This window comes from Heliconius melpomene, chromosome 11 (assembly GCF_056956725.1).
Source record: "Heliconius melpomene rosina isolate 202511_hmr_F chromosome 11, ASM5695672v1, whole genome shotgun sequence".
Taxonomy (NCBI): Eukaryota; Metazoa; Arthropoda; class Insecta; order Lepidoptera; family Nymphalidae; genus Heliconius; species Heliconius melpomene.
The window spans coordinates 10,769,684-11,058,041 of NC_140399.1; the positions used below are offsets into that span (position 1 = coordinate 10,769,684).

The 288,358-nt window shown below is 32.9% G+C and overlaps 27 protein-coding genes, 1 long non-coding RNA gene and 2 other non-coding genes across 61 annotated transcripts; 17 read left to right on the forward strand and 13 right to left on the reverse strand.

The window, feature by feature from the left end:
- The first annotated feature begins 3,959 nt into the window (after positions 1-3,959).
- Positions 3,960-10,366, forward strand: CkIIbeta (casein kinase II subunit beta). The gene is made up of 8 exons (XM_085193687.1): positions 3,960-4,108; positions 4,349-4,424; positions 4,516-4,618; positions 4,891-4,990; positions 6,301-6,392; positions 6,939-7,128; positions 8,045-8,142; positions 10,172-10,366. Exons 1-8 carry the CDS (start codon positions 4,002-4,004, stop codon positions 10,201-10,203), a joined length of 798 nt encoding a protein of 265 aa, XP_085049813.1. The 5' UTR covers positions 3,960-4,001; the 3' UTR covers positions 10,204-10,366.
- Positions 10,094-11,675, reverse strand: LOC146534863 (BTB and MATH domain-containing protein 42-like). Its single transcript, XM_085193686.1, has 2 exons — positions 11,519-11,675; positions 10,094-11,439 (listed from the first exon to the last, which is right to left on the reverse strand). The coding sequence occupies exons 1-2, from the start codon at positions 11,540-11,542 to the stop codon at positions 10,459-10,461; spliced, it is 1,005 nt and encodes a 334-aa protein (XP_085049812.1). The 5' UTR covers positions 11,543-11,675; the 3' UTR covers positions 10,094-10,458.
- A 706-nt stretch (positions 11,676-12,381) lies between these two features.
- LOC146534864 (uncharacterized) lies at positions 12,382-26,699 on the forward strand. Of its 2 annotated transcripts, none has more exons than XM_085193688.1 (18): positions 12,382-12,561; positions 12,800-12,899; positions 13,207-13,332; positions 13,590-13,708; positions 14,024-14,243; positions 14,577-14,707; positions 15,065-15,214; positions 15,604-15,697; positions 16,127-16,313; positions 17,348-17,488; positions 17,758-17,899; positions 19,418-19,546; positions 19,843-20,078; positions 20,594-20,685; positions 22,705-22,818; positions 23,308-24,564; positions 24,808-24,894; positions 25,161-26,699. In XM_085193688.1, exons 1-18 carry the CDS (start codon positions 12,530-12,532, stop codon positions 25,239-25,241), a joined length of 3,438 nt encoding a protein of 1,145 aa, XP_085049814.1. In that variant the 5' UTR covers positions 12,382-12,529; the 3' UTR covers positions 25,242-26,699. The 2 variants fall into 2 exon arrangements, with proteins under 2 accessions (XP_085049814.1, XP_085049815.1); XM_085193689.1 differs by having other exon boundaries at positions 24,811-24,894.
- A 711-nt stretch (positions 26,700-27,410) lies between these two features.
- On the reverse strand, positions 27,411-51,132 carry Mvb12 (multivesicular body subunit 12-like Mvb12). Of its 2 annotated transcripts, XM_085192606.1 has the most exons (7): positions 50,860-51,132; positions 46,192-46,614; positions 34,568-34,772; positions 34,014-34,136; positions 32,924-32,980; positions 31,553-31,877; positions 27,411-31,065 (listed from the first exon to the last, which is right to left on the reverse strand). In XM_085192606.1, exons 2-7 carry the CDS (start codon positions 46,400-46,402, stop codon positions 30,979-30,981), a joined length of 1,008 nt encoding a protein of 335 aa, XP_085048732.1. In that variant the 5' UTR covers positions 46,403-46,614; positions 50,860-51,132; the 3' UTR covers positions 27,411-30,978. The 2 variants fall into 2 exon arrangements, with proteins under 2 accessions (XP_085048732.1, XP_085048734.1); XM_085192608.1 differs by lacking the exon at positions 32,924-32,980 and having other exon boundaries at positions 50,860-51,128.
- Positions 51,133-51,474: 342 nt separating this feature from the next.
- LOC146534866 (uncharacterized) lies at positions 51,475-53,918 on the reverse strand. The gene is made up of 8 exons (XM_085193565.1): positions 53,684-53,918; positions 53,195-53,524; positions 52,918-53,076; positions 52,740-52,828; positions 52,531-52,650; positions 52,359-52,460; positions 52,193-52,262; positions 51,475-51,962 (listed from the first exon to the last, which is right to left on the reverse strand). Exons 1-8 carry the CDS (start codon positions 53,804-53,806, stop codon positions 51,786-51,788), a joined length of 1,170 nt encoding a protein of 389 aa, XP_085049691.1. The 5' UTR covers positions 53,807-53,918; the 3' UTR covers positions 51,475-51,785.
- Positions 53,919-54,167: 249 nt separating this feature from the next.
- Positions 54,168-56,730, forward strand: Nubpl (NUBP iron-sulfur cluster assembly factor, mitochondrial). 2 transcript variants are annotated; one of them, XM_085193569.1, is made up of 5 exons: positions 54,168-54,422; positions 54,566-54,711; positions 55,089-55,254; positions 55,735-55,919; positions 56,295-56,730. In XM_085193569.1, exons 2-5 carry the CDS (start codon positions 54,612-54,614, stop codon positions 56,666-56,668), a joined length of 825 nt encoding a protein of 274 aa, XP_085049695.1. In that variant the 5' UTR covers positions 54,168-54,422; positions 54,566-54,611; the 3' UTR covers positions 56,669-56,730. The 2 variants fall into 2 exon arrangements, with proteins under 2 accessions (XP_085049695.1, XP_085049693.1); XM_085193567.1 differs by having other exon boundaries at positions 54,169-54,422; positions 54,540-54,711.
- Positions 56,731-56,822: 92 nt separating this feature from the next.
- On the reverse strand, positions 56,823-73,253 carry Surf4 (Surfeit locus protein 4). Its single transcript, XM_085193570.1, has 6 exons — positions 73,096-73,253; positions 72,395-72,556; positions 68,122-68,223; positions 60,675-60,905; positions 59,341-59,520; positions 56,823-57,901 (listed from the first exon to the last, which is right to left on the reverse strand). The coding sequence occupies exons 1-6, from the start codon at positions 73,144-73,146 to the stop codon at positions 57,815-57,817; spliced, it is 813 nt and encodes a 270-aa protein (XP_085049696.1). The 5' UTR covers positions 73,147-73,253; the 3' UTR covers positions 56,823-57,814.
- Positions 73,254-73,557: 304 nt separating this feature from the next.
- ubl (Ubiquitin-like protein 5) lies at positions 73,558-74,775 on the forward strand. Of its 2 annotated transcripts, none has more exons than XM_085193571.1 (3): positions 73,558-73,701; positions 73,821-74,001; positions 74,645-74,775. In XM_085193571.1, exons 2-3 carry the CDS (start codon positions 73,824-73,826, stop codon positions 74,686-74,688), a joined length of 222 nt encoding a protein of 73 aa, XP_085049697.1. In that variant the 5' UTR covers positions 73,558-73,701; positions 73,821-73,823; the 3' UTR covers positions 74,689-74,775. The 2 variants fall into 2 exon arrangements, with proteins under 2 accessions (XP_085049697.1, XP_085049698.1); XM_085193572.1 differs by having other exon boundaries at positions 73,598-73,735.
- Positions 74,776-75,726: 951 nt separating this feature from the next.
- On the forward strand, positions 75,727-81,620 carry LOC146534870 (pre-mRNA-splicing factor 38B-like). Its single transcript, XM_085193566.1, has 7 exons — positions 75,727-75,892; positions 75,960-76,088; positions 76,222-76,346; positions 76,530-76,665; positions 77,425-77,638; positions 78,130-78,279; positions 78,586-81,620. Exons 1-7 carry the CDS (start codon positions 75,877-75,879, stop codon positions 78,779-78,781), a joined length of 966 nt encoding a protein of 321 aa, XP_085049692.1. The 5' UTR covers positions 75,727-75,876; the 3' UTR covers positions 78,782-81,620.
- GlyRS (glycine--tRNA ligase) lies at positions 79,168-81,513 on the reverse strand. The gene has a single exon (XM_085193564.1). It carries the CDS (start codon positions 81,511-81,513, stop codon positions 79,312-79,314), a length of 2,202 nt encoding a protein of 733 aa, XP_085049690.1. The 3' UTR covers positions 79,168-79,311.
- Positions 81,621-81,980: 360 nt separating the features above from the next.
- Positions 81,981-90,168, forward strand: exd (PBX homeobox extradenticle). 8 transcript variants are annotated; one of them, XM_085193578.1, is made up of 9 exons: positions 81,981-82,487; positions 82,587-82,739; positions 84,608-84,786; positions 85,872-85,972; positions 86,431-86,581; positions 86,991-87,087; positions 87,767-87,832; positions 88,186-88,367; positions 88,716-90,168. In XM_085193578.1, the coding sequence occupies exons 1-8, from the start codon at positions 82,229-82,231 to the stop codon at positions 88,365-88,367; spliced, it is 1,188 nt and encodes a 395-aa protein (XP_085049704.1). In that variant the 5' UTR covers positions 81,981-82,228; the 3' UTR covers positions 88,716-90,168. The 8 variants fall into 8 exon arrangements, with proteins under 8 accessions (XP_085049704.1, XP_085049705.1, XP_085049709.1 ...); XM_085193579.1 differs by having other exon boundaries at positions 88,189-88,367; XM_085193580.1 differs by having other exon boundaries at positions 82,006-82,487; positions 84,626-84,786.
- Positions 90,169-93,045: 2,877 nt separating this feature from the next.
- On the forward strand, positions 93,046-95,114 carry Srx (sulfiredoxin). The gene is made up of 3 exons (XM_085193587.1): positions 93,046-93,204; positions 93,703-93,833; positions 94,653-95,114. Exons 1-3 carry the CDS (start codon positions 93,153-93,155, stop codon positions 94,860-94,862), a joined length of 393 nt encoding a protein of 130 aa, XP_085049713.1. The 5' UTR covers positions 93,046-93,152; the 3' UTR covers positions 94,863-95,114.
- Positions 95,101-112,413, reverse strand: Vav (Vav guanine nucleotide exchange factor). 5 transcript variants are annotated; one of them, XM_085193577.1, is made up of 16 exons: positions 112,008-112,413; positions 110,987-111,162; positions 110,600-110,659; positions 108,166-108,307; positions 107,439-107,609; positions 106,873-107,088; positions 105,673-105,792; positions 103,374-103,490; positions 102,841-103,017; positions 101,676-101,878; positions 100,996-101,113; positions 100,473-100,615; positions 99,716-99,862; positions 99,191-99,340; positions 98,668-98,836; positions 95,101-98,330 (listed from the first exon to the last, which is right to left on the reverse strand). In XM_085193577.1, exons 1-16 carry the CDS (start codon positions 112,224-112,226, stop codon positions 98,256-98,258), a joined length of 2,403 nt encoding a protein of 800 aa, XP_085049703.1. In that variant the 5' UTR covers positions 112,227-112,413; the 3' UTR covers positions 95,101-98,255. The 5 variants fall into 5 exon arrangements, with proteins under 5 accessions (XP_085049703.1, XP_085049702.1, XP_085049701.1 ...); XM_085193576.1 differs by having other exon boundaries at positions 102,826-103,017; positions 112,008-112,391; XM_085193575.1 differs by having other exon boundaries at positions 102,826-103,017; positions 108,160-108,307; positions 112,008-112,391.
- Positions 112,414-112,611: 198 nt separating this feature from the next.
- alpha-Spec (alpha spectrin) lies at positions 112,612-144,374 on the forward strand. Of its 4 annotated transcripts, XM_085193588.1 has the most exons (46): positions 112,612-112,756; positions 116,731-116,825; positions 117,149-117,322; positions 117,516-117,782; positions 118,357-118,545; positions 119,371-119,559; positions 119,995-120,165; positions 120,508-120,675; positions 120,993-121,232; positions 121,481-121,669; positions 121,772-121,880; positions 122,077-122,256; positions 122,651-122,835; positions 123,213-123,365; positions 123,544-123,703; positions 124,096-124,301; positions 124,661-124,888; positions 125,140-125,274; positions 129,117-129,251; positions 129,577-129,702; positions 130,083-130,274; positions 130,521-130,710; positions 131,092-131,302; positions 131,767-131,884; positions 132,085-132,129; positions 132,710-132,858; positions 133,223-133,427; positions 133,776-133,921; positions 134,144-134,246; positions 134,535-134,684; positions 135,037-135,174; positions 135,269-135,386; positions 135,753-135,948; positions 136,357-136,674; positions 137,325-137,529; positions 137,754-137,958; positions 139,211-139,437; positions 139,618-139,731; positions 140,006-140,153; positions 140,434-140,548; positions 140,886-140,909; positions 141,419-141,531; positions 141,803-141,952; positions 142,407-142,577; positions 143,068-143,237; positions 143,700-143,875. In XM_085193588.1, the coding sequence occupies exons 2-46, from the start codon at positions 116,751-116,753 to the stop codon at positions 143,826-143,828; spliced, it is 7,329 nt and encodes a 2,442-aa protein (XP_085049714.1). In that variant the 5' UTR covers positions 112,612-112,756; positions 116,731-116,750; the 3' UTR covers positions 143,829-143,875. The 4 variants fall into 4 exon arrangements, with proteins under 4 accessions (XP_085049714.1, XP_085049715.1, XP_085049716.1 ...); XM_085193589.1 differs by lacking the exon at positions 140,886-140,909 and having other exon boundaries at positions 143,700-144,374; XM_085193590.1 differs by lacking the exon at positions 132,085-132,129 and having other exon boundaries at positions 143,700-144,374.
- Positions 144,201-150,856, reverse strand: Mps1 (dual specificity protein kinase monopolar spindle 1). Its single transcript, XM_085193592.1, has 6 exons — positions 149,801-150,856; positions 149,088-149,233; positions 147,637-147,797; positions 146,709-146,911; positions 146,238-146,385; positions 144,201-145,303 (listed from the first exon to the last, which is right to left on the reverse strand). The coding sequence occupies exons 1-6, from the start codon at positions 150,665-150,667 to the stop codon at positions 145,107-145,109; spliced, it is 1,722 nt and encodes a 573-aa protein (XP_085049718.1). The 5' UTR covers positions 150,668-150,856; the 3' UTR covers positions 144,201-145,106.
- A 7,661-nt stretch (positions 150,857-158,517) lies between these two features.
- G9a (histone-lysine N-methyltransferase G9a) lies at positions 158,518-172,965 on the reverse strand. Of its 4 annotated transcripts, none has more exons than XM_085193594.1 (19): positions 171,796-172,965; positions 171,230-171,394; positions 170,437-170,520; positions 169,503-169,586; positions 168,736-168,860; positions 168,193-168,398; positions 167,776-167,975; positions 167,284-167,492; positions 166,345-166,515; positions 165,047-165,294; positions 164,635-164,795; positions 164,087-164,248; positions 162,664-162,727; positions 162,067-162,200; positions 161,294-161,438; positions 160,827-160,979; positions 159,684-159,917; positions 159,148-159,332; positions 158,518-158,698 (listed from the first exon to the last, which is right to left on the reverse strand). In XM_085193594.1, the coding sequence occupies exons 1-19, from the start codon at positions 172,560-172,562 to the stop codon at positions 158,587-158,589; spliced, it is 3,609 nt and encodes a 1,202-aa protein (XP_085049720.1). In that variant the 5' UTR covers positions 172,563-172,965; the 3' UTR covers positions 158,518-158,586. The 4 variants fall into 4 exon arrangements, with proteins under 4 accessions (XP_085049720.1, XP_085049719.1, XP_085049723.1 ...); XM_085193593.1 differs by having other exon boundaries at positions 170,431-170,520; XM_085193597.1 differs by lacking the exon at positions 171,230-171,394.
- A 3,949-nt stretch (positions 172,966-176,914) lies between these two features.
- Pbgs (Porphobilinogen synthase) lies at positions 176,915-182,162 on the forward strand. The gene is made up of 8 exons (XM_085193607.1): positions 176,915-177,223; positions 177,585-177,732; positions 178,411-178,630; positions 179,094-179,182; positions 179,846-179,989; positions 180,352-180,468; positions 181,098-181,191; positions 181,949-182,162. The coding sequence occupies exons 1-8, from the start codon at positions 177,096-177,098 to the stop codon at positions 182,008-182,010; spliced, it is 1,002 nt and encodes a 333-aa protein (XP_085049733.1). The 5' UTR covers positions 176,915-177,095; the 3' UTR covers positions 182,011-182,162.
- Positions 182,163-182,858: 696 nt separating this feature from the next.
- On the forward strand, positions 182,859-187,060 carry Hsc70-3 (heat shock protein 70 cognate 3). Its single transcript, XM_085193598.1, has 3 exons — positions 182,859-183,017; positions 183,575-183,722; positions 184,779-187,060. The coding sequence occupies exons 2-3, from the start codon at positions 183,592-183,594 to the stop codon at positions 186,622-186,624; spliced, it is 1,977 nt and encodes a 658-aa protein (XP_085049724.1). The 5' UTR covers positions 182,859-183,017; positions 183,575-183,591; the 3' UTR covers positions 186,625-187,060.
- On the reverse strand, positions 184,778-198,934 carry LOC146534880 (adenylate kinase 8). 3 transcript variants are annotated; one of them, XM_085193605.1, is made up of 12 exons: positions 198,725-198,817; positions 197,484-197,605; positions 196,824-196,959; positions 196,466-196,551; positions 196,279-196,384; positions 195,585-195,769; positions 193,190-193,403; positions 192,965-193,089; positions 192,788-192,879; positions 191,719-191,869; positions 187,390-187,477; positions 184,778-187,212 (listed from the first exon to the last, which is right to left on the reverse strand). In XM_085193605.1, the coding sequence occupies exons 2-12, from the start codon at positions 197,574-197,576 to the stop codon at positions 187,106-187,108; spliced, it is 1,383 nt and encodes a 460-aa protein (XP_085049731.1). In that variant the 5' UTR covers positions 197,577-197,605; positions 198,725-198,817; the 3' UTR covers positions 184,778-187,105. The 3 variants fall into 3 exon arrangements, with proteins under 3 accessions (XP_085049731.1, XP_085049732.1, XP_085049730.1); XM_085193606.1 differs by having other exon boundaries at positions 197,484-197,541; positions 198,725-198,803; XM_085193604.1 differs by lacking the exon at positions 197,484-197,605 and having other exon boundaries at positions 198,725-198,934.
- Positions 198,935-199,051: 117 nt separating this feature from the next.
- Positions 199,052-206,520, forward strand: LOC146534881 (folylpolyglutamate synthase, mitochondrial-like). Of its 3 annotated transcripts, none has more exons than XM_085193602.1 (8): positions 199,053-199,462; positions 199,799-199,879; positions 200,242-200,354; positions 200,929-201,108; positions 201,472-201,608; positions 201,999-202,179; positions 202,871-203,220; positions 206,058-206,520. In XM_085193602.1, the coding sequence occupies exons 4-8, from the start codon at positions 200,944-200,946 to the stop codon at positions 206,431-206,433; spliced, it is 1,209 nt and encodes a 402-aa protein (XP_085049728.1). In that variant the 5' UTR covers positions 199,053-199,462; positions 199,799-199,879; positions 200,242-200,354; positions 200,929-200,943; the 3' UTR covers positions 206,434-206,520. The 3 variants fall into 3 exon arrangements, with proteins under 3 accessions (XP_085049729.1, XP_085049728.1, XP_085049727.1); XM_085193601.1 differs by having other exon boundaries at positions 200,242-200,349; XM_085193603.1 differs by lacking the exon at positions 202,871-203,220 and having other exon boundaries at positions 199,052-199,462; positions 200,242-200,349.
- LOC146534882 (putative RNA polymerase II subunit B1 CTD phosphatase RPAP2) lies at positions 202,823-205,889 on the reverse strand. The gene has a single exon (XM_085193599.1). It carries the CDS (start codon positions 205,743-205,745, stop codon positions 203,964-203,966), a length of 1,782 nt encoding a protein of 593 aa, XP_085049725.1. The 5' UTR covers positions 205,746-205,889; the 3' UTR covers positions 202,823-203,963.
- Positions 206,521-207,593: 1,073 nt separating the features above from the next.
- Positions 207,594-224,521, forward strand: LOC146534883 (uncharacterized). 6 transcript variants are annotated; one of them, XM_085193611.1, is made up of 8 exons: positions 207,594-207,928; positions 208,780-208,948; positions 210,181-210,334; positions 212,639-212,724; positions 216,544-216,627; positions 217,449-217,576; positions 217,986-218,081; positions 219,547-224,521. In XM_085193611.1, the coding sequence occupies exons 3-8, from the start codon at positions 210,200-210,202 to the stop codon at positions 220,002-220,004; spliced, it is 987 nt and encodes a 328-aa protein (XP_085049737.1). In that variant the 5' UTR covers positions 207,594-207,928; positions 208,780-208,948; positions 210,181-210,199; the 3' UTR covers positions 220,005-224,521. The 6 variants fall into 6 exon arrangements, with proteins under 6 accessions (XP_085049737.1, XP_085049736.1, XP_085049735.1 ...); XM_085193610.1 differs by lacking the exon at positions 208,780-208,948 and having other exon boundaries at positions 210,178-210,334; XM_085193609.1 differs by lacking the exon at positions 208,780-208,948.
- LOC146534884 (nucleolar complex protein 4 homolog A) lies at positions 221,756-230,473 on the reverse strand. Its single transcript, XM_085193600.1, has 10 exons — positions 230,316-230,473; positions 230,112-230,220; positions 229,327-229,529; positions 228,810-228,940; positions 228,190-228,332; positions 227,647-227,844; positions 227,357-227,528; positions 226,814-226,980; positions 226,441-226,634; positions 221,756-225,836 (listed from the first exon to the last, which is right to left on the reverse strand). The coding sequence occupies exons 1-10, from the start codon at positions 230,436-230,438 to the stop codon at positions 225,717-225,719; spliced, it is 1,560 nt and encodes a 519-aa protein (XP_085049726.1). The 5' UTR covers positions 230,439-230,473; the 3' UTR covers positions 221,756-225,716.
- Positions 226,885-227,871, forward strand: LOC146534885 (uncharacterized). Its single transcript, XR_014878465.1, has 2 exons — positions 226,885-226,994; positions 227,295-227,871. It is a non-coding gene; the product is annotated as an uncharacterized LOC146534885 (long non-coding RNA).
- A 264-nt stretch (positions 230,474-230,737) lies between the features above and the next one.
- LOC146534886 (116 kDa U5 small nuclear ribonucleoprotein component) lies at positions 230,738-244,527 on the forward strand. Its single transcript, XM_085192698.1, has 16 exons — positions 230,738-231,037; positions 231,172-231,401; positions 231,827-232,078; positions 233,307-233,564; positions 234,012-234,250; positions 234,579-234,712; positions 235,358-235,544; positions 235,899-236,039; positions 236,422-236,634; positions 237,271-237,406; positions 237,619-237,817; positions 241,634-241,776; positions 242,609-242,745; positions 243,066-243,186; positions 243,588-243,780; positions 244,339-244,527. Exons 1-16 carry the CDS (start codon positions 230,847-230,849, stop codon positions 244,490-244,492), a joined length of 2,928 nt encoding a protein of 975 aa, XP_085048824.1. The 5' UTR covers positions 230,738-230,846; the 3' UTR covers positions 244,493-244,527.
- Positions 244,528-245,542: 1,015 nt separating this feature from the next.
- LOC146534887 (tRNA N(3)-cytidine methyltransferase METTL6) lies at positions 245,543-251,652 on the forward strand. 2 transcript variants are annotated; one of them, XM_085193616.1, is made up of 12 exons: positions 245,543-246,351; positions 246,436-246,596; positions 246,979-247,030; positions 247,379-247,426; positions 247,998-248,048; positions 248,227-248,308; positions 248,712-248,775; positions 249,434-249,481; positions 249,897-249,976; positions 250,362-250,392; positions 250,891-250,954; positions 251,403-251,652. In XM_085193616.1, the coding sequence occupies exons 1-4, from the start codon at positions 245,678-245,680 to the stop codon at positions 247,395-247,397; spliced, it is 906 nt and encodes a 301-aa protein (XP_085049742.1). In that variant the 5' UTR covers positions 245,543-245,677; the 3' UTR covers positions 247,398-247,426; positions 247,998-248,048; positions 248,227-248,308; positions 248,712-248,775; positions 249,434-249,481; positions 249,897-249,976; positions 250,362-250,392; positions 250,891-250,954; positions 251,403-251,652. The 2 variants fall into 2 exon arrangements, with proteins under 2 accessions (XP_085049742.1, XP_085049741.1); XM_085193615.1 differs by having other exon boundaries at positions 248,712-248,761.
- On the forward strand, positions 247,852-247,935 carry LOC146534888 (small nucleolar RNA snR60/Z15/Z230/Z193/J17). The gene has a single exon (XR_014878516.1). It is a non-coding gene; the product is annotated as a small nucleolar RNA snR60/Z15/Z230/Z193/J17 (small nucleolar RNA).
- Positions 248,084-248,164, forward strand: LOC146534889 (small nucleolar RNA snR60/Z15/Z230/Z193/J17). The gene has a single exon (XR_014878515.1). It is a non-coding gene; the product is annotated as a small nucleolar RNA snR60/Z15/Z230/Z193/J17 (small nucleolar RNA).
- Positions 250,417-255,643, reverse strand: LOC146534890 (putative ribosome production factor 1). Its single transcript, XM_085193618.1, has 6 exons — positions 255,473-255,643; positions 255,020-255,143; positions 254,751-254,914; positions 254,300-254,504; positions 253,439-253,584; positions 250,417-252,912 (listed from the first exon to the last, which is right to left on the reverse strand). Exons 1-6 carry the CDS (start codon positions 255,496-255,498, stop codon positions 252,735-252,737), a joined length of 843 nt encoding a protein of 280 aa, XP_085049744.1. The 5' UTR covers positions 255,499-255,643; the 3' UTR covers positions 250,417-252,734.
- Positions 255,644-260,590: 4,947 nt separating this feature from the next.
- Inx2 (innexin 2) lies at positions 260,591-262,486 on the reverse strand. The gene has a single exon (XM_085193619.1). The coding sequence runs from the start codon at positions 262,327-262,329 to the stop codon at positions 261,250-261,252; it is 1,080 nt and encodes a 359-aa protein (XP_085049745.1). The 5' UTR covers positions 262,330-262,486; the 3' UTR covers positions 260,591-261,249.
- Between the last annotated feature and the right edge of the window lie 25,872 nt (positions 262,487-288,358).

The window sequence follows — 288,358 nt, forward strand, 5'->3', positions numbered from 1 at the left end:
ATTTAAAGGAATACATCATACTTATAAATGTTAATTTTTTTACTTTTTTTATTTTGTTTAGTTTTTTTTTCTTTAATTTTAGTGTGGACTGATATTATTATAGAAATATTTACAAATAATATGTTCCTAAATGTCAAATGAAAATGTTATGTTAAAATTTTATACTATTATTATCAATATCTGTGATTTTTGAGACTGCTAGGTTTTAATTAGGATTAAAAAAACAATTTTTGTGTAAAAAAATGTTTTATTTATTAGCCTTTTATGTAGAACAAATACAATTTAACACTTAATATTTTATACTTATATTGATACTAGCGACCCCCTTGCGGCTTCGCCCGCTTTTACTACTGGATTATTCATATAATGTATGTTTGCAAAGCACTTAAGATAATGTGAAAATTAATTAAACCCTTATGCAACCCGCATTTTCGTAGTTTCAATTAGGATTTTCCAATTGCTTTACAGCAGCAAGGATTTTTTAGTAGGTATCGTAATTTTAAATCTGTGCTACTAATCTTTTCAAGTACTTATTAAAATATATTTAAATTACTATTTTAGATAGTTAAATGACTTTAAATAATACATTCAACTCGAATTATCCAATACGTGCAAACGCATCTAAATATTCGTTGCTATAAAGGCAGGCGGGTTTTTTTTTTCGAGCTTGTGGTTAATGCTGAAGAGGGTATTCTGTCCCTGATGAAAAGCAAGCACTACGTGGCTGCCTGTGACGAAAATTAAATAGAATACATCAGCCGGGAATTGAACCCGGGCTGCCCGCGTGGCAGGCGAGCATTCTACCACTGAACCACCGATGCGTGTAAGGCAGGCGGGCGCGGCGGACTCGCTTGTATAAGCATAACGTCGCGAGGCGCGTTTCGCAGCAAGGATTTTTTGATATTGTAACAACTTCTAAAGTACTTATTAAAATTAAAAACAGAAAAGACAGTTTTGATCTACATTACTCGCGCCAACGTAACTAATATACTTATTTATATGCTGAGAGTAAGGGATAAGTGAAACTTGACTCGATACAGCTGATGTGTGAACGGCGTGATGTGTCAATAATTAAATGCGTTTTTCTCTAAAACTATTCGCAATTTGGAAATAGTTTAAAAAGCAAATTTTATCCTCGTTTAACGTAGAAAATTAATAAAGTATTTTAAAGGATAAGGATTAATACCATTATGGAGAAATATCCCTCACAATAAAAAATATATTGAAATTACTATTTTTAGACATATGATCATGATTTAGAGATATGATCACTACACGTTATTCTTAAAAGATACGAATATGCCATCGCGGACTTTTTTGTAGATCTTATTAAGAGGAATAATACTCCAGTACATTTTTTTCATGTAGTACTTACCATTAAAGCAGCGCATGCGCCTAAGTGTCTCAGCGGGTAGGACTTTATACACATTTATCGTATTTATGTTAATTTACATAAGAATGTACAAATAATAAACTATATATAAACCTTCCCTGAGAAATACTCGACCTAATGGTGAAAACCGCATAAAAATCCGTTGGGTGGTTTAGAAGAAGAAGAGTTAGAAAGTTCAGACAGACACAAAAAGCGACTTTGTTTTATAAGATATAGGATAGGATAAATTTAATCTAATACAATGAGCCATGAGCCATAAGAGCATGAGCAAAATAATTTTAATACATACAAGTAACAAATCTATGTAAAAAGGTATTTTATTACATTCTTAATAATAATAAACTTAAAACACAGAAACCGGCCGTAATTTCAATGAATTGTCGTTGAAAGTCTTTCCTTTAGTACGCCGGTTAGCCCTAGGCACAGAACACAATTACTCACACCCTAGGCACAGAGAAAACCTAAAGTCTGTCTGTCTGTCTGTCTGTCTTTTACGCAATCAGGGCCAAACCGCTAATTTAATTATGATAAAATACTCATATAGAGATACTTGAGGGTCTCGGGATTAACATAGGATACTTTTTTTTCTCATATTTATAATATTTTCGATATATACCAATATATTAAAATACATATTAATTTGACATGCAATTTATTCCGCCATGTTAATAACAACCGTCGCTATACGCCGTTGCTAAGTAACGATTTGCAAAGTTTGTTGTTAGAAAACGTCACCCAAAATGAGCTTGCTTAACGCATCTTTCTATTGAAAACTGAAAATAATTTTATAAATATATTTAATAAATATTCGTATAGTTAAAGCGGGCGTAACCGCGTTCGGGTCCACTAGTATTTAATAAAATGTTGCCATTTGTTAAGAACGACGCACGCAGTATAAACCTATCATAGGGACAACACGGCACACACCTCATTCACGAAATCGAATCGTAAATATTGGAAACAAAGTTCAAAGTTGTTTAACCTTTAGTAGTATTTTTGTAGTAGTAAGTGTATACCTTAATGGTATCTATTCGTAACTGCGTCACAGCTCACATGTAATACAGTATCCATACTGCACTACATGTGACGCAGTTAAATAAAAAAAAAAGAACTATGTGAAATAAAGAAAAAAATCCTACGTTTTTTAACTGGTGATGCGTCTTAATATTTTTTTTTACGTTTGAAATATTTTTCCCTATATGCCGCTCCGGTAAAAGAAGCGCAAAGGCTGTATATAGATAAAATTGCCAAGAACGGTGCTTCCAATTAGAGTTCTATAAAATTATTAAAAGAAATAAATATTTCGATAACATTATACATTTATATTGCAAAGAATTAAAATTTTCACCAGAACATTTAATCAAGAATCAACACGATAGATTGTCGTTGTAATTGCGTACTAATGTGCTTTTAGTCATGCTTATCAAAATACTTCTTTATTATTAATTTTTTCTTTATTATTACTTTATTAATAAATTTTGTAGTAGGGTGCATTTTAACAGTACGTTTTATATTTACAATGTCATATATTTAAAATTTATGCAAAAAATGGGCCTCAGTTAACTGTGCGTTTGCAAAAGGTACTTCACGCTGTATCCCGCATAATATATTTATTATATATTGTATATTTTTCTATATTCTATATAGCATAATATATTTTTATCTATTCATTTTATTATATATATCTATCTATTTATTTTATTTTTATGCATTGTCGTACTGTATATAATAATAATATACTTCATACTTTGGTGCGGTGTGTAATCTATAGTCCACAGAGTATATTCTATATACTATAATATGTTATATTAACATTTTCTACATTTTATACTATACCTATAGTGTGAATGTGTACTGTGAAGTGTATAACTATACGGTATTCATGTACACAGAACACAATTACTCATTGGGAACATGTCCTTTTATATATGTATATGTATATGTAGATTAATAACCGGTCAAATGAGTTTGAATAAATATATGTATATAATATACGTTATTATTAAAATTATTTAAATAATTACATTATTTTATTACAATACATCATGAGTACGGCCTCCACCGCATTTGTTTATAGGTAAGTTTTTGGTATACAAAGAGAAGAACATCGATTCTTATAAATTCTGTTATAAGTTCTTAATATGTAAGCAAAAGTCTAGAAAAAAAATTAGAATCATTTATATCATTTTACATTTTCCTAATATTATAGGTACCATGGACCTCCTACAGAAAAAGGACATACGGTAATGTAATATTGGTTAAAAAAATACATTATTTAAAAATAATTATTATGTTATATAAAAATTAGGTTTATTTGTATATTTTCTAGAAAAGTTAATGAAATGAATAGATCATAAAATCTAAATTCAATTTCAATTTTGCCAAAATAATGGAAAAGTTAACTGGATAAAAAACGTCCTAAGTAAGGAAATATTATAATATATGTATTTGTCGTAAATTTATTTACAATTTATATTTTCTACATAATAATTATAATTTAACACAAATTTTATATAAATTGATTAATCAATATAATAATAGTTTTTTTTTATAATTTCACAATATTACCACAGTAAAAAAAAAACAAAACGCCTGTTTACATTTTCCCATGATCATAGACAAGACACACCTACACACGCACAACAAATTGAAATTTCTCCCTCATCCCGAGGTAGGTATCGTCCCGTCAAGCGTGGCTAATCAAGGCACCAAAAGGTAAGGTTTCTAATCATTAAATCGTCATTTATATCGTAACCTTATCATCATTTTCTAATGTACTTTGTGGTTTTTGTACTTGATTATCTAATTCACACGCTAATTTCTTCAAAATTCTATGTATACATGTGAAAATAGCAGAATGCGTTACGATTTAACCAGAATGTGTTGACTATCAGGCGTTATATTTTTTATGGCCGAAATTATTAATTAGTGAGAATATTTGCTTGATTGTTTTAGAAAAATGAGCAGCTCGGAGGAGGTATCATGGATTTCATGGTTCTGTGGTCTGCGAGGGAACGAATTCTTCTGTGAAGTAAGAATTTCACCGTGTGTGAAAATTTGTAACAATTTTTTATTATGGCTTATTATTCGTTTCGTTGTCATTGATAATCTTTTTGTTTTAGGTCGATGAAGATTACATTAACGATAAATTTAACTTAACGGGGCTTAATGAGCAGGTGCCACACTACAGACAGGCTTTAGACATGATATTAGATTTAGAACCTGGTGAGTTTATGGTTTCTTAACAGGTTATATTTAATATTTATAAAATACAGCAGTAGACATATATGATACTACTTTGTAATTTATAAACAACTAAAATGTCATAGTAATCTATAATCGTCAATAATTATGTTGTGAATTAAATTTATGAAAAAACTTAATTAAAAAAACCTTAGGCTGAAGGAAAATAAAGTGACTTGCTGCTCTTCAATATTATTTGAAAGTTAATAATGTCAATATGCCTTATAACCTATCTATTTTTATGTTCATTGTAGATGATGACCTAGATGAAAACCCAAATCAATCAGATTTAGTTGAACAAGCTGCAGAGATACTATATGGTTTAATACATGCTCGATATATTCTAACTAACCGGTAAGATTTTCTTAGTATTATAAGCGATGGTCTCTATTCTTACATACAAATAACTCACAATAAATTTGATCATACCATATCCACATATTATCTATTTTTTTATAATCATTTTTAATTAAATATACAAAACTGTAGTCTGGTATACATAGTCAATACATCAAAATTGATATTTTTTACCTTCATGCTGTATTTTGCATAGTACAGCATCAGTAAGAATCTAATGTTAAATACTCCATTTTCCACACATCCAATTTTCCAGACGTAGCATATTGAGGAGTGGAATTCAATGCAACCCCTTCATTTCCCCAAATGAGAATCAAACCTACACAATCACATTTACCAGCCAAATTCCATTACATTTTTTTTTATGAAAAGACATATATGACAGCTACTTTTTCTTTCCGTGAAGGCATTGTATCTGACAGGGCTTGTGGGTTCAATTCCAACTTAGGGGGATAAATTATTTTTTATTTCTCACTTTACAAGTTCAGGCAAATAGAATATTTTAATTTCCTAGCTCTGATAACGAGGCAAAAGGTGGTGTTGAGTTCTGCATTCAACATGCAATGCTTCAATGAATTTTGTGGAAAGAGGGGAAGTATTATTGGGGAACTGAGTATCTTAACACTAAGTTTCGTGTTTCCCTTCCCTAGCGTGATGCTAAAAAAATATCAATTATGAAATAATTGCTTGTACACATGTAGAAATCAAAACCTTAATATGTAAAACCATATCATTTAAATATCATATAAAACCAAACAAAATTTTCTGCAATTATATTTTTGTGTTTATATATATTTTTTGTATTTATATTCAACTAGTGGACCCGGACGCGGCTACGCCTGCTTGAACTATAAGAATATTTTCGCGTCGGTCATACTCATACTATGCCGCCCGTAGGCTAGTCATTTCAAATCAGTGACATCTCCTTAATTATTTATTAGAATGTTATACAGTAAACTATAATTTCAATCTAGATAAAATGCTAAAAGTGACTATTATATTTATTTTCATAAGGATGAATATCAAAATGTCGCGGTAACGGTCGCGTAGCGACGCGACGGTTGTTATTAACATGGCAGAATAAATTGCATGTCAAATTAGAAAGTACTTTAAAATATATTACTTTATATGTGTAATGTAATGTTATATAGCCTATAGCACTTCTGAAGAATACAGCTTTCATACAAAACAAAAACAAAGTAAAACGGACCAGTACATCCAGAGATCTTAGCGATCAAACAAACAAACAAACAAACTCTTCCGCTTTATTATATTAGTATAGATTTTAAAATAAAATACTTTTGCAGAGGAATTGGTCAAATGTTAGAAAAATTCCAATCTGGTGATTTTGGACACTGTCCACGCGTCTACTGCGAATGCCAGGCCATGCTTCCCATTGGTATGTTAACAAGTTTTAAATGATACTCTTTAACCCATGATCATGGACTACTGCAAACTGTTTGAAATAGTGCCTAAACTGTATCTAAACATATAACAAAATTATTGCTGATCACTATCTGTACATTGAAGATATATAAGAAAATCCAATACTCCATTTATCAATGTAATAGAACCCAAAACAAACATTTTTAAATTTTTGTTTGTTTCTCTGTGTGTTTGTTCATGCTAATTAAAGTTTTCACTGGTGGACTTTAAAGTTAGTAGTTTTCAATTTGTGCCTTAAAAATGATATTGTTAGTTCTTTAATAATGTGCCAGTTAAGCGTAAAATCATTTCACCAATGCCACATTGTATGGAAAACACACGGAGGAATTTGGCAATTTAACAAAACAATTTATAAAATGCCTTTACTTTCAAAAGGGATTTACTTATTATTATTTTTTCTGTTACAAAACAAGCAATGTCTTGAATACAATGTGAAGCCTAAAATTAATCTAAATACAAGTTAAGATATTTAATAAAAACTATATTTTTTTATTGTCAGGTTTATCAGATGTGCCTGGTGAGGCGATGGTGAAACTCTACTGTCCTCGTTGTATGGATGTCTATACGCCCAAGTCGTCGCGCCACCACCACACCGACGGTGCTTTCTTTGGCACCGGCTTCCCTCACATGGTCTTCATGGTGCATCCGGACTATAGGGCCAAGCGCCCTGCTTCACAGTTTGTGCCTAGGTTTGTTGAATTATTTATTTTGTGTGGCGAAACTCAAACGCCGCGTTTTCTCTTGTTACTGAAGCATGGAATTGAAAATAATTCATTCTTTCAAATGGAAATGAACTCACAAGTGTAATTTACAATGCGTATGCCATTGTCTCACAATAGCCTTGGTATTTATTTTATATCATAGAATCAAATGATTTCCTTGTGATTTTGGGACAGGATTTTAGGACAAAATTTTTGTTGTGTGCTGTCTGTCAGTAATTAAAGATTTTTATATATATATGTATAAGATGTTTTTTTATTGTACACAATTTTAAATGATCTATATATCGGCCAACTTTGTCATGTTGAAAATGAGCAAGTAGTTATATTTTATAATTATTGTATATATGTATATTTTAAAGGTTAATTTTTTTGCTGTTGTTTATAAATTAACTGAACTGGTTTAAACAGAAATATGGATCTACTGAACTAGGTCGCTATTTTTAGATATTCTGCTTCGAGTTGAGAAATAGGTACTGCAGATGTGAATCATAAATTAATTCCCTGTTTACTTTTTTCTTTACCACTTAGCATAAGGATTTGATTGTGAACGTGACGATTGTGGATTCGATACCCACTCGGGGTAATGATATATTTAATATTTTTATTTTTTCACTGTGGTAACAAGGTGCGATTATTGATTGCCATGGCTATGCCACATGCCATGGCATTGTGTGTCAACTCAACGTCGCGTTTTGCCTCGCTACCAGTGCGAGCAAATAAAAATATTAAATATTCCACCAAGTGGAAATCGAATCCACAACCATCGCGCTTACAATATCACCCTTTTGCCACCGACCCATGATTGCCTTAAGTAGCTATCCTCTGCTTGCTATATGGGGAAAAGTTGAAGATATTTTTTATAATAATTGACAATTTGTTCCAGACTCTACGGTTTCAAGATCCACCCGCTCGCATACCAGATCCAGCAGCAGGCGGCGGCCAACTTTAAAGCGCCGCTCCGGACCCTCTCGTATAACAACGGTAAACGTTAGGACTCCCACAATCCAACCCCTTTGATACAGATTCTACCTGTGCGACTGAAAGCCCACTAGTGATGGATCAGTTATGTCACGTGACAATAGTATATGTGGTGAATGAAATGAATGAATAAATGGATTGAAAATATATGGTTTCAGTCAATGTCTTTAATGTTGTTGTTGTTACACTAGTTCAGAGTGATGTATGGGTGAATGAATGAAGAAGTTTTGATTTTCTTTATTTCTCCATAGGTATAGTAAAGTAGCTTTGAAAGTGAATGTTGAATAAAGTCAGCGGGTCTGTTTCTTTTTTTAAAGTGTTGCATTTATTTTCATATTTGAATGGAATATTACACAGTAGAAGTGGTATATGAATTATAACTTGAATATTTGAAGAAAACTAATTAAAATTGTACTCCATTGTCACGTGACAGAGGTCATGGAGCCTATGTGTGATAGTGTTGTCAGTGCATTGATGAATGATACACTTGTATCTGGCAATACAGTGCTTCCGTTAGTATGAAGGCTGATTCCGTTTCAAATAGAAATGCACTTCCGGTGTCATTGTCGTCACTTCACGAGTGGTAGTGAAATTATAAAGTAAGACATGTTCTGTTAGATAGAGCAGATTTTTATAGCAATTAATATTTTTGTAACATAGTTTGTTATAATATAAATAGTTGGTTGGTTTCTATGAACCGGAATTTAGAGCAGCCTTAGACACTATGCAGTGAGTGTTGCCTGTTGATGAATGTTGTTTACCTACTGACATGGGAGAATCTGTATCAAATATATGAGAGTACTATGAAATAAAGTGGGGAAAAAACATAACGTTTTATACATACGATACGAGTGACGGTCGTCAGTTTTTCGTTCAATACTTGTCACATTCGTCCGACTCATAGAAATCGCATATCGATATCAATTTTGCAATCATGATCGACCATTTTGGATCATTAAATATTATAAGTTTAATGTCAAGAGCTTGATTACGATTACTTATAGAATGGTCCATCGTGGTAGCGACGTTGTACGGAACCCATCGCCCATCGCTAACCAGTAGTTATCACGTCTATAATAAATAAGCTACCGTCGACAGTGACCGGTCAGACTTTGTGTAGTTCACGTATCATTTGCTAACATCAATTAGATTAGAAAAGTAAATTGTTCCAATACAATATTGATGGTGTATCTGTTATTGCAATGGCTATAAAGCCGTCTTATATTTATAAAAAAATCAAATAGGGTCATGTAAGTTTTTATTTTTATATCCAGTAAATTATAGGACTTAGGTCGTCTAACATTAGCGCGTTTGTTTCGTGGAGATTCCTTTGGTTATTGTATGGATATCAGTAATTATAAATAAATATTATGACAACTTTTGGCCTTTTTCTTGCTTATCCTGCATGTTAACCACTATCTTTCCTTTCGCTGTATGCATTTTGTGATACAATGGAGTTTTGCACAGACCTAGATCATACAGTCGTCCAAATGTATAACAAATATAAAAATAAAGACTAAAGCAATGAACAAGTAGCTGCCAGCAGTATAACCTGACTCAGTAGAATGCTAATGATTCATCTCAATTCTCAGTACATGTAAATAAACATGCTCACATTATTGCAGAATCTGTGAATTAATCAGTGTTGCATCAATGTTATTAACTTCTGGCTTAAATTTAATAAGTTTTCTTAACTAAATGTATTCTAACAAAGGTGATTGCAGATGACTTACAATTATATGTAATATTCTAGTTTTAATAACTTTTTAAATTTTTCACAGATTTGAATATGTTATTACTATTATTAATAGCAAAACAAGAATCTTAGAACTAGCAATTGCAAGCAATTGCTCATTGCTCTAAGAAATTAAATTAAGTATGCTAATTTTGAAAATATAGTTACATAATACTTTATTAATAATAAACAAAAAAGAGATTGGGAACAAAAATGTCATTAAGTAATAATAATTTATTCATTCTTAAACAATAAAATATAATTATTTCATTTTAATATAAGATTTGTTTGCTACAGAGACGAAGGCGACAAGTAACATTCCAAAATGATTAAACCCATCGAAGTGCTGCATCCCCTCACGCCGACACAAGCAGAGGAGTGGCCATTGACATACAATTTCAAACAATATTTATTTAATTATTACAATTAATTACTATTTAATCGAATAGTTGTGTTTTTAATTCAATAAAGTTTATTTTTACGTTTTCTGTATGCTATATTTTTTTTCATTAAATAAGTATTTTGAATACGAAAATACTCATGTATTTTGTATCAATAAGATTAAATGAAACAGATCATTAGGACTAATAAGATGTGACAAATTTACATATATCTTTAACTAATTCAATGTTATTTAGTTCTTCAAACATGCTACTTTCAAGTTTAACTTTATATTGTTTTATATACTTCAGTGCGGCTAGTTTTAAATCATCACAATTATAAAGATCTGCTACTGCAAGAATATCAAAAACATTATCTTTACTTATTTGGCATATAAGTGCATGTTTGGATAGTTCCACTAAGCCCTTAAGGTCATATTTATCACCTAACATCATAAGATTAATAAAATTGCAACTATGCAAATTTTCTAAAGTTCCTGTATAAATAAAGTAAATTATATGCTTTAAGTCACCACTCTCTACATCCACCATTTTCATGGAATTATTTTGACTTTCAGCAGTATTTTCTTTAAGCATTGCTTTAAATACCTCACTATTTGCAGTTAAAATAATTTTATGTGTACTGAATTGTACTCCATCTGCAGATTCTATTACAAAATCTGAACATATTGGATCATTTAAAAGGGCTTTAAAATTAGGGGACTCTGCCATTTCTTTTAATGGATTAATTATTCCACAACTGTTTCTTAAGGACACAGATATATAAAATTGGAGGTCTTTTAAAATTTCCACATCTGCTTTCTTAAAACTGTATGTCACAACGTAATTGCAACCGAGAGATTTTGCATCATCAAATTCTACTGATTTATGCATGGTATCCATAAATCCGGCATTGCGTTTTTTATTTATAGTAATATTGTTTGTATTTGCTATAGATAAATTAAACTGTCCCTGCAGACGATTAACTACAAAAATATGAAGTAAAAAGATTTTACCGACAATCTCAGTTTTAAAATTAAACCACAAATCTGGGACGTCTTCTATATAGGTTCCACCAATATTATAAAAGTTTGGCCGGTAACATTTTTCGTAAATTTTCTCGATTAAAAGCCATTTTATATCACGACTCTGGCATCGGCGATGACCAAATATGACTTCTTTATCCTGTAATATAAATTATAAATAATTAGCATATTAATGATACAAATAATATATTTGTTTTAAATTGCATAACCGTACACACCAATATACTTAGATGCTTATTCATTTTTTTTTAAAGTAAAAAATCGAAACAACTTTTTAAAAGGAATTGTGCAAATATGACATTAATATATTGTATAAAAAATAAACAACATCTAGGAAAATCTTCAACTTTAGTCAACACTGACAGTGACAACTGACAAGTATCGATTACTAACGTCAACTAGTGATATTCGAATAGTGTCACTGAATGACTGAACTTCTCAGCAGAACTGCTTGCCGAACCGGCGGTAGCTTTTTGTTTATAATATGTTCATTCGACGATTCAAAAGTGCTTATAATACTCTATTTGAATAAAGAATATTTTGAATTTAATTTGAAAAGTCTCTATTAGATTTCGGTATAGATACGGTACATTATTTAAGCAATACTTATTTAAAAATTATCTGAACTAATTTTGCACATAAGCGAATCGAGAGATATTTTTTGTGAAGGTCAGGGACACAAAGTCTAGACTCTAAACGCGACTGTTTATGGGTTCAATCCTCACTCGAGGAAATGACATATTTAAATTTATATTTCCATGGAAATGGAAAATGGAAATATAAAAGCTTAATTTTTAGTTTTTTACTTCCAGAAATTTTAATTTAATTTAAGAATTATAATTTAATTTAAGAATTTTACTTCCAGAATTAAAGGCAAAAAAATAATTGTTTAAAGCTTTTTAGGTTGTTATTTTTATTAATTTATTACCTACTGTACAAATTTGGTACGTACAGTATGGTGGTAAAATTCATCGAAATTTTTTATTTTAAGTTTTTTGTTGCTTTGAAAAAGACATCACTTCTGACTTGACTACTTGTCATATCACAAATATGACATGACATTTGACAACGACAAATATGAACTCTATTTGACGTAAAAATTAATCTGCATGAATATCGTTTATTTTATTGTTTGGAGCTTTATTTTTTAGTTTTATTATACATAATTAATTTTTCCTACTTTTTTACTAATGCTATGATATATTTTGAGGCTGCTAGCCTCTATAAATATGGTTCTAAACGCTGCTGTACAAATGCTGAGGTGGGTTATCATTTCATAATTCCTATGTTGACATAGTCAGTTCTTGAAAATTATGACTTAAAAAATAAAAACCAAGTTTTAATCACATTCTGTGCGCGTTGATTTCTTAAGTAGTCTGATTTAATATAATAAGGTATGTGTGTGTGATGAGACAGACAGACATAAGACATGTTTTGTTCATTTCTTATTTAGCATTATTTATTTATTTTATTTAATCTTTCTGTATCAAATATTTCAGGGAAGGAGAAGAATTAAAGCAAAAAATATTAAAATTTAACAATGGAACTTCAATGCTGCAAGATAATAACCTTTGGTCAACACAGCAACAATTACAAAAGGTAAATTTCTTCCTATAAAAATTATGTAATATTTTTGTAATACAATAATTTTTATCTTTAGAATCCACTGTGGTGCAGGGGCACATGTATGTGGCTGTAAATGTGGTAGTTGTCGAGGGAAATTATATTATTTCATATTTCCATTTCTTCTTTCGATAACAAGTATCCCAAAGTTACACTACTAAACACACAATGCGTGATTTTGTTAGAAAATAGGAAACGGAGTGTCTTTGAACCAGGTTCCCTCTGCTAAATACATCATCATTTATAAGCCATCTAAATTTATAAAAGTTTTAAAATATTTTAGGTGTATCAAAAAGTTCTGATGCTCGACTTGGATTATGCACTTGAAAAGAAAGTAGAACAAGACCTTTGGAATGTGGGGTTTAAGCAACAAATTGAAGCTTTGCAAGCAATCTCTAAGGACAGAAAGGTATTTCTATCTTAGAATGCTTTGCACATGGTAACTTAATATAGCTAATAATATCAATAGTATTTATAATTTTCAATACATACTTAATTGCATGAGTTTGGAAAATATTAAATAAGAAAACAAAACACAAGTCAAGATTGTTGTCTTTTAATTTTTTTAAACAAACAACATTTGAATATGCGAAGTACAGATAAAAATGATAACTTTATAATATATCACCAGTATTTAAATACTAATAATTTATATATTATTTATAGAATCAACTGAAAAGTGAGGCTCAATCAATGTTATCATGGGTACTACAAGCAGCTGCTGGGTTTTACCTTTGTCTACTACATCAAATTTGTTCCTCATTCAAATTAGATCTTCCATTTAGGTGAAGTATTTTTGTGGACAAAAACCTTTTGTATGCTTTAAAAAAAGTGGTTTATTTCATACTTAAGAAAAAAAAATAGTTTTTTGAAATTATATATATATATATATGATATGGCTTACTGGTCAGAGCCCTCAGATCAGTTCCCAATATGGGTATTGGTTGCAAATCCTCCTTCATTCAATTTTTTTTTTAAATTTTAAAGAATATAATAAGACTTGTGCAATACCCCTACATCCTATATGCTGTTTCCGTAACTGCTACTTATCGTGCTGACCCTTCCACTCTGTATACATTGTCACAAAAAAAATATTTTAGGCGTCGGGCATCTCTCCTAGGTGCAGTAGAAGGATGGGAAGCAAGTCCTTCCAATGTGGGTGTGGGTTCGGCCGCGCCCGGAGCAGCTCGCTACGCCTGCCAACACTGTCTAGTACATTTGGGGGATTTAGCTAGATATAGGCAACAGTTGAGAGTTGCCCATACATTTTATAGACACGCGTTGGTCGTGTCGGTACATTCTGGACAGCCTTATAATCAGGTAAGTACAGATAGAAATTGTTTAAAAATATATATTTTTTTATTTCTATATATTTTTCTTTCGGCATTGACATTGACTTACGCCCCTTAATATGGTGTCTCAAGAATAGGGGGAATGGTATGCCTTAAAACTTGGTTCCCTCTGCCTACCCTGCTATCCGGGGAATAGTATGAAACTGATTCAAAAATAAATGTTTTAGAAAGATGTATACAATTTTTCTATCAATCCAACCTTCATTGTGGAGTGTTTAAGCACCCTAAGTTTCCTCTGCTTTTCCAGCCATATGCGGAATATGGCGTGAGACTAAATAATAACAAATTAATTGTTGTCCAGTTAGCATTAGTATCGTGGCGTCGTGGGCGGCGTTTAGCAGCGGTATACTGGCACGTGCGGTCGTTACTAGTGCGGGCTCCGTTCCCGCCCGCGCCCGCTAATCTCGCGCGTACTCTTGCAGCTGCTGCCAGGTTATTTCATCTTTCACTATTTAAAAAATATAATATGTTAAAATATTTAACACAAAAATTGCTAGTTTCTGAATATAATGAAAAAAATATTTTTTTTCTACCAACTTTTCCAATGTTCAACACGTAGTAACTTTTAAGTCTATGATTAGGTTAAAAAATTATAATATGAAACTACGTCTGTACCCTTTTGTTGCGCTTTGTGTTATAATTGTATCAGAACGAAAAAATAAAAATAACTAAAACTACAACGAGTGGGAATCAAACACAAAACTCTGAAGTGTAGACAGACGCGCCTTTGCGCCTTAAAGAACACAGATAATTAAAAAAATACATAATTACTTTCTTTTATTGTAACAGTCGTGACGTAAAAGAAGCGCCATCTTTACCGGTGCTACCAGGCCTAACTACTTCTACGGTTACAGCTAAAAACATTCCAGAAAGATTGGATTCCCATACATATGTGAATGAGCTAGTACGCGCAGTGCATTACTTGCATAGTGTAGAACAGTATGTATATTTATTATGTTTGATTTTTTTTTTTTTATAATAAAAGTTAAAACACCTTTTTTAACTTATCAATTTTTTACTGTGTAAATTTTTTTATAATACTGTAAAAATAAAAAAGTTATGTCAATATAAAAAGTTGAAGGCGAAAATATTGCTATAGAATTGTTTTATTAAATCGGCTAAAACTTTAGCTTTCAATTATATATTTTGTATATTTTTTTCAAATGATAATGTTATTAGATCACAAACGAACGAAAGATTAGGAGTGTTGCACAAATAATTTCAAATATATGAAATATTTTGTCATCAAATTAAGTTCAAACTCTCAACTTTCTTGTCGTTCATCGTTTTTCGATGCAAATTATATATGCAAGTATATTTTTTTACAGGTTGGATGCAGCGGCGGATCTAGTTAATAGTTTTAATACATCGTTATCTTCACTCATAGCCACTGATAGCTTTGATTCTATGACTTTAATAAAGGTATGATTCGGTAACATTATACTTATAGTAATTCAGTATTAATTGATATAGTATTTCTCAATACTTTTATTGTTTTACAGTGTATCTATATTTTTTTACATGGAGCAGGGTAGGCCCCTAGCCTAGTGTTAAGATGCGCTGTTCCCCGCATGAAAATAATTAATTCGTTGTTTCTGTCTTTAAGGGTTGTACAACCAGATTGTACATTGGGAAAAGGCGGGACTTTTTAACATTTTGAGTAAAAAAGCGGAGTTCTTTCACCAAACGCGAGACAAGCGGGTAAATGCCTGTTTGGATATTTAATTTTAAACTATAAGATGGGACGTCCCGCCAAAACCACTACGCTTCTACCTCCCCTGCTATATACGGCATAGCGCGTGAATAAAAAAAAAATTGTGATATAATGCTAAAATAATTTAACACTCGCAGATGGCTTGCGTACTGATCTGGCTGGTACATTCAGCCACAGAGGATTTCTCCCTCTCGGATGAAGTGCTCAGCACGTGCGAGGCTCGCGCCTCCCACCTCGCGCACGTGCTCGCCGCCGACACCTCCTTGGCGATATTGCTGCCCGCATACAGTGCTGACGAACCCCCACGACGGGTGTTGCCAGCGTGTGAGTTAATTTTTTTTTAATGAAAATATTTTTTCATAAATGTGGTATTTTTTTTTGCATATGATCAGAAAGATTGTTAAAGTAACCTAAGATGAAACTTTTGTATAACTTCGATATTTTTTCAATCGTTTTGAGTTTCCAACATGGCGCTTTTATTTGGGACACAAACAAAAAACATACATTCTGTATATATTAAAATACGATAGATATCTTTCTATATAGCTTGGGAGTTATCCCCTCGAGGATGAAATGCTCATTTCTTGAGAGGTGCCCACACCTCAGCTTATCTGCGCAGCCATCTACAGTATTAGGGCGGCGAAGTAGACAAACAGACCTTAATCTATATATATAAAAGGACTTGTCCTCACTGACTGAGGTAAGACGCACGCACAGCCTTAACCGCTGATGGTAGAAACGTTAAATTTGGACAAAAGTTTACTTTCGTAATCTGGACATCCACTAAGAAGGGATTTTGAAAAATTTTAACTCTAAAGGGGTGAAATAGGGGTTCAAAGTTTGTATGGAAAAAAAATTAAATCGGCACCGATTTTTATAAAATTTGAAATTTAGATTTTTAAAAGTATTTAATTGAACACGTGTTTCATCGTTTTCTAGAATTCTCCCCCTAAAGGTGCAAATAAGGGGTTGAAAGTTTGTATAGGTTTTTTTTAAATCGTCACCAATTTTCATAAAATTTGAAATTCAGACTCTTAAACGTATATAATTAAACATATGTTTCATGGTTTTCTAGAATTCACCCCCTAAGGGTGCAAATAAGGGGTTGAAAGTTTGTATAGGTTTTTTTTAAATCGTCACCGATTTTTATAAAATTTGAAATTTAGACTTAAAAATATTTCATTGAACACATGTTTCATGGGTTATTAGAATTCACCCTTAAATAGGCAAGCGAAGCTGCGCGCGTCCGCTAGTATTTAGATATTCCTGACTAACGTCGATAAACTCTTTTTATTTTCTAATAATAACCAGTTACAAATTTATTATGTTGTAATATTTAATGATAACTTTTGTTTCAGTGAAAATTTGGCTCCATTGGATCGTCTACAATCCGAAGGTAGTCAGTTCAAAGGCGTGGGCGTCCCGACCGCAACTGTGGGCGGCTCTCGCCTACGTCTTCAATAAACTTTCACCTGTCGCAACAGAATATGATGATAGTTGTAAGTTTTTTCACCTTTTAAATGTTATTTTGTCAAATTCAATGATAAATAGGTTAATTGTCAGTCATTTTGAGAGGAATAATGGAGTGTACTTCGTTTTTTTTTCAAGTTCACGCTGTATCCCGCATATAGCAGGGTAAGCAGAGGGAACCTATTGTCAGGACATATCTGACAATACAAAGCAGAGAGCTGCCTACACGACTTTGTGGAAGTGTGTGGAGTTAATAAAAAGTAATTATTAAATTAATTTATTTTCTTATCATATTTAGATGATGCAGTGCCTTTACCGGAGGACGAAGAGCTTAATGGCTTCCTGCCGCTAGAGGAAGCTTTCAAAGGTCTCAAATTTAATAACTCAAGCTGGGAATCGAATAAGTTACCTGATCACGATATCAATGATGATGAAATTGGGTAAGTAGTTGTATCTGTTTTCTAGCTGTTATTATTATAACTTATAGCCCAAAAAAAGAAATAACTAGGTTTTTGTTTATTTACTTTTCCTTTTTTATCTATAACTAGCGGACGCGCGCAGCTTCGCTTGCTTATTGCTTAGGGGTGAATTCTAATAAACTTTGAAACACGTGTTCTAGTCTAAATTTCAAATTTTATATTAATCGGTGGCGTTTTAAAGACTTTTCCATACAAACTTTCAACCCTTTATTTGCACCCTTGGGGGGAGAATTCTAGAAAACGATGAAACACGTGTTCAATTAAATACTTTTAAGAGCCTGAATTTAAAATTTTATAAAAATTGGTGCCGTTTTAATTTTTTTTCCATACAAACTTTTAACCCCTATTTCACCCCTTTAGGATTAAAATTTTTCAAAATCCCTTCTTAGTGGATGTCCAGATTACGAAAGTAAATATCTGTCCAAATTTCACGCTTCTACCATAAGCGGTTACGGCTGTGCGTGCGTCTTACCTCAGTCAGTGAGGACAAGTCCTTTTATATATATAGATTATGTTTAATTCAGCCAAGCCAAGCATTAAGAAGAGATTATCGTGCCGCAGGAGCACAAGCGCGCGACTTTAAACGAGGCGGAAGCGGGTTCGATTCCAACTGGAGGAACGGAAGTATTTAATGTTTATATTTCCTCGCTCTGGTAACGATGCAAAGTGTGGTGTGGGGTTCCGCCTATCAACATGCAGTCTCTCAACTATTTGGTGGAAAATGGGGAACGGAAGTGTCTTAATTATCAACAGAGTGTCTTAACACTAGGTTCTCTCTGTCTATCTTGCTATGGGCCAGACAAAACTAAGTGGAAAAAATATAACTTATCACTTACTGTTATACAGGGTGGAAGAGGCAGCGCTTCTTTTATTGAAACTGCATATAGGGTAATATATTTCAAACCCACACCTAAGAAATTAATCAAGGTACCTCAACAGTTTGGACGTAGGATTTTTTTTTCATTTCACGATTTTTATCCATACCTGTATTTCGTGTGACGCACACATACAAGTGCGACGTCTCCGATTTGACAGGTAAATGTGTGCGTGCCTATGTTATACTTTACAAATGGCGTTTTATTTTAAAACGATTATTTTATTATTTATTTTGTTTGAAAAAATAACTTTTTCATTTTTGAGAATTATTTTTTTTCTGAATTATATTAGACTTTTATAGAGTAGTTAAAACTGGTTTCATTTAAAGTGGTGCTGACAATTCCACCCTGTATAAATAATGACGTGAGGCAAGTCGTGGCACACGGGAACAAAGTGTGAATGTAAACGCGACTAGTGGGTTCGATTCCCATTCGAGGAAATGAAATATTTATGCGCGCCGTTGACTTCCGCCACTCAACACGTCTCCAGGATTCGGCGGAAAGTGGGAAACAGAGTGTCTTAACACTAGGTTCCCTCTGCCTTACCTGCAGTGTGCAGGATACAGCGTGAAGCTAAGCTAAATGATATTTGTTTTATCAACAGATCAACAAGCATATCAAGTCTATCTTTAATAGGCGAGCCGGAATTAGAGCACAGAGTGCGCGCCGCGCGTCTCCTCCGTCTCGGACGGCGTCTGGCTGAGCAACACGGGGACCACCTGAGTTTTACTATGTAAGAGCTGCATAGTAAATTTAAGTTATAGTATTAGCCATTGTTAAGATGTTGACTTCTTTATATTCTAATAAAATATTATGAAATAAAACACTTAAACCGGATTTATCGCTTATATTTAGTTTTATATGTACTTTTTTGGAAATCAGACGTCTCGAAGATTGTGAAGTAGTCCGTGATTACGTGTAGTCGGTTACTGGTAATTCGGTTTTAAGAGTTTTATTTAAAATGTGTAAAAATCGCGAAAATGAAAAATGTTATCACTACGAAATAATATATATACTCATCTTCCATAGAAACGAAGACGGCGCTCTCATATTCGAAGCAAGCAAAATTGACGTAGATCAACTACAACAAGTGTTAGACCATTTAAACACAGTTCGGATCCCTGTACCCCCTGGACCCCTTGAAACTGAGGGTTCACTGGACAACTCGACCCCAGTGGACCCATGTACCCCTTTGAACCCTTCTCCTTCGTTGTGCGTACCACAACCACCTGTGATCATATCTGAAGCTGATTTTCGGGAAAAAGGTATTTTTGTCTATTTTATTAATAGTTTGATGAAATTAGTATACAATTTATAATTGCTGTCATATCTTTGTCTTATTGATATGAAGGTTGGCTTTAAGCAGATATTTTTATTAATAAAATTTCTGGGGCGCAAAAATATTCTGGGGTGGACACGGACAACCCGGCGCCCCTTATTCCTGCGCCCATGGTATTGATAAATTTTAAAATCAGCTTTACGCTGTATCCCGCACACAGCAGGGTAGGCAGAGAGAATTTAGTGTTAAGTCACTCCGTTCCCCACGTTCTGCCAGATTCTGAAGGCATTGTGTATAGTGCGTATATTGGCGGAACTTAACGCCGCGCTTGGCCTCGACACCAGAACGAAGATATAGAATATAAATTTAAATATTTTTTTCATATCCTCGAGTGGGAATCGAACCCACAGCCAGTCGCGTTTACAGTCACACTTTGTGGCCCTGTGCCACGACTTGCCTCTAGATCAAACATTTTAATAATTTATTATTAATTGTTGACAGTACGTGAAAAACGTGTTGGTATTCTCAAACCTCAAGGATCGTTAGAGCGCGCGAGAGAAGAAAGAGCTTTGGCCACCACTCAAGAAGAACCGGTAAAGAATATTCTAATCTATATGATTAGTTTATTCTAATTGACATATTAATATTGATTTACATACATATATATTTTGACTTAGTTAAAAGAAGAAGTTTTGGTGAATTTTAAACATCTTTGTATGTAATTGATAGCAATTTAAATTAATAAAAATCCATATGTGCATATAAAAAAATATAAAAAAAACTTGTGTCAACTAAATCTTGTATACTATATTATTTTATACATTCTGTAGAATTTACAACATTAATTTAAAATTAATTAAGTACTAGGAATAATAATATAGTATAGTCTAGGAATAATAATCTATATACAGGGTGTCCCAGGAGACAGCGATAAAACGAAAACAGGTGATAGACCAAGTCGTGACAGTTATGAGAAAAATATAAAAAAAAATCTGTGTCATGTATTTTTCATATTATATTGATTTAAAAAAATGTCGGAAAAACCGACACCCTGTGATGATTTTTCAAGTTCTAAGACTACAAATATTACTCTTTTTTCATTTTTTTTTCTGTAATGTAATCATGAGTAACCCTTCTGTGAATTACAGTTTAAGATTGAAACATACCTGCATCGGTTTTCAATAAAATGCTGTGTTTTTGCCAAACATTAAATTCAAAACATTTAGTACACCCAACTTTAACCGACTGTACTATAAAAAAATGTACTACACTGTTTTTGCAAGTAACTTTAAAAGTTGGCGCATTTAATCAGTATTCCGAAATGGTACAATACTTGCTGGATTACTTCTTTGTTGAAGAGAGAAAAATCTAAATACACGATAATCGGGATGACGTTCATCGTTTTGGTATCTTTTCCGATACATTCTAGCTGCAGCATTAGCATTACATAACCATTCTCCATGAATGAAGCTAAGTCTCTCCTGGGCTAAGTGGCGGGAGGTCACTGGTGTGGTCTGTGATCGCAGGATACCGTCCAAACCTTTTCCGACTTAGGGGCTGGCCCAGGACTTATAAGGATAGTGCTCGAGTCCGGGCTCTCGCAGGCCATATACTCGGTCTTTGACACATTGCCAATATGCATTTCATTCATGGAGAATGGTTATGTAATGCTAATGTTGCAGCTAGAATGTATCGGAAAAGATACCAAAACGTTGAACGTCATCCCGATTATCGTGTATTTAGATTTTTCTCTCTTCAACAAAGAAGTAATCCAGCAAGTATTATACCATTTCGGGATCCAGATTAAATGCGCCAACTTTTAAAGTTACTTGCAAAAACAGTGTGGTACATTTTTTTTATAGTACAGTCGGTTAAAGTTGAGTGTACTAAATATTTTGAATTTAATGTTTGGCAAAAACACGCCATTTTATTGAAAACCGATGCAGGTATGGTTCAATCTTAAACTGAAATTCACAGAAGGGTTACTCATGATGACATTACAGAAAAAAAAATGAAAAAAGAGTAATATTTGTAGTCTTAGGACTTGAAAAATCATCACAGGGTGTCGGTTTTTCCGATATTGTTTTAAATCAATATAATATGAAAAATACACGACACAGATTTTTTTTTATATTTTTCTCATAACTGTCACGACTTGGTCTATCAACTGTTATCGTTTTATCGTTGACTCCTGGGACATCCTGTATATAAAATCGAAAGGTCACTCATCACGAAATCTCAGAAACTACAAGTGCTAGGAATCTCAAATTTTGCATAGGAGTTACTTATAGGACGTAGGTGCTCGCTAAGACGGGAATTTGCAATATTCGACTTCTAAGGGGTTGTTTTTGGGGTCGAAAGTTTGTATGAAACTTCGTTACTACAAATGCTAGGAGCCTCAAATTTTGTATAGACGTCACTAGGACGTAGTCATGGAGACAGAAATTAATAATAACATAGTTCACGCGGGTGAAACCGCGAGCAGGCCGCTAGTATAGTATATAAATGATATAAACTAAAAATAATTGTTTTATTTTTTTTATCAAAGAATATAAAATTGAATGTTATGTAAAAAGGGTGATAAATTATATTGTTGCTATTTTTGTGTAAAGGAAGCAGAAGCCGCAGAAGAGAATAAAAGTGAAGATAAGAAGGAAGCGCGCAAACCTCGAGTCAATATCGCAATGGCCGCCATCATGCGCAAGCAAGAAGAGACTAATAAACAAGTATGTACATATATAATTTTTGGCAGGGGAACCTGAGAACCTGGCATTAAGACACTTCGTTATCATTAAGACTCTTTCGTTCTCACTTCCGTTACCCACTTTCCGCCGAATTCTGGAGGCGTTGCATATTGAGCGGCGGAACTCAACGCCACATTTTGCTGCGTTTCCAGAACGAGAAAATGAAAATATTAAATACTTCATTTCCCCGAAAAGTAGGAATCGAACCCGCTACCTACCGCGTTTACAATCGCAGTTATTTATTTATTATGCAGAGTTTTTTATTTTAATTCTTATATTATAAGACTTTCAGTTCCAGACTTTCCACTAAATCAAGTCAGTCAGTCAGTCGAGTTAACATATCTCATTTTGTGTAGGAGAAAGGTGTAATAAAAATAATAATCCCGGTCCCGTAGGGCTCGAACCAACAACCGTAATATTTACAGTCTTAATTGTTTTTATATTTTAATATAAATATTAATATGTTTTTAGGTAAAATTCGTAACACCACCACCAACTTTAGATTCAACCGGCGACGTTGCGGATACTAAAGAGGACAAACCAAAAGTAATACAACCAAAAGCTATCAAATCTCTGACCAACCTCCCAATAGGCAGGAAAACAGGTGGAATCCTCTCTTTAAAGGACAAATCTGCTGGATACCCACATTTACAGAACACCGACACTGAATCCAAAAAGACGGAGAAAGAAGAAAAAAAAGAATCTAAACCAAACCAAAGTGTTAGTCCCAATTCACAAAATTATCAAAAAAGGGAACAATCTAACTGGCCAGCTCAAAATTATGATGCTCCAAGAATGACCTTCCAAAAGAACTATGGCATTCAAAATGCAGGGCTCAGTTATAATCCAAATTATCAAAGCAATCAAGGAATCAAACTACCGGTAGTGAATCCAAAGGAAATAGACGTGAGGACAGCGGCTCTTCAGAAACAAAGCTCGCGCCAGGAGTTGTTCCAAGATGGTCATAAGTTCAATCAGAATTATCAAATATCTGGGGATAAAAAGAATTTCCTCAACGATCTGCCGCCGCGTTTCGCCAATCAATACAGATATTGGCAAAACGCTCAAGACAGTCAGTTTAACGAAAATAAATTTAGAGATGACACAGTGAAAAATAATGTCCCATTTAATTCGAATCCAAGGCAGAATTGGCCAAGCGATAGTCAAATGCAATGGTGGAAACCGGAAAACCAACCTAATTTCAGTCCTCAAAATTTTGCCAGTCCACCTGTTAATTTGCCAAACTTTTATTCGTCACTGCCAACTGGTATGCCAAATCCGTACACGAACATGCCATTCAATCAAACAATGTCCAATTTAGGGCAAAATTTAGGGCAAACCATGCCTAATTTAGGGCAAAACATGCCTAATTTAGGGCAAAACATGCCTAATTTGACCCAAAATATGCCAAATATGGCGCCAAATAGTCAGATTAAGCCAGAAAACGTGGTGAATTACCAACAAGCGATAGGTCAACCTCAATTACAGAATATTCAGAACGTGGTGACGTCACCTAATTTTAATTACTTTCCTTATAACCCGTCAGTGAGTTACGATTCGTCGATGTATCCGCATTTTAATAGTTATCATCAAATGAAGATGGAGAAGCCGTTCCAGGGTCAGGGTAAGGAATCAGATGCCCTCAACTTTGTTCCCAAGGTCCTGGATATGCAGAGGAACCTCAATTATCCTGAATTTGGGGATGGTGCTATGAAACCTTTGGACGAGGTAATTAATTTAGTAGCATTTTTTAAATTATTATTTTAGGTATATTAAATAAAAAGACTTATAAGAGAATATAGAAAAGACTTATAAGAGATATTAATAAATTGACATACCCGTTTAAATACCTGTTGCCATAGCAACTTTATACAAAACAATTTATACACAGTCAAACATGTGGTCTAATGCCCCCTGCGCCACAACTGGCCTCATATTAATAATATACTAAATAAATATTGGTTATATCAGCAGGTGGCCACCAGTGGTGAAACAAGCACTTACTCATTGTTTAGCGGAGCGCCCGACGCCGGGGCGTGGCCGCCGCGACAACAACAGGTAACAGGATAAAAACACCAAATTATTTATTTTTAAATTTCTTATGTTTTTGATCTTGGCTTTAAAGTTCTTGTTCTTGTTCTCCATATTTGTTTTCAAATATGGAGTAATTTTAAAACATGCTTATAATATATTTACTGAATATATTTTTATTCACCTATCTGTGTTGCTACTTGAGAAAAGTGTAGCTGTTTTGCTTTGTTTTTTATCTCTTAGTCTGTTTTATAATTGTTTTATATATAATTAATCATAATAATCATTTCCAGTCCCTTTGGTCGGGTCCAGGTCCATCTCCATTGGAGCGTCTCTTAGAACAGCAAAAACAAATGAAACCATCTTCTCACTGACATTTACTTGATAGTAAGAGATTTTTAATTCTCAACAGAATAGCCATTAGGATTTACCTTGTTCTACTGTATTTGGAATTTAAAATCGCCTTCTTAAAGTTATTTCATGTTTTTCTTCATATTTGTGGATTGGTGTTGCCATGCTTCAAGATGGATGATTTCTTTGTAAAATAAATACATTTTCAATATAATACATACATATTATATATATATATATATATATTGTACCATTGTCATTCGTTATAAACATATATATTGTGACATGTGTATCAAAAAAATACTATTTCTAAGAAAATAGTTTATAGTAAAATAATAATTTGTAAAGAAATCGGCATCTTGTGTTAAGTAATCATGTATACATGCTATATAATTTTTACATCACTCTATGGGATATAAAATATTAATTAAAAACGAATTATATAACATTGTCTTAAAAATTTCTTAGTAAATATGATACCACAGTGCATTATTTTTGCAATTTTGTACTATATATATTATTCATAAACAAAAAGCAATGCTTTTAAAACTTTTGTAAGTAATATGCTTCCCGTAAAGATGTTTTTTCTATGTGTAAGAGAATCTTTTGTTTTTTTTTTGTAAAGCAAGCTGTCATTTTAACCATCCAAAGACTTTAGTTATCAGTTTCACTTTTAAAATGTATTTCATTCAAATTATACCACTTGTATCTTTATGAGCGTAAAAATTAAACAAAAATAATACAATAACTAAAGATCAAAGTGAAAGTTAAGTAAAACATTTATACTTCTAAAAATATCTGGCATATCCAGATAGCACCTAAAATTATAGTAATTTCTGTCTGTCATAGATAACTAATAAAAAAAGACATTTAAAATATTTTTCTCACAAAAAGGCTGAAATAAAGACAGATACTGTTAGTTATTTTGTATGGATATTCGTAATTTATGATTATAACGTTTCTTTCACTTTTTTCTTTTGTCTATGTATAACTTATTCATGTATAAATTGGCATTTAAATATTTAGCAATCAATGTGTCTTTGTATGTTTTTTAATTATATAAATAATAGATTTAGTATTTTTTATAAATAATAGTGTTTGTGTGTTAAAAGTAATATATTGAAAAGTTCACTAGTAAGTGCTAATCGAAACTGGATATTTGCTTATTTAAGTTTAGTTTGTTTAAATTTATGTAGATTATGTAAATATATATTTTGTTATCATATGCACATTACTTTTAAAACACTACTATAAAACGAAATATTTATGTTTAAAAATCATTTTCTTTAACTGTAATTTAGTTCTGATTGCATATAACACATTTAGTTTTATAATTTGAAGTAAAATATGATTACTTGCTCTTTAATAATTTATTTTTAAACTTCTTTGATTAAACATTTACTAGTGTAAAAATTGTGAAGGGATTCGTAATAAGGAAAGTAACAAATTTGAAATTTTCTAATAAAGTTATTTTTGTTATATTTATATTATTTTTATTGCTGTCCTTTAACTTTTACTTCTGACTGTATTGTATATTTATAGGACTTAAATATATATTTATTTAGTAAAATGGAAATTGAATACAAGAGTGACCGTAGATTGTAGCGAAGAGGGATAGTGTCCGACTGGTAATTCCCCGGTCGTGGGTCAGATTCCCTGCTTGAGGGAAATATAATGAAACTAGCGACACAAACGCGACTTCGTAATAAATGTGTTTGTTATATTATAGCCAAATTATACCAAATCTTCAAATAAATCGTAGACCTTATGTTATTCTGACGTATAAGCTATATTACTGTCATTAAGTTTCATATAATCCCAGTTCAGTAGTTTTTGGATGAAAGTGAAACAAACGGTCGCCTTCACAAACAGTCACATTAATAATATTAGTAAGATTATTCTAATTTCTCCACTCTAATACACCAAATCTAGTATCAAATAAACCATTCAACCTGAAATGTTTCGAAAATTGGGTAGAAAATGGGGAAGATAGCGTTCTAACAATGAGTTCCTCCAGTGTGAAAATAAAAATACGTAAATATTTTGTTTAGTAAAAAATAAATTCGAGTACAAAAGGGAAATGAAACTTTCTTATCAGTAGGTTCCCAGGTTTCCACGGCCTGCCTTGGTAAGTGTGGAATACAGTGTGAAGCTACAAAAGAGCATAAAAGGAACAACAAAAACTATAATACTAGAGTCAATAATTTAATTTTATTATTTCATTACAATTGTAATACATTTCCTAGTTTTAAAAAGCGTATTTAATAATAATCATCTAATCCCAATAAAATAATATTTACAATGTCACTAAGAAAAGTAAAAAAAATATTTATTTTATTCAAACGCAAGCCTATTCAATATAAAAAAAAATTATACATGCAGTTAACAGTTTAAATTGGCAATGATTTAAAAAAAAACATGACAGAATAGATATTTTAGTAATGTTTTTATTACCATTTGTTTGTAGTCTTCAATATTTAAAACCAATAGAAAGTTTTTAATCTTTGTGAACTAAAATATGGCAACATCTATTCTTTTCATATTTTTTATATGATTACCCTATATTATTATATGAATAGTAATAGACAATAATCTATTGGACATTAAAAACAAAATAGGCTTAGTCCTTACATAATATATATATTACAATAACACAATTTTAACTATAAACAAATATTAATAATATGTTGGAACATTTTATTTTACAGTTATTAAAAATGGTGATTCAGTTCAAATTAATCTCACTTCGCTAAAAGCCCTATATAAATTAACATATAAATGAAGTTCACTTGAGTTTTGTAAATACTTACTTAAGTAAACTTAAGTTTACAAGTAAATTATTGTAAAAAGATATGTAAAATGTACACAATTGACATAAAAATGTACAAAACGGGAGCATATCACAACCCTTGCGCAATAAGCCCTTATTCACTCTTTTTGATTAGTGCTAAACGAGATTTTACCGTATGTTTTGTAGGTACACTAGCTTTTGTTGTGTAGATATTATCATGATGAAATAATATTTTAGCAATAAATAGCACAAACTACCTTTCTTTATTAAAATTGTAAAAAAATATTAACACAAAATATATATATATTTAAACAAACTTTCCACTTAAGCATTTAATATTAACTGGATCTTTAAAGACTCACCAGTTTAGATCTAAAGGTAAATCTTTTAGCACTAAACACAAAAAATTAGTCACGTAGTATTATTCCTTCGGTTTTTATCACTTTATTACTAAGTCCAACATTGATATAAAATTATTATTACAGTTTTTTATATCAATAAAATCAACAAGCAAATGATACTAGAATACATTTATAATTAAATTGAATTAAATGTACATTTACTGTATAATATAAACAATGGAGCATAAAAAAGGTTTTTATTTCGTTTTTTTTTTAATTAATTGGCCATAAAGATTGACTAGGCGTGAAATAGCGCACGCGTCGGTAACAGTCACGTGATCGAATAAATCAATATTGTACTATTATTTTGGCACAAATTTAGTTCAAGTTCAAGAAACATGGACAGTATCAAGTAAATTCGAATTTGTTTTAAAATCAATGAATAGTAGAAATACAAGTAAATACATAATCGGCAGACAGAATTAATTTATATAAATTGTCTAGAAAGTGCTAGAAATGCAGAAGAAGTTTCTGAAACTGTCTTCCAAGTAACAAGGAAAAAAATATCAACATGCTTTATCGCTAAGAAATTATAATATAATAACAAAAGAGATCGAGACAACGAAGAAAAAAATAGATACAACTTACGTATAAGTGAAATTATCATAACTTTTACATTTACAACCAATTAAGGATTTAAACTTTACTTTAAGATTTACACCCAGATGTGTATCACTAAACACTTATAGATCATAGATTATAAACATGTCTAACAAAAGTAATGCCTGTAAATCAAAATTAATTAGCTTAACTAATATTTCAGTGTGGCAGTGACTTTATTAAAAAAAGTATACTTGTCATGATAAAATTCGCGGGCTAAGAACTCGTTTAAAAAATTCTATTAATCAGACATGATTATAATTTATGAACTATTCAATACGGATAAATCTAATTTCAATATATATTTTTTAATTTTGAAAATACATAATTATTTTATTATTGTATTTACAAACTATCATTTTGTTAATTTATAATTTGCATCATACCTTACGCATTTGTTAGCTGTCTGTTACGACAAAATTAAAAAAATAAAGTAAAAAGAAATACAAATAGCAATGATTCTATTGATATATATATGTAAAAAATTGTTATTCGTAATAAATAAATATTTTAACAGTATTATATAAATACATACGCACTTGTTCCCTGCTTACTTTTACTCAGTCTAAAGCACTCGAGGTGCAATAAAGGCCTCGCCACACTTACAATCACAATACTAACCATTTATAAATTTAATTATAAAAAAAGTGATCAATAAAAATTAAAATAAATGCTATTTATGGTACCACCAGTGAAACAGTTTTAACTTTTATATTTCTATACACAACACCTTTATAATCTCAAGAGATATGTCACCAATTGCTTTTCTAGTATGTATTAGTAAGAAAATGCAAGAAACTAACGTGTACTTAATTTCGAAGCAGCATTATGATTTTTTAAAAATGTACTCAATTGACAAAAATATGTATATTTAAAGCCTGGACATTGCATTGAGCAGATAGGCTAATTTTTTATTAGTATAATTTCTTGGGTACCACCACCCATTCCCTTCTATTCCTACGCCCTTGATTGTGTAACGGATATACGGACGTATATGGATTAATATAGAAACTAAATGCATAATAAAGTTTATTAATGGGTACATTTTTAAAATATTTTGTTATCTATAAATAATATCATTGGATTATTCTTTCATCCGCTCATTTTAAATATACACATTTATATATATTTAATTTATGATATTTTGAGAAAATTTAATTCTATTATAGATGTTAACAGTTACGGACTAATCATCGTCTCCTTTAGTCTTATTTAAACGATATCATCAAAAAAGTTGCTTAGTGATTTTAATATTACTTTTCACATTTAAGAAAAGTTGAGATAAAAAACAAAAAAATATACATGTAATTTCAATGTATTTATATATCTTTATATGTGCGAAAAACACTAAGGTTTTTATAACGTGGAGATTTTTTTAATGAAAAATGGCGTCTAGAATGACAACAGCTATAAGGAATCTTGTTTTCCTTAATATTTAAGTTATGACACTTTTGACTATTATAATTTTATTTATTTTGTTAACTCCAAAATGTCAATATAGCTATAAGAATAATTTAACCGACGATTTTTATTTAATGGTAGGTATATCATAAATCTTAATACCTATGTATTCTATAATAATTTATAATTTGAATGAATGACAATTTTGATGTCAATTTGAGTAATTTTATTCATGTGAATGAATGAAAAAATATACTGAAATACACAGAGTACTTATATGTTAATGACTTCTTACGTTTTTATTCATCTGTATTTTTTTGTGACTTATGTGGTTAAAGAATAAATTCTATTGCGATATAATAAATATGAAATTCATTTTTGTGCTACTTTCCGATTTAGTCTAGATTTATATTAAATTTTAAAAAAGAAGGATTTACGGATTACTATTGGCTCTTGTCAAAATCGAAGTTAAAGTTTTCAGAATTAAGTTACCTTTCATAGACTTTTTCATATGCTCCGTAATTTAAATAACAATACAATAAAGTAATTATTATTTGTTTCAATGTATCACGTCTGACGCTCGACGGCGAAGCTGTACGCGTAGTCGCGGTCGAGGTCGAAACGATTGCGTTGCTTTATTACTGGTAACTGAGCCTGAAATTATCATATCTTAATTATTTTTTTGCATAGCAGGATTAGCAGAGGGGTACCTGGGAACCTAGAGTTAAGACACTACGTTCTCATTAAGACATTTTCGTACCCCATTTCCGCTGAAAATTCAACATCGCGCTTTACTTTGTAAACATAGCGAAGAAATAAAACACTAAATATTTCATTTCCCTTAGTGGAAATACAACAGCAAAAACCACAAAATCAAATTTAATGTATAAGTTTAGCCACAAGACACAGTATTAATAACAGGTCATTTTTTCTGTCTGCATTAAGCAGGGTAGAAAGAGAGGATTCTATTAATCGAGGATTAATTTTGTCTTCACATATAAAAAACTAAAGAAGTTTTCGCCCAATATACGGCTAAGCAACGAAAGCGTAACCACCAGACTTAAAGTAAGCCTACGCCACTACGTAAATGACGGTTTCCAAAAAAAAAATAAGCGTCATAAATACAAATATATTAACTCACCAAAGCATCACTGGGCAGCCCCCTTAATTTCGAATTTAGTACCAAAGGAACACCTTCCATCCCGTTGTATCCTCCTAAAGTCTGATAATTTAATACTTTAGGCAAAGGTGCTGGACCCTTCTTCCTATTTACCGCTGGCGGGGATTTCGGTCCAGGGCTGCTATGTACCGGCGACTTCGACGGCGGGCGGGGCGCAGGCCTAGCTGGCTTTAGGTTATATGAAGGGCTCAACGCTTCATAGTCGTGGTCAGATGTAAATTCTTCAATAGTTAGATCTGCTATTAATGGGGATAGCTTTGGCGGACGTTCTGGCGCTGGTTTTAGTCTACGACAAACAAAACGTGGCAGTTGAGATAACATAAGGTAAATTTATGTATGACTAATGTAAGAGTGCAGGTTCCTTAATATCTTTTGTATATTCCATCGTTGGTGTACCTTAGAAAGCTCTCTTAACTTTACGGTATATCCCGCACATAGCAGGTAGCAGGTAGGCAGAGGGAACCTGAGAACCTGAGAATGTTAGACACTCCGATCTCATTAACACACTTTCGTAGCTGACAACGTTTTTTTAGTTTTAAGATAATTTTGAAAGTTAATTCTTTCCACGTAATTTGTTTGGGTATTAAAGCAGCAAATAGCGCACACAAAGCATATGCATGTAAAATAAAAAAAGAAAATAATAATTAAATATAACAATATTCAATTATTTCTTTTTTTGTCTAAAAACTTTCTATAAATTAGTCAGCGAAAGTCGTTAAAGGGTTTCGTTATAAATTTATTAAATATAATGTTATATATACCAATATTATCAAATTCATAGTAATTTTTTCCTGTAGTGATTATAGGTAACTTTTTGATATTATTTGGTTTCAATAATGTAACTTATTATTGAAATTATTATTTCCGTGTAGGCTTGAGTAATAAAATTATGTGCGTGTACATATAGTTATAGAATAACAATTTTTAAAATATTTATAATGCTGTTGATTTTTTAATTAGCGAATTTCGTTAGAGAGTTTCGTTATAAACTTTTAAAATATAATCTTATTATACTTATTTATTATTGAAAGCCGAACTGTATTATGGATGTCTTATTCTATAAGGTTAGCAATGCATGAAAATGAAATTTTAAATATTTACTCATGTTTTATATTTAAAACATTTTAATTATTGAAACTTGAAGTCAACTTAGCTATAAGCTTCAAAATTCCTACTAGGGAATAATTTGGAAAGTGTTTAAAGTAATTTCAATAATAAATAATCATTCATTCTCCGCAAAAGGCAAAACCAATAGCTATTTACAGCATCAACCAAGTAAACAAACACCATGCTGAAACACACTCGTATATTTAGTATAATATTTAGAAATACCCCGTACAGCCGTCCCACCGCATTTTGAACTGCGTGTACAATTTCTCTGACAACGAACTGTAAATAATTTTGGAAATATAAAGAGCTTTCCTTTTATTGTTAAATGAAATAATTTGACACCATCTAAAACTTTAATAGTGCTGACTGGAAACAGGAAACTGACATATTCAGAGATCATAGTCTTCAACTTTTACATCATATGTGTAGGTAATTTGTAGAGCCTATGGAAGTTTAAAAATCCATTTTTAAGGGAGAAAAATATGAATCAAAAGGTTGTATGAAATATCGTCGTATTTTTATTATATCTTTTATATTATTTTAAAATCGAAGCGTGTAATTTGAAATTTAACTTACTTAGCAAAAAATTAAATGTTTATTGATTTTTGATCATTTTTTAACACAAGAAATTCTCTCGGGGAAGTTAGTTTTAAATATTTTCATTGTCTCGATTTGATAAAGCGTTTTCGGATAGTATACAGACAAAAACCTTCCTTTGTCACAAGTCATTTGAACAAATTTATAATTTAAAAAAAAAATCACAAAAGTGGGTCAATACCTACATGATTCATAATATATAAAATTAAAATAAACAACTTCCTCAAACAGAAGTACCGTTATTATTTTCTCACGTTACTAAACAATAACATCATTTGAAATATTATAACGGTGCCACTAGTGATTAATATTTTTATGGTTTGTTAACCTTTACCTACTTTTGGCGTCTGAGGTGAATAAAAACAAAAAGTAAAGTGTAGAATTTTAAAAGTGTATTTTTTAATTGTCCAAATTGATGTTCAACACTATAAATATTGAGAAAATATAAAAAAGTAAACGTAGTAAAACAAACATGATAGCTTTACCTAATTAAAAAAATCGGATAATTATTATTATCTGATAAATATTTTTCTGACATATTTATCTAAAAATGACAGGGGTTACTTTTTTTTCATTTTATCTTGTGATTTGGTCCGAGTTCTACGATAACAACAATTATTACATTTCTTAATAATTTAAATGTAAAAAAATATATTCCTTATCCAAAAATCAATAAGTTATACAAAATAAATATTTTTTTATTTAATAATCTCACCGTCTCGCAGCCTCGGGCGTGAGGTTGGTGACTACGTTCTCGTAGTCGTTGGGCGCGTGCGTCGGCGACGTGTCCGAGCTGCCGCCGCTCACTTTGTAGCATACTACTTTACCATTTATTTCCCTACACAAAATAAAATGTAATATAAGTTGAATGGGTATATTTTTCAGGTTTGGGAACCTAATGTTAATTCACTTTGTTCGCACATAGCGTGTTGATTGGCGCAAAACAATGATACCCCCTTTGTCTACAAGAACGGAGAAATGCAAGCAGTTTAAATACAATCATTCCCCAGCCTAAGACGCTATCCCACTATGACATGCGCGGCCTCTAATTAATTTAGTATAATTATTTCGCAGTATTTTAAAACACGCTATATTAACCCAGTGAGGGTTCATATCCTGGAGTTTCACCAAAAACTATATCTGCATATCTCTAAAGTAGTCAAAGCTATATATAGCACAGAGGGTAGAGGAGGTATTTTATTAAAATTTTTATTATTTATTTCTATGTAAAAAACAGAAACAAAAAAAACACCATAAAATATAACTCACCCAGCCAATACAAATCCCTTTGGAGCGGTGCGCATCTTCGAACACACTATAACATCTGTGACAGGGGGCGCGGCCGCCGGCGCTTGTCGTGATACGTGCGTACATAAACGCCGTTTGCCCGCCCTGCCCGCCACGCTGTAGCCCGCTGGTGTGGGTTCACGCTCGCCCAAGACTAGCACGCCGTCCATCACGTAACCTGGCACGCCTGTGAAATTTTGTTTTTTTTTAAAGTAAGATGGCTACGATAAAAATATTTGTTAAGATTTAAAATTTATTAAATAAAAACCTTTATCGTGTAAGCAATTATTTGTCTATTATCTACATGAGAGTGGTATCTCGTGTGATAATCTCTTCTGTTCCACATTGTGTTGAGATTGCGTGTTAGGCAAATGGTGAAATGAAAGACCAATCATCCTTGCTTTACCAACTTTTTCTAAATATCATATTTAATTTCTACGATTTGCTATAGAAGTAATATCCTTAAATTTCGCTCTTAAGGAGGTATGATAGTGTCATATATTATATAAGGAAAACCTAGTATCAACCACGATTAATTATATGACACGAGACTCGAGTCGTAAGTAACTTATCGTTTATTGCGACCGCGACAGTGATATATTTATATACCAAGGACATTCTTGCCTATTAATTCTTTACTATACAGGGTGGAATTGACGGCACCACTTTAAATGAAACCACAGTTAGTACTCGAGTAGTTAACTACTCTATAAAAGCATAATATAATTCAGAAAAAAAATAATTCCCAAAAATGAAAAAGTTATTTTTTCAAACAAAATAAATAATAAAATAATCGTTTTAAAAAAAAACGCCATTTGTAAAGTGTTATATTATCACTCACACACTTACCTGTCGGCGCGGCAACGTCGCACACGCTTCATTCAAGAAATCGAGTCGCAGCAACTAGCGTAGGTATGTAGGCAACGGCGGCGAGCTGATGTTAAATTAACGCAACACTTAGGAATACACTTTACACACACTTTTATTAAATTATTTCTATTAGGTTTTTAATTTTACTTTTGTTGCACTACAAACACATCTTTTATGTTCCCGTTTTAAACTAACACTCATTTTTAACATGTTTACAAAATTATTACAATAATAGCATTTTTTTCACTTTTTTTAACAATAAATATTACATTTTCTGTCCACATTACATTCAGCTCGATAATATTATTACACTTGAAACATTTAATATTTCTTTTAATTGTAGCATTTCTTTTTACAATAAATGCAGATGATGATGACACAATTTCCCCCCGTAGTAGTATTATGGTTTGGAACTTCCAAGCATTCCAATTTATTACTCCTTCGAGTTTTATTACTGTGCTGTTTCCTTTCCATTGTTATTGTTTATTTTGCTTGTTTTTCTTTTTTATTCCTTCCCGGCAACTTAACCTCCAAATTTCAATACCAACGCCGAAGCGTCGCGTGAAGTAACGCTGTTTTAATCTCGCCAGTATTTCTAATTTTCTACGATTGATGCAATCTTCTTTATTATTGTTACGACGTGGTCTGGGCCCATAACCCGTTGTATTTATATGGTTTAGTAAATAGCATTCAGCTATAGTCCGACCCAACTACTATTGCGCAGAATGTACGCGCCGCACCGATTCTATGGGAATCCCCGGTAATCGGTGCGGCGTGAGCGGGGTGTCTTTGTACAGATAACAAAATTCATTTTTAATATTGATTGATTGTGCAATATAACACTATAATTCATAATAAATGTAGATTATACTTTTTACGCATGATTTGATATTAAAATAATTAATAAAATTATCAATACTATTTACAAATAATTACTAAATATTAATTTATTTCGTATTGAGTTTTCACAGGTCCTCGTGTAACATTATAAAACTCGTTTAATATTAAATTTTTATACGATTTTCTATCAAAATAATCATACAAATATAAATAATAATGAAAATCTTAATAAAAAATTTTATAGTATATTCGATAAGTATTTTAGTTAATGGCAACTATTACAATGTTTTTAATTATCTGTGTGAGAACAGAACTTAGCCGCGGAACGGCTAAGTTCTGTTGTATTTACATTATTTTGTTCGATTTTATACGTTGAATAATTATTAAGTGTTTTAAATTATTTGGATGTTGTTTAATATTAATTTTATCATTAATCGGATTTCTAAAATCGTGATGAATGTTTCGTGATCGTGATGATGTGATTACTGAGTATTTTTTTCAAATGTGAAACTATTGTGTCAGTATTTGAGTGTACTATCAAAACATAAATTTTTTAAGACATTTCAAACAAATGTTGAGTTTTTAATATTACTTATGATGTAAATATTAGTGATAGTAAAAGGAGAATGCGACAACGACGATGTAAAACTAATGTTAAATGTAAGTACCTATCTATCGTAGTTCAATATCATTTTGTGTGTTAAAAATTTTGAATATAACTTTGTGGGTGGTTCAATAACCATGCAGTATTTCTAAATAATTTCATAATAAAGGTGATATAATAAATTGACTTAAAGTAGGATTTTGTTAAACAATTTTAATAAGAGGTTTGAACGTTATTTAGATTTATAATAAATAGGTAATTGCGTGAAAAAGAACGCGAGATATCGTTCTTTCTCGTTCGGTTTTGTTTTGACGAATGAAAAGTAGAAGTTTGGCAACGCTTAGTAGTATTTTTGTAGTAGTATGTGTATGTGTGCGTCATACGAAATACAGGTATGGAGAAAAATCGTGAAATGAAAAAAAAATCCTACGTCCAAACTGTTGAGGCATCTTGATTAATTTCTTTAGCTTCGGGTTTGAAATTTTTTACCCTATATGCAGTTTCAATTAAAGAAGCGCAGCCTCTTCCACCCTGTATATACACTAGCGGACCCGGACGCGGCTACGCCTGCTTGAAATATAAGAATATAATTTCTATAGAAATATAATTTCAGTCTAGATGAAATGCTAAAAGTGACTATTATATTTATTTTCATATGGATGAATATCAAAATGACGCGGTAACGAACGCGGTCGCGTAGCGACGACGGTTGTTATTAACATGGCAGAATAAATTGCATGTCAAATTAGAAAGTATTTTAATTTATTAGAATATATGTTTAATGTAATATTATATAGCCTATAGCACTTCTGAAGAATGCAGCTTTCATACAAAACAAAAACAAAGTAAATCAATCCAGTAGATCCAGAGATCTTAGCGTTCAAACAAACAAACAAACAAACAAACAAACAAACTCTTCCGCTTTATTATATTAGTATAGATAGTATAGATGAGACGCAAAACTAAATTGATGTTTATATAAATAAATTTATCTTTAGTGTTTATTAAGCTAGTGTGACCAGCGTTTTTTCAGATTCACGCTTGAACACTATACCAGAAGAAAGAAGGCAGAAAAAACCTAGTAATTATATTTTTTTAGCTTCATACATATCAAGGTAGGCAGAAGGAACGTGGGAACCTAGAGTACTAGCGGCTATTAGCTTAATGCTAATAAAAAGTATACGAGGCTGGCGTAGCTATGGACAAAAATTACAAGAAGCCATATTATTTAACCATGAAATCAACTTTACGCTGTATCTCACATATAGCAAGGTAGGCAGGGAAACACTTCGTTCTCCACTTTCCACCGAATTTTTCGAGGCATTGCTTTGGTGTTAAGTGGCGGAATTAAGCGCCAGGTTTTTGCCTTGGTGCCAGAGCGAAGAAATATTCATAAATAATCCGCCGAGTGAGGATCGAACCCAGTCTCTGCGCGACGACGGTCTCAAAATACAAATTAACAAGTTTATTAGATAATAAACAAGAAAGCGGATCACAGACTAGGCAACGATCGTTCAATTAGCAGTACACAAACTGCATCCGGTTCATAGGCTGACATCATACAGAGCGATCCCATTGCATCTTCGCGTACACGCGAGGCGTACCGTGACTACTGTAATGACACCCATTTACAATGAACATTAGATAAATCGTTGTTCACAAGGAGATAAAATACGTAACTAGCTTAGATACATTGATAAAATTTTAATAATACAATAAATTAAAAATAATTTAAATAATTATTAGAAACCTTAACTTTTTGGGAAGTTTAGAAGGAAGTAATTTATGTTATAGTTAACATGTACATATGTAATTTGTTTCGCGGTTTTGGGTTCGATTCGATATTCATTGTTAATAATCAGAAAATTATTTATTTATAGAATTCACATGTTTCCACGCGCAAGGAGTATCAAACTTGAAGCTAACTAACAATTCATGAGACCATGAACATTCCAACTACTTTGAATCAATTACTCATAACGCATTTAAAACTAGTGATTCATATAATTAAAGAACAACATTAAAACACCCTTTACAGATACAATTAAATTTTACTTTAAAATTGTTTTTTTTTATTTAAATGATTGTTTAAAAAAAGAAAACTAAAAAAAACCGTCGACTACCCTTATGACGTCTTAAAAATAAAAAAAAACACAGTAACAACTAAGACCAATCTAAATAAATTTAAGCTGTGGTCCTTAATGAAATCCCCCGCCTGTCATTGCGTCAGCCACTTTCATTATTAGCACTATTAGTGAGTGGAGTTCAAAGACCACGACAACCTTAAGCAGTCTGCATATAAAACTATTCAATATCTACATTGAACAACTTTTTCATAATATTATTATTATATCTTGGATTATTATTCTTATTCAACGTCAGTATAGTAATTAGTAACATAAGTGTAACGGAATATCTTAATACAGCGTGAAGCTGTATTGTAATTAAATTAAACTTCTAAAAATATTTTTGTCCTCGAAGCGATCATAGACTCTATGCACATCACTGTTCCCAAAACGATCAACAATCTACCATCCCCCTCCATCTACGTCAGGTGATATAAAAGAATGTAAAAAGATATTGATTAAATAAAACTTTATAGCTTACTAGCCCGCTCGCGGTTTCACCCGCGTAAACTATGTTATTATTAATTTATGTCTCCATGACTACGTCCTAGTGACGTCTATGCAAAATTTGACACTCCTAGCATTTGTAGTAACAAAGTTTCATACAATTTTTCAACCCCTATTTCTTCCCCTTAGGAGTCGAATATTGCAAATTCCTGTCTTAGCGAGCACCTACTTCTATAAATAACTCCTATGCAAAATTTGAGATTCCTAGCACATGTAGTTTCTGAGATTTCGTGATGAATGACCTTTCGATTTTATATATATAGATAAAAAGACTAAAGTGACATCACCAGAAACGCGAAGAATATTGTTATGCGATAGGAATAACCATAATGCTTCCATGAACTTCGAACTTCACTACGCCTTATCCTTAAAAAGTTTGAAAGTAGAGAAAAAAGTAATGATCGCTTTCTCTACTCTACATTAGAAAGAACGATTTTATCTTAGAGAGTAACTAAGTATCAGAAGTACAAAAGTACAAAAACGTTTGAAACCTAATACATACTGCAATTGTTAAGTAGTAGACCTTAGAATCTATATTAATTTCCAACGCCCTAGTGGTGTCGCGTTTCGTAGGGTGCACCCTTATTGCAATGGTTATTAGACACGTTATATAAGGAGCAGGAGGTTTTGTCAATATTGGATTTTATAATGGGTAGGTAAAGGTATTTAAAAGAATTCTGGTCAGTAGGGAATCTATCATTTTGTTAATAATGTATTAATATATTTATTATTTGCCAAATATCCATCAAGGAAGTGAGTTCCAACACCACAGATAAATATAACATTAGTAAAACTTAAAGCGCTAACTAAATATTAAAAAAAGATTTTAAATGTCGAAAACAAGAAATGTTTTGTATACACATGTAAGTGCACGTTCGGTCTCACGAGATACTCCCTGTATTTCGTGAGACCGAACGTATTACTCATCTAGTAGACAACTCGTCAACAGATTATAAAAGTATAAACATATAAAACAATCACGACTGATAAAAAGTAATGTACGGTACAATGTAAGTAATTTAAAAAGATTTTAAAAACCTTTTGGGTGTCTAAATTTTTAAAGTGTGTTTAGTCATCTATGTGTGTGTGTGACAATAAAAAAACGATTATATTAGGTATTTCAATAAAAAATGAGCTAAAAAATTAATACTGGACTTCAATAATAATAAAAAAACAATAATATGCGTAAGTACTCCCGACAGAATAATTCATCAATCTTCGGTCGCATCACTCACATCTGATGGCGGTGGACGTCTATACTAAACAGGACGTCATTACGACGTCGGAACCAATTTCGCTCGCAATAAATACACTAAGGGGCCACGGTGCGTAGCTGTTATAATATATATTTTTTTTATTAGCTTCACGCTGTTTTGTTCACTGTATTTAGCAGGAAGTGCGGAGGGAACCTGCGACACTCCGTCTAGTTTTGTGTTAAGAACTCCATTCCCCACTTTCCCCTGAATTTTTTGAGGCATTGCGTGTTGAGTGGCGGAAATCAACGTCGAGCTTTTGCCTTGATGCCAAAGCGAGGAAAGGAAAATATTAATAAAAAATAATTAATTCCCCCGAGTTTGATCGAACCCACAAGCGTCGCGTTACAGTGACATCTTTGTGCCCCTGCGCCACGAAGGCCTCTACTTATGGTCACAGTTCTAGAAAAATGCAGATAGAAACAAATTTTAGCTAATAATTTATTCCTTTTAATTAAAAGGTACACAATTTTATCAAATACCTACTACATAGTCATTAAAACTGCTGTAGCGCCGGCACCATCTAAAAAACCTATTTATACGAGCAAAAACAGTTGGGTTTTCCTGTCGATATTACTTTATAGTATCTTGTCATTATTATTTATTTTAATCAATTATTGAAATTTATTATAACCAGAACCAGAGAGGTAGTTTTTATAGTCTATATGAGTTATCCAGCTTGTTCGCAATATTATCTTTGTAGATAATATTAATAAAAACGGACCAGAACTTTAATTAATATTATAATATTGATTAATTAATTGATGAAAGATGTAAAACTAAACAAAAAACTGTCATATATAACTCTATTCTGAATTATTAAATAGTCTATCACATAATTGCAGGATAGTATATAGAATAGAGAAAGCTACGAGAGTCGAATATTTTGTGTGTAATACAAATAAGTTGAGCCAAAAGAAAACAAAAAAATAAGCATCATGTTGTTGTACAGGTGTAGGCCAATCGTGGCGCAGGGGCACAAAGTGTGCTGGTGACGACTGGTTGAGGGTTCGATCCCCACTCGGGAAGATGAAAATATTTATTTAAATTTATATTGAAATTCGGCGGAAAGTGGAGAACGGAATGTCTTAACACTAGGATCCCTCTGCCAACTCTGCTGTGTGCGAGACACAACGTGAAGTTGGTTTGATTTGTTGTTGTATATTCCATGGTCATATGATGTACTGCTCAATTCACAAAGGATTTACGAGTATATTGACAAAGAAATCCCGAGAGTATAGTTCTATAAATTTTTACATAGTCGTAGCGAGCGTAAGCAAACTACAGATTGCAAATAAATTTTAAATTGATAAAGTTAGCTATAAATTTCAGGGTCTACCCTCCAAAGACTCCAAAGAAGAACAGTCTTAGTCTCCCATGAGAAGTATTATTTATTGGGCAGACGGATTAACTACATCGCTTTCTCTTACATAATATTCGGAATTTTCATTTTATGCAAGCATATCTTTGCTATTAGTATTTGCGTCAAATTAGAAAATACTTATTCTTTTTCGTCGATTGTTTTGTTTTCGAGAAAATTTTCCACGTGTTTCTTCGAAACAATGTCAAAATAACGACAATAGTCCGAAAGAAAAGTAGGCCACCATCAACCTACGGACGTTTCAACACAGTTTAACTTTAGAAGTGCACGCATAAATGAGATGCGCGCGCGTTTTATCTTTTAGAGGTCATACACCCTCAAGTAAAAATATTATACTACTAGCGACCCCCTTGCGGCTTCGCCCGCTTTTACTACTGGATTATTCATATAATGTATGTTTGCAAAGCACTTAAGATAATGTGAAAATTAATTAAACCCTAATGCAACCCGCATTTTCGTAGTGTCAATAAGGATTTTCCAATTGTTTTACACAGCAAGGATTTTTTTGTAGGTACCGTAATTTTAAATCTGTGCTACTAATCTTTTCAAGTACTTATTAAAATATATTTAAATGACTATTTTTAAACAGAAGAGATTATAAACAAAAACCTACCTACTAATAACTACTACAAAAAATATGAAACCAAATATATCGCGCTGAAATAATACATTCCACTCCAATTATCCAATACGTGCAAACGCATCTAAATCTTCGTTGCTATAGAGGCAGGCGGGACTTTTTTTTTGAGCTTGTGGTTAATGCTGAAGACGGTATTCTGTCCCTGATGAAAAGCAAGCACTACGTGGCTGCCTGTGAGGAAAATTAAATAGAATGCATCAGCCGGGAATCGAACCCGGGCCACCCGCGTGGCAGGCGAGCGTTCTATCACTGAACCACCGATGCGTGTAAGGCAGGCGGCCGCGGCGGACGCATGGCGAGTGGCGAGCCGTTTCGCAGCAAGGATTTTTTGATATTGTAACAACTTCTAAGTACTTATTAAAATGAAAAAACAGTAAAAGACAGTTTTGATCTACATTAAATGGCCAACGTAACTAATATACTTATTTATATGCTGAGAGTAAGGGATAAGTGAAACTTGAGTAACATAAAGCTGATGTGTCAACGGCGGGATATGTCAACAATTAAATGCGTTTTTCTCTAAAACTATTCGCAATTTCGAAAAAGTGTAAAAAGCAAATTTTATCTTCGTTTAACGTAGAAAATTAATAAAATATTTTAAAGGATAACGATTAATACCATCATGGAAAAATATCCCTCACAATAAAAAATATATTGAAATTACTATTTTTAGACAGAAATACAGGGTGAGTCATATTGAACTTTCCGATTTCAATAAGGTGTGTATTAAAAACAAAGCGACATGCAGTAAAAATTATTTTATTGTTTGAAAGCACATAACATGCAGTTTTAATTTAGTTGGTTTTAAAAATGATATCCTGTAAATGTCTACCTCCATTGACCACACACTGCTGAAGCCTTTCCCGGAAGTTGTCCATTACTCGTCGAGTCATATTCAGCGGAATAGCATTGATTTCTTCCGTGATTGCAGCCTTCAGTTCATCGATGGTTCGGGGACGATGCGTGTACACCTTTTCCTTCAGGTAACCCCAGAGAAAGAAATCGCAGGGGGTTAAATCAGGTGATCTCGGCGGCCACCCAACGTCACCTCGCAAAGAAATGAGATGACCGGGAAACATTTGTCGCAGGATTTCCATTGAACGCCTGGATGTATGGGCTGTAGCACCATCTTGTTGGAACCAGATGTTATCGTTGTCATGATTCTGCGTTAATTCCTCCAATTTCGGTTTCAGAAAAGTTTCAAGCATGTCGCAATATCGAGCAGAGGTAACTGTGACGACTTGACCATCTTCTTCAAAAAAATAGGGACCCCACACACCAAACTCTGCAATAGCGCACCACACTGTCACTCGAGGGCTGTGAAGTGGTCGTTCGTGTAGGTTTCGTGGGTTATTCTCAGCCCAGTATCGAAAATTCTGTTTGTTGACAGTTCCGGCGAGGTGAAAATGTGCCTCATCACTGAAGATCAAAACAGCAGTGCGGGGATCTGCTGAATGTCGCGGCATAAATTTGTTCGTGTGTCTAAGTCTCTAACTGTTAATTCTTGCACTACCTGAATCTTGTATGGGTGAAATTTAAGGTCTCTATGCAGTATTCTGCGGACACTACTGAAAGATAATCCTAGTGAAGCGGCATGTTTCCGAACAGAACGCCGAGGGGATTGTTGAATTGAAGCCCGCACTCTATCCACGTTTTCCGCTGACGTTGACGTCCTAATTCGGCCTTGTGGTCTTGTTTTTAATGCTGATGATGTTGCTCTAAAATTTGATACCCAATTTCTGATTGTTGGTCCAGTGGGAATGGGATCACGTCGACCAATAGCAAAATGTAAACGGAACGCACGCTGTGTTGTGATCACGGAGCCGCCATTTTTAATAAACTCTTCAACTACGAACGCACGATGTTGTCCCGACCAAGCCATTGCTCACACTAAAACTGCATGTCATGGCGCGTCTAATGACACCATCCCCACCCTTCTACTCCTTCCCTTCTTCGTGCAACGTCCTTCCAAAACCGGAAAGTTCAATATGACTCACCCTGTATCATCACTACACGTTATTCTTAAAAGATACGAATATGCTCTCGCTGACTTTTTTGTAGATCTTATTAAGAGGAACAATACTCCAGTACATTTTTTTCATGTAGTACTTACCATTAGAGCAGCGCATGCGCGAAAGTGTCTCAACGGGTAGGACTTTATACACATTTATCGTATTTATGTTAATTTACATAAGAATGTACAAATAATAAACTATATATAAACCTTCCCTGAGAAATACTCGACCTAATGGTGAAAACCGCATAAAAATCCGTTGGGTGGTTTAGAAGAAGAAGAGTTAGAAAGTTCAGACAGACACGAAAAGCGACTTTGTTTTATAAGATATAGGATAGGATACGCTATCAAATGGTAATGGAATCTATTTTTATTTATTAATGCAAATAATAGAGTTAGGGAGTCCATTTGAGAAATGTAATATGTACCTATTTAGAGTATTAGTAATATTTTCTTTTTGGTTGAATCTCGAATGTCTTTGACGAAATAACAAAACCTAATTGTACCTAATAAAACTTAATCATATCACAGATTCTGTATCTAGCCAGTAATAATAGAAAAAAACAAGCATCACGCTTTTTCCTCAGCAAGGAAAGCAGAGGAAACCTGGTGTTAAGACACTCCGTTACCCACTTTTCATCACATTTTCAAGACATTCCAGCGTTGAGTGGCTCATCGGTGAGACCTTGTATTTGCTTAGTAAAATCATATTAACTAATACGTTAATATACAAGGTAACTTGCGGTGACAAAAGTATCGTTTACAATAGATAATCCTTCTTAACCGTCTTGTTAATTGGTTTACATAAAAAAAACTCTATTTCATTTAGGTAATGGTCATTTAAAATAGGAAACAGGTTCTATAGCATAAGGGAATTCCTAAGGAAATTTTGTCATAATAAAATAAAAAATAACAATCTTCTTTGATATCATCCTACTAAGTCTTAATCTAACAAGGTTTTAGCCATATTAATATCACGAGTTTACTGCTACGGACACGGAGTAATTTAGCAATATAATATCAGATATCGCGGTCAAGGTGCATTTTCAATTATACAAACACTGTTCTGCGACGCTAAAGTAATTTTGGCACAGATTTTACAAAGATTACACAACTTTATGCACCTACCGTTCTACCATACATATTGTTTGCATTACAACGCACGTCAGTTTTGTTGTCTTTTTTAAATTTCCTTTGTTAAATACTCAACATGACAATATTGGCATTATAAGAACAAGAAGAATTCTATAATATTCTTGTAAGTCCACCTACACAGTACTTGATATAAAAAATTAAAAAAACAAAAAACAAATATGACACATAAAACAAACATAAAAAATCCAAAACAAAACTACAAACAAAGCTACATACCCTCAGATTTCGACAAGCATATATAATGGCTGGGCTTCTTTCCAAACAAGCCAGACTGCCGAAGCAACCCAGCATCTGCATCCTCATCGTATGTCCTGCTCACCGGCCAATAACCAGTTGGACATTTGGCCACGCTTTCCACTATTTGAAGGGACAACAGGGGCCTCTCATCCGGCAGAGCCCCGCCCAGTGCGGATAACACCTTAGACATCTTCACTCACATCATAATTTACACATTTTAAATCTAAATTTTAATTTTTTTCACTGAGCACTTAAAACTTTTAGAACCTGTTTACATTTGCACCTTGTGTGTAAACTCCCCTTTGATTCTTTTACTTAGCTGAATAGCCAGACTTAAGTTGTTAATCAGCTTAGCTTAGCTTCATACTTGTATCAAATAACCATAGCGTAGCTTCCAAGCACCTGAAACAAAACAAAAGAAAGACAAATAAACTTAAGTATATGCATATAATTTGTGTTTGAAATATGGATTATGAACTATGGTGTATCACTATTTTTGTGTGTAATATATAAATATTAGAATAATTACAATTTTTTGAAGGTAGAAAGAGGAGTTTGGAGGAAAGAGGTAAGCATTAATGTCCATTTCAAAAGGGCTCTTGAATCACAATGTTTTCCTTTTAAAAACACTAAAAGATTTTTAAGGAAAGTATGTACTGACTACAAATACGGTGGTTGAGTGTTCCATACCTGGAGGTTGAGTTCAGAAACTTAGCACAGCACAGTGTCAGTTTATGCAAAATAAAGTGTATAATTATATAATAAAAAAATAGACAGCTAGATTTCACACTAATATACTTTTTTATATCTTCAAAGAAGTGTGTGTCTGTAAATACGATAGGCTGTGGGTTCAATTCCCACTTACATTAAACGAAATTAAACAAAATTAAATACACATATCCCCCGATTTACACGGTACTTTTTTTACACGTTTTCGCTTTGACACGGTTTTCCAAATAAGTTTTTTTTGTTTTTATCGCACTCTTCTGAATAACTTAATTTTCCATATTCGTAAATTTCAAGTGAGTGCATAATTTCGATTATTATAAACTAGCGGATGGGCGCAGCTTCGCTTGCTTATTTAGGGCGAATTCTAATAAACCATGGAACATGTGTTTAATGAAATATTTTTAAGAGTCTAAATTTCAAATTTTATAAAAATCGGTGGTGTTTTAAAGATTTTTCCATACAAACTTTCAACCCCTTATTTGCACCCTTATGGAAAGAATTGTAGAAAACCATGAAACACGTGTTCAATTAAATACTTTTAAGAGTCTGAATTTCAAATTTTATAAGAATCGGTGCCGATTTAATTTTTTTTCCATACTAACTATCAACCCCTATTTCGCCCCTTTAGGGTTAAAATTTTTCAAAATCCCTTCTTAGTGGATGTCCAGATTACGAAAGTAAACATCTGTTCAAATTTCACGTTTCTACCATGAGCGGTTACGGCTGTGCGTGCGTCTTACCTCAGTCAGTGAGGACAAGTCCTTTTATATACTAAGTTGGACAAGTTCAGGTACCTTGGATCCGTCATGCACGAGTCTGGAGGCACCGATCACGATCTCTATAAGACGGATAAGAGTTTGGACGGTATCCTGCGATCACAGACCACACCAGTGACCTCCCTAAACTAAACACTTAACCCACCCCCCGACTTAGGGGCTGGCCCAGGACTTATAAGAACAGTGCTCGAGTCCGGGCTCTCGCAGGCCATATACTCGGTCTTTGACACGTTGCCAATATGCATTTCATTCATGGAGAATGGTTATGTAACGCAAATGCTGCAGCTAGAATATATCGGAAAAGATACCAAAAAGCTGAACGTCATCCCGAATATCGTGTATTTCGATTTTTCTCTCTTCAACAAAGAAGTAATCCAGCAAGTGTCGTACCATTTCGGAATCCAGATTAAATGCGCCAACTTTTAAAGTTACTTGCAAAAACAGTGTAGTACATTTTTTTTATAGTACAGTCGGTTAAAGTTGAATGTAGTAAATATTTTGAATTTAATGTTTGGCAAAAACACCACATTTTATTGAAAACTGATGCAGGTATGTTTAAATCTTAAACTGTAATTCACAGAAGGGTTACTCATGATTACATTACAGAAAAAAAATGAAGAAAGAGTAATATTTGTAGTCTTAGGACTTGAAAAATCATCACAGGGTGTCGGTTTTTCCGATATTTTTTAAAATCAATATAATATGAAAAATACATGACAAAGATTTTTTTTAATATTTTTCTCATAACTGTCATGACTTGGTCTATCACCTGGTTTCGTTTTATCGTTGACTCCTGGGACACCTGTATATAGATTAACGGCTGTGATTAAAGTAAAATTTAGAGGGAAAAATGCCAGAAATTTTGGAGAGAAATGATGGCAGGTACCAAATAGGTTTAATTCAAATAAAAAAATTAAAACATTTTAATTTGAATAAAAATTAATTAGTAAACTTAGTTAAACAGTCCAGTTATGGTGAATTAAAATAACTGGTTGGTGGTGTACACCTAAAAATATTGAAAAAACACAACTGTTAGATAGCAAAATTATGCATTTTTTGCAAGTTTTTCGATTTACACAGTTTTGCCTTGAAAATTTTTAATTTTCGATTTACAAGTTTTTCTCAGGAACGTATCTACCGTGTAAATCGCGGGATAGGTGTATTTAATATCTTTGTTTCTTTGCTATGGTGATGAGGCAAAGCATGGCATTGAGTTCTGCCACTCAACATTTATGGAGTGTAATACAAATGAAATGTCTCAACACTAGGTTCCAAGGTTCCCTCTATCTACCCTGCTACATGTGGGAAACAGCTTGAAGCTATTGAAAAAAACAGAATGTGTAGTTTTATAGTTTCATAAATAAGATTCTAATAACTGACCAAGAAACAAAAGAAACAGATTTTATAACAATGCAAGTATTCTCAGTGTTTATAGCATAAAGAAACAATTTTGTTTTAAATAACATGCTTTGTTCTCAGAATGAGGAGAATTGTTGTAGGTATAATTCATTTTCTCACTCAATTAGATACAATTGCTTAGTTGATAAATTGAAGCATATCTATTCAGTTTGTATTTTTTCTTATTAACTTGATATTTTTGAAAAATAATAATAAATTAGAAATAGTAAAGAACTGTGTATGATGACAAGACAATCATATAGAACATTCTGTGTCCATTATAGCTTGGAGTGGTCCATGTAGGTACAGTGAGATAGTCCAATTCATTATTTGATATAATATAGCACACAGCCTTCCTCCATACATTATGGATTACCCAGCATAAATAAGAGATTGAAAAATTAATCTTAACAAATAGTTTTTGATATTAGCATATTCAAAGAAACATGGAGTGTCTTAACACTAGGTTCCCTCCCTCTGCCTAACTGGGATATTGTGAGATTGCGAAGCTAATTTTTTTTCAAGCAAACATATTTTTAGCTTTAAAATATTAGTAAAGAAAGATACTAGCATATAATTTTGTGTGTTTATCTATTAATAAAATTATTATTTAAATGACCTATGACCTATACTCATACTTTTACATTTCATGTTAAATAAATTAAGAAATACATTTCAAAAATTAACCATGGATCATTAGAAGCAAAATATTAATTATCTTTACTAGTGAAATAAAAATGAGTCATTAGCTACCTCAATGAGTCAAATTATAATTGTTAATATCATTTTTTTATGGAGAAAAGCAAAAGTGAATATTATAGATATCTTTATAAATATATTATTATTATTATTATTTGTTAAAATCAATTGACATTTATTTCTACAAATGGTAATTATTTAACTTATTTTCACATGGGAAAATATAAATATATTGTGTCTTAATTGTCTTTACAAGTCTCTTACTGAAAGTCAATTAATAAGATTATTGAAAAAACTTAAAAGCAATACAAAAAGCTTGTAAAAATCATATGTGTTTAAAATATTTGATAATGGTATGAGGTGTCTTTTATCTTATGGAACTTTTATCAACAGAAAGTATATTGTTTATACTTATATGTTTACAAATTAATTTTGTTATTCTGATCAAACTATGGTTCCTTCAAATTTTAAAAACTACTTAAATTGTATGATTTTTTTACAAGTTTGACATGTCATACAAAATGAATAAAAGTTGTTGATCAACTCTCATTAAAAACCTACATGCAAATTGCTGTCTAACCTAGTTTTAGCATCAGTCATGCTTAACAGTAATCTTTTCAACCCACATTAACACACGAAAAATTTATTTAGTTAATAATTTATTACATTACATAAACTCTAGTGTAACTAAACTATATTTTTAATAACAGCTGCTTTAGGACTAAATTATTAACTAAATTATTTATAAAGTTAAATATTTTTTTGTAAGAACGAAATTCTTTTTCACCTAATAGATCAATAGAGAACGTAAGAATAAATTAACTAAGCTTGTTACAAGCAGCACTGACCAAATTATCAATTTTTAGAGTAATTATAACATTAGTTATGCCATCTATGACCGATTTGGCAAATTTCCATAGCTTTATATGAAACTCGCAGCGTCTCGATATGTAGCGGTTACTTTTAATTAAGACAAATTGCCCTTAAGATTATAGAGACCGTTGACCCCACCAGTAACAATCCCCAAAGTGTATGATAAGCTTACCGTAGTCATGACATCACGAACAATAACACGGCACTCGATTTGGAGCCCCAATTTTTTTCAAAAGGTTTTCAATGAAATGTTTAAATTCATGAGCATAAGGAAAACAGTCCGCAGCACCACAATAACCAAACTTCACTAATTAAACATATAAGTCATAAATTATTTCTAATTTAAATATATTATAAAATCAATGAAATGAATACATTTTAACAACAATACTGTCCGTACGAAAGAAAACTACAAAGTGGACACAGATTACTAACAAGACATTATGAATGTGAATGATGGATAATGATAAAGAATGAAATGCACACTTGAATGGAACTAATTTTTTGTTAGTTATTTGAATGTTGTCGCATCAAAAATTTTTTTTTATATAATTAAAGTATGTTATGTAATATTTATTTTTGCTATTAGTAGCTTAGTATTAATGTATTACATACATGTGTTAGCGTGATTTCGTATTTAATAAAATATTTATTCGCATCGGAGTTCCTTCTGAAATTTACTGCAATCTCATTTATTTATTAAGAAAATTTTAAGTTTTAAGTTAGTTTAGTGTTTTTAGTTTTTATTTTTATTTTCTCATTACGAAACAATAAATAAAAAACAGGATAATTATTAACATTGACGTTTATTTAATACATAACTACCATATAAACTACAAGGCAATTAAAATATATCACGATAAAATATTACAGTGTCCATTGCAAATCTCACGTTAATGCACTTAATTGCATAGTGCAGACAATATTTTTCAAATAGACATCAATATTGCATACTAACATTATAAAATAAAGTTTATTAATTAGTAATAAATAGGAAAACATTATTTAATGATCATAACTTTGTGTCTAAAAGATTTTGCAATTTATTTAGCATAGCAATAAAATATCACAATACCATTAAATATGGTAGCTTTAATTTTATTCTAAAGCTTTAAATGGCAGAGTTGTGCATTCACTAGTGCCTGACGAGGTGGTGAAGTATGGAGTTACATCTGATAAATAGTTTCTAGGAAGAAGACCAATAAGTAAAGCAATTTTTGCTGCAATGGGTGCCTTCTCTTCATCATCAACTATTTTATCTTGATCTGGCATTACCTGTAAAATTAGGTACAAAAAATTTTATGATGATATTTTCAGCTTTTACCTTTTCACTGTATCCCATATAAAGAAAGACAGGCAAAGGGAAGATTGTTTCCCCACACACTAACCAATTTTTGTGATATTGCATTTTTGGTAGCAGAACTCCATGGCAAAATTTTTCTTGTTACCAGTGTGGAAATAAAAATAAATTTGATTTATATGATTTTTTACACACAAGATCTTACCTTATCGGCAATATGTTTCTGAATAAGACCATCAGAACCAATATAGAATGTTGAAAAACCATCATACCAACTGGAAAATAAATAATATTTTTATATTCTTCTGAAGTAAGTTTTGTTATAAGAAAGAACAATTGTTTTGTTAGATCCATTATGAAGTATAACTTACAGTTCCTGATCTTTGAACACTTGTTTTATATCCCACAACTTGTATTTCCAAAACATAAAGAATACTTTAAGACCAGATATTCCTCGGATCCTCCACCTCATTCTACAAATTATAATGTTATAGTAAAATATCTAATAAAATGAATAAAAAGAAAAATGACAACAAATTATACCTTATTGAAGAATCCTCTGGGTGGGCTGTAATCTTCAGAATTTCAAAATTAACATAAGCAAATTTGATATGTGCCACTGTCCTCAAAAGTGCTATTTGTTTCACATAATGGAACAATCCTCTAAAAGAAAAATAACAAAGATTGATCTACTTTTCTTTTAATACTAAAAAACTATAAGTCCACAATAACAGTTCAAATTAATAACTTACACAGTTGTTGTGCCCCTAATGTTATTTACAAAGACCAAATTGGGATGATAGATTGAATAATCTAATGGTTTCACAAACAAATTAGGCATCTGTTAAAAAATCAAATCTGTTAATAAATATTTGTCTTAATAAATATTCAAAATATTTTTAGTTATAATTATATTAATATAAATATTACATTATTAGAGAGAGTGGTAAATATTTTCATAAGTTGTTCCTCACTAGGTTTTCCTTCATTATCAGGTTCACTGGTGGTAGTCTGTGCAGATACTGTAGGTCCACTACAGTATGAAATTGCATCTCGCTCAAAGTCAGATAAACATGTGGGTACTATATCCTTAAAATTATAAGTAGTAATTAGTACTTAAAATTATATTTTATATAATTTAGAATAAATTGTTAAAAAACATTAAATTGTGATATGTTACACTCAGTATAATAAAATCAAAATTTACCTCATTGCAATTAGAAAAATCAACATCATTCATACTAATAGATGGTATTTTGTGTAATTTATTTGCACCTGGCTGTTCTACATAGTCATCACTAGTTAAGTTTAATATTTTCATACCATCAACGCAATAATTAAAGTAATTCTCTATAACGTCATTGGTTTCTTTTGAATCTGTTTTGTCTATGTAGGTTAGTTTCGGCTTTTCGTTCGACTTTTGGGTTAGGTAACTATTGGCAATGGCAACCTCGTGAATGTAAACATCATCGATATTATTTTCTGCAACATACTTTGGAGCCGCTTGGCAACTAGATATGCGCCTACTGCTGAGAAACTGAAATAATAATTGTAAATAATATCTTTTATACGATTGTTTCGAGGTCAAAGTCGATATTCAAAAATGATTTCATTGATGAGCCTTTGACACTTTTATAATAAATTACTAAACGAATTTATTTTTTTAATAGTTAAGGAAAACAGCAATAACACTTACATCTTCGAGAAATTGTGTCCGCAAGGGGATTTTCCGGGACAGCCGATTAGAATGATTTTTAGTAGCAACGATTCCATTTATGGGCAATATTTTATGAGAAAGCGTTCGTAAACAAATAGCCATGTTTACTTCAGCTTTTTTATTTACTTTCTAGAAATATTCCATGTATATTCGAATTTTTTCTCACTATAGAAACATTGCAAATCGGTCACACCATAAATGACAGTTATGAAGTACGTTCTTAAATACATGGACTTCCTTAACACATATTTAAACTATTACTTTTTTTAATAAGCTTAATTAATTCTATAAATATGAATAAATACAATAAGTATTGTTAATAATATTTGTATTTTTATATAAAAATAATTTTATTTTTCACAATATTAATTTAAAACGTCGATGTATTGAACTGAACGGAATCCGTATTAATCATTCACTTTTTGTAACATGTGTCAAATATAAAAATGTTTTTTTATCTGTGTCAGCCATCAGCTGTTATACTGTGAAAGTGTGAACTTGGCTCATTGGTTGACAAAAATTTTAGCACCTAGCCCATTTCAATTTACGAGTGTAGAGTAAATTGTTGCTATTTAAAATAAATTGATAGTAAACATTTTAAATAGCAAATAGCATATACGGAGTCGCAATTAAGAAGCGTTTTGCAAAAATAATGAATGTTAAAAGAATTATACCAAAAGTGTATGGACTACGAGTACTTGCTTCAAATATAAACACAGTATGTAGGCTATTTAGCAATATTATTTTCTACGTGAAATGCAATTTTTTGGCAATTATTATTTTAAAATAAATGTAACATATTTTTGTACTTACGAAATATTGTATCTTATTGTAGCAAACACCATACCTTACTGTAATTAGGTTCCAACACAATAAAGGCGATGTTAATGAACATAGAGCTAAAATTATGGCCAGAGGGCTTCCCGAAAAGAAATCATTACCTGGTGTTAAAAGCATAATACTGGTTGCATCTGGAAAAGGTGGAGTTGGGAAAACTACTACTGCTGGTATGCCTTGCATTTTTGTTTGTTTTTCTAATCTACACTGTATTCCACATAAAGCAAAAGGCAGCCAGTTTGAACTTATCCTTAAGACATTTCCCCGTTTTCACCGAATTGTCTGATTATCTAGATTAGTATAGAAAATAAAGGACCCAACATGTGTACTGCAGATTTCCAATTTTGGTTAATAATTGCTCTTACTTTAATAACATTATATTTCCTATGGAGTGATAGGTAATAATTATTCAAATTTGTTAAGTACCTCAAGACATGATTAGATGTAATGTTGATATTAATCCTAAGTTTATATGTTTTTATGGTTGTTTTACTTATTAGATTTTTTTTGTAAAGCACCTACTCAACCATTAATAATATTTTCGTAGTGAATCTCGCATGTGCTATGAAAGTAATAGAGCCAGATAAAGAAATAGGACTTCTAGATGCTGATGTTTTTGGTCCTTCGGTACCTCTTATGATGAATATCAGTGGTGAACCCATGCTTAATGATGATAATCTCATAGAGCCTCTGCTAAACTATGGAGTAAAGTGGTATGCAAATATTTTTATTTAATTTAAATTATATTAATAATTTCTTTAAGAGTAGAAATTGTTATCTTTAAAGTGTTTTGAAAATTAATAATCATAGAATATTGTTTTGCCTCTCATAGTTTTATTTGTATAAAAAAAAAAAATCAGCTTCCACACTGTATCCTGCACACAGCAGGGAACCGCGCTTTGCTTCGACACCAGAGCGAAGAAATGGAAATAGAAACGTAAATAAATAATTACGAAATTGTCATGGTCATTTATATTATACCAGTGGCTTTACTTCATGGTCAAATAGAATAACCATTAAACCATACTAGCCTTCCTTGATAAATGAACTATCCAATTTAAAATAACTTTTCTCTTTGAACTAGTAGTTCGCGTGAAATATGCGTGTTCAACCAATTTCTTAAACTTCATAACATTACTATAGATTATGCATATATAAAAACGAATATTCAGTAAAAAAAAATCTTTTTAAAGTATGTCAATGGGCCTCCTAGTATCGGGTGAGAATGCAGTAGTATGGCGTGGTCTAATGGTAATGCAAGCATTAGACCGTCTAACTCGACACGTGGCGTGGGGACCTTTAGACTGTCTAATTGTGGACACTCCGCCAGGGACCGGCGATACACATTTATCATTGGCTCAGAATCTACCTATTGATGGTAATAATTCATAATCAATGTATATATTTGTTTTTCAGTGTCACAAAAAAAATGCTTATAGTGGTGTGAAAAATATTAAAATTATTAAAATCAATATCAATTAAATCAAATTAAAGGCCGTTTTTTAAGGTACAACTCCTCTTTATTGCGTAGAAGACGTTGGCCTCAGGCATCTAAAACTATGCATTATCTTGATAAAGCATAGTTTTAGATGAAAATATTGCAGTTCTTTATCAATAATTTCTGGCCATACATTTGTTTTTATTTAAATACATTTTTTGCATTATTTATTTAATTTATTTGTAAATTACTTATTTCTCTGTCTGATTCTAATAAAAAAAGAGAAAAAATTAATTATAATACTCTTTTTTCCAGGCGCTCTAGTTGTAACTACACCGCAATCAGCCGCCTTACAAGTCACAAAACGAGGCGTCAACATGTTCGAAAAACTCAAAGTCCCTATAATTGGGTTGGTAGAGAACATGTCTCATGCGATATGTCATAAATGCGGCACCAAAAATTATGTTTTTGGTAACGAAACTAAGAAGACCGCTGAAGATATGGGCCTAGAGATTATTGAGAGTTTTGAAGTGGATTCCAATATGTCGGAATGTATAAACAGTGGCAAACCAGCTATATATGCCTTGCCAGATAGCACCCACGCTGAAAAGTATAGACAGCTGGCTAATAAAGTTTTCAAATATATATCAAATAAAGACAAGCGGGAAGCCGAAGCGACTGAACAATAGGACCACAAAATATTTGCAATTAGTTGTTGAATTTGTTTATTATTAAATATTGGAAAAATAAATTAATTGTTATTTAAAAGACTTTCTCCGCTTTAAATATATGACGTGGCAAAAGGTCTTGCACTGAAGTAGGTTACAAAATAAAACCTATGAAAATATTATGTTATATTTATTCAGAACGTTCCATTTACGAGTCCAACTATACTTCACAAGCGTACAATAAAAATAAATAAAAAAAATACTATAAAAATATTTTTTTGTCTTTTCATATAGATTTTTTGTAGAAATAATGTTAACAAGGAAGAATAGTGCTAATACATCGTAACATTGCGTCTATAGACCCGTCGTAACTGCATTTAAAAAATATTTTTTTACAGTAATTATATTTTTTTTTAATATACAAATCATCAGTCAATAAGTACGAATATATTTACATATGTATTACAGTAAATTCGGAATGCAACTACAATACATTTAGTGTTATATGAATTTTTGACAACTGTACTTCTACAACCCAAGGAAAAAGAAAACAATGATCATAGACAACACACTCAGAATAATTTATAAAAAAATAAACATGAACAATTATTGTGCAAAAAATTTATAAGTGTCATTATTTTTACGTAGACAATCGTTATCAAGTCATCTAGAAATATATAAAATTGACTTATGAAACATTAGAAAACTACATTATTATATGTGAATATTATGAAAACTTGTGTAGATCTTAGAAGGTCCGGCGAGTAACAAATTTTTATTATAAGAAAATGCTTACAATTTCCACTTAATTTTAAAGTAAGATTGTATATTTTATATTCAAAGTGTTTTTATCACTAAATAATTTTTTAGACTCCGCTAGAAAACAATAGAAGAGCAACATATGTTTCCATATTTAAATTTTATAAAAGATATTTGAAAATATGGAATACGGAGCACAGAGTAGTTAACAGACAGACACTGCTACAGCACTGTTTAACATAGAAAAAAAAACACTAAGAGAATAAAACATATAGCCTTAGAACATGAAAAACAAATCACAAACCTAACATATGATATTTAAATTGAACCCCCTAGTGCCTTCGGGCGATGATATACTTTGCATATTTACATACACTGTCAACAATGTTACTCATAGTCTGTCAACAATCACCACTTCTTCTTGTGTTCGTCCATACTGACGCCGCCCGGCCCGAGGTACACAATCATGAGAAGACCGCCGATCACTGATAGAGTCTGGAAATTTCAATATATATTTGCATTCTATACACTATAATTTCACATTAAAACTGCGAAAACGTTTCTACATTTCAAGTCAAAAGCGATATCCTGCGTGAACTTTGAACGTTATCTATATATATAAAAGGACTTGTCCTCACTGACTGAGGTAAGACGCACGCACAGCCGTAACCGCTGTGCGTAGAAACGTGAAATTTGGACAGATGTTTACTTTTGTAATCTGGACATCCCCTAAGAAGGGATTTTGAAAAATTTTAACCCTAAAGGGGTGAGAAATAGGGGTTGAAAGTTTGTATGGAAAAAAATTTAAATCGGCACCGATTTTTATAAAATTTGAAATTTAAATTTTTCAAAGTATTTAATTGAACACGTGTTTCATCGTTTTCTAGAATTCTCCCCCTAAGGGTGCAAATAAGGGGTTGAAAGTTTGTATGGAAAAATCTTTAAAACGCCACCGATTATTATAAAATCTTAAATTTAGACTCTTAAAAATATTTAATTGAAGATGTGTTTCATGGTTTTCTAGAATTCACCCCCTAAGGGTGCAAATAAGAGGTTGAAAGTTTGTATGGAAAAATCTTTAAATCGCCACCGATTTTTATAAAATTTGAAATTTAGACTCTTAAAAATATTTCATTGAACACATGTTTCGTGGTTTTTTAGAATTCATCCATAAATACGCAAGCGAAGCTGCGCGCGTCCGCTAGTCATATTATATAATGGCTCTATAGACAAATATAAATATATTTTATCGTATTTATTGTCGTATTATTAGTAGGATTTCTTATTTCATATAATTTAGCCTTATAATGCATAATGTATATAAGTATGTATGTCAACTTAATTTAAAGTACTTATAATATTTTTCACTATCATGTCTTACACATAGTAGTATAAAAAACTTAGAAGCAAGATTATATAACGTTTTTTTACTTCTTATCAAAATGACTTAGCTACATCATTATACAGTAGTACAGCAATATTTTATTGTCACGTCACAATATGATATTGGAAAAAAATAATTTAATTATTTATGTAAATATATTCTTAAGTTTCTTACTATAATTAACCATACTTCATTGTTTATCTGTGTACATTCTCTAATCTATTCTTTCTGACTTTAGATACAAGTATTAGTTATTTAGTAGAAAGTATAATTAGGCAGTAAGGCACGCTTCCTATGCTCCATGAGGGTGTCAATTCATTAAATGCCTTACAATAAATATATATCACATTTTATAAATGTTCTATTCAAATTTTAAAAATAGCTAATAATCATTATTATCGTTATCATCACATAGTATATAAAACACCAAGTAGTTTTTCACTACTATCTGTTTTTTTACCTAATACGTCATTTTTCAAACTATCCGTATCTAACCATGTACCTAAACTAAAATTAACATAAAAAAATACTTGCAAAAGTTAAAACTAACCTGGAAAAAGTCATATTTGAGGAAGTCCCTCAAAGGCTTGTAGTTCGGAACAGACCACCACGCGTTGTGATACAAGTTGAGAACGGTTAGAACGAGTACCAGCATGAGAGCTGATAGCTTGGTACGATAGCCCACTGTCACGAGCACCATGAGGATACTGCCGAGGAGGTCTTGGACAATCTGGATAATATGAATATAATTAGAAAAAAAAATCTATCCACCTTATTTTGGTAGCTAGATGGAAGCTAGTGTTAAGACACGTAAATGTACGTTTTGTATTTAAAAAAAGCAGTATAATGCTTTGTCTCCTGCAGCAAGTTGTGCAGAGGAAACTAGTGTTCGATTCACTCTCTTGCCCAATTTCTGCCCAACTGTCAAGACATAGCGTGATGAATGGCGGAAATCAAAACCACGTTATGTCCTAGAAGAGTATAAAATAAAAATAGATAAAAATAATTAAAATACAATAGTTCCTCCAAGCAGGTATCGAACCCTACACCTAATACAATCCCTATGTACATAATTGAGGCATGGCGAGTGGCACAAGCTTGCGATTGTAAACGCTACAGGTTGTGGGATCGATTCCGTCTCGACTCGAGCAATACCTTCAAAATTAATTATAAAAATTATTGAAACTAAAATAGACTATCTTCGAAGTAACCTCTTTTTTATTTTCACACATCTTCCACATCGAAGCTAGCAATTAAATTTATCTAATAAGTTAATTGTACTCATAACAAACAAAAAACAAGAGTGCCTCCTATAAAAATGTAATAATTTAAGAATAATTTTGTACAACTTGACATTGAGGGATGGTCATGAATAATTTATAAAGTTATTTACGTCAAATGCATTTCAAGTTAAATGAGGCTAAACTCGTCGCCCACTACTTGCTGTTTAACCCTTAATCCGATATGAAAGGTTGACTGAACAATATAAAATAGATTAATCACAATCAATTTCCAACAGAATATTCTAAAACATATTTAAAAAATATTTTTACACACTGCAGTTATATTACTTAAATATTGGTAACAAATTCGATTATAGCAAGTTTACGTTTTGTTTCTTCATAGGTGGGTAGGCAGAAATCCAGTGTTGAGACACTCCATTCCTTTTCTTTCGTTGAATGACGGAACTCATTACTAACTAAAGCACGTAGCTTTATAAATTCAGAGCTAAGAAATGAAAATAACCTAAAACATAATTAATCATTCCCCGTATAGGAAAATAAATCCACTACCGTCGCACGTAGTCGGTTTGTGTCCTACTGCGTCACGACGACCTCTAACAATCATCAAACACAAGAAATATTTATCATATTAAGAAATTACCTGTAAGAAAGATACTTCAAATCTCAATAACGTGATGAACATAAAGGCCAATAGGATACGGCCAGCCAATTGCAAGTATGTCTTTGGCTTGTTTTCGCCTAAGGAGGGTACTCCGGCGAAAAGACTTCGCCCCTCCGCTCGGGCCTCCGCCAGTACTAGTAATAGGGCTCCGATGAGGGCCAGATTGCGGAGCAAGAATTGCATGTCCCATAGTATACTGTAGGCGAATGTCTGAAAAGATGTTTAGTTTTTTTTTTTTTTTTTTTTTTTTTAATTACACAGTTGATATTTTAAATGTTATAATATTGAGAATTAACGTCAAATAGTTCATAAAAAATAGTAAGCAATAAAAAAAAAAAAAAAAAATGTAAAATGCAGGTACTCAAAATTCAAGTATTCATTAGTATATTACTGAGATAGTCCTTATATTCTGTATAATTTTAGTACAATATTGTGTGTATTACGTATACCGGAAATCAACACGTGACAGATCCAGTATAAATAAATATAACATATTATTGGAGGTTTTAGCTTTTTCGCTGACGTTTGTTTTGGTTGACACACGTGTTAGTGAAAATATATCTTTTTTAGTGTTGAAACTCTTTATTTACTTAGTGGAAACATTATATAATAATGTAAATAGATCCATACTAATAAGGTAATTGGTAATAGTGAGTAGTTGTGCTGTTTTATAGTTTAGATTAGTGTTAGTTAATAGTTAGGTTATTTTATTTTAAGATGGACCCTGATCCTCCGCCTGACCCCCCTGATCCTGGGGGGGGTAATGTAAATTCTACAGCTCAAGTGTTTAATAGAAAGAGGCAAGTTGAGGAAACATCCTCAAGCCAGGATATTATTAAAAAAACTATTATAGACCCATCCACCGCCACTCCTTCCATCCAGAATGTATGGACCCACCCTGCCTTATCCGATGCCCCAAAATCCTATATTAGTACTGATAAAGGTCCCTTTATTGTGTATGTGTCAAGGGAATCTCCTGATCCATCTGCAGGGACCTCTATAAGAGCCATTAAATTTGGTCAATTTCTCCATACTAATAAAATCACTGATATAGTTAATGATGGAGTTAAAAATGTGGGTCGCAATAAAATCAGTGTCCAATTTACATCTGCTGATGCAGCAAATAGATTTTTGAATAACCCTGTTCTTAGTCTATGTAAATATGTTTGTGTAATCCCGACATTTAATATTACAAGGATGGGAATTGTAAAAGGAATTCCCGTTGAATGGTCTTTGGAAGAGTTTGTTGGCTCACTGATATTCCCTAGTGCATGCGGAGAAGTTATAAAAGCAAGACGAATGAACCGCAAGAATGTAAGTGAGGGTGTAGTTACATGGGTTCCAACTCAAACTGTTGTAATTACTATACGTGGCCAACAATTGCCTGAAAGAGTGTTCTCCTATAAATCTGTCCTTAATATTGAACTTTATAAATATCCTACAATCCAGTGCCTTAATTGCTGTCGTTTTGGTCATGTTAAGTCACAGTGTAGATCAAAGCCAAGGTGTTATAGGTGTTCCCAGTCTCATACTGGTGATGCATGTGACATCCGGCAGGAAAATTCAACCTGCATCCATTGCACAGCTAAACATTTTGCAACTGATAAAGGGTGCCCTGAGTTTGTAAGACAACAGAACATTAAGACGGTTATGTCGCAAGAGTGTATTTCCTATATGGAAGCATCCTCTCGGTTCCCATCTGTCCAACGTTCCTATGCAGATGTTGCTAAGGAAATGTTCTCACCTCCTGTTTTCACAAACCCCCAACCCCAACAAAGCAGACCTGCTACTTCCTCTAAATCCTATTGTAAAACAGTTTTCCAAGCTCCCCGTCCCCACGCTCCTATGGCAAAGGGATACAATAGACAAGCTCACCAGTCCATTATTAGCAATTGTTCCTCGTCCCTTCCTAATGGTTGTGCACTAAATCAAGGTTCTGACAGTCCAGCAGAATCTACAAAGGATCTGTTAATTGCTTTGACTGACACTCTTGTGAGCATAATCTCAACTGCTGATGAACTTCCTTTACCGTCCTACGTTGCCCAAAACCTACTCAAAATCTTTAAAATCCTCAACAATGGCTCCACTATTCTTCCTGCAGTGGAATAGTAAAAGTATTCGTGCTAAAAAGCATGAACTACTTTCTATTATTTCTCTGCATAATCCTGTCATTATTGCCCTCTCAGAAACATGGCTGGTGCCTGACTCCCGATTCAGGGTGCCAGGTTTCGCCTGTTTAAGGGAGGACAGAAATGACGGGTATGGAGGTAGTGCTATCCTCATCCAGCACTCTTCTCCATATTCCCGTATTCCTCTCCCTTCTCATAGTCAACAGTTGAATGCTGTTGCTGTGAGGACCCTTGGTATTTCCTTCCTTTCTGTTTACATCCCTCATCCTTCCCCTTCCATCTTTCTAGAGCTTAAGTCTATTATCTCTTCGCTTCCCAGCCCTGTGGTGGTCCTGGGTGATTTTAACACCCATCACACTTTGTGGGGGTGTTACTACTGTGATGGATTTTCGCCTTCGTTGCTGGACATGATTGATGATGTGGATCTCTGCATTCTCAATGATGGATCACCGACTCGTAGGGTTAATCCAAATCAGAACCCTAGGTCTGCTATTGATCTTTCCTTATCTTCTCCTTCTCTTGCTTCCCAACTATCATGGTCTGTACTTCCATCTACCCATGGTAGTGATCATTTCCCGATTTTGCTGTCCTTAAATAATAGACTTCCTTCCACTCCTAGTCCTTCCCTTCCCCATAGATTTAATTTAAAAAAGGCCAACTGGAACGAGTACGCCGACTCTGTGGATTGCATGTTGTGCAATCTTTCTGAGTCTGGTAATTATGAGAGTATCTTTGTTTACTATGAAGGGTTTGTCTCTGCTATTATGTCTGCTGCTGACCTACATATCCCCAAATACCGCTCCATTCAGAATTGGATGCATTTCAATCCCTGGTGGGATCAGGAATGCTCTGATTCTGTCCTTCGGCGAACATTTGCCGAGGAGTCATACGCAGCCTGTATGACTATGGAAAATTTTATCGACTACAGACGCAAGGATGCGAAGTTTAGAAATTGCATTTGGAAAAAGAAAAAACGTGGTTGGATAAGTTTGTGTGAATCCCTTAGTCCTCGTTCCTCTCCTTCCCTTGTTTGGACAAATGTTAAGAGATTTCGCCGATCTCTTAACAATGTCAGCAGTCCCAATTCCAATAATCCTTCTGTTTGGCTCAACGATTTTGCAAACAAATTGGCTCCTCCTTTTGTCCCATCCCAAGATTTATTTATATCCACGCCGGTTGAATTTTCGGAGGAAATGGATCTTCCTTTTTCCTTTGAAGAACTTAAAAACGTCTTAACGGATTTAAAGGATACCAGTCCAGGTGAGGATGGTATTTCTTACTCCTTTATTACAAGATTAAATGATAAATCTAAACACCATTTTCTAAACATGATAAATAAAATATTTCAATCAGGCAATATACCCAACTCATGGAAGTCCCAAATTGTTATCCCTATCCTCAAACCTGGAAAATGTCCTTCAGATTTTAATTCCTATAGACCCATTGCCCTGGCATCTACTATATCTAAGATTGTTGAACGGCTTTTGAAAAATCGACTGGAATGGATAGTGGAAAGTAGGAATATCTTAGCGCCCTCTCAGTTTGGCTTTAGAAAGGGGCTAAGTACTATTGATAGTCTCAGTATTCTTACTACAGATATTCGACGAGCCTTTGCCAAAGGAGAGTATTTGGTTGGTGTCTTTTTAGATGTCGCATCTGCATATGATAATGTTCTTCTTCCGGTGCTCAGGCAGAAATTGCGTCAGCTGAGTATTCCGCCGAGGATGTCCCATTACATATGTAATCTGCTGACCGGGAGATCGGTATCTGTAAGACATCCGCTTCTTACTATACCTTCCAGACTTGTCTGGAAAGGTCTTCCTCAAGGTTCAGCTCTTAGTCCGCTGTTGTATAACATATACACACATGACCTTGAATTATCTGTTAATAATTTCTGTAACATCCTTCAGTATGCTGATGACATCGTCCTCTATTACAGCTCAAATTCTATGGAGGACATAACTTTTCGCTTAAATACTGCCTTGCACTATCTTAACCAGTGGCTCTCTGAGCATGGCCTGGCATTGTCGGTAGCTAAATGTCAAGCGGTCGTGTTTACAAAAAAGAGAGTAATTCCAAATTTTCAAATTTTGTGTGATAATATTCCCATTCATCTAACAGAAAACGTCAAATTTTTAGGCATAATACTTGATAAGCGATTGAACGGAGTTGCTCATGCTGAATATCTCAGCAGGAAATGTGAAAAAGGCATTAATGCTTTGAGAGCTGTGTCTGGTGTGTGGTGGGGCGCACACCCTTATACTCAAAAACTGCTGTACAATGCTATAATTCGCAGTCATATTGACTATGGATTATTTGTGTTAGACCCCTTTAATAAATTACCTACTGAAAAATTAAACCGAATACAATATAAATGTCTTCGGATTATCCTAGGTGCGATGAAGTCTACTCCTACCAATGCATTGCAGGTGGAGTGTGTAGATCCTCCACTTCCTATCCGCCGACAATTCCTTTCCGATCGATTTGTGAGTAAAATGTTGCAGCTGTCTTCCCATCCTCTACGGTCTAAGCTATCTAAGCTAGCTGATCTCATTCCTCAAGGCAAACCTTTACCATACCTGCTTGATAGCTTCCTTAGACTTACCTCTCTTCCTAATCCTTTGACTTGTTTTCCTTCTAATCCACTATTCCTTACACCGTATAACGCCCTAGTTCATTCTCCTTGTATCGTCACAAATCTTGGCCTAACCAAGGGAGATCCTGGCACCAACACAAAATTTCAATCCATAGTAAATGAAAATTTTTCAAATCACATCCTCATCTTTACAGATGCATCAAAGCTTTCAAAAGAAAGCTGTGTTGGTGCAGCTTGCTGGATACCAAAATTCAAAATTATATTACAATTTAAATGCCCTCCCGAATCATCTGTGTTCACAGGCGAGGCTGTTGCTTTGTTAGAAGCAGTCCTGTTTACACATTCCCACAATTTTAAACAGACGGTTATTTTTACTGACTCACTAAGCTGCTTAATGGCCTTAAAGGGAAGCCCATTTTATAGTAGATTGAGATCTTCAATTGTTTTAAGGATTCGTAAAGAATTGTACTCTTGTCATCTAAAGGGTTTGGATGTTACTTTGGTGTGGATTCCAGGACATTCTGGAATCAGTGGGAATGAATCTGCAGACTCCTGCGCTAAATCAGCTATTCAGTGTGGCACATTAGACCATTTCTCCAATTCCGCCCAAGATCTGATGTCCCTTGCGGATATTCATCTGCATAAGTCCTGGAATAATTCCTGGAGTGAGTCAAAATCCCATAAAGGTAAGTATTACGCCCTTATTCAACCTGATATTCCTAGGCGACCTTGGTTTTATTCTCAAAGGTTTATTGAACGGAGGATTATTACAACAATCTGTCGCTTACGTCTTGGGCATGCTTCTACTCCTGTACATCTAGCTAAGATCAGGGTCAGGGACCACTCTCTGTGTGAATGTGGCCTGGACGACGGCTCCCCTTCCCACATCCTTTTCTCTTGTCCTAAGTTAACTCGTCCCTTATATGATGTCCTCCCTCATAAAGTCCCTCGTCCTTTAAATGTTCAGTGTTTGTTAATGTTTGTGTTTAGTCCTTTATGTAATTTTTTATGTAAATATATTAAACTTAACAAAATAAAACTTTAAATTAACCCCCATGTAAAATATTATTTATTACTAATCTAATGTGTTGTGTATATATTGTAAATTTGTGTTTGTTTTGTTTTAGGTGAAGGCTGTACTAACACAGGATCTCTTTTTTTTACATGTATTCTATAATTGTGTATATTTATCTTTTTTATTACCGGTCAATTTCCTTCGTGTGTTTTCCATACAACGTGACATTGGCGAAATGAATTGTGCTCAACTGGCACGCTCGAAACGCCATATTTCGAGAAATCAATCAATCATATTATTGGAATTAATATCTTTCCCCTCCAGTCAAAAGATTGAAAAAATACATTGTACTTACTACTTATCTTAATTTTTAATTGTTTCATTTTCTCACGTACTATATAAAAATTTAATAATAATATGTATTTTGTCACTTATCAATAAATCCGATATAAATGTATTGTAATGTGTGCGATAAGAATAACATATCGATATTATGTAAGAAGCTATCGAAACTGCGAATAGATGTCTGATAAGTAACTAACTGTGTAATTAAATACTCTCAAGCAATTGGGATTATAAAAAAAAAAATCAGCTTCAAGCTGTATATTGCACACTGCAGGGTACACACAGAGAACCTAGTGTTAAGACACTCCCTTCCCCATTTAAAACGGTTAACATTACATTATTCATAGGTATATTATCTTTAATTATGATAATATTATAACATCAAACTATTCTTAAACTGTCATCGCCATATCATCTCTTCAATTGAAATGCAAAGATAGAAAGAAAAGAAATAAATTTACTTTTATTTTCTTATCGACTATATTAGTAAAGTTACTGTAGCTTTGTACATGCTCATTAGATAATAATTAGTAATGATGTACTGAATAAATATATTTGTCCCCGCTTATAAAGATAACGTATTTAAAAGAATGAATTTTTAATCTTTTCTCTTACTTAAGTTATTGACAGTATGAACGGAATAACCAAAGGTAATCGATTTTATGTACCGGAAATGTTCTACATATCTTAATAGTAATTTTAAAACTGCTAATTGATTGTTACATTTAAAATAATTTATTTCCTCTAAAATCGTAAGCTTGCAATATCATCGTATCATTTACAATAAATAATCTGGATTGACACGTTTCTACTATCATAACTCACAAGCGGGGAATTCAAAAATAATGTCCAAAATAGGTCAAGTCACTGTCCGAACAAAGGCCGCGTCTATATTGCGCATTTGGCTATAGCGACATATTTACACGCGAATTTGGGAAATAATCAAATAATATAGTGACGCTGCCAAGTGCGGAAGACATGTTCCTAAATATAGAGGGGAAAAAAATATGTATTATCGATTATATCGGAAGGTTTATAGTTTAAACGTTACAAAGTCATAATATTTAATGGTTTTACGCGACTTTATTTGTGAAATAATATTATTTGTATGAGGTGCTAGTCGCTTGCTTATTATTTTTGAATATTTTCATTTCTTCCTTCTGGTACCAAGGCGAAGGCGCGACATTGATTTCTGCCACTCTATACGCAATGCCTGCAAAATTCTGCGGAAAAAGTGAAACTTATAATCCCGCTTACCCCCGAGACAAAATTTGACAATGCTGTTATGTACTAACCAAATATGAAAATTAACAATATTTTAAATCGATTATAATATTGTACCTGTAATACGACGATGAAGAACAGTATTCCACACGCGATGTCCACTTTTAGCCTACCGAGGACCATAACGCAGCCACCCAGCTGACCTACCAAGTTAATTATCTGGAACAAAAAAATATATTTCTAACATTTTTAAAAGTTTTAATCAACTCTTAGCAATAAGTGTTTCTTAATATGTAATATATAAATAAGTTACTTAATTAATTTCACTCTAAATTATATTACAATGTTGTAATGCCGATTCCCCACAGTCATCACCTCCTCTTTAGGTAAAATTTTTAGGCTAGACTCTAGGCATAGGCTTCTTTGATCACTAGTTTTGCAGCAGCCTGCAGCTTAACCCCCGTGGTCAAGTGAAAACACTGTATCTGCAGCCATGTAACTCTAACCACAGATACAGTGGGTTATAACGAAAGGATAAACCTGATGTATTATAGCTTATAAAATTTTCCTTAATAAATTAAGTATCCAACACATCACAAAAGGGTTTATTTAATTCCAATCAGTGGTTTCTGACATTAACGCGTTCAACCAAATGAACGTGTCAGCTTTATAATATTAGTATAGATTTTTATATGTAGAAATTAAAAAGAATTGTGAATAAAGTTTATTCATTTTCCTAATTTAAAATATTGAAAATTCTAAATGTTAAAAAAAAACCATCACCATTAATTATTGATTATAACATAATAACTTATACGCAATTAAACTGCTTTTATTACTGACTGCTTCATCGTAAAACGTAAAATTACATGTCAATAAATTTTCCACGCTGTTCCTGCACTTCGCGCAATGTACTGCAGGTCTCAACAGCATGCAGGAAACGGCGATAAGGTGGGAATACTAAATACTAGGTTAAACACCTTTCGTGTTCTAAGGCTTTCGTGATTCAGTCTTTAGCATATAATACTTGTAAGCGCAAGTATTTTTTAGAAGAGATCTTTAGATACTTTCTAAATATAAAGAAAAGATACCATTTTTAAATTGTATACATATTCAAAAATCCTGAGCAAACACATTGGGAGTGAATTATTCTTTACATTTTAACAAAAACTTGACATTATAATGTAGGTAGGTACTTAGAACCGACATTTATAAAAATAATTGAACTGTGAATTAATATAACTAGTTATTACGACACGATGAGCCCTCATAGTTTCGATATTCAACAAAAGGTTTGATAAATTTTGTTTGTATTATATTATAGTAAAATTAAAATATAGTATTGTCGTTTCATTAATCCGCCCTAATGGAAATCGAGTATTTGCGTTACGAACCACTGCGTTACATTCAGACGTTGTTCGACTGACTCAAAAATCGTCTAAATAACATAGTATACGAAGATAATAATCTATAAGGAAGTTTATTATAATTTATAATGCATATTCACAGCGAAATAATTATAATCAGCGCGAGCAAGGCCGTAATTAAAATCCAGATTTTAAAAGAACTATTAGAATTATTTTAGCTTCACGCTGTATCTCGCACATAGCAGGATAGACAGATGGGATCTGGGAACCTAGAATTAAGACACTCCGTTCTCATGAACACACTTCTGTTTCCCATTTTCTGCCGAATTCTGGCAACATTGCGCGTTGAGTGGTGGAACTCAACGCCGCGATCTTCCTCATCAGAGCGAGGAAAGGAAAATATATCCTCGACATCCTCGAGTGGGAATCGAACCCGCAACCTGTCACGTTAGCAGTCACACTGGCCTCATTTCAAATAAATATGGACTTAATTTAAAATCTTAACTTCTACTAGTATAAATGACTTTCTAATTTCATCACAACATAACCTAACGGATATGGACACGTAAGAGTTATGCAAGAAGAAATAGACAGTTACGCCGTCGTCACGTGTAACTCATCGGGCTGCGGCCATCATGGCGGGTGTCGGTCAAGGATAACAAGGCGGTCAAATGCCACACGCATCAATTACGTTATTTAAATAGCAAAAAAATACAGGTTGTCTTTATAATTGCCAGTTTTTTTAAGTCATACACTTAACTATGTCGCCCTCTCCCATATCTTAAGTAAAATATTGATTATAAATAAAATATTTTAAATATAAAAGTTCCCTTTGTGTAAAAACCCCAAAACACACCAACAGTGTTCAATGCTCATTGAATATTACTTAAAGTCACAATGATGTCTTATCGTATGTTATTTGACCGCTCTATAGGTCACGCGTACCGTTTCGTCTTAATTTGAATCAAAGAATAATTAAAAGGATTAGTTTACTTTTAATTACTATATTTTTACAAGAATGTCACCTTTCATACAATAGCAGACGGTAACAACTTTATGTGGCCCACTTTTAAAATAGAAAGGACAAGTGAACTTTCACTTTTCATTAAACTACCTGTACTGAATAATATATTACTTGCCAGTAACTAGATTTTTTACAGCTTCACGCCGTAAGGCGCGTCACTATATAGAGGGAACTTGGGAACCTAGTAGCCCACACGCAGCAGGAAAGTTATAGTGTCAAGACACTCTGTTTCCCGTTTACCGACGGATTGTGAAGGCAGTCCAAGTTATTAGTTAAGTAAAACTATTTGAAAGAAATGAAAATGTATGAGTACAAGCTGTAAACCTATATTCATAAATACATTATTTTTTAATTTGTAATTAAGATAATGTAGGAAATATACCCTGTAGAATATAAAAATGTTTTTGCTTTTGATGTAATTTATACAATTGTAATAAAATTCATAAATTTGAATATATAGAATTACATCATAATTACAAAACTATTTTCACAACTTACTTTACACAGAAATTTCAAAATAATACTACATCAATTATCAAATGATAAGAAACACTAAGTTTATTTTAAATTTCATCACATATCTGAGATAAATATTATGGAACAGTTAGATATGCTCTATAAAACATTGTAATGTTTTAATTAATTTTTTACATCATATGCTTTGAATTGAAACACACATAGCAGGATATGCAGAAAGAACCTGGGAATCTAATGTTAAGACACTCTTGTTCCCATTAAGACTTCTGTTCCCAATTTTTTGCTGAATTCTGGGGGCATTGCATGATGAGTGGTGAAAATCAAACTTGTGCTTTAACTCATCACTAGAGCCAAGAAATAAATATAAAAAAAATTATAATATACATATTATGATTTATGAAATCAAACCCTCAGCCAGTTGAGTTTACAGACACATGCTAATGCCCGTACACTATAACTGGCCTTGTTACTAAAATTTTAAAGTATTATTTATAAAATTAAAATTTATAAATATTTCAGACTTAATGTTAACAAACACTGTAAATGACTAAAATATATGGTTATGCATTTTATAATTTATATCTACATAGTATTATGGGTTTATACAAATTTTGTTAATAAAATTCTAGAAAATTGAATAATAATTAGTATATCCTTCCTAATTTTTTTGATAGGAAGCAATGATACCATCAATTTTAAGTAATATTACATCAATATTATAATACTAATATCAATTTGTACTTTACAGAAGTAAACGGTGCACAATAACTATATTGATCTATTTGCTTTTATAATTAATTTCATTTAACCTTAATTTTAAATTAATGTATATCTTTTAAATAGTTAACCAATGATGTTTGCAATGTTAGTTATGAATGAATTTGAATAATTATACATTATAGCAGTTCTTATAGACATAAAAAAAACTTATAAATTACATGAAGTAATGTAAGTTGAGTTAATTAATGTTTTTTAAAACTTCTTGTATCAACAATATAAATAACAGTGATGTGCATAATTGTGAACTTGAATTTTGATTATTAAAACTACCACAGAGCCTGGGTAATTTAAAGTGATGTTTTCAGATAATCATTTTGAATTGATAAAGCCATACATATTTGTACATTAGGAAGACCATATTTACATACTTATGTATATTCTGAATGACAAATGGGAAATTAACATAAGTTTTTTTGTTGGATAACTAATTGCAGATTAATATTTCCCTATTTAATAATTTTGTTTTGAACTTCCATAGAAAAGCAATACCTAATTTAAGCATTTTTAAATAACAATTTTTATGGCACAATTTAGTTTATTGCATCTCATATCTATTTTCTTTTTAAAATGTTGAAATTTAAAATATATTTTGATATATTAAATTTCAATATTTTATATTTTTTATATGACAGTATTTCTTTAGGTATACTTAACATAAATGTTGTTACATGTAGAAAAACAAAAATAATAAAAAAGTTATCAAATATTGCTTAATATTATAAATAAAACCTTTATGACTTACCACAAACATAGTTGCAAGAAATTTGCCACAGTTCCATGACATATCCATATAATCTCTTTGTTCAGACCACTGAAACCACATTCTGAGGCCATCTTCTAAAAATGTGGATATTAAGCACAGTCGTGCTACTGTTGGTAATATATTCTTGCCTTTTCTTATCACCTAATGTATAAAATAGTAAAAAATAAAATTTTAAAGAAAATTTATATAATTAAAATAAAAATGTTGTCTTATCATAGTAGTCATATTGTTTTGGTGAGGGTGATAAGTTTTTTAATAGAAACATGTTTTCATTTAGAATAAGAAACAAAATACATCAATAGGTAAAGAAATGCTTGAAATAATGCATCTCATATTAAATTGTTATCAATACTGTAGTTTAATTTCATAAAATTTTACATATTCATTCATTAAATCAAGTTTGCTGCACTGATAAGTAAAATGTTTTCTACAGAAAGTACTAAATTATAGAAGTATATTTTGTTCTTTTTTTTTTAAGGTATGCCAATTTCAAATACAAAATGACAACCACGAGTAGAAGAGATTTGTTTCTTTTCTAAGTTTGTAATCTCAATTACTTATAGCAGCGCCAACAAGAATATAAGTTCGGTGACGTGACAAAACCTATCCAAAGCTTAGTTTATATCGGTATAAGTTTAATAAAATATAACTATTGAAGTTTAGAAGAATGGCTTATGTACCTGATCAGCAACATCTTCTGCTGTTGAGACATATTCATTGGGAATTTGCATTTTTACACAAATCCACTAGCACTATCACCTGAACGAAATTTCACTGTCGTTAGAGTCGTCGTCGGTCTTTGAGTGACGTGTGGACAGTTGGATACACTTCCTGTACAATTGAGGAACCATTATTTGACACAAAAGTGACTTGGAAATTAAATTGAGTAGTATGGGTTTTTTAAATTATTGGCTTTTTAATGCTTAAAATTTAATTTTATTTAGATTACATTATATTTTAAAGTAAAATATATATATCTTTAAAAGTGAATATACCGGATGTTTTTCTTTTATATAACTTCATTATTTATCATAATGACAGTAAATCTATATATAACTTAGAGGTGGTTAATTAAGTTTTTCTATTTAAATTAGATACTTATAAATGTATAAAAGAAACACACAATCAAGAGCAAAGTATATTTTATATTGTTATTATTAATCTCTAAAACAAATATTATGGTGTATAATCTATTGTAAAAGCTTCTTTCCTATTGTCGTTGTCAAACCGCTAATGTCAGTTATCATCTAATTTACTATCAAACCGCAGTCACTAGCTTGAATCAAGTAAATATGAAATAAATTTGTATTTAAGAATGAAGTTAGCTTACTACTTAATTTTTTAATATAAAATATATACTTATAATATTTATTTTATTTACATATAACCTAATTTTGTTTTCTAGAAAATGTTAGAAGTGACTTGTAATGACCGCCTGGGGAAGAAAGTGAGAGTAAAATGTAATCCTGACGATACTGTTGGTGACCTAAAAAAACTTATAGCAGCACAAACAGGAACCAGATACGATAAAATTGTGTTAAAGAAATGGTACACAGTTTTTAAGGATCACATCAAGCTATCAGATTGTATCCTTTTATATATTTATGATTTTTTAATATTTATATTAATTTAATATATTATCTTACTATTTTCCACTATATCACTGTAGTAGTAGTCAAGGCAAAGAGTTGGTGTTCAGTTCTGCCACTCAACATGCAATGCCTCAAATTATTCTGCGGAAAGTGGGAACAATGTCTTAACACTAGGTTCTCTCTACATACCCTGCTTCATTAGCTATATGCGGAAATAGATAATGTAGCTAAGCTGATAATTTAGTTATTGCTTATTGTTGTTTGTACGATAATTTTGATAGTAAATGTGTTAACCATATGACACAGGTAACATCATACCCTAATTTAGAAGTGTGTCAGCCATACGGTTTCCTATAAATTGTGTTTGATCCCCACCTAACGAATTGTTTATATTTCAAATAATTTTAATGCTGTACTCTTATTAGACAAAATATGGGTTTGGATTGTGCTACCAGATATTGAATATCTTTGAAAAGGAAAAAATAAAAAATTGAGTTTTTTTTACTCTCACTGTATTGTTTAATTTTGTACAAGAGTAAAGATAATAGAAAAGATTCTTTAATTTAGTATTCAATACAGAAAAATATATATAAATATTTTTTCACAGAATATAAGATCCTTAACATTAAAAATTCAGATGAAATACATGATGGTATGAACTTGGAGCTGTATTATCAGTGAAGTGAATATATTATTTTAATTTTCTTTAATATATAAGTATTTTTAATTTTGGTAAGACAAATGTTTGTAAATAAAAAATGCATATAATTTTTTTTTATTTGTTACCAACTTTACTTATAAAAAATATATATACATTTATGGACTGTATTTAAGATATTAATAACAGTAAATGTGTATGTAGGTTTGCTTGTTATGTTTTCGTGCCATGCTTGCAATTCTACTCAACCAATCAAAAAGGACATGGGATACATTTTATTAAAAATATATTTCTTTTAGAAAATTATAATTTGGCTATAATATATATAAGCTTAAGCTAGCAAAGCTGCTACACTGTTAGTTTTATATCATTTAAAATTTGTTTTTGTGATAAAAATTAATTAAATAATTTTGATTAAAATTCAAACTATCATTTCATTATAAAGAACAGCTCTTATGAAGAAGTATTCTTGAAGTATTCTTCTAAACAGCTGCACAGATATACAATTAAAATATTATTAAAAGTATCGTCATCATCAGCTTGTCCTCGTCCACTGCTGGACAAAGGCCTCTCTCTCAATGGCACGCCACTGAGCTCGATCTTCAGCGCTTCGAATCCAGCCGTTGCCAGCCACATTTTAAAGTTTACCATTTAGTAATTACTAATTGCAAATTTAAGTATAATATTATAGAATAGATTTAATTAAATTTCTAACGAAATATTCATTATGTTTATCAAAGTATATTGTAAAAAAATAATCATTTAAAACTATTCATTAGAACACTATCATATTATATTGATATTACGTTTGTCTTGCAATTATTTATGCCACTTATTGAAATAGAATATTGATAATGTATCATTATTGTACATGAAGATTGTATCACAATTATATTTAAATAGAAATATATTTACACGTAAATATTTTACTCCATCATATTTACAGTCTTTAAATCTGTTTTTTCACATAATTTGTTATCTGTGGTAAAATTATCACAATACAGATAACTAACCATCTTAAATAGAAATGTGTTCTGTGGAAATGTCGTCGGAAACTAAGCACGCACGTCATATCTCAGTCATCTTTTATTTGTTACTCGCATAGTGAGTAAATTATGCTTCTTTTTTGAAGCAAACATTAGTGTAACTTTGTTTATAATAGAAACATTGTAACTACTCAATTTTAGACGATAAGTATTAGTTTATAAGAAATGACTGATGTTGAAGGTACGTTTTATGATCACTTCGTGTCGACGCTTGGAGTTCACGATTTACTGATACATTGTGTTTTCAGAATTCAATCAGCAAAAGCCTGTGAAGACAAGCAAGCAACATAACATATTACCAATATGGGGTAATGAACAAACTATGAACTTGAATCCTTTAATATTAGCAAATATTCAAGGTTCTAGCTACTTCAAAGGTAGGTAAGCAAACAAAACATCACACAGGAGTATGGAGCACTCGAATACCTTTTTTATTTTAATTCCATCCTTCCTATAACCATTGTGTTAGTATTTGCCATCATGATAACTAAATTAGTATATTGTCTCCAGTGCATCTGTTCAAGTTGAAGACATACCATGAGGTGGTAGATGAGATCTACTACCAGGTGAAGCATCTTGAACCGTGGGAGCGCGGCAGTCGCAAAACAGCTGGGCAGACTGGAATGTGTGGCGGCGTGAGTATGTTATTAGAGTTTCATTATAACTGTATATTCATATTATGTTATAATTTTGATGTACATTTTTTTCCATATGATTGTAACTGTTATTTTTTTTGTTTTAATATATGGTTATTGTGTAAAATGTTATAATTTATTTTGTTTTTTAATTATGTTATCCTTTTTTATGTCATGTTAAAGGTTAGAGGTGTAGGTGCTGGTGGTATTGTCTCTACAGCTTTCTGCCTTCTATACAAGTTATATACACTTAGGCTGACTCGGAAGCAAGTTAATGGCTTGTTGCAGCATACTGATTCTCCATATATCAGAGCACTTGGTAGGTATGGTGTATAACATAAATAAATTAATAAGTGTTTATTACATTTCTTTTTTATTGTTTCATGTTAATAAAGTGTTTTTAAATTTCTATGACTAATGTGCTTAGGATATCTATATATATAAAAGGACTTGTCCTCACTGACTAGGTAAGACACACGCATAACTGTAACCGCTGATGGTAGAAATGTGAAATTTAGACAGATGTTTACTTTTGAAATCTGGACATCCACTAAGAAAGAATTTTGAAAAATTTTAACCCTAAAGGGGTGAGATAGGGGTTGAAAGTTTGTATGGAAAAAAAATTTAAATCAGCACCAATTTTTATAAAATTGTAAATTCAGACTCTTAAAAATATTTAATTGAACACGTGTTTCACGGTTTTTTAGAATTTAGCCCCTAAGGGAGCCAATAAGGGGTTGAAAATTTGTAGGGAAAAATCTTTAAATCACCACTGATTTTTATAAAATTTGAAATTGAGGCTCTTAAAAATTATTGAACATGTGTTTCATGGTTTATTAGAATTCACCCCTAAGGGTTCAAATAAGCAGGCGAAGCTGCGCACGTCCGCTAGTAATATATAAACTTGAATCAAAAACTTCTTTATCTAATAACCATGATAAATAGATTAAAAAATATATGTGAAACAAAATATTTACTTCATTCACATCATTGGCTTAATTTTAATAGAGCATTGAATGATTAATTTATTTCAGCTTTAATATTATAATGTAATGGTAACAAAAAATCTGTATTCAAGGCTTCATGTACATTCGTTACACACAACCGCCTGCCGATCTCTTTGACTGGTACTCTGACTACTTGGATGATGAAGAGGAAGTGGATCCAAGAGCTGGTGGAGGAGGTTCAACCACAATTGGTGCCTTGGTTCGACAGATGCTCATCAAGCTGGACTGGTTCAGTACTTTGTTTCCCAGGATCCCTGTACCTATTCAAAAGCAAATTGAGCAGAAGTAGGTATTTATGTAAAGATTTTTTTGTTGTTTATATACTTTGGTTTATTATTTTTAGATTCATAGTTAATATCATCTATATACTTTATTGTTTTATATTAATTAATAATATTTAGGTATCTTGTCTCAAATAATAATTAGTGGAAATGTTGTATGAGGTGGAAAATAATAACATGAGATGAGTTCTCTCATTCTCATTCTTTTATTGCAGGCATTTCATGTTGTGTGTGGGAAGTAGGGAATGGATGTCTCTTAATGGAAACATAATGCCTTAACATTAGATTCACTGGTTCCCTCAGCCTACCATGCTGTGTGTGGGAATACAGAAAAAGTAAAAAAAAGTTTTATTGAGATTAAACTTATAAGTAATATTATTACAGAGACAGTCGTGTTTTAGAAACATACTACATTTCTTATTTTGCTGTCTCCAAATTTATAAATTTAACCTACTTTAAATGTAAGAAAGCAATAATTATTTGTTTATATAACAGATTAGCAGAACATAACAGACAAAGTACAGCCACAAAGTCAACTAACTACCGTGGAGGTGGTAACACCAATGTGGCATACAACCCTGGCCGCATGGACACAGACCGTCGCGAGCATGATGATAGAGATAGACGAGACTATGAAGGGGATAGGTATGGCTTGTGTATATTTTTATATTTTTTTTATTTTGTTTCCAGCCCCAAAAATTTTATTAGGAAAAATTCTTCAAATCAAAAAACTAAATAACAAAAACAAATAATTTACCTTCTTAATACTTTAATGGTACAACTTTAATAGAAGAAGACTTTAAAGAAATTATAAAAGTGACACAGTAGTAGACTCACTAATAAAAATGACCTATATAAAAATGCAAATAAATATGTTCAAAAATGTTAATTGTTTCCATAAAAAATTTAACTGTAATTATTTACTACCTGGGAAAAACTTTTCTGTCATAGATATGCAAAAGAGAGACCACCAAGACGTGACGACAGAGATAGAGAGCGTGATAGAGACAGAGATCGTGAACGTGATCGCGACCGCGAGCGTGATAGACGTGATCGCGAGCGTGATCGTCACCGTGAACGATCACGATCCAGAGACCGTAACCGCCATCGTGGGAGATCACGCTCGAGAGAACGCCGCCACAGATAATACAAGCATTCTCATTTTAATTGTTTACGTATTGTGTATTTGACAATTGAATAAAACTAGCAATAATGTTGTTTTTGGTTTAATTTTTTACCTCAGAATTGAGAATTGGTTTTGTTAAAAAGATATCAATAGACCAATAATTTTTAGATTTGCATACAATAAATCAGTGGTGAACAATTTTTCGACGTAATAGCCACTGTAAGCGTGCTCATCATGAATGAATGACTATCTAATCTAATGAGTAACGATTATAATATGCAAATTTATGACGTCATCGTTACCGTGAAATTTCTTACGGTGTTCCTTAATCTATATAAAGAAAGAAAATTGTCATATCTAATGTATAAAATTATTATGGTTTTCAGGGACAAAATACACGTTATTACTTTTCGAAATATGTTTATTTTCTTAAATTTTGCATTTCAAGCTTACCTAATCAATTTCAATAATAAATATAATTAAAGTGCTATTATTTATATTACAATACACGGCAAACAAGCAACTGATAAAACATTGCATTGCGTCATTTTTTACGCAGCTGCGCCTTTGACATTTTCTTGTTGTTCAAACTTGGGATATTTTTCTTCAACTACTGCCCATGATATTTTAGCATTAGCCAGATCTCTAACGACTGCCGGTACCTCAGCCAATGGCAGTCTTACTTGTCCCATACTGTCTCGTTCTCTTAAGGTAACACTATGTGGCTCTTTCATGGTATCAAAATCTACAGTGATAGCATAAGGTACACCTAGTTCATCAGTTCTGGCATATCTTCTACCAATAGATCCAGAAGAATCATCCACTTTATGTGAAACATCCACAGAAATCAATTCTTGTGATAACTCTCTTACAAATGGTTGGAACTCAGCATTGCCACTGAGTGGTAAAACAGCGCACTTCATAGGTGCTACAGCAGCAGGCAGTGAGAAATAAGTTCTTTGTTCATCTCCGTCTCGCATTTTAAAGTTGTGCTCTAAAATGGAATAAAGGATTCTGCCTATGCCAAAAGAGGGCTCAATGACACTGGGAATAATTTCCTCAACATGTACAGTCTTTTGACTTTTCTTAACACTGACTAAATTAGGGTTAAGTTTAAATTCACCATTTGATGTTTTAAGTATGAACTCATTTTCATTTTCTAATTTGCTCTGAAGTTCTTCAAGAGCATTGGATTCCATTGCTGCTAAAGTATCATTGATAACTTTGGCATTTTTCTTAAATTCTTTACCAATTGCAGCTTTGTTCGGAACAGCTTCTACAATTTCAACTTGTTTTGGAGCAGGTAGTTTCTTTTCTGCAGCTAACCTTATGCCTGTAGCCTTAGTATGTTGAGTAAGGTCATATGCAGATCTGTCTGCACAGCCTACACATTCAACCCAACCATAACTAGTTAAACACTCAGCATCCCAGCAATCACATGCATAGTGAGCCATTTCATTGCCCATATGTTGTCTAAATCTAAGCTTTTTGGAATCAATTCCAACTGCTATCATGTATAAATGAATTCTGGCCATAAAGTATCCTAGAGTTTCATTATTAACAATGCCTTTAGATACAGCATCACCAATAGTCATAATTTCAGCTGGCTTGCCCTGTTCTTGATTATCTGCTGAATAAAAGAGCATTTGAGTGTCTTTGATAGACTCAAATTTAGGATGATCTTTCGAATCACAGAAATGTTCAATTTCACACATAGTGAATTCTCTAACTCTTAAAAGTCCAGAGCGTGGTGATATTTCATTTCTGAAAGAATTGCCAACTTGAGCTGCAGCAAAAGGAAGACGGCCTTGATTGAACTCCAATAATCGCTTAAAGTTCACAAAAATGCCTTGAGCAGTTTCAGGTCTAAGGAAACCTTTGACTAAGCCTGATGGTCCAATCTGAGTATTAAACATAAGGTTAAATTCAATAGGTGGAGTAAGCTCATTACCACTTACAGGGGATTTCATATCAAATCTTTTCATCATTGCTGACATTTCAGCAGCAGTCATACCATCAAGCTTTACTAAAATATCTTCTATCTCAGCTTTGAGTTCAGCTTTTGTATTTTTTTCACTTTTAATTTTTTCTAAATGAGCTTTTATTAAGTGATCCAACCTAAAACATTCACCACTTTTAACATCTTTGGTCATGAGATCAGCAAATCTTTCTACATGTCCAGATGCCTTAAGCACTGGTTCAGGAGTTAAAATTGAGCAATCAACTTCCAGCATTTGTTCCTGAAGAATGAAGTATTTTCTCCATAGTTGAATCATATTACTTTTTAAAGCACAGCCCATTGGTCCAAAGTCAAATTGACCTGTGATACCACCATAGATAGCAAAAGATTGGTCATAGAAAAATCTTCTCTTAATCAAATCCTCCATTTTCGCACGATCAAATAATTCTTCAGCTGGGGTTAAACTAAGTTCTTTGTCTTCTAGTACTTTCTTTCTGGTTTTTAATTCTGCGACCGCTTTTTTTACATCTATCTCGGGGGCTTTCTCTTCTTTTAATTTTCTCACCAAATCGCCTTGTTCTTTAACACTAGCGCGAAGTGGCGCGAGAATTTCTTCGATTTTGGGATCAGCCATAATTATATCTCGAAATGGATTTAATATTTTAATTTTTCGATGAACTTTATTACTTCCCCAGTTCGGAAGATTATGTGCAAATTTAAGTTGAGCGAAGACACCCGGTAGTTTTATACTAAAAGCACTACAGTTATAAACAAATGTTAAAACGTGTCTCATTTAAATAAATGAACAACACTTGGTTTATATATAACACATCTGTTAACCGGTAGATTGTGCTCGCGTGGTTGATGACGAAATCGCAAGAATTGAAGATTCACAGAAAATGGAAAGTAAAGTGCGATACTGACATTGGCATTTAAACAGTATGAACAACATAAAATTCTGATTTGGATGTCAAATTTCAACGTGGCTTCGCTATAGCAGCATTCAAAATAAAGTTTATATGTTAATTATAATAGAAAATAATTATAATAAAATTTTATAGAAAATATAATAGTGTAATAATTTAGATATTTTTGGAATGTTAAATAAATTTAAGCCAAGTATTTTTTAAGAAATTACCAATATACGTTTGAAAATGTAATAAATATTCAAAGGTAATTCAATATTTCACATTTATGGCAACATTATATTAACTATCTCTTTCATACTTTAAATCACGGCGTAAATGATTACGAAATGAAGCGTGAGGGAAATAGTTTAATTATTTGTTTTCTTTTGCAAATATTTTAGTCTTGACAGCACAAAGAAGTCGGCCATTTTATTGCTGGTTGAAGAACGGAGGGAGAAGCGAAGGCTTCCCCAATTAAGATATTATAATATTAGTTTTTGAATTGTTTTTATTTTGTGAAACACACATTTTACGAACGTACAAACAAGTATACGTAATTAGTGTAAGTTGTAGGAAAATCTATGTATTGAAAATTGAAAAATGGACGATCCGAATAGAATGATGGCGCATAGCGGTGGTCTCATGGGACCTCAAGGCTACGGTCTTCCTGGAGGCGACGGTGCTCCTGCCACGGGCGATGGAGAAGCTCGCAAACAAGACATCGGAGAAATATTGCAGCAAATTATGAATATAACCGATCAGAGTCTCGACGAAGCTCAAGCGAGAAAACACACATTGAACTGCCATAGAATGAAGCCTGCCCTATTTTCCGTGTTATGTGAAATTAAAGAGAAAACAGGTGATATATAGCTTAAATTTATATGGCATGCCGTGTTTAGAAACGAGAATAACTGAAATGTATGTATGATTTTGTATGAACTTTATTTACGGTTGCCAGTTCTGTCCCTTCGTAACACACAAGAGGAAGAGCCCCCAGATCCCCAATTAATGCGGTTAGACAACATGCTGATCGCCGAAGGTGTTGCTGGCCCGGAAAAGGGTGGCGGTGCAGGCGCTGCAGCGTCCGCGTCAGCCGCGGCGGGCGAATGGGGTAATTATTGCTTTTTTCAATCGTTTATTATATTGCATTCTGACAATGAGAATGGCCTGACTTGTGTTGCTAATAAATGATTATCTAGATTTGTGTTTTTATATTTGATTACATTTGGAAAATTCCATTTTTATAAAACTGGCCTTTAATGCCTGTTTTAAGATCTTACAGTGATGTGATAGGTCATTTTCATTCTGAATTGAACTCTGAGCTTTGGTGATTGGGGTGCTAGTATTGGTGTTTGCTTTATTTGGTAGATAGAAAGAGATTGATGCAAAAATGGTATAGTCTTCTAGTGTTTTTGAAGAAATAGAGGAAAATATATGTACTCAAAAGTAGAAATACTGAGTTAGATGTGCCTGGAGATATAATTTTTTTTTATTAATTGGTAAAAAAAAAATGTATGTCTTATTTTAACCTTAATTTTACATGTAATTTCTTTTTTGCCCTATATTTTTAATTGTAACAAACATAAAAAGAAATACAGTCAAATTGAGAACTTCTACTTTAACAGAAGCCTGTTAAAAATTAAGTTACTGATAAAGATTTCACTAATATAAGTTAGTTACTACAAAATTTTCCTTAAATATTTTTAACATGCTTGGTAAAAAATTTTTTTACATGACTTGAGAAGAAGGTAATTATGAACAAAGTAAATATATTTTATATAATTTGAAAATTATAAAGATTATAAAAAACAAATACATCCTTTTTTTAAATGAAAGATGAAAATCCATTAGTACTACATATTTTTGAAAATATGAAAGAAATATAGGCATTTTACTTTATTAAAAGAGGCTGTAGTGGTGCAATTGATAATGTATGACAGTAAATGTAATGGGTTCAATTCCCACTTGAGGGAGAGAAGTGTTATTAATACCATGCTTTAGCAACACAAAGTGAAGTGTTGATCTGCTATTCAATACATAATGCCTAAAATTATCCAGAAAATGAAAGAGAGTCTTTTGTCTTAGCATTAGGTTTCCTCTGTCTATGCTATATGTGGAATAAAGTATTAAGGTGAAAAATAATTATGTATTATATAACTTGAGGTATGGATATTAATTTAATGATTAATTGCTTGAAGGAGCTTCTCTAACAATAGCTTATATTTGTATTTAAATGTGTAGTTTGCGTTTATTTACATTGTACTTGGTAATAAGCATGAAACTGTTATATTTTATATCTCAACAAATTAACTTGAACTAAATATACTCATGATGTAACTATATGAGCTGTGTTATGTTAAACTATTATGCTAATTTATAGGAATATGTGTTTTCACAAAATGCAAATATGTTCATTACAATAATATATTCTGACTAATTTCTTATTCCAAAACATTTTAATGTGTTATCTTAGATTTATTATGTATTACCAAAATTTATAATTTAAGATGCTATCTTAAATTTTTTTTGTTTTATGATTTTAATTTTACTAAATGTATATATATAACAAAATTGTAACTTTTATTTATTAATCGATTTAAAGGCATTTTTCTCTATTTTGGAAAACTTCCCTTAACATTTAGCCTTTGTATTTTTTTAATCGGTTGATAAAGAATTAATTTTATTTTAAAATAATAATGGTAATAGAATACGAAAGTAATTGAGATTAGTAAATGACTAATTATGTAGTTGGAATGTGCAAAGCCGTAAGCAGGTCTATAGAATGTAATATAATACAACCATACATTCTTTTATATACCAAAAACTAACAAAATATTTTAACACAAATGAAAACTCAACCTCTTTATTGCATTAATAAAACAAAACAAACCAAGGAGATATAAAATACGACAAAACATACTAACCAAATGCACTGGGCCAGGACTTGCATGTGATCTTTCTGTCCCGCTGCAACTTAAGGCACTGTGGCCCAACCAGATAACGCGATCGAGCACTCCGACTACCGGGCCAAGCTGGCGCAGATCAGACAGATTTACCACCAGGAGCTGGACAAGTATGAGAACGCGTGCAACGAGTTCACTACCCATGTTATGAATTTGTTGAGGGAGCAGAGTCGCACTAGGCCTATTACGCCTAAGGTTAGTGTCTTTTTGTATATACTAGTTTTGTAAAGTTGGAGAGTTTGTTTGGATAAGTGCTCTAGTCTCAGTAAGTGCTAGTGTTTTTTTTTGTGTTATATACCTAGTGTACTCACTGGAGTTACCTCGAGCATTTAGAATGTGTAATGTGTTACCCATTTGACTATGCGGGCAAAGCTGCAGATATATGCTAGTATTATATATATTTAGTTAAGGCCAGTTGTAGGCCACAGGGGCATAAAGTGTGACTGTAAAACCAACTGGTTCTGAGTCCAATCCCCACTCAAAGAGATGAAATATTTATTTAAATTGATATTTCCATTTCTTCGCTCTGGTGTCGAGGAAAAGCGAGAATTCGACAGAAGGTGAGAAACGGAATTGTGTTAATGGAAAATGGTTTTAGCAGTAGGGTCGTCTAATGGTCTCTGCTGTAAAAGCAACTTGAAGCTAAAAAAATCATTTTTCTACTCCTGGTAAGTTTAGACGAAAAATGAAGTATGGAGTGTGTCTTGACTCTTCACCTTCGTCTGCCATGCAGGAAGAGGCATAAAGCTGAAGGAAAAACAAAACATTAATTTTCTACATTATTTTTCAACCAATTCTCATTATTTTTCACCCAATTTCAAACAATTCTCAAAGCTATTAAAAATAATCTTACTATATTTTGCACGGACATGTATGGGGCAGTTTCCCTAAAGTAATTACATCATTAAGGTGCAGTTGATAAGCAACTACATAAGTGCATGTTAATGAAGTGTTTGTACATTTGAGATGTTTTAAATGTTTAAACCCTACATAGAATTATTTGCTTGAAATATAGGCGCGTTCACCATACATGGCTGTTTTGGCTGTGTGCCTTAATTGAGAAGTGTGAGTGTGGATGCGTTTTTTGGAAAACGGATAAAAATATTTCAATTATTTTATTCTCTTTGCCAGATAAAACAAAGCTTGGCTTTGTATTTTTCTAAACTAACATTAGGTTCCATGCTGAATACGCAATATCCGTGATAGTAATAGAGATAAAAAGATTATTTTATTTGTAACAAAATGGTTTTTTCAAGTTATTTTTTTTATTACATTGTTAGGAAATAGAACGCATGGTACAGATCATCCACAAGAAGTTCAGTTCTATTCAAATGCAGTTGAAGCAGTCCACGTGCGAGGCTGTGATGATTCTGCGTTCACGGTAGATATTTATTTTTGTATTTTCTTAAACATATCAATTATAACGAGTTTTTTGGGCTCTCGTGATTTAATAGCGTCTGGCCGTATTCGCGATGGTTATGGGTTTGATTCCCACTCGCGAGGATGAATTAATTTAATTGCCTTTCTCGCGCACAAAGACAAAGTGTGACGTAGAGCGACGCTAATTAACACGCAATGTCTTGAAAATTTTACGAAATATTTAACACTAGGTTGCCTCACCGACCCTACTTTATGCAGGATACAGTATAAAGCTAAGGAAATGTATAGATAACAAAATATAGTAGTATAAATTAAAAAAGCTCTCAAATGTATAATTGATGCTTAATATATTATAATTTAATTGGCCAATTTTTTTAAACATCCACCTCAACCTCGGCCTCGTGTATCAGCATAAGTTATATATATATATATATAAAAAAAATTAAACAACGCTTGCAGTTTCCTCGACGCGCGCCGCAAACGCCGCAACTTCAGCAAGCAGGCGTCCGAGATCCTCAACGAGTACTTCTATTCACATTTATCGAACCCGTATCCCAGTGAAGAGGCCAAGGAGGAGCTGGCGAGGAAATGCGGCATCACTGTTTCACAGGTACCTTATTTATAACACACACACACACATATTTCTTGTTTTACGATGTTAATCTAAAAATAATTTGTAATTTAATATATTTTTTTGTATACGATACGATTTCTATCGTAAATCGAAAAAATGTCAAAAATGAATTATGAAGGAAAAGCGACCGGTAAGAGAAGTAAGAGATTGATGACAGTGGACGAGGCGAAACAGGTATACAGAGACGCTCTGATCACTCTGATTACTTCTACCAGTGATACAGCGGGAACCTAAGTTACTTAAGTTTAAGAAATCCTAAGATGTTAATTGTACAACTGCAAAAATAAAAACATGATGTAAACAACATTTTTGATACTTCGTACGAAGTAAATAAAATTTTCATTAATTTAATAACTAAACTAGCTAATATAATATTATTCCGTAGGTTTCCAATTGGTTTGGCAACAAGCGTATTCGCTACAAGAAGAACATTGGCAAAGCTCAAGAAGAGGCCAATCTGTACGCCGCCAAGAAAGCCGCCGGTATATACAAATTCCATTTATAATTAAATTCATTTATTTTTTATATATGTATGTATTTATATAATGAAAGATTTATTTTACTTGCAAGTGATCTTAATAAAAAAATAATTAACACTTTTATTAAATCATTGGTGAACACTTGCATTTAAAATAAATCTAATATTCAAATTTTAATATTAATTGATACGAATATATTAAATTCGTAAAAAAATATTTTAAAATTTACCATACATGGGGTACATTGACTGTTGTCTGGTAATATGTCCTAACTCCAATTTTTACTATAAAAAATGTTTATAATTTATTAACGCTTATGCAAATTTTTGTTTTATTCTTATTTTATTAGTTTGTAACGCCAAGTTATCACTTTCAAAAAGAAAATTAATTATTTATGAAATTGTGACTATATTAAAAATTCATTCCATACATTTATGTAGTTGTAAAAAATATGTGAATTAGTGAATTTTGTTAATATTTAACTTTAAATTTGCATTTTGAATAAAGCAACTGTTTCTTACTTTTCTAGCTTTATGAAGTAGCACTTTCGACTATTTTAAACTGTCTATTTTGAACATTATATTTATCGGTATTTTGAGTGATTGTCTATAATTAAAAGTGTAGTTAGGACATATAACAGTAATTGGACATGTGAATGTACTGACGCGCGCGTGTTCCCCAGACCTGTCTTGGGCGGGCGCGGGAAGGCGCGAGGCGCGCTCGCCGGCCGGCATCGCCGCATACAACAGTAATGTCGCCCTTATAGGCTTTATTATACAATTATTTACACTTATTATATATGTCACATTATATTTACTAGTTTAGATGAGTTCATTTTAAAAAATTTAGATAATTTTTGAATGGCGTGATTGATCATGGTGATATTATAAATAGAATTATGACGTTATGGTCGTAAAAATATATTTATATATTAGATTGCCATACTGATTTTTATTGTAAACTAAAATACATATACATGATACGAAAAAACATAAATAACCAAACACACTATAGAATTACATAAATAACCACATACCTAACTTAACCAAAGTGATTTAATAATTCTTAATAAAATTCCTATAAAAAATCCAATTTGTATAGCAGCCGGGGCCTCCCCGTACTCGATGGGCGCGGCGTCGGGCACGGCCACACCCATGATGTCGCCGGCGCCCACGCAGGATTCCATGGGGTACTCGCTGCCGGCACCGCCTTACGACCAGCCGCAGCCCCCCTACGACGCCTCCATGGCGTATGACCCTATGCATCAGGATTTGTCGCCTTAGGTTGGTATATAGGGTCGTGCGGTTTTTCATTTCTTTGCTCAGTTTTATAGAATTATGATCTCTATTTTTGATAGCTATCAGTTTTATTTTTCTATTCAAAAATACTTAAAATTAAGCTCTATGTTTTAAATCACATTATGCTGACTTGAATTCTAGACTGAAATTTACGTCGTCATTCCTTTAAACATATAGGGAATCTGCACTAATTTGATTCAGAAACATCAGTTTAGTCCATCACAGCTGTTATTTCTTTTGAATTTATATTAAACATTAAAAGTTTAAAAAAGTACTTTTATTTACATTAGCCATGTTTATAGTCTAATTTTATATATAATCTTTTTGTTACAGATCTTGTTTCTAATCGTGCAGCTTCCACTGAATTGCCATTACTATAAAGCGATACCGAGATAGCTCATAGGACGTTGTATACTATAGATTATTAATATACCTTCACTTTATACATATGTCGTATGAAAATATTTATTTTTTTTTGTATTTTTTACTACTTCTGTCCAGTATTTATTTTATTATTATAACAAAGTTTATGTTAAATATATAATCTATAATGTAACGGCAGCTCTCAAAAAGTATTATTTAAAATTTGGCCCAGTGATTTCTAAAGTCATTATTCGGCAGTATTAATGTAACAACAGTGGCGGGATCTCGTTTTTATGTTCGCTAAATAAACATATTATTCTACGATGAATATAAAAATAATAAATATACGATGTAGTTTTAAGGATATAGTGTAATGTTTGTCTGTAAGCGTTTCACTGACTGATGCGTGGTGATGGCCGACGATGTGTTCTTACTGTTGTGTTGGATATAGTTTTTATAACACAAAAAAAAAATATTGTCTAAAATAAATTGAAATTTTCCAAAAAAGTAAAAAATGTGATTTTTTTACTTTTAGAAAAGGACAAACTTTGTTATAACATTCTTTTCTGTTATGTCAGTTTATTGATAGTTATGAGATAACTTTTTTTCTTTGATTCAGATATAAGCAATGTTTATTTTTGTTTAATAATTATTTTCTTTTAATACCATAGATATCCATACATCTTATATCTGTAACAGAGATTTAAAATAGGAATCTTATTTGTTTTCTCTGTAATGGAAGTAAAACGCCATCGTCGGCTTTCCCCGCGGCGCTGCCTGATAGTGTGCAATGATTATATTTACTAGAAACGTGACGACACGGATTTCTCTTATACACGCGATGTTCTTAGTAATTTTGCCTTTTATTGTAATCATGTATTCGTTCTACACTTGACAAGTTGTGAATCAAAACTATATATTATATTTTACGGTGCTACCATGTTTTGCTAGCACAAAATATTATTGTTTTCTCAATAAGTTTATAGTCCATAAGTATATGTTAATGATTTATAATTATGAATATTTTCGTCGTTCTCCTTCAACGAAGCGTACAGATAACATATTATACGATTGTAATACGGATAGTTCCACTTAGTGATAGTTTCGATATAAAAAATATTAGAATTAAGTTAATGTGTTCTTGATCAAGATAGATATCTGAAACAGTATACGAAAAAGATAAATTTAATTGAAGTTAAAATTTTGCTGTGGAACACAAACTGCGACACGCCGCTGCTTTTAAGTCCTTTACATATTATTATAACTATTGCAAACTATTTATACGATTTTAATGATAGATTTTAATGAAATTCGATTTGGATGTTGTTAGTGATACGAGACGGCGGCGTGCACCATGTATACGACGACGAGTTCTATGTTATTGCGACCATCAAATTGATTAAATTACATTTTTGTGTAGTTATTTGAGCTTTTTTTTATTTTATATCCTGAACCCTTACTTTTTAGTATTTAATATATTTTAATATTATTGGCTTAGAGTGTAGACATGCTAACAGCCTGTTTAACAAGTCCTCAGACGATACGACGTTTTTAAAAAATATAGGTTTACGTATATTATCAGGGTTTTACAATTTAAAAAATTAAAGCCGATTTTGTAATGTTTAATCGACTTATGCAAAGGAGGACGTCAATTGTAATCGTGAATGAATTCGATTGTATTTTTTTTATATTTGACTAGCGGACGCGTGCAGCTTCGCTTGCTTATTTAGGGGTTAATTGTAATAAACCATGAAACACATGTTCAATAAGATATTTTAAGAGTCTAAATTTCAAATTTTATAAAAATCGGTGGCGATTTAAAGATTTTTCCATACAAACTTTCAACCCCTTATTTGCACCCTTAGGGGTAGAATTCTAGAAAACGATGAAACACGTGTTCAATTAAATACTTTTAAAAATCGAAATTTCAAATTTTATAAAAATCGGTGCCGATTTAATTTTTTTTCCATACAAACTTTCAGCCCCTATTTCACCCCATTAGGGTTAAATTTTTTTAAAATCCCTTAGTGGATGTCCAGAATACGAAAGTAAACATTTGTCCAAATTTCACGATCCTACCATCAGCGGTTACGGCTGTGCTTGCGTCTTACCTCAGTCAGTGAGGACAAGTCCTTTTATATGTATAGACACCTCCAACCTTGACAGGCTGAACCGATTTTCATGATTCTTTTTTTATTTGAAAGCTGGTGCTTCCCGTGTGGTTTCATTTTACTTTGATCCATTTCCGACAATGTTATCTATGAAAAAATCACATAAGTCTTAAATTTGCATTTAGTATGTGCCAGTGGCCGGTCGGTCGGTCCGGTGAGTAAATGTGTTCTGTGGGTCGGTCTGACAAACGGTAATTTTTCGGTCGGCTCAAAACGGGATATTGTAGGATGGCTTTCGTTCTATTGTGTTTTTTGGATAGCTTTCTTTAAACGGGACGTTTGGTTACGTTACTAATGACTAACACGTCAACCGTCCAATGGTTTTTTTTTTATTGGACAGGATACTCTTCAGGTAGTCTGATGAGTTTGGTTAAACCGGACGTCGGCTTTTTTTTGTTAAAAATTATACTTAATTATTTTGTTAAAAATATAATGTAATAAAAATGTACCTAAATGAACAGATTTATCAGGTTAACACTCCAAGGTGACGATAATTGTATTTGTAGACAATACAATTCATTGAAGATAAAATCTGTTAAAATGTAATTTTTCACAAAAACATATAATATTTATTTACATTTGTGATTGGCTTAATAATGACTGATAGTGAAATTGTTTTTTACTTATCGAATCAATAAGTCCGTAGGTCGTGTTATTTGCAACATACAGATATTGGCTATTGTGTCGTGTCGCAGTGGGCAAGGTGTACAAGCCGTGGATAGATGCAATCTGAAATCTGATGAATTAATTCATTTTATCTAAAATGATTTTTATTCCTTTTGAGTTACAGCGGTTGAACGAGATATTTTAACAATGAGCTCCAGGTCTCAGCTTCAGGACATCAATTTCTATTTTTTTACACGCTGTATCCCGCATGTAGCAAGTGCTTAGATATTTTCCCAGTTTCCGCCCAAGTTTCGAGGCGTTGCGTATTGAGTGGCGGAAACGTCGCATTTTTTTAAATATCGGAGAAAAAAAATTCTTTTTTTTTTCGTTAAATTCTCCATTTATAAGTATATTCAGCAAGATTAAGGCGAGTTGGTTATATAAAGGATATTTTAATACTGCGCTCCGCCTTGACATCTGTTAGTAATATTTTTTACTATCAAAGTCATCGATATTCGGTCAAGGTGTACCATTTCGCAGCTCGTATGGAAACAAATTATTCGTTTCAATCGCCTGTAGAAGTAAGATACTATATTGCAGAGCTGAAGTAATAATAAACAAGATGGGTTTTTTTTTATTAGGGTCATTTTTCTTAGCTTCACGCTGTATCTTATAGCTGGGTAGGCAGAGGGAACCTGAGAAGCTAGTGTTCTAATTGGGAACCTGAGTGCCCTAACAATCCGTTCCCAATTAGGACACTTTTTATTTTAACATCACGCTGTATTCCGAGGAGGAGGAACCTAGTTTTATGACACTTCGTTCCCCATTTTCCTCCGAATTCTGCTTTTTGCCTCGATAGCAACACCAAAGCGAAGAAATGAAAACACTAAATATGTCATTTCCTCGAGTGCGAATCGAACCCACAATCTGTCGCGTTTACAGTTACATTTTGTGCCCCTGCGCCACGACTGGCCTATATTGTTTGCTATACTCCTAAATACATCAGTCAGTAAAGAGAACCTATTGTTTATTTAACAATTCCATCTTCCACTTTAGTGTTGAGCGCGAATCGCGAATATTGCATGTTGGGATTCAATGCAGAAATTTGTCATACCAAACTATACCTTTATATCTAAAATAAACAAAATGTAGGAATAAATGTTTGTTGATATGTAAAATTCTGCCTGTAGAGCCCCGTATCTTGTTAATATAATAAGTAAATTGTGTGAAAAGAAAAACGACGATGCTATCTAGAACATTTTCAATATTGTATAAATTAAATTCTTTATTTTCTATATAACATTTCATAATAAAATTTATTAACTGAAAATTCTCAAAACTTCGTTTGAAATAAGTAAGAATAAATACTATTATTTTTACTAATGGGGGCGAATATTAATTAATTAACTACGTACTCATTTACTTAAAATTCACTTTCGAGAATACACTTGACCTACGGTGCAAGTGAGTAAGTATAACCATATATATATTTATTCTGTTTACATTTCATTTAGAGTGAAAAATACACTTCTACTAAGTACTAGGTGTTAGTCATCGATACGTTGTCTTTTCTTATGGTATTTTAGTATTGCTTTTGACTCGTAAGGTGATACCTGTGTAAGTGGTAGTAATGATAACATATCTATTAACTATAAAGAGTTGTATTCTCCGAAACAAGAGTTGTAAGTAGTAAATATTTAATTCGCTTCAATGGAATTCTTCCTTTATTTTTTAATGATTTTGTAAAAATTAAGTTAAAAATAACCTTATGACTGTATTATTGCACAATGTTTATGTTATTTTTGGCGTTAACAGTGTAATATTTCGGATAAACAACTGTAATCCGCTTACATGTTTTATTTTTTTGACATTTGACGTTTTTCTCTTAATCTGTATGTTATCTCTTACCATTAAGCCACAGATAAATCAATGTTTTATAAACTATTTAGTGATTAAATGATAAAATACCTACACCTATAAATATTTTGATTAAATTATCGACATAATACCTTATATCAATGAGTTATTATGAAAAACAAGCATATGAATTTATATTATTTACTTTTATTGGTTCATAGAATTCAGACTTGTTATTTGTAACTTGTATAATAAATAATGTTTTTTGGCAACTTGTTATTTCACTAACTTTAAAAGTAATTAAATATATAAAATATTTTTAGTTAATAGAATGGCCAGTATCCATAGTGCTTATAAGGAGGATGTACATGATGTACCAATGTCTGTGATAATTCGTCCTTTTATTCCCGAGCTAGATGAAAACAAAGTTAAATCTCTTATGGACACTATCGAGGTAAAATATGATTATATAACTAAAAGAATTTTAAAACAATTCATAAAAGTAAAGCTTATATTGCTTGAGGCCGTCGTGGCAGAGCGGCACAAGGGTGTGACTTAACGCGACGGTTGTGGGTTCTATGTCCACTCGAGGAAATAAAATATTTATTTACATTTATATTTTCAAGTCTTCGGTCTGGTGTCGAGGCAAAAAAGCGGCATTGCGTTGAGTGGCGGCACTCAACACGTCACTTCCAAAATTCGGCGGAAAATGGGGAACAGTGTCTTAACAATTGGTTTCCTATGTATACCCTGTGTGCGGGATACAGCGTGAAGCTGATTTGATATTGCTTTGATAGTAGCTGAGAGCTACGATTACGTAGATAGTGGGTTCGAGGTAATCCACTTTTTAGCACCGTAGTTGTAATTCCATCTCGCGAATAGAAGGTTTTTCTTATAAGAAAAAAATAGAAAATGAAAATTAAGGGTCACTAATTAAATTTTTATCTTAATCTTTAATTAATAATCTTTTAATACATAATTAAATAATTACTTTTTTTACATTTTGCTGTTGAAAAAATGTGTTGGACGTTAAAGTTTAAGCACGACGGCTGTGTTGACTGTTGTGCGGTCAATAGTCACTCGGACTTCGTTACAGATTATGACAACACGACCCAAACAGTAAACAAGCGATTGCACTGTAGATTTGACCTATCACCTCTGCATTAATAAACTATTCAATTAAACTACAATTTACGCTAAAAAATGACATGAAAATGGATTCATTTGATTATAAAAAAACTGAGACAAGAATTCTATTGTTCACTCATTTCAGAAAGAAGAACAAGAAGGCTTAGTGCCGCCAATAGACGTGCTATGGATAAAAGGGAGAGAGGGAGGCGATTATTATTATAGTTTCGGAGGTTGCCATCGTTTCGCGGCGTACACGCGGCTGAACAGACCTACAATACCAGCCAAACTGGTAAAATCTACTGTATCAGATTTAAGGACATACCTTGGCAATAGTACTCCAGATTTGAAATAATTACTTATACGTATACTTTAAACCTAATATGAGTCGATTTTAAAAGTGATAATAAATTTTGAGTATTAACACTGAAAATAATTAATATGAATGTTGATAAATTATAGTATATGTATTGTATATTGTAATAACATAATTGAATGTTTATTGTTATCAAGTTGTAAAAACAACTGTGGAAGCTATAGTTTATCTGTAAATAAGAACTGTCAATAAAATGGATAATTATAAATAAAACAAATTATAAATCTCCAACGTTGTATTTATTGTGGAGTCCATACCATACCTAGCTACAGAACAATGAGATATGCCGTTTTTGTATACATAATATATTTACAAACATCAACATAAATAATATCAAAATACTTTTAGACTATATTTGCCTCCTGGGTGCGTCTGTCCACTACTTAAAAAGCGTATTGAACACAAAAAGTTAGCACCAAGCATGGCGTCTTATGCTAAAAAATATACAATTTTTAAATAAACATAAACATCAACTTAAAATTTACAATGCTTGATGCATTTGATTTAAAAAATTAAATTAAATTGGCTCATTTTGCGCATTGTCAAATAAAGTTTATTGGAAGAATTTTTTTAATTGTTATTTATTATACATGAATTAAAATAATATTTCATAAATGAAATATTCACAGGAGGTATTTACAAAATTAGTAATTAAATTGTATATTAGCACATTTAGAGATCATATATGGTTGTTATTAAATAAAAATGGTAGTTCATAAACAAAAAAATAATTAATTTTGGCACTGTACTGTAGAAACAAATTATAAAACAAACTATTTTAAAAATTATAAATAGATTTTCTACACAAAGCAGGAGATATATGTATTCATTAGGAAGGAACATAGTTTCTTTCAAGAACATTATTTATTAAATTCTTATTATTTAACATTATGAAAAATATTAGATGAAATATCTTTTTAGTACACTCTTTACTTTTTGTTAAGATTTAAGGATAGAACATATCATTATATGGTACGAAACCATTTACCGTCCATAGTCTAACACAATTCTATATTAGTGTTAATAAAAATTTCGTCTTTAGACTTTAATTTTAAATTTTTAAATCCTTTAGGTACAATTGGTTTGACATTTATTTCTACATTACAAATAAACAGTCATACATATCATGGATTGATAGTTTACATACACATTTATATTTACAACATTTAAGACACCATTTTAAATATTAATCATTAAAATACAATTCGCCATTGGTTGTACATAAAATTGGTGGGTTTAAAGGTAAACTTTGAATCTAAAAAGCGTAAGTTACTCATATTTAAACATATTATTGTGAACAATACTTTAGGCACACATAAATTGCATGAGCATCAACGATCATTCAAAATATATTTGCATGTAAATATATTCCATCTACTCATATCATATAAATTTGTGTAAATAAGTGAAACTAATATATATAGAAAATAATAAAATACTTATATATCATTGCAATATGTTCCTTCGTACAATTGTAAGTGCCTCATTATTGATAAAAAGTGCAATTTTTTTGATACTAGACATAGTTTTCACCAAATCACTAGTTTAAATGGTATACATCAAATTATTTTATATTTAATCTGTTACTGGAATGTAAAACAAAAATAAAGTTAATTCTTTAAATTATTGTAAATATCTATATAAGAATTAAATTGTTGAAAGAAAAATTTGGCACTCAATCTCACTTTATGTATTTGAAAGTCTAAAAGAAATTAATTATTTTCTTTTATATAATATGTTTAAAATGTTGTATCTGTTCCATATATTTTAAAAAATATACAAACTATTTTTGGAGTAAATTGACGGTTATGGCCTAAATATGTGTAAACATTTTAGCATGTAAGTATGTGTAAATTTATGTCATGGCATTGAAATAACACTAATTATACTTATATTAATTAAAATGTGCGTATCAAATTCAACACTAGGTTAGACAAAATATCAAGAAAGCATAAATTTATAAGAAATTATATAAACATGATATTAGGTTGTCCTAAGTGTAAACAAATAATAAATTGATTGCTTTTTTGCCCAAAAAAGTGTAAGCTTGGAACTCCCTACTTTATTTTGTATAAAAATTTGGACTGGTGTAAAAGGCAATTTTCAATAACCACATACATCATTCATTTCAAGAAATGTATAGTCACTATTTAACTTCCTTGAAATATGTTCTAAATCTTCAAGCGATACTTACAACATTATGCTAACGACATTGCATTGAGATTGCATTGACCGGATATGATTACAACATTTAAAAATACTATCTACACTATCTATGACTTGAAAAAATAACTTATATAGTTCACAAAAATAAATATACATTTGAATAACTGTCTAGAACATCATTTTCAACAGTCATATAATATTCCATATTCTGCTAAATCTAAATAATATATTTTTTCTTGCAATTGCAGTACTAAATACTTATTTCTTAATAATATTACATACAATAATAGTTTTAAGAGTAAAGCAATAGTATCTATTTAAAGCATTTTATCATATCAGCACAACAAGTAACACTTATTAAGTTCAACATGAATTTAGTTCTCTACTAAATTCCATTAAGTTACGACATAAAGCATCATTTTCACATAATATGACCATTTCTTATATCATCATAATTGATACCATTATCATCTACCATAATTTCATAGACAATACTCCATTATTTTTGTTGTAGATAACATTATTTTTATTTATTCAGTAACATAGTTTTTTTCATTCAGAGAGTCATTAAATCTGTGTCAACACACATGTGCAGTCTTGACTAGACCTTTGTTTGTGACATTACTACATATAATATTCAATTTATATAATATAATATTTCATACCATTACCTTATTCGTAGTTTTGGTTGACGTTAAAAACATAGAATCCTATAACATAATCACTCAGCACTTACCACTATCCCATTGAGTGAACACACTCTCATTCCAGTACACCATTGACTAACTAAAGTATTTACACTCTCGTTTATCACTGTCACTTTAGGGACCATCCATAAATTACGTCACACAAATGTCATAATTATTTGACGTCTCCCCTTCCATATTATAACCAGTCACATGTAAGAGCCTCTACCTAATATGACATGACATATTTTTGAAATTAGGACCCCTCTCAACCTTGTCACACAATATCACACTCAATCGATATCTAAACATGTGATATAATTTATGGACACCCTCTAACACCACATCCTTATCATCATCAGTTGTCACTGTCACTGTCATTCTATACCATATCGTCATTGTCATCCGGCGATAGATCATCATCATCGTGATTGGCGGCACCAGCGTTGGAGGTGCTGGGTTCGTCATTTAATGACAATGCAGCAAAGTTAAGCTCGCGGTCGGCGAGGCACAGCTGACATCAGTCTAACGCCCCTATGCACTCCGGGTCCTCACGCACACACTCCTTTGGGAAATAGCCTGATCTATTATCGCCCTGAAATTTGTATTTAATTAGTGTAGCATTTTGTTTATGCTTGTAGTCTAGTAAGTCTTACTTTTAGTTTTATCAGAGGCCAGAAATGAAATATTTAATATTTACATATCTTCGCTCTGGTGTCAATGCAAAAGCGAGATTCTAGCAAAAAGATGAGTTCTACCACTCTACATGCACTGCGTGCAGAATTCAACGGAAAGTGGGGAATGTAGTTTTTTAATACTTGGATTTCTTTGCCTACACTGCGCGTACCGCGTACTGACAAAGTTAATCTTTATACAAAAAAAAATTACAACGTTCGGAATAAATATTAACAAAATAAAACGAATTTCCATACCTTATCAATGGTTCGTCCTTTCCACCAGCCTCGTCCATCGCCCTCCTTGCTAAGTACGAGGACTTTAGCTCCAGGGCGAAGTGCTAATTGCGTTGCCTCTAAAGGCCGAAAGTCATGGACCACTGTCGCTACTACACGTCGAAATGGCCAGCGGAGGTTCGAATTTAAACTGGGGAAAAGGTAGCAATATTTTAATACCAATAAAAATATAAATGTCATATTATAAATGTCCTTTATATTTAAAATAATTTCATTAACCACTCTGGTACAACAAAATCAAAGAGATGTCGCAAAAAGTTGAGAATGATATGTGTTTATATATCCATCCTGCTTTTTACAAGGGGATGAACAACAAATCGATAATCACAATCACATTATCGGCTTAGAAAGGCAGTTGTTCAATGTTTCGAACGAAAAGTCGAAAAAAATTGTCTTAAGGGTACCTAGGTATCCTCTACCTAACCTATTACGAGTACATGCAGGATATAGTACGAAGCTAAAAAAAGACATAAAAGAGACATACCCAACAAAATTCTCCGACAAGCTCGTCTTTTCATAATAGGAGATCAGTTCGACGATGCTTCGGAAGAACCGAGACTCCGATAGGAAGTAGTGCGGCACTTGATCTATTGGCTTCCGGCATACACGCATGTGTTTTACTGTGTTGTCGGTTCTATAGCAAGTATGAATCGTTTCATTTAGTACTAGATAAAAATATTTTAATCTGTAGTTACACATAAAATTACGAATAAATTTCAATCATAGAAAGATATCTATATCTACCATAAGATGTCTCTGCTCTGCTCTATAGGCTTAAATTCAATGTTTTACAATTGGTCCTTAATATAAATATTATCATTAAAAGTAAGCATTCTATATTTTTTTTATGTATATCCTATGATCCAATGTAATACTCTTCTACTTGTTGCTATACGTCTACTTATTGCCATAGTTTATTATACTTAATTACTGGGCTGACAAGTACGGCAATTTTTTTTTAATTTTTTGAGACAATAATATATTTTATTATTAATAAACAACCACTAACTTCAAGGACAAAGCATAGTGCGTATCGTTATGCCCGGGCGGCGGTAGCGTCTGGGCGGCGCGCGGCCGCACCCGCAGCAGGAACGTGCCGTCCACGCGGCGCTCGAGACGAGCTGTGGCCGTTTCGCGACCCATTTCACCCACGTACCTGCGTTATATTGTTGATTTTATAAGAGGGTTTATATTTATTTTAAGGAGAAACATATTGTAAATAAATTATCAAATTATAAAATATTGTAAGTAATCCAAGAATTAATAATGTTTCTACAGTTTGGAAAAATATTAAATATTATGTTTAAAATATTTAATATTTTCATTTTCTCGTTCTGGTAATGAGGCAAAGCGCGGCGTTCAGTTCCGCCACTCAACACGCTATGCCTTTAGAATTCAAAGAACGGAAGCTTCTTATCACCAGGATCCCAGATTCCCTCTGCCTACCTTGATACATGCAGGATAGAAAAAAAGCTATAAAAAAACAGTCGAATTGATAACCTCCTTTTCTTAAAAAGTCGGTTAAAAAATTGAAAATTTGTAATTAAATTAAAATGATAAATGGAAGCGATAAAATTATGAATATATAAATGTATGTGCACATGTTATTATGTTATACGTAAAAATAAATCTGCAAAGAGATTCGAATGTGCGTCATCCATTGTAAACGCACAGGTTATATAGATTAGTACCAAATTGGAATTCAGTACCAACAAAAACAATAACATAAATGAATAATGTAATTATGTAATTTAATAAAAACTAACCACATATAAAAATGCAAAGCATTATCCGGCTGGTTATTATGAGGCGGCAACGGCGGCGCGGGCGCAGGGCCGCCACCGCACCGCCCCGACAGCGCGATGCAGTCTTTGTGGGCGCACGCGTTACACACTGAGCAGAGATAACCCTGGAAGTAGAAAGTGGCACTAATACTATTACTTGTTAAAATTTTTAGTTATTTTTGTCATTTTTTATCATTTTTGATTTTGTAGAATAATTAATACATACATACATACATACATATTATATTATGAAGGCCGTCCTGATGAAGCCTTACAGAATTCCATCGTATATGGCATTTTTTTTAAAATAAAAATAGAATAGAAAATTATTATTTCAAAGGATTAGATTTACATAAACTAGCAATTCATAAAAAAAATAGTAAGACCAATTAAAGAAAAGCTGCTATTGAGTTCTTTCTGCCAATGAACATGCAACACAGTATCTCAAGTTTCCTGCACCTTTCCTGGTATATGCGAGAAAAAAAATATGTGTAACTGTAGATACCTGAAATATTCTGCCTTTGAGAAATTTCGAGCAGTGATGGCAAGTGGCGGGTTTCTCAAATGTGTGCAATACAAATTTGTGATTCGTACTTCGGCAACCAGCAGGCTCCAGGTTGTCACTATAGAACAAAACTAACAGTTAATTACTATGTCAATTAGTGTTTATATAATTAGCCCGAAAGTATCAGTGTCTTTTCTTGGACTTCACTAATCTAGTCAAGATTCACATTTTTATCCAGTAAAATGCAGCAAATGTGAGTTGTTATCAACTGTTTTCTTGGTTAGTAAAATACTTATTAAAAAACGTATAGAAATTTGAACGTAGCGGGATTTGAATCTGCGCCTCTTTGGAAACCGGCCAAGCGCCAACTAAGCCATACGCTCTCATCGAGCTACGCCGAAATTATTATACGCTTGTTACAACTTGCTAACGCTTGCTTGATGATGCTAACAACATAAATAAGTTGTAACTTGGTAGGCACCAAGAAATAGTGGCATGTCCAGTAGATGACCGGATAGCATCAGTTATTAAGGGGTAAACAAAATCTCCCTACCTGCCTACTATATAACATTGTTAATTGCCTTAGTAATCTTCCACTCACGTATAAATAATGTAGTGACATATGAAGTATCAGTACCACAGAGCTCAACTTCAAACAAACACCACAAACGCCAACTTACATAGCATCTTTTATCGCCTTCAACCACTTGCGCCGGCACTCCTCCGTGCGAGCGTACAACGTGAACGTGGCGTCCTTGGACCTCCGCACCAGGTAGAAGTGGGAGGCCCAGCGCGCGTCGCCGCGGAGAGTGCGCTTGCCGCAGCCCTCCTCCACGCGGTACTCCGCGAGACGTATACCGGTACGGTACGAGTATTGATTATCCTGTATTTTTATGTCGATTTTAGAATTATATTTTAGAAAAACTATAAACAATAGAATCATTTTTTAAACAATTGAATCGCTTTTTTTATTTCTTTTGACCAATAGAGAGTCTCTAACCGTTGTTTCTAGGATACCGTGCTTCATATCGATTTTTTTGCTTATTGTCAAGCTATAATTTAAAAGATTTGATGAAAGATATTTGTTTATTAATTTTTGTTTTTTTATATTAATATGAATAGAAACAAAATAGTAAAATTTCTTGATACATTGTATAAAGGTCGGATATTAGTATGTTTTATTTTAAAATGTATGTTATGTCGGTTTTGAAGTAAGATTTAATGTGACATTGTATTATATTTTATTTCTATACTTGTCAAATACCAAGAAAATCTAATAATTAACATTCAACATTCATTCATTACATTTCCATGCTCATTGTTATTTTCAGTCAATTTTTTTTAAAATTAAAAACATGCATTATTAATAAAATCAAATTTATGGAAACTTTTAAAAAACAAATATATTTATCATTTAAATCTAAAGTAACATGCTTTTTTTTCTTGTTATCTATTTATTACAATCCAAGTTAAATAGTCATATAGGAATTAAGTATATGGAGTTTCAGATATAGACCTGTATTGTGTAAATGCATGCTTTCCTAACCTTTCGAAACCTTCAAATAATTAAATATTTATTTATTAATTACTGTTTTTAAATAGTAAATTTATGACTACAGTTTATTTAATTTTAGTACCTAACATAATAAGAGTAAAGCGAAAATTATTTATATACTTTTAGAAATTCAAAACATAATTACAAAAAACCAAAAGTATCAAATCTCTCGCATAAACATAACAAACTACAATACTAATATAAATCCTAATACAAACCATCTACCAATCCATCTATAGAAGCAACATTATTCACGTATATTATATGATATTTACTGTCGGGTAGATCACCTTGACGGGCTTGCAGAGCAGCATCAGCTTGTCGAAGACGAACACGTATCGGGACCGAAGTTTCTGGTCCTCGTGAGCTTTTACTTTCAGTTCTCCGTCCAGTAGCAGACGCCCGTAGGCGGCGAGGCCGGCGCCACCCGCGCCTAGCGCGCCCCCCTCCCAGTCTATTATGCTTTCCTGGTACAATTAAATTGAAATATTTAGTTTAAATTTCTATTTATTTGTGTGCCTTATTGGTTTATTGAATGTAACAAATTGTTATGTCTAGCTGTCTGTCCGTATGTCACAACCACTTTATTCCGAAACTATTAGAACTATAACTATAAAAAAAAATATATATCGGGTGTTGGGGGTTTTCAAAGCGTTTAAATGTGTCCCTCCCATTTACCTCAAAACTACTATGTTTGAAATATTAAATAGATATATATATTATACATAGACTCAATAAACATTTTCAACGAAAATTTTTGATATATAGCATAAAATATACCATAATAACATTTATATATGATTGACTAAGAAGTAAGATTTACCTGCACTTTAGCCAGTAATGTGAGCACCTCGCTGTCTCGTTTGACTTCGTTGATGTACTGCGCCACGTCCACCATCGCCTCCTTTGCACGCTCCAGACCACGGAACTCTTCGTGATTCTCATATAGAATTAATAAAATTAAGTTTATTTATTTAATCATAAATTATATTTGCTTATATATTACTACGGCGAAGCCTGAAAGTTACGTTTTTAGTACGTTTCTATGTTCACTTGTAAGTGTTAAATTCGAGTTTAATTTTTTTTTTTTTTTTATGGAAAAAGGACAAGGCAAACGAGCGTTCGGGTCACCTGATGATGATCACCGCCGCCCACGACCCCGTGCAGCACCGGAGGAGCTACAGGTGCGTTGCCGGCCTTTGAGGTGGAGATAGACGCGCTTCTTGAAGGTACCCATATCGTACCGACCTGGAAACACTGCCGCGGGTAGGCCATTCCACAGTTCGGTGGCGCGTGAAAGGAAATTTCTACGAAACCGCACAGTAGTGGAGTGCCACGTATCCAGGTGGTGTGGATGGTATTTAAGTTTGTGACGTACTGTGCGGTTGGAAAATTCGGCGGCAGGTAACAGGTCGAACAGTTCCTCAGAACACTCACCATGAAAAATGCGATAGAGAACGCACAGCGAGGAGACGTCTCTACGCAGACTCAAAGTGTCTAGCCTTTCACAGCACATTGGGTCCTTAATGATTCGAACGGCTCTACGTTGTATGCGATCAAATGGGTCAAGCTGATACTGGGGTGCACCAGCCCAGAGATGAGAACAGTACTCTATATGAGGCCGAACCTGGGCCCTATATAGGGCCAATCGGTGTTTTGGCGTGAAGTACCGTCTCGCTCTATTGATGACCCCCAGTTTCTTCGAGGCCAACTTGGCCTTGCTTTCCAGATGATCGCGATACTGGCAGTCACTCGAAACATTAAGGCCCAATATGCTGATACTCGGCGCGGCTGAAAGGGGAGTGCTCTGAAAGACTGGCGATACGATAAATGGGGTTTTTTTAGTGGTTAACGCGCAAACCTGTGTCTTCAGGGGGTTAAATTGGACCAGGTTCTTCTCACCCCATGAAGAGACATTCTCGAGGGATGCCTCAACAGAAGACACAAGTTTATTTCGGCACTGTTCAGCGTTTTCCCGAGAAAGACTTGCGCGGCCAGAGTAAACAGCGTCCACCGTGCTGTCATCTGCATAGCAATGAATGCTAGAATCTTCCAGCATGTCATTGATATGCAGAAGAAACAGCGTGGGGGACAGCACGCAGCCTTGGGGAACGCCAGCGTTCACGGACATATGTTTGGAGCAAAAACCGTCGACAGCGACCTTGATGCTGCGCCCAGTGAGAAAGCTGGCGATCCACCTGCATAAGTTCTCGGGAAGCCCATAGGATGGAAGTTTAGCAAGGAGCGCCCCATGCCACACTCGATCAAAGGCCTTCGCCATGTCCAAACTAACTGCCAGGCCCTCTCCCTTGCTTTCAATAGCCGCAGCCCAACGGTGGGTAAGGTAAACCAGAAGATCACCGGTTGAGCGACCATGGCGGAAGCCATATTGACGGTCATTAATCAACCGGTGATCCTCTAGATAAACCAAGAGCTGGCTATTGATGATGCTCTCCATGACTTTTGAGAGTAGGGAGGTGATGGCAATAGGCCTGTAGTTAGATGGATCGGAACCATCGCCCTTCTTCGGGATCGGGTGGATAAGAGCGCTCTTCCATGAATCTGGGACTACGCCGACTGAGTAAGAGTGCCGAAACAAACGCGTTAGCACCGGTGTCAGCTCAGGAGCACAAGAACGAAGCACTAAGGGGGAGATGCCATCTGGCCCGCACGACTTATGGATGTCCAAAGAGGACAGAGCTCGCCTTACAGCTTTTTGGCTGAACTTAACCTCAGGCATTGAGCTCTGGCACCGCGGGATGGTCGGTGGCGTTGATCCTTGGTCATCCAAAGTCGAGTTCGAGGCAAAGAGAGCGCCCAGGAGATCGGCTTTCTCTTTCGCCGTATGGACCAAGATGTCATTCCCCTTGCGTAAAGGCGGAAGCGAAGGCTGGCTGAAGTTGCCGAGTGCCGCCTTTGAGAGCGCCCAAAACTGGTGAGTTCCGGACGGGTAGCTCTCAAGCTTCTCGCCGATTTTGGCGATATGCTCGGACCTTGCTTTGGCAATTTGCCGCTTAAAGGACCTAGAGGCCCGGTTATACTATATTATGATATGACCTTTGATTTGTCTTTATGGCGCGAGTGTTACTGGATATATTAATTTTGTTTATGCAGTCTCTTACCGGTTGTGTTTCATGAACAAGTTTGTCCAAGAGAAGGTGATATTTGAGCACTCTCTGCATCGGCACGGAGAGGATATCGCGAAGCTGAATACGTCCATCGCTGTGTTCTTTTTGGCATTTCTAGAATTCATTTCACTCAATGAAAATATTATACGTATATTTCATATCCTTAAGTCGGAATCGAACCCACAACCTAATGCGTTTAAAGTCGCACTTTATGCCTTTTACGCCACCACCACTTAGCTCATTAACATTAAATTTATTCAAACAATGGTTTTCCAGTCACATTCAGGGAGTTATTATTTACTAGCTTTTATCTATGGCTTCAGCAAATGAAATGAAAATAATAAAAAGTGTATATGACACACGATGCCACATAATTGACTTGGCATGACAATCCAATATAAAATGCTTTTTTCAATTGAAGCCACTAGTTCTTGAGAGTGTATAGATAAGATGGTGTTTCATTGGGTCATATTAAACTAAATAATAATACTAAATCGAGCTTAGCTACTTAGTTTTTTATCTTTAAGTGGTTTAGAATTATATATCACTAGGTTTCCATTGCCATTCAACTAATTAAATAAGTAAAAGGTAATATTTCAATTAAAATAGTTAGGGAAGGTTATGTTGCTCTTGTAATGTTTCAATGAATTTGACATTGAATTGAACTGTAAAATGTTATAATGGAAATATTAAACCAACTATAAATAATCTAACATCATCTACTATAAACTTTATATTTTTAAAGGTTTACATATTTATATACGCATGATATCCTAAGCCTATTAAATTTAATTAGAGGTTTCAATCAGAGTTAAACTAACAGAATAAAAATAATGCTTAAACAAAGCGTATTAAGTGGTTATTAATTTCTAGTGTTAAAACATCATAAAGTTAGTACATTTCTTTAAAGTTATTAAATATGGGCATATATTCCGCCGTGATTGTAGATTCGATCTTCATGTACGTGGCAATTATTTTTTTAACGCTCTCGTAGACAATGCGCGGTGTTAAGAACCGCCCCACAAAAACCTCAATGTTTCGAAAATTGGGCGAAAAGTTCCTTCTGCCTACCTATATTTAATAATGACATTGCTTTCTATTGTATCTTTTTAAGGAATACCTATAATATATTATATTATATTCCGTAAAAAAATAAATTTACTATCATATTTAATACAAAAAAAAACCAATTACCGCAAGTTGTTTACTAAAAGTCGAATCCCTCGAATCTAGTGCTTTCAGCGTATCCTGGGCGTTAGTAAGGTTTGAACAGTAATCTCCATACAATAATAGTCTTTCTCTCCACGCCAAAAACACGTCAGCCAGGCGTGGAGTACCATTGCCAGGTACACAGTTCTCTGTGGCCAGACGCAGCTGTCTCAGTAGACCTGAGTGTATCTCATGTAATTCCTGAAGTTAGGATAAACATTTTTTTTAAGTTATGTGTAATTTCGGTCTTATCACTATAATTGATATCTTAAAGGCATTAAAATACAGGACCTCATATAATAAAAGTACAAAAACTATTATTTATAGAAAATATATAACCTTTATTTTCATTAATTGCAACTCAAAAGTGCACAAACATAACACACACACATTAAAATTAATTAATTTTGTTATATTATATAAAAATTTGAATAAAAACATATTTTCAATTTGATAGTTCAACACAGAAGTTTATCTATTAATAAAAAAAGTAATTACTGTTGCATATTATTACATTTAAATATACGATACGATCATATTAAATAACGTACCTTGACACCAAAAAATATGACTTGCATATCCTGAGGTTTCAAATAAGGCGTGAGCGGCCTCAGGAAGTATTTGATTATTTTACTAAGCACGTCCACGTAATTGCACTCCGTGTCAACGAGTTCCCTTATAACATAATCCCTTTTCTCTAGGCTATGCGACGACGTCGCTAGCTGCAAACATACAAATTATATTCAAATATCTAATAATAAATATGAAAACGTAAAGCATTTTAAAAAACGGCGTTAACCATTCTAAGCCATCTAACAATAAAGGCAACTAACTACATGGCGGCAAAAAAATAAAATGGCATCGGAAGTAATGAGCGTATGAATAATTCAGGCAATGATTGGAACGTAATGTGGACTTTTACTCGTTCACTTAAAATTCTAAGTGAGGCATGAAAATGGGACCGACGACGCTTCAGTGAGAGCTTGGTGAAAAGATCAGTTGTGTATTGCAAACACTTATATACCCTGGGGGTGACAACGTTGAAAACAAAATAGACATTGACTTTAATTTAGCATATTATTATAAAAATGAAATTAATTAATTAATTAATTTAATAAGTTTAATAGTTTATATGCATTCGTAGCAACAAAGTCGTTACAAATCGCGACCGCAATCACCAAAAACCTCAACAATCACAGCCTCATTACCACCTGTGCCATAAAAAATTAAAAAAAAAAAAAAAAAGAATCAAAATTAAAAAAAAAAACCAACGCGTACTGAATTGAAAGCGACCGGGTGGTGCGGTACGACTGGCAGATCGCGCGCGGCCTTCACCACGCACAGGTCGTGGTAGATCTCCTCGTCGTGGATGCGCGCGCAGTAGCTGGCGTACTCGCCCACCTCGCGGGCCGCGCCGCCGCTGCGCCCACGTCAACGTAAACATAGTTTGAACGAATACTGATGCAATATGAGGATTGTGCATGCAGCAGACTGTTTTACTATTTGTTTTTATTATTTTTGAATAGAACTTGCTCTAGGTTGCTTGAAAATAGATACAGTTATCTTAATATCACGTATACTTCATTTCTTTTAAGTACATATTATATTCCAAGAAGTATTTAAGCCGTATTTATAATCGACTTCAAAAAGAGAGAGAGTTATCAATTTGACATTTATGTACGAATATATATGGGATATACCTCGATGGAATTTAATAATATTTGAGTAAAAATTTATGTATGTTTGTCCACAAATTTCACGGAAGATAAAAGTAATAATTACGGAGATGAGTAAAACTCGTAATTGTTACACAGTATATACCTACTTATAGTGTTACATACTTTATATTTATAGTACCTTCGTACTTAGTAGATGAGATACTCGAAAGATACTCAGTTTAGATTAAAATACTGAATTACTCATGATTTTGGAATCAAGCCATAAGCAACCCGACAAAAACGCTAGAACTAGTTAAGAGTTCATTTAACTCGTTATTTCACTTGATATCCTTCAACTTTGCGCCTACATCATGTTGCTTTAGCATACATACTGGATTGAAATGAAAATGACTGTTGCAAATATTTAATGAAGGTAACTTATAGACCTAATGTACCTAACTTTGCAATATGTGTTAGAATATAAATAAATATTCGATAAAGATAAATTAATCGTGTTTAACATTTTTAATGATTATTTCATAATATTATTTTGATAATATTATACGATAAGTTAATTAAAAACGATGTGTACAGCGGATTCTGAAGACCTCCGACTCTAGATAATACATTAAAGCTATTGTAAAGGTCGCAAGTATATTTATTACGATTGCTTATATTTGTTTTAAAATGTAATGAGAAGAATTTTAAGGAAATCATCAACTATTAGAGTAAAACATAATAAATACGAAGATACTACTACCTAAACTAGTTTTGCAGAACATCCGCCTTTTATAAATAAACATATTGTATACGTTCGTTCAATCTATTCGTAACCAATACACACAATTCCATTTCCAAACAAACGTATTATAACTTCGATTCAAATTTATAACTACGCCGGCTGCATCCCTTCAGGAACGGTTCATAAACAATCGTCAGCTTTGTGTTATAGCTGAGAAGTAGGGTGTGAGAGTATTTGCTATTTTAATTTTATTTTTAGGCAGAAGAGTTTTGAACGAGTCGAAACTGAGTTATAATACACTTCGAATGAAAATAAAAACACGTAGCGTATCATGTTACAGGCGGATCAAATGATTAAAGGAATGTGTGAATGTTTATAAACAAATATTTGTGCTAGCGTCAAAACGTTTGCAAAATCAGAAAAATAATGCTCAATAAAGAAAATATAATTTTATCTACATAACAAATATCAAAATGTCTATATTTTTAATATGAATAATACACAAGTTTAAAACACATATAGAAAGCAAAATTGATAAAATAACCAAAGTTTACTAAAGGCGCGTCGTGCGACCAACATTGACATTTACTACTACAGCACTAAATCCATTGGAATAAGGAACTATCATTCAAATTATATTAGGATAACTAAAAGTATGATATATGTATGGCTCATCAATGTCTAAAAATAAAACGGCTCTATCATATCCGTCCATAATATCTCAAAAGATAACAGTACACACGAACTAAATGTTCTGCTAAGTAATAAATATGCACTCAAAATTATATCATTTACTGAGAAAAAATATGACACATTCGTAAAAGTAAATAATATTGTTTGCAGAAACAGGTAATGAGGTTATTAAGAAAAAGTGTTTTGAAAGATAGTTCAGTATTCATTCTATATAAAAATGTTAATTTATTTCTGCTGTACAAAGAAAATAAGTGTTCTATATTATTTTCCATAATTAAATAAGTACTTATTTTTCTTTAAGTATTATAGTTGAAATTTACAACAGCGGAAACAAAAAAAGAATTTATTGCATCAAAATATTGCAACCTCAGGCATGTCAGATGTGAACTTGACATAGCAGAGGTCCTCGTATATCTCCTCGACACGATCCTCGCAAGTCACGCTGGGTATTGTGAACTGTATCCATGGGACCTCTGCCACATTATTTTGTTCTTCAAAATCATCCACTTCGTATGGAGGCGGTATATCGTTTGGAAGGTTTGCGCTATTGTAATGGTATATATTTAAAAGAAAGTTGTAAAACTGTATTTATGTAAAGTTAATAAAAAAAGTTACTTACACAGATTGCAGATCTTTGTATATGTCCTCTTCTGATTGTGTTCTTCTTGCTGAGAATGGTCTGTGAATTTAAAAAAATATTGAACACTATAGTGTTCTAAGGATTTTTTAAATGATGTTTCAATATAGTAATTAGAGGATAGGGTGGGTCAGGAAGACAACTGTATGTAAAATATTTTCATGTCTCTGCTCCAATAGATAACACATGGTATAGAGGTCTACCACTCAATCAAATATGTGTTGAAATTTGGTCAGAAAGTGGACAATAGTGTCTTGTCGTAAGTTCCCTCTGCCCTCCCTGCTGTCCAATAAAACATGAAAATGGTTTTTTAAATGTAAAGTAATCAAAACAAAAAAAATATATATATAAAATAAAATAACTACTTACTGTACATTTCTAGCCAGTGACTTTGGACATTGACTCAGTTTTGCAAGTGTACACAACACTCTATGGAAGTTTGAGAGGTCAAATAGCATAGATGGGTCAAACAGATCTGTCTCTCTAAGTTCAAATACTTCATGACATGTTCTTAGAAAAACTTTAATATTTCTCATGCAAAGGAACTGTAGACAAGTAAAAATAATTTTAGTATTACACAATTTTTTTGTCAATTCACACGATCTATAAAAGAGAATTGTATTTCAAAAGACAATTTTAGATATAAAGATTATCCACGTTGATAAAAATTATTAGGTAAGGTGTCTCAAAAGCTTTAAAGTTTTGTGGGTTCCATACTACAATAGTTGAATAAAAAAAGTCATAAGGAATTGTAAAGAAAAATATTTTTTTTCTGTCAATTATCAAATATATAAATCTAATTAAAATATAAAATAATATGTTTTAAATTATGTATATTTAAATAATGGTTTTCAATTTACTATTAAATAAGTATATTTATAAATAATGTAGTTGATGAATGAAATTTTATTTTAAGTGTCTGTACATTTAATGCTTATTGAGATAGATATAATTATGAAATTGAAAGATAGGCCTTATATTTGACTTTCAGTAAAAATGGAACATTGACCCTTTCATTCAGATGTTACCCATATAGATAACAGCAATAAACTCTAGACTTATTCATTTGACATAAACATCAATGGGTTACTTCCATTCATCAATGCATGCATAATTAATGTATCAACACATATGAATATGTGTAACTGTAATATTGATTTACTGACTTTGAATAGTATTAAATATATTAATATCATCTACCTATAATATTCATACGAAAAGTAAAAATTACGTTTGCAAGGCAAATATTCAATAACTTTATAAGATATTTGAATAAAGAATGAATGAATGAATATAACAATTCAATTAAAATATTTATTTGCCAATGTTCAAAAATATTAACGATTTAGTGGTAATTAGAGCGAAGGTCGCATAGTTAGAATTCAAATACCTGTGCCATCTGAGGGCGCTGATTCACATCTTTCATGTCGATACATCCAGGGTGCAAAGTGTTAAGCAAGTTGCAAAGAAGCACACCATCTCGTAAAGTGTATGCCAGGTCATGTATGGTACTTTTTTCCCAATTTGCTTTATGATCGGGCCTTAACAAGCCACATCTCGTAAGCCAGGACGCGCAATCGCGCCACAGATCCTCGCCGCCAGCAGCCATGATTTACACCCACGCTACACTGCACATCGATAGTCGTTAAACCAAACTCAGCTTTTTAATAATCAACAGGCCATTATTAACAGGGGTTAATTGATAATTGACATACAAATTGATACAACAAACATAGCGACAGCCATAGGAGAACAAGTATTTCTGACAACTGAATTTTAGTGTGGACACAGTAAAATGCCGTATAAATTGTGACGTAACTAAAATAGAAAAATAAAAACGGTGCTTAGTAATAAAAATGAAACGTTTCTTAAACCGATTTTATTATTTTTATACCATTTATGTATTATGAAGTTACATTTTAATTTTGTAATTTTTTATTACCGTATCCATTTTATAGCTGTAGGTTTTATAGTTATTTTATGTACATCTTGATTCTTGAATGACATTTTGATAACAGCAACATTTTGTGTAGGTACTGTGACGCGGATGCATGTCGAACGAACGATTTTCTCAGAAAATTCATAGAAGTGCTAGAAAAACATCAATAGTTTAGTTTAAGTGCTTATTTCCAGTTATTGGTAAGTCCAGAACATTGAAAATCCTAATATATATTTGGATATCTAAGGTTACGTGGCTTAAACTCATTAGCTCAATTATTTTATTCTGACACGCCCATATATTGCCGAAATCAATTTTTCTTGATGATGCATAGATTTATTTGTATTTTATTCCATTGTTACAAACACATCTGATAATATTTGTATCTTACATTGGTCATATATGAGTTCCGGCTTTTTAAGAAAGTATATAAATAGATATACCGTTATCCTTATTAGGTTTATTTTGGAATATTACGTCATTGTATATAAGAGGGGAAGTGTAGCTATAGCCCATAGGTAACTCGATAATTTAACGGGCCACTATGTCGGTGGCGACTGTAGATGCGTGCGGACTACCGATCATTAAATCTGGAGCATTGCAGAGAAGGTGCCATTACATTTTATACTTTCACATTTAAATTATTCACAACTTTAATGTGCGTAGTCTTAATGTTAAATTAACAAAAAAAAACATAATTTAAAATCAGCACGGCTGTCATATTATTGATTGACATGAGCAAATTCATATTGTAAGCATGCCTAAATTTGTGGATATTTTAAAAAGCTCTCCCTAAAAACGTGTATTGTAAAACAAGTTTTAGGACAAACTAATTCAAAGCATCCATTTTGTAAAATAGTTATAAGGATTCAATAATCTAGTAGATGGACATGACCTAGATAATATCTAATCAATAAGCATCTTTGCCTTTACTTGTAATATTATCCATGTATGACAATTTATTAACAGTCTATTTTATTAATTACATTATAAAAAAAGAAAAATGTAATTAAATAAATATACAATACATACAAAATATGTATGTTAAAATAATATAATCATTGGAGTTTATCACTATATACTTTTATCAGCGCTATCTTAGATAATAGGTCCACTAAATGCTTATAGCATTATTGTTGCAGATATATTGTATTAATTTTTTTTTACAATAATAAATTACTCTTTTTATAAAAGTAGTTACAACAATAATATTCATTGTAAATAGTGTAGATAGTAACAGTTTATGGAGAGGCTGTATTATCAAGCTGAACTACAAAGTGATGTGTCACAAGGACATGTGATGTAATAGTGATGTCAATGTAGGCTGACCTCAGGTATTAAAGATAATTAACTTATTTTGTTGGGTGATCATATTTTGTGCTTGTGGAAATATAATGTCAGGTGTGACTTTTACTACTATTTTCTATATTTACAAAGCAAATGTATAAAATTAAATGGAATTACAATACAAACAGTGACTTTATAAGTTATACAATTTTTTTTTTTTTAATTCGGAAAAAGTATAAAATTTATAATATTTTGCTTTATTATTATTTCTTCGCTTTGTTTTAACATGTCTAAAATATGATTATATCTTTTCTATGCTTTCTGTTCAAATGGTTAAGTGACAGAATTCCACAGTGCACTTTAAAATAAATATAATCAAACTTACAACCATTACATTTACAGTCAGACAATGTCCCACTGTACCACAATGTCTTTGTAATATTTTAGTTATTTAAAATTAACTTTATACATACAATTACATCTTCTATCATAAAAAATCTAAATAAATTGTGACCAGTAAGGCATGCCTATATTGTCTAAAGAGGAAGAACCACACCCATTAAGCCTATTACATTGAATCACTATATGTGCTCCACTTAAAATATTCATCATATATATCTATTAAGTAACTACATTACTCAACTAAGCGGGCTTAAATTGTTAGAAACTGTTCTTATTTAATTTAACTTTATTATGTCTTTAGACAATTATTTTTGGTCATCAATTTATTTGAGATGTAATGGTGATATTCTAGAATGTACAATATTTTTTTTTCTTAGCTTCATACCTCATATAACAGGATAGGCAGTAAGAACCTAGTGTTATAAAATTTGTTCCCTGATTTCAGCTGCAATTGTGTGCCATTGTATATTCAGTGGTGTCATGTAATTAATTAGTTCTCTTGAGAAGAGATTGAACCATCAACCTTAACATTTACAAAAAAATATTGTGCTACATTTTCTATTAAAATCTATTTTAAAAGTTTAAGTAGGTATCAGTAATTATGAATTTTAAAATAATTACTCCTTGAATTAGCATACAGACGTCCCTCATATAACACGGTACTTGTACAACACGGTTGCGATATTACACGGTCCAAGAATTGAGACAGTGAGTATAACACGATTTTGAAAAATATGCATTTTAAATTTGATTTTTTTTTCGTTCAATAAGCTGTTTCTACTTGTTTTATACTATGTAATTATTATTATTAGTCTTTGAATATATTTTATTGTTGTATTTTTTAATTCTTGTATTTCATCATAAAATTGAATTTAATTTATTTTTCTTAATAAAAACTTCAAGGTAACTTCCTTTTTCATTTATGTAGTACTAGCGACCCCCTTGCGGCTTCGCCCGCTTTTACTACTGGATTATTCATATAATGTATGTTTGCAAAGCACTTAAGATAATGTGAAAATTAATTAAACCCTAATGCAACCCGCATTTTCGTAGTTTCAATAAGGATTTTCCAATTGTTTTACACAGCAAGGATTTTTTAGTAGGTACCGTAATTTTAAATCTGTGCTACTAATCTTTTCAAGTACTTATTAAAATATATCTAAATGACTATTTTTAGATAGTTAAATGACTATTTTTAAACGGAAGAAATTATAAACAAAAACTACGCTAATCCAATACGTACAAACGCATCTAAATCTTCGTTGCTATAAAGGCAGGCGGGTTTTTTTTTTCGAGCTTGTGGTTAATGCTGAAGAGGAATACCCTCTGTTCATAATGAAAAGCAAGCACTACGTGGCTGCCTGTGAGGAAAATTAAATAGAATGCATCGGCCGGGAATCGAACCCGGGCCGCCCGCGTGGCATTCGAGTATTCTACCACTGAACCACCGATGCGTGTAAGGCAGGCGGGCGCGGCAGACGCATGGGGAGTGGCGAGCCGTTTCGCAGCAAGGATTTTTTGATATTGTAACAACTTCTAAAGTACTTATTAAAATGAAAAAAAGTAAAAGACAGTTTTGATCTACATTAAATGGCCAACGTAACTAATATACTTATTTATATGCTGAGAGTAAGGGATAAGTGAATCTTGAGTAACATACAGCTGATGTGTCAACGGCGGGATGTGTCAACAATTGAATGCGTTTTTCTGTAAAACTATTCGCAATTTCGAAATAGTGTAAAAAGCAAATTTTATCTTCGTTTAACGTAGAAAATTTATAAAGTATTTTAAAGGATAAGGATTAATATCATTATGGAAAAATATGACTCACAATAAAAAATATATTGAAATTATTATTTTTAGACAGAAAAATGATCACTACACGTTATTCTTAAAAGATACGAATATGCCGTCGCGGACTTTTTTGTAGATCTTATTAAGAGGAACAATACTCCAGTACATTTTTTTCATGTAGTACTTACCATTAAAGCAGCGCATGCGCGAAAGTGTCTCAGCGGGTAGGACTTTATACACATTTATCGTATTTATGTTAATTTACATAAGAATGTACAAATAATAAACTATATATAAACCTTCTATGAAAAATACTCGACCTAATGGTGAAAACCGCATCAAAATCCGTTGGGTGGTTTAGAAGAAGATGAGTTAGAAACAACAGACAGACACGAAAATCGACTTTGTTTTATAAGATATAGGATTTGGATCGAAATTTCAGCTATCATAAAATTTTACACCTGAAGATTTGGTTTCGATCGAAATTATTTCAAAATTTCGTATTACGGTTTCGATATAACACAAGACAAGGTCTCGATACTACACGGTGTACAGTATGGTATCCCTGGTTTCGCATAACACGGTTTCGATATAGCACGGTACGAATTAACCGTGTTATACGAGGGATGCCTGTACTAGCTAAGCAAAAATTTTGTCATATCTACAAATATTTGTCTATTTTTATTTACAGATACTGACTAAGCTTTCATCATGGAGCAGATCCCTCCCCCTAAGGAGGTGAAGATCCTTGAAACTGCAGAGGACATTCAAGAGCGACGTGAGCAGGTAATAACAATGAAGCCAATTGTATTTTAATTGATAATGCATTTATTTAACATGTGATTAAAAAGATATATATATTTAATTGACCTGATTATTAAATAATATTTTAATACTATTGTCTATTAAAGTCAAACTTCAGCACATGATTTCATGATTGATTAACCCCTTTTTAATTTTAATATTTATTGAATTATTATTAATATTATTAATATTAATTCAATAAATATTTTCGTTACTAATTTGTATCAACTTTTTGCCTTTCTACAATAAATACGAATATGTAATCTAACACATTCAAGCATTAAAATTGGACACCATTCAATTAGGTATTAAACCGCTATGAAGATTTCAAGCAAGAGGCACGTGCCAAGCGTGAGAAGTTGGAAGACTCACGTCGCTTCCAGTATTTCAAGCGTGATGCCGACGAGCTAGAGTCATGGATTCAAGAAAAACTCCAAGCAGCCAGTGATGAGAGCTACAAAGATCCTACTAATTTACAGGTATACAAAATCTGTCTGCTTTGGTGTTTATTTTAAATTCAAAGGAATATCTGGAGTTGTTTAAATTTTATTTTTATCTTCCTGTCCATGCATATAGTAAAAATATTTTTATTGGTTTTTAATTTAAGTTTTTTTCCTTAATAGTTTAGATCAGAAAATAAATAATTTGTATTTATTTTTATTTATCAAATAGGCTAAAATTCAAAAACATCAAGCCTTCGAAGCAGAGGTAGCTGCTCATTCCAATGCTATCGTAGTTCTGGACAATACCGGTAGTGAGATGATCTCGGCTGGCCATTTTGCCTCTGAAACTATTCGTAAGAGACTTGATGAATTACATCGTCTGTGGGAGCTCTTACTATCTCGACTAGCTGAGAAGGGAATGAAATTGCAGCAGGCTCTTGTATTGGTACAGTTCCTGAGACATTGTGATGAAGTTATGTTCTGGATTCATGATAAGGTATGTTGTGATGAATATTATAACTTTATTATAGAGGTCGTCGTATCACAGTGGCATAAGCGTGTGACGGGAACACGATGGTTACGAGTTCGATTCGCACTAGGGGGAATGAATCATTATTTATTGATATTTTATTTCTTCAATTTGGTAACAAGACAAAGCGCTGCGTTTAGTTCCGCCACTCAACACACAATGTCTAAATTATTTGGTGGAAATTGGGCGAATGGAGTGTCTTAACACTGTTTTCCATATTGTACTGCTACAGCTATAAGCCGGGTACAGAGTGAAAAAAGAAAAAAAACTTAATCAATGATTTTGAAAAGTTATGGTTTAGGGTGTTGATGATATGAAAGTAATAATATATTTCTAAATATTTTCACTATAAGTTTTTATTATTGTTGTGTTCATAATTAAGAAGATGAATATTGCTTCTTTTCAAGAATTGTGTATGTACTAATATAGTTATAGTTTTTACTAATCGTTGTGCGTTTCTATGTGTAATAAAATATATTTTAACATTTAAAATAAAATAATAAAAGAAAGAATAATAAAATTCTTATATAACTATTTACAGGAGACATTTGTCTGTGCGGATGAATTTGGATCAGACCTGGAACATGTGGAAGTATTGCAGCGTAAATTTGATGAGTTCCAAAAGGACATGGCGGCGCAAGAGTACCGGGTCACCGAAGTCAACCAGCTTGCTGAAAGACTTGTACTGGAGGGACATCCTGAGAGAGAGACTATTGTTAAGAGGAAAGATGTAAGCTTGTTTTATTTTTGTTTGGATTCTTACTTTTACACATTAGGATTCAAAAATTATTGTTCTTAATCAAATCCGACGCTACTGTTTTTGATAACATTAGCCGATGTATGATTCTCCTAACACTTAACGCAATCCTTCCTGTCCTGTGCCATATTCTTAACTTCTCACTATCCTCTAACGAATTCCTTTCCTGGACTAACGAACTCTTTTCCATATATATATAAATAAATTTTACATACATACATCATTTATAGCGATAAGAAATAGCTTTTAACTCGACGCTTGAAAATGTGAAAAGACTTAGACTGGCGTAGTTCGCGCGGGAGTGTATTCCTTTCACTGTAAAAGACTCACCATTGGCTTGTGTGTGGTTGAGTGGCAATTCTATTATTATCGTCCTGTGATCTAAGGTTAAGAGAATGGTTAGATCCTAGGAAAGTAAATTTTGTATTAAGCATTTTAAAAGAGGCGGAAAGATAGAAACGGGGTATCCTAACATTGGGTTCTCTCTGCTTACCCTGTTGTCTGCAGGATACAGCGTGAATCAAATTTAGATTTTTATTTTTTATTTTTATTATATTTTGTTTTCTCAAATACACTTTTACGAGCACTTTTGACTCTTTAATTTATGTTAGATTCATTATTTTTTTTTATTAAAGTATAACATCAGTATCATAAATTCTTTACTTATTTTTCTATAATGAAAGTAGTTTAAAAATAATTTTAAATATTTAAATAAATGAAAATTGAATGAGAAAATGAAAAAAAATTATCAAACTACTTTTTTTTTGGTTTTTCTATTATTTATTTTTTTTTCTTCAGGAGCTTAATGAAGCCTGGCAGCGTCTCCGTCAGATGGCGCTCATGCGTCAAGAGCGCTTGTTTGGAGCTCATGAGATACAGCGTTTTAACCGCGACGCGGATGAAACCATCGCGTGGATATCTGAGAAGGATGTTGTACTGGGATCCGATGACTATGGACGGGATTTGGCAACTGTGCAGACTTTACAGGTTGGATTGAACACAACAATAAAATATTTTTTTAGCTATCTTGTTTTCTATATTCTATTTAAAGCATTGGTGTGTATCAAAAGAAAAAACGTCAAAGTATAGGTTTCTCTAATTTGGTTACACAATTTACACACTCGGATTAATTAAACTTTTAATATTTTCATTTCCTCACTCTGGGAACAGATGATGTGAGGCGTTCAGTTGGCGGAAAAGTGGGAACGGAAGTTGTCGGAACAGTGTCTTTAACACTATATTTCTAGGTTCCCTCTGTTAATCCACCTTTATGGGGAATTCAACGTTAATTTAATAAACAACAAAAACTTAATTTTGATTTCTGATTTATCTCTGTCTTTGCTATATATCTATAAAAGTAAAATATATAATATTTTTATGCTTATTTTTAAATATTCATTTATATTGCATTTAATTAAACAGCGCAAACACGAGGGTGTGGAACGTGATCTAGCCGCACTGGAGGACAAAGTGTCCACATTAGATGGTGAAGCTGCTCGCCTGGCCGCCATCCACGCGGACCACGCGCCCGCCATACACTCCAAACGGGACGAGATCGCGCAGGCCTGGCAACGACTGGTGCAGAAAGCTCAGGTACGGAAATTATTATATCTGTTTTATGTGTCGTATAATTATATTAATATAAAATTTTATACTAGAATTTTTCTATTAGTCATTATGTCGATTTATGATTGTATTGTTTTAATGTGTTAATAAATTTAATATAACCAAAATTTAAAAAAATGTGTGAAGAATACTGTAATAAAAGTAAATTAAATACTTTGCATAATGTAAATAATGCAATAATCTATAAATTTGTATATGTATGTATCTTTACTAGATGTTCAGTCTAGTTTTGGAATATAAAAGAATTAAATAGAAAACCCAGGACCCTAGTAATTAATAGTCCATTTTTTATCAATTTCTCATTTACAGGAGCGTCGTACGGAACTAGAATCTTCTCACGCGCTCCACCGTTTCTTGGCCGACTACCGCGACCTCATCTCCTGGATGAGTGATATTCGAGCCTTGATAGCTGCTGACGACCTCGCCAAGGATGTACCCGGGGCTGAGGCTCTATTGGAGAGACATCAGGAACATAAGGTGATACTGATGATCTTTGTTTAATATTTATTAAGTGTATTATTAAAAGTTTTGAATAGCAAAATTTAATTTAAAAAATTGCATTATTTAATTTTGAAATATCACCCATATTTCAAAATTAAAATATTAATTATGTAAACCGGTAATTTTCTATACCTTGATAAAAAATATGAATTCATTGGCTATAGCACTTGGATGATTTCCTAAGGAACTTGTATTCCAAAATGCATTCAAAAGGCTTATAAGTTTCAATATTATCAGTTTAAAAAAAATTCTTACGTGCACATGTCCATATGAAAATATATATTAACTGATAGGGCGAGATGGACGCCCGCGAGGACGTAATGAACGCGTGCGTAAGCAGCGGTGAAGCGCTAGTCGAAGGAGGACACCGCGGCGCCGCAGAAGTGCAGGCGGCGCTCGAAGCGCTCCACCGCGACCGTGCAGCGCTGCACGCGCTGTGGGAGCAGCGGCGCGTCCTGTACTTGCAGTGCATGGATCTGCAGCTGTTCTATAGAGATACGGAACAGGCTGATGCGTGGATGCATAAACAGGAGGTATGGTTTTTTTTTTTACATTTATTTATTTGTCTGATTGTATAAGAGTTTGAGTTCAATCTTTGCGCAGGGAGATAATGAAGTAAAAAGTGGTGTCATAACTGTAGGTTCTTTTATCTACGAAACTCGCTTATATAAAAGGGGATGCATAAATACACAAAAATATGTTTAAAAAATGAATAAATTTGAAAATATTGAAATTTTTGGACATAACAGAAATTCTTACATTTAATCATTGTTTCTTTAAGGCCTTCCTCGCCAACGAGGATGTCGGTGACTCCCTGGATTCTGTGGAGGCGCTTCTCAAGAAACACGAGGACTTTGAGAAATCTCTTGCTGCTCAAGAAGAGAAAATTAAAGCCCTAGATGAGTTTGCCACCAAGCTCATTGAAGGTCAACATTACGCAGCTGACGATGTCGCCCAACGTAGGGAAATGGTAAGGCTTAAAATAATAGAATATTATTTAGTATACCTACAATATTTAAAATATAATAATTATTCAGTCATTGTGGAGATAACTAAGAGTTATACTTTGTAGTTGCTGGAACGTCGCGCTGCCCTGCTAGAAAAATCTAACCAACGCCGTGCTTTACTCGAAGACGCCTACAAATATCAACAATTCGAACGTGATTGTGACGAAACGAAAGGTGAGTGACATTATTGTTTTTAACTTCACTTGGGAGGGATTAATTATCCCATTTCCCCATTCTGGCAAAATAAAGTACGGGATTGACTTTCGCCACTCAATATGCAATGTCTTTCAATTCAAGCCGAAAGCGGAGATAAGAAAAAAATATATTTTAAAATTAAAAATATACTTTATAAACTTACATTATTTTATAGGATGGATTAACGAGAAGCTAAAATTCGCCACCGATGACTCGTACCTCGACCCGACGAACCTGAACGGCAAAGTACAGAAACATCAGAACTTTGAACAGGAACTGCAAGCCAATAAGCCGCGTGTGGACGAGATTAATACTCTTGGCAGTAAATTGTTGGAGCAAGAACATTTTGCTAAACGTAAGTATACGAAAAAGGCTATATGATTATAATGTTAATTATAAATATGTTATTTAGCATTAAGCCCATCTTTTGCATTCTTTTGTATTAAATTTTATGCATTAAATATATATATATATATATAAATAACACTATTGCAAAATACTAACAATTTGTTGATTTTCTGTTATTTTTTCTTCAAAATTCCTTTTGTATAAGTATGGGACCTACAAAGATTTGAGCTGCGCATCTTAAATTACGCATCCATTACCTTTATCGAATGTATTAAGGTAGACATTTCATTGTCATACAAATTATACTCGGTTTAATTATTTCTAATTAAACATTTTATACATATATCAATAATATATTCAAATAGAACATTTTAATTACTAGAAAGTTTTCCTTTAAACAGCCCAAATTGAATCCCGCGTCGATGAACTCGGATCTCTGTGGGAGCGCCTAGTGCAAGCGTCTGAACTGAAAGGTAGTAAACTGCAAGAGGCCGCCGCACAGCAACAGTTCAATAGAGCCTCTGAGGATATTGAGCTTTGGTTGTCTGAAGTGGAAGGCCAGCTGCTTAGTGAGGATTATGGCAAGGTGAATTATAGACAAGTCCAAAAATTTAATCATCTTCACGCTGTATCCCGCATACAGCAGGGTACGCAGAGGGAAATTAGTGTTAAGACACTCCGTTCCCCACTTTCCTGCGAATTCTGGAGGCATTGCTTGTTGATTGGCGGAACTCAATGCCACGCTTTGTGTCAACCAGAGTGAAGAAATGGAAATATAAATTTAAATAAGTTTTTTATTACTTTGTACCCCTGCGCCACGACTGACCTTAATGGTGTATAATAAACATACATAAATTATACTATTTGATTATTTTAGCATTTATATAATTTATTTTACTATGTTTCCATATAATGAATACATACATCTATATGTTTCAATTAAATGTTTTCTCTGGTCCACAGGATCTAACAAGTGTCCAAAATCTCCAAAAGAAGCATGCCTTACTGGAGGCGGATGTCAGTTCTCACGCCGAGCGTATCGACGCCTTGCGGGCTCAAGCTGAACAATTCATTGAGAAGGGACACTTTGATGCTGATAATATTAAATCTAAGAGAGTGAGTTATTTGTTTTGTTATGTTTAGATAGAATATTAAATATATTTTTTAAAAAGTATTATAAATATATAAAAAGAGAGATGTCACTAAGTTTTTTATTAGTATTGCAAGACTATTAAATTAAATGAACATTGATAAAATACTTCTTTTTTATTACTTTATGATATGTTGCCCTCAGGATGCGCTCGTCGCTCGTTACTCAGCCTTGGACAAACCAATGGCGGTGCGCAAACGTCGCCTCTTGGACTCTCTCCAAGCGCAACAACTGTTCCGTGACCTCGACGATGAGGCTGCCTGGATCCGTGAAAAGGAACCTATTATCGCATCTACTAATAGAGGTCTGTTTTTCCTTTTTATTAAAAAAAAAAATACAAGTACTTTTATAGAGTATTCAGCTCAAAATTTAATAGAATATAAAAATTCTTTATATACAATTAGCAAAGATTTGGATAATTTATACACATGATAATATATAAATATATTACTGTTATATAAGCTTCAATTATGTCTCACAGTTAATAGGATAGGCAGATAGACCATACTGTAAATACACTTCGTTTTCGCTTTTAGTCCAATATGTTGGTGTTGTATGTCCAGATATTGACTAGTTGAATGTTGCCAAAATCTCTTTAACAATGGAAGTATTATATATAATATAATTTTTATGATATTATAATGATAAGGTTATTATTATTATTCATGTTGATGTAACAAACTTATGACTCACCAGGTCGCGACCTAATCGGTGTACAAAACCTAATGAAGAAGCACCAGGCGGTGATGGGTGAGATGGCGCAACACGAGGCGCGCGTGGAGGCAGTGCGCGCGGCGGGCGCAGCGTTGCGCGACGCGGGGCACTTCGCGGCCGCCGACATCGCGGCGCGTCTGCATTCGCTGCACGCAACGTGGACGCAGCTGCAGGAGAAGGCTTTGCAGGTATTGTTGCTTACGTTCTTTATGAATAAACACTAGAGCACTAGCACACTAGAACACTAAATAATTATAGGATACTCTAATATACAGAAGGCAGCACATATGACTAAGAGTTACGTAGGATTTATAACGTATTCTAAACTACCGATAACTCTGACCACAGGTTCACCAAATTAATAAATCTAATGTAACACTGCCTATAGTTTCCTCAATATTCTTTTTTTTTTAATTTAGATAACCCAAAAAGATTTTTCAAATTGAATGAATAATTCACGAAATTAACGTTATACCCAAAAAGCTTCTCAGTTAACTCCTTAGCTATTACATAAATATATAATTGAAATATATTTTATTTTCAATAGCGCAAACAAGATTTAGAAGACTCGCTTCAAGCCCAACAATACTTCGCCGATGCCAACGAGGCTGAGTCCTGGATGCGTGAAAAGGAACCCATGGCCAACACTCAAGACTACGGCAAAGATGAAGATTCTTCTGAAGCTTTGCTGAAGAAGCATGAGGCATTACTGTCAGATTTGGAAGCCTTTGGCAATACTATCAAGGCTTTGAGGGAACAGGCTAATGCTTGTCGTGTAAGTATTTTTTATATGTTAATATTATGAGTTATGTAGGTCTTTATATTTGAAGTTTTTTTTTTACTAAAAAACGAAAAACTAAATAAAACATCACTATTTGTTAAAAGGTCGTTTTTAGTAATATGTTGATAAGCTGTGAGTTCAATAAAAAAAAGTAAGAATAGAAACTACCTAAATAAAAAACTACAATATTACATATTTGCAATTAACAAATATATTAATTGTTTAATATCATCATTATCAAACAGCAACAAGAGTCCCCAGTAGTGGATGTATCGGGCAAGGAGTGCGTGGTCGCGCTCTACGACTACGCGGAGAAGTCTCCTCGCGAGGTCTCCATGAAGCGTGGTGATGTGTTGACACTGCTCAATTCTAATAATAAGGTAAGCTTTTGTTTGTTAATATTATGAGGTCAGTCATATGGCAGGGGCACAAACATGCGATTTTTACAATCGTAAATGCGATTGAATATTTTCATTTTTTCGCTCAACTCGCCGCCAGAATGCGGACAAAAGTGAGAAATAGAAGTGTCTTAAAGGTATGTAATATCGTAAGATTCCCCGGTTTCCTCTACCTATCCTGCTATGTGCAGAAAAAACTTATGTATAGATCTTTAATTATGATCGTTATAAAGAAGTTTATTGATTTATGAAAAAGGATATCTAGTAAAATTTAATAATAATAATATTGCTAAATTTCCTTAGTTTATTTTTCAAAAAAAAGTCAAACCTCAAACTTATAAATAACCCTTTCTAGTGCAAACGAAAAAGTTTCAGTGTATATAGATCGTGGTTGTGGCTTCGACTCCACATGAAGAAATTTATAAAATCGGATTCGAAGTCTTAAATATGGTAAAATGCGATGTTCCACTGCCAAAAAAGAGGAAATAAAAAAGATAGCAGATAGCAGAGGCAGATAAAATTTCATTCTAAATGTCTCCCATTTTGCGAAATATGAGGCACTTTAAAAATAACTAACATATATTCTACATCTATATAAATACAAGATGACATTTCAATTAAAGTGGCTAAATGATAAAAATGCGGAGTTATTGACGTTATCAATAAAATAATGCGGCCATCGTGGCGCAGCGGCACAAGGGTGTGACTGTAACACGACGGTTGTGGGTTCGATCCCCACTCGAGGAAGTGAAATATTTATTTACGTTTATATTCCACATCAACATAAATACATTAGATTAATAAAAAACTTCTATAGTCACATGACATCGAGAATACAGTTAGAAAAGAAAGGTAAGCCTATCAGAATAGAAAAAGGTGTCAGACAGGGTGACCCCCTGTCACCAAAACTGTTCTCGGCAGTATTGGAGTCAATCTTCAAGGAACTTCATTGGGAAAATCTCGGAGTTAATGTAAATGGCGAATTTCTAACGCATTTAAGATTTGCTGATGACATAGTTCTCTTTGCCAAAACATCAGAAGACATCAGCAAAATGATAAACGAGCTCGCAACTGAAAGCGAAAAGTTAGGCTTAAGACTAAATCCTGAGAAAACTAGAGTAATGGCAAATAAAAATAAAGAGACAATACTATTAGGAAATATCGAATTAAATTACTGTGATGAGTACATCTACCTGGGACAGCTCATATCCCCAAAAGAACATATGCTTAAAGAAATGGAAAGAAGAATAACAAACGCCTGGAAAAGATACTGGAGCTTAAAAGATGCTATGAAAGACAAAACACTTCATATAAACATAAAAAGCAAACTATTTAACTCCTGTATATTGCCCGTCCTTACATATGGATGCCAATCATGGACTCTAAGTCAGGAAATGATAAGCAAAATTGCAATCTGCCAAAACGCAATGGAAAGGAGTATGTTACATATAAAAAAACAGGATAATGTGAAGAACGTTGTAATTAAGAGTAAAAGTAAAACACAAGATGTAACATATAAAATTCGAAGACTTAAATGGAAATGGGCTGGGCACATGATGAGAGGTCAGGACAAATGGTGTAGGAGAGTAACAGGATGGTACCCCAGGGAGGGTAGAAGGAAAAGAGGCAGACCCCAGAAAAGATGGGACGACGACATTAGAAAAGTTGCTGGCGTGATGTGGAATAGAGTGGCCCTGGAGAGAACTGAATGGAAAAGATTGGAGGAGGCCTTTGCCGATTGGCAGACAGATCTACAAATAATAAGGAAAAATCAAATATTACAATTAAATTAAATAAGTATGTGTATTGTGTTGTAATTCTCAAAAATGTTACTGTTTCATCTGAATAAAAGGCTAAATTATTATTATTATTATATTTCCATTTCTTCGTTCTCGTGTCGAGGCAAAGCGCGGCGTTGAGTTCAGCCACTCAACACGCAATGCCTTCAGAATTCCGCAGATAATGGGCAACGGCAGATAATGGTGTTCAACACTAGGTTCCCTATGCCTACCCTGCTGTGCGCGGGATACAGCGTGAAGCTGAATAAAATTATCACAATAATAATTCAGTGTTAGCGTAAAACTCAAGTGTGTCGAACATGGGAAATATATCAATATGTGATAACATGTGATAAAACAATTATAGTTTTAGAATATATGTTGTAATGTCACTGTTAAGCATTCCAGAATAATTATCTTCTAAACAAATATTTTAAAATTAAGAGCGCGATTATAATATGTCTCAGTTTCGACGCGATTCTGCCTTCAACCAGTCGCTTTTACGTAACTTTGTACTTCTGTTCTATTGAAACCAATTGAAATTGACATCTTTAATGAAATTGGTCGTAGTAACGCCTGTTACCTTTTGATTAAAATGACGCCCTAAGAAATTTTCTCTTGGAAAGAGAAGTGTTAGTTTATATTTTAAATTCGATTCGATCTGTGATATAAGTGATATTTATTTAGTTATAAAATGATTGTCTTCAGTTGGCTATGCATAGTACTTTTAGAAGATGTCTTCGTTTATAATAGGAAAAAACAAAGTCGTAACTCGAATGTAAGTATAAAAGAAAAACCTCTATTAAAATATTAGTTGCTGTAAATTTAGATTACACTTACATAGTATCATTATGATTACTATGAAGCCGTTTTATTTTTGTATTATTTTGATTTACCAATATTATATACTTGAAATTAATTTAAATAAATAAAATTATAAAAACATAGTCTGTGAGATTCCAACAGACGGCCTATAAAATGAAATAGTCAATATAAATTACTTTAAATCGGACATGCAGCGTGTGTTATTTAAATTAACAGTAAACAGATATTCAGACGTCACACACAACTCTGAACACAACGCAAATCTGAATTGTAAACACATGTAGGTACATGAAATTTAAATACTGTTATAATAATTTACATTTTACCATGAGATGCTATTCAATTTAGTGCTTCTACACAGATTATAAATTTTATATTAAGCAACAAACAAATGGCCACCACTTTTGAGAATACAGCTCTTATAGAGTCTCGCAGGGAGTTGACATTGCGGCACAGTGGTGTCAGGCTATTAAAGAATACCTCCTTACGATAGAAAGCGTACATAATGATCTCAAGTGTCGTTACAAGGGACGAATGTGGTTAGCCACAGGCTGAGTGTATATGGATATTATTATTACATTTTCATAGTATTCGATACCTAATTCTAGAACTTAATATGTTTACAACATAGGTGCATTGCATGTGAAATAGACTTTTCAGGATTTTTTTGTAATTAAAAAAAATGTAGTCTTTGGAAGTTTGCGATGTAGACGAAGAAACAGTTTTGACACAACTCTTTGTGGTCTACTTTTTCAAATAAAATTAATCAGCTTCATGCTGTACACAGTAGAGTAGGCAGAGGGAACCTGGTGTTAAGACACTCCGTTCCCCACTTTCTGTCTAATTCTGGAGGTTTGTGTTGATTGGCAGAACTCAACGCCACGGTTTGCCTCGACACCGAAATCCCTAGACCAGAAATATAATTTTAAATAAATATTTCATCTCCTCAAGTGGAGATCGAACCCGCAACCACATGCACATGCCAACACATTGTCTTTTTTGCTTTCCACATCATTTTTCCTTTTGTTTTAAATAAAAACAATTTACATTGCCGGCAAATAAAAACATTTTATTCCCCTGAATAGGGTTTGACCCATGACTATCGTTTACAGTTAGATGTTGTCCCACTGCACAACTATGGCCTCAACTTTTTAACAATTCTAATATATTAAATAAAATATTACTCTATTATTACCATATTAATGTATATGCGTTTTTCAGGACTGGTGGAAGGTAGAAGTAAATGATCGTCAAGGTTTCGTGCCAGCAGCCTACGTGAAGAAAATCGATGCTGGACTTTCGTCTTCTCAACAGAACCTCGCCGATTCGAGCTCTATTGCAGCTCGACAAACTCAGGTAAAAAAAAATATATTCTGTTATTTATAAATAAATATTAAATCTCCCTTCTGTGTGTTACATTGGATGCAATCAGAAGATTCAAAGCAAATTGATTTTTATCCTAAAATAAACTATTATTGTGCCCAAAACTAAAGACTTTTTTTATATAATATACCAAAAGAGAGTTGAAGTATGAATTTAGGCCCTTTAATATACTAATAGAAATGGCTTTTAGCTGTGGTACATGCTACTGAGGTTGTATGCAACAACAAAGTCTTTCTGGAAACAATGGGAGCCCTTAAAGTATATATATATTTTTTATTTATAATATTATTCAAAACAGATTGAAGCACAGTATGACAACCTGCTGGCTCTCGCCCGCGAGCGACAGAACAAGCTCAACGAGACCGTCAAGGCGTACGTGCTGGTGCGCGAGGCTGCCGAGTTAGCCACCTGGATTAAGGATAAGGTGAATACGTTTTTTTTCTAGCTCTAACGGATATTTCGAAATTTGAAAATAAAAAATTTAGAACATTCTAAATATATATTAAAAATATTAATATATTTATCTTTTAAATCATATTTCATAATATGTTATGTCTGCTTCTATATGTATAATGTTAGTATATGTTGTGATTGTATTTTGCTTATTGAACATTATTATTAGGTTTTTTTCTGAGATTCTAATAAGTTAAATTATGAAATATAAAGTGTTAGGTCAGGTTAGATTGTCTAATTAAATTTATGTAGAACAGTTAACATTAAATTTATTTAGAGTGTATTTAGAGAGTATTTAGAGTGTTGTAGTTATAAAAATTTATTTTACAATTACGTATACTTTCGACATAGGAAATGCACGCCCAAGTTCAAGATGTAGGCGAGGACTTGGAACAAGTGGAAGTAATGCAAAAGAAGTTCGACGACTTCCAAAATGACCTGCGAGCGAACGAGGTGCGCCTCGCCGAGATGAACGAGATCGCGGTACAGCTGATGACTGTGGGACAGACGGAAGCTGCGTTGAAGATTAAGACTCAGATGCAGGTTAGTGTAAAAAATTGTATTATTTTACCTACCTATTATTTACATTTACTACATCGATAATGAATTTAATTTACTATTGCTTTATTTGTCAAAGCCGTCACTGATAAATATATGTTTCGTTTCGTATTTTATTTCCTTTCATACCTAAATAATTGATGATACACTATTCCGCGATTTTCCTATTTTTAAATTTCCAATTTATTTAAACACTTAATACAAACAGTACAAATTAATATTTCATCCTAGGAATTAAACTCCAAATGGACATCCCTCCAACAACTGACAGCCGAGCGTGCAGCACAACTAGGCTCAGCTCACGAAGTACAACGCTTCCACCGTGACGTAGATGAAACTAAAGACTGGATAGCGGAGAAGGAACAGGCCCTGGCTACTGACGATCTAGGACGGGATCTGCGTTCTGTGCAGACTTTGCAGCGTGAGTTATGTTTTTGTTATTTAATATGCGATGTCTGGCAAATTAACAAAAATATATTCTTCAATAAACTTTTTATTTATATATTGTTATACTTCCTTCGATATTGCATATTTCAAAATTTATTCTATAAGAATCATAGAACAAAAATGTTTTGGAAGAAAAGTAACCTTTTTTATTGTCAAATATTCAGAATCAAATCATTTTGTATTATGTAAATCTCCATTACAAATCTCAATTTTTATTTTACTATAATATGGTGGCAGCTTTGATTTTATTTTACGTTACATGTTTCAATAAGTAATAGTTGTATATCAATGTTGTCCAATTTTGTTTAGTTTTTTTATTGTTGATTTGAATTTTAATTCTTTTCAATTTTTCAAGGCAAACACGAAGGTCTAGAACGTGACCTAGCAGCTCTTGGCGATAAGATCCGTCAGTTGGACGACACCGCCAACCGCCTGATGTCCACGCACGGTGACTCCGCCGACGCCACCTACAGCAAGCAGCGCGAGATCAACGAGGCCTGGCACCAGCTGCAGGCGAGGGCCAACGCGAGGAAGGAGAAGCTGCTGGACTCTTATGATCTGCAGAGGTTTGTTTAATATATTAGTGACAATATATATTGTAGGTATATCGACAAGATGATATCGTCAACCGCCTCATGTCAACGAAAAGTGGTTTAATTTGTAACTCTTATTGCTTTAGACATATGATCTTCTGTGGGTTACATACTTTTAGTTTGAATGTGTTAATTCCAAGTGAGGACCACAATCAGAAGCTTATGAAATATAATGCCTGATTTAATATATTTTGTTTTATGTGCCGACCTCAGAATTCCTTCCCCTAATATGCACAAAGTGTGTTAGCATAAAATTTTTCTGATTTGGTAGTCAAGCTCTTAAAATAATAAGTTACATCGGATTTTTTTGTGTAAAATTATCAGTGATTAGGATCCTACAACATCTAAGTTGCGTCTCAATTTATTTTTAAAATTTTCATTCCTGTAACATAATAAATCATATGATTTTGTTATATGAATAAAATACTTTATTGCAGGTTCCTCTCGGACTATCGTGATCTGATGGCTTGGATCAACTCAATGATGGCGCTAGTTAGCTCGGAAGAGCTCGCTAATGACGTCACCGGAGCTGAAGCCTTATTGGAACGTCATCAGGTACCATATTTATGTTATTTTTATTTGTAAATATATCATGTGTGTAAAATATATAATTTTTTGTAATATATGACTAATTTATTTATTTTATATCCATTTGTTTTAGTAGTAGTTTTGATGCTGATGATTTCTTTTTTGAGTATAAATGACTAAAATGTATATATTTATATTTAGATAGCTAAGTGATAATATGTTTTTAGACCCAGCGTTTGGAGATAGACGCGCATTACGGTATAATGCCGCAGGTTAGATGCAAGCATGTATGAAAGCAAAATATCTGTTCGTAAAGACTGTGTCACACTAAAATATATTTTATATAGCTTATGGGTGTGATAATACTCTACACTTTACATGTATTTTATATTTTAAGGATTTATTGTGACATAATCTTTACAGTACACTATATCCGCGCGTATTGTTGTTTGAAATTATTTTTTTCTTCTAACAATTTTATTTATAATAATACTAATTAGGTAGTTTGAATTTGTATAATTTATAAAAAAAACACTTATTAATTTGGATAGTACTTATACTAAAATTGTACTTAGAATAAACAAATTATTTTAATCTTATAATTTACTGTTTTTAGACTTTTTGTTATTCTAAATTTGTGTTGTGTATTTGCCCTTAAAATAGATATATCTATTATACATATATCTTGGCTTAGTGAGTTAGTCTTCTCTCCTTCATTTACCCCATTCTGTTTCCTCAAAATATTAAGGATATATTTAACAAAACATAACAAAACTTAAAAATAATTGATGTTTTAAAATGTATAACCACTATTTATTAATATTAAAAAATAATTAATGTATTTGTATAAAGGAACATCGTACGGAAATGGACGCTCGCGCTGGAACATTCCAAGCATTGGAGCTCTTTGGACAACAGCTTCTTCAAGGTGGTCATTATGCAAGTGTTGATATTCAGGACAAGTTGAATGCTATGGCTGACGCTAGGCAGGACCTTGAGAGGTAAAATAAACTGAAGTTTAAAACAGTTGCCCTATAAAGACCCTTTATACTTCAAGCAGTAACAATAAATTTGCATAAAAAAATGAAGGTTAACCTCTAAGGGGGTTTAGGAAGAAGTTTTGTCTTAAAACTATTTATTAATAATTCACTTTTTATATAGCATAATTGCCTTATTAGATAATAGGTAGATGGATGAATTAAAGTAAAACAAATGTAATGTAAAATTAAAATACAGCTCATTAATTAGGGCATGGGTAGAAATCCGTATGAAACTAGGTAGGAATCTCGAGCTGCAGCTATTCTATGATTTGCTTACATTATTTATCCCATATAAATATAATTAATTATGTTTAACTTTCTACAGGGCATGGGTCGCACGCCGTATGAAGCTCGACCAGAACCTAGAACTCCAATTGTTCTACCGTGACTGCGAACAAGCCGAGGCGTGGATGGGTGCGCGCGAAGCATTCCTGGCGCCCCCGCCTGCGGCCGACGCGCCCGACGGCGTGGACAATGTGGAACAGCTGATAAAGAAACACGAGGACTTTGATAAGGCTATTAATGCCCATGTGAGTTTTATTCTTTTTTTAAACGGTATTAGTTTATGTTGATCGTGTAAATAATGTTGCATAACAGCCCATAAACAATATAAACTTTAATAAGCTTACCAATGATTATGTAGGTTTTTGTTTCAATTATTATATTTTGTTGGTAAAATTTTTGCGCATAGAAAAGGGATTTTTACAAAAAAAATGAGAAATAAGATTAACTCGAAAAATATATATAAAGTAATGAAAAATAGTTATGAGTTAAGTAATTTTATTTTCTACTTGATTGTATATATCAAAACCTTATTTCACAGAAGTACAACTTTGTTATATACGAATTATATAATAATTATAAATTTTTAAATGTAGGAAGAGAAAATCGCCCAACTACAAACCCTAGCTGACCAGCTCATTGCATCTGACCACTACGCAGCCGATCCCATTGATAAGAAACGCAAGCAAGTTCTTGACCGTTGGCGCCATCTTAAAGAGGCCCTTATTGAAAAACGATCCAGGTTCACTTTTAATTTCCATTATATCGTCTATAATATATTATAGCGTTTGCAGGTAAAAGCTATAATATGCGTGCTATAAAACGGCAACTCCGCGTGCTTGAATGAAAATACCAAAAAGTTTCCATTATACATGAAACATTCTAAGTAGAAAGTGGCTCACTAATAAACATCAGTAGTACCTGGGATTATTTCATTATTTAATTTCTAAATATTATTGCTTAGGTTGGGTGACGAACAAACCCTACAACAGTTCTCTCGAGATGCTGATGAAATGGAGAACTGGATCGCCGAAAAATTACAGTTGGCTACTGAGGAAAGCTATAAGGTATTTTTTTAATTAAAATATTTGCTAAGTGAATTTATGGCGCATAATTAGGTATTTCTACGTGTATTCTATGTTTCAAAAGAAGACAGTCGTCCAATCAATAAAATCATCAAAATCGAATATGTAGATTTATCATTTACACTACTCTTGATGAATATAGCTAAATAATTTGATAAGTTTACATTTCTATTCCACGGTTTTATTTTGTTCCTCCACTAAAGGCAATTGTCAAAGGCCAAACAGTACAGTAATATTTGAATGAAAGCTAAAATATATTTTTTAACCCAGGACCCAGCAAACATCCAGTCCAAACATCAAAAACACCAAGCGTTTGAAGCAGAGTTGGCAGCAAATGCAGAACGCATCCAGTCTGTGCTAGCCATGGGTGGCAACCTCGTGCAGAGGGGACAGTGCAGTGGTAGCGAGGACGCCGTACAGGTACTACTGCTTTTATTATATTACTTTAAATATTAAGTTATTGTTGTAAGTAGTTGGTTAAAAGTTGTCATTTTGCTAAATTGTGAATGAATTGTATGTGAAAATTGTATCATATTAAAATTGGAACTTACGCCAATTAAGTATATAGACGTTTGAATTTTACGATGATTAAATTGAAGAGTTAATCTTAAAATTGTGAGTGAAATGTTGAGTTAGTTTTTACATTTGGAAAGTTAACGTAAATTATTTACAATATGTACATTATATTATTAGTTAAATAGAGATCTTATTGTAAGTTTTTTTTATATGTTATATTTTATTATTTAATATAATATATAAAAATTTTACTCAGGCTCGCTTAGCATCCATCGCCGACCAGTGGGAGTTCCTTACCCAAAAAACCACAGAGAAGTCATTGAAGCTAAAGGAGGCAAACAAACAGCGTACCTACATTGCAGCTGTTAAAGATCTTGATTTTTGGCTTGGAGAGGTATAATTAAATTTGCATTGAGGATTTATTTATTGTGTTATACAATAAATAATTAATTCATTTTATATCATAAATATGTTTTTAATTTTTGTAGGTTGAAAGTCTTTTGACCTCAGAAGATAATGGTAAAGATCTTGCATCAGTGCAAAACCTTATGAAGAAACACCAACTTGTTGAAGCTGATATTCAAGCTCATGAAGATAGAATTAATGGTAAATTATTTAAAATATTAATAATAAGAACTTATTTCTGTTGTTTTAAAATCTTTACTATTTTGTTTTTTATTTTTTACATTTTAACTATTTTTGTATTAAGGCTGATGTAGTGCAGCAGAACAACACATACACATACAGTCCGATTGTAAACACAACTGTTGTGGGTTCTATTCCCATTCGTCGGAATTAATTATTGTTATTTAAAAAGCAAACATTGTTAATAGAGCTCTGAATCTTAAGGCTATGTATGTGATGGTTCTAGACCCTATTATTTTTAATATGTTGTTGCTATATCAGAGATCTTACTAAATTTACTTAGTTTTATAACGAAAAATATATTGATAATATAATTTTAACCCCTAGACATGAACGCCCAGGCTGACGCTCTGGTCTCCTCTGGACAGTTTGACTCAGCTGGCATTGGTTCCCGTCGCTCCGCCATCAACGAACGCTTCGAAAGAGTGCGTGCCCTCGCGGCGCATAGACGAGCGAGGTTATTGGAGGCGAATACACTGCATCAGTTCTTCAGGGATATTGCTGATGAGGAGTCTTGGATTAAGTGGGTGGATTTTGTTTAATTTAATTTTTTTATACCGCACATTGTATCCTACATACAACAGGGTAGGTAGAGGGAATATAGTGTTATGACACTCTGTTGTACAATTTTTTTTTCAGACAATGCGTGTTTAATGGCGGAACTGAACTCAGAGTGAAGGACATTTTTTTTTTCTCCATTGGTTCGAGTACTATTAATTTATTTGACTTAGTTATTACCGAGTGTTTTGAAGGAGTAGGCGCACTCGCAGCACATAGATTGGCGAGATTGTTAGAGGAGCATACACTGAATCTTCGATTAAGTGAATTTTGGTTTTTTAATATAACACTTATGATATAACATGAAATCTGTAAATAACAAACAATTGTACAATGTAATATTTTTAAAATATTTATTTTAATTTTTTCATAGGGAGAAGAAACTCCTCGTCGCCTCAGACGACTACGGCCGCGACCTCACCGGCGTACAGAATCTCCTTAAAAAACACAAGCGCTTAGAAGCGGAACTTGCCAGCCACGAGCCTGCCGTACAAGCGGTGCAAGAAGCGGGCGAACAACTCAAGGACGTCAGCAATGTAGGCGTAGCGGAAATAGAGCAGCGCTTGAAAGCGCTCGCTCAAGCGTGGGAAGCGCTTGAAGCGCTTGCGGCCGAGCGTGGAACTAAGCTGCAGCAGTCGTTAGCGTATCAACAGTTTTTGGCAAAGCTGGACGAGGAGGAAGCTTGGATCAGGTTGGTAGATACTAGATATGATGATTATTTGAACTTTTAATTTTTCGTTTCGCGTGTTAGTTACATTTTCTTGTTGGTCCATAGAAATTGTCTTGCTCTTTTATAATGAAATTACTTAAAAAGAGAGTTAAATTACTCGGGCGAGAAAATGGCTTTTTAAAAATTATTTATTTAATTTTATAAACAACCTTACTGTCTTAAAGCAAGTTGAAGACAGAGATTCTTTATTAAAATTTTATATAATTCAAACTCATTTCAATTCATTTATAAATTCAAATTTTATAATTAATTCATCAAAATATATTAAACTCTATTATTCGTTTCCGCGAGCTATGTGAGTGCGGCATCAGGGGAATGTATTATGCATTGTTAACTAGAGGCATTACTTTTGTCTCGAAAAAGCTATGGTATACCTAATTGTAGTTTTAAATGTATTTGTTTGAGAATTATATACTTTTCTTGTTTTATTTTCCTGGTCTGTTTAGTTATTAAAACATGTTGGAGCTATAATGTTTAACATATTAAAAAAGATAAGAGTTAAGAAAAATATCACTTCCAGCTCCTTTATTCTATGATGCGAAAGATGAGAGAAAAAAATCTGATAAGAATTTTATATTCTTACTTATAACAAAAATATTTCTACAATACAGTGAAAAACAACAATTAGTCGTCGTAAGCGAATGCGGCGACAGCATGGCAGCAGTGCAAGGTCTTCTCAAAAAGCACGAAGCTCTAGAGGCTGAATTGGCGGCGAGAGGAGAACGCGTGAGAGATCTCTCCGCTGAAGGAGAACAGTTACTTGCGGCCGGGAACCTGCACTCTGAGGCTTTGTCTCATAGATTGGAACAGTTGAAGGTATTATAGCGGAGATAAGGAGAATTTAATATTCTTTATTAAAATATATATTTATACACTATTTAGAATTAATATCATTATTATTATTATTTTTTCGGAATATTGTGATGTCTGAATAAAGAGGCTACTATTTTATATAAGACAAATATGTAACCTTCTAAATAGACTTTCCAGTAGTTACCCAAACACATTTGTTTAATAATATAATTACTTACCTTAAACAGGCTAAATTAGAAAAGCTAACAGCACTAGCCGCCCGTCGCAAGGCTGCCCTCGTAGACAACTCTGCCTACCTCCAACTCCTGTGGAAGGCTGACGTGGTAGAATCCTGGATCGCTGATAAGGAGACACATGTGCGTTCTGATGAGTTTGGACGCGATCTGTCCACTGTTCAGACTTTGCTGACAAAACAGGATACTTTTGATGCCGGTTAGAAGATTTTTTTATTTTTGTATGTAAGACTAGCGGCTCGCTCGCGGTTTCACCCGCGTGAACTATGTTATTATTAATTTATATCTCCGTGACTACGTCCTAGTGACGTCTATGCAAAATTTGAGACTCCTAGCATTTGTATTAACGAAGTTTCATACAAACTTTCGACCCCAAAAACAACCCCTTAGAAGTCGAATATTGCAAATTCCCGTCTTAGCGAGCACCTACGTCCTATAAGTAACTCCTATGCAAAATTTGAGATTCCTAGCACATGTAGTTTCTGAGATTTCGTGATGAGTGAGTGACCTTTCGATTTTTTATATATAGATAATCGTAATTTTAATGAATTATTTTACTAACTGGTAACAAGACACAGCGCGGCTTTGCAATATTTCGAAAATTCGGCGAAAGTGGGGGAAGGAGGTTCTCAATACAAGATTTTCTCTGTCCATTCTCTTCTTTGAGAGGCAAAACGTCAAAGTCAAAGTCAAAATATCTTTATTCCATAAAAATGCTTAACATTTACTTGGACATGTCATAAAAGTAGAAAAAAAAATGCAAAACAAAATAACCAAAAAAAAAATGTGCAATTTTGACTTGAAAAAAGCCCGTTGATATGGTTGAGCTCATGAGAATATAATTAACAATATTTGTTACAAATTACAATTACAATTAACAATTTCAACTTAGAAATAGAGCAACTCATTTCCAAACATCTTTATCGCGAACATAATCTTTAACAGAGTAATATGCTTTTTGGCAGAGCCTGTGCTTTACCACTTTTTTAAATTTGTTCAGTGATAAATTAACCACGTCGTTTCGAAGTTTGTTATAAAAGTGTATACTTTGACCTACGAATGAGTGAGACACTTTATGGAGCCTAGAGAAGGGCACAGCAAGCTTATTTTTATTTCTTAAATTATGTTGATGGAGGTCACTGTTTTTATTCAATTTATTAATATTTTTATGCACATATACTAAGTTGTCGTAAATATATTGGGAGTGTAGTGTGAGGATGTTAAAGTCTTTGAATTTATTCCTTAGTGACTCCCGTGGACCCATTTTATAGACTGCTCGCACAGCCCGTTTTTGGAGCACAAAAATGGTATCTATGTCAGCGGCACTGCCCCAAAGTAATAGGCCGTAAGACATAATGCTATGAAAATAGCTGAAGTATACTAAACGCGCAGTGAAACTTAAAAACTTATTTATGTTTATATTGTTATTCTAAACAAAAAAATATATTCAGGTCTGGCCGCATTCGAACACGAAGGCATACAAAACATCACCGCCCTCAAGGAGCAACTGGTAGCAGCCGGCCACGAACAGAGCGCGGCCATATCCCGCCGTCACGGTGACGTAATCGCGCGCTGGCAACGCCTGCTGGCCGACTCGGCGGCACGCAAGCAGCGGCTGCTGCAGCTTCAAGACCAGTTCAGGCAGATTGAGGAGCTGTATCTTACGTTTGCTAAGAAGGTAAAATATAATTAATTTATGTTTATGATGTGGAAAAAAAATATCTGTTTTGAGTTCCACCTCTTAACGTAGGATGCCTTGAATTTGGGCAGAACATGGGATAAGATGGGCAATGGACACCAGCCAAATATGAACAACTATTGTATTATGATTATTATTGTATTTTTTTTTCCATTTTAGGCATCCGCATTCAACTCTTGGTTCGAGAACGCTGAGGAAGATCTTACGGACCCTGTCCGTTGTAATTCTATTGAGGAAATTAGAGCTCTTCGCGATGCGCATGCGCAATTCCAGGTAAGATGTCGAATATATACAAAGTATATGGCTTAACACCGGTGTTGAGATTTGTGAATGGATTTTTTTTGTCTTTATTTTTATGTTATGATTTTATTAGATATGGTCTGGTAAGATGAAAATATAATTGAAAGAAAATAAAAGGCACTGACATAGATTAATGATAAAATTAAAATAATATTTTTATATTACCGTTATTAGAACACTAAGTTTTCTTTAGTTTATTGTGGGCTTTGACATTTAAATAAACATTAAAATATATATTAACTTCCAGGCTTCACTATCATCTGCTCAAAGCGACTTTGAGGCCCTAGCAGCATTAGATGCCCAGATCAAGTCGTTCAACGTCGGCGCTAACCCCTACACCTGGTTCACCATGGAGGCCTTGGAGGAGACATGGAGGAATCTGCGCAAGATTATAGGTAAGACTGAAAAATATAAGACCCTAATATTAATAGGTAATGGAATGACACAACATTTGACTGTTAACGTGATGATTGTCTGTTTGATTCTCATTTGAGGGAATGAAATATTTTGGTGGTGTTGATTTCCGCCACTCATCACGCAATGTCTCGAAAATTAGAAAACGGAGTTCTTACATTAGGAAGACTTAACGCTAGATTCTTTCGTGCCTATTCTTCAGTGCGTGATACAGAATGAAACTACAAAATGTATTAAAATGTCAATATTTTTTTCGTACAGCGGAACGCGATGTCGAGCTAACGAAGGAGGCTCAGCGTCAAGAGGAGAACGACAAGCTACGTAAGGAGTTCGCAAAGCACGCCAACGCCTTCCACCAATGGCTTACTGAGACACGGTATGTGTAGTTTATTCAATGTCTACTTCATATAGTTATATACCATATTACCTGAAGGAAACTACGTTGGGTGACATTAAGTTTCGCCACCCAACAGGCAATGGAGTTAAGTTATGGCGAATTTATATATCCGCATAGTAATTTATTTTTTACAAAAATTTTTGTAATTTATTTTGTTTTATTACTTATTTAGAAACATACTATTATTGATTTAAAAAATCCGTTATTTTGATTGCCACTGCGGATCTGAATTTAATGTAGTACAAAAATATAAAGCTAATAGTTTAAAAGTAAATTAAAAGGTTTTCAAAATTGTTCAATGTGAGATTATGTGCAGGTACCGGCTGCTAGGCTGGGACGGGTAAAGTACTTGGATGATGCGTGTAGTTTTACTAATATTTGTTCAAACGCTTTTTCAAGTGTGGCCTGAATTAAGTTAAAATATTTGTTCAGTTTCTAAATAGTTAGCAAAAAAATTGCCGGCCAAACTGCATAGCATTTATTGGTGTTTTTTGAGATTACTACAATTAAAAAAATAAAATTATTAATGATGTAAATATTAAAACTAATTACCTTTTGATTATATTATTTCTGTTTTGTTCTACTAATTTCATTTTCATACACCTTTTGACAAAAATCATTTACAGCATAGTACAGCCTTCATAGTTAAATATACAAACATGTATGATAATATACTGTATACAGTTTCTTTGGTGTTGTGATTTTTACTAATGTCATTTTATTATAAGTGTTGTGAAAATAAATATGATATTTGGGTTATTTATAAATAACATTCGTCGTTGTAATAATGAAATTAAAAGTAATAATTACAAATAAATATATTTAATAATAATTATTGTTTAAATGCAGTACGTCTATGATGGAGGGAACGGGCTCATTGGAGGCGCAATTGGCTACTCTGCGGCAACGCGCTACCGAAGTACGTGCGCGTCGAGCTGACTTGCGTCGTCTGGAAGAACTTGGTATGTTTTGTTTCTGTAAAATCCCGTTTTATTTTAACCAAAAAAACGTTTTATTATATATACATATGTAATATACACTGCTAAGATAGTAAAAACGACCAAAACGACGACGAAATGGTAAAGTTTTTACTACTCACGATTGTTATGTGTGATTCTTTGGCTTCAACCAATTGAATCTTTATAAAATTTGTTAAAGCCGGAGAAGTTGAAGAAGTGTTGAATTTTTTTAAAAATATATTTTTTTTATAAATAACCATATTTTTGTATACAGGTGCTGCCCTGGAAGAGCACCTGATCTTGGACAACCGCTACACAGAGCACAGCACAGTGGGTCTTGCACAGCAATGGGACCAGCTCGACCAGCTGTCCATGCGCATGCAGCACAATCTCGAACAACAGATACAAGCTAGAAACCATTCTGGTACATTAATTTTAAAAATTATTTTAAATCTTGAACTGCAACAGTTTTTATATAGGTTTCTGTTTAGTTGGTTTTCTTTTTCTGATGGCTGGTTCATTGATATGATTTTAGTTTGAGTTTGGGTGGGTTTTAAGGTTAACCTTTATAAATAATATAAACAGGAAAGCCTTATTTGATAACTCAAATCAAATTTTAAGCTGCAATGCTTTATTTTTTTCTCAAAAGAAATTACATTTCACTTAAAGAGAATACAGAGAGACATTAAACTTATAAATTGTTGCTAACTTTTAAATATATATATTAGAATTTTATTAAAGTACCAGTATTCTGTTACCACACGTCCCGTAATTTTAATATTTGGATTTGTTAGTCTATTTCTTTACGCACATATCGCAAGCTGCATTCTGTTAATATTTTTTACACTAATTTAAAAACAATATTTTCCCTTCCACAGGCGTAAGCGAAGATGCCCTCAAGGAGTTCTCCATGATGTTCAAGCACTTCGACAAGGACCGCTCCGGGCGTCTCAACCACCACGAGTTCAAGTCGTGCCTGCGCGCGCTCGGCTACGACCTACCCATGGTGGAGGAGGGACAACCTGATCCAGAGTTTGAAGCTATACTTAGTGAGTGATTGTGTTAAATTGAAATAAAAAAAAACTTCAACAGAACTGCCATTTGTGCTGGTGGTAGTTTATGATTAGAATTATTATTATAGAATTATTAGATTATTCCACGATTGAAAACGTGTCTGCCAGTCTATTTAAATAAGTAATAATTTGAATTTGATAATAATAATTAATATTGTTTAGATTTTCATTGATGTATGTCGACTCTTGTTTAATATTTTTATGTACCTACAGTAATAAATATGGATTATGTAGTGGAGAGGTCCTGGTGAAATAAATAGTCTGTTTTTGACATTTTCCTAATTTAAGAAACAAACTAGTTATTTTTTTTTTTTTATTTTAAATATCCTTTTAAATGAAAATCGAAATTACAACCATTGTACATATTAAACCTATCCACTGTGTTCATATTAAGAGGCTTCCTCGTCGACCTCTATACAAAATAATATATATTTTAAAAGTACTAAATGAATATTCTCCCAATCAGATGTAGTGGATCCCAACCGCGACGGACAAGTCTCTCTGCAAGAGTACATGGCGTTTATGATAAGTAAGGAGACGGAGAACGTGCATTCTTCTGAGGAGATTGAAAATGCATTCCGCGCCATCACCGCGCATCAAGACCGCGCTTATGTCACCAAGGATGAGCTTTACGCTGTAAGTTTTTTCCATATTGTTTTATTATCTAAAAAGTATTTCTTAGTTTTCGGATTGGCACATATAAATAGAGTTTGGAAAATGTCGGCGTTACTTCCGAAAACGCCAACACTTATTTTGAAGAAAACCCAAAAGACCTGATCTCAATTCTGTTACGTCCTAATTTATACAGCATTAAACTTTCGTTATGATTGAAGTAGTCATATAATTGAATTATACTAGGGGCGCGAACCGGATCTCAATTTTGACTCGTTGCGCTCGCAAAATCTCCGTAGAGTTCACTTGTTGAGCGAAGCAAGAAATGAATTTTCGAATTTTTTGAATTTATTTTCGCCTAAAACCATCGACGTGGTCATAACTATATAACCGTCTGGGAGCCTATTGGTGACAAAGAGTGTAAAAAGTTTACAGTGGATCGCTCTGCTGAAAACAATAGAGCTAATGATATTCTGCTCTTTACAGAACCTTACCAAGGAGATGGCGGATTATTGCGTGGCTCGTATGAAACCCTACGTCGATGCTAAGACAGAGCGTCCTATCCCCAACGCCCTCGACTACATCGACTTCACGCGCACGCTCTTCCAGAACTAAGCACGTTTACTCATTTTTACCCATATTATAACTTATTATGAAGCAAATGTCGTTTTTAATTTATCTTTTCACCTATGATGAGATGAGCTTGCAATACTCAATTCGCTTTCCTATTCCGATTTAGACTGATGTTTTTACGCATTTCTATGATGTAGTAATTATTAGAATCTGTTAGCTGTTGTGCTAGTTTGGAAGAACGCGCGAGGTTTCTTATATTTTAAGAATCATTCGTGTTTGTATCCAAACTGTATGTAGACTGTTTAAGGACTGTGCTTACCAGTTGGTAAGGGGACGCAGTGTGGGTATGGATTCATTTCCTCTGACTAGCAGAGGGATACGAAGCTCCCTTGATGGATATCTAATAAAACATACTTTAGTAAATGTCTAATTATTATAATCAATGGTTACAATTGTATTTCAGTATGAAGTTGCAGGCTAATTATTGTTAACATAACATTATTCATTTTGTCAAACTATTCACTACACTAAAATTATATTTATTTTTTGTATTCACATAAAATTCTAATAAACATATTTACTCCCTAATCAAGTGTATTTTTTGAAAATGTACATGTATGTGTACATAATATAAAATATACTATAAATATTTATAAATTAACATTAAATGAGCATCAACAGCAGTGGCGTAGCAAGAGGGGGCATCATGCCCCGGACGCCGCTCATAAGGGGGCGTCAAATAGTCCGCAAAAATATTTATACATACATATGAAATTATATTGTGTTCGCCTGGGGGCCGCTGTAACAGTATTTTGCCCCGGGCGCGAGTTAAACTCGCTACGCCACTGATCAACAGTTATTTACTTCACTTGACACTGCATCTTTTGGATACCGAAAAGATTACATTACATTAATAATAATTATTGACAATTGATTTTTTTTTACCTTTTCGAAGCGGAATAAAGTTGTCGCATATTAAATTGTTCAAAGATAAGTGAAGCAGGCACCTATGAATTATTATATACACAAGCATACAATGCTGTATTTCTATACTATACAATCCTCACCTATGAGTTAAGACTATGCTAGCATGTCCTTCTGTACATATTACGAAACATATAAAACCCCGTAGATATTAAAATTTCACAGCAGCTAAATAATTAATACATTTCTAATTCATGTTAAATCATTTTATAGCGTTTGTTTTAAAAAAATGTTTTAAACAACAGATGAAACTTAGTTTATTTACAAGTGAAATAAATAATAATGTAGCTAATACTATTGAACATACTAATTCCATTTACAATTCTTAATAAAATATCATATTTGTGCTCGCTGTAATAATTTAAATTCGTCTGGAGTGACATGTTGCCTCACTTTATCTAACAGATTTTGTGGTAACGAGGCTCTTACTGGCTGTAGATGTCTTACATTGAGTAGTTCCTGCACAGAGGGCCGCGACCGCGCATTGTAAGTCAGGCACCATTTTAGTGTAGTGATGAGCGACGATGGCACATCTGTGAGATAAATAGTTGTGCATTGTAAAATTATTCAATTACTTTATTTAGCTTCACGCTATATCCCGCATATACCCATATAATAAAACAGTAAAAATATTTTGTCTGTACATTTAATATTTTTGACTGAAATGGATAGAGGGACACTTAAAAAGAATAGAAAGCAAAAATATATTTTTTGAAATTGTTAGCTGTCTGTCTGTATGTATGATCACGCTAATCTTCGAAAGTACTGAACCGATTTACTTCAAACTTTCACCAATTGTTTGACCTCGACTTAACATCTAAAGTTTGTTTCATCAAAATCGGTTCATTAAAAAAAGTTATCAGCATTTAAATGAACTTAAGGCATGAGTGTCCCTGCAAATATAAAGCAATCCTTATCTACACTTATAATAAATCTGTATTTGTTTGTGATAAATCTGTATTTTTAACCGACTTTTAAAACAAGGAGGTTCTCAATTAAATATTTTCGATTCGATATTCAATTCATTTAATTATATTCAATTGGATTTGGGTATTTTTTGTAATATGCTAGTTATTTTACAAAGAATATTATAAATCCTTACCCAAACCAATAACATTACATTACAGGCTGTTTCTGAACGAGTAAATTAAATTAGTCATTGACATCAACACATTTGACTGTCACTCAACTCTATTTATTAAATGAATAATCATGTAGTTCAAGCAGGCGATGCCGCTGACAGGCCGCTAGTATGGAATAATATAAAATTTCATATAAAATATTTTTTTTAATAGTAAGTTCCGTTTTTGAATGCTAACTGACAACATCTTTTACTATTAAAATAATTATGTTATACGAAATACACAAAGAATTCATTGAAATCTTTAAAATCAGTCATAGTTTTTAAATTCGTGTTTTGTATAATCAAACTAATTTAATTACGGTAATATAGTCAGTATAACTCACGGTCAACTGGCGGATAGTTGATCTTGTGATTAGGGTCGAGGATAGCAGCCAACTTCGCCAAATTGGGAATATGTCCAAACGGCGTTTTTCCGTACACCATGCTATATAATATGCAACCTAATGACCACACGTCTGAGCGGAATGAAATCTAAAAACCAAACAAACATTTATATATTTACATAATTATTATCATTTATGTCAAATTTTCGAAGCCAGTGATCGCGCACTATGCGTACAAAGTATGATTGTAAACGTAAAGGGACTAGTTGTAGATAAATGTACATATATTTCCATTCCTTCGCTCTGGTACCAACGGCATTGAGTTCGTCTACTGAACATGCAATGCCTCGAAAAACTCGGTGGAAAATAAGAAAACAGAGTGTCTTAATACATGTCTTCACTAGTTGGAGAGGCACTTTAAGAAGAAGAATACATATTATGCATACATAATAAACATAATTCGTACAATACCTTAATATTATCACTGTTCCCATATCCTCCTGCACCTCCCATCAAGGCCTCGGGGCTAATATATGAGTAGGTCCCGGCTGCCTGAGCACGCACGACGCTTGTGGCGTCCCCGCTGATCGCTGATGCTATCCCGAAGTCTATCAGCTTCAGACGACCACAGACGAGAAGGAAATTGGCTGGTTTTAGATCTGCGTGAATTACACCTGTAGGAAAATAATTTTTATAAGATTTATTTACATTCAATATTTTGTAAGGCAAACGCGGCGTTGGTTTCCGCCACTCAACACGCAATGCCTTGAAAGTTCGGCGGAAAATGGGGAACGGATTGTCTTAACACTAGGTTCGTTCTGCCTACCCTGCTATTTAGATAGTGTAAAGCTGAAAAATAAAAATTGTATTTTAACCCTTTTGAAAATATTGGACTATAAGATATGTATATTATGGATGCTTAACATCAGTTAAAGTTATAACTAATAGTATAGTGCGATCAAGTATATGGCAATATATATAATATATATATTGCCGTACTTATATATAAAGAGTACTTGTATATAGCATAATTTTTTTCTATTATGAAACATATTTTAATAAAATAAAATTATAATTTTTTCAATAACATTTCTTTTATAAAATGTAATGTGTCTACTAAGTTGCATTATATTGTCTCATTTGCATTAGCATTGCATTAAATACATAAAATTTCTTTTCTTCTATATTTAATAGAGAGTCCAATGAAAAATCTGAGAAAGAATGAAAAAAAAAGAATAGGTAATAATTTTTCAACAAAAAACTTAATCATTATGAAGTGTCTAATTACAAGAAACAACACAAATTTACTAATAATGTATCCAAAAACATTAATGAAACTGATAGTTAGATATCTTTTTTGAAGTTCTGTAACAGAAAAAGAAAAAAAATCACTAATTACCATGAGAGTGTATATAATTTACAGCGTGAAGCATCTCCTCCCAGTAGTGCAACACAAGCGCAGGAGGGAGACCTGCGCCTCGAGCCCGCAGAAATGAAGACAAATCTGTTTCACCCACTTCTAGCACCATGCGAAGGAATTGGTTTCGTCTGTCATATTCACTGGAAAATATTACAATTTTTATAATAATTATAATTGTTTAAAACAATATTTCACATACGAGGATATTATGTATTTTTAATGCATAATGATAAAAAATAAAACAGAATATAAATATTAAATGTCAAAGTATAGAGGCCATTGTGGTACTGAGGTACAATGGTGCATTTGACTATACTGCGACAGTTGTGGGTGTGATTCAGCTTCACGCTGCATCCCACACACAGCAGGGTACACAGAGGGAACCTAGTGTCAAAACACTCTGTTCCTCGCTTTTCACCGAATTCGGGAGGCATTGACTGTTGAGTGGCGGAAATCAACGCCGCGTATAGGCACGAGACCAGGAAGAATTTCTTTTTTTTTTTATAAGTATAACTATTTGCAATCAGTATTTAATACTATAATCAAATGAGGTGTAGTAATATCATGACTTGTATAGGCCCTTATCCAATAACAAGGTCTCTTTTTTAGTACGAAACAAGTCTTTCGTCCAGTTTTAGAATGTTGGGTTTCTTCAGGCATTGGTATTGAGCTGGAACGAGCAGTTTTATGGCTAGCTTATTTGGATGAATAGACAAGCAAGACTTGTATCTAGAGCTTCGCTCTTACATGGTTTCTCCAGGTGAGTCGTCAGTGGAGATGTAGACCAAGGTATTTAACTGAGTCCACATGAGGAAGAGATTCTAAGGTTATTGTAGAACAATTTCCTTGCCGAAGGGAGAAAGTGATAAGCAAGGATTTTGATGTACTAGCTTCAATTCTCCAGTTTTTAAGCCAGTTCTCAACTTTCTTAATGTGTACTTGTAGTATTCTAGAAGCAACGTCAGGCTGTGAATGAGATGCTAAGATGGCAGTATCATCAGCAAAAGTTGCTGTGATGACATTGTCAGCACTAGGGAGATCTGCCATGTATAAAGTGTACAAAAATGGGCCCAGCACAGATCCTTGATGGACACCTGCTCTGCAGCAGTAGAAGTTAGAATGAGCGCTTTCTTCTTTAACTTGAAATATCCTGTCAGAAAGGTATGACCTGAGCAGCTCAAAATATGAATGAGGTAGTAAGGTTCTAATTTTGTAGAGTAAGCCCCTGTGCCGTACCCTATCAAACACCTGTTGTAGAAGCGAGGGAAGGATAAAATTAAATATTTATTTTCCTCAAGTGGGTCTCCTGCCTTATTTGACTTTGACTTTATAGTTTTCAATATAATTGTATTGTTAAAAAAAGTTAATTTGTATTGGTAATATAAGTTAATATTCAAAAGAAGTTTATTGATCTACATCATACAACTTACTAATCATATAGACGTACAACCCGATCAGAATTCTGCAGTTCTCTCAGCAACCTCACTTCATTAATATAACCTTGCGCCAGGTCCTGGTCCGTGGCTAGGTACACACACTTCACTGCATACTCACAGGATGTGCCTACTTCTAGAACCTTAAATAAGTTAACAATTAATTTTCTATAATCAAAAGTGTACTTTATATTTTATATTTAAGCTATTTTTTTTTTGATGATACTGACTGCTATATTTTACATGAAAAATAATAAAGTTATAAATATTGATGCTATGCAGGAGCACAAGTGTACACATATTTTTATATCTTCACTGTGGTGTTGAGGCAAAGCACAGCATTGAATATCTGGGATTCAGTGTGAAGCTGATTTTGGTAAAAATTGAGGCCATTGTTCAGCAGTGGAACTGTCTGAGGGTTAATGCATTGATTGAGGATTTGATATAACCTCTTGGAATTAATCATTCTCATTTCCATGTTTTGGTAAGTGGGTTGTTTAGTTCTAGCATGCAACATAGTATTAATGACTGTTTGGGTGGAAATTGGAGCAAGAAAAATTTGGATACTCAATTCTCTTTGTTTATTTTGCTATAAGCTGGATATAGTATAAAATAAAGAAGAATTAAAATAGCTTATAATCATCAAAAATGTTTTTCCAGAATATTGACTTATTTTAGTACACATACTAATATAATGCTATTTCAATTACCTTGTAAACTTCACTAGATCCTCCAGTGCCAAGTTTCTTAATGAACATATATTTTTTGTCTTTAATAGAAGTAGTTTTAAATAAAATTTTTGAATTATTACTCACTACACCTTGTGGGTATGAGGGTGTTGCTGCATAGGATGTAGGCATTGGTTTCTTATTCATAGGAGTTTCAGGGACAGGGACTTTTACAGGTGGTGTAGGTTCCATAATACAAGGTTGTTCCTCCTTTTGTGGATGTCGGAATAGTTCACAGCGCACTTTATCTCTATTCTGTATGACAGTTTGTTGTATGGCTTTTTTATTACTATGACTTTGTTTATGTGAAGAGCCTGCAGGAAATCTTCTTATACCAGATTTAATTTTTGGTGTGGCAGTTTTTTTATGAACACTAATAGGTATTTTCAGTTTGTCTGGTGTCTTTTTTGATGCAGAACTAATCTTATTTGGTTGAATTCTAACATTGTTATCTTGTGGCATTAGGTGATTGCGTTTCTTAATTTCTGAACTCGGGTAAACTAACGGAGTTTTTATGAATTTTTGCGCACTGTCCAATTTAGATGATCCATTATTTTCAACGTTCTCTTTGTTATGATTATTTGCATGCAGAGTTTTCTTTTCGCACTTAGCTGAATGGATAGCATCTTTAGTAATTTTATACTGTGATGTAGGCGATTTATTTCTTGTAATCTGTGATGGCGTCTTAGAAATTATTTCCTTAAACGAATCGTCACTTGCATCGGTGGAAAAACTAGTATCGGGAGTATCTTCGTCTCTTTGAAATGAATTCAAATTAGCTAGCAACGCCGACATAGGCATTGGTGCAAATTTGATGCTATTTGCCGTTGATTCGGAATTTGTGCTCATTATGTTTTAGTAATTAACAGATTTAATCCATTTAAATTGAGCTTAAGTAACGCATAAACAAACTTTTAATGATATTTTTATTTATCACTATATTTTTACTCGCTATAGCCGTTAAAACTTTGAAATAAAATGGCAGTTCACGTTGTTATGACAGTAAAAAGCACAGAACACATTTACTTGGTAAAAAGTATGGCAACAGAAATGTCAAAAGGCAAAGACTGTATAATAAAATGCGTTTTAATTTCTACTATATAGTTAAGTATAATAATAGTGTAATAATTATGAGCTATACTCGTCTCATTATACAAAAATAATGTTATGTATTGAATTAATTAGGATTATTTTTACATGAAAATAAAACTTTTATAAGTAAACACAAATAAATTAAGAAAATGTTATTAAATTTTGAAGAACCTATAAAATTTAATGTTAAGGTGGTCTGTTTAGTATTTGATCATGGTTGTTCTTTATTCAAACAACCTTTTGCACGCAAATGCAAAAAAAGACACTAGAGTAGAGTAAAAGAAGAAAGTAAACAAGAAAGAGATAAAATGTTAACGAGCAAGTTCCGGAAAAAAACAAAACATTCCTGACGAAAATTTAGTGATCACCGAGGTAGTTTACTAATTTGCCACACGTTTTACAGTGGTGAGCAGAAGTTATAACTTACAAGGACATGTAGGTATGTGATGACGCCGAAGTTTGATATTACGACGACGGAATGAATATATCGGAAGTTGAGAATGTCATATAGTCTGGCAAATATGTTATTTTTTTTTTTTTTTTTTTTTTTTCGCTTCTGGCAACCCCGGTGCTAACAGCTGATTCCGACTGAGAATTTTAATTTCATATAATTTAATTCAATTTGAAGCCCATTTCCACAATAATTGCTAAATTTAATTAAGCAAATAGTGTTACTTACGTAATTATAATAGTTTTTATGTTTTAATAGATTTTATTGTGAATTGTAAAGTGTTCTTTGTGTAAGTGACTGGTGGTATGCCGGCATAATATTTAAGTATATTTTACTGTAAGTACGCGTTTTTATCATTGTTTTTAATTATTAGGTGCTATAGAAACCATATAACGTTGATTTAATTGTGGTTTAATTGCGTAAATTAGTAGTTAAAGCTTAGTTTTCCGTCGTGCATAAACTACCCGTTATTTGCATATAATCCAAATCCTTAACGTTACTCAAAAAATACTTTACTCGAAATGATGACTCGCAGAGCACTATCTCGTCAGGAGGAGTCCAAACTCCAACTGACTTTACAAGAATTAAAAAACACTAAGGATTTGTGTGCCCAATTACAGTGTGAAAGGCAAGATAATGAAATAGAACTTTTACAATTATTAGACAATAACACTAGGCTTAAGAAAGAAATGACTGCTATACACATAGAATTAACAACAATTGTAAAGGAACGGGATACTCTCAAAGATTTAGTAGATAAGTTTGACCGGTGCAGCGATGAATATGAGCAGGCCCTTATTAGGATAACTACCTTGGAGCAGGAGCTGCAAGAGGCTCACACACTCATTACTAAGTTACAGGAGGATGCTCAGAATGCTACCGTGTCACATAATATTAGCTTGTATAATGAGTTAGTTGAGAGTGCCCCGCAGTTGGTTTCTCCTGTGTTGGACAGACATAGTCACTCAATTATTGATCTCACCAAGAATGACACATCATTATTCAATCTTAAAAAAGGATCAAGTCTGCCTCACTGCAGTAGAAACAAACTAAAAAAATACATAAAAATCAATAAGTTTATTGTCAAAACTAAAAAATTAATAAAACAACATAGTTATATGTCCAAGTGTGCAAAATTAAGTAAGGAGAAATTGGAACTATATGATGATTTAGAAATGTGCACAAAAAAACTAAATAAGTGTAGGTTAAATTATGAAGCTGATACACAAGCACTACAAAGTGAAATTAATTATTTAAAAGACTCCCTTGATATACTTAATAAAAAGTATGTCAATTCATTGAACGAAATACAAGAGTATTCCAAGGTGATGGACAATCTTATTACACTGTCCACAAATAACACTGAACGTTTTGATTCTTTAATCAACAATCACTCTTGTGATTGTGCCCGTTCATCACAGCAATCACCTGCAAGTATTCCGGTGTGTGTCCCCTTGACCAACCCCTTGTGTGACAGCCTTCATAATAATAGTAGTAGTAGGTTCAGGTTACAGCAGTCATTTCGTGCATCAATTCATGAACCTAGTTCATTAGTTAATGCACAAAACATAGTTTTATTTAGTGATGATATTGGAAGGAATATGGGTTCAATTTTGAATTCTTGTTTACCGGGACAGTCAGCTGTTAGTTTTTGTTATCCGTCAGCATCCTTTGAAGTTCTCATGCAGAGAAGTTTAAGTTATAAATTTAATAAGTGTGACAAACTTGTTATATTATCAAGTAATAGGGGAAATTTAAACAAAAAACAGTTAAATGAGTATTGTAAGTCATTATTAAACTTAGATATAAGTAAAATAATTTTGTTTACATTTCCTTATTGTAAAAATCAGCCAGAAGCGGAAAATAATTACAGATATAAGCTAAACTCTACTCTGCACGCAATAAGTACATATAATGACAAATTTCATTTAATTGACACTAACAAAATAGTTAGTAAAACTTTATTTTTGACTCAAAGTAAATATTATTTTGGTCATAGGTTTAAGAGACAGATAGCTTCTGTGCTATCCTATTATTTTGACTTATCAGCCAAGAACTTGGCTACTACTTCAACTGCTTCTATTGAGCAGACTGACATTCCAATTTATTCTGACATTATGTCTAATAATTTACACTCTGTTGACATTTCTCAACATTTAAATTAATTTCTCAGACAACAGAGGTAGCAACCTCTAGCTCTAATTTATTATTAAATATCCATTTGATCCAGCCAGCTTTACAATTAAATTACAATAATCACGCACATTGCACATCATCACAATATCCATGCAAAAATAATAATAAAAATGTTAATTCTATTAGATTAGTTCATCAGAACATCTGTTGCTTGACGGGGGGCAAGCAGCTAGAGCTGGAATTATTCATGAACTCGGAGGAAATTAGTATTTTGTGTATTACTGAACATTGGTTAAAGGTGAACCAGCTCATGTTTAATTTCAGAAACCACCGGGTAGGAAGCTCATTCTGCAGAATCAACACAATACACGGGGGGTCGCTTATAATATTAAACAAGAACCTTAAGTTCAAGGAACGGAAAGATATTGTGTCCCTTTCTGTAGAATGTTCTATCGAATTAGCGTGTGTTCAATTAGAGCAATTCATTGTTATATGTGTATACAGACCTCCCTCCGCCAATTTAAAATTATTTTTAGAAGTAATGGATGAGGCCTTAAGCAAACTTACCAAGTCGGGTAAGCCTTTGTTAGTGTGTGGGGACTTTAATGTTAATATTTTGGAAAGTTTTAGTCCCACCATTAATTTATTAAGTCTTTTTAAGTCACACAATTTACTTAATTTATTTATGGAGCCAACCAGAATAACTCCTACGACTAGTACTTGTATAGATAACATATTTACTGACATTATTCCATGCTACAAAAGCATTATTAATAAATTGGATTCTGACCACTCTGGTCAGCTAGTAGAATTCTATAGTAAGAAAAAACAGGTGGCTAAGAAAAGAATTGCTGTTGTACCTGTCACAGCTAGTCGTTTGGAACGTATGAGAGTTAGTTTACTAACTAATTTACTAGTTTTAGATATAACTTTACCTCCCAATTCTTTGTACAATTCTTTTTTTTACTCTTTTATTAATAAATTTCATTCAATATTTACTCCCAAAGAGATTACAATTACTGATAGTCCTATCTTTGGAGACTGGGCCACAGCAGGTATTTATAAGAGTAGGGAGACACTGTATATGTTATATTATGAAAAACAGTTTAATAGTGGTGAAGAGTTTAAAGAGTACTTAAAATCTTACTCTAAAATTTTCAAAAGAGTTTGCAAAATTGCTAAATCTTTATTTATTAAAACAAAAATCAGAAATAGTAATAATAAAATTGAAGCCACTTGGAAGGTTGTTAATGCCGAGACTGGGAGAACTAGGGTGAAAGATTCTAATTTTAAACTTAGTATTGACGGTCACATTGTTGATTCCGATTTGGAAGTGGCCATTGCATTTGAAAAGTTTTTCTCTACTTTCCCAGTCAGTCTAACAAACGATTTAGGTTCTTCCACCACTATTGCAGAATCGTTAATTAAAGACAATGTTCCCGAATTTTATAATGGTTTCGTTTTCCGTCATGTAAATTATTCAGACATTAGTGTAGCTTTCAAATCAATTAGTATGAAAAAGACAGCCGACTTGTGGGGTGTCTCAGTTAATATCATAAATTCTTTAATTGATATTTTGATTCCTGATTTAGTTACAATTTTTAATAGATGTATTGATTGTGGAGTGTTTCCTGATTTGATGAAATATAGTAAAATAACTCCATTGTTTAAATCAGGTAGTACGCAAGACCCCACAAATTTCAGACCGATTTCAGTACTACCTACGTTTAGTAAAATTTTTGAAAAGCTGATACTCAGTCAGCTTCTTACTTATTTTAATAAAAATAAATTACTGCACACAGGTCAATTTGGTTTCACTCGTGGAAGGTCAACATCTGATGCTGGGGTCAAATTATTAGAGAGTGTATTCGCGGCTTGGGAGGAGTCACGTGATGCCTTTGGGGTGTTTTGTGACTTATCCAAAGCATTTGATTGTGTGCAGCATAAAACTCTTATCAGGAAGCTACACCACTATGGTATAAGAGGCATTGCTTTGGATCTTCTCACTTCTTATTTAAGTGATAGGATTCAAAAGGTAAATGTCAACGGGAAACTATCACACGGGTCACCTGTAGCATTGGGGGTGCCACAAGGCTCTATTCTGGGTCCGTTTTTGTTCCTTTTGTACATTAATGACTTACCTCACCTTATGAGAGATATCTGTGAAATGGTGTTGTTTGCAGATGATACATCTTTAGTTTTTAAGGTTAATAGACAGCAATTGGAAATTGACGATGTAAACAATGCTCTTTCTAGGATATTGCACTGGTTTAGTGCCAATAACTTGCTTTTAAATAGTAGTAAAACTAAATGTATCAGGTTCTTTACTAAGAATGTTCAACAAGTAGAAACCAGGGTTTTGATGAACAATAAGGAACTTAAAGTAGTTAATGAAACTGTTTTCTTAGGTATAACATTAGATGCTAAGTTACAATGGGGTCCGCATATAGAAACTTTATCTGGTAGACTTAGTTCGGCAGCGTATGCTATCCGCAAGATTCGTCAACTGACCGATGTTGACACCGCGCGTTTAGTATACTTCAGCTATTTTCATAGCATTATGTCTTACGGCCTATTACTTTGGGGCAGTGCCGCTGACATAGATACCATTTTTGTGCTCCAAAAACGGGCTGTCCGAGCAGTCTATAAAATGGGTCCACGGGAGTCACTAAGGAATAAATTTAAAGACTTTAACATCCTCACACTACACTCCCAATATATTTACGACAACTTAGTATATGTGCATAAGAATATTAATAAATTTAATAAAAACAGTGACCTCCATCAATATAATTTAAGAAATAAAAATAAGCTTGCTGTGCCCTTCTCTAGGCTCCATAAAGTGTCTCACTCATTCGTAGGTCAAAGTATACACTTTTATAACAAACTTCCAAACGACGTGGTTAATTTATCACTGAACAAATTTAAAAAAGTGGTAAAGCACAGGCTCTGCCAAAAAGCTTATTACTCTGTTAAAGATTATGTTCGCGATAAAGATGTTTGGAAATGAGTTGCTCTATTTCTAAGTTAAAATTGTTAATTGTGATTTATAACAAATGTTGGCATTTAAAAAGAGTGGCCATGAGTTTCTTTGCCTGTATCTTCTCATGAGCTCAACCATTTGAACGGGCTTTTTTCAAGTCAAAATTGCACATTTTTTTTGGTTATTTTGTTTTCCATTTTTTTTTATCTTTTATGACATGTCCAAGTGAATGTTAAGCATTTTTATGGAATAAAGATATTTTGACTTTGACTTTGACTTTGACTTTGATTGATAATGGGAAGCACGCGCGGTAAATTGCGCAGTATACGTATGCGCAGAGAACGTTCGATCAGTGTTACCTGTTATGTTGTTTTACCTCACGCTTAGCAAATCACATTTACCTATATGACAATTAAAATATCTATCTGATCCTGTTTATGTTGTAGTAAATTATACAAAACAAAAATTTTATGAGGATATCTAAATATCGCAAAATAATCTGATCTTTTGAGGTACAAAAAATGAGAGTGCGGTATCCCTTTGCCATAGTTTGCCATTTGCGTCAGTGTGAGCGCTACGTCCTTACAGGAATTCGCACCCACACATCTTTAAAGGTACAATCGAGCTCACACTATATTGTTCAAACAAGAATATAATTAATTGTAAACAAAAATGCCTTTTACCGTTTTGATTATTTGCTTTATTATTTGTCAATTTTTATTTTTTACTTTCTTGCATGCATTAATTAACGTTTTAAATAAAACGGTAATAAAATTTTGATTTAATTTGGAGATATAATTTATTAACATAATTTATTTGTTAAGACCTCTATTTCCATTATTAAAAAAATTTTTTACTTACCCATAAGTTGATTTTGCATGTTGCCTAACGCCAAAATCTTGTATTTGTTTACATGTTTTATATATTAAATTTACTTTTTTTATTGAATTTGGATTGATAAGATTTGTATGTGGCCTCATTATAATAATTTAATTCATTTTTTATTTATTTTTTCAATTTACCATATCTTCATTTTGCATGTTGCTTTGGCGTTTTTTACTAATTTTTATAATATTACTAGATAAATATGCTCTACTACGCCATTCCGCATATATGATGCTATCATATGATATTATATTCATATTTCATAGTAATGAACTGATAGCGTTGCACTCGACTGTACCGTAGCCCGGTCACACCCCGCAACGATTCCCCGCGAGCCCTTACGGGGAATCGGTCCGGCGTGAGCAGGTGTCTATGTTCAGACTTCAAAATACGCTTTCTGCGCAATTTGCCGCGCGTGATTCCCATTATCAATAACATGTTTGCCAGACTATACGGGGATTAAAATGTGTTAGCGGCAACAGATGCAGTTACGGCCACGCTTCTCTATACTTAGTAAAATATTAACTAAAAGATTGAAGGGAGATTCGAAAGGCTGCTATGGCAGGTCTAGGAAGGCTGTAGACCTGAAAGAATCACGCTAAATTTTTGGCCCTAAACCGAGAAGTTTTTTGAGCATTTATAAAATACGAAAAGATGTGTTAATAGAGGTGTAAGATATTTTGGGAGACCGCCTCGGTACAATATAAGGGAACTCTTAATGTAAAGTCTGTTTATAGAGGTCACTAAGCCTGTGTGCAAAAAAGAAATGGCCCGAGCCAAAAATATTTAATTCCTCGAATGGGGATCGAACCAATTGGTTTACATTCACACCGTTGCCTTGCGGGCCCCGCGGGCCAAAAACCTATTTGCGGGCAACAATGACCCAATCGCGGCTTATCAATCTTGATATATTGGCTTTACTTTCTATGGACACCAGGTGCCAACCAAGGTAGCTACACCACTGTATTTTATACTATAAGAAAATAATTAAAAAAACAAAACCGACTGCATAAAACTAAAAAGGAAAAAAAACAAGCTCAATAGTTTATTAGGATTTGTTATGGGTAAATGTTATGGTACGGGAAAACATGTTAAGGTACTTGTTAGAAGAGTATAAAGGAAACAAATCCATGCAGAAATAAAAAAGAATAATTATGATTTATTATTTATTATGATTTCTTATTCAAATAATAAATATTTATAACAAAGTCTTCTGGGTTCTTAGGGGTCGTTATCTTCAGTTGCTTTAGTTGGATATCGACAATCAGGAGCTTCACATTCGCACTTCATATATTTTGACTTCACCGACCAAAATTTGTCGCTATAATCAAATCTGCAATAAAAAAACATGATGAATGATAAAATTCAATGAAATGTTCGCTATTCTGATTATTTTCTTTATAAGATGCTATTTATTTAAAATGCCATTTCTTATATTTATTTGTTAGCATTTTTAAGCAAAAAACTACGGTGTAATTTATTTATATTAAATACTTCAAACTCAACTCATAACATTTATGTAACAATTATAAATTGTTCTGATAATTTATATTATTTAAAACTAATTACAGTTAGTTCGACGAGTCGTGGCCGCCCTGAAGCTTGCTGTAGATGGCTGCGTACTTTAGATTTTTTCTTACTTATGATTGTTTTCCTCTTCAGAAAGACTTACTTCAGAGAGGCCACGACTCGTCGATCTTATTATACATCAAATCGATCAGAAATACACGTTGTATTTTCCACACCGTAATTACAAACTAAAAAAATACAACTACAACTGACGTAAGCGGCGTCATAGCGGGTAGATCGGTGAGCGCGAAGAACGCGACGTCGGGCAGTCTCAGGTCGCGCGTGGCCGTGAACACACGCACCGGCGCCACGCTCGGCCGACAGCTGTGGTTCATGAAGCGCGCCGCGCTGCCGTACTGGGCCGCGTCCACGCATAGCTGGGTTTGTTCACTGCATTGCTGGAGTATTACACATAAATTATATTTTTTTTGTTTTAGGCTGTATCTCGTATGTATAAGGGAAGATGTTGTAGGCATTTCATTCCCCCTAGTGGGAATTGAACCCACAATTGTAGCTTTTCTAGTCAAACGCTATGCAGCTACGCCACTTCCTCGAGTATTAATAATAATTCTACATATTCTACGCATTTAAGAAATCATAAATGTTAAGGATAAATAGAACTGTGCACCAAACAATACCTGTAGTAAAAAAGTCACACCTTTATTACATTTGTTGTTGTTTATAAAATTAAAAGACAACTTGATAAATACATAAACGACAACAAATACGCCAATAACTAAAGTACAAACCTCAAGCAAATCCATCTTGATATCCAGCGCGAACATGTACTGGTCGTCCATGCGCGCATCGGCCCGCTCGTGCGCGAGTAGCTCGCCGCGGTAGAGCGCCACGAGCGCGCCACGCGGGGTGCTCCGTAGCGCGCGCAGCCCCCAGCCGCAGCGCGCTGTGCGGTACACCTGCACGGGCATGGCCACGGACCCGGTGGCTGATGTAGTGCTTACTACGCGGTTTGTACAGCGTTTCTGTGTTAATGTTAATGTAAATTATATACATAGTATTTTTGTCAGCACCACTTTAAATGAAACCACTTTTTAACTACTCTATAAAAGCCTAATACGATTAAAAGAAACGAAAAAATGAAAAGGTTGTTTTTGCAAACAAAATAAATAAAAATTATCGCTGTAAAATAAAACGCCATTTGTTAAAGATGACGCCGGCACACACATGCACACACACATAAACCTATCAAAGGACACAGGAAGAGGAACACCGCCGCACACGCCTCATTTCGAAATCGAGTCGTAGGTAGGTATTGGCGACAAAATTCAAAGTTGTTCAACCTTTAGTATGATTTTTGTGGCAATAAGTGTTTACGTTATTGGTATCTATGCGTTACTGCGTCACACGAAAAACAGGTATGAATAAACATCGTGAAAAATCCTATATTTAAACTGTTGAGGTACCTTGATTAATTTCTTTAGGTATGGGTTTAAAATAATTTACCCTATATGCTGTGTCCGTAAAAGGAGCGCTGACGCTTTCATCCTGTATATGCTTTTTATTTATGTTTAGACTGTTACTCGCATATAGCGGAGGAGCTAGAGCGAATATGGAATCGAGTCTAATCAGATTTCCAATCGAATTTGAGACACTGAGTCTTTATCCACACTTGGTCTGCGTCTTTATCCACACTTTCTACAGGCGTAGAAAGAGGGGGGGTGAAGAGGGAGAGCCTGGTAGGCCAAGCCCACCCCAGAAATTTTACTAACAAATAATATTCCTCTAATTTTTAGAGAAAAAAAACACATTTATACGAACATATCTGTGCCAAAATAAAGTCCAGGCCCTCTCCAAAAAATATCTGTAGATACGCCTATGGCCACAACGGCGACGAATATTATTTTATAACAATAAAAAAATTAATCCCATACCATATTACACTTGCAAGTTTGATTGCACTCAAACAGCATGGGCGGGTCGTGGTAGGGGAAGGTGGCCGGCAGCCGACCACCGCTGTACCACCGACGGACACCCAGCGTGCAGCACCCGCAGTCTGCCTCACACTCATCCGTGCATGTACAACCCTAAATTAGACAAAACTATATGTATAAGTAAAAAATGTATATCTATTAATACTTGTTTTTTTAGGTGCACGCTGTATCCCGCACATAGCAAGGTAGACAGAGGGAAAAGAGGGTGTCTTAACATTAGGTGTGTTTATTACTTTCCGCCGAATTTTGAGACAATACGTGGCGAGTGGCGGATGCAAATTTTGTCCTTAATTCTTTTCACACATTTTCGAAGAAGTATTTTACAGAAATATTCATTTGCAATTTACTGATTTTTGTAAATATTTCATGTGATATTTAAATTGAAATGTTTAATAAAGTCTACTAACCTGCATAGTCTCTAAAGTATCATCTATAAATATATGCTCGGGCATCACATGTTGCGACACATAAGTAAAATCTTCAGGTAAAACGGCATCATCGACGTCGTTGACACAGGGTACTGGATACAATTCCCGTCCGTTTGATATGTCACTGGTATAGGAAAATAATAATAATTGTTTAATTTTTGGTATTTTAAAAATAAACACCATAGATAAGTAATTACTATTATATATATTTTCCATATGTAATGAATATTTTGAAATACTCTACAGTTGAATAAAAAACTATAAGTAACAAATATTTAATGTATGTTCATCTCATTGCGATTTTCGAGACATTCTGTGTTCAGAGATGAACACAATCCCGCAATTTGACTTGTTATCAGAGAAAATAAAAATAATAATAATTATTTTTTTTACAATTCTAATGCATTATTTCACACTAATAGAATAAAATTCTTATCTTTATAATTATTATTTTATTATTCTTAAATTTATAAAATAAAATTCTTCTTCAAATTCTTGTTTTCTTAAAAAGTATTTAAAAATAATTAATTCTGGCGAGTGGTAATCGAACCCACAGCCTCGCGTGTACATTCAAGCGCTCTGCCGCTGTCCTCGACGACGGCCTCTACAAGTATAAAATAGGAGTATTTAATTTGAGAAGCAGTACTTATCGAACAGCTATTTTATGATACTAAGATAAATGAACATAACAAAACCCAAAATATAATTAAAATTACATACAAAAAAAAATAATATAAAAAAATAATAAATACCTGGACAATATACGAGTGCGCGGTAATTTCTCTTTGAGGGCGACTGTCATTTGCATGTTGAGGGAGACGGCGTCGTGGCAGCGGCCGGTACACACTTCTACCGCTAGATCGCCCGCTGAGTTTTCCAAGTCAGTCTAAATGTTGAAAATATTAATTTTATTACAAAAGAAATATTAGAGTATTATAGTAGGCAAGTCGTGGCGCATGGGCACCAGCGTAAACAAGTGTAAAAAGGAACGCAGAAATTAAATATTTCATACTTTAATTTACTTGCTCCGGTAACAAGGCAAAGCTCGGCGTTGAGTTTGGCCACCCAACACGCAATGCCTCCAGAATTTGGCAGAAAGTAAATAGATTTAACTTAAAACTTAAAATTCTACCTACCCAGCTTATTGTTGTATATTTTTTTTTAATTAATAATTTATGTTTTTTTTTACTTTACACTATATATCACATATTGCAGTGTAGGTGGGGAGAATCAAGTGCACTCTCACACGACGCACTTCTCTGTTTTAATGTAATTTGAATGTTCGTAAATTTACAAATAATAGAAATAAAATAACAAAAAATAGAAAAACGTAAAAATACTATACCCACCCTAGCGCCGTGAGCTAGGAGTACCATTACACACGCGTAGTGACCCTCTCGGGCTGCTATGTGTCTGAAAAGAAAATTTAAATATTTATAACTAGTGAATCACACGCGGCTTCGCCCGCTTTATCTTATTGTTATATTAAAGCTAAAATATACAAAATCTTTACATAAATTGCAACCCATGTGTTATTCTGATGTATAAAGTATATTATAGTTAGTTTCATTTAATTCCGTTCTGCAATATTTGCGTGAACGTGTAACATACATCCATCCTCACAAATTTTCACATTTATTACAGTAGTAAGAAGCACGAACATGAAATTATTTCAGGTATTTCGACACATTTTTTTGGCACTTGATTATATTATTATACTAGCGGACGCGCGCAGCTTCGCTTGCGTAATTAGGAATGAATTCTAATAAACCACGAAACATGTGTTCAATGAAATATTTTTAAGAGTCTAAATTTCAAAATTTATAAAAATCGGTGGCGATTTAAAGATTTTTCCATACAAACTTTCAACCCCTTATTTGCACCCTTAGGGGGTGAATTCTAGAAAACCATGAAACACATGTTCAATTAAATATTTTTAAGAGCCTAAATTAAAAATTTTATAATAATTGGTGGCATTTTAAAGATTTTTCCATACAAAATTTCAGCCCCTTATTTGTACCCTTAGGGGAAGAATTCTAGAAAACCATGAAACATGTGTTCAATTAAATACTTTTAAGAGTCTGTATTTCAAATTTTATAAAAATTGGTGCCGATTTAAAAAAAAATCTATACAAACTTTCAACCCCTTATTTGCACCCTTAGGGGGAGAATTCTAGAAAACGATGAAACACGTGTTCAATTAAATACTTTTAAAAATCTAAATTTCAAGTTTTATAAAAATCGGTGCTGATTTAATTTTTTTTCCATACAAACTTTGAACCCCTATTTCACCCCTTTAGGGTAAAAATTTTTCAAAATCCCTTCTTAGTGGATGTCCAGATTACGAAAGTAAGCATCTGTCCAAATTTCACGTTTCTACCATCAGCGGTTACGGCTGTGCGTGCGTCTTGCCTCAGTCAGTGAGGACAAGTCCTTTTATATATATAGATTAGGAGTAGTTAGAGGGTGCAACAGGGTAGAGGAACTCAGGAACCTAGTGTAAATGGCACTTCACCCTTATTAAGACATTTCCGTTCTCTACTTTCCGTCCTCAAAGCATTGTGTGTTTAGTGTCAGAACTCAACGCCACGCTTTTGTCTCGTTACCAGGGCGAAGAAAAGAAAATATTAAATATTTAATTTCTTCGAGTGGGAATCGAACCCACAGTCTCTCGTGTTTACAGTCGCACGTTTGTGCCCCTTGCGCCACGACTGACTACATACTCAACAATATAATGAAATATAATACATAAAAAACATATGTAATACTAACAATGGAGTATCCGCATGGGCATTCGGTTCATCCCTGGTGTGGGGCGCCGCTTTCAATAAGAGGGAGAGCGAGCGCGAGTGTCCCGCCAGAGCACACCAGTGTAAAGCGAGGTTCCCTTCCGAATCACGTGCTGTCGCTTGAGCGCCGTGACGAAGGAGCAGCCTGTAAAAGAAGTTATATTTCTATAATATTCATTGAGGCTAGTCGTGGCGCAGGGGCACAGTGTGACTGTAAAATTGGCTGGTTGTGGGTTCGATCCCCACTCGGGGAGATGAAGTATTTATTTAAATGTATATTTTCATTTCTTCGCTCTGGTTTTGAGGTAAAGCGCGGTGTTAAATTACGCCACTCAACACGCAATGCCTCCTGAATTCGGCGGAAAGTGGGGAACAGAGTGTTTTAACACTAGGTTCCCTCTGCCTACCCTGCTGGGTGCGGGATCAGCTTCACGCTGATTTTAATTTTTATAAATATCATTACATGATACTTCGAATAATCGATATAGAAACAACATCACTACTACCTATATAAGAACAACCCATAGTGACCTGACAACGTGTGCGTGGCCGAGCTCGGCGGCGCGCACGAGCGGCGTCCAGGCGCCAGCGTCACGCGCGTCCACCGCCGCGCCGCCTGCCAACAGTGCGCCGCACGCCGCTTCGCTGCCGTGCTGGGCCGCTACGTGCAGCGCCGTCAGCCCCTCCGGACCCTGCACCCAAGTATTTATGAAACATACACACATACATAAGAAGGTATTTTTAAAGCATAAACGAAAGAATTTTTTTCTTATTTTTCCATTATAATTTGATAATCCATAACCTTCATAATTACTTTCAGATGTTGTCCCATTAGTTTCATTTGTTACATTTATTTATTTTATCTCTAACAATAATTATAGAAACACAATACAGAAAAAGTACTTTTAAAATTTAAATAATAATATTTACAGCATTAATATACCTGTTTATTAACGTCACAATCAGCTGCAATCAAAAACTTGATAACTTTCAAAAGATCATCTTTATTAGGCTTAAAGATATCTTCTGGATTGTCTTCTTTCACTTCAGTCTTAGTATCTTCTTCTTCTACTCCTTTCGTAGTTTCGGTATCTTCCGCGTTTTCCTCTATTTTGTTTTCTTGTTTTAAAGGTACTTCCGCTTCGACAATTTCATTTTCCGTTTCATCCACTGTTTCTTTATCTAATAGGGCTGATTAAAAAAAACGGTGTTTATTTAAAAAAAAAATTGGCGTTACAATTAATAAAACATAAATAAAATCAAAATGTGTAATTTTCTTTATAATTATATACATATTATCATCAGTAGGCGTTATAAATATATAAATAAATCAATATTATTGATATCCTAATCTAAATATCGCACAGTATACAATAGACAGAGTATACAATATACATCTATATATATAAAATCGAAAGGTCACTCACTCATCACGAAATCTCAGAAACTACATGTGCTAGGAATCTCAAATTTTGCATAGGAGTTATTTATAGGACGTAGGTGCTCGCTAAGACGGGAATTTGCAATATTCGACTAGTCGGACTCAAATTTTGCATAGACGTCACTAGGACGTAGTCATGGAGACAGAAATTTATAATAACATAGTTCACGCGGGTAAAACCGCGAGCGGGCCGCTAGTATAGAGATAAAGCGTGAAGCCATGTTTGTATGTATGTATACAATATACATACAAACCCTAGTGCACCACAAACAGCGGCATTTGCATTCAAGCACTTATTTGCTATATAGTATGTATGAATGTATATGTGTATGTATATATGTATGCATATATGTATATATTTATATCTGTATGTATGTGTATTGTATATATGTGTATATCTTTATGTATTATGTATTGTATGTACAGGTTTTATATTTATTAATTTTACTTAAGCTTTGCACCACATTTTGCCCTTACTCTTAGATGTATCCTATCCTTGGATTGGTTGCCTGGAAGAGATCACTTTTAGTGATAAGGCCGCCTTTGTGCATTTTATATCCTAAAATATTCATTGTATTTCTCATAAATGTGCAATAAAGACTTTTATTATTATTATTATTCTAGACAGCAACCATATTGCAGGAGCTTTAAATTTTTGACTTTGGTGTCAGTAATATAACAACTAAAGTTGGCATAAGGCATATTCTAAGGATCTGACCTGATCACAGGTACAGTGGGTTACATAAGACGTAATTCCTTAATAAATACAACGAAACCAACTCTTTATCTTCATTACTTACCTAATATAGCTCTGATAAGGGGGGTCCTGGATGCATCATCTAGCAAATCTAGTGAAGCTCCCATATATCTCAACAGACATAGAAGCCCTAGAGCGCCACGGGCGGCCGTCGCATGTACTACTGTACCGCCGCAATTTTGTGGGATGGGTTCGTTGAGACGATCGCCACGTACTGTAATTATATAATACAATGTAAGAATATATATAAGATAAAATTTTATTTTTTATGTTGATACCAGTCGAGGCGCAGGGGCACAAAGTGTGACTGTAAATGCGGCTGGTTGTGCGTTCGATCCCCACTCGAGGAAATTAAATATTTATTTTAAATTTATATTTCCATTTCTTCGTTCTGGTGACGAGGCAGAGCGCGGCGTTAATGGAAAAAGAAGGCAAACGAGCGTACGGGTCACCTGATGTTAAGTGATCACCGCCACCCACGACCCCGTGTAACACCAGAGGAGCTACAGGTGCGTTGCCTTTAAGGTGGAGATAGACGCGCTTTTTGAAGATACTCATATTGTATCGACCTGGAAACACTGCCGCAGGCAGACCATTCCACAGTTCCGTGGCGCGTAGAAGGAAGTTCGTACGAAACCACACAGTAGTTGAGTGCCACGTATCCAGATGGTGCCGATGGTACTTGTGTTTATGACGTAGTATGCGATTAGAAAATTCGGCTGTAGATAGTTCAATCATTCATTGTAACAGGTCAAATAGTTCTCCAAGACACTCCCCATCATAAATGCGGTAGAGAACGACCTGCGAGATATCTCTACAGAAAGCATTACCTAATGTAAAACGCAGTGGCATAAAGCCACTTCTTAACGTCAGTTTTAAATGCCAGGTGTTGCTACGTGGCTCTCCCACACGTACTTTAGTCGCCTCTTACGACACCATCATTAATAAGATACAAAAAAGCTAACACCATAAATATATTTACCAATTTTTGGTATAATCTGTTCCACAGTTTCTCCCGCCATTATACCCTCATATAATCCTTGTATGGAATTATCGGCGACATTTTCAGCACAATTTTCAAATAACTTTTTAAAATCTGATGGCAGAGAAGGCAACAAGTCTTCAGGTATCGCTGGTTCGGAATCCAATTGTGAGGGATCTAATGTAGAAAATCCTAGGAAAGCTGGTACACTAAAATATTTATAATAAAAGATTAAAAACATTATTTATTACATTTAAAATAATAAAGAATGTACATCAATGAAAACTGTTTTTACTACAAAATATCTAGTGAAAAACTTTGGGTATATATTGGGTCCATTATCACACAGGGGAATGAATTATTTTCATTTTCTTGCCATGGAGTTGAGTTCCGCTACTCAGCACGCCTACTCTGAAATTGGGAGGTTAGTCCTGCTATATGTGAACCCACAGCGTTAAGGTAAAAAAAGATATTATAAAATTATGTACTTACGACTGTTCCCTTTGATCTGGCAGAAACACTCTCTTATTGCAATGCATGTCAACTTGCACTCTTGTATATTCCCTATTGACAGGCTGCCAAGGGTTAGAATGGAAGCCACAGTGTGGACACCCTGCTTTCTGCTTATTATCTATTTGTACACCACATTCGAGATGGAAGAGGTGGTCTTTTGAACATTGGTAGAATACGCCCTGGAATAAAAGTTTTTTTAGTCACATTTGAATATTTTGGAAGTTGTGGTTATTTAACTTTTAATTAAGCTGTAATCAATAATATAGTTAACAAATGTAAAGTTATTTCGTGATCTGATCAACAGACAGACATCTCAGTAAGCGATCTTTAACATCTTTCGCTACGACAATTAACGCACTAAAAAAATATTTTATGTACATAAAAAAAAACACACACCTGAGTACAAAACAATCCACAGGTCGGACAGCACATATGTTTAACCAACTGTGCTGTATGAAGCCTACAAGCTAGGAAATATGGCGCTCTGAGACCAGCTCGTAATAGGGGGGCAAGGGAAGTCCCTTCTTCCTGGCGGGCTGCGGCATGGGAACAACCTACTCGCACACCGTCCACTGTCTCGATCGCTTGACAGAATATTGGTTCTAGAAAATTATATTTATTTAGCAGATTGCGTATAGAGAATTGTGATTCCATGATTCTAGAAACATCGTCTTCCAAAATTCTATTTAAATAAAAATAATTAAATAAAATTTTAATTTTATAATTAATTAAGCATCATTGTGTGGCAATTTTATTATTATTTCCTTATAATATATATTTCCTATAAATATATTTTATTTATTATAGATGTGTAATGTAATGTAGAGTGGACTCTATTATATCTCTCTATTTTATGGGTAGACCTAAAAAATCAGACCAATTGTGAGGGGACTATAGGTCTATTGGATAAAATAAAATAATATCATAAGCACATATTACCAGTCAACTCTGAAGGTTCGGCATACATATTGCTGATCTCTTCGCAATGGCAGGTGGCCACGATGCCCGTACTCTCTGTGGGGCACGCCGCCTCCGAGCCTTCTTCTTCTGCAGGCGTTGCTTCACTATTGAAAAACCAAAATAGCTAATAAAGCATTTTTTTTATATTTTACATCACCTTCCTGCACTATCATCGACACTGTATTCTGAAGGTCAGCCCAAGTCTACATCTGTCTCTCTTACCACTCATACAGGTTCCATAAGCATAAATAAAGTCAGACAAGGAGACCCGCTGTCTACAAAACTATTACGCTGTGCTAGAAAGTGTCTTTAGAAAACTGGACTGGGATGAATATGGTCTAAATATAAATAGCAGCCAACTAAATCATCTAAGGTTTGCTGATATAATCCTTTAAGAAGAAAATCCCATCAAAGTAACTATTATGATATAATCCCTAGCAAACAAAAAGAAAGAAATTGGACATGAAATAAATATTGAAAAATCCAAAGTGACAATGAGATGACAAACACAGTAGAGGTGGACATGAAACTACACTAGAAAACCAGACAATTTTTTTAGCTTTATAACATTAATATAGAAGTACAGTAGAAACTCGATTAACCGGACTAATTGTTGTCGTTAGTCATCCGGATAATCGATTACATACATATAAATTTTCCTAGGTTTCATTGTAGTAAGTTGTACAAAATAATTATCGTGGTTAATAGTCGTCGTAGTTTCTGCTGTATAGATAAATTATACTAACACTTTTATTTCTGGTTCTATATCAGATTCGGGACCTTCTTCGGTATCGTGAGAACGAGAAGCCTTGCGTTTTGGTTCATAATCGCTGCAAAAAAAAATCTTATCAGTGTTTATAAAATTATTTTATGCTTATATATTATCTATCTATATATATAAAATCGAAAGGTCACTCACTCACCACGAAATCTCAGATACTACATTTACTAGGAATCTGAAATTTTGCATAGGAGTTACTTATAGGACGTAGGTGCTCGCTAAGACGGGAATTTGCAATATTCGACTTCTAAGGGGTTGTTTTTGGGGTTGAAAGTTTGTATGAAACTTCTTTACTACAAATGCTAGGAGTATCAAATTTTGCATGGTCGTCACTTATAGGACGTAGGTATTCATGGAGACAGGAATTAATAATAACGTAGTTCACGCAGGCGAAGCCGCGAGCGGGCCGCTAGTATATATATATATATATATATATGAAAGGACATGTTCCCACTGACTGAGGTAAGACGCACGCACGCACAGCCGTAACCGCTGGTAGAAACAAAAATTTGAACAGATGTTTTCTATTCTGGACATCCACTATGAAGGGATTTTGAAAAATTTTAACCTTAAAGGGATGAAATAGGGGTTAAAAGTTTGTTTGGATTTTTTTTAAATCGGCACCGATTTTTATAAAATTTGAAATTCAGACACTTAAAAATATTTAATTGAACACATGTTTCGTTTTTTATTTTAATTCGCCCCCTAAGTGTGCATATAAGCACCCGATGCTGCGCGCGTCCGTAATATATAAAGTAAAACAAATGTGGTCCTTCGAGCCAGTTTATAAATAATAATTTTTTGCTTCATTTTAAGTAAAATTATAACATTTCTTAAAATTTATGTATTTTAATTAGAAATAATATATTTAAATAATATTGAAAGAAACTAACACAAACCTGTCCCCTACATCGTCAAAGGCAAAGGTATCATAATAATAAGGGCCAGAATTAGCTTTCCGAGATGACCGACGAAGAGGAGCACTGAAAGAGAAAATCGTAATAACATAAATGGATTTTTATATAAATATACTATTATAAATAATTTTAAAAGAAAAATATAACAGACATTTTAAAGAATATAACAAAGCAAAAGATATATAAAAAGAATGATATAACCTGAAATAAAAGTAAACATTAAAATACAATACATTACATAAACTATATAAATAAAAAATATATATATACAAGACTAAACATTAATAAGAATTTTAAATTTTATAACCTATACTAGTTAAATCTAAGGGACTAAGAATTGAATATGATACATGTATACACATTACAGAAGTACCCAAGGTAATCCTGACTATGGACTGTATAGTGGGTTAAATTGAAACTATTAATATGATATAATATAAGGCTAAGAAATTATTCAACCAAAAAAAAAAAATGTATCTTTATAATATTAGTATAGATGATTTGCCAAGCAAATTATATAACTATGTCAAGTTCCCATGATAATGATTTTAAATGACAATTATTTATTTGAGGGCCCACGATGTTAAATGAGTGATAGCTTTATACTATTAACTATTTTAAAAACTGACAATTTTTTTCCTTTAACCAATGTAGTACTAAGAATTGATTTATGGTAATAAATTTCATTTTGTTATTTTTTAAATAATTTCCCAAAAAAAATATTTAATTTGAAATGCAAAACAAAGCTGGTCTCAATATAACAGCAACTGCGTACGGTGAATTATTTTTTTTGGTGCGTTTTTTCTTAGCAGTCTCGGGGCAGAAGTCTTCATCACTTGCACTTTCTTCATCAGCCTCAAGTAATTTGCTTATTACTTCTGTGTCATCATCAATCTCTTCATCTTCATCTGGATCTTCGTTGGCTGAGCTTTCTGTTTTTCTAAAAGCAATGGTATAGCCATAATGTAGCTTTACTACATAGCAATGGCTTTAGCTCTAAAATATGATTTATATGTAGCTCTTATATAGCTTTTATAATAGAAAAGGCTCACATTTTAATGCAATAAACAGATAAATATAATATATGCAATTATTTAAAGGAACACAAATTGTTTTAAAAATATTTATGAATGACTAAAGGATTAAACAGGGACTTTTTTGCCTAATATTACAATATAAAAGTGATAAAAATGGGTACTGAGTGTTGTTATGAGGTGTAATGTACCATTTGCCACAAGCATGTCATATGCAATATGCTGCATTTTCTCTTTCACCATGTTACATTATGCCCCACAACACTAATTTGTACCCACTTTTAAATATAAACACCGTAAAAGTTACCTATTTTCAGCTTCACTTGATTCTTCATCTTTCACTTTGAGACCAAGATTACATAGATGTATGAGTTTCTTAGATGAATAATCACTTTCTTTATCAGAGCTTTCAGTGGCACTTTCCTCTTGTAGTTTACGCTTGGAAGATTTTTTCTCTGACACCGACTCATTGTTCCTGGCTTGAGCTGATCTTCTAGTCCTTACACCTTCCTCAACAGGCTTATCAGCAGAAATTCCTAATCTAGCATTATTTTGAGATTCTAAGCCCATTCTTAATTCTTCATTAGCAAGTATTTTTGCTGTAGGTTTTATTCTTCGAGACAGTCTTTGAGTGGGTGCTGTAGAAGCTTCATTATATGATTTTTCTTTTCTAGCTATTGCATTGGCTATAACATCAGAAAACTCTTTACTTCGACGCCTAGTTGACCGTTTCGTGGAGGCGGGATTTTCAACGACTTCTTCATCCTCAGAATCAACGTGACTAATATTGTCATCATCTGAATCTTTTTTAGTATTTCTTGTCCTAATCGACCTTCTAGGGGAAATCTCCTCATGTTTTTCTTCTGTGGACACTATTTTCATGTTACTTGTTTTGGCACCTGATTTTTCGGAACGAAAAGTGAGTACAATACGAGGTTTGGGATCTTCTGTATCTCCTTTTTTCTCTGATTTTTTTGGAGTATCGATTTTGTCAAGCCTTACTGTTACATTCTCGAGCGACGTGTCGTTACTATCTTCTTGTTTTGTGACGGGTGCTTCGTCGTCAGTATGCATTTTATCAAGGTCGCTGTTACTTGCTTTTCGTATGAGGTCGAGGTTAAAGATCCTTTGTATTTTTGACGATTTATGCAATACCTGTCATGTAATTTCTTTGTTCAGTTTATTTTCTAAACTTACTACTGAGTAATTACAGCGGCTATCATATCATATGATTATTTTATTATAAGAAGTACTTAAAGAAAAAGACCTATATTTAAAAAAATCTTGTATCATAATAACTTATAATGGTTACAGGGAGATCACTTAACATTAGCTTATCATTTTATATGTTAATATGATATTGATACTGCAAATTAATAAATACTATCTCCATTATTCAAGGAACATATGCCATTATTTAATTATCTATAAAAATTACAAAATACAAAAAGAAAACATTTCAGATTATCAAAAGCATTACGCCATAGATAATAAATATGAAAGACAATTGAAAAACTTTCATTTTGTAGTAAATTTGTACCACAGAACACATTGATTTGTACGAGACAGCTTACGGTATAAAATATACTTATAATAAAATTGTAATTAATCGATTCCTGTACATGTAAGATATATCAGAACAACTATAACTGGGGACATTTATTAGTGTAATACAAGGAACATATACTAGGTGTAACAGAAACTGAAACATTAGATTTTAAAATGTTTCTCTTTTCGGGCAGTTTTCACTACTGGATTCTGGCAAGCTAAAGCTACGCTTATCATTAGCATTAAATAAGTGTTTGTGACAAAATGTTTAGTTATACATTAAAAACTTATTGAGGCCATCGTGGCGCAGCGGCACAAGGATGTGACTGAATGTAGAAATATGTTTTTATCAGGAAACCATGGGGCCATAGATCTAAATATATGGTTTGAATTTCAACCCGATATTGGAGATATAAAAAAACTCAAAAACTACACTTACAATTATCACCAAACTACTTCACTGGGATCATCGTGTCGTTCACAACGTTCCTGAAAAATTTCAGAGCTGTACGTTTAGCGGTCAAACGTACAGCTCTGAAATTTTAGCGAGTTGTAGCGAGGAGTAGTATTACAACGAAACACACTTTTGATCAGTGAGAACATCGCTTCGCTCAGCTCAATGAAAATTTGAAGGATTTGAATTCGGAGCTCTACCGTCCAACTTCCAAGCGCTCTAGCCAACATACTTTCTCCGTACGTCCATGAGACAGTAAAAAATTAGAATCAGGGCTTCCGTCTACAAGCAAATGTTCCCGTTTGATACATTTCCAGTGCCTTTATTGTCTTTTTCACCTAAATCTACCCACTTTTACACGAGTGTTAATAAATTAAATTTAAAAATATGTTGCTAATAATCAGCTTCACACTGTACCCCGCATACAGCAGGGAAGGCTGACGGAACCTAGTATTCCCCACTCTCAGTCGAATTTATTTAGTGACGGAACTCAACCCCGGGATTTCATGTCTTTGTGTCAGAGCGAAAATAAATTTTTTTAATAAATAATCATTAATTCCCTCCAGTGGGGATTGGCTCATAAAAGTCGCGCTAACGTCGCACGCTTTAGTCCCTACCCACGACGGCCTCAATATTGAACAACTCTTAGAATTAAAGTTAAACTGAACATATAATTTATATTCATTTACAAAAATAAACTGTTGCCAATGCGAACACACCTAATTGAAAAAGGTGAAAGTTTTGTTTTGATTTTTTGACAGTTCCTATTTGCCACAGAGTACATTCTAACTTGAGCAAATATAATGCTACAAAATTAAAAATAGTCTATGGTAGTCTAAAGTCTACATATCCATATACTTACTAATTTAATAATGTAATACGTCAAAAATTTCTAATTAATTTTGCATTTTGACAGCTTTTTATGTGGGCATATGTTAGACATGGGCCGTAACGTCTTTTAAGCATAACCAGTGCTCACTAGTTTCGGATACACGCGTAACTAGTTTCAGAAACTAGTTATTTCTGTAACTAGTTACAAATGCTTCATAAGCACTTGTAAGTTTAATACGATTACTTTTATAGTTATGATTACGAAAACGTTTTAGGTTAAATTACAATATCTTGCTACTAAAATGTAATTATTTAATAATTTATTTTATATTATATATTTTTGATATACAGAATTTTATATAGTTTTTTCGCTGATCGCTCTTTAATATTATTTAATTACGGAATGAAATTAAAATTCCAAATTAAGTGAAAAAAAAAAATTAACACACAAAATACATTCAAAAAGAGGGAATAATTTTACACTTACAGAATGGAAAAAGAAATTTAAAAATACAAAAAAAAATATAAACACAAAACTGACACGTAATAGCAAAATAATAAGGTTTAAAATTGGATGAAACTTGAGACCACTTGAGGTAAAAACCAGCTGGTTATGGGTTCGACCCCCACTCGAGGAGATGAAATATTTATTTAAATTAATATTTTCATTCCTTCGCTCTGGTGTCGAGGTAAAGCGCAGAGTTGAGTTCTGCCACTCAACACGCAATACCTCCAGAATTCGGCAGAAAGTGGGGAACCTAGTGTAACAGAGTGTTACACTAGGTTCCCTCTGCTTACCCTGCTGTGTGTGGGAAACAGCGTGAAGCTGATTTATTTATTTTATTTTTTAAAATTTAAAGTGCACAATAGATTTATTTATTTATTTATTAAGAAGCCAACTTTACATACTACAAAAACAGGCGTTTAAACTTGTAACATAAACACAGTTATAAATGTATAACTAGTACTTAAATTAAAATTAAATGTTAAAATTTTACTACTGAATATAAATAAATAATAAATAAATAAATAAATAAAGCCTTTATTCGCTGACCACTTCAGAATTTTTGTTTGCATATTTAAAATAAAGTATACAATAAAAATTTAAAAGACTTACAATTAAAAACATTTAAAAAGTAATTAATTTTAGCAGCCTGCACTACTGCTATATAGCTAAACATAAAACAAAAAAAAATAACAAAAAACCAAAATTAAGATCTTAAAAAAGTTATAAAAATAGTAAGCTCAGTTATGGATTCTTTATTACGTATATAAAATATTTTTTCTGTTGAGCTTTTTACAAACGTAAGGAATCATTAAAAACATCAAATTCAGAGTTCTATTATCAACATTCAAAGTTCTATTAAGTGGTGGATTTAGGCCTCAATTTTTTGTAGCGAACCTCGTTTTGACATTTTGGGTACATGATCTTGCATTCAATCTAAGGGTAATAATATTAAGTTCAACTAAAGTCTTTGAACAATCAATATTTCTGCGATGGGATATTTTAACATATTATAATATTTTAATAAGTCATCGTACTTCGTGATCTCTGGATGATAATATTTTTAAAAACTTTTTTGAATTCGTTCTAATCAGTTTTTATGTGTTTCATAATATGGATTCCAGACAGTTGAACAATATTCTAATTGACTCTTTATTAATGAATTAAATAAAATAATAACTGAACTGGAATTCTTAAAAGTCTTAGTAGATCGCATAAAAAATCCCAATGTGCTTAAGATATACAAGTGTGAAGTGAACGTCACAAGCCATTGTAACTGCACCTCTTTTAATAAATAATAAACATTAAGAAAGCTACGTCACGCTAAACAAAAAAACTCAGAATTGGTTAAAATCCACCGTCGTGGCGCAGCGGCAGAAGGGCGTGGCTGTAACGCGACGGTTGTGGGTTCGATCCCCAATCGGGGAAATTAAATATTTATTTATATTTATATTTTCATTTCTTCGCTCTGGTGTCGAGGCAGAATTTTGTTTTAATTATCGATATAAAATTATAATTGATCAAATTGCATTAATGCATATATATTAAACAAGAAAAAAAGAGACGACAGTAGTGTTGTCTCTTTTTTTCTTGCGGAACGTACTAAAATAGAGCAAAATGCAACTATATAAGTGTCAATGTAGCTATTAACAATAATATTGTTTTTTCTTGGAATTTTCATAAAACTATAAATAATATACTTTAACTTCTGCATTTACAGTTTAGAATCGCTTTTTCGTTTCATTGGGTGTTTAATACAAAAAAGTACGATGTTTGTAGGTTTTCAATCAAATTCGCCTATTCTCGTCTCTTTTTTTCTTGCGGTACGTACTATAATAGAGCGAGATACAACTGTGCTAGCGTCAATGTAACTTGATAAGTGCTTACTGCTTACTCTCAAGAAACTACGTATGTGAAATAATGGTTATGTGTACAGACACATGACCACAACTTAACACGTGCGTAGTCTCGAATAACCGCGTAGCTCCGAATCACCACAATCACTAGTTTCGACGACAGCCCGAAACTAGTTATGCCGTGATTTGGCTTGTAAGCAGTTTCTGAAACTAGTGACGCTACATAACGCCCATGTCTAGCATATGTGTACTGTGCTTGTTAATTTTTATATACAGTTATATATGTTCCTTGCTCAATGCTCATATCTCTTATCATTATATTATAATTTATAGTAATTTAACGTAGAAAATACGTAAACAATTAATTTATAAGTTTAATGTGACAATAAGCAGATAATATTTATTCTACCAAAATGAATTCTCTTTTCTTGAGTCCTGAACATATTCTTCAAGGGGGTTATTTCAATGCAACTCTTAGAAAGCTACAAGAACCAAATACGAGCATTGAGCCCCATAACCTAATGTATCCTATTTTTCTTTTGTAAGTATATTTTTTTACAAATATTCATAGATTTATATCTATTTATGTCTATCAAGACATGAACTTACGAATTTGAAAGTTATAATAACTACTTATATTACATTACCAGGAAATTATAATAAAATACATATTTTAGCTGTCTGCACATAGGTAGGTAGGCGGAAAAAACCTGGGAACCTAATGTTAAGACGCTTTGCTTCTTAATAAAACACTTCTGTTTCCCAGTTTTCTTTGAATTCTTGAGGATAATAAAATATATGATAAAAAAATGTACGCTTTAGTTTTGTTATTTATTTTAATTAATAAATGTATTTATATTTTGACAAAATAGTTTTAAGTATATATTTTTATTTTATTTCAGAGAAGATGATGAAGCCATACAAGCTGTATCAAGCATGCCAAATGTATTTAGATATGGTATAAACAAACTAATTCCTGCACTCAGTGAGCTACTTACTAAAGGTCTTAAATCCATTCTTATTTTTGGCATTGTGGAAACTCTTCCTAAGGTATTTTAAATTATACTTGTTTAATTTCCTTTCATTTTTCCTTTTTTCTCCTCTAGGTACCTGCATCCATGACATTGTGACCCATATGGTTGAATGCTTTGTCTTTTGAATCAATTCAAAATTCTTTTAAACAGAACTGGCGAACAGCACCGTGTGTTATTTTACACGAACCATCTGAATCTACTTTTTACCTCTCTGTTACTCAAAAACTATTCCACCTAAACCTGTCATATTTGGCTCAAATATTTGGACCCCCTACCTGTAAATGTGCATCAAATTTCATAAACACAGCTCAAACGGTTATTTAGATAATGACGTCCAATAATCAATATTATGATAAATGACTTGGTTGTTGACTTCAGCAATAAAAGAAGTGAGATGTAAATGTATGCCAAGTTCAATGGTCAGTCCTGAAATTTATTTTTAACAACATGTGGCGGTGTCACTTTGATGTGTCTCCTGTCAACGTGCATCGTTTTTAACAAATGGCGGTTTATTTTACCAAGGATAATATTTAATATTTAATTTGTTTGAAAAAATCACTTTTTAATTTTTAAATTGTATTAGGCTTTTATAGAGTTGTTAAAACTGTAGTTTCATTTAAAGTAGTGATGACAAAAAGACTTATAATTATATACATATTTATTAAAAGATAATAATAAGCCTATTCTACAACAGGATGCAATAGGTTCAAGCGCAGATTCTCCACAAAATCCAGTTATAAGAGCTTTACCTATATTAAGATCTGCATTTCCGGACCTTACTATTGCATGTGACGTATGCCTCTGTCCATACACTTCCCATGGTCATTGTGGTGTTTTAACAGAAACGGGAATTATAAACCATGCTCCTTCTGTTAAGAGGATTGCTGAAGTTTCTCTAGCTTATGCTAAAGCTGGTGAGAATTTCTAGTTTTATATTGAATTGTTTTTAAATTACTTTATTTAGAATAGACAAAACAAAAAATTGAAAATGTATGGTTTTGTGGGCAGAATACTTGGACGGTTTCTAAGTGTGGACTCATTTTCCCACTACATTATTATAATTTTTTTTGTTTAAGTTTTTTTAAGCACACATAGCAGGGTAGGCTTCCCACTGGAGGAAGTGAAATATTTAATATTTTCATTTTTACACTCAAGGTGCTTGGCGTTGAGTTCCGCCACACAACACGCAATACCTTCAGAATTCGGCGGAAAGTGGGGAGCGGAGTATACTAACACTTGGCTCCCTGTATGCAGGGTAGGCAGAGGCTAAAAATGAAAATAAAAAATAAAATAATTGGCAAAGTTTAAGTAGTTTTGTATTTTGATGTTGTGCTGCTATTTTTATATGTTTACGTTTATATTTCTATATCTTTTCAGGTGCACATATTATAGCTCCATCAGACATGATGGACAATAGAATTAAAGCCATTAAAGATGCTTTGATAGCTAATAGTTTAGAAAACCAGGTTTGTTTATATTTCAAATAAAATCTATTGTATTGTGTTGGATGGACTCCTAAACTACTGAACCGATTTTACACAAATTTGCACACTGTGTACCCTTTGATTGAACTTGAAAGAAAGGATAGCGTATATCTCAATTACAATATTATTATTCAATTACAAATTATTTCTTTATTATTGACAGTAATTTATATGTCATTTTGGTTAGCCATCAGTTTGGTCCTGTTAGCTTCAAAAGATTTTAAACAGATTTTTAGCAAAGGATAGATGGCGCTATGTTAAAAATATAAAAGTTTCATATATTTGCAAACATATATATTAAAACACGAACGTAATTCAGTGTATTAAGTAAATAATTCAGTAGTTTAAGCGGGCGAAACCGCGACCGGGTCGTAATAAATATATAACATATTAGCATATGTTATATATTTATTTCTACTTTAAAAAGTAACTACTTTTTACTTTACAATTACTTAAAACTTAGAACTTCTCAACAATAAGTAAATTTCATATTCTTTCATAGAAAATAAAGCCTAAAAATAAAAATAGAAAATCATTATTTAAATAAATGTCTTATATAAACTTTTTTCAAATATTTATTCAAAATGACATTCATAGTTATATAATATTTTCAATAATAATTTTAACGTAATTAAATGTTTCCAGGTGTCAGTTCTATCCTATTCTTGTAAGTTTGCCTCTGCCATGTACGGCCCGTTTAGAGATACAATGAAGAGTAGTCCAATGGCGGGTGATAGGAAGTGTTACCAGTTACCACCCGGCAGCTCAGGACTTGCTGCTAGGGCTGCGGTAGTTAAAATTATTTTATTAAAACAAATTTTATTATTTTTTTTATATATTTATTCATATGTAGATGTATTAAATAATTAGACTTTTTAATAAGCAACTGAGGCCGTCGTGGCGCAGGAGTACAAGCCTTCAAATGTAAACGCAATAGTTGTGGGTTCGATTCGCAGTCCAATATTTAATATTTTCGCCCCAATCAACATGCCATACTTCAAGAATTCGGCGAAATGTGAGAAAAGAGGTGTCCTAATACTAGGTTCCCCGGTTCCCTATGCCTATCTTGATATATGCAGACAGCGTAAAGTTAAAAAAATATTTGTTTAATTTTTTATTGACAATTTTAAAAATATTAATGATATTGTCAGGCTCGTGATGTGGCAGAGGGCGCTGATTTTTTGATGGTGAAGCCTGGTCTACCTTATTTGGACATCGTGAGACAGACAAAAGATAAATATCCTAACCATCCGCTGTTTATTTATCAGGTAAAAATATTTTAATAAGTATTAATTTACATCTTTGAAATTTCAATATAAAATATTTAGTTTAACGGTCATTTATTATATTTGCTAATCATAATATTGTAATTGAATATAAGCAACATAAGGAAAATGGTTTAATTTTAAATAGTTATATTTGTGTTGTGTTGATAATTTTACTATTTTCATTAAGTCATTATAGTAATAATTATTGTTGATGTAAAAACAATAATGTGTTTAATTAATCATATTACATAGGAATAAGCTTCTTCTCTTCAATCTTTTTGCATAATCGTTAGATACTTGAATTACTAGAATTTGCAAACCGTGGTGACATATCTTGAGTTAAGATAGTTTGTAGTTGAATTCTGCCACACAAAATGCAATGCATCTAGAATTTGGGTGAAAATGGGGAACGGAAGTATCTTAAAGGGAACTGAATGTTTTAAAAGTAGGTTCCCAGGTTTCCTCCTATACTACTAAGTCGGGCTACAGTATGAAACATGGTACTATGTCACATAAAAACATTATAGCAATTACACAGCAATTGAATAAAAAAAGGAATGAATTATTAACTTTAGTTGTGTCTATTTTTTATGAAAATATTCAATTATTTTTGTTTGGTAATTTTGCAGGTGTCAGGTGAATACGCAATGATCTCCCGTGGTGGAGACAGTAATGAGATCAAGACTATACTTATGGAGACTATCACTTGTATGAGAAGGGCAGGTCAGTTTTCATTTAAACTTTTAAATTTTTTTTTATTAATTATAAAATATATAAAGCTTGAGTTAATAGAAGCTACAAGATTTTTTTACCATGTTTTGCCTTAGTCTTGGTCTAAACATTTCCTCTCTGCTTTCTGAATGTTTACGGGTACACTTTGGCGTTAAAATAATCTAAAGGGAGCATCGAGCTTCCTACGATTCCTTTACTGTAAATAGTCAGTTACAAATGCATCAATTACTATATTTGTTATAAGTAAATATTTACACTTCGATATAGAATATTCCAGTTCCATTATCTTCGTTAAAATATGTAAATAAATTGTTATTTCATTGACCTTGTTCTTATCACTTATATTGAACTGAAACTTATCAGGGCAAATATGTTTAGGGCTTAAAAGTTGTCATAAACATAAAATTTAAGTTAAAAAAAGTAAATTATATAAAAAATCTAGGTCCCTAGTTTTAAGACACTCTGTTTTTCACTTTACGGCGTAATCTGGAGGCCTTGCGTGATGAGTGGTAGAACACCACGGCGAAGCGGCACATGCGTGTGACTGTAACGTTGTGGATTCGATCCCCTGTAGATGTTGTTGGTAATGAGAGTGATATTATAAATAAAGACATAATTTTTTTTTTAAATATTACTTGCATAGAAAATATGTTTTATATATTTTTTTAATTCATTAAAACTTTGTTGACTAACTAACTTTGTTTGAATATAGACATATTTTCAATAATTCTATTCATCGTTTTTTCAGGTGCCGATTGTATTATCACATACTTCACACCATTGATTTTGGATATAATATCAAATAAGTAAACTTGTATCATATAAAATAGAGTATATGTTGAATTATGAATTGTTATAAGTCTTATTATTAACGGTGGTGTAGTGCTCATTTTATAAAAGGGTGAATAAGTACATATTCTGTTGTAAATTTATAATTGGTTAATATTAAATTTATTATAAAATTTGTGTTTTATTTTGGTTTTTCCCTTTTTTTCTTATTTGTAATTATAGTTTCTTTACTTATGTTTTAAAACTGTTTTAATACTTTACTTGGTATTGCAATATGAAATACAATGAAGTAATTAATATTAATATATCTCAAGCATTATATTAATATAAACAAAATACTAGATGTAAAATAATTATAACAAAAAAAAATTTACGTATATTCAAAATTTTTGCTGAGAATTGTGTTAGTTTGCTACTGAAACACAATATGGATTTATTTTGTGAATAATTATTCAAATAATTCATATAAATACTTATTAATATCATACAAATATACATATAATTTTTGTCAACGATGAGAAATAATAATGCAGTAAAATTTGAGTTGACTTAATCAAAAATTGGAAATGGTATTGCATATTAAATAGTGTTTTTTATCATCTCCTCCATGAATAATTATGAAACTTTATAAAATATTATGTAGGACGGATTACACCCACTTGCAACATTTTAAATCTTACGCCAAAAGCCTTATCGGCCTTTGACATTCTATTTGACGCGTCACGATGTAGGTTCCTCGCCACTAACAAACGTGGGCCAATCAGATGTCGACAAATCGTTACACTTGGACCTATCAGAGAAGAGTTATAAATACGTCATCAACAAACGGACCAATCAGATAAGCCCACGATCAACAACTAGCGCTAAATAATAGCGACGGCGGCGTGGACAAATTCAGTTTCAATTCAACAATTGAGAAGTAAGAACGTATTATACACTGTGCTACTAAAATTCTTATAAGTGTTCCTCAAAAGTGTCGTTTCGTGTGTAACTTCTTTTTAATATACTAAGTCGAGGTATTTTTCAAGGTAACTATACAATTTTTTTTGTAAATTAATACAGCATTCGTCTGTTCTTAACATATTTGAAATTTATTCTATAACATTTTTTTAATAACCTGTCTATATGACAAATTAATTGGCAAAGATTTTTACTATATATATAATGATAGTAAAAGTTATTTTAATATTAACCTTACTAAGGTAATCCAAATTAATATTATGAGAATTAAGATATCCATATTCAGTAACTTACTTTCTGGAATATTCTCGAAGTGGCCGCTCAGTAGGCCGGCGCAGTGGCCCACATACTGTACAGTGTACTTATAAACTGCTTACAGTTATCCCTAACCTATAATATACCGTTAAAAGCAAACTTTCCAAACGGTTAACTTCTACCCTATTTTAAAATTCACTTTCACGATATCAATGACGTGTCTTCAACACCCATCTATGGTGTGTCGGATTACGTGTCCTTGATTGGGAGTAATGAACTTCATTTTTAGATCTCGCGAGAAATATCTTTCTAGAATTAAGTGATTATTAGATATAATTATAATTTGATAATTTCTTTCTTGTTGTTTTAGTAAAAATTGAATAACGCATGGTGAAAATGCGGTGGTGTCTATTAGCTCTAGCGTGCGTGCTCGCGGCGGTCTACGCCGACGACAAGAAGGAGAAGGATAAGGATATTGGTACCGTCATCGGTATTGACTTGGGTACCACTTACTCATGGTGAGTTAATTAAAAAAATTGATATATTTGGCCATAATTTTTTTGGCATATGGGATCTTTGAATGTTAATAAAATGTAGTAAAAAGATAACTAATAAATAATTAATATCTTTTTTTATTATTTTACATAAACTAATCAAAAAATTAAGATTAAATGCAACTTTTAACCAGAAGAATCACATTTATATTGGTATTCCAAAATACATTTGAAAAACCTGATGTTTTGAAAAATATTATACTTTGAGCTTAGTAATGTTAAATTCTGGTCAAATTGAGGAGCATGTTCCGACTGACTTTGAAACCTGTTTCAATGTTTGTTCCTGTTCTATGTGCTCTGAAATTTTATTTACTTTTTCTCATTGTCTTTCTATTCAACAACACACTTTAATTCTATAAGAAATCTTATAAAGTTATACATTAAATTTGTAAGTTTCTAATTAAAGTGGGAAACCAGAGTGTCTCAATCTTTAGTTATCTCTGCCTACCCTGCTATGTGTGGGATACAGTGTAAAGCTGATTAAATTTCTAATTAATTTTTAAAATTATTTTCTGAATATATATTTTTAAAATAATTTATTTTTTTGGCTCAAAACAGTGCATTGTGACTTGATGAATAAATAAGTAAATCTAAATAAATAATTTAATATTTAAATAAATGTATGTAAAAATAATTAATTCTTAATAAACAATCCTAATTGTTTGTGAATATAACACAAATTAGACATTTAAAAAAAGTAATAGCCAAAAGCAATAGCTGTAAAAGCTAATGTGAAATATTACTTATTGCTATAAAAGTTTAAATTTACTCCAGGACAAATAAGAAAAATATAAATAACAGTTTTAATTTATTCTAGGACAAATAAGAAAAATAACACTTAATACAATTAAAAACAATAAAAAAAAATATCAGAATTCAGGAACATGTATTACATTCATGGAACATGTTTCAACCAAAACATAACATTATTGTTTGTTTGTATTTTAATTAGTAAAATTATTTAATTTGATTTTATATTTTTCTTACAAAAAATAATCAAAATTTTCTTCTTGTTGACAGTGTGGGTGTATACAAGAATGGTCGTGTTGAAATCATTGCCAATGACCAGGGTAACCGTATCACTCCATCTTACGTTGCCTTCACTGGCGACGGAGAACGTCTTATTGGAGATGCCGCCAAGAATCAGCTTACGACCAACCCTGAAAACACGGTGTTTGACGCTAAGCGTCTCATCGGTCGTGAATGGAGTGACAACACTGTCCAACATGATGTCAAATTCTTCCCATTCAAAGTGGTAGAAAAGAACAGCAAACCCCATGTCTCAGTAATGACGTCCCAAGGTGATAAGATCTTTGCACCTGAAGAAATTTCCGCTATGGTCCTCACTAAAATGAAGGAAACTGCTGAAGCTTATCTTGGCAAGAAGGTCACTCATGCTGTTGTCACTGTACCAGCCTATTTTAACGACGCTCAACGTCAGGCCACCAAGGACGCTGGTGTCATCGCCGGTCTTAACGTGATGAGAATCATCAACGAGCCTACTGCTGCGGCTATCGCTTACGGTCTTGATAAGAAGGAAGGTGAGAAGAACGTACTTGTTTTCGATTTGGGTGGTGGTACCTTCGACGTCTCTCTTCTTACCATCGACAATGGAGTTTTCGAAGTAGTCGCCACCAATGGTGACACTCACTTGGGAGGTGAGGACTTTGATCAAAGAGTCATGGAACATTTCATCAAGTTGTACAAGAAGAAGAAGGGCAAGGACATCAGGAAAGACAACCGTGCCGTACAAAAACTGCGTCGTGAAGTCGAGAAGGCCAAGAGGGCTCTGTCATCCAGTCACCAAGTTAAGATCGAAATTGAATCATTCTTTGAAGGTGAAGATTTCTCTGAAACTCTAACCAGGGCTAAGTTCGAGGAATTGAACATGGACCTCTTCAGATCTACTCTTAAACCTGTACAGAAAGTATTGGAGGACGCTGACATGAACAAGAAGGATGTTGATGAGATTGTACTCGTCGGTGGTTCCACTCGTATCCCCAAGGTCCAACAGCTGGTCAAGGAATTCTTCAACGGTAAAGAGCCGTCCCGAGGCATCAACCCTGACGAGGCTGTCGCCTACGGTGCCGCCGTACAAGCCGGAGTACTCAGTGGTGAACAAGACACTGACGCCATTGTACTCCTCGACGTCAATCCCCTCACCATGGGTATCGAGACTGTCGGAGGTGTCATGACCAAGCTGATCCCACGTAACACTGTAATCCCCACAAAGAAATCTCAGATCTTCTCTACCGCCAGTGACAACCAACACACCGTCACAATCCAAGTATACGAGGGTGAACGTCCAATGACTAAGGACAATCACTTGCTCGGCAAATTCGATTTGACTGGCATTCCCCCTGCGCCGAGAGGCATCCCTCAAATTGAAGTCACCTTCGAAATTGATGCCAACGGTATTCTCCAAGTATCTGCTGAAGACAAAGGCACAGGAAACAGGGAAAAGATTGTCATTACAAACGACCAGAACAGATTGACACCTGAAGATATTGAAAGAATGATCAAGGATGCCGAGAAGTTCGCTGACGATGACAAGAAATTGAAGGAGCGTGTAGAGTCCAGAAACGAATTAGAAAGCTACGCCTACTCAATCAAGAACCAACTTCAGGATAAGGAGAAACTTGGATCTAAGATCAGCGACGACGAAAAGACTAAAATGGAGGAAGCTATCGATGCCGCCATCAAATGGCTCGAAGACAACCAAGACGCGGAAGCTGAAGAGTACAAGAAACAAAAGAAATCAGTCGAAGATATTGTCCAGCCCATCATTGCGAAGTTGTACCAAGGCCAAGGTGGTGTACCGCCCCCAGGAGCTGGAGAAGATGATGACTTCAAAGACGAGTTGTAACCAAACAGACTGAAAAGTGATGATAGCCAAATGTGAGAGTAACGTATGAAGAACGGATACGCAGTGTTTAGCTAGTGTGTGTATTTATTGAGTGCGAGGAGTGCGGCGGGTTCTCACCTCTGTCAGTCACTGTCAGTGGCTGTCAGTCAGCCGTCGCGCGCGCGTGACTGAGCGTGTGCTATGTAATGTATAAAATGATGCATTTTCTCTATAATATGTAAAGAGAACTGTCGAGGACCTTTTGGTTCCTGGGTAGATCCATTTTAGTCTCTGGTCACTCGAGACTACCTCAATTGATGATTGTTTGTTCATTCCTGTATGTAATTGTTTTGAGACTGCCGTGTTGTTAGGTCTTAATTAGCATAACTAATAAATACATAGTTATAATTCTTTGGTTGAGTACGAAGGAGTACATAAATAAAAATTTTCTATAAAATATTTTTTTTTATTTTTCTACCATAAATAGTACCTATTTAAGTATTTAGAAAGCTAATTCGTCTGCCCGAACGTTACGTAGTTGAGAGCAACATTCGATATTAAAAGCTGGTGCAGCAATAATAGCCGCTTGAATTTTGACTTGAACTTGATCTGTAAAAAATAATAGTATTTAAGGGATGTATTTATAAAACAATTATAATAAAGGTATTCTATAACAAATTATAAATAAGAATTGAATAAACTGCTGCATTATTTTTCAATAATCTAAAAAAATCTTGACTCATTGAATTTAAAATAATTCTTAAATATAATAAAAAATATTTTTACCAAAAGAATTGTGGCCGTCTACCTCTACAGCAGTGATGCCAGCCGCTGCCCTCATTTCAGCTAAATTTTCAGAGAAGTAAGCTTCAAGCTGTTAATAAATATAAGAAATATTCTACTTTAATGACGCCTAAGGTATTATACATTTCGACTTACAATTAGTGCTTGCAAGAAATTTATATTTATAGTAAAAACTTTTAAAACTTATGAACCTAAATAAATTTTACCAAATCCAGCTTTTTCGTTTTAGATTGTAATTTAAACGCAGATACGTAAAACGTTTACATGTATAGGTATATTGAATAATGACATGTGGGGACCGGGATGCTCCGGAGCAATCAACTGTAGGCCAGAAATAAATTAAATCAGCTTCACACTGTATCTCCCGCACACAGCAGGGTAAGCAGAGGGAACCTAGTGTTAAGGCATCCCTAGACAACTTCAGTCCAATTCTAGAGGAATTACGTGTTAAGTGGCGGAAGTCAACGCCGCGCTTTGCCTCGACCCCAGAGCGGAGAAATGAAAAAAAAATTTAAATATTTCATTTTCTCGAGCGGGAATCGAACCCACAAATAGTCGCGTTAACTTACACACGTGTATCCCTGCGCTACGACTAAAATGAGTCATATTTGACTATACATAAAAATCAATGAAATATCTTAGAAATTGGAACTTTTCAAAAAAATCAGCCTAAACACTTTATTGTAATTGTTTTGGTAGTATCAAGAAAATTTCGCTGATGCTTCTGAAACTTCCAATTTTTTTTTCAAATTTCATTTTATATATCTAAAATACTGTTGTGGATCAGTTGGAGCTGATTGAAAACGGGGTAGTTGTAACTTGTAAGTTTGATCTCTACATAGGGTAATTTAAATTTTAGATCTCCGTTCTTAATAGAAGAAATTATCTTCCAAAATTTTTCTTAATTTTACATACTTTTGACCTTTTAAAGTGTTATTTTCACTTATTTTCACCTAGAGGCGCAGGCTCAAATACCTACTACCGCTACGTTCAAATTTTTATACGTTTTCTTACTAAATATTTTTCATTTTACACAGTGGCGTAGCTAGGGGGGTGCGAGCGGTGCGGTCGCACCGGTCATCAATATACCCTGAGATCCGGCCGTTGAATCCTGCATATACGAGTTTTCTTAATTAAACCTATATTAATGAATAACACATGATTAGTAGAACAGATTACACCTGGGTTGCCTGGAAGAATCCTGCCGCAATCACCTTTAATTACATTTTTTCGTAACTCGTTTTTGGAGAAAATTGCACCCATACGTTTTTTATATGAATCGCACATCATTTGAAAGATAATCGCATAAGGAATTGGAAAATTAAGGGTTGCCAGCTCTCAGTCTGCCGCAAGTCTAGGGTTGCCTGGTTTAAACATGTCACTAAATGTTAATAATTTGCACTCATGTGTTTTTTTAATGAATTATATATCAAATTAAAGCTTATTTTTTTCTGACCACTATAAAACAGGGTTGCCTGGAAAATTCCTGCCGCAAACAGGGGTTGCCAGCGTTTGAAATATTTTATTCCGGTTCCGTTTGACTATGAGAATAGACGATGAAATGCGCGGTCTGCCTTATGTTTTAAAGTAAAATATTATATTATAGAAGGTCAATCTTAAAATCAATGTTTATTCTAATTGTTCACCTGTTAAATGATGATTTTAATCATATTAAGTACACGCAGAAAACTATTTAAAGATCATAGGGCAGAAGAAATCATCCTTATTTTTCAAGTAAAATAATGAATCTATAATATTGAGTCTGTGCAAAATCTATTTTCTAAATACTAATATTTATTTATTAATTTAAATAACCCTTTCAAAACAACTAAATTATCTAATTAAGTAAATGTTTACAAATATCGATTTACTATAAGGTTTTAATTACAACATGTTTCCTTAATATAATGAGAGGTGACAATTATTGCGGATATTTTTTTATTAATTATATTGAAAAATACATTTCAATGAACTCTCTCTCTCTCTCTCTTCGTCCTCTACTTGTTTGATTTGATTTGATTTGATTTTTTCTCACGCAATTTTTAATAATTTGCATAGGAAAGAAATATATATAATAGAATTATAATAAACAAAACTAAGTTAGCAAAATAAATTCGAAGAAAATCCGACAGTAATGCCGACTAATAAACGCTATTTACGGTTTATGAATCAAACAAGCAGAGGGCGAAGAGAGAGAGAGATTGTTTATTGAAATGTAATTTTCCATATTTTCTTAATTAATAAAAAAATATCCGCAATAATGGTCACCCTTCATTATATTAAGGAAACATGTTGTAATTAATACCTTATAGTAAATCGATATTTGTAAACATTTACTTAATTAGATAATTTAGTTGTTTTGAAAGGGTTATTTAAATTAATAAATAAATATTAGTATTTAGAAAATAGATTTTGCACAGACTCAATATTATAGATTCATTATTTTACTTGAAAAATAAAGATGATTTCTTCTGCCCTATGATCTTTAAATAGTTTTCTGCGTGTACTTAATATGATTAAAATCATCATTTAACAGGTGAACAATTAGAATAAACATTGATTTTAAGATTGACCTTCTATAATATAATATTTTACTTTAAAACATAAGGCAGACCGCGCATTTCATCGTCTATTCTCATAGTCAAACGGAACCGGAATAAAATATTTCAAACGCTGGCAACCCCTGTTTGCGGCAGGAATTTTCCAGGCAACCCTGTTTTATAGTGGTCAGAAAAAAATAAGCTTTAATTTGATATATAATTCATTAAAAAAACACATGAGTGCAAATTATTAACATTTAGTGACATGTTTAAACCAGGCAACCCTAGACTTGCGGCAGACTGAGAGCTGGCAACCCTTAATTTTCCAATTCCTTATGCGATTATCTTTCAAATGATGTGCGATTCATATAAAAAACGTATGGGTGCAATTTTCTCCAAAAACGAGTTACGAAAAAATGTAATTAAAGGTGATTGCGGCAGGATTCTTCCAGGCAACCCAGGTGTAATCTGTTCTATTAATCATGAATATAGGTTAAATTAAGAAAACTCGTTTATGCAGGATTCAACGGTCGGATCCCAGTCTAATAGGAAAGGGGCATCAAAGTCGACGATCACTTTGTTTTTTTTTTTTTAGATCTTAGACCATTTTAAAGGGCATCAAAAGGAAAGGGGCATCAAAGTCGACGATCACTTTGTTTTTTTTTTAGATCTTAGACCATTTTAAAGGGCATCAAGTCCCCTAAGCCGCACCGGGCAGCAAATACCCTAGCTACGCCACTGACTTTACATGTTTATAAAATTAATAATACTACGTGGTTCTGCCCTACAAATATTTCACAAAAACTGCCAAATATGTATGCGACCGATGACACATTGACATAACGGTGAGGTGTCTCGTATCGTAACTCATTATCATACAGGTGCAATATCCTCTAAATTATGTCAAGACAAACTATTAGATGAGGTTAACAACCTTTAGTCTATTACCAGCTGCCCGCTCGCGGCTTCGCCTGCGTGAACTATGTTATTATTAATTTCTGTCTCCATGGCTACGTCCTAGTGACGTCCATGCAAAATTTGAGACTCCTAGCATTTGTAGTAACGAAGTTTCATACAAACTTTCAACCCCAAAAAGAACCCCTTAGAAGTCGAATATTGCAAATTCCCGTCTTAGCGAGCACCTACGTCCTATAAATAACTCCTATGCAAAATTTGAGATTTTTAGCACATGTAGTTTCTGAGATTTCGTGATGAGTGAGTGACCTTTCGATTTTATATATGTATAGATAGAGCCTTCCAACTGATTAAAAATAATAAAATCAAGCAAAAAAAAACAGTCGTTTCGGCTATTACCTACCTGTAGGGTGTGCCAAAGAAATGGACATACCTACATAAATATGATCAAACTTTACCCTCATTTTACCCAACCTCAAGTTAATGAAGTCCCAATAATGAAGTTTGTTCTAAATCTATTAGGTAAGTACCTAGAAATACAAAGATTCTTAATTTTACGTTTTGATATTTGAAAATACTACTAGGTACCTAGGTACTACAAATAGATAAATGGTGTCTATTTTAATTAAACAATAGGTACAATGCGGTTAACAAGCCGTGGCCGCCTTGAAAGTTAGCCTTTCTGAACTTTTGCGAACAATATACTATTCCTAGTACCTACTCAAGAAGAAATTAATCAAAAGTAAGAAAAAATTCTAAATCAAATCTGGCGCTATCTTTTCGTATAAATAATGTCAGGACGGGCACGAGTCGTCAACCGTACTGTCATTCTTTTTTATAATTATATGTTTTATACCTCTGCATCCAAAGTCTTCTCCAGTTCAACGTTCAAAGGGACCACTCTTGGTCCAGATCCTACTTGAGCGTCTCTCCCAGTGCACCAGTCTATACCTCGGGCTAGTGCTCGCTCCTTACAAACGCTCCATTCGGTGTTCAGAAATATTATTCTAATTCCATATACAGTTTTTAATTTCAATGAATATATTTTGAAAATGAATTTATTATAAAGTTTATAATGAGTAAGGCTAACACGACGACTGTAAGTTTGAACTCCACTCAAGGGAAAAAGACAAAAAAGATATACTTTTAACATTACAACCGATATTCAGTAACTTTTTAAAAAAATATATAAAGAAATTATTATTTAATTATTTTCAATATCAGAGAAATAATTTCTAGAAGGAAAAAAATACCTATTTCAAATTTCTTCAATAATCTAGATCACGTTATTAGAAATCAAAATGTTTTTACAATAGTTTTTCTCTAAAAATACTTTCACTTAGAAAGGAATTGTAAAGATAACTGGACCAGTGTTTGTAACTGCAAACATTGAAACGGTTCTATTTGATTTTATATTTATTTAGATTGAACAACAATTTATAATTACTTATTTTCTAAGCTGAATTTAACACTAGCTAGAAAACGTCGTGGCACTCGTCTTGGCATAGGGTCTCATTGTGAATGCAATGATAGTACATTCTATCTTCACTCGGGGGAATTTATTATTTTTACTTCCCAGCAATAGTAGACGAATCAAATTAGTTGAGTTATGTCACTCAACCGACAACGTTTCGGACAGCAATGTTTCAACACTAGGTTCCTTCTGTCTACCCTGCGGACGGAACGGAGACAAGAGCACTACACGTAGCTAACTCATTTATCTAAACCACTGTCATTAAGCCCTTCATGCATGCATTTTAAAAGGGTTTAAATTTTTTCATTAGGAGGATAATGTTCTTGTACGTATTATATTATTTATATTAAGATTCACATACTACGACTTCTACGTGTAGAAACTACCTCGGCTCGTTGCTAGTAAATGTTTCTATCACTTTTAAAACTCAATTAATAGTTTACAGTTTTACCGATTAGGCGGCGTTGGCGTTCGGTCCAAATATTCAAAATCTTCGCCGGAAGCAGGGTATCCAATAAGAATCCATCCATGATCAATACAATCCTGAGTAATTTTGTAATGTGTATCTATTGATAATTGAATTAAATTCTAAAAGGATAAGTAAAATAATTTAAATAATAATTATAACCTTTTGGGTTAAGCGTCGCTTTACAATGTCAGCCCTTAATCTAACACTGTATCCATATTTATGTATTGTTTCACCAAATTCATCATTTCTAGCCTCTGCCTCTCTTAATATATCGTCAAAATGCACTGAAACAAATTATAATAATAGCAAAGAAATATTATTTATTCAAATACCTACAATTGTAGCTTTTTACAAATCGATATAAAAAAACAAAAATAAACTAACAATAAACCAAATTAAAATGCTTAGCAGCAGTAATTCCCTGGGTCCTCCTTCCAGAGCCCCGCGGTCCTATCAGCACTACGCGGTAAACCCCCGGAGCACCAAGCACATGGAGCCCTTGCCCCGGTCGCTGCGCCCCGGCTGATGCAGCGCTTATAGCGTTTAGACACTTTGTTGCTATCATGTCCATGTCGTCTTCTGGTTCGATGTATACTTCCTTTGAATACAAATAATTATATGTAAATCTAAGTATATGTCACAGTTTGTGCTGCAAATTTTATAGACTGGGATCCGGCCGTTGAATCCTGCATATACGAGTTTTCTTAATTAAACCTATATTAATGAATAATACATGATTAGTAGAACAGATTACACCTGGGTTGCCTGGAAGAATCCTGCCGCAATCACCTTTAATTACATTTTTTCGTAACTCGTTTTTGGAGAAAATTGCACCAATACGTTTTTTATATGAATCGCACATCATTTGAAAGATAATCCCATAAGGAATTGGAAAATTAAGGGTTGCCAGCTCTCAGTCTGCCGCAAGTCTAGGGTTACCTGGTTTAAACATGTCACTAAATGTTAATAATTTGCACTCATGTGTTTTTTTAATGAATTATATATCAAATTAAAGCTTATTTTTTTCTGAACACTATAAAACAGGGTTGCCTAGAAAATTCCTGCCGCAAACAGGGGTTGTGGGTTCGATTCCCGCGCGAGGAAATAAAATGTTTAATATTTTAATTGCTTTGCTTTGGTGTTGGGGCAAATTGGTGTTGAGTTCCGACATTCAACACTCAATACCTCCAGAATTCCGAGGAAAATTGGGAATGGCGTGTCTTAACCCTAATTTCCCTCTGCCTACCCTGATGTATGCGAAATAGGTACAGCGTAAAGCTGATTTCTTTAAATTACAGGATACAGGACTTAGCATTCGCAATATGGGTGCAGTACTTATTACTTTACATAAAAAAATAATGTAACATAATTTCTCCTTTTTAAACGGTTTTATTTAGCTCACCCCGTTTATTTGTTTGTTTGGGTCAAATTTAGTAATTGAAATTTAACCCTCTTCCCGTTAACCGATTGATCTGAAATTTGGTATACGCCTTTGATTCTGGTGACAATACAATTATCCATATTCAATATTATTGTGAATCCAAGATGGCCGCCGCTACAAGATGGCGGACAACTTAGTTTTTTTCAATCCCATCAATATGGATATCAAATGAAAGGGCTTGTCAAGTAGAATTCAGTGGACTATACAAAATCAAAATCCAAGATGGCCGCCACTATAAGATGGCGGACAAGTTAGTTTTTTTCAATCCTATCAATACGGGTATCAAATGAAAGGGCTTGTCAAGCAGAATTCAGTGGACTATACAAAATCAAAATCCAAGATGGCCGCCGCTACAAGATGGCGGACAAGTTAGTTTTTTCGATCTCATCAATATGGGTATCAAATGAAAGGGCTTGTCAAGTAGAATTCAGTGCACTATACAAAATCAAAATCAAAGATGGCCACTGCTACAAAATGGCGGATAATGTAGTTTTCAATCCCATCAATATGGGTATCAAAATAAAGGGCTTGGTAAGTATAATACAGTATACTATACACAATTACAATATGAATCTCCCACCTAAGTCAAGATCTGGTATCCTGTCGAGGACTGTGTGGCTATAGGGTGCCTAAAAATGATACGTCGCTAGGGGTACCACCCAAGGTAAAAGGTAAAAGCGCGCCGAGAACTGTATGGCACTAGGTGGATAAAAATGATATGTCGTTAGCGTTTTCCCCTCAAGATTCAGGCACATCTTGTTGTACATAGCCTTGTCCCTCTATTGGACCTCTGGGGGGGTCGTTCGTAACATTCTCCATTAACCTTGCAATAATGAGACATCGAGCCTCATTTCAACGAATTGAATAGCATGAGAAATAAAAACTAAAAACTTAAAAATAAAAAAGTAAAAAAAAAAATTTAAGTTAAACGGTTTTATATTGCAGATAAATGTACTAAAAGCTAAAAAATAATTTCATAGAAATTATGATTACTAAAATAAAATCGTGGGGACACTTGCTACTTACCACTAGGTGGGTGAAGTCTCACGCTATGTCTTTCAATTGTAGATATTGGACGTGCCCCACGATTAAATTTTAGTAATCATAATTTCTATGAAATTATTTTTTAGCTTTTAGTACATTTATCTGCAATATAAAACCGTTTAACTTAAAATTTTTTTTTTACTTTTTTTCATTATATTATAGGTACATTTTTAATATAACACGAGATTTGAACCCATAATTTCAACTCTATTGAAAAATATTCGTGATAACTACCATCTTAAATCTAAGACACGTGTCCTCTTACATCAAAGACTAAAACATTATAAAAAAAACCTTTAAGGAAGCTTTATAAGCCAGTTTCAACCCCTCAAAATCTTGCGTGAAGAAAGACCTCGCAGGTGTACGATGGTCCAATGTTTCGGGCGCCTGTTGCGGCGGCGGTCTTAGAACTAAAGTGACTGTTGGAAGGACGCCATCTTGTTGGAGACAGCGAGCCTCTTCTAATGTACAAGGATGGTCTAAACCAAATAAATGGCTTTTAAAATAAATAATAATAAAATTAAATAGGTACTTACGTTAATATTTTTCTTTCTAATGAATAGATTTACAAAATTATAGGATATGTGAAAAAACCAGCTTCACGCATCCCACTTACAGCAGGGTAGACAGAAGGAACCTAGTGTTAAGACACTCTGTTCTCCACTTTCCGCCGGTTTTTTCGAGGCGTGTTGAGTGGCGGAACTCAACGCGGGGCCTTGATTTAAGAGTGAAGAAATGAAAATATTAAAAAATAATAATTCATTCCCTCAAATGGGAATGGAACCCATAACCGTCGCGTTACAGTCACAGTCTTGTGCCGCTGCGCCACGACGGAGATGTATGTAAATCTTCTGGGAATATTACAGATTGTATATTTACAAAAAATATTTACTACATGTACAAGGCACATATCTCAAAATTCCTATACAAAATTATATAATTTGAAATAAATTACCAAGAAATTTCCAATATTATTAAAAGTGTATACCAAACATTAGCCATCCCGATTGCGGCACAGGGTCCTTAGATGTCATCGTTTTTACTATTTCTGACATTAAAACTGAAGAAATACAGCCAGGCACGTATTTATCATGCTAAAACGTGAGATATAAGATAAAATCTTTACTTTAATAATTATCTATTAAATATTTATATCAAAATGTTTCAAAATATACCTTTTCGTAGCGATCCATCACGCATCGACGAGTGACAACGAAACAACCGAGATCTTTTATCATATCCTTTGCTAATCTGTGTACATCTATAATGGAGGCAGCAGCTAGTTTATTATTATATTATGCAGTTAAAATATTAATATTTCTTTCAATTATTGAAACTCAACGCCGTTTTGTACCAGAGAGAAGAAATAAAAACATTTAATTATTAATTCCCGGGAGTGGGAACTTACTACCTATAACCGTCATGTTTACAGCCAGACTCTGTAACATTAAACCACGATGGCCTCTATAAAGTAATATTTACTAATATATCAAATTAATATTTAAAGTTGAGTAATATTTAAATGTATTTTACCTATATCTAATTTCGGTGATATTAGAATAATAACTCTATCAACATCTTTTGAGCAATGCAGGTGTCGACCCAGGAATATCTTCATATGCTTTAAATGGTCTTTTGGCAGATTAATGATGAGGTCTTGAACCATATCCTTTGTAAATATTTGTTTTATTAATTATCAAAATAAATGCTATTTTATTATTTTACACTATTTTACAGTTTTACGTAGGGGCACAAAGTGTCACTGTAAACGCGACTAATTGTGGTTTCAATCCTCACTCAAGCAAATAAAATATTTATTTAAATTTATATTTTCATTTCTTTGCTCTGGTGTCGAGCCAAAACGCGGCGTTGACTTCCGCCACTAATGCACGCAATGCCTCCAGAATTCGGTGGAAAATGGGGAAACGGAGTGTCTTAACATTAGGTTCCCTCTGCTTACCCTACTGTGTGCGGGATACAGCGTGAAGCTGATTTTTTTAATGTTTATTTATGTCCACGTGATACGCTGAGTTAGAAGTGATTCCAACCAAATTAAAAAGTGGTAATTAGTATTTAAATGAAACGAATGAAGTTGAGGGTTCAGCGATAAATAACAACTGTCATCTCGAATGCTCCTTAATAGCTTTACTTGTTATATTTAAATATATCAAATATTCATATGTCATAAATTACCTTAAAAAGTTTATAAATACGATATTTTTCTAGATAGGGAATAAATGCCTCAGGCATGCTAATAGGCCGTTTCGTTGCATCAGTTTCAGTCATTTTGGAATTAAATGTAATTAAAATGAAAACTATAATATAAAATAAATGTTCAAGCGTATTACAAGTTTACAAGGAATGTCAATTTGTATGACGTTACATAAATTTGTTTTAAGTTTTCTGTTCTTAATTTATGGCGTTTTAAGTTTTTACAGTTTTGATTTCTTAAGTTGATAGGTACTTATTGTTTTGTAATACCTATATGTTTTTATAAGATTAAATTAAAGAGTATGTCGTAAAATACTATTAAATTAAATTGGTATTTGTTTTTATTGATAGTTTTCTATTCAATTCGCATTATGGACTATGGCGCCTAACAGTTTTTTTTCCGTAAGCGTTAAAAACATTTGCAGCAGTGCGAGCAATGCTTCTAACGAGGTTCTGTGGTTGCAAGTATACTCAACAACGCCCTACGCACGCTCCTATAAACCTTCTTTATAATTTATTAATAATCAAGGTATAATATTTCTTACATTTCTTAAAATGTTATTCCACAAAAATATTTAAAATAAATATTTTTAATGTAACTATATTAGTTGTCCTAATTTTATTTCTAAAATCATACGATGTCAGCACTTTATTGATACTCTATGTTTTTTTCTTCTAATTAGAAGTAAAGTTTATTGGAATTTTATTTTATTCTGGATACAGTGGCGTAGCTAGGGTATTTGCTGCCCGGTGCGGCTCGGGGAACTTGATGCCCCTTTCCTGTTGATGACTTCTAAAAAAAAAAAAAAGGTGATCATCACCGTTGAGTTCTAAAAAAAAACAAAGTAATCGTCGACTTTGATGCTCCTTTCCTTTTGATGCCCGGTGCGGCTTAAAGGACTTGATGCCAAAGAAAAAACACACTAATCGTCGACTTTGATGCCCTTTTCCTGTTGATGCCCGGTGCGACCGCACCGCTCGCACCCCCCTAGCTACGCCACTGTCTGGATATAATATTTATTATAATATCTTGCGAGTTCATAAGCAGATACATCGAGATAACAACTCTCTTTCAAATAATAAATGTCTTTAACTGTCGTGCATAACTTCATAATCACGACCACTCTGAACTCTGTACGAATAAAATGTTAATATAGGAGAAGAATCTATTATAGCATAAAGAATTATGAAAACTTGTAATTCTTAAATATAATAAAACTAACATTCAACAGATTCACAACGAGTTTAGGGAACACAATATACGTAATTGGGTGGTAAAGTGATTCGCAATTTTGAACATTGAATATTGGTAATTGGTATGACGCATGTAGTGTGGCAATAACAAGAGTCAAGAACGAGTATATTATAATCCTTGCAAGAAAATTAGGGCCACTGAAATACGAGCACTCTAAGTTCATCATCAAAAAATGTATATATGAATTTAATATATTAAATCATAAATGATAAATGAAGAATTAAAAAATACAGTCGAGTTGATAACCTCTTTCTTTTTGAAGTCGGTTAAAACAATGCTAGCCTTAACGATGACAGATGTGCCTCAATAAGTCAATACGTCAAAATAATAAACACAGAATGGAATGAAACTGTATCTTATTTTTGAAATATAATTGACCATGATGCGATTTCCTGTGTTATCCAATATTTATTATATCGTAAAATCGGGTCAGATGTCATAACATTCTATTGACAAATAATGTTCGTGATTAGATCGTATAAGACATTAGCAAAATAATAAAAGATGATAGGTTACAAACGCGTGCGGTGTAGACCGAGGTCACTTTTTACCATAACTGCAAATTGATTACGTTCCTATGAGGCGTAGAATTATATTCTGGTTTTTGTAAGCTATTAGTACGTCGATGCATAGCATCGCATTCCCTCGTGTTTCTGTAGTGTATAAGTTAGTTTTAAGGATGTCTTCTACAAAATTAACATATGAGGTATCTACTGAATCTTTTCTCAATTAATAAATATATTTGGCATTTAATTAAAATTTAAAACTGAGTGTTCGTGTATACAAGAAAATATAACTAAACTGGTTTAGTCATCAAGTAACTAATTGTATAATTCTTTTGCTACATACATATTTAACTTACGTCGCAAAATCTATCTACTCTTTAATTAATATATACTATATGATATAAATCTTAGAAGTATTGTGTGATGTGTGAAGCAAAATTTTTTTTTTAAATGAAATATTTATATATATTATATGTCCAAAAAATATTCCTGGATTTTATTCATGTAACAAATTTTGTTTGTTTTTAACTTTCCAGGATGCAGTTCATAAGCTTAATTTATTGCAGTCAAATAAATCAACTATTGAGCAGATACGCAAACATATCAAGGACGGCCAAGTAAGAAACAATGTAACAGATTCTATGTGTTCTTGATCTACACAGAATATAAATTATATTTTTATTTAAATATACATAAATAGAATAATAATACTATTTTCCAAATAAGTTACTATTATATATGTAACATAAATAAAACACTCGAGTTCATAATAAGTATTGTATTGGCTAGGTAGCCTGACACGAACTAAACTTGTCATACATAATTCCAACATACCCACTTGAATTTACTTTATTTTTTAACAAAGCAAATAAGTACCTACATTTAAACAATTCATTACTTTATATATGACAGTTATGAAAAATAATAATTTAAAATTCCCACATAATAAATATTATTAAAATCTATTCTTATATTTTAGGAATGTACAAACTTAAAGGATATGGAGAACTATCTATTAAGAACTGGAGTAACTTTACCTGAGTTGGATAAACTTTCTGTTATTCATGTTGCTGGCACAAAAGGGAAGGTAAGGTAATCATTTTTCATATAGATATCAAACCTGTTATAGCATCTATTCTATACTAATATTATAACAAGCTGAAAGGTTAGTTTTTTATAGTTAGTTAGTTCATTTTTAATATAAACATAAATAAATATTTCACTTCCTTGAGTGGGGATCGAATCCACATGTTGCGTTGCAGTCACACCCTTATGCTAGTGTGCCATAACAGCTTCTATTTATTCTAAAAAGAGCTGTGTGTTATATTACATCATGTTATTCATTTCTATGTGTTCTACTGTACCAGTAGTTATACTTTATGTAGGTCCCTTCAGTTAGAATGTGACAAGTATCATACATAATTATAATTAATACATAACTATATTTAATTAACCACAGGGAAAAGTAGCAGAACAAACATAATTCTATTTATAAGCATTTCAATACTAAATTTGTGATTATTATACTATAATGAATTTAGTTGTCTTCCTTCCTCCTGTCACCTGTAAAATTTGATATTTTTATTAAGTTTATTAACAGTGGCTTGGGTTGATATATTTATTACTTATAATTTTTGCTGCTATTTTAGCTGATGGTTTGTTTTAGGGTTCCACAAGTGCTATGTGTGAATCCATCCTCCGAGCCCATGGTTTTCATACAGGATTTTATTCTTCCCCACATTTAATCTCAGTATGTGAAAGAATAAGGCTAAATGGGTATATTCTTTCAAAAACTAAATTTGCGGACCATTTTCATGAAGTGTATGATGCTCTTTATAAGACACAGGTATTGTTCATATAATTAAATATTAAAATCCTACCTAGTGCCTAGGAACCTAAGAACCTAGTGTTAAGACCTGTTCCCCACTATTCACTGATTTCTGGAGGCATTGCGTGTTGAGTGGCGGAACTCAACGCCGCGCTTTGCCTCTACACCAGAGCGAAGAAATGGAAATATAAATTTAAATAAATAAATTCAAGTCTTATATCTCTATTTCACACTTGATTTTGTATAATGGATGACTTATGTGAAAATGCCTTAACATTTTTTTTTTCTTTTTTAATTTCAACAATTTTGTTTAATAAAAATTTAACTTTTTAATATTTTATATAAATTGTAAAATATACTTAACTTTTTTTTTCTTTTAAGGAGTTTAATGGTGACATGCCAAAATATTTTTCTTTCCTAACAGTATTGGCTTTCAATGTGTTTCTTAAGGAGAAGGTTGATGTAGCTATTGTAGAAGTTGGCATTGGGGGCATAGTGGACTATACTAATGTATTAAGGTAATATGTCATTGTTGATATTGTTAAGAATTAAAATAATATCCTGTGTGACCTTGACACCCTTGAACATATTAGAACATTTAATCCGCAACATAGACAGAGAGACATTATAATTTTTTTTTCGCATAACTCCTAAACATATGAACCAATTCCCACTCTGTTCCTCATTTTCTGCCCAATTCTGGAGTCATTGTTTTGAGTGTCGGAACTCGACGCCGCGCCTTGCCTCGACACCAGAGCGAAGAAATGAAAATATTAAATATTTAATTTCATTTCCTTGAGTAGGTATCGAAGCCACAACATGTCGCCTTCATAGTCCACTATATGTCCCTGCGCCACGACTGGCCTCTTTAATTGTGTTATAATTCTATTATTTTTATTCCATTTTAGAAAAGTTCCTGTAGTTGGTATAACAGCTCTAGGCTTAGATCATACTTCAATTCTTGGTAACACTCTGCCTGAGATTGCAGCGGCCAAAGCAGGCATTATGAAACCAGGTTGTGAGCCTTTTACTGTAGAACAACCTAATGATGCTATGAAAGTACTTCGAGATGTAGCAAGTAAAAATAAGGTAACTTTTTTAACAGAATATTATAATGGATTAGAAGAAGCTACTTAACTATCTATCTATCTTAGTAAAAATATAGAAAGTATTGCTCATCATGTTGCAGGGTGAGGAACTCTGCACATTATCTAGGTCCTGTGACACAAGTATTATTATAATATATATTGTTTAAAAGCACTTTTTGTAAAAAAATTTTTTAAGTTGGATTTCACAAAATTTTTACATAAAATAATTTTAGCTGTGTTTTTAATGCATATAATGGCTGTAGGTTCAACTGTGTAAACCATGCCTTTTTTTAGCTGTACCTCTCATTTAGACGAGTGGGCAGAGGGAACTTGGTGTTCAGACACTCCATTTACCGTCAAATTCTGGAGGCATTGCGTGCAAAGTGGTAATACAACGCTGTATTCTGCCTCGTTACCAAAGCGAAGAAATGATATTACTAAATATTTGGTTCCCCAGAAGGGCCATCAAACCCACAATCGGCACATTTACAGTTGCATGCTTGTGCCCCTACGCTACGACGGCCTTAGCATCTTTTATTATAATTTTTTTTCTCTGGGTTCATCTGCGATCACTCCCAAACTATAAGCAGATCTGTTCATGTTAAGTTTGTTATTAAAATTTATGATAATAAAAAAAATACATCTTTATGGTGTTAATTTTTTTCTTTATTTCTCATGTCTATTTTTTTTAGTGCCCATTATACATAGTTCCTGAATTTAACACATACAGCTTTGAGAATGGATGTAGATTGTCAATAGATTTGGAGGCATATCAAACTAATGCATCACTTGCTATACAATTAGCTCATGCTTGGATGCGTACAAACAAACAAAAACAAGAAAATGATACATTGCCAGAAAAAAATAATGATCATATTTTAGTAAAAACATTATCAAAAAATACAGTTATGGGGCTGAAGAAATGCAAATGGCCAGGAAGATATCAAGTTGTGAACTTAGATTATGCCAATTTCTACTTAGATGGTGCACATACAAAGGAATCTATAGATATGTGTGTTAAGTGGTTTAAAAAAAACAATAGGTAATATTTCATAAATGTATTATTTAATTTCTGAATTGTACATATTTTTTAATGTTAAATTCAATATTTATGCCTTTGTTTAGCTGATGGGCATTGTGGTGCACTGCATGTGTTCGAAAATGACACAGTAATAGGTTCAATCCATACTCAGGGAATGCTTTTTATAGACACCAATATTTTGATTTTGATCAGAAAGCAGTGCAGTGTCTTGACACAATTTTCTGTTCTGATATAAAATAAACAATTAAGTATATAAGCTTATATGTACATGAGATAAAATATAATTTAGAAGTAAGTTAAATAAAGTAAATTAATTGTTGTCATTAAGTAATTTCTATTTATGTATTTAATTTTTTTTTTTAAAAAATCTTAGAGATTTACAAATTCGAATTATCTAATACTAAAGGAGGCCCTAGATTATCATGCAGCTTGATCAAACTGCGTCACAGCAACCAATGATGCGAGGAGGAAGTCCAAATTTGAGTTTGACACCATTGTAAATGAAGACATGATTGCGAAACACTGTTCCAATTCTCAGCATTGATGACAGTGTTTTGATCAAAATATTGATTGATTGAAGTACACCTGAAGCACCCATCAATCAGGGGTTCATGCATTTGATCAAGCTGCTTGATAGTCTAGGGTCTACTTTATGCTTATAAAACTAATTTTAAATAACCATTTTTAATTATTAATTTAAAATTAAATTAATTCTTCTACTAATTTAACATAAACTTAACTAATTATTCAATAGTTAATTGAGTATCACTGCTATCTAGCAATCTATCTATATCTGTAAGCCAAGATATTAATCTTTCCAAGTAACCACCATCTTGTTTATAACTTAAAAGTAATAATTGCATGTGTTGAAATGCCATAGGCTGTTCTAACAAATGCTCCAACCTTTGATCTTTAATGGAAAGTAGTTTTATAAATACTATAGCAATCAACATCCATTGAATTGGCTTAAACATAATATTATTAGGTTTTAATTTAAAAGTGTTTACAAGAAGTCTGATATCTGAGCTGACAGTCAAAGTTAAAAGTCCTAATGATTTCAGCAAGTCTGGCAATACTTTGTTAAGGTGTTGGCATACTATCCTACGTCGGAGCGCATTTTGTGCATTTTTGTCAACTAAAGGCAACTGTGTGCTATTTTCATCTTCGTTAGGTTGGTTTTCAATATGTTTAATATCAGGAATATTGGTTTCACCAGCAAAAAAGGCTCTAACTTTTAATTGCATCTTTTTGCTCTCTTCCTTAAGAATTGAATAATCTGGTAGTGGCTTCAATTCTCTTGTTATAGTTTGTGTGTCATATTTCTTGTCTTCTAACTCAAGCATGTTCAATTTACGACACAATGCCTGATATTGGTCATATGTGTTGGAATTATAGAAAATGCTTTTTGAATAGTTTTGTAAATACTCTTTAATACATTGCCCTTTGTCTGTCACCATTTCTTTTACTTTTTCCTCACCAAAAAGAAATAGAAGAGTGTCTATAGTGAACCATTCAGCTAAACATTTTTCTACCTCAATTGCTATTGCTGTTACTGAAACTTGTTTTTTCTGGGTAGTTTGTTTCTTAGTATTATTGTTAACTTGCTTTTCATTTTCCAGTGGCAAATTCAGGAGGATAGGATCAACTTTTTTTTCAGGTTTTTCAACTATCTCTCCGACGATATTTAGTGGATTTAACTTTTGTTGTGTCTTCTTCCTTTCTACAATATCATGTTCTGAATTTTCAGGTTTATCTTTAGCATTTTTTATAATTTCTTGTATAGTATTATTGTTTTGTTGGTTTGAATCACTATCATAAGGCTTCTTACTTTCTTTAGTATTACTTAATTCATTACAGCTCTTGACTGATTTTAATGTGTTTTTATTTATTTCATTGGAATGTGTTTTTGACATTGTTTCATTTTGAGTTGCTTGATAATTGTCTATTTCCTGAAGAGTAGCACTGGTAAAATCTTTAATTGAAGCAAATGTTTGCTTATTATTTTTTAACATTATCTTTTCTGTTAAACCCAAATCAACTTCTTGCCCCAAACTACCTATCGAATCGACAGGCAATAGATGAAATTTAGGTATTTCTTCATATTCCCTAAACCACAGTGGGCTTGTTAACATCTGTTTCTTTACGTGCATTGCAGATTTGTAACAAATATTACTGCAAAAACTTTTTCTAACTGTTATATCATATACTTTGTTAGTTTTTATAGATATTCTATATTTTTGTTTGGGAATATCCTTCTCCGATAATGTCTTATTGCACAATGGAAAACCACAAAGGTGCAATATAGATCTTTCCTCTATAATATCTTCAAAGTGCGTCTGATTAATGTCAGGAAGACATTTTAGAAAATATTCCTCGTTAACACAGTTTTCTAGTAAATTCTCAACTACAATTTGTGCCTTTGCGTTACATTCACGTTTTTTATAGATTGCCTCGCGTATTTGTTCCTTTGTCATTTCCTCAATCTTGGTTGGTTTCTTAGGCCTTCTTTTCTCAAGAGTTTCCATCTTTGAATTTTCTTATTTGATAGAAATGACCAGAAATTGAATGGAAATAATGTAATATAAGAATTAATAATAAATATAAACTAAACACAGGATTTTTTGTGTAACATTGACAGCTGACATACGACATATAATACAGATAATTCTTGACCTTCACTATTTATTTCAGTTCAGTACTTGTTTAGAAATGTAATGATTATTTGTGTATACGAAAATTTAAAATATAAAAAAATTAAAAAGTGTATAAAAGTAGCAGTAACATAAAAGTACTAATACAAAATATTTTTTACTTAAAGTATAATGTTTTTGTTACAGAGATCGTGCAAAATATTTAATTTTTAGTGCAACAGGAGATCGGAATGCAGAAATTCTTTTACAGCCACTGGGAAAAATCAGTTTTCAAAATGTGTACTTCGTTATTCCAAGAGCACAAAAAAATATTGACCGCAACAATGATAACTACTCAGCATTGGAAGAAAACGATTTATTATCAAAATGTAAAAATCATGCACACATTTGGGAAAATATAAATAAAAACTCGAAAATAAATATATCAGAATGCGTATCTGATGTTTTAGAAAATATTAAAAATGATAATTCCATTGCCTCCGTGCTAATAACTGGTTCTTTACATTTAGTAGGGGCCGCTTTGTCCATAATAGATCCTAATTTAGGCGAGAAGAGTATGTGATATACCAATTAAGCTTTATGATAATAATCGAATTTGTAACAAAAGTATAAACTGATTTATTTGTGTAATAAACGTTTATTTTTATTATTTGACTATAATTATTTCTTAAATACTAAATGAGATTGAAACCAGTTGTGGTACACTGGGTAACTGTAATTTCATTTTCTCACCGGTAACCAGTGCGGTGTTCACTTTCGCCACTCAACTCTTAATGCCTCCAGAATTCATCAGAATATTTTTCTATACATATAAAAGGACTTGTCCTCACTGACTGAGGTAAGACGCACGCACAGCCGTAACCGCTGTGCGTAGAAACGTGAAATTTGGACAGATGTTTACTTTCGTAATGTGGACATCCACTGAGAAGGGATTTTGAAAAATATTAACCCTAAAGGGGTGAAATAGGTTAGTAGGGGAAATAGGAAAGTTTGTATGGGAAAAAATTTAAATCGGTACCGATTTTTATAAAATTTGAAATTTAGATTTTTAAAAGTATTTAATTAAACACGTGTTTCATCGATTCTAGAACCCTCCCCATAAGGGTGCAAATAAAGGATCGAATGTTTATAAGGAAAAATCTTTAAAACGCCACCGATTATTATAAAATTTTCAAATTTAGACTCTTAAAAACATTTAATTGAACATGTGTTTCATGGTTTTCTAGAATTCACCCCTTAAGGGTACAGATAAGGGGTTGAAAGCTTGTATGGAAAAATCTTTAAATCGCCACCGATTTTTATAAAACTTAAAATTATAATATATTTTTTTATTTTTTCTTAAAAATATTTCACTGAACACATGTTTCGTGGTTTATTAGAATTCACCCCTAAATAAGCAAGCGAAACTGCGCGCGTCCGCTAGTCTAGCTTAATTTTTAGACTAGGTAAGTAGGTAAATATTTCATGAACTTACGTAAAAAAATATTTGGTAAAATTCCATGTGTCCAGCAAAATTAAAGTAACTTTTTATAATGCTGTTCTGTTCTGTTCTTTCTATTATGGCGTTCTGAGCGTGCCAGTTGAGCACAAAATCACTTCCCCAATGTCACGTGGAATGGAGAACTCACGAAAGAGGTTGTACGGTAAAAAAATAAATAATATTACACAACAGAATTTATAATGCTTGCAAACATTACTAAATGTCAATGTCATTAGATCAGCTGTCAACAGTATAATATTAAGTTGACTTCTCTGAAATTTAAAGTCTTTCTCTTTTTATTTAGTATTGCATTTGATTGAGTATTGGTAGCTAAATACATTTAGTAGAATTTTCAATTAAATAATTAGTAAAAATAATCTAGAGACGATTTTGTAAGAATTGAATGGGCAAAAATTTTATGAAGATGAATTAAACATAGTAGGTTATTAAATATAATATTTGCTTTCCAATTAGATAAATCGTCGTTTGATAAGAACTTATCATGTTTTATATATGGGACGCAGTTGTAAATAGAAATGAAGTGCAGTCATATTAAATGTATTTTATGTAGTTAGAGGTAAGTTTAGATATTACTGTTGTTACTTGTTACTTGAATATTTTATACAAAAGAAATGACACAGCAATCAGTTTTCAAATTTTCGAAGATTATAAATAAGTTATTCATTGTGAATTAAAAGAGAACTATAAATATGTTTTAAATGAACCATTTTATGAAATAGAAATCTTTAAAAAATTGTTTCCTACATAGATAAATCACCAGCCAGCATAAAATTTTTTAATTAATCATCATTATAAGTCTTCAGCCTCAACTAATAAAATATGTTCTTTATTATATGGCACTTGGTATGATTTGGCACATTTTTAAAAAATATCTATAGAAACATTAATCAGTGATTTCATTACTTTCCATTCATAATCTTTAGGCTTAAGCTTTTACAATTAACACTATCAGTTATTACCTCATACTTACTTACTACACAATAGTGTTTCAAGTTTCAATAATTTTTTTATTGGGATTATAATAATTTTATTTTTATAATGATTTTATTTTATTAAAATAATATGTTTTATTACAACATATGAAAGTGTTCAAATATAATTAATTTAGCTTCATACTGTATTTATTACGTACGTATTACGTTTGTGTCAACACCAGAGTGAAGCTTTTCCTTGAGAAGGGATCAAACCCACAACAAGTCCCATTTACAGCGCAATTTTGTGCCACAACAGGCCTCACATATGAATAGATGTTGTGAAAATAGTTGGACAGATGGTGTGTAACAAGTATTTGTTTCTAAAAAAAGTTGGTCATATAATGAACAAATACTATATACTATTTTTGTTTTTCAATTTCCAGTTTTATTAAAAGTAAAATATTAATTAATTTTCCCTTCCTTATAATTTTAGTCATCATCAGATACTCCATGCTGTCTAGAAGGTAGTTTGAAGAAATGTTTTAATACTATTCAAGTATTATTTTGTTGGTTCATTAAAACTAAAATGCAGATTGCAGCATTGAGTATAGCCGTCTATGTTATTGCAATGTATTTTAAATTTGCCTCTTGAGAAATTTTAAGTAGGTATATACCATAAAACAATATTAAACAATATTTATGGCTAGTTAATAGCTTAAGTTGATCACAAAACAACTTAAACATAAAATGTTAGTTAATCTATTATATCTAGGATGGATTAGAAAGCAGTTGAGTCTCTTCTACCTGTTCAGTGTATGGTCAATCTGCCTGAGTTTTTAAATAGTGAAAAAAATATTTTAAGTCATGCACGAATACAGCTGATAAATCTTATATCTTATCAGTTATCACTATTAGTGAAAAGTTCAAATTTTTATTAAAAATATTGTATTGACAATAAAAAAACTCCAACCGTCGCTAAATGACAAAATGGCGGGAAGTAAGTAGTTCAATAAACTTTACGCGTAAATTTTTACACGCGTCACATAAAAATTTACTCGTGAATTTCATAAACTTTTGATTTTCGTAAAAACTTACAAGACTTTTATGTATATAATTTTATATAATAGACTCTATTGCGCTTTCCTATAATAATCATTGAATTAAGATTGACTATAAACTATGATTTATTTTAATTATTATTCGCTCCGGTAGGACGAAGAGGCGCGGCGTTAAGTTGACCATACAATACGAAATATCTCGAAAGCTGACTGAAAATGGAGATCGGAGTTCTGTCAGCATACCGCTAGCTAAAGATATGTGGGATACAGTGCAGTGAAAAAAACAAATTCTAATCTCACACGAGACACTGCAACTAAAACATAATTATGACACACCATTTCGGAACTACATAGTATTTTGATAACAATACAAACGTCAAATCGTACGCGTCCATTGTTCTTTATATGTTTATTTAATTATTCTGCCGCACTATTATTTACATGTGAAGTCAGTGTAACATTTATAATATTTATTGCCATATCGAAATTCCACGTCGAGGGGGCTCGTGTGGCCGTTGCACAAATACTATGATAAGATTAATGCTGTATATCTATAAGATTAAACGTAGCGTGTGAAAGAAATCGCTATTTATATTGTAAATCAAAATAGAGTATAGCGTCTTTATCTTTAAGCAACTGCTGTAGATTCGAATCCATATCGGGGTAATGTTCGTCTTAGACACACGTTTTCGTAGTTGTTGTGATTATTCAGTTATCGCCGAATTATTGTCATTTAGAGTTTAACAATTGTAAACAAAACAAAGTAGGTAAATAATATTTAAAAAACTGAGATTTTAACATTTTGCAATGTTTAATTGTATTTTTTTTGTAAGTAGGTAAAAATAAAAATTCAAGATGCATATGTGGATGTGGTTCGGCTACGACTTGGGGGAGTTCCTCTTTTCTGGACTCACGATTAACACGCGCTGGTCGTTCGCCCTAACGTGGATAGTGCTGTTCGTAGTGGCTGTGCTATTTGAAGGCTCAAAGGTAAGTCAATAATTTAATATATTTATTTATTTGCTTTATTATTCTTACGAATCATCGATCGAGCAATTATTATTTTAAAATTATCTTTATTTGTTCGCTCTGGGAAAACCATTCGACACAGAATATCTCTAACTTTAATAAGTGGATAGAGCTGTGTCCTCGGTTTTTGTATATTAAACTTTTGTAAAGAATTGTATGTTTTTAATTGAAAAATCCCAAATATTGAAATTTTATTACAAATTTTCCTAAAAAATGGTAATAGCATAAAACGACACCATCGTGGTATGATTCATATTGTATAATTGAATGGAGTAATTGGATTTAGTAGACAAGAATCTCCTCGTTAATATAATGATGCAATGATCGTTCTAGAACACGTGATGATTTTTTGTCACTGTTCCAAGATTCTCAAATTTTGGCCACTCATGTATTATATTATATGCTTCCTATATATTATATAATTTATGTAAATTCTCGATAACAACACAGACATATGTGTAATCCTTTCTTTCATGTCATTTATTTAAATTGTTTTTCTGTAAGTTTGTTCGGTAGTAAACAATATAGCTATGTTATTAGATACATGTTGTATTTAACTAAATATATGTTAATAATGAAATATTTACATTGATAGCTAAATGAGTACTCAATAGTTGTAGACAACGCTATTTCTTATCTACATTTACAGACATATGTTTTGTTTGGAAAAGTTTTACATCTAGGTTTATATAGGACAAATAATCTTAGACGACGACAAGTATAGCTTATAGGCCTAAACTATACTGAGACGTAAAATGCAAAATTCTTTTTTTGCCGTTCCCGTAGGAATCATGAGAAATCTTGTTAGATCTTTCTAACCACTTCCCAACCGGCCTACACTCCAAATTTCAACTCTCTAAGTCCAATAGACCAGTAGAGTCTCTGCATCCTGTGTCAGTCACTCGGTAAAGCAAGAGTTATATATGTTTGTAAAAAGTACGAGTATGTTCATGAAATTCCTGAGTGGCAATTGCGGATGTAGAAGATATAGAAGACATATAGAAGACGCTGAGTGCCGTCACTGAATGCCACCAGAATTTGGCGGAAACTTGGAAACAGAGTGTCTTAACACCAGTTTCCCTCTGCTTACCTTTCTGTGTTCGGGACACAGCGTGAAGTTGATTTAATTTAATTTTAGGTGTCATACGGATTTTAAGGAATTCTAATTCCAATAAAATTTTCCTCCAAATTCTGTTCTTATTAATAAACTAATTTTGTATTTACTCTAAATAAATATACGACAATATTATACATTTTATTGAATATAAGTACTTACACGTTATATAGGTAAGTATATAATATATATGTACTTACGAAATATTACATCTCATCAGTAGACCTAGTTTCGTAACAAATATCTCATAGAACTTAGATAAATATCATAGAACTGTGTAGTTTCTCCTAGTTTATTGCTTTGTTATCGTATATTATAGACAGAATTTGCGTTGCAGTTAAACGTCGACGTCGTCGTCTTATAAAACTAAAAAATTTGAACATTAGAAAAAAATTAGAAAATTGTACAGTACTATAGACTTTGATTAATTCATTCTTCACTTCCGTTAACGTATTTAATTAATATTTCAAGTAGGTCACTCTTTCACAATTTTTTCATTTTTCTTAGTTAGAATGTCGTCTGCTACGTCTAGCTGGTGTATTTTTTTTATTTTGTTGATCGACCAATTCTATTATAAATTTAGTCGCTTAATTTTTTATATCCATCCTCTTTAAATGCTTAGTTGTTCATATGGAATGTTCAATAATAGTTTTAGGTAGCGCACAAATGTTTTAAAATAAAAAAATATGTGGTTTTCCCCTAAGTCAAGGTTATGAACCAAATACGATACGAAAGGCCCTACCTACATACTCGTAGGTGTATTAATAAAATCGCCACTTGTATTTTTATCGAGGGAAAGTAAGTCACCGTCACAAACTTGTTCCACGACTGCACGGATGAGTTAGTTGGCTGTCATTTGTTTTATTGAGTGCTTAGTTTGAGTTATTTATCTTTACACACGAATTGAATTACTTTATAAGCATGTTGGTAGGTAAATTCCGAATTTTGCGAATACTGATAAGAAAGTGATATCACAACTCATAGTGGGTTCCCAATAGGGTTCCCAAATGATGAAGCCTCATTCATAGTCTGCAATAACTTTATGATGTATTTCAAATGGTTATTTACTTACTTTATTTTATAATTTTACGTCTATAAACTAATAGAAATTTGTATTTATTTATATTATTTATTCTTTATTATGTTACAAGGTATATCTGGCTAGGGTGCAGAGGGAGGCACACAAGAAATTACACCCATATCGTTCAGATGAAAGACGAAATCTTCTTTGTGATAGGTAAGTTGCTTATAGTTTTATTAAACATTTAAATTGCAATATTTAATTGAAATAATTGTGATACAGTGGTACAATGTTTGGCCGTTTACGAAATACTTGTAGATTTGATCCACAATTGGGGGAATGATTTTATTTATAAAATTAATTATATTTTCTTAATCTACTAAGATTTTGTATCTGTGCAATATGACGTAGATCTTTGAAACTTTTTAGTTTTACATAAAAAGTACTAATTTTATCGAGCTGGTAGTATAACTTATTTTAACAAATTCAGACACTTTAAAAAATGATTTATGATATTTTGTATTATTGAAAAAAAAACATTCTTTTTTACCAAATAATATGATCGTTCCTCGTAATAATCTAATGTTATCAACAAAAAAGTGCAAGAACCGTAACCGACGTGGTGTGATAACGGCCTAACTGTCTTGAATGTTTAGATTGAACTTTGATTCCAAGAGGCTGTCATGGCGTTGTGAGACAGGGTCTTTACTGTAAGCTCGATGTTTGTGGGTTCAATTCTCACTTGAGTTTTTATATTGAAATTATTTGCAAAGCGTAGCGAAGAATTCCGCCAACATCAAAAATTTTTTGAAATAACCTGTTCAGTTTAATGAGATTTGTGAAAGAGCACGTTCGGAACGCCATAAACTAAAAACTGAACTGAGATATATGAAAAATCACGTTTTCAGGAAATCCTAATGGACATTTATTGTTTTCTATTCTTATGTATAGATCTTGAAAATTTTGCCATTTTGTGGAAATGGTAATCCTAATTTAAGGGGCAAAGCCGCGAGTGGGTCGCTATTAAATCATATTGCTGCACACGGTCGAAGCTATTCTAGATTATATATCAAACTATTTATTATCAAACGATTATATATTATTTAGTATTATTTTGATATTTTCCTTATTTAAGATACATAATATAAATACCTACGTTGAGTTACCTAGTTGGTTCGTGCTATAGCAAGTATGTATATGTTTACAACAATTATTTGTAGTCCAATGATTTATGATACAGTCATGAGTTTAAGATAAATATTTTATTATCTATCGCAAAATCCACTTGTCAAGGCCACACATTCACTTTGACTGACTTTTACAATAAAATTGAATATATGTAATTATTTGAGGAAATAATTTATGCATAATACATATATGTAGACAGACTGTAGGGTTGCTGATTGAGGGTTTAAACCCACTCGGAGGAATGTCCTTTACATTTCTCCTCGCCCTGGTAACAAATGGATAAAGAAGAAAGAAAAACAGAATATCCTAACACTAAATTCTCTCTCCCTAGCCTGATATTAATGTATATTTATGAGACTATTTAGAGGGGACAACAATATGTACAATAATTAAAATATACATCTTCGGGATGGAATTCAATTTCTTAATGTACAGGCGATAGTTGCAAGTTTGGTTTCAAATTTCCATTTATGTTGATATTGGAAAACATTTTAATTTATCAGTCTTGTCCTCCCTGCTGACCTTATATGGTGCGGGAAGTAGATAATTATCAAAATATTTATATTAGAATTCGATATATTTTTTTTAAAATTATATTTTCCATTAAGTTATTGCTTTTTATAATTCATTAATTCAGCTTTAGGGAAAATAAATTTAATAATAAGTTAATATGGAAGTATGTATGAACTGTGAAGAAATTCAATATATTTTTTTCGGACAGGACTGAACCAACATCCATTGCGTACACAGTCTATGACAGTCCTACAACGCCACGATGACCTTAAGTTATAAATTTATGAAAGTAATAGTTACGAGTTTCCCTTTTAGCAAGCGTGGCAACGAACGAACGGTTTTTATATCCTAGGCATCGTGTTTTTTTCTTATAATTACATTTTAAATATTAATGTCCGATTTACAAATAGTAAAACTGCATAGAAATAGAAAATTGGCTTAATTTTTATATGTTTTTTATCTATATCTATAACCTGTTTACATTCAAATATACCATTTATAATATAGCTTTTAGTAATAATTTTAAATACCTATGAATTATAAAATGTTATACATGCAATTTTATATTTATTGATATTATAGAAACTATTATATCGAAATTATTAAGAACATAACGGACGGACATAAATAAATTTAAATTTATGTATATAAAGTAGGTATACTTTCTTTTAATGTTATTTAAAAAAAAGCACAAATTTCAAATTGTTAAAAGTTACCTAAATAACTTCCGGCCCGTTGTAACGTGCGACTGGAAACGCGACTGGTTATGGGTTCAATTACCACTCAAGGAAAAGAACTATTATTATTTTCATTTCCTCCCTCTGGTAAAGCTCAAACAAAGTGCGGCGTTAGGTTCCGCCACTTATATGTCAATGCCAATGTCTCCAGAATTCGGCAGGAAGTGAGAAACGGAATTGCCTTAATTGAAACGTAGTGTCTCAACACTAGGTTCCTAGGTCTACCCTGCTATGTGCAGCGTCTGACTGTATACACAACGATGCGACGTTTGTGGGTTCGATGCCTAATTTATTTTCGGTTCCTTATTTTGATGGACAAAGGGAGGAGTTGAGTTCCACTACTCATCACGCAATGTTTCGGCGCGTGGGGAATGGGGGGAACGGAGTGTCTTAATAATATGCAGGGCAAATCGTGAAGCTGTTGTTTTCCATCCAGATGGTTAATATTCAATTTTGTATGAAATTTGTATGAAAAATAATTGAATATATATAAATATATACCTATATTATACGGAAGATAAGAAGATAAAGCTATGTTTTTCCACTAGTTTCATTACAAAATAGTAAAACAATTCAACTGTTACTAAGTGTTGTTAAGTAGCTATAACGACCTTTAAATTTTATGACAATCTAAATTCTTAGCCATATGAGGCCTTGCAATAGTGAGCGGGCTCGCTGGACTATGTAGGTTAATTAATCTTAACCTGCATAATATGCGGGCCGCAATGTGTCGTATCCGTCATATTTTATATATTTTTTGTTATAAAATAATCAATTCAGTATTACCTTTTTACTTTATTGAGTAATTTTGTGTATAAAAATATATTTTTTAACATTGATTAATTTGTTTGTGTTTTATTATATTGATTGGTTGGTTGACTTGAGAAAAAAAAGGTTTTAGTCACATATTTATTATCTGTATATTTTTTTAATTTCACGTATTATCCTGGGTACAGTTTGAAAACAGAAAAAAGGTGAAATTTGGATTTTTTTCCGAATTCATAGTTCTTAGAATCTTTATGCTCTGCATTTGAAATTACTTGAGTATCATTGACATTGGTTTCTCGAACGTCAACTATAGGTCAACGATAATTAATTTCTCATTCACACCAGCCTGGAACTGTGGACCTGGTGTTAAAACACTTCGTTAACATTAAGAGACTTCCGTTCCTCACTTTCCACCGAATACTGTCGGCATCAACGCCGCGCCTTGTCTCGTTACCAGAGCGAGGAATTGGAAATATTTAACACTTCATTTTCTCGAGTGGAAATCAAACCCACAACCATCATGCCATTCGATTAAGCGGACTATTCGCATCCGGATAAGCGGAAGCGGAAAAGATAATTGTACATAGTAATAGTACCTACAAAATTGTTTAGACTGTTTATTAAAAATATTCTTTTAAGAAGAGTAATGTTTTTATACACATACATTACCGATTAACAGTTTTTTAATCTTGTATCTTTCACTCAACCCACACTCTTTAACACCTGCGGGCATCTATCATAACTGTAGGCCAGATAATTGTATTTTTTACTGTATTCATATAGTTTATCAATAAAAGTTTTCAATGTGTTAAAATACTTTTATTTTAAGGGAGCAAGGCAACCCTATGGAGCCGACGACGAGCCGTAACACTAGTTCAGGACAAGTCAGCCGATGGGCTTCGTTTCGTATCAGGTATGTAATTTTTTATTTAAATTAAGTAAAATAAATTAAAATTAATAAATAGAAAAAAATGAATTGAAATATTCATTTCAAAATAAGCAAAGATCACGCAAATAAAATTTAAAATATGATAATTGTACAATTTTATAAAAAAACTAGCGGACGCGCGCAGTTTCGCCTGCTTATTTGGACCCTTAGTGGTGAATTCTAATGAACCATGAAATATGTGTTTCATTGAAATATTTTTAAAAGTCTGACTTTAAATTTTTATAAGAATCGGTGGCGATTTAATTTTTTTTCCTAATAAACTTTCAACCCCTATTTAATCCCTTTAGGGTTAGCATTTTTGAAAATCCCTTCTTAGTGGATGTCTAGATTGCGAAAATAAACATCTGTCCAAATTTCACGTTTCTACGCACAGCAGTTACAGCTGTATAAATATGGTAGTAGTGGAATCGATTCTTACTCGAAAAATGTGTAATTTTAATTTTCCCCGATAAGATAAAGCTACGCCTGCCGCTACGCTATGTCCAGCTTTCTCTCGGGTGGAAAGTGGGAAAACGAATTGTAATATTATATATAGAATTTTGTGGGTTCTATTATGTTAATAAAGGTTCCCAATAACATTTTTTTTAAATATCTTCCAAGTACAGACACCGACCCTCTTACGATTTTATTATAATTATAGATTTTTGTAGTTTAGCTCGTTTACTTACATTATACACTGACTATAACGCAGGTCGCGTTACTGGGTCTAATTGTATTTTCAAGCTATTCTAAAACAAAAATATATATATGTATAGATATAATAAAAGTTCAATTATTTATTCCAGGACATTAGTAAACACGCACCAGACGTTTGTTTTCATGGTGCACAATATAGTGGGCTACTTGCTGATGCTGGCCGTCATGGTGTACAATGTCCAACTGATGTTGGCTGTGGTGCTTGGCATGATGTTGGGTAAGTGCACCCACTGTTACTGTAGGTACGGTTGACGAGTCTTGGCCTCACTGAAGTCCCTGAAAGAGCCTTACTTCAAGACGGTCACTACACATCTGTCTGGCTGTGCTTTATTTAGCATTATATTTCACATAATTATAATTTTGGGTACTAAATATATATAATTATATGTATTGTTTTTTTGTAGTATAATATTATTGGCTAAAAATTATAGATATGTAAGTACAAGGAATGACAGGTTAAATATTAAATACTAGAATATTTAACCTGTCATTCCTCACGATTACATATTTTTTGCACTTCCAAAATTAACTAAGATTTTTAGCATGTTTAGTTAAATAGTAGCACTAAAATGCTTTTTCATTATTATTTTATAATTGTAGCTTATACATACTTTTTTATATTTTAGGTTATTTCCTATTTGGAACAAAGTTAACTCGTCTCCAGATGCAGTGTTTTGGCACTAAACGTGTGGTTATATGTACGCCGGAGTGCGACGATACAGGTGAGAGATGTCCTTTCGAATAGTCCAACTTGTCTTCTTAATGCTTTGATGGTGTGTTGAGTTTCGTTTGCTTGTTATATAGTATATTTAATAAGGGTTTATTAGGATATTTGAATATGTGGCTACCTACCTAAGAGAAGTTTCAAGACTTAAGTAAGATTCTTGCGTACCAATAAATATAATATAAGTTGGTAATTTGGCATAATAGATACGTTTGTAATATGTATAAAATAACATATTTAATAACTAGCGTGATATAAGGTTAACAAAAATATTTTTTTCATAAACTTTTGAATGCATCACTTCCTCGCTACGTAATACCAGCTTATATCATAAATTTAATTCATATGAAATCGTATTCGGCGACTCCTTTGTATAAACATAGACATAGGTACCTACATAAAAAATACTGTATTCATTATACAAAAAAAAAAACTATTTAGTTTCAATAGAAACGTCTATCCATATTTGCAATATTGTAGCCCTCTACAAAAAAATCCACTGCGTTAGTAAAAGCTGCGTTTTACCAAATAAAGTCATTATATTCCCCTGAATATAATGACTTTATTTGGGTTCCCTTTGTATCCATCACATAGCAAGGTAAGTCGAGCGAATCTGGGAACCTAGTGCTAAAACACTTCTTTCCTATCAAAGTTTCCTCTAATATGAATACTTGACTTGCTTATGAACTATTTAATTCAAATATAATCATATAATTCCCCGGGTGGTCCCCCGTCCTCGTCCCGCGTACTAGACCGCTGCAATACGGAGAAATGCAGCTGGGAAGTGTGCGAGGGCAAGCTGTGTAAACAGCTCGACGCGCTCGAGCTGCAGCAGGCGGACACCGCGCTCGCGGACACCTACACCAAGTACTAGGTTGTTTTGCCAGTGATAAAAGTTGTTTTGATTTGTCAGTGTTTTTTTGTTTTAAGATGCTAGTTATGTAGGTGTTGCCAGTTGTAAATATTTTAGATAATTAGGGAATTTTTGTTATTTTGCTATATATTGTTTATGTATTTTTTTTAGTGCAATAAAGAATATTATATTATATATATATATATATTTTGCTCTATGGTTTATTAAATGTTATATTATTTTTTATGAATATTGTAGTATAGTTTAATTAAAAGCTGGCAGCATTGATGTTGTGCTGTTAATAATATATTTTTAGGTGTTACACTGCATTATTTTTTGATGTATGTAATTGAACTTTTAATCAGTTATAGTGATTTGGATAATAAATTTAATTTGTAAGAATTTCAGGTTTTAAGTTAATGTAATCATATTATATTTTATTTGCCGCCTATTGCATCTTTTTTTGCCATTATTAACGTATTTATAATTGTAACTTTTTTTAGAAGTTTATTTAAAATACACATTTAATATTGTATGTTATAATATACTTTTACGATATTTAAATATATGCCTAAATAAATAATAAGCGTTAAAAATCTGATCTTTTCAGCTGAAACCACAACGCCGCCGCTGCTAGGATCGCCAGGCAGCTCCGAGTCCGACATTTACGTATGCCAAACACGCAATTGCATCCAGCCCTCACACTACTTCCGCGCAAGCACCTCACAAGATGGCGGCGCCAACGCCACGTGCTTCTACGGCGCCAAACAATGCCCGTCCAAAGTCGCAAAAGCGAAAAAAACTAAACACTGCCAACATTCAGAAAATGAAAAAGAAGACAGTCCCAGTGTGGAAGACACGCAGCTTTTACAAAAACATTCTTGTTGCGCTAAAGCTGACACAGAAAAATGCTGTAAATCTAGTCAAAGTGAAAGTAGCGAAGTAATGGTCCACGAACCGGATAAAAGTTCGGAAAATAGTTCGCAGGAAAGAGAGAACAGTCCGCAGATAACGTGCTGTCACGCCAAAGCCACGCCCAGTGACAGTCAAGAGCAAATAGCGACGTGACCGTAAAATCGATATTATTTATTATCGAATTTTATTTTTCAATATTATATATTTGTTAATTTTATATGTGTTAACGTGTGTCGAATTTAGTTACGAATAATTAGAATTTTATTTATTATGATTTATGAGGTTAATATTTGTATAGATAGGGACTGTGATAAATTTGTTCGCATAGGTACTGTGGGTAAGATAATGTTATAAATAAAATATGTTTTATTTTTAGTTGACTGCTGTTAGACCAGAAGAATATTGTTTTTTTAACAGTATATTGTAAATACGTAGAATATACCTTTTTAATTTTGAATGTTTTAACTCAATTGTGCATAATTACCAAATAATTATTAAATGATTAAATCAGTAAATATTTTACCTGCATATCGTGTACGAAAACTTTTGAAGTCAAAATTGGCGGGAAGTTTAAAGAATTGTCAAGAGCTTAGTAAAATCATTGTGACTGATATATGATGGATATTTAACAGTTTTTTTAGCATATAAGTTATATTTTCGATGCGTAAATAAATAAAAGTAGTGCTCAAAAAATTTTATAAGGTAAACAATAAAAGCAATAATTTATGTATTTGTCGCCGTGTTTTATACTAATTATTTTTTTTACAAAAACATAGAATATTCAAAAATGACTAATTTGAATTATTATTATTATTTTTTGTTATCTATATATATAAAAGGACTTGTCCTCACTGACTGAGGTAAGACGCACGCAAAACCGCTGATGGTAGAAACGTGAAATTTGGACAGAGGTTTACTTTCGTAATCTGGACATCCACTAAGAAGGGATTTTGAAAAATTTTTACTCTAAAGGGGTGAAATAGGGGTTGAAAGTTTGTATGAAAAAAAATTTAAATATACACCGATTTTTATAAAATTGTAAATTCAGACTTTTAAAAATATTTAATTGAACACCTGTTTCACGGTTTTTTAGAATTTATCCCCCAAGGGTGCCAATAAGGGGTTGAAAGTTTGTATAGATTTTTTTTAAATCAACACCAATTTTTATAAAATTTAAAATTTAAACTCTTAAAAGTATTGAACACATGTTTCATGATTTTCTAGAATTCACCCCCTAAGGGTGCAAAAAAGGAATGGAAAGTTTGTATGGAAAAATCTTTAAATCGCCACCGATTCTTATAAAATTTGAAATTTAGACTCTTAAAAATATTTAATTGAAAACATGTTTCGTGGTTTATTAGAATTCACCCCTAATTAAGTAAGCGAAGCTGCGCGCGTCCGCTAGTATATGTATACCTATACATTCTATCAAAAATTGTTACATAATGTACAAATATTTTAATAAGAAACGATGGGATCCCATATTTATATAGTTTTATATATTTACACTAATTTTCAAGATTATTCGAAGTAATATATAAATGAATAATACTCAAAAGAATGTTTTTTGTAAACTCATTATGACCAGTGCAGTGCTCTAATGGCATATCATATTGAAAACACTTTTCCTTTAATTTTTTGTTGCATTATATAAAATTTTATTTTATTAAATATTTTGTGAGTTCTCTTTAATATGTTTTTCAGTTTTATTACCATTTAAAATCAAATTACAAATTGTTAGCTTTATTATGAACAAACTACATTTAATATATTTTAGTGCCAAATTTATTTATATTACTAGTTATTTCATTGTAATAAACATATTATTTTATGTTAGCTATAATATATCTTTAAAGGATGTTATAATAAAAACGGAAAGTTGACGGGTGAAATAAAGAAATACATTATGTAAACATTTTTCATTATTTTAATCAATAATAGAACATTTAAATGAATAATAAAATAATATCTTAACCTAAGTTTAAGCCTAAGTTTATGTTGAAAATAATCACAATGCGGCGGGCGCGGACCACTATTTACTATTGACATATTTGAGATTCATTCACTAAATACATTTAAAAGAATTATTATAACACGGAGATTGATTAAAATCTGTTATTTATATGTATACAGGTCTTTAAAAAATAACAATATAAAACAAACATTTAAAATTATTTACATAGAAATTAAACGACATTCCATATAAAATAAGATACATCGCCTCTCTAATTTCCCTCAAATTATCATCGAACCGACAACTACTATCGACTATCGAGAGTATCGAGACACTTGAAGCTTCGCTAATATATCGTCTTACTTTAATAACAATGAGATGCAAAACATAAGGAAAAATAACATCAATTCTTTCCAGTGGTCAAGTGGTTGTGTATTAAAAAAGCTTATAAATAATTTTATATATATGTTACTATTTGTAGGTTTATGTTTGTACGCGTCATGGTAGCGCCGCACCCTGCGAGGCTTCAAAATGTATTAAAAACAAAAAAATAAAGTTAATATGGCGGTTAATTGTTACCAGCGTGGGACTTAACATTAAATTATAACAAATCACTTATTTTATTATTATTAATAATAATAATTCTTAAAAATTACCAGGTGGACAGGCAAAATTGGAATGAAGTAGGGGTTTAATAGACAAGGTTGGAAATGAAGACAAACACCGAGTTGATTGATCGATTTCGCGTGTAAATATCAATATTATCTTATAAAAAAAAACAGAAAATTAGTTTTTTTTATATCTATGTGTTTTGGTTTCTTTTTCTAACAATAAAAATGAGACGAGTGTTTATTACAATTATTGATTATTAATTATAATTTTCATAATGTTGTATGTATATTTTTATTCAAACAGAATATTGAAATTTTGTGTAATCAACCAACTCTAAAATATTTATATGAGAGAGATACAATTCCATTACTACAGAATCAAATATTAAAAAAACTAATTTAAATACTACACATAGCGTCAAATGCACTTAAATATAATAAAATTCAAGTAATAATTAAATTCTTTAACACACCCATTTACGCGAGCGTTTTGACGCAACATTTTTTTATTTTATATTTTAGACTGAAAATGGAATCTTAGCAAAAAAATTAAATTGTACAGATTTCAAGATATATACAAATGGGGTATAGAAGGGAGCCTACTAAAACGATTGCACATTCCAAGTCATCTTTAATGAAACTTACCTAAATAACTTAAATAAATAAATCACAATGGTCTTGTATGACCGACGCAAAGTATACAATACATGTAATAAAAAAAATAATAACGATTTCCAAACTAACGGAGTGATCAAAACACGAATTAGTGTATAATCGATTAGTTTAATATAATGTAAAGGTAGTTTACCTTTACATTCCTTGAAATTAATTGGAAGTTCAAATACTACAACTTTAAATTATGAATCCGAGATTTCTATAACTATTTCTAAATTGATCAATATTATATTAGAAAACAGTAAAAAATATAACAAATTATGTATCTACATAATCGAAACCGAGACTAGCAACAAGAAATCATTCCTCTAATTGACAATTACGAAGCAAAACATTTTATCTTGTGAGATATAAGCATGTACTATTTATGAACATATATATAACAAGTAGTATTTTAAGCAGGGGAGGTTTTTAATGTGTATGTAGTAACATCGCCCAATGTGGTATAATAACGCACTGCACTGATCACTGGGCACAACGACCGTTGCGCAAACGCTAGCGGAAACACCGGCCGCCATCACAGACACTTGTATCGGTACAAAAATAAAATTGAAACAATCGCAACATCCCTATATTAATTTATGTATGTATATAAGTACAGTACGGTCGACGAGTCATGGCCGCTCTGAAGTTAGGCTTTCTAAACTTTAACGCATTGTTTACTTCAGAGCGGCCAGGAACCACCGAGCCTACTGTATGTATGTATTAATATAATATTAAGTGCAAAATGTATTCAATAATTACGACTAAATTATTTATATTGTCGGTCAATTTAAGACTGAGTATGGCGCAAATATTACACTCTTTATTTTTACTGTGAATTTGTTTGGTTGAACGAATTCGATTTGAAATATTGCTTTTGTGATAAAAGTCCATTTATCGAGAAAACCACACACCGTACCTGCATAGTGCATACACTACACAACTCGTAATAATTCTCAATGTTTAAACTAAGGTTTAAACGACTGAAGATTGAGATTATGAATTATATTTATTTAATTCGAATATTTTTCCGAATGGATTTCGAAAACTGTCGTGTCCAGTTAAACATGTTTTTATTATATTATCATCAATTTTGCTGTCAAAAACATTCCTACAATTGTATTGAAATTCTTTCTTATTTTATACAATTAATCACTTAATACGACATTAATTACACCCGCACCTTGATACTAGTTAATCTCAACATTACTGAAATTTATATAACCCATTTCATAGGGATGTACCTACACAATAATCAGTTTTAATTTCACAGACTATAATATATTATGACATACAAATTACTCATTAACTTTACTGGATTTTCTTAGAACTGGCTACTATTAGACTGGGGATACTTTTTTTATTAATAAACATGAAATGGAACATAAATCAGAGTTTAATTCAAAAATATATAAATAGGGAAGGATGAATTCTTATTATTATTATTATTAAATAAAAAAGATAACTAACTTTCTGACGTCATAGGTTGCGACAACGCCATGTTAGTGGTCAAACACATATATTCAAGTCAGGTCAAACTGTTAACTAAATAATTATGTAATAAAATCTGAATTACACATACGTCTAATTGATGTCTCATTGTGAAACTTGGCAATTATATTATATTGATTAGATGACAATACAATATTATGATAACATTGAGTTGGTCTGATGAATGTAGATATAGATATTAAACTATCAAGTTTGTGCTTATTCCATTGTCTTATTAATGTATTCTGTTGAAAAAGTGTGATTTCAGTTTTTTAAATGATTGAATTTAATTATAAATTAACTATAGTCACATAAATATTTCATGTTTATTAATAAAACAAAAATTCCTTTAGAATATTACAACTTGCGTCTCGTTTTATTCGTTCTTCAGGAATAGGGTTATTTGGTCATTTACTATTAAAAATTTTTTGGCGCCCAAATTAAATGATCAAAACTGATCGATCACATAATTTTGACGTTATCTTACATACGACAAAGTTTAGTGAATATTCAAAATTCGTTTTACCGTGGGAAAATTCCAATATTTCATGAATAAATTATTTATTAAATAGCGTAATCTTTTAAAAATCGATCCTCTTTGGTATCGATTTTTAAAATATAAATAATATCAAATTCTTCCCACAGTAACACTATACTATAATTATAAAACACAATAATTAATTGTGGAATACATACATCTTGTAACGGTTGATAAATCTGGCAATCAATCAATTAAATAAACCATGGAGTAATTTAAAATTTTTCTAATACTCTCTCTCAAGATCTCTAATATTATCGAAGATTGCCAGAAAAAATATTTCTATATATTTACCGTATATTTCAACCACAATAACACTTAGTGTTGCCAAGCTACCCGCATTTGACCATAAATTTTTGACTTTCTTTTTTATTTATTTTTAATGAAGTTAAGAATATATTGCATATAATATATTTTTTAATCTTATACTAATCAAACAAAATAATATAACGTTGTCTTTATGAAAGCCATAATAAAAGACATCATAGCAATATTTCTTGAAAAATTACATAAATTCTTCAATCAAATAAAATTATGACAGGTCCAACTCTTTTTCAATATTTCCCATATATTAAGGGAAAATCCTAATCCTGGCAACACTAATCATGTTATATTCAAGCCATCAGCTCCCAGTATGGCAATAGTCTTTCTCCGGTTGGTAGAGCCATGCTCTGTGGTCTAATGAAGTTCACTTCTATTGTTTTGAATCTTTTCTTTAATTCTGCATCGAAAGTCTGTTGGCAAATAAAGTATTATAGTTATAGTATCGTATTTCAAAAAGTAATTAGGAAAATTGATTGTGAGGCTGTCTTTGGTGCAGGGGCACAAGCGCGCCCTATGGTTCGATTTTCACTCGGGAGGATAAAATGTTTTCATTTTCCTCACTCTGATGCCGAGGCAAAGCGCGGCGTTAATTTTCGCAATATACTATGCATGAATTCAGCCACAAGTGCGCAAAGGAAGTATTATTGGGGAGCGGAGTGTCTCTATGCAGCGTGAAACTAAAAATAAATGCAGAACGTCATAGGATACATGCGTAACGCATGTGCGTTGGATGCTTGCTTTCTCACAATTATAAACATCTCTATGATAATGTATTGATATCTCGTGATGGTTGTTATTTAATTCCTACTTCTAAAAAATATTTATTTCAAATTTGCAGAGCGTTTTAACTATGTTCTCATTGTCTATATCACAAAAAAATAAACAATACCAATGTAAATATATATACCAACATGGCTGCTGATAGTTATGAAGTGACAAGTGTAGTAGAGGACGACTCAACACGAATTATCCTGTCTACACGCAAAAAAAAGAAATCCTATTATAAATACATACACAATCGTCCCCCTCCAGCCAGACGGCGCGCTCCGGGCGCACACGGGCGTCAGCGCTGGCCAGGAGATGTGCGGCCGCCGTGCTGACTGCGGGCTCCCAGTGCCGCTGCAGCACGCGCACTTCCCACAAGGAGGAGCCTAGGGCGCGGGCGCGTTGGGCACTAGATTCTTCCATGACGTAGGGATCGTTTGACACTGTTAATAAATATTATATTAGAATAATTATTTTAGGATAAATATTTTATAGAGAATTAAAAGAATTACATTTTATTAATCATTCAACTCTGAGTGGAAGGGAGTTCATACTGGTTTAGGTGAATTTAAACAAAACTAGAAAAAAAAAATATTATTATTATAAATTTTTTTAAGCCTACTTATAGCCGGTGTATCTTCACAGCAGATCATACGCTTCAAGGCGGGATGCCGTAACAGTAAATTGGCAACCAGCTGCAATAAACCTTTGGTATCTTCAGGGGAGGCAACGAGCGCGAGCCGAGAGATACGCTTTGCGAACGCCGCCACTAGGCTCTCTGGTAAATGTCTGGAGAGAAAAATGTAATTTAACATTATAAATTATTATTAATATTTTTCATTATTTACATTACATTATTATTATACATTATTTAAAAAAATTTAAATACATATTTTTTTTGATGAATCCTTTTTTATAAATAAATAATAAAAAAAACTATTTTATATTTTACATTATTCAAAATGGAATATAAATTACCCATTTATAAGTGGGAACTGTGCAACTAAAAAATTTACACTTCCCTTACAGTTTGTTTGATAAATTGTAGCCACACTGAAGTTAGTTGTGGCTGCACAGATTTCATTTTAGGATTTTTCTAATAGAAAACATAACTTCAGGGTGGCCAAGACTCGACTCGGACTGTACTGCGCATGTTTAAACTTACGTGGAACTTAGAAATATATCAGCCAGGTGCATTAGTCGTTTCTTATATCTCGTTGCAAACATTTCTGGTTCAAACATGGCATAGAGGCGATCATACATGTCCGGGTAGTCAATGTTGTGATGCCTCACTAGTTCAAGGACACCTTGTAAAGCTAGCATACTGATGGGTCCACCTGTGATATATAATATGGTAAAATAGTAAAAATCAATTTAATGTAGTTCATCACTTAAAAATGTTGTAACAAAGAGTTAAAAAATAGTTCTTTTATAATATATAAACAGTAAACTAACCAGCATCAAGACTATCGCACAGCATATCAGTAGCTAAATGTGGTCTGTTCAGTATTGGCATAAGTCTCTCCACTAGTAGCAGTAAAGCTCTACGATGGGTCCTGGGTTCCTCACATAGTGGCCACTGGCAGGCAAAACCCCAGCATTTGTTGGCATAGCGACGACATATTGAATTGTTGTAGGGAAAGTGTGGTTTACCTGGAATTATACGGATATATAAATTAAGTGTTTATTTTTTTTATTTTTATTCATCTTTACAATAGGTGGTTTGATATATGCTTTTTTTTTAAGCAAATATAGTCACTTGAAATATGAAAATTGGTGAAGAGACTCAATCCACATCAAATCAAATGATCAAACAAAAACCTACATTAGCAGTAAAAAAATGGAAATATAAATTTAAATAAATATTTCATTGCCTTGAGTGGGGAATTGAACCCACAACCAGTTGGGTTACAGTCAAACGTTGTGCCCCTGAACCTTAACTGGCCTCACATAAAATTGAACTTATTAAAACAAATAACAAAATATGTATTTTAATACCATCAGCTGCACACAGCACTTTCATCTCTTTTTCGTCATTGTCCCTTTCTTTGGTTTTAGGCTTGTTCTCAGTAGGTATTTCTGTAGCTAACAGTTTGTCTAGCAGTTCTAGAAAATTCTGCATGTATATAGGTGTAGGTGATCTAAAAAACAATTGTTACAATACATTGAAGTACATAAATGTAATTAAATATTGGTCAATATAAATTTCTAGTCATGCATTGAAGCATATTAAAAAAGACATTTCTGACTAGTCATTGTGCAGGAGTCCAACCATGCAATTTTAAACTCTATAGATTGTGAGTTACATATTAAATATATTCAATTTTTTGCTCTCATAACAAGGCAAAGCATGATATTGAGTTCTGCCACTCAATATGCAATGCTTTCAGCATTCAGTGGAAAGTGATGAACATTAGGTTCCCGTTTTCCCTCTGCCTACGCTAGTATGTGTGGGATATAGGTTGAAGCTAAAAAAATTGAGATATACATCTGTAGCAGAAATAATTACAAATCTCAGAAACTACTGGTTCTACTTGAAATATTATTTTTGTGTTTCATCAGTAGCAAAGCTATGGGTTAAAGGTAGTTCTAACATAATATATGAATTTTTATCTTACTTGCGATAAGTAATCGCCGCAAGCACTTTAAGTCCATGTTGTTGCACATCCCTGTACTCGGTGAACTCTTGGAATCTAGTGATAGGAGCTGTCATTGAAGTTTCAGAGTCAAGAAGTACTGTAAATATATTCTGTAACAAAATGTAATAAGGTTTGTTTTTAGTTTACTTTATAAAATGTCAATAACTTTGTATTAAATACTTCATTTTTTCTTTGCAATTATTCTATCAATAATTTTTAATTTTAACATTTACTAGTTATTATTCTTATATAATATGTTGCTTATTTTTCCTATATAATAATATGTTATTTATAAAAATGAGCAATCAAATACATAAATATGAGATGTAAAAATTGTATCAAATATATTTTTTTAAAATATAATAGGTTAAGATGAGAGAGATGTAATTCACCAAAACATAAATTTTCAATGTATTATAAAACAATTTAATAAATTTTATACTATATTCAAAAACTTTTAATGTTAAACTTAAAATAAAAAACAAAATACACATACCTTCAACCTAACAGAAGGGAAACAATATCCCGAAGTAGTTTCCAGTGGATGTTTTCCTTCAGCCTGCATTAACTTGCAAGCAGTAACCAGGGCTTGGAGACGTGAACTGGTGCGCCCCCTCCTAATACATTCCAAAGCTCTGTTGAGTGCTGCTTCGTAACACTCGCATAGCCACCTTGTGTATTCTGCTTCTGGACTGTGGTCTATGCAAAATGGTTAAGAATATTAAAAAGAGATTTTGTATGAGTATATTTTTAATAAAGATAGAGGTTTAGATTGCCAAAATATTGCAACAGTATGGAATGTTCTTAAAATAATGATTGAATAATTTATATTAAGGAGATTGTGACTAAATCATTAAAACAAATCTTTTCAAGTAAGAAAATGTGCAAATAAAATTATTATTTTTCATATTTACATATTTCTTGTTCCATTTAAATAATATATGTATCTATTTTAAGGAATTATAAAATATCCGAATATCAATTAATAATAAATCCTATTATTTTTAAACAATAAACGGATTTGAAATAAAAAAATATAACTCTTAGCCTGGATGTGAAATCTAGGCAGTTATATAAATTGTGTTTATGTAAAGCTAAATTCCATAATCAATTATACAAGATAAGTCATATGTGGACTACGCTTAATATTATATTTATATTAAAATAAATATAAGAAATACATCACTAAGGCGCAGGAATTCTAAATGTGGGATTCGAAATTACAGCACGTTCATAATTAAAATCAATAATTTAACGACAAGCGTTTACAGCTCGACCTACCTATTGGTTTTAAGGGGACAATGTTTTGGATTAAATCACCCCTCTTTAAAAGCTCTGTAAATATTACTTCTATGGTCAGGAGCAGCGGTGTGTAATTTTCTGTTTCAGCCTGTAATACCATGAATAATGCTTTATTTTACAGACGTAACCTAAGACGCAGTTTTAGTAAACATTTCATTCAAATTAAAGGAGCACCATGCTTACCTCAAACATTTGTAAGATATCGGCAAGATTATTAGCATGTTTTCTTGAGTTTAAAAACTCATTTGCTTTATTGCGTAGCTGCGCCGAAATCATTTTAGACAAATTTTGTTGCGAAGCAGCCATTTTTTGTATTCAAAAGACATTGACCACAGATAAAGAAAAATATTTTAAAAATTTTTGCCATAATGCTTCATTCAGTACTTTAAAGTTTAGCCCTAAAAAATACGTTCAAAATATGTTCTTACTAAATGTTTTTTTTTAATTATACTTCATACTTACACAACAAGGTGAATTCCAAATTTTTCTTATCGTTTGTAAAGATAGTTCAATATTTAACTATTTTACTTTAAAATAAAAAAATAATTTTAAACAATTAATATTCTATAATATAAAAGTATTAGTATCTATGGAATAGCATTTTGTTTTGAGGTTATTCAATGTTTAAATGTCAACTTCTTCAAAGCGGCATTTGTTTTGATTACGCTTTACCTCTTGATTTTTGCTTAACAAATTAATATAATTTGATATAAAATGGACGGTGATTTGTATGATGAATTTGGGAACTATATAGGTCCAGATCTTGAATCAGATTCAGATGACGAACAAAGTGTATACGGGCAAGATAATCGCGATGCCGATGAAGATGCTATGGATGAGGATGAAGATGCAGACGCTGAACCAGAAGTTGCTCCTATGTCTGTCGTATTGCACGAAGACAAACGGTAATATAACAACATTTTATTATTTTAACTAAAGACACCGTAAATGTTATTTGCGACAAAAAAGTTAATTCACAATGATAGTGTAATATTAAAATCGGACAATAATGGACTTACCTAAACATTTTGAATTTTAGCTACTATCCACAAGCTGTAGAAGTGTATGGACCTGATGTTGAAACTGTAGTTCAAGAAGAAGATACTCAAGCTTTGGATAAGCCCTTAGTAGAGCCAGTAAAGCATAAGAAGTTTCAAATGCAAGAACAACAACTACCAGAAACTTCTTATGACATGGAATATTTAGCAGACATGCTAGACAATACAAACTTGATGAGAAATGTGACTTTAATGGGGCATTTACATAATGGTTTGTACCAAAATTCTCCTTATCTTTACAAATATTATAAACAGTGGTTGAATGCAGTAATTTCGGAAAATACAAATTCAATCCGTAAAAATCTTTAGTATCGTATGACACATTTACAAAGGATATACTATACCATAAAATGACATTGCTTTTGATGTAATTTTCTGAACTTTTCATCGGTGTTACCTTCTCATGTGTCATAAATAACTCTTAGCTATATCCATGTGAATGTAAAATTGAAGTGACAGGTAAAAGCTAGTTAAATTATAAAAAAAATAAGAAATAACAAATAAAATTAACACAGTGGTTTTGATATCAATTCTTACACAGAATTAATAAGAAGTTCTATCTGCTTACTTTGCTCCATGAGAGAGAGTGACGCTTATTTTGTAAACTCAATTTTTTTTATAATCATGGTTTTTCAGGCAAAACATCTTTTGTTGATTGCTTAATGCGCCAGACACATCCTAGCACTATTAACAATGAAACAACAATACCAATGAGATATACAGACACACTGTTTGTAGAGCAAGAGAGAGGGGTGTCAATAAAATCTATGCCAGTCACTCTTCTCTTAAAAGATATTAAGGGAAAATCACATTTATTAAATATAATGGACACCCCTGGACATGTTAATTTTAGTGATGAGGTCACTGCAGCATTGAGAATATCTGATGGTAAGATACTTTATGTTCATTCCATTGTATTTTCAGAAAATGTGACATTTTTTGTTTGTTTTATTCAAATGTTAGAAGAATTCAAAGAGAGACCCTATATTTTTGTTTGTTTGTTTTTGAAATAATTTTACCACAATTTTATTTGAACACAATTTTGAGAAACAATAATTGAAAATAATAACTTAAGACAAAACTTTTATATTTTTAAATTTTGTTCCTTAAAAAATAGAAACTATAAAGCTTAAGAGGCTTTATTACATGACTAGCGGCGGGAACTACGTTATTATTAATTTCCATCTCCATGAGTACCTACGTCCTATAAGTGACGTCCATGCAAAATTTGAGACTCCTAGGATTTGTAGTTACGAAGTTTCATACAAACTTTCAACCCCAATAACAACCCCTTAAAAGTCGAATATAGTAAATTCCCGTCTTAGCGAGCACCTACGTCCTATAAGTAGCTCCTATGAAAATTTGAGATTCCTAGCACATGTAGTTTCTGAGATTTCATGATGAGTGAGTGAACTTTCGATTTTACATATATAGATTACAATAAGGATATGTCTTAGAAATTTGTGATTATTTTTATTAATTTTAAAATTCATATTACATACAGAATATACTTTTATTAAATTAGTGAATCAATTTTACATTTTTAAATATAAATTATTATAAAAAAGATACATTTAAAAATATAAAAAACCACTCTTCCGAGGGCGGGACAAGGGTCCAAGCCATCGGTGGCTAGGGCTCCAGAGAGAGGAACCTCCGCACAATAAGTGCCGTCTCAAGTAATGCCTTCTGTATCCGGTTCTTGATCCAACAGCGAAGCGATAGCCTCTTAAGGTGTTGGTCGAGGCTTTTCGCTATTAAACCGTTAACCGAAACCACTATCGGCACAATGATAGTCGCATTGACATCCCACATGGCGGTAATCTCATGGGCTAGGTCCAAATATTTAGATTATTTTTCTTTTTCGGCCTTCACGAGATTTTCATCATGTGGGATAGTAACGTCAACAATCACTGCGCGGCGCGCCACTCGGTCTACTAGTACTATATCAGGTCTATTGGCAACAATGTACCTGTCAGTAATAATAGACCGATCCCTGTAGAGTATTACATATTAAAATATTACATACTTTATTTCCTGGAAATTCAACTTCGACTGACCTTAATACTGCTTTTAAAAAATATATATATAAACATATTTTAACAATTTCTTACAGGTGCTGTATTATTTGTCGATGCTGCAGAAGGCATAATGCTGAACACAGAACGTCTATTACGTCACGCAGTCCAAGAGAGAGTGCCTCTAACATTATGTATTAATAAAATTGATAGGCTCATCTTAGAACTGAAGTTACCACCTGCGGATGCTTATTATAAATTGAGACATATAATTGATGAATTAAATTCAATATGTGAGACCAATCAGCCTCAAGATAATCCTGATGAACCAGCTACTGTCTTTTCACCTTTGTTAGGTTTGTATTTTTTTGTATTATTATAAATTGAGACATATAATTGATGAATTAAATTCAATATATGAGACCAATCAGCATCAAGATAATCCTGATGAACCAGCTAACTGTCTTTTCACGTTTATTAGGTTTGTATTTTTTTGTATTATTATTTTGCTGTTTTGAAAAGTGATGGTTGAGTGGTCGGTACCCCCTTGGCGGAATGATTATATAAGCCAATACACAATTTTTCGAAAATTTTCCATGCGCATTTCCATGGGGATCTAAGTATCTTTTAAGATAATAGAAAAATTTAAACTGGCATTGCAATGCACGCTTCATGGATTTTTTTCTTTCTTAAATGTCCAATAACACAGAAAATATTAAAGTCTTAACGTTACGTTCATCTTCTTCGTAAAAATCGTGAATTTAACAGGCAAATAGATTTATTAATTAATTTCTAATTTCCAGGTAATGTATGTTTCGCATCATCCCTCTATGACGTTTGCTTCACGCTAGAATCCTTTGCTGCAATGTATGCGAATGCCCATGACTGTGGTCTCAAAGCGTCGGACATGGCGGCTTGGTTGTGGGGCGATGTGTACTTCAATGCTAAAACAAGGAGATTCACTAAGAAACAACCTCATGCGTCTGCTCAGAGGAGCTTCGTTGAGTTTATTTTGGAGCCTCTTTATAAAATTTTTGCTCAGGTATTTTTTTTTTACTATCTATCTATTTATAATAAGAATGGACGATGTGTCGTGGCTTCCTTGTAATTAGGCTTTCTGAATTTTAGTGTATTGCATGAAAAAAATTGTTGACTACAACTCAACAGCATTACTGTACTATTCTAATATACTGTGTTAGTATTTTTTCTTAAGTAAAGCAAGCAAGCAAAATTGTTCTACAGAGTGAACATAGTGACAAACTATTGTATTTCTTTTTCCACTATACCACAACACAGAAATTACGTAATTCTATCCATAAACTACATAATTTAAAATAAATACTTTTGTATGTATTTTTTATATTTTTTAGGTTGTGGGAGATGTAGACGATACTCTTCCAGCCGTGCTCGATGAGTTAGGAATTAAATTAACTAAACAAGAAGCTAAGTTGAATGTGCGACCGTTGCTACGACTTGTTTGTAGTCGATTCTTTGGTGATTTCTGGTAAGAACGTAATTTTTTTCTCATTATTTTATTTATACTTTATTTGTGCATTGAATACTAATACCTTATCATTCAAGGGCACTGTGTTCAGTCATCTCTTTTTTCACGACTGGAAGTCGTGGCGCAGGGGCACAAAGTCTGACTGTAAACATTATTGGTTGTGGGTTTGATTCCGACACGTAACGTTCAGGAAATTAAATATTTATTAAAATTTATATTTCCATTTTTTCGCTCTTGTGTCGAGGCAAAAGCGCGGCGTAGATTTCCGCCAGTCAAGTCGTTGTTCAGTCCAAATTGTAACCAAACACCGCGGCATAGCCTTTCAGCACGTTCGCGGCGCTACTGTTATAAGGCAGTGCATACTCGGACCGCGGACCGGTAGCATTCATTAGCGTATTATCATATAGCAAGCAATAAAGCAACTTTTATTTAAAATATTATTTTTTATTATCGAGCCGCTAATCTCCAACTAAATAGTGTAGGCCACGTCCCCTACAGTCGTGGAGTGTCTTAGCACGAGGTTCCCCTGTCTACCATGCTGTGTGGGGAATACAGCTTGAAGTTAATTTGGTTTTGTTTTTTTAATATTTATTTTATTTGAAGTAATACAGATGCAATTTATTTAACCTTTATTTTTGCCATCAGTGGTCTAGTAGACATGATAGTCCGTCACGTGCCGTCCCCTCTGGACGCGGCGCCGCGAAAGGTGGCGCACGCCTACCGTGGCACTTCAGGCCCCCTGCATCAGGATATGATCAACTGTGACCAGTCGGGGAGACTTGTTGCTCATACTACTAAGATGTATCCTACTGATGATTGCACTTTTTTCTTGGTGAGTTTTGGTTTTTTTTTTTGATTTCTTTTTATGATTTTTTTTAAATAGTCTAGGATGTTTTAAGGGCTTTTAGGCTAGGAAGTTATATATTTTAATATGTAAACATATATCTAAGTAGGCACCGAACTCACAATCTGTCCATTGTTTACTCAATTCTATTCTATAGTTATTGCTTTTAGGAGACTTTTTTTGATAAAGTATTACGCTTTTATTATAATTGAAGTATAGAAATTAAAGATAAGGAGAGTGAATGGCTTTAATTTACCAAATTATTCTAATATTATAAAGCTGTAGATTATTTTTCTATTCTCTCCAGGGGTAGTTTTATATTTTGATTTTTTTCCTATACAGGTCTTAGCTCGTATAATGTCGGGTACGCTGTATGCGGGGCAAACGGTTCGCGTGTTGGGTGAAAATTATAGTACACAGGATGAAGAGGACTCTCGCATTATGAATGTTGGCAGGTTGTGGATATATGAAGCGAGGTATAAGGTAAACAATTTTTTTGTATTTGGTATGTTCAAAATATTTTATATATTACACTGTTATGCAATTTAATTAAAACATGTAGTAATAATCGAAAAATAAATAGTAATCTAGTAAAGAATAGTCCGTTGTGATGCAGGGGCACAAATATGCAATTGTAAATGGCGACGGATGTGGGTACGATTTCCACTTGGAGGAGTTCTATATTTAATATCTTCATTCCAAGGTTCTATCAGCCATCTTCAATTCCATCATCAGACCAGACCCAGTGCCATAATGTTGTATTATCATCTAATCTATGTGTACTGCCAACTTTCAGGATGTTGTATAATCATGAACGCACGCATTATTTATTCAGGTGGAATAAATATATTCGATTCTTTTCCAGGTGGAATTGAATCGTGTACCAGCAGGATGCTGGGCTCTAATAGAAGGTATAGACCAGCCCATAGTGAAGACATGTACAGTAGTCTCAGCAGATGAAGATGAAGAGCTTCATACTTTCAAGCCATTGCGTTTTAACACTCAAGCCATTGTTAAAATTGCCGTAGAGCCTGTCAATCCTTCAGAGTTGCCAAAAATGTTGGATGGTTTGAGAAAGGTAATTCTTTTTTTTTTTGTTTACGCTGTATGTAGAGGGCACCTGGGCATCTAGCGTTAAGACATTTTTTTATAATTTTCTTGCTTTCGTTTCTATTATATATTTTATTGTTTATTAGTTTAATTTCATAAGTACATACATATTACATGTTATGATAGAGACAAATCCACTGGAGTATACATATAAGCCATTTTATGATTGTACTAACTACAAATTTATTAAATGTTGTAATGTAAGTATTGTATTTAGGTAATGTGTTCAAAATACATCTGTAAATTATTTTTTTAACTGCATTAATATGTATATTATATCTATGCCACAATCTTCTTCGTTGCCCTCTTTTTTTGGTATATTTGTATACATATGTACACCACACATTGCAGGGTGGAGCGAGAAAACCGGGTTCCGGATGTTAGGGCACTCCGTTCCCGACACTTCTATTCTCTACCTTTCGCCAAATTTCTGAACCTTTACGAGTTGAGTGGTGGAACTCGACGCCGAAATGAAAATATGAAATACTTTATTCCTCCAGTGGTAATCGAACCCACGACTTTCGCGTTTACAGTCGCACGCTTGTGTCACTGCGCAACGATGGACTTATCAAACAAAATTAACTATGATATTTTTTGTTATCAGGTAAACAAATCGTACCCAGTGTTGTCGACGCGCGTGGAGGAGAGCGGAGAGCACGTAGTGCTCGGCACCGGCGAGCTGTATCTGGATTGCGTTATGCATGACTTGAGAAATATGTATTCGGAAATTGATATTAAAGGTTAGTTCGTTTTTATATTTCAATAGTTTTGTCGTATTTTTATTTTTAGACTTTTCGTGGATGTTTTTGGTTGGATGTGTTATGAGAAAACAAGGGTAGTAATGACTTTTTTTCCACTATTTTTATGGTCATATTTAGTAATTTTATGGGTTAGGTGAACACTACCTTATCTTCGCCTACAAAAAATAAATATATTTTTTAATTGTTCCCAGTCGCTGACCCAGTGGTATCATTTTGCGAAACGGTAGTAGAAACATCTTCTCTAAAATGTTTCGCTGAAACACCAAACAAAAGGAATAAATTAACAATGATAGCGGAACCTCTGGAGAGAGGCCTCGCGGAGGACATAGAGGCCGGGGCGGTGTGCGTTACGTGGGACAGGCGGAGACTTGGAGAGTTCTTTCAAACTAAGTGAGTAAATTGGGAAATTCATTAGCAAATATAGAAAAACATGGATAGATTTTTCTAAATTCATATCAGTCTGAAGTTAAAAACGATAAATAACTCGATTATTTATGACTTATATTTTTAATATTTTATTTTAATATTTGTCCAGAGGATGTCCTGGCTAATATCTGTCCGATATTTGTTTGTGGGCATACGGGTACGCGACCCCGGATCCTCGAGCCGCCACTCTTACATCCTCATCCAGTCCGTAAGAATGGTGTCCTAACTCCCCCCCTCCTTCCCTTAGCTCCCTCCTTCTACCTATCCTACCCCTTCTATTTTCCTCTCCCTTCCTCGGTTTTTCCCCACAAAGGGGTTTTGGAGGTCAGACGGCAGTCGCTCCATTTAAAAACCGCCAACCGCCACTTATATGGACCGACAAAAAAACAGACTGGGTACGGCTAGGGCGTCGCCGCAAAACGACGCGCAGGCACATCGCCCTACACCTGCGACAAGTGGGCAAGGGCTACCGTGTCATGTACGGGCACGGCTAAAGACGCTAGTACCCAGAAGGAAACTCCGCTTTGCAACGTGGAATATTGGCTCTCTGACCGGACGATGCAGGGAACTCGCAGATGTACTCATGAGACGTCGGGTCCAGTGTGCTTTCCTCCAGGAAACACGTTGGAAGGGCAATAAGTCCCGTAACATCGGACAGGGTTACCGGCTTATATACACTGGGTCACCGTTAGGTAGAAACGGTGTGGCGGTAGTGCTTTCTGAAGAGCTTCAGAATGGGCTCCTTGAAGTTGACCGTCGCTCCGACCGCTTGATGCGGGTGAGGGTACTGATTGAGGGCGTTACCACAAACTTAATCAGTGCCTATGCTCCCCAGGCGGGATGTAGCGCGGCCGAAAGGGAGACATTTTGGGAGCAATATGAAGAGGTTCTACTTGCTATACCGTCTACCGAAGTGGTCTTAGTTGGGGGGGACTTGAACGGTCACGTTGGTAAGGCTGCTGAGCCGTATGAACGTGTTCACGGGGGTTTTGGGCACGGTCTTCGCAATGCAGAGGGAGAAAATATTCTGAGAACCTGTATTGCGTCTGATCTGGCCATCGTGAATACGTTCTTCCAAAAGAATCCTCAGCACCTTATCACGTATAAGAGCGGGTCCCACTCAACTCAAATTGACTACTTATTGACCAGACGGTGTCATATGGGCAGGGTAACTAACTGTAAGGTCATTCCAGGCGAAAGCCTAACGGCCCAACATCGTCTTCTTGCCATGGACTTTAACGTCACTCCGAAGAAGAAAGTAGCCGAGAAACGTAGCCCTCGGATCAAGTGGTGGTTGCTGAATGGACCGATGCAGACCGACTTCCTGGCAGAGGTGAAAAGTCATAATCTTTGGACTACCACCGAGACTGCTCAGGAGGCTTGGGATCGGGCCCAGTCGGCAATCATTGCGGCGGGCAGGCGAGTTCTTGGCCTTTCTAGGGGAGGACGTGTCATCGACAGGGAGACATGGTGGTGGAATGACGAGGTGCAGGAGGTGACTCGTGAAAAGAAGGCTGCCTTTAAGAAGTGGCAGGAATCCAACTCTCCTGAAGACAGACTGGAGTACACAGTAGCTAAACGTGCCAGTAAAAGAGCTGTAGCCAGAGCCCGCAGTGAAAGTTTGTCACCATTGTATGATAAACTTGAAACTGTGGAGGGGCAGAAGCTCATTTACAAACTGGCACGTTCCCGGGATAAAGCGACGCAAGATATCGCAAAATGTCTTTGCGTCAGAGATTCCCAGGGCACGCTACTCTGTAATCATGACTCTGTGAAGGAGAGGTGGAGAAGCTACTTCCAGGAGTTGCTGAATACTCAGCACCCATGCAGTCTTCATCACGACCCACCGCCTAACCTCGGACTTATTGCCCCAATAACCCTTGACGAAACACGTAATTGCCTTCGACGCATGAAGAACGGAAAAGCGGTGGGACCTGACGACATCCCGATTGAAGCGTGGAAATCGTTGGGCTCTCTTGGTGTGCTCATGCTTACTGACCTTTTTAGCCATATCTTGAACACTGGTAAGATGCCGCATCAGTGGCGGCTTAGCTTTATTACCCCTATTTACAAGGGAAGGGGCAGTGTTCAAGATTGTGGTAGTTATAGGGGCATTAAGCTTATGAGTCATACCATGAAGCTCTTCGAGCGCATGATCGACCTCAGGCTCCGCCGAGAGTGTACTGTCTCTGAGTCTCAATATGGATTTCAGCCAGGATCGGGCACCATGGACGCCATTTTCGCCCTCAGAACTTTGATGGAGGCATACAGGGAAAAAAGGAGAGCTCTGCACGTGGCCTTTTTAGATCTGCAGAAAGCCTTTGACTGTGTGCCTCGTCAGTGTATCTGGTGGGCATTGCGATCCAAAGGGATCCCTGAGGCCTATATTGAGATTATCAGAGGCATGTACCACGATTCCGCTTCTATGGTTAGGACTGCTGTTGGCGACACTAGACCCTTCCCGATTACAGTGGGGGTTCACCAGGGCTCGGCTCTTAGTCCGTTCTTGTTCAATGTAGTGCTTGATACTGTCTCGGCTCACATCCAGGACCAGCCTCCATGGCTGATGATGTATGCCGACGACATAGCACTCATTGCCGAGAACCGACTGACGCTGGAGCGTAAAGTGAACCTCTGGAAGGGTACGCTTGAGAACGGCGGTCTTAAACTAAATGTGTCGAAGACAGAGTACATGGCCTGCGGGAGCCGGGACTCGAGCACCATCCTTATAGGTCCTGAGCCAGCCGTTAAGTCGGAGAAGTTCAGGTACCTTGGATCCGTTATGCACGAGTCTGGAGGCATCGACCACGATGTCCATGGCCGGATAAGCGCTGCCTGGGCCAAATGGCGGGAGGTCACTGGTGTGGTCTGCGACCGCAGAATACCGCCCAAGCTCAAGGGGCTGATATACAAGAGCATCGTCCGACCGGTTCTTTTATACGGCAGCGAATGTTGGCCAGCACTATCTCGGCACACTCTGGAGCTTCACGTCACGGAAATGAAGATGCTGAGGTGGATGTGCGGCGTAACGCGGTCTGACCGCATACGCAACACATTCATTCGAGGTAGTCTTGGGGTCCGTGACGTAGCGGATAAGCTCCAAGAGCGTCGCTTGAGATGGTTTGGCCACGTTACGCGCCGGCCTAAGAACTATGTCGGACGCAAGTGCCTTGCTATACTAGTTCCTGGGGCGCGACCTCCCGGACGCCCAAGGAAGCGCTGGTTGGATGTCGTGATGCAGGACATGAGAGCCAATGGTCTAACCACCGAGGACGCAAAAGATCGTGCAAAGTGGAGTAGGGTAAGTAGGAAGGCAGACCCTGGTAATAGCCGGGATTAATGCCAGGAAGAAGATTTTTAATATTTTATTAATTCATTCACCTATTCACTCACTAATATCTAAGCCACTCTATCTTCCAATTGTTTCCCTACATTCGTCATTATGCTGCATATACTACCACCTATTTTTTTTCATAATTTTACCTATTTCATCCTTCTTTCTCTTTCGGAATAACACATGAATGTGCTTACTAAAATTATAAATTATGTCATAATTAATTCATTTATTTAATATTTTTTATTCAATAAAAATTTAAATAAAATAACTAAATTATACATTCACAACTTTTTATCTAATATATGCCGTATTATAAAAACAACATTTCAATAAACCCACGTAACAAAATTTTTATTCACAGATTTATACGAGTATATTAATACTTCATGTGGTTCATTCTTTTTGTCATACTGAAAATATTTATTTTCTATTAATATTTTTAGATACGATTGGGATTTACTGGCTGCTCGTTCTATATGGGCGTTCGGACCGGACGCGACGGGACCCAACATCTTAGTAGACGATACATTACCCTCAGAAGTGGACAAACATTTACTTGCCTCTGTTAAAGATAGTATCGTGCAAGGTGAGGTGTATCATCAAATCAATTATTAAAATATTACTATTAACTTATAGAACATTGTGGTGTCATGGCGTACTGATTGTAAACACGATGGTTGTGCGTTTCAATCCCATTCGGGGAAATTAATTATTTTCATTTCCTCGGCCTGATGGCAGGACAGGACAGGGCAGGTGTCAGTGTTGAGTTGCGTCACTCAACATGCAATGTCTAAAAAAATGGGCAGTGCTTGGGTAACGGAGTATCTAACACTGCAAAATCAATATGATATATCTATTTCTTATATATATCTAATTATTAGTAAGTGTACTAAAATCAGCATAAAGAGTAGAACACAAATGAATTAAATGCTTCAATTAATAAATAAAGAAATATTTGGAAATATGATGTCAAGCATTTAAATTATTTCCAAAAGCACATACTGACAATGCTCTATTATTTGACATTTTTATTATAATTTAATTAAATTGCTATGGACCTGATTGAGCTAAGCGAGCGGAGCGCTCTACTGGAGACTTTACACTCTTTGTCACAGTTCTCAGTTGGACCGATTGAGATGAAAATTTGCGAACATATAGATATGACCACGTAGATGGTTTTAGGTGAAAAAATTTTCTAAAAATTCAAAAATTCATTTCTTGCTTCGCTCAACATGTGAACACTACCGAGATTTTGCTAGCGCAGCGAGTCTAAAGTTGAGATACGGTTCGCGCCCCGAGTTTTATACTGTTATTATAGGAGTAGAAATGGGCGACAGTTCTTTTTTTCAAATTGATAATTATATATTTAAGAATATAATTATACATCATAATAGTTATTTAACCATGTTTTGTTTTAGGTTTCCAATGGGGTACAAGAGAGGGCCCACTCTGTGAAGAGCCTATTCGTAATGTGAAATTTAAAATATTAGACGCAGTCATAGCTCAGGAACCTTTACATAGAGGTGGAGGACAGATTATACCGACAGCTCGACGTGTGAGTATTATTGTATTTTAGCAAAGAAATGTTTAGAATTTTGTGACAATTTGATCATTTTCATTTTATTACATACTTACATAATAATATTGATCGTATTTTTATTAAATCGAGTCTTATTTAAATTTAAAGTATTTTACAAAACTATAATTACTTTTACTAATTTAGTAATTTCAAGTAAAAAGTTGTATAAGAAGTGAAACAGAATTAAATTTTATCAACACTATATTTCAAAATAAAATTACTACAAAAACATAAAGATGTAATTACATTTTAATGTTATATGTTTTAAATTCAGACCCTAGAATATTTTTTCCTAGGTTGCATATTCTGCCTTCTTGATGGCAACACCGAGACTCATGGAGCCATATTTGTTTGTGGAAGTGCAAGCTCCGGCTGACTGTGTGTCTGCTGTGTACACTGTGCTTGCTAAGAGGAGAGGTTAAATTGTTTTTTTTATTTACATTTTGTTTTTGTAATTTCATATAAATTATATATTTAAAATATATATTTTACTTTTTCGTTCTATTTTAATAAAAGTGCAAAAATATTAATTAAAAATCCGATTTAAATTTTGTAAAATATTATTATTATATTATTAAGATTTCTAACTTTTCCTAAAAAAATTTTTTTACAAAATAGAACGCTCACTAACTAGATAACAGAAAAATATATATAGTTAATAATTGTAAAAGTCTCAAGACCAATTCAATTTACTGTAATAACATAAATATTAGATTATAATATTTCAAACATTGGAATGTAGGCAACTGAGTGTCTTTACACAAGGTTCCCTCTGTAGATGTACATACTATATATTTTGCTACGATTTTTCTCCACAGGTCATGTGACACAAGACGCTCCCGTACCAGGATCTCCCCTCTATACTATAAAGGCGTTTGTCCCGGCCATAGATTCATTTGGATTTGAAACAGATTTGAGAACACATACGCAAGGCCAAGCGTTCTGTTTGCAAGTGTTCCACCACTGGCAGATTGTGCCTGGCGATCCACTTGATAAGAGTATTATTATAAGGTAGAGTGAATATGTACACAAAATATAAATATTCGAATAACTCAAACATTTAAAGTAGTGAAAATTCATTACGAAGTTTCTTGACATGTTGTATTTGTGGTTAGAGAGTTTATTTATTTTTCAAAAGAGAAATTTGTCAAGAATATTATTTATCTATATAGAACTTGAAATTGAATTTGTTTAGTTATTGTGAAGTTGTGTAGGTCTGTTCTGCTGTGGATTTACTTATGTTGTTTCAATACAATCTTTGCCAATGTCTTGATGGGAATGTGCTGTCTTCATAGACACTAGATTCCCGGGTACCATATGCCTAGCCAGCTATGGTAAAATAACACCCTGATTTTTTGTATTTTCATAGTTATACAAATATATAACTGATAACATTTTAAAATATAATTAAATAATATTCATTATTTTTAATTATGGATGATATAATATAACAGTAGTAGTTTTATTAATATATTTATTAGAAACGAATAATAATTATATATACAATTTTATTTATGTTTGAATTTTAAATTCAGTTTTAAATAATAATGGTTATTTTTTTTGTTTCAGGCCGTTAGAACCGCAACCCGCCACACATTTGGCCAGAGAGTTCATGATCAAAACTCGAAGACGCAAAGGTCTTAGTGAAGATGTGTCTATCAATAAGTTCTTCGACGATCCAATGTTGCTAGAACTTGCACGACAAGATGTACAGTTTAATTAAATTAATAAATTTATTCTGCCTAATATAATTATGTATATAGTGTTTTATTTGCTTATGCTTTTATTTTGAAATTTTTTGTACCGTAACTATTCTGCACCCAAAGTTTATTATTATTTCAATAATATATTTAATTGAGGCCAGTTGTGGTGCAGGGGCACAAAACGGGGTAAACGCGACACGTAGGTTCTGTCCTCGAGGAAGTGAAATATTTAATATTTTCATTTCTTCGCTAGTGTCGAGGCAACGCGCAGCGTAGCCATTCAACGCTCCATGCCTTCAAAATTCGGTGGGAAAACAGTGGATGGAGTGTCTTAACATCGTGAATCTACATCGTGAAGCTATAGGAGAAGGTTGAGAATTAAATATTACCCAATATTACAATAGTACAGACAGCGATAAATTTTATTTTTATGATATACATAGATGATTAAATACTATGCTCATCAACCATTATTTTCAACTATATTTGAAAGTCCATGTGTTAATTTTATGATTTATTAACTTATTATTGATGATTAAAAGAGAATCAGAATCATTTATTATTAAAAAATCTTAATAAATAGTGTATTTTAAATAAATAAAATATTAAACTACTAAATAAAATATAAAAATCAGACATTTCTAGTAATAAAGTATCCAGTAAATAAGTAAGTAATCAAACGCGACTGGTTGTGGATTCGATCTCCACTCGAGGTAATGAAATATTAATTAAGTTAAATATTTATCATTTCATTGCTTGCTAGTGTCGAGGAAAAGCGCGGCGATAAGTTCCGCCACTTAACACGCAATACTTCTAGACTTCGGCGGAAAGTGGGGGACGGAGTGCCTTAAGGTTCCCTTTAGGTTCCCCCTGCTAACCCTGCTGTGTGCGGGTTATTGCGTGAAGCTGATTTCGTGATATTCGTATCGATATATAGAATGGAAAGTCGATTCTTAATGAATATCGATTTGTATGTCTATGGCCCACATCGCACCGCACGCACCGAACCGCACTATTCTGTCATTCGGATTTTGGCTCTAGAAGAAGTTTGATCTGTTTTATTCTTAGAAGTTCTCAGTTGCTGTTTATATTTATTTCTTGTCTTCTGTTATATTTAGCGACAAAATACAACAAGAAAATGAAAGACGGTGGATATTATATTGAATACTCCATATAGTTGCCTAAAATACCGTATACATTTTACGATGGAGACCGATGAATTAGTTGCTCCTAGTGGCGACATTTTTGTTCATCGTTTAAAAGAATTGACTGAAGAAGAAAAACAACGTTTAGAATTGCAAAATGCAAGAATAATTTCCGAATCAAAAGCTTCAAGATTGGAAAAAGAGGCTAAGCGACATTGGGACATATTTTACAAGCGTAATGAAACAAAATTCTTCAAAGACCGGCATTGGACAACACGTGAGTTTCAAGAACTTATAAATTTCGAGGCTGATCAAAAGATTATATATCTTGAATTGGGCTGCGGCGTTGGTAACATGATATTTCCACTCGTCGAGGAAGGATTTTCGAACTTTTATTTCTACGCGTGTGATTTTTCACCACGTGCTGTAGACTTTGTCAAAGCAAATAAGTTATACGATGACAATAGAATGAAAGCGTTTTGTGCTGATCTTACTACAGATGATTTATTTGATAATGTTAAGGAAAATTCCGTTGATATAGCGAGTTTAATTTTTGTACTATCTGCCATTCATCCATCGATGTGGTCGAAAGTTGCAAAAGTAGCATTTCAAGCGCTTAAGCCAGGTGGTATTCTGCTATTTAGAGATTATGGTCGGTATGATATGGCACAGATACGATTTAAGCCCGGTCACAAAATTGCAGAAAATTTCTACATGCGGCAAGATGGCACTAGGTATTTTAGTGTTATAATTCATACATAAATGAAAACCAGAGTTTTATCCATAAAAGATTTTTTAATCGTATACTTTATTTACAGGACCTACTATTTTTCGGAAGATGAGCTGACAAAATTATTTTCTGAAGCTGGCTTTGACATACTTATGAACACTTATGTTCAACGCAGGACTGTTAACTTTAAGGAAGGAATAGATGTGCCCCGAATATTCGTCCAAGGCAAATATAAGAGACCAACAGAAGGTAAACATGTTTAAAATATTTTGATACATATAGGAACCAGTTGTGGGGCAGTGGTATATGTATGTGATGTGATAGGTTGTGGATTCCCCGCTTGAGGAAATAACATATTTCACATTCTGATATCTGTGCTCTGATATTGAGGTAGTGTGGCGTTCAGTTCACTCAACACAATGCTTCCAGATTTTGGCAGAAAGTGGAGAGCAGGGTGTTAATATTTTCCTCTGCCTACCCTGCTTGTTTTTACAGCTCAACATGATGAAAAGTGCTAACCATTGAGATAATAATGATTTTGCATGTATATTAGCTCTATCTGAATTGATTTCAAATAATTTTATGAAATGACATATTATTTCTTTTGTTAAATACTAAAATTTGTTTTTAGATGTTGATGCCAGTACCAGTAGCAACTGCGATCTAGCATCTACAACTATGAGGTATGAGATATAAATGCTTTTTATAATTATAATACTTCATATTTTGAATTTGAAAAAAAATATATATATATTTGAATAATGATGACAGCGCAGTGCAGCTGAAAACCTTCTGTTGCCTCACTTTTGGTTCATCTTTTAGATTAGGATCTTCGTGGTAACTTATTTGGTAATTTAATTTCATTTTATATTTATATACTAATTTTCTAATATTTTTAGTAAAATTTAGAATAGGGCCATCCAATTGTGAGGTTTGATGCAAAATATATGCTTTTTAGCATACTGAATTATTAATTTTAATTAATATTATGAACTGTTATTTTTTATTCTATTTATATTTTTTGTTGACAGGTATCATCAATGTTTGTGAGTGATCTACAAGGTTCATGTTGGATAAAGGTAAGAATATATCAAAAACAGTTTTTATGATTTAGACTGAATTTGTTAATTATAATAGTTCTGTTTATATAATACTAGAGGACGCGTGCAGCTTCGCCCGCTTATTTGCACCCTTAGGGGTGAATCCTAATAAACCATGAAACACGTGTTCAATGAAATATTTTTAAAAGTCCAAATTTCAAATCTTATAAAAATCGGTGGCCATTTAAAAAAAATTCCATACAAACTTTCAACACCCATTTCATCCCTTTAGAAGTCGAATATTGCAAATTCCCGTCTTAGCGAGCACCTACGTCCTATAAGTAACTCCTATACAAAATTTCAGATTCCTAGCACATATAGTTTCTGAGATTTCGTGATGAGTGAGTGACCTTTCGATTTTATATATATAGATAATTAGTAAACAAGTATATTATTATGAACAAATATTTTGAATGATGATCCCATAGTTCATCTGAGTACTTTGATGTATAACATGCATTGTCTTTCGCTCCTATCTGATTGTTTTAAATTATTTATATATAAATGAATTTATTATGCATGATTTTTATACTGTTTTTTTTTGTTTTAGCATGAAGTTGATTGATAGAAGAACTTGTGAAGTAAAAAAATCATTTTTAATGTAAGTATTGAAAATTTATAATTATAATTATCTATTTTTAAATGATGATCCCATAGTTCATCTGAGTACTTTGATGTATAACACTCATTGTCTTTCGCTCCTATCTGATTTTCTTTTTAATTTAGTAACAAAAGTAATTGAAATATGCCAGATTTTGACATTGTTATAAATTTTACAGCTTGTATTGGTGTACTTATACGGAAATTCGAAGAAAACAATAAATAACAACAAAATCGTACAGAAAATATTTATTGTGAAATGTAAGTGTTACTATTTATTACTTTTAATATACATACAAATACGGTACAATCTTAAGAGTCTGGCACTTTAAATATAATTCCTAAATTATTTTTGAACAAGGACTAGAATTTGCACAATAGCATGTTTCAATTAAGGATTATATTGTAATGCTTTATTAATTTTAATTCAGTGATATGAACATCACAATAATCTTTAATAGTGGCAGATTAGTGAGTTTTACTGTAATTTGTAGATATTTGTAAAAAGTATAAAGCTAAAAAACATATATGATGATTTTAGATAGGGACATCTGATTGTATAATGTTGTTAACATAACTATCCTCACTGATTTTTATTATTAATATATTTTTTTAAAAATGTTTGTTTGTTCATTGTTTTACTCACAAATGATGTTATTTGCAGGTAACACTTAGATCTGCTGTCATTGCATCTCTAATTTTTCATCAACACATGTAAGTTTCTTCAGGTATGCCAAAGAATGTTAAAATATTAAAATTAGTTAGACAAAAATATAGTGTAAACTCTATGTAACGTCACTGCAGGCACTATTTCTTGTAGCTTCTCTCTATACCGCATTTAGGAGCCCCAACAGAGAGAACTTGGAAACCTAATGTTAAGATGTATATCTTATATTCCCATTAAAAAACTTTCCTTCCCCCCATTTTCGCCAAATGTTAGAGGCATTGCGAGTTAAGTGGTGGAACTCTATGCCGCGCTTTGCCCTGTTATCAGCTAAAAAATTAAAATATTAAATATTTATACGAGTGGGCATCGACTCTCAACTGTCGCATGCTTGTACCCCTGTGCCACAACTGGTTCAAACAACAACATTAACATCCATTGTTCCTCATCACCATTTAATTATGTTAGATTTCGAGGCCCTTAAAGATAAATAGAGATTACGACGCTTTGAGGAGTAATGTCATTAAATTAAGTGCTGTGTTATTTGGAGTTTTCACTGTATCCAAATTTGCATGTTATTATTTTTTTTAAATGATGATTTTAGATAGGGACATCTGATTATGATGCTGTTAATATAACTATCCACACTGATTGTTTTAGCATTGAATTATTTTTAGTACTTATTATATCTGTTATTTTAAATAAATACATTTATTTTACAGGTACTAAAATATGAAGACAAGAAATTGATATTAGCAACTTCTAAATGGGTAAGTTTTTATTTAATATTTTAGTTAATAAATTCAAAACTTATTAAAAACTATCATTTATCAAGTTCATTTATGTATTATATGACATACCGTCAATTATAGGCTGTCTGATATTTAATGACTTTCTTTTCTTAACACTGGTAATATAACTAATTGCGGAGATTAGTTCCACAATTTAATTCAACCAGTGTCTTAATCCTGCTAAATGCGGGATACAGCGTGATGCTACAATCGTTAAATAATGATTAAACTTCTGTTATAAGAATTACATGATGACTCGACCTTTCAGGTCTCCCTCAACAGAGCGAACCCAAACCACCATGTTGACCACACACGCGTCTGATCTAACCACAGATTATTATTATAATTAAGTTTATTTACGAAAATTATATTAAATATAAAATTTTTGTTCTAGGAATTCCAAGATTTTTAGGAATATTTCAACTGAAGAAATCAAATGATCTTAAATATAATCAATCAATGCATAATTTAAATGTAAGTTACCACAAAAAGTTATATTGAAATATATATATATTTGTAAATTGTAAATGTATGTAAAATTACAAATCGAATTATTACTTACAATTAATTTTTTTTACAATAATTTTGAAAAAAGAAGAAAAAGTGGGAAACAAAAGTGTTTTAACACTGGATTCCCAGGTTTCCTCCCTTATCTTGATGTGTGCAATATACAGGGTGAATTAAAAAGAAATCTACGAAAATATTGATATGATGACTCGACCTATCAGGTCTCCCTCAACAGAGCGAACCCAAACCACCATGTTGACCATACACACGTCTGATTAAACATAGAGTTTATGTATGTATGATTTTAAATCTTCCAAGTTATTTTAAGTCATGTTTCTTTTTCTTTTTGCAGGAATGACGGGAATTTACTTATTTCAACAAAGGTATGTTAATTAATTAATTAATTAAACTTATTAAAATTTTATTTATAGTTTAAAAATTATAGACACTATTTAATAACATATTTTTCTTCTAACTAATTTAGAAGTTGACTTTCTTTAAATTTGAATTTGAATTTAATGAAAGTCATAATTAATTGCAAAGACAAAAAAAAACTAACGGGAATGTTTATACAATATTACATGTAATACATTGCAAAAGTATAAGTGATATTTTTGTTCATTATAATGATGCCAAATACTACACAAATGCATCGAAATAAATATAATTATAACACAATTTATAATTAATAATTTTATTAAATTTTTTGTGCATATAGAGTAGTAATATAAAAACACAACATGATGATTCGACCTATCAGGTCTCCCTCAACAGAGCGAACCCAAACCACCATGTTGACCACACACGCGTCTGATTTTTACATTTGTACTTTTTAAAATAAATAATGATATAATAAAAGTTCAACAGTCTATTTATTTCAGGTTATCATGAAAATTCTTCGAAAATTATGTCTTATACTAAAGTACATGTGTTTTGTTTAGACAGGTGCGTATATTTTTTAAATAAAAAATAATATGTAGTTACGATTGTTTTATAATATATCTTAATTACTAATAATGCCACATCTTATTTAGTCCTGTCGTGGCGCAGCGGCACAAGAGTGTCAACTGTAAACGCGATAGGTTGTGGGTTTGATTCCCACTTGAAAAAACAATTTTTTCATAGTTGTAAAGAAAACTTAATGGCATAGCAATGCCAATGCGGAATATTTCTATGAACTATATTCCTGTCTGCGATCCTATGAAAGCGCGATATTTATATGCGTTTTTTGTAAACCGGACAGAGAGTGACGTGGTCAAAACTGCCGAACTGCCAATGTCCAAGGCTACTTCGGTTATATAGATGCACTACAGTTCTACCAATCTACCGTAAAATAATATTATTGTTTTTTCATATGTAATTAAAAATTAACGTATTATTATTTCTTTTGAAGGTATGAAGATGGCAAAATTTTTATATGTGAAAACCCCCCCATGACTTCTACCCTTTTTCCTCGGCTTAAAAAACACAGAGGTACAAAATTTCAAGACAATAGCGAATTGATGATGGCTGTGGAGGCATTTTGGGAGAGTCAAGATAAAGATTTTTTTCCTTTTCCTAATCCTAGGTTTAGAAAGAAGATGGATTGACTTTGACTTATTAGGAGACTATGTAGAAAAATAAATTACTTTATAAACTCTAAACACTGTATTTTACTTAGTTTATAATTACTTTTGGATGACTCCTCGTAGGACGCTTTCCCTCAAGATCTGATAATAAGGGGTTATCAAGTCGATAGGAAACCGAGCTTAGAGATGTTATTAAGGCCAAGGGGGAACAACACTAATTATAGATTTAATAAAATTTTCATAACATTTTTAATTTATCTTTAGAATAAACGATGTTTGCAAAAGTTATTTTATTAGTACAAGTACACATTTCAGAATAAAATAAAATATATTAACGTTCCTTCATTTGCGAAAATCATAATCAAATTACTTGTCCCGGTAGAAAATAAAAAAAAAACAGATACTGAAATATTTAAACACTGAAATAATGTTTGCAATTGCCACAGAAGTACAAGTAATGTACTTCTTAGAAATAGGGCTATCCCCGGTCAACGGATTTTCTTTGTTTGCGACAGACCCTGTATTTTTTTGTTATACTTAAAATATTCACATAGCAAATACAAGGGACTAAAACAAATATTAAGAAACTAAACATTAAGACGACTCAAAATTATAAAGGAAAGGCAAAGCGGAGCGATTGCGCTCCTTTCACGGAAGCAGCATATAATATAAAATATTTCAAATTCAATCAAGTCTACGTTGAGACATAGGAATATTATTTTTATTCCATGATTTTATCCATATTGTATTAAGTACGTGTGACGCAGTTACGAATAGGTATCAATAACGTAAACGCCTACCTACTACTACAATATTACTAACGTTGCCGATTTGCCACTAGATTCTTAATAAACATACCCGAACGAGAAAGGGATATCTTTCGTTCTCTTTTACGCAATTACCTATCTATACTAATATAATAAAACAGAAGACTGTTTAAACGCTAAGCTCTCTGGATCTAACGACTGGTCCGATTTACTTTATTTTTGTTTTGTGAAACTTCTAGAACCCCGTTATAAAATTAATAAAATTAATTACAATTTACTGCGATAAATTCTAAATATAGAGTATCAGTCTACCAAAATATAACGCTAAAAGTTCATCAAATAAAAAAGAAACAAAAAAAAAATACAAAATGTCGAGGCATAATCTGTGTATTATAAAAAGAATCGTCTTCTCGATGTTTCCATTTGGTGTCTCCGCCCTGCAATGATCCACTCGTAGTCGCCCGTCTTAGAGTCAAACGTGCCTTGTTGCAGGGAGATCAGTTTTAATGTGAAACGTGGACCTAATTCACGTAATTTTGCACGTCTGCCGTCCGTTGTGAATTCATATCTGTAAAATATATAAATAATTATTAAAAAATAATATATGATACAAGTAAATTTACATTTCTGTTTATGGCACAGGGGTACGACTGTAATGGGGCGTGCGATTGTAAACGCAACAGATTGTAGCATTCGGAGACACTAGAGGAAATGAAATATTTAGTATGTTCAATATCCTCGAGGAGGCAACGAGGCAAAGCGCGGCGTTGACTCAACACGGAATTCCTCCTAAAAAGTTGAGAACAGAAGTGTCACTCCTCTATCTTTGTCCAGGAATATTCACGAAACAAATACATTTAAAATGAAAATATTGTGGACGTAAACGAGATGGTTTTAGGTTCGAATGGTGGTAATGCATTCATTCAATGAATTATTTGTGTAATATAATGTACTGATGTGGTAACATTGCAATGACACCAATCTGATTGGTAATTAAGAACAGCTCTTACATTAGGCGTTTTGTGTGCTGTCCTCCTTGCTATAAAACTGTTATTAAAGAATCCAATAGAATTTTCAAAAAAAAAAAAACAAACCTATGATGCCTAAAGAATATATAATCTCTCTGATTGTGGAAGGTAACAGCTCGGCGGCCGCGGAACTGCGGCTCATAGTGGAACAGAGCGCCGAGCATGCGACCCACCGTCATACCCAAACGCGTACTGAAGTTGTTGAGAATTACCTTTTAAGTTAAAAAAATAATAATTTATAAAATTAAGTTACTTTGTAGATATCCCCACTCGAGGAAATTATATATTTATTTAAATTTATAATATTATTTCTTCGCTCTGGTGTCGAGGCGAAGCGCAGCGTTGAGTCCCGCCACTCAACACGAAAAGTCTCCAGAATTCATCTTAACTCTACGTTCATTCTAGCTACCATTTGGAGTGCAGGATACAGTGTGAAGCTGACTTAAATTTGATTTTTTCAAAGTTATTTTATCATGTAAAGGAATATTTATTTCGGAAAAGAAATATAAACTTAAATATAACTAAATCATCATTATCATAAATCATAACTAGTGTTATGAATGTCGTAGATTTTTTCAATTATAGTTAATATTGAACTCACTTGAAATAATAGTTTTAGCACTTTTTATATCCCTATAGTTATGCATTCAATCCCTGCTAAGGGGATAATTATTTTCATTTCCTACCAAATTCGCTGCCCACAAGGTATAATTATGTTGTGATCAAGCTACATCAAAATTTAGTTACATTCTCATCTTTGTAGAAATATCTTTATGAATTTATGACAGAATGCTATTATAAAAAGAATGGTATTCTTTTCTAATGCTAATCGTTCATTTGTTAAAATATTTATATATTTTGTATAATAGTATTTTTTTCTAGGTTTTTTATGAATAACAAAAAAATGTAAAAAAAATTCAAACATACTTCAGGTCTATGAGCAGTGATTTCTCTATGATCTTTTTTAAGTTCCTTAGTTATTTTGCAGCTGGATAATCTAAAGTGGGCTGTTGGTCCATTTGGTAAATGTATTAAAAGGAATCCATTCGGCTGTTTCTGATTTTCATTTACTATTATAACATCTGTCATTTTTTCTCTGATAGCTGATTGCACTATTCGTTTAACTGATGACCTGAAATTAAATTTATAATTTATTTTTAATTAGAATAAATCTGTTTAAAAATGATGAAGTAAATTAAATATTATGGTGTTTTGTAAACAACACAATGCAATAATTTCCAAGCTTCTTTAATTCAATATAACTGTAAAAAAAATTATGTCATATAAACAATTGCAGTATTGTACTATTTATGCTATAATGTAATTAATATATATCTGCAGTATATGTTATATACACATTATATAACAAGTTATTTACCTTTGTCTATACCTAGATAAGGCATTTGGTATAATTCGCGAGAGTTCCTTGCCAAATATTCTAGTTTTTGAGTGTGGATTGTCAGAATATGTTATTAGTACTCTGGGCTCATAAGAATTTTCAAAATATGATGACATTTCATCTAATTCTATATCTTTTTGTGCCTAAAATGTGAAAAGTATTAGGAATGTATACAAGTTTTTAAAGATTTATTTTAAATATCTGTACAAATCATACTTAAATGGTATATAAATAGAAATTAATGTTACCTCTTCCTGTTCTTCCGCTTCAGCATTAACAAGCATAGTCTCATCTTTCTCTCTAAGAGACTCCAAAGTGTGAGGTATTTTTTTAGGAACATCATCACCTTCTTGCTTCTTTTCCAACTTACGTCTGTAAAGAATTATAGTTTTAGTTTCATATTGTAAGGATACAGATGTAGGAACATCTAGCAGGGTAGGCAGAGGCACCTAATGTTAAGATACTATTGTCGACTTTCCGTAGAACTAAACGCTGTGTTTTGAAAGGCTTATTTCATGAACGTTATCTGTAAAAAATTTTAAAAAAAATTCTATGAGTAACTGAAAAACTCATAACTATAACACATTTTCTTAGTAGTCTCTCTTAGTAGTCTCTAGTTTTTTGCCTAAAAATACTTTTACTTGTCTTAAAAACCATAGTAGATAGTACACGAGACATAACCTTTAAATATAAATACTTACTTTTTCTTGTCTTTTCCTCGTGCCATTTTTAAAGTGTTGTGTAACTTGTAATCTAAAACTACAACTGATTCTCAATATTACTTATTTTGTCTTTATTCTAAACAATACATCTGGCTACAATAAGTTTTTAAATAGAAGTTACTTGCGTGTTTTCGTACAAAATAAAAACGACTTATGAGTTATGACAGTTGAAATTATTATTGCCATATAAAAACATGTGATACAGTATTGCAAAAAGGAGACTAATAAAGAAAATGTAGATGTTTGATATCAATTTCTTATTTTTATTTCTTTATATATGTATACATTGCCAAAACATTTTCGCTAAAATCGTGATATTGTAATTGCAAATAATAACCTACTACTCGCGACTCGATTAGGATTTATAATTGGTGTGGTGAATCCTGAAACTTTACAAACACATATATTTAGATTTTTTTAAAATAAATTTTCTTGTGATATTACTTATTTATTATTAAACGGCCGCGCAAGCGATTTGAGGTGAGCGATGTGGGAAAAATATCATGCCATATAAACTTGTATTAATGTATCATTTTTTCGCTTTGGTCTCTATGAAAAACCACGCAAAGCCTCCAGAATTCGACGTAAAATGGGGAACGGAGTGTCTTAACACAAGGTTCTGTCTGTCTACGATGTCCTAGTTTATTTAAGCGTTTGGAATTTGAAAAATAAGTACACAAATTTTAAAAAATATAGGGATAGTTATCATAAGTAACTGCATCGATACTTTATCTGATATCTAATCTGATATACTTACATTCGTACGTATTACAAGGATGTATGTATGTATCGAATAAATCATTAAAATTATGTTTGAAGGAACTGAACCACAGTATGTAACTATTGGTTCTTCGGTCGATATACGATATTAATTATCTTCAGAATAGGATTGAACCTATAAACATCGACTATAGTTAGGAAATATTTTTAACATTTTTAAAGTGTTATGTTATTCACTTAGGAAACAAATATACTTTATAATAACAGTTTAAAGATGTTAAAAATATTTTAATAAATAGCATTCCCTCTTGCCAGACGATAATTCTTAGCAATTATCTTTGTGGAGTGGAAAATTGTAAAAATCTCCCTACAGAGAATAGTAAGTTAATAAGTTAAAAGTTGTAAGTAACAAGCGTAAAAGAATTTCGACGTAGCTTGATGACAACGTATGGCTTAGTTGTCGGAGCGCCTGGACTGTTTCCAGGAGGCGCGGGTTGGTGTCCCGCTACGTTCAAATTTAATACATTTTCTACATAGATATAGTTATAAATTTCCAAATAAGGAACAACGGTGCCGACTTATTCTTATATAAAAATATCAATCTTTATTCTCTCTCCAATCCAATCTCGTTGCCGTAAATCAAGTTTCAGAAAAGTTATCACGTTACCTATATTATTACCTACATTACCAATACTAATGTACTAACATGATATATCTGTTTATATTTTTAGATCATCGTATTGTTTACCGTATCGTATTATAAACATAATAGATGCCAGCTGACGGTCGTTAGGCATCTGAGCGCGATAATTGTCTTTAAAATCACATGTTGATGATGTCTCCAAGCACAATGGAGTATATGTACTTATAGTACTACTAATTCTTTTAATTGAACAATAAAATCGACTCGACGTACAGTTTAGAACGGTAGTAGGTCACGTGTGACGAATAATTTGTATACCATGTAGTTTTATAATAATTGTACATTTAAAAAAATCTGCTTCACGCTGTTTCCATTAGCGTATCTAGATATTTTCTCGGGGGGCTGTACTTTAGGTTTGAATAGATATATTCGTTTAAATGTTGTTTTTTTAACTTTTCGGGGTAGATTTTAACTTAACGGAACTTAAGAAACAAGTGTCTGAATGGAAACAGAGACTACCCTGCTATGTGCAGGATTTCTTATTTAGCTTCACGCGAGCGTGATGTTAAAATAAAATAATCATATAACCTTATATGCAATTATGTATACAACACTAGTGCTATACTAATTACGTGTCTAATATGCTAATATAATGCAACGTCACAGTGAATGCAGGTGTCCGTCATATGAGACGCGAGCGTCAGGGATGCAACACATTATAAGCATTTACTTAGATTATGAATATATTTATATGGAATTACTTATTCATTTATTTTTTATACAAGAAATCTAATGATAATTTATTCTTTTTTTACTTTTTGTTCAATTCGAGTAGCAGTGGTGCTGGATTTTTTACCAAGGAAGCAAAAATAGTTTGAAATATTTGCTTACCTATTAATATTTTTTCAGCGGTAATCGAACCTACATCCATTGAAAGTACAATTAAATAATTTTGTATAAGCAGTGGTGCTGGATTTTTTACCAAGGAAGCAAAAATAGTTTGAAATATTTGCTTACCTATTAATATTTTTTCAGCGGTAATCGAACCTACATCCATTGAAAGTACAATTAAATAATTTCCATGTATGGCGTCTGTTATTTATTTTTACCATATTGTGGTCAGTAGTAGTATTATCATAATTACCTTATTTATATCTTTCTATATTATGTAAGTGTGGGTCCCTGCAGGTACTTATGGGATAGTTATGGAGGTTGTTCAAATATTTAGTAAACTTTAATGGAATTTATTATAAAATCAACAATTATAAGATCCTATTTGATGATGGCCAGCCCTATGTAACATTATATTTTCACATATTGATTCGTGACTGTAACATCAACAACGCGCCCTATACGTTGGCTTTGTTATTCTTTATCCTTTAATGTTTGCAGTTTTCTATCTCGTTTATACTATATAGTCTCAGTGTCTTTTTTTCTTAAGGAAACTGTTTGTATTTATACATAATACATGTAATTTTGTCAAAATATTTCGAATTCGGTTAGATAGAGTGAGAAGTTTGTACAATGGAGTAAATGAGTGGCCTCTTAAACCTCCACTTGGGTGCATGTCCCAGGCTCTGAGCTCTTCATCCTGTAATGTGTTGGACATCCTCACAGTGAACCATCTCCGCCACCTTCTGGTCTACATTTAATATCTTTAACCTGGGCGCAGAATGGAAAAACGAGTCACTTAACTGAGGCCATTCTTAGTGCAGGGGCACATACGTGCGTCTGTAAACATGAGAGATGAGGGTTCAATAGTCACTCGAGAAAATTAAATATTTAATATTTTCATTTTCTTGCTCTGGTGACGAGTGTCCTAACACTAGGTAATAGGTTCTCTTTGTCTGCCCCGATTTAGAAAATATATTTAACGATCGTATTTTTTCTTTTGGTGTTAATGTAATAATAATATGTTTTAATTTTATTATTATTTATAATGCGACTCCATTTTAGCAGTATCATTATCGTTATGTGAAGCAGTAAAAACAATACAAGTTTATTGGTTAAAATGAATTCGCTTTATTAAAATAAAACTGTTTTCCTTAATAAATTGTATGATTGATATTTTATTACTTTTTAAACTGTTAAATAAGTAAAAGGGATAAGGGATAAAATAAAACAAATGTCAAATACGAGGCCAGTTTTGGCGCAGGGTAACAAGTGTGTGAGTGCGTAAACGCGACATGTTGTGGGTTCCACTCGGGGAAAATGAAATATTTACTATTTTCAATTACTTGTTCCGGTAACCAGGCGTTGCGTGTTTTTGCAAAAAATAATTTATTATAGAAACATTTTCACGCTTATTACCGCATAGGCCGAAAAGGGGTTCGAACCTCTGCGGCCTCTGCCTACCCTGCTATGTTCGGGAACAACATGAAGCTTATAGTAATAAAAAATACCTAAGGCTTAAGACGAAAGACTTTGTATGCCAAATTATTCAAGTAAATCAGTATTTTTTTCAAAAATAATAGTCAAGTAAGTTCAAACATAATAAATAGACAAAACGGCTCTTCTAAGAACTTTGTTGTTTGTAGAAAAACACAAACAAAGCCTATCCGTGTGAAAGTACTTTAAAAACCAGTCAGGTACGGGTACTGGTATTTCGAAGAATTTTACGCTTTGGAATATTAACAGGTAAATTGAAATTCATTTTTATGAGTAATTTTGAATGTTACGAATCTTCTATTCATTGCTTCGGCTCAAAAATATTTCACAATTTAATAAAAAATGCTTCCAATTATTTGGCTGCGGGTTCAAGTCCTGGCACGTTCAAATTTTTATACAAGTGAAAGATATTAAATGCGACGAAGATTTATGGAACAAAACATCGGTAAAGCTTTTATTTGTTTAAATATTTGTTCTTCAGCAAACACAGCCGGGAGTTGAGGCCAGTCCTGGCACACAGGCGATAGAATGTAGGTTCGATCGTCAGTCGGGCCTCGATCCTCCAATATTTAATACTTTCATTTCCTCACTCTGGTAACGAGGAAAAGCTTGGCACTCTCAAAGTCTCAAAAAACAATGTCTCCAGAATTCAGAACTCAGGTTGCCTCTGAAACGAAAGTGACTGCAGGTGCACCACAAAGTTATATAAAATTATAAGAATTTATTTTTTAATATTACGCAAATTATAATTACAATAAATTAAACATCGAACAATTAATTTACTACTTGATTGTGTAACAAAGAATGCTGAATGGTAATTTTGTTAAAATATATAAATGTTAATTACAAATTACATGTTAAGCATTAATAAAACTAATTTACCTACCTATTAAATAATCGTTTTATATACTTAGTCTTTTTAATTCTGACTTATGAAAAAACAGTGTTTTATAATTTGTCATGTTAGACATGACAACTTTAAAGAGGTTAAAGATTTTTTTTTACTCATTGTAATATTCATAACATTTTAAAAACCTTTTAAAATAATAAACAATTACGTAGGGCTTGTATAATAACTGAAAGAGAATTAAATACAACAATAAAAGCATAAAATTTTGATTGTACCACCATTGTGCATTCAGCCGTGCATTCCTCGTCGTCCGCCGGCAGATGGCGCTGACAGGCGCGTCACGTTGGAACAATGAGCACGGCTCTGACGGCTCGAGGCTCGCGCTCTCAGCGGATCTGGTTTTATACACCACGCATAGATGGTTTGCTTTGTCTTAATCGTACTCGTCCGATCATTACCTATTCGTCTAATTGGCAAGCGGGCAATAAAACAAAACTGTTTGGCAGTAAATATATTCAGAAAATATTAACTATAATCGACTCGATCTCGTCGGTATAAAAAATGTAGACACATGTGTCAATTAGTAAAAATTACAATATTGTCGCTAACCAATTCCAATAATTGATCTCTTAATACTAATAGTAAAAGTTCATTATTGCTTTATACAATATCGCATCGAGCAAACGTTCGATAACAAACAAATTACATTAGATAACTAACTATCTAAAACTTAGGAATAAGCCGTTAGGCACTCGTTCATTCTTCGTCACGATAAACACTTAATTTAGATATAATAATAATTACATATCACAATGAGACGTCCCTTTAACGTAATTCACTCGCACACGAACAATACAAAACGAAGGCACGAGATCTGCTATCTATTCTACGACTACTGTAGACATGCCCTACAAACGTTACTCTAAATGCACGCGTGGTAGAACGCATCAGTCAAAGTCGGCCTGGAGTAGGTACTAACATACATATCAGTAGTATAAAGTTTTAAAGCGGTTCTGGAATACAATGACTGGCCCGGCGGAGGTCGTTCCCCGCGTCGGGTGTAGGTAATGGAATGTCGGCACGCAGTCAGTGCGCCGCGCGGCCGCCACCCGCCTTGCACTCTCGTCACCACTACCCGCTGGCCACTAGCGCCCACTACACAGTGTCCTTCCCTTCGAACTTCTTCGCCAAATCGCTCATGAGCTCCTTGTATATGAGTGGATCGATGTTCTTGCCGAGTTGGTAAAGTACAAACCAGTCGCCGATTTGTAGCTTGCGGGCTACGGCTTCGACTTGATCCTGCGGGGCGAGGCGGCTGCGCGCGCGCAGCAGGTATAAACGTACACGCGGTCCGGCGACCACACAGGCGCGGTAGATAAGGGAGATGCCGCTGAGAATTGACAGAATAATGAACCAGAACCACAGGAATACATAGATCTTCTCATTTACAATATTCAATGGTAGTACACACAGCCCGTCGAACTTCTGCACGGTTCCCGAAGGACCGTATTTGTGGAATGTGCATTTTGTAACTTTAGGAAATACTCGAGCCATAGGGTCCTCTCTTTCTTCCGGTTCCATCTCGGTGAAACGAACAACATCTCGTCCATACGTTGAGAACTCTCCGTCCAAGAAAAAGTCCATGAAGTAAATTTGTCCCACAACATTTATAAAATTCAAAACTTCACAAATAAAGAAGCGGAATGCATAAAAGTTTTGCGTATGTAGGTTTGTGTGAAAGTAGTCCACAAGCAACTTCTTACGGTCCGATTTACAATTTTCATCGACTACAGGGGAATTTAAATCCAATACTAACATTTTTACACGGCCACCCTCCCATGTCTTCCACAGATAACGAGGCACATAAAACAGAATAGCCTGGAAGAATAGCACAAAACACACCCACTGGTAGTATTTGTGGTATTTCACCTCATCCTCTCCTTCAACGAGACTCCCGACGCCAGGCGCGGGCATGTCCTTCCCGACGCGCCCGACGAGGCGATTAGGGATCGTAAACGTCGAGTAAATCCAACAGTAGGTGTCCATCACTGAAAATGGGATTTCATCGACGATGCAGTCAATGGGGTCCCCGATGTACTGGCGAGAGGTGACCAGCAGCGAGAAGGCGATCAGGATGATCACGGTGGCTTTGTAGTGTAAACGGAACACATTGTTGTCGATGCACACAGAGTCTAGCTTGAGTAGTCCCTTTACGGAACCGAAAACGTCAAACATGGCGGTTGAGTTTGCCGCGGGCGCGCGGCGCGTCGGTCGCGGTTGTCGAAGTGTAGGGCGTGCGCTTCGCCCTCGTGCCGAGTGCGGAATGCTGGCGGCTGGCGGCAGGCGGGGTGAGGCCCGTGCGGCGGGCCGGGGCGGCGGCGGGCTCCCCTCGTCCGCAGTCTCCGCTCGGATCAACGACACAACACTGACCCTATTTCCACCTATATTCGTGGCGTCATCTGGTAGCCGCCGCCGCTAGCTACGCCGTACGCGTCTCAAAACAAGCATTAAAATTACTTGCGGCATTACGGACGACGAGCACAATTAAATACGCACTTATCTATTGATTGCATCATTTAACGAGTTGCCGATGAGAGCGACCGCGGGACCGTGGCGTGATGGACCCGATACACTGATCACATTTTAAGAAGTCCTTTTCTTTTTTTAAGCAGGTTTCGTAGTACAAAAGAAGACTATCGTAATACAACAACAAATTACACTTACGTTACTATCAGTTTAGGAATGCAAACAATCACAGAAACTTTAGTATACGCTCGGACGGACTTCCAAAAACTCGACACATATTTGTTCAGGGAGCAGATTATGGCCGCGGCGGTAAGGGTGATAGGTAAGTAAGCTATTGTGTGACACCCCAGTCCCCACAACGCGAACACCGGCCATACCCACTTTTTTTAGTAAATATCTCGCATTCAAATTTATCTCGGCCAAGTGCTTGGAACAGAATGAACAAAATGACAATGAAGTACGAACAAAGTTCAAAGTCGCCTCACCTCGAGCAAATGCAATAATTTAATATATACAACGTATGTAATACGTCGCTTAGGTTCTAGCTAATAGTTATTAATTAATTAATTTTAGAATTTTAAATTTTACTTAAAAAAATAATTATTTTTAATAACAACATTAATATAATTTTTTAATTATTATAACTTGGCTATAAAACACCTGAGCCCAAATTGGGCTCGTTAATATTATTATTACGTTTATATTATGAATACAAAATGTCTTGAGTGGTGGAACTACCTAGTACTATTTTTAATTTATTATAATTAGTCATTGTGTATTAATATTTCCTTTGTATTTCTCTTTTTCTATATGTATATATTTCTATGTATATTTATATGTCTAGTTATAAAAAAATAATTTCATGGTTAAATAGTGTTATCACGTACAGGCAGGTAGATTTATCACAAGTTACTGCGGCACTATTTTCCTTAATAACCTTTCCCCGTATATTGGGTACTGGGTATATAGAAAGGATCCTGCTGTTTGTCCACCTAAAAGGATTTTTTTAGCTTCACGCTGTATACTGCACATACCAAGGTAGGCAGATGGAACCTAGGAACCTAGTGTTGGGGCAAAAGTTAAATATTTCATTTCCTCGAATATGAATCGAATCTAAAACCATCTCCCACAATCGCACGTTTTTGCCCGCTCCTGTCTTCTGCCAACGGCTGGCCTCATAAATGGGAAAATGATAATTATTTGTTTCTTAGAATGGGGATCGACCACGACCATCCCGCGACGTCAACGTGATCAACGATACTAGACCAATTATTAATATTACTATATTTAGATTAGTTTATAATATCTTAATGAATATAAGGCATGTTCCTAAATATACCTAATTGCTCGACCAACTTCCTAATCGTTATCTAAAGGGCCAATGAAACAACACTCATTTGTCGTATTCGTGTGTCGTGTCGTCGTATTTATCTTATGATAATAGCGTTTACCTATTTATATTTTAGGAATTTGGAATATTTCTAGAAATTGTGAGTTATATCTGTTATCACTGACGACCGACAAAACTGATTGCAATATATGTATGTACCTCCAGTATTGTTTAATAATTTCATGGAAATTGTTAATATTATATTATTTGAAAACATTTCATTTCATCAAATTTAAATTAGTTTAACAAATATTTTTTTATCAAATATTTATCGTTATCTTATATTTTTAAATCTTGTAAGCACACATAATTGTACTTTGGTTGAGTAACACTGATTATAATTTTTTAACGCTTATTTTAAGTTAAACACAAGATGGTTATGGGTCTAAATCCCACTTTAACTTTATATTTTAATTGGTTCCATTTGCTTTGTCCAGTTGGACAATGTGCGGCGTTATGTTCCGCCAGTGATTACGTAGGATCTTTATTTAGGCTCTTCAATTCTTTTATTACAATTTCTATGCTTATTACTTTTGATCTATCTATATTCAAAAGTTTTGATAAAATATATGAACTTATTACAATTTTTAATTAAAATACTGATAACATTATTTTATAATACAAGGGTGAAGTGGTGGACGAAGCAATAGACTACAAAGTCAAAACGATATAAAACATCTTGATTATTTCATCATTATCAATATCATTAAAAATATCTCGTTCGTGCACGCACCTTGCGTTATTGTTGTTTTGGGTCCGTCCTAACTAACAGTCATCGTTGCCTATATTTCATAAATTACAGCTGACTCATATAAAATATTATGTTTCTTAGTCATTGTATTTGTATAAAGCAAATAAATTATTAAAATCAAATCTACGTATAAATACGTAAATAATAATATACGAAATATTTGCTTAAATTAGATTTTTTAAATTTCAATAATGATCTAAAAATTTGCGGATCTTTATTGAGTTGAATGGTAAATTTGTAACTAGATATGTTATAAAATTCAAGAAATTAAATTGATGCCATTTTAAATAACTGTATTATAATGAAAAATGCCAGAAATTGGTAAAATAGCTTTTTTTTGACAAAATGTGGTATAACCTGATCTGATGATGAGACAGGACCTGAATAATGGAACACTTTAGGAGTTACTAGAAAACTTCTCGAGTTTACGCTAATAAAGGTAATTTATATCTTAGTTGAGTATCAATGTACGACAAAGCGTGTTTTTTAGTATTTTTTAAATATATAATTTTATTTGTATTTAATGGAATCAGTGTCATTATGCACCATTATTATATAGAAAGCGACACGTATGCAATACTCTATGAGGTTGATGTCTTATCAATGTGTTATTTTAGGTTACGGACATATTAAATTCTTTTAATTTAAAGTTATCTATTACTGCTTGGTTGAAAATTAAGTATGAATTGACTTTCAGTGAGGTATTTTTATTTGATGGTATGGATCTTGAATGTCATTAACGTTACACATGTCTAGTTATAAGCCTAGAATAAATATAAAATATAATTAAACTTGATAATTATAGAAAAAATTGTAAGAGGTACGGCCACGTATCTGTTAGGATATCACAAAATAATAATAAAAGAAACGTTAATGATGGACTCGTGCTTGCAAAAAATAATTACTAAGCTTTTCATGAATAATTTAAAACTAAACGGTGTAGTCATTTCCTCAACTGACTTGTCAAATTCTGAAGAAAAATACGAGTGTTTGCTATCTTATCGATGCGATAGCTCTTGAATGTGTTCGATAAAGCTGTACCTACAAACCTAATGGACGATACTATATGAGTACTTCGTATCGAGGAATAAAGGTGGACCTTAGCTTCGACCAATATATTTAGTGTAGTAAATGTTTTATTTAATTTTTCAGGGCTAATTTCTGGTAAACAAAATTCCTGGGGTGGGCATAAAATAATTCTGAAATGAACACGGCCCATATGGCTCCCCTTATTCCTACGCCCACACGTAGTCCGTTTCTATCGACGAACCTTTTCTCTCTTCTTCATGCTTGGAAGCTAACCAGCACTACCAATTTCATTATAATAAAGAGTAAATAAACCAGAATTTTAAGTAAAATTAGATACTCGTAGTGTATCAATTGGACATCATTTGTACATCAGTTCCCACGCAGTATGCCGCGGTTTCGAAACGAGTGGTCAAGTTAGCTCTCCGTTACCGTTACGTCGTGGACGCTCTCTATGTCACATTTGCGGACGACACGTGAATGTTAATCAGTTTTCCATGAATGCCCAGCTTGTCCAATGAATTATTGATGTATTTGTAGTTGTGTACACTTAAAACTAAACACTTACTCAGAAATTACTTTTGAGGATTACCTTCGTAGAATACGAATGATATTGGTATATTTTAGGTAATATGCTCTTTCTACCTATTCTGCCTGATCTAGTACGTAAAAAAATATTTATACAACATTCAAAAAGATCTGTAAAGATTTTATTAGAAAATATAATATGTATAAGCCGGACTTACCCCTAAAAGTGATCTCTTCCAGGCAATCAATCTAAATTTTGAAAGGATCTGGGCAGAAAGAGTACAATGCGGAGCAAAGGTTCTAGGCTATGTATTTTTCTATATGTAGTCGTATTTTTCCATGCACAAAAAGTACAATCCACTATTAAGATACTTAATTCGTTTTCCTAAAAGAATGGAAAGCTGGTTCGAATAGAAAAAATTGTGTATTGGTAGCTAATCAATGTATGGAGAAAGGTAGATATTACGTTGAGTTAAACTATACGATGATCTCACAGGCAAATCCGTGGTTTTAAGCTAGTTACTAATAATAAGAGGCATATTTGTAGTGTACATAAAATATTCGCGTTTAGAATATTTAGCTTCATGCTTCAGTTAACGAGCTTCACGTTAATGTGTGTGGTGGTTAACTTAAGGAAGCGCTAAATTGTTATTTTTTTCATAACATTCTTGTTTTTTCGATAAGAGTTGTATTTAATTGTGATGAATTAGAGAATAAAAATAAAACTATAAACCTATTTAATAAAAATATTTTAAATAACTGCTTGTATTTTTATGCCAGATGTTAGTGACGCCTTTAGATTTTTTGGTACTTTATCATCATAATTATTTTAAACTGGGCGAAATAAACACAAACACCTATAAAAAAAGAGAAAAGGCTTTGGCTAAGCTAAGCTTGAATTTCAGAACTAAATTGAGACCTACGATTTTTGTATGGAACCCTTTTTGGGCTAGCCCTCTTCGCGCTTATCTAGTTCTTTTTATTTTTCGGTGCAATTTTTTTGTTTGTACCTTTTTTATTTTGAGACTACTCTGGGGTGGGCACAGCCCACTCCAGACATACTCTTCCACACACTCTTCCTACACCTGTGTTTCTACGGTTGTGGGTTCGATTTCTACTGGAGGAGTGTGTACCCTGCTGAATGCACAATACAGCGCGATACTAAAAAAAGATATAGATACATTTTCATCTTCTTATCAATAAATTAATTTCATCATATTTGTGAATGCTCCCAAGTCCCATATGTAGGTATTTAAGAAAAGCCATCAATCACAATACTTCACGTAATAGCTCGAACTATAGGCTCATAGTAGATTATGTCCATATACTCGTATGTGGTATTGGATTATTAAATGTGGTAGTAGACAAGCCCATTATATCAAAGCTGCCGATACTCTTTATAGGCGCAATAAACTATCAGCAGTTTAGATAAAGTGTGACAACCTAAAGCCATTTTATGACTAAATTTTCAAACATATCCACTTATATATTGTACTGTATATTGATAAAAGAATAGCTGTAAAGTTAACGAAAACAAAATTCGTAAGTAAAAAATATTATTTGTTTATACATAATATTATTTGTGTATACATCATAGAACTCATATAATTGTGGCCATCGTGGGAAAATCGGACGATTGGGACTATTGGAGTATCAAGAAATAGTTTCTGGAGGGCCTTGTCTTTAGTTTTGGACTGCTGTTTTTGTTTAAAGGGTTTTTTTTCTAATTTTTCAGGCTTATTTTTTTGCCGGTAAAAATTCTGGGGCTGGTACCAGACCAGTCTGGGTTGGGCACGGCTCTTTCGCCCAATATTTTTACTTTCCCAAGAGATATTTTTTCGCTGTAAAAAGTAACAATTTTTATTACCAATTAATAATTTAAATTTCAATTTAGATATTTCATACAAACGATCTCTGGATATGTCAGTCACCTTACAGTGTCTCATACACAAATAGCTATAGAGGATTTAGATACGTCCAAATATCTAATTATGGCGTGTAAATTAAAAACTTTTTACACAAGTTAAATGTTATATAATTAATCTACAATTTAAATCTACATAATATATTTTATTAGACGTCATGTATTCGAATTGATTCGATGTATCGATTGTGCTCAGGTACATACGAGTAGGTACAAAGGTAGCAAAATATTCAATTTTAATCAGTAGATAAAGTAACGCGGGCTTACAAACACTCAAGATAAATAGAGCATACGAGAGGAACGTGCTTATTCGATTATTCGTTTTATTTATCCGTCTAGGGTATTAATATTAATGGACTATTAAAAATCTACAATATTGTATATCAAAGTAATTTTTAACTATTATCAATTATTCAGATAATCAGTAGCGTTAAGTTAGTTATTTTAGTTTAAGCAGTTGATTACATATATTTTTTAAGTTTCATTTCAAATCTATTAAACCACCTATCCTTATCTATGTGTCCACCCCAGAATTTATACTCACAAAACAAACATACTACTTCCCTAAAGTCTGTTCAAAAAAGCTTTACCTATATCTAAAGAGAAAATGTACTTTTTAGTAATAAAAGGTTACCTTATAAATATTATGAAATTTACTAAAAGTATCGTTAAAACTTAAAGCTTAAATTAGTTTTTATTCAATTTTTTTAAGCTTACACTGTTACACTGTATCCGGGACCTATCGGGACAAGGTAGGCGGAGGGAACCTAGGAACCTAGTGTTAAGATACTCCGTTTCCATTAAGACCCTTCCGATCTCCATTTTCCACCAAATTCTGGAGGCGTGTTGAGGGGTGGTGCCTCGAGCCTATAACCTGTCGCGTTTATAGTCGGTTGTGCCTCTGCGCCACTTCTATAATTTCTTATATATTTTTTTTCTGAAATGCATTTTAGAAGCGGTAAACCGCAATCCAGTTTTTAACTTTTAGGGATGCCCCTGTTTTAAGCTTACAAGCCATGCAAAATATAAGGAAAAGAACACTTAATTTTTCTTAATAACGAATATTGGCTTATATAGCTCTTACAAGATGTCCAATGCAATTAAATATTTTATCAGTCCCTAGTAATTTTATGATAGAATTATTTTGCGACGTCATTAGCCAATTAGCCGTTTATATTATTATCTGTTATCAATATGTATTAAAGCCGCGCCCTCAAGATCGTATCTAGATACTTAAGTACAAGTTTTTAGTTAAGGTGCGGTAGATTACACTCTCTATTAAAATTCGATAAATATGTTATTTTATAATGGCGTTCATATACGACTACGACTATAACTATGACAATTTGACAAACGTTGAATGAATTGTTTCATCATAAATGACACAGCATTTATTGTATTTACAAGGTAGGTATCGTTAAACATACGAGGATATCACAGGGTTTTGTGACTTTTTGGTAACTACGTGGCTTTTAATGTATGACTTCATGGGGAAATTAATACAATGAATGCTTTAAACGGTCAACACATTTTCAAGAGAATTTTAATATAAATATAACTTTTAATTAACCTTTCTTGTTATTATTCTGTTAATTAGATTACAGTGGAAATTGATACTATTTCTTTATGACATTCTAGTTTTATCTAACTGAAAATATTTATAATTGTATTTTTTTATAAACTACAATTATTCAATACTTTTTATGTAATAATAAAGTACATATATAACATATATACTGATATGATGATGAACTGCCCATAAATTTTGAGATGAATGTGAGACAGCTAAATTTCTTGAATAATTATAAAACAGTTATTTATAATTTATTTACATTTCCCTTTCTCTGCTAATAAGACGTTGAGTCCCACCACATAACACACCATACCGTATCCCGAAAATTAGGTAGGGAAGAAGTGTTTTAACACTAGTTTCTCCCTCCCTATCCTGTTATATGTAGGATTGCAGCGTGAAGCATTTTTTTAAAATAATTTTTTAAAATTATAAAGTTTTCCCATTATGTTTCGAAGTGATAACGTGTTATAAATGGTTGTCAGGTTCCGCCTGCGCCGAGCTCACAAGCTAGAGCACGGAATAAGCGTTAGACACCCGACGAATGTATCCATTTATTGTTACTTGTAATTAAAACATTTAATTTAAAATTAATGTGTATAATATAAGTAAAAATATATTTTAATTAATGAGTGTACAGAAATCTTAATATCCTCCCATAATCCTCTTAATTTATTAAAAAATATATAATTTTCTAAATTTTCATAAAATTAAGCAATTTCTCATTAATGTTTTCTTCTGACGTTAAATTGTAAAACTATCATCGGTAAACGGACTTTACAGACAACTATATTTTTATTTTTCTTTAAATTAGTTAATTAGTTAGCTACTTCATTTTCTTGTAATCTATAGCCATGGCCATTATTGGTTATAACTTATAATGAATTTGATAGTAGGATTAGTTCTAGTCATCGTCTATACCTATCATTTACATGATTTCTTTATTTTTTTATCAATATTTCTATATTCTAAAACGATAAATCCGTTTGATTGAAGGCCGATGCTACTTATCTTTCTAATCACGTCAATTGGTATCACATATTGTATATGTAGCTCAAGGCTTGCAGGTTTCTGGAAGCTAGTACGTAAAATTTCACATAATATATAAATACATAATAAATATATAAATTTGATATTTGGAGAAATTAGGAATCTTGATACAAATTCTCTATTGCAAGACCTTCACGAAGAGATTGTTTTTCCTTTTTCAGTTAATTATTTTGAAGCAGACGAGTTGGTTTTATAATAATCTAAGACATTGTCTTTTTACCTGTGAAAGACTCATTTCAGTAGCTTTCATTTGATACCATACTGTAGTAAAAACTCTACTACTTGTTGTAATTAACGGGCACAATTTTCAAAAACCATAGATGTTTCAGTTTTACTACAATAAAAATGTAAGGAGCAAGAGTTGTTTTTATGATGCCTACGTCTTCGATTCGATTGATTTCTCATACCGAGATTATAAATTTATTTAATTTCCTATTTTTAATAATAATTAAAGTCAATTTATATGTATTACAAAAAAATACTACCTAAGATGTTATATTAACCAATTAATAGTCGCGTAAAGTCATCAAAAATCTACATTTTAATTCTTTTCTTTACACATACTTCTACAATTTTAATTGCAACCATCCATCCACCTAATTATAATGCAATAACACAAAATCCTTAACAACTTAATAAAGAATTACCTAATTCATCTAATTTGTAAAGGATCGGATACCTCTGTAATCCCACATAATTACTCAGTCTAGAAGGCTGCTCGCAGACGGTGCGCGAGGGGGGGAGGGGAGGGGACTTGAGTAACACGGAACCCGTCAAACCTGCAAGTCGTAGCCCCTTCGCTTCTCGCGAAATGCCTTATGCCATCACAATACAATTTAAACTCTATTATATACTGCTTTTGGGTGAAAATTCAGTAATGAAACCGGGATTTATCTTTCTATTCCTTTTACAGATCTCGACAAAATGGCTTTGCCACATTCAATATTCAATCTTGGTTGCTGAAGCCTTTGACATAAGTGCCTTATTAGTCTGTTCAACGGGAATATTGTAATAATAGAATTAAACCTAAACATCTTCTTTATAAGGTTGAGATCGTATTGAAATATAAAATATTACTTGTTACCTTCTTAATTTGTTGTAGATAGTGCAAGACAAGTTTTGTGCTTCTCGGAATTGAAAATGCCGTCGTGTTGCTATGGCTGGATTTTTACCAAAATTGAGCCGTTACGTTACGAATCTTGAGAAACACATTATTTATCATAGAATTAATTGTCCTTTTACTATTATTTAAATAGATCTGAAAAATTGGTAAATAAATGCCGCGAATTTTTATTAAGATTCGTGCTATTTATTATTTTATTACAAAAGTTAAAGGCCACTAAATATTAAAAATATGCCCGAAATATATTAATCTTATTTTAAAAAAAATTTTTCCAGTGTACAAATTCACACAAATTAATAATATTATTTTCGTGAAAATAAAAAGGAACATACGTATTATTTTTTTACAACAAAAACTTAATTAATTCACTATCAAAGATGGCTGAATGCATCGAATCTTAAGTCGACGTTCGAACAACTTTAAAAGTGTCAGAAAAAGTAGCCGCCGAAAAAAACTTGTGTAGCCAAGTGACGTTGCGTTATGAGGTTATTTACCGAGCCTTCTGTTTGATATACGTATATTATTAAATGTTATGTCTGCTGCGATTCCGAACGATGATTTATTTAAAAGTTAAATAGGTAATTTATATATTATATCGTTTTTAAAAAAAATATAATATGTATCACACCTTATTAGAAGAATATTATGGCATTTATTTATGAAACTTAATTAATTTCATTTCATTTTTTAGTTTTCGCTTTGTCTAACAATCACAATTGAAATGAAAATCATATCAATGGAACAATTTTATGTGGGAGAAGCATAGAACAGAAAGGCAACATTATTAATGACTTTTTTCAAAGTAGTAATTAGTATAATAAAATCAGTACATTTAGACAAAAATTAGACCGTGGTAATAAGTTATATTTTACGTACAATTATTTATGTGATAAGGAGGTTAAACCTAATGAGAAAATAATTGCGATTGGACGGCGCCTCTAAATACAGAAATTCATAATACAATTTAAAGTCAAGGAAAAAGCTCAGCAAATAGTGATTCATTCATTTCTGAAAGTTTGTAAAACCACAAGCAATAGCATGAGAATGATGAAAAGTTTACATCATTGAATTGAGTCACATAATAAATGGTATGTATTACTATTTTATAGTATATATGTAGGTATAAGTTACATACGTTTTATAGTATACATGGTTATGAGTTCGATCCCCAGTCGCTAAAGTGCATTATTTTTATTTCCACGCTCTAAAAAAATATGGCTCTGAGTCTGCCATCTCCCACTCAAAATGTATTATATTATATAACAAATATATATTATAGGTACATTTTATGTATTTAATAATAAATTTTAACCTTGACTTAATGTAGATAACATTACTAATTATTTTAGTGTGGAGACAACATACATACATATACTTGCTTATTAATGATGAAAGAATGAAGTAATAATTTCCATTTGCGTATTTTTCTCCAAACTTAGTAGTGCATTGCAGTGCAGCTTTAATATTAGGATTTGGACTCTGAAATTTTCTAGTGTATCTTAACGTTACTTAAAATCAAAATCAAAATTGCATCTCTCCACACGCAATGCTTCCAGAATATGCCGGAAAATGGAGATCAAGTGTCTTATCACTACCCTCCCTCTGCTTACGCTGTAGCCAAAAATCATTCAATTACCTAATTAAAAACACTTTTGCAATGCCAAGTTAGATAAATTATTAGTATTGTTATTTCTACAGACACCACGACCTCTTTATAATGTGAACTCTTAAGAGGTCGTGCTCGTGGTCGTCATTTCTATAATATGTTAACATGACACCACTGTACCTCCTTCGTACGTTCTCTATACAAGATTAAATTGGCGAAATGATAAAAAATCGAAAATCCACAACTCAATAAAGCAAAGGAGAAAAAGAAGAATACAATGAGATATATTTTTCATATGTAAAATATACGTGAGTATAAACATGCATCCTTACATTTTCAGATTCCATTCCTCGAGGTTTTCTTCGTAATAATTCATATTAACACTATATTAATGAACGATTTGTCATTCATTGAAATATAACGCTCATCTTACTTAATGTTATTAGTCATTTTCTAATAGTTTTGTTCTATAATTAAGATCAACTTTTCTGTCATTATCTAGTTTAACATATTTAGCGTTTTATGTGAATTAAGGAAAAAAACGCGAACCATAGACAATTACTGGCGTTTTAATTTTAAAGGCAATTATCAAATTATTACATCAAAAAGCGCCGTTTCCTTATAAAAGATAAACTTTGATTCTATACTAGCTATCACCGGTGGTTTCGCCAGAATCATCATATAAAATATTTTAAAAAGCTGCTACTATAAAATGTGATAAGCGTGGCAATTACAGTAGTTCCTAATGGCGAAATTATAACTATGTATTCCTTCTATTTATTGCAGATGTCTTTGTGAAACGTCTTAGAAATAGGCAGAAATGCTAAAAAGAATTAATTTGTAATTGGAATTAAATTTTTTTAGCTACACGCTGTATCCTGCACATGGCAGGGTGGGCAGAGAGTACCTGGAAACAAGGTGTTAAGACATTGCGTTCTCATTAAGAGACTTTCTCTTGTTGAGGCACTGTGTGTTGAGCTGCCTCGTTACCAGAGCGACGAAATGAGAATATCAAATATTTCATTTCCTCAGATGGAAACCGAACCCACAACCGTGTAGGTTAAAAAAATAATATAAACAAAATTAGAATACGTAACTTTGGCCTTAGAAAACACAATAGATAACCACTTTACTAAATGACGAGGCAACGCGAGGATTTCCTTGTTCACAAAAGGAAGTCTGAATGCGTCATATTGTTATCATATAAATACGTCACTATCTGAACGAGTCCGTGACGAGTCCTTGGTTTTATGTTATCTGTCGCGTCATGCATAGAGAACACAATATAATTTCACTCCGTTCTCCACTTTTCGTTTTACAGATATTGTGTGTTGGATGACGGATCTAAACGCCGCAATCCGGAAAAAAACGGGTTGTTTTAACATTTTTTTTTACTTTTTAAATTTTAACATTCGCTGGCGTTAGATTGCATCGGCGACCTTCATTTAGAGATATATTTTATAGATACATTTTCTAAATACGAATACAAAGATGTCTCATTAAAATTAACTGAAAATGTTTAAAACAAAATAAGCATTTTCCTATTATTTCAATGCAATTCTGATAATTATGTATAATTAGAATATTATTAATGATTTAATTGCTATCGACTAGACTTTATGGGTGACTCGGTATTGCGCTTTGTAATTTCTAGATATTGTATGCCGAGTGGCGGAACACCGCACATCATCTAAATGCTCTGCTAGCAGACCGGGAAAATAAAAATAAATTAAGTATATTCACTTACCCTAATTGAGATCGAATATCATACCGTCATGTTAACAGTCAGAAGCTGTTCTACTGCGCCAACACGCCTTAGATAAATTATAAAAAAATTGACTTAAGAATTCGAAAATAGTAATATAAAATTCGTACATACGAATTTTATATTACTATTATACGAACATTCGTATATAACAATAACGTATACAGATACGTCGCGGAAATGTGCAAGATTATCAAACAAATAAAATCCATTTAAGAAGGACACTGGGGTCATGAGATAAAGTAATCATGAGTAAAACCAGAGATAACATATGTTTATGTGCATTTAATATTGTACAGAAATGTTGCTAATAAAATAAAATATTATACAGCTTTACGCTTTTTCCCGCTAAGCAGGATAGGTAGAGAAAATGGGTAGCCAGAGGGAACGTCATCTTTACTTAGTTACCAGAGCGAGTAAATTGAAATAAGAATTTCATTCCCCCCGAGTGGGAATCGAACCCACAACCGTCGCGCGATTGTAAATTACCCACTTGTACTCCTGCACCATGACGGCCTCAATACCAGGCCTAGTTTCTGTTGTTTTAGAATATAATTACAGATTGAAATAGAACCTACGACCTAAAGCAACATCTTACCATAAAAGACTATGGAAATAATTAACTTACATTTCCATTCAATTTTTATAATAAGTAAGTAAGTACACAGTACAAGAATAACAGTAAATGCAATACCTGTACAGTACAGGCATTGTTAAGAGAGACCACTTGATCTGGACGAAAGGTCAAATATTTATGTATGTACGAGTACCACTGACATGGTTGCCACTACATAATGATTTGTGGAGTATAAATAAATATTTATTTGCGAACTCAGTGCTTTTTTGAAGCTTCACGCTTTAGGCAATAGAAGGTTCCTTCTGCCTTCCCGCATACAGCAGTGAGGCAGGCAGGCCGGAACCTTCTGTTAAGTCACTAGGTATTCCGCCAAATTCTGGAGGCATTGCCTGATGCGTGACGGAATTCAGCACCGCGCTTCGACTATGAAAATTTAAAAACGATATTTATACAATTTATCATACTTTTAGTTTTAGCAACCCTATTAGCCATTGAAGATGACAACCACTGCATGATACAGACACTCATCTGTAGACTTTCTTTGTGAGGTAATTAAAGGAAATGATGTCATTTCACTTTACTCATATTTATAAGTACTTGTTTATTGATATAGATTATAAAAGGAGATATGAAAGGAATGTGTCGTTAATATAAGAAATATATTATAACGTTTAAATACTATAGAAAATAGGCACCCAGCAGGATCTTACTGTAAATGTAGCTTACACTCGGGGCAATGGGTTATTTTCATTTTCTCCTTCTGGTAACAAAACAAAGCACAGCCTCTACAACTGCCACTCCACTGCCACATAATGATTTAAAAATTGGAAAAACACTAGGTTTATCTGCCTACCCTCCTGTTTCTATATTGGAGGCTTTATTCCTCAAAAAAGCAAAAACAATTTACTAATTTATTATTATTAAGTTATTCTTCTTACAATTTGTTTACTGCTTTCTTATAAGTATAAAAAAAAAATTCGAACATATTCTAAAACGTAACAAAGCTATAAAATAGAACAGCTTACAGCATTAAAATTACTTAAAGATTTAGTTTTAGTCGTTTTATAAACAGTTAAATATACTTTTAACTAAATCGGTCAAGGCTACCGTTAATTATTTAATTTATGTTCAAATAATATGTCTCAGTAATGAAATTATCACATACTTTTTTATTTGTTTTCTGATATGAATGTGTAACAGAATGATAGTGTACCTAGTCATATTCTTTTTAAAAATAAACACGTTTTTTTTAAATAAAAGCAATTTACTAATTGAGGATCGAAAATAATATTAATATAGTCCAATCTATTGATCTATTCTATTTTTGACGACTTCAATAAGGCATAGATAGATATAGATATATGCATGTTAGATATTAGACACTTTGGTAGCATTCAAGAGGTTCGAGTTAATATTTATTTGTTCTAAAAGAAAATGGCAATAATTATAAATCCCACTTCGGTAAGACTATACTGAGTTCCGCCATTTAACACGCAAATTTGGACAGAAAATGGATTATGCGGGATACAACGTGAATGTGAAAAAATATCACATATATTAATTTTTAAGTACTGATCTATAAAACTCATACATTGGAATGTGTTGCGCAAACTAAGCTGACCCGATAGAGGAGTTCAATTTGCTCTCATTATTGAATACATTTTTTAAGATTAAGTAGTAATTTTTAGTATTGTCGCAAGTGTTTTAGTTTCAGAATGTTGTTGATTGATCTGGAGACTTAGCTTTTAATTTTTTTTTAGTAATGTATCAAAGTTAAAACCAGTCTTGTCGCAGTCATAAAAAGATCGTGGGTATAATCCATGGCTAAATGCAGAAAATTATTTTTTTTGCACTTGTAATAGTGACAGAGCAACAAGAGATGAAAGAACCGAATAATATAAATTTATTTTATAAATTATTTTTGAAGAACAAACTTACTTAGAAGGGTGAAAAAGGGTGTCTGCAATCTGCATAAAGAGATTTGAAATTATTCATTAATAATTTTAAGTAATATGTATTTTACGGCAAGGTACACAAGGATATATAAATAAATAGTAAATACACCGTATATCCGGTGTTTACACTACCAGTATATCTCCAGTCTGGGGCCAGGTCAAGCGTGGGCAGACGAGCAACCTGAAACCTATCAACGACACTCATTAAAAGCAGTTATCTCGAAGATAGATCGGCAAGGCCAAAGCAATTGCCGCTTCCCGCAGGACCCCAGCCAATTACGTATAACGATAACATAGTGTACATCATTTACTTATTATATGGGACTAACAGAGGTTATATATTAAGAAGAGAAGGCTTTTGTGGCGTAGCGGCACAAACGTGCTATTGTAAACGCGACGGTTGTGATTTCGAATCCCTCTCGGGGGAATGAAATATTTAATGATTCCATTCACTCGTTCTGGTAACGAGGCAAAACGCGGCGTTGAGTTCTGCCATTCAACATGCAATTTAAGAATACGGCAGAAAATGGGGAGCAGGGTGACGTAACACTAGGTTCTCAGATTGCTTTCTCTTCCCTATTTTGTAGTTGATCCAGGGTGGATTAGTATCTGATCGTTAATGCTAATTTTAAGTCCCGTAGATCCTACTTTTAGGGCGGTTGAGCTAAGTTGGACCTTGTTTGGCAAAGTCATCTGTCACTTTAAATAAAAATACAAAAAATTAACTAATTTTAATATCAATAATAATAAAAAATATAGGTATTAGTTACGCAAAGCCTCAGAAAATGGTCATGCAAGACTTGAAAGATATATACAGATTTTAATTCAGTGTAGGTTTTCGTCGTAAATCAATGACAAACTTCTTATTCCTTTTGCTGTGTTTTTATTCAGTCGTTTATATTTAGAAGAGAAGAGGAGGCTGTAATCATGTTATAAGATGAAGTAGGCAAAGTCAATACAATCATTATTATTTCATTTTAAAAGCCCGGTCCTAAACGACGCCATCGTGGCACAGGGGCACAAACTGGCGAATGTAAACGCGACGGTTGTGGGTGCGATTCCCACTCGGAGGAATGAATTATTTAATATATTAATCTTTTCGCACTGGTAACAAGGCAAAGTAGAATTGAGTTTTGCCACTCTACAAGCAATGCCTAGGGAATTCGAAAACGAAAATGTCTTATGGAACGGAATATGTTAACACTAGGTTCCCAGGTTTCCTCTGCCCACCCTGCTTTATGTAGGGTACTGCGTTAAACATAACTAATATATATGTAGGTACATAAAGTATATGACAAAATCTCAAAATGATTTTTAATTAATTATAATAATTAAAGCGTCATTTTGTCTGAACACAGATATCGTATTTAAAATTTCATTAAAAACGATTACGTAAGACTGCTCGCGTGTCATGTTTAATTAGCTCCGTTATAATCTATATCGAGTTTCACAGTTAAGTAATGTATCAATTAGGACGTATTTGTTTCACAATTACTAAAAACATCTATTGTTTTGACGGCCTTTTAACGAGTTTCAATAAATATTATGTATATTTTTCTATTTTGTTGCAATGTTGAAAGACTTCTCTGTTGCTTGTATTGTTTCGCATATAGCAGGGTGAGCTGAAGGAACTTAGTGTTCTAGCTCTACTCTCCATTTTTCGAGACAGTGTGGTTACCGACAACCATACCGAATAAATATTTATATTCGGTCCCGAAACTATTTGTAAAAATTAAAAGTTACAAGTAGAATAAAAAAGTTTAATACTATATCGTGAAAATAAATAAATCGAAAGACACCAAAATCTCAGGATTTCTAACATATAACAACATAATCAAAATCGATCTAGTTAAATATATAATGGTGTGAACCGAACACAATTACGAGATGATGAATGTCCATGAGTCACGGCGCAGGTAGACCAAGCCTGTCCAGTTTTTTTGCCTCTTCCTTTAGTGTTGTGACTTCTTTGTCGATATATCACATCCTGGATAGTGAACTAATATATGTACAAATATATCTTATATTTTCCGCCAACGTTGGTGGAGAGAACGTATATACATTTTTAACTTACCTGTCGACTTATTTATGTCCCTTTATTTTTAATTTTTGGTTCCATTAATTTAAGCTATATTAATTTCTTTTTGTCATTTTAGCCTTTTATATGCATATCTCCTACAGAAGAAGCTTGATTCACTAATCTTGTCCAAATAAATAGAAATTATCATCAGAGACTCGTTCATCTATTCTGGAAAGTGTTCTGTAATTATTATATTAATAATCTAAATATTTTTCCTCAGTAACATGTAATTGAAATCAAAGTAATTTTATTTCAAGGTCGTCCTATAGGCTGATTAGAATCTGATGTGTTATCGTTAGATAAGCCATAGAACATTTTATTGTCAAGCAATACCTGTTGCATTTAAGTTATTATTATTTGATTTTTTTCCAGTTCCTTCTCATTATAATTAATTTATACTTTATTGTCTAAATTCTGTATGCTAAAATTTACTTATGTCGAAGCTTTTTATTAAGTACTTTTATATTATTTTAAGAGGCCATTACGAAAATTGTAAAAAAATACATCAATTAGAGAAATGGGAAAGTACAAGTGCTAAAGTTCAATCACTTAAAATACCCCAGCAGTATTATTGTAATTAAACTTAAAATAATATTTAATTTTACGCCTATCTGGTGGTTTGATCGTCATCAGAAAAACCTACAATATAAAACCCACAAACATAAGTATTATTTTTCTACTAAAAACAATTAATGTAGCTTATTTTTATCTTTGTGCTTAAAAGTGAAAAAAATAATGAAAAAATTCCATTATCGTGCACTGATGATTTTTTTCTACTTTGTATGTATATTTGTGCTCGGAGTTATTAATTATATAAGCTTAAACTCGAGTAGTTTACTAGTAATCTCTAAAGAGCCTAGCTTTAAAGCTTTAGCCAAGACTCCGGGCTATCTCATCAGACCAGCTCAAAGATATCGGCTGTTTTTGATATTGTCACGAAAGCTACGTATAACTACTAAGATTCGTGATAATACAATTATTACAGAGTTTGTTACTTAGTACATACAACATTAGATTATATACTAATCTAATGTTTACATTAGATTAGTTATCCTCTTTTCCTTTTGAGGATAAATCGTGATCGATTTCTCCGTATACAATTATGCAAGCAACATCGTGATTTTCGTCATTCATTTATTTCACTCGTAGACTCGAACATATGTTACGTCAATATTTTAAGATTATGTTTCATTATTTAAGACCTTCGTATGGCTTTCCGATTTAAAAAAAGTAAAAACGATTATTCCATTTTTTTGCTTGATCATGCAAATAGAGAGCTTTACTAAAAGATAAAATAAAACGTAGACTTTCTTTCTTTCTTTTTGTTGTAGTTAGTACTACAACATTGTAACATTGCCAATTATTTTGCTGCCAAGTAATTAAACATTTTGGCTGATTTGTGGCCCTCTTATTTATGTTTTCGTAAAATTGCTGAATATATGCAACAAAAAATTGAAGTATTGATTTGAATAGTGAATATAAAAAACAAATAATTTAATATAAACAGAGTACCCTCAAATAAATAGTTATGTTATAGTAAATCATAGCAGCTGTAGTCTTGCTATTGGTCATAAGATAACGAAACCGCAAGTATTAGTTTCCGGATATCGATTTCTGTGCTATAATCGATATTCAGTACAAGCATCACTATTCGCGCGTAAACGTAGTAGTCTTGTCTACTTTCCTAACGGGCTAGCTCCTCTCTCTTTCTAGCTAGTAGTGTTTTATTTCTTATCTCTTTCTTGTGTAGGAGCAGCCCAAATAATGAAAAAGCCAAGGTGGGATTTGGCCCTAAGATTTTTGACCATAGACAAGATAGCGGAAGCCAAAAAAGAGATAATTATAAAAAATAAATGTTGTCTAAATAAGACGACTGATATCGAATCTTCTTTAGGAATTAAAAATATAAAAATTCCTCTAGCAAGCAATTTCTTTAAATACTTGGTGAAAAGCAAAGATTGTTTTGGTTGATCTTAAAATATATAAATATTTTCTTTGCCTATTCCGCCAATATAAATAAAAAAAAATACGTATCTATACATTTTTATAGTTTTTTAATCCATTACAAGTCATTCAATATTTTTCTTATTATAAAATTTTTGTATGTTCAAAAGATAGCAAATTATACTTTAAGTTTAAACCAAAGAGGTGATATAGACGGGTTGCTATGCGCTGCCTTAGATGTAAAATTGGTTATACTGGTTTTTTATTCATCTGATACGGGAATTAGAATGTTATAGGACTTAAGAACAACGTGAAATGAATATTAAGTAACAGATTGAAGACTTTAGACAACGAGTTTTAAAAAATGGTGGATTGTAGCAGTTTTTTCATGAATTTTGAAATATTTTTAAGGAATGACGTAATACTGATAGTACGCGCGATGGTCGTGGGTTCGGTTCGCACTTGGTGGCATAGATTATTTTAATTTCCTCGCTCTCGTATCAAGACAAATACACGGCACTGGTTCCGCCTCTTAAAAATTGGGCGGTGCATGCGTAACGGACTGACACTGGGTTTCCTCTGCCTACTCTGCCTTTTGCGAAAAAGCGTGAAGCTGCTTTTTTTAAAGAACTTAGAAATATGTTGATTTTAAAAGAAGTTTTTTTTGACAATGGCTAGTCTATTCGTACGTACGTACGAAAATATAATACAAATATCAGTTGCAATTCAATTTATTCGTTGATATCTAAGTTGTTTTGTTTCTGTGATGATACTATTGCTGTACACTTCATGAAGTGACAGGTTCAGTCGTTTGTGAAGGAATTCCAAATTCTCAATGCCTTTCGAATTTTCAATAGCCCGTTGATGTCTGTGTGAAAGCTTAATCAGGTTTTTGATTTTTTTTACAACTGCATACGTATGCTGTAGACATCTTATATTAAAAAATATATAAATGTAACGATTTTATGATATGTTATTTTATAGTGAAAGTAAAATGAATATCTCCATTTAATTTAAAGATATTTTTGGTATAAGGAATTACACTGGATGATTAGCTAAAATGACCCTTGTGGGAACGATTGTAGACGTTCTGCTTAGTCCACTAACTTGGAACCACCAATGCCGTATTGTATAACAAATATATACGGCGGTGGTAATAGTAGCCAATTAAGTAAACATTATAAGCATGTTTTAGAAGTAGTTAAATGTGCCTTTCAGTCTTTGTTTGTTTGAGCATTAGTGATTATGGCTGTTCTTTTATTATCTGTGTCAGAATTAGCATTATTTCATTATTGTAATATACTTTTTATTTTTTTATTTGAGTTTCATCTATAAATCTGTAATTTTTCGATTGATTTCATATTTTTTAAAATGTTAAAATAGTTTTAGGTGCAAATTTCAGATACGTCCTTATTATTAGGCGGTCTATTTATGAATGTGTGCGTGTTGTTACGTCACAAGAACACTAAATGCGCTTGTGTGTCAGGTCAAACTGTGGTCAGATTCGAAACTGGACGTTGTCGGTTTACGATCATAGGTTATAGATCTAGGTTTTAATATTGGAATGATATTCATAAGTAAAAAAAGCTATTCACGATAAAGAAGGTTATTGTGTTCTTAATTTTTACCAATATAAAATATATATGTAATACTACATAGCAGTTTGGGGAGCGGTTAACTTTTTTGAATATAGTTTTAATTTGCTGTTTGAACTGAGATAGTAAAAGATCATTTTTTAAACAAATTTAATATTTTATGTATATACAGACGTTGATACAAATTTGTGTAAAAATAAAAAAAATATTCAATAAGAAAAGCTTTATTAAAGTAAGATTTTTTGGCAAGTTTTCGCCTCAATTACCGTTATGTACAACGACAGGCTATTGCATGAGTGATTTTAATCTGTATGTGTTCAAAACTCTTCCGTTACTGAGTGATTGACTGACAACGCACAACACGCTTATCCTGCACATTGCAAGGCAGGTAGAGGGAACCTGGAAACCTAATGTTAAGATAATTTATTCTGAAGTCTGGTCTCTAAGCCCTAAGAGAAGATTACCCAAAATTCCTACGAGAATGAGAAAACGAGGTTGCGGGCGGCCACTAGTTAAGTATTAAATAATGTCGTTTTCAAATTGCAAAGTGACTAACTAATATTACCATTTTTCTGTGATGTCTGTACTTCGATTAAATAAATGTAAGTTCTGGTTCGTCTGAGAAATGCTATTTACCGTTTTTGTTCGTTATATTGGATTCTGTCCAAAGCATTTTATTAATGAAAATAAAATATAGAACGGAGTTAATCGGTGGTCTCAAGATAATTTTTTACCAAATTTTTGAACTTGTATGAATAAAATAACTAAACCTAATGACCAACCTTACTCACTATTCTTCATCTATTTTAAAGACTTTAAAACAATCTGACAAACGCTTATATCTTTCTATAAGATAAGTGTCTAATAAAGCAGAAATGTATTTTTACATTACTGATGTTTTTAAGATCTCTGGGAGATTTTTACTTTCCGCTATTCAAATATTCATATTTAACTTGATAACCGAAGCGTACAAAAAAGAAACTTTTTTCAACCAACTTCTTTAAAAGGAGGAGGTTATTTAAGTTCTAACCATACCAATAGTCGTTCTATAATATATTTATAGTATTGTAAAAATTCAGATGGCACGTTCTTCAGCGGGGTCGCGGCGAAGAATGCAGTCGCGCTGGCTCCGAGCGCACACATCGACCCACTAATTTACGTACTATTGTGTGAACTACCATTGTACCTGTGCTAGGGTATTTGTATATACATTTTTTATATTTTTCACGCTTTATCCCGGTAATAGCCACATTTTTTCATATTTTACACGTTTCATCCCACGTATACCCTGCAGTAGAGGGTAGAGAATTTAGTATCAGAACACTTCATTTTGCACTTTTTATCCAAATTACTTAAAATATGGACCTACCTAATGAAGGTTCTTATTAAAATAATGTTAATCTATATTCAGAATTTGTTGATAAGCGACTACTAAAAATATATTTTTTAGGCTTCACGCTTTATCCTTAGCGAGACACCATACAGAACGGAGTAATCCGTCCGTCACATCCAGAGAATGGGTAAAGAAGCAATAGGTAAAAAGATTTATGAAGCAAGAGGGAATGGTAAAAGAGAAAAGTGCGGACTTCATGAGGAAGATCACGCAATAAGCATGAGGAAGCCTGGAGGCCATGTAAGAAGTGGTTGAAACGACTTTTAAGTGACTTTATACATTAGTAGCGTCGATTCTGTAAGTAGTTGTGATACACACATTTGCATTTTTTATTGCAAGCAATGAATTTTTAAAAATTGGACACCGATGTAACAAATTGTTCCGAGAACTGTTAATATTAAGACATTATACGAAAGAATAGTGTTCTCGGGTCTCAGGTAACTTTAAATTCAAATATATTTTTTATAAATTTCATTAAAATATTTTAATAAAAGAATAAGGAATCTTGAAATTGAATTATTTTTTTACTTACCTGTGGTAAGATAGGGGTTGAGCTTCGCCTGCTTAACACTCTAACTCAATGTGTCGAATTCAGTGGCAAAGTGAAAAACGGAGTGTCTTAACACCTTTACCTCATTATATGGGTCTCAATTAATATATCATATTTGATCCTAATATATAAATTTTTATGTATGTATGTTTAAAAAAAATAATTACTATATGTTTAAGTACTCGTATATATTATAATGTTTTATATCAAAATTTTTAATTAAGAGTAAAGTAGTCCACACGTCACTAATTTCAGAAAATACCAGTTCGTTGAGTCAGAGCCGTCATGCATACTCTTTGGAGAAGGAAGAAATTAATCATACATTAATCTTAATAATGCTTTGTCCTTATCATGACATGGAAGAACACAGGTTATTGGTTCGGTTTTCAGTAAATTAAGTTTGATTACTTTAAAATTACTTTCAAACATGTAGTGTGGCGTTGAGTTGCGTCACTCAACGTCCTATGGAATTTAGGTGGAAAGCAGGTAATATAGTAGCTTAACAGTACCTCACTTCTCTCTGCCCACCTTGCTATTTGTGCAACTACGCCTTGCCTTGTTTTTGTAAAAGTAAAAAAATCTTATATTATTTTACCACTCTGATATGCTTTGAACATCAAAGTTCAACCCTGAAAGTTTCGAAAAGGAATGAAATATTAGGCATTATATTTCTTAGCACTCGAGAATAGAGTTTCTGATATAGAGAAATGCAAAAAAATCTGAATTCGCAGTGACAAATGAAAATCTCAGCACTGTCAGCTATTTTCAATGTCAGATGGTTAATGTTATCTTTGGTACCTACAACAATTGTTTAGGTTCTTTACTATACAGAAATAAAAAATATATATTAGGAGATGAATAGTTAAGATGGAATTAAGAATTTATTTATTTGGGTAAATGAAAAAGCTTGCTTGTCTCATCGAGATAAGACTAATAAACATGCTATTCAATTTCACGTAATAATGTGACAAATTGTATTTCCTCGAAAGCAGTGAAGTAATGTTGCTTATTTTCCCCGTTGTTCAGGACAAATCACGTATGCCTATTCTTAATTATTCATAATTCAACTCAGTCTCATTCTGTCCACAGCTGGACGTAGCCCCACCTTCCAGGGTGTACCAGCGCTCGCATATCTCTATCTTCTGCTTACATTCAAAGCCAGCAACCTTCTCCATGTCGTCGGTCAATCGATTTAGAAGATGTCCTGCGCTACGCTTGCTGGACCGCGATCTGCGCTCAACGACTCGTCTGCTAGTATGGCCATCAGACCTTGAACAGAAGTGGTGTATGTTTTATATTTTCCAACAGTGACTTTTATTTTTTTTCTTTATTATCGTTTTTCGATATAATTTCAACCGTAGCTGACAAACAAATCTAAGAATTGAAATAGAGCTTCTACTTCTCTTTCTACTATAGATAGGAAGTACAACGAGGAAGAGATTAAATAAAATGATACTGCCAACAACAATAATTAAGTAATTTGAAGAATTGAATTATTGTATGATTTACTTCGAAATATCAGTCGGACGCTATCAGCTCTGTAATCCTGATATGATACACCTGATATCAAAAGTTGGGTGCACAGTTAATAATAGAAATGACGAAATAATGAAACATATGATTGTATTGGCGAATAAGATTGTAACCAACTTCAAAATATGACTAAAACATCTAAATTTCTTGAATAATATGTTGACTCTGGTTTTAAAAGAAAAGATTCTCTGGTAGAACTATTTATCGCCAACGTAGCGCAGTGGAACTGTACCTGCAAATGTGATGGTTGTGGATTTAATTTTTGCACCGGGGTAATAATTATTTTTATTTCTTCCAGGGAAGAACATGAAGCGCGGTGCTGAGTTCCGCTACATGACACGTAATGTCTCGAAAATTGGACTGTGCGTGGAATGTCTTCTTATGTACTACAAGTACTATGAACTCAAAACCAATATTATATATAGGAGACATCGGATTCCTCTGACTCATCGCAAAAATAGCACTCATTTATAAAAGGTAAGGAGAATTTTTTACTTATAGGGCGGGAAGTACCTACGTTCAGATAAAAAAAATGAATTTTATAACTCTAGGCTTTATTATGATAAGTAGTATCGATAGCTGCGATAACCTCAATGTTTTATCCGACGTAGCTTGAGAATATTGTGACCTACTTGGCCGCCTTTACGTCCAATCAAATGTGTTACACGCTCTATATATGGCAAATTCTTACATATATTAATCTTTATATAAATGTTAGTTGAGCTTAGCCGTCATGGCAAGTTGTAATTCCACTCGAAGACCTACTCTTACTATGTGTTTTTTTAAGTTCACGCTATATCCTTGACACCAGATATATCATTTCCTCGAGTGGAAATCGAACCCACAAGCTGTGATGTTCTGGGTTTCATCTGCCTACCCTGATAAATCCAGGATATAGCGTGACGCTAAAAATACAACAAGGATTGCACTTTCATTTTAACAAGATTTGTTGTCCTATGTATCTAATTAAAGTATTGAACTATCTAAATATATTTTGCATAATGGTATTGTTACATTAATGTAGAGAGAAAACAAAAATATTCCAAATACTGAAATATTCGAAAATTCGAAATAATTTTGTTTTCTCTAGTTTAAAAATAATAACGTCAGATTCCTTTTCTAGCTCGCATTATCCTTGTAAGGCTGATTACAGAGTGATTTTATCATATTTTACTCTATCTATGTATATAATACGCGTACAACCACGGTTTTCATGTGGTCTAATGAACAACATTCCAAAAGAGTCATGAATATGACATGTTTTTTTTAATCTGGGATTTCGTGCTTTATCTAGGATTAAAACTATCAATTTTAATTCATTAATCATTGATTTTTATGGTCTTTTGATTAGATGATATTAATTCAGTTATGTTTATAT

Bases quoted from the DNA above. Each gene is read 5' to 3' on its own strand.
- CkIIbeta (XM_085193687.1), top strand. From the start codon at position 4,002: ATGATCATAGACAAGACACACCTACACACGCACAACAAATTGAAATTT. The intron at 4,425-4,515 runs GTAAGAATTTCA...TTTTTGTTTTAG, and splicing joins GGAACGAATTCTTCTGTGAA to GTCGATGAAGATTACATTAA. The intron at 8,143-10,171 runs GTAAACGTTAGG...TGTTTGCTACAG, and splicing joins GACCCTCTCGTATAACAACG to AGACGAAGGCGACAAGTAAC.
- LOC146534863 (XM_085193686.1), bottom strand. From the start codon at position 11,542: ATGAATAAGCATCTAAGTATATTG. The intron at 11,440-11,518 runs GTGTGTACGGTT...TTTATATTACAG, and splicing joins ATAAGCATCTAAGTATATTG to GATAAAGAAGTCATATTTGG.
- LOC146534864 (XM_085193688.1), top strand. From the start codon at position 12,530: ATGGTTCTAAACGCTGCTGTACAAATGCTGAG. The intron at 20,686-22,704 runs GTAAAGAATATT...TTTTGTGTAAAG, and splicing joins CCACCACTCAAGAAGAACCG to GAAGCAGAAGCCGCAGAAGA. The intron at 24,565-24,807 runs GTAATTAATTTA...TGGTTATATCAG, and splicing joins CTATGAAACCTTTGGACGAG to CAGGTGGCCACCAGTGGTGA.
- Mvb12 (XM_085192606.1), bottom strand. From the start codon at position 46,402: ATGTCTAAGGTGTTATCCGCACTGGGCGGGGCTCTGCCGGATGAGAGG. The intron at 34,137-34,567 runs GTGAGTTATATT...TATTTTGTGTAG, and splicing joins AAGGGATTTGTATTGGCTGG to GGAAATAAATGGTAAAGTAG. The intron at 31,878-32,923 runs GTATTTCTAAAT...TGTTTGTCGTAG, and splicing joins CGGTGGGACGGCTGTACGGG to ACTAAAACCAGCGCCAGAAC.
- LOC146534866 (XM_085193565.1), bottom strand. From the start codon at position 53,806: ATGGCTATTTGTTTACGAACGCTTTCTCATAAAATATTGCCCATAAAT. The intron at 52,651-52,739 runs GTAAGTTATTAA...TTTTTCTTTTAG, and splicing joins ATTAGGGGCACAACAACTGT to AGGATTGTTCCATTATGTGA. The intron at 52,461-52,530 runs GTATAATTTGTT...TATAATTTGTAG, and splicing joins CCAGAGGATTCTTCAATAAG to AATGAGGTGGAGGATCCGAG.
- Nubpl (XM_085193567.1), top strand. From the start codon at position 54,357: ATGAATGTTAAAAGAATTATACCAAAAGTGTATGGACTACGAGTACTT. The intron at 54,423-54,539 runs GTATGTAGGCTA...ATCTTATTGTAG, and splicing joins TTGCTTCAAATATAAACACA to CAAACACCATACCTTACTGT. The intron at 55,255-55,734 runs GTATGCAAATAT...ATCTTTTTAAAG, and splicing joins CTAAACTATGGAGTAAAGTG to TATGTCAATGGGCCTCCTAG.
- Surf4 (XM_085193570.1), bottom strand. From the start codon at position 73,146: ATGCAAATTCCCAATGAATATGTCTCAACAGCAGAAGATGTTGCTGAT. The intron at 72,557-73,095 runs GTACATAAGCCA...TTTATACATTAG, and splicing joins CAGAAGATGTTGCTGATCAG to GTGATAAGAAAAGGCAAGAA. The intron at 68,224-72,394 runs GTAAGTCATAAA...TTTTTGTTCCAG, and splicing joins TTCTTGCAACTATGTTTGTG to ATAATTAACTTGGTAGGTCA.
- ubl (XM_085193571.1), top strand. From the start codon at position 73,824: ATGTTAGAAGTGACTTGTAATGACCGCCTGGGGAAGAAAGTGAGAGTA. The intron at 74,002-74,644 runs GTATCCTTTTAT...TTAAAAATTCAG, and splicing joins TCACATCAAGCTATCAGATT to ATGAAATACATGATGGTATG.
- LOC146534870 (XM_085193566.1), top strand. The intron at 77,639-78,129 runs GTAGGTATTTAT...TTTATATAACAG, and splicing joins CAAAAGCAAATTGAGCAGAA to ATTAGCAGAACATAACAGAC. The intron at 78,280-78,585 runs GTATGGCTTGTG...TTTCTGTCATAG, and splicing joins CGAGACTATGAAGGGGATAG to ATATGCAAAAGAGAGACCAC.
- GlyRS (XM_085193564.1), bottom strand. From the start codon at position 81,513: ATGAGACACGTTTTAACATTTGTTTATAACTGTAGTGCTTTTAGTATA.
- exd (XM_085193578.1), top strand. From the start codon at position 82,229: ATGGACGATCCGAATAGAATGATGGCGCATAGCGGTGGTCTCATGGGA. The intron at 82,488-82,586 runs GTGATATATAGC...TACGGTTGCCAG, and splicing joins TGAAATTAAAGAGAAAACAG to TTCTGTCCCTTCGTAACACA. The intron at 87,088-87,766 runs GTATATACAAAT...CGTGTTCCCCAG, and splicing joins CGCCGCCAAGAAAGCCGCCG to ACCTGTCTTGGGCGGGCGCG.
- Srx (XM_085193587.1), top strand. From the start codon at position 93,153: ATGATAACATATCTATTAACTATAAAGAGTTGTATTCTCCGAAACAAG. The intron at 93,205-93,702 runs GTAAGTAGTAAA...AAATATTTTTAG, and splicing joins TATTCTCCGAAACAAGAGTT to TTAATAGAATGGCCAGTATC. The intron at 93,834-94,652 runs GTAAAATATGAT...CACTCATTTCAG, and splicing joins CTCTTATGGACACTATCGAG to AAAGAAGAACAAGAAGGCTT.
- Vav (XM_085193573.1), bottom strand. From the start codon at position 112,226: ATGGCTGCTGGCGGCGAGGATCTGTGGCGCGATTGCGCGTCCTGGCTT. The intron at 105,793-106,872 runs GTAATTGGTTTT...AATGAATTCTAG, and splicing joins CTTTTAGTAAACAACTTGCG to AAATGCCAAAAAGAACACAG. The intron at 100,616-100,995 runs GTATCTACAGTT...TTCTACTTCCAG, and splicing joins TCAAAGGCAGAATATTTCAG to GGTTATCTCTGCTCAGTGTG.
- alpha-Spec (XM_085193588.1), top strand. From the start codon at position 116,751: ATGGAGCAGATCCCTCCCCCTAAGGAGGTGAAGATCCTTGAAACTGCA. The intron at 116,826-117,148 runs GTAATAACAATG...CCATTCAATTAG, and splicing joins TTCAAGAGCGACGTGAGCAG to GTATTAAACCGCTATGAAGA. The intron at 143,238-143,699 runs GTAAGTTTTTTC...TGCTCTTTACAG, and splicing joins CCAAGGATGAGCTTTACGCT to AACCTTACCAAGGAGATGGC.
- Mps1 (XM_085193592.1), bottom strand. From the start codon at position 150,667: ATGAGCACAAATTCCGAATCAACGGCAAATAGCATCAAATTTGCACCA. The intron at 147,798-149,087 runs GTAAGTTGTATG...AATATTTTCCAG, and splicing joins GTTGTACGTCTATATGATTA to TGAATATGACAGACGAAACC. The intron at 145,304-146,237 runs GTGAGTTATACT...TTTATCTCACAG, and splicing joins CAACTATCCGCCAGTTGACC to ATGTGCCATCGTCGCTCATC.
- G9a (XM_085193593.1), bottom strand. From the start codon at position 172,562: ATGCATACTGACGACGAAGCACCCGTCACAAAACAAGAAGATAGTAAC. The intron at 166,516-167,283 runs GTAAATATATTT...ATATAATTACAG, and splicing joins ACAGATTATACCAAAAATTG to TACGTGGCGATCGTCTCAAC. The intron at 162,728-164,086 runs GTTAGTATTACA...TTTTCTTTTCAG, and splicing joins GCCCATGCGGATACTCCATT to ACACATAGCAGCCCGAGAGG.
- Pbgs (XM_085193607.1), top strand. From the start codon at position 177,096: ATGAATTCTCTTTTCTTGAGTCCTGAACATATTCTTCAAGGGGGTTAT. The intron at 178,631-179,093 runs GTGAGAATTTCT...ATATCTTTTCAG, and splicing joins TCTAGCTTATGCTAAAGCTG to GTGCACATATTATAGCTCCA. The intron at 181,192-181,948 runs GTCAGTTTTCAT...TCGTTTTTTCAG, and splicing joins CACTTGTATGAGAAGGGCAG to GTGCCGATTGTATTATCACA.
- Hsc70-3 (XM_085193598.1), top strand. From the start codon at position 183,592: ATGGTGAAAATGCGGTGGTGTCTATTAGCTCTAGCGTGCGTGCTCGCG. The intron at 183,723-184,778 runs GTGAGTTAATTA...TCTTGTTGACAG, and splicing joins TTGGGTACCACTTACTCATG to TGTGGGTGTATACAAGAATG.
- LOC146534880 (XM_085193604.1), bottom strand. From the start codon at position 198,922: ATGATGAACTTAGAGTGCTCGTATTTCAGTGGCCCTAATTTTCTTGCA. The intron at 196,385-196,465 runs GTATATTTTGAA...CTCACGTTTTAG, and splicing joins TGATGGATCGCTACGAAAAG to CATGATAAATACGTGCCTGG. The intron at 192,880-192,964 runs GTTATAATTATT...AAAATTACTCAG, and splicing joins AGCGACGCTTAACCCAAAAG to GATTGTATTGATCATGGATG.
- LOC146534881 (XM_085193601.1), top strand. From the start codon at position 199,382: ATGCATAGCATCGCATTCCCTCGTGTTTCTGTAGTGTATAAGTTAGTT. The intron at 201,609-201,998 runs GTAATATGTCAT...ATTCCATTTTAG, and splicing joins GACTATACTAATGTATTAAG to AAAAGTTCCTGTAGTTGGTA. The intron at 203,221-206,057 runs GTAATATTTCAT...TTTTTGTTACAG, and splicing joins TGGTTTAAAAAAAACAATAG to AGATCGTGCAAAATATTTAA.
- LOC146534882 (XM_085193599.1), bottom strand. From the start codon at position 205,745: ATGGAAACTCTTGAGAAAAGAAGGCCTAAGAAACCAACCAAGATTGAG.
- LOC146534883 (XM_085193611.1), top strand. From the start codon at position 210,200: ATGCATATGTGGATGTGGTTCGGCTACGACTTGGGGGAGTTCCTCTTT. The intron at 210,335-212,638 runs GTAAGTCAATAA...TTATGTTACAAG, and splicing joins TGCTATTTGAAGGCTCAAAG to GTATATCTGGCTAGGGTGCA. The intron at 216,628-217,448 runs GTATGTAATTTT...TATTTATTCCAG, and splicing joins TGGGCTTCGTTTCGTATCAG to GACATTAGTAAACACGCACC.
- LOC146534884 (XM_085193600.1), bottom strand. From the start codon at position 230,438: ATGGCTGCTTCGCAACAAAATTTGTCTAAAATGATTTCGGCGCAGCTA. The intron at 227,845-228,189 runs GTATTAAAATAC...GTATAATTCCAG, and splicing joins AGTGCTGTGTGCAGCTGATG to GTAAACCACACTTTCCCTAC. The intron at 226,981-227,356 runs GTAAGTTTAAAC...TTTTCTCTCCAG, and splicing joins GATATATTTCTAAGTTCCAC to ACATTTACCAGAGAGCCTAG.
- LOC146534886 (XM_085192698.1), top strand. From the start codon at position 230,847: ATGGACGGTGATTTGTATGATGAATTTGGGAACTATATAGGTCCAGAT. The intron at 235,545-235,898 runs GTGAGTTTTGGT...TTTCCTATACAG, and splicing joins ATGATTGCACTTTTTTCTTG to GTCTTAGCTCGTATAATGTC. The intron at 241,777-242,608 runs GTGAGGTGTATC...GTTTTGTTTTAG, and splicing joins TAAAGATAGTATCGTGCAAG to GTTTCCAATGGGGTACAAGA.
- LOC146534887 (XM_085193616.1), top strand. From the start codon at position 245,678: ATGGAGACCGATGAATTAGTTGCTCCTAGTGGCGACATTTTTGTTCAT. The intron at 246,352-246,435 runs GTATTTTAGTGT...CTTTATTTACAG, and splicing joins ATGCGGCAAGATGGCACTAG to GACCTACTATTTTTCGGAAG. The intron at 246,597-246,978 runs GTAAACATGTTT...ATTTGTTTTTAG, and splicing joins ATATAAGAGACCAACAGAAG to ATGTTGATGCCAGTACCAGT.
- LOC146534890 (XM_085193618.1), bottom strand. From the start codon at position 255,498: ATGGCACGAGGAAAAGACAAGAAAAA. The intron at 254,915-255,019 runs GTAACATTAATT...TTCACATTTTAG, and splicing joins AAGCGGAAGAACAGGAAGAG to GCACAAAAAGATATAGAATT. The intron at 253,585-254,299 runs GTATGTTTGAAT...TTAACTTAAAAG, and splicing joins TCACTGCTCATAGACCTGAA to GTAATTCTCAACAACTTCAG.
- Inx2 (XM_085193619.1), bottom strand. From the start codon at position 262,329: ATGTTTGACGTTTTCGGTTCCGTAAAGGGACTACTCAAGCTAGACTCT.